Raw genomic sequence first — 236,805 nt, 5'->3', positions numbered from 1 at the left:
ATACTACTGGGGGGCCTGCTAATGGGGGGCATACTACTGGGTGGCATGCTAATGGGGGGCATACTACTGGGGGGCATACTACTGGGGGCACTGTATAGGGGACCCTACTACTAAGGGGACTGCATAGGGGGCACCACTGCTGGGGGCATTGTGTAAGGGACACCGCTACTGAGGGCATTGTGTAAAAGGGGCACTACTGTGGGCATTGTGTAAAAGGGGCACTACTGTGTGTCGTAACATAAATAAGAGACACTACTTTATGGTGTAATGTGAATCAGGCCCTATGTGCGGTGTAATGTGAATAAGATTGTGCACTGTGACTCTTTGGGCCGTAGCCCACTATGTAAACAAGTACTGTGACTCTGCTGGCCGTACCCACTGGGTGGGTGCACTACTTTTCATTTCTGCCACTGCTGTGTGGCAATGTGTCATAGATGTGCTTTATACTGTGGTGTCTGTGTCATTGTGCCGCTGCTTTGTCGCTTAGTAACCAGTCAGCTCACTGCAACCTTTGGCCAATGTTGAAAACAATATTATAAGCTGTGATATGGTCTAAATTGACTGGAAATTAATGTTATTGAGGTTAATAATACTCTAGGAAGAAAAAAAAGACCAATTTATGTGATTTTAGCTTTTTTTGTCAATTTTTGTAAAAAAAATCCAAATCCAAATCCAAAGCCAGTCACCGCAGTTTGGCAAATCCAAATCCAAAGCCGGACGACGAATTAGAACCAAATCCAAAATCAAATCCGGCAAAAATGGTCCGGCGCACATCCCTAATCTAAATACATCCAGCTAAAAATGCAGCTATTATGGGACTGTCCCGCCATCCTAATAGTGAATACTTTAGTCCCAGCTGCTGGGTGCTATGCCATGCTCCTGTGAGTGGGTTCCTCTCACGTGCTGGACCCACCCACAAATTGGTGCAGCCATACCCAACATGCTGTGGTCCCACAGGATGTTGCTGTACCCAGGCCCATAATATCATTTGGCAGCCCTGGAGGTGACAGGCAGAACCAGGAGGGAATGGGGCAGAGTGGTGGGGTAGCAAGGCCATGGAGGGAGGGAGGTGGTTGAGAGTGGATGAACAGGAAAGGTGGGGGAAAGAAGCAGAGGGTTAGAAGGGAGACTGATAAGGGAAAAAAGGGTAAACAGCAAGTGGATGAGTCAAGAGTGGGAGGTTAGGGATGCATATAGTAGAGGATTATGTGAACACTGAGTAAGGGGGGTGGTTGAAGTAAAGGGGCCTATCCATTACCCAACTTTGTGTACAGTCCCATTGTTCACAAAGTTGGGTAATGGATAGCCAGTAAGGACCAGCGATGCGCGTGCATTTCCTTGCCGACCCCGACTGTCTACTGAACATGCCCATCAACCTGGCGATGCTCATCATTTTCGGCATGTTCAGAGATAGGAGTTCGGGCTCCTTACTGAATGACGTTCAGTGAACGCCGTTCAGTGCGGGCACCGCACCTCGGTGACCTGAAGGTCTGAACTCTAGACGTTCAAACTTTTAGGTCGCTTAATGGATAGGCACCTTAAGGGTGTTCATGCTGTGGACAAGGTAATAAGCAAGATGAAAACTGGACTGGAAGCAGTATGATTTAGAGACAGTGTGGATAAAAGTTGTTAAATGATCAAAACAAGTAAAAGAATAGTGTTGCTAATGTATGAGAACAGCTCCAACGGTGAGATATAAAGAGAAGCATGTGAGTAGGGGGTGCAGGAATTAGTTATCAAAATAAAGATTGATTAAAGTGGATAGATGCGATGCAATGGAAAACTGCGATACAAAAAGGATTTTCAGTAGTATGAAGGCAAAAATTACAATTTACAGAGCCGATCCAGTCAGAAGTGTTATGAGCAACAAGATCATCAACAAGAGCAGCATGCAGATAAGGAAGTACTTGTTATGTCCAAGCAGTGAGTGCAGTAAGGAGTTTCCTGCATATGCATACAGCAGCAGCTGTACATAAGTATGTCGCTTGATGTCCTTCAGATATATCTAAAGATATATTGGCTCATCGTTCTGTTTGTATGGCTGACCCACCGACTCACGATAGGTCGGCCGTCTAGTCTGTCAGGTAGGTGGGCTGGGTTATGTAAATTTATGCTCTCAAGGGATCAGCGACCAGACGGCATAAGCGTGGGACCGGGTGAGAGCCGCGTGTCCTGATCTTAATGTGGGACTGGTGATGAGAGTCGTGTCACCACGTGGGAGCAGCGTCCTTCTATCGGGAGCTGTCGTCAGTGTGAGACATGTATGCAGACCGTACAAGGAGCTGTGACTGTTCTCTGTAAGCAGATGGACAGAGCAGAAGTGGGCACACTGTAGAACTAATGGTCCCAGCATGCCCAGCAGGGAGCAGAGGGCCACAGTCACTTACAGACGCATGGAGGATGTTTTTGGAGGTAGTGGTTTGATGATGGTTGTGTTACAGTATATATGCAGGAGCTGGTGCTGATGGGTACCACAGATGAAGGACACGCAGTACAGATGCATGGGGAATACTGGCACCAGGCTAGGGATGGCCATCTGTGTGTTTACCATCGATGGTTACCATCAACGGCAATATAGAAAGTGGCCATCAATGGTTTCCAACTATGCAATGGATGACCATCAATGGTTTCACCAACCGATGGTCATCCCTGTTCTTTGACTGACTGGCCCGTGGTCCATACAGATCCTGGGGATTGGGCTTTGCAGTTGTTGGGGATGGAGCTATGCTCCGTGTCCCAACAGTTTGTAAAAAAAAAAAAAAAAAACATTTGGTTATGCTGTGCCATCGAAGGAGGGAAACCATCTGGTTCTCCCCCATCGATAGTAAAAGCATTCAACATCGCCCTTAAACCATTGATGATTACTAATCATCGATGGATGATGGCCATCCCTACACCAGGCTCTGCATAGACCTGTGTTATGGGAAAGCCAGCAGCAGGGTGAGAGAATAGGCCAGCCCATAAAGCCTGCCCATTGTGTAAATTGCATGAACATTGGACACATTTCATAATGACGATCAGAGTGTATGTACAGAGGAAAGATTTGTGTGTACAGAGGAAAGATTAATTGGCCAATGTCTCTCACAACAGAAATGTCTTTAGATAACAGATGATGGGTGTTCAGTTTTCATGAAAAATCAGTCGATCTGCAGATATATCTTTCAGGTGTGTACCCAGTATTAGCGTAGCAGCTGTAACTGTCAGTGGTGATACATAATCCTGTAATAAGAGAACAGCATAAACTGGTCTCAGCCAGTTCACATTAATTCTGGGTAGACTGCAGGGTGGCCACCTAGGAGAAACATATTAATATAGGATTATAAATTACCTGCTTTATTTAATCTATATCAAGTAATAGAAACAAACTCCATACGCTGGCATAAAGAAGCTCACTATATTTGTCGTTTACCCGCAGACACTGTGGGCCTGAATCAGACCCGGTCGCAAGCGCTGAGCGCTCGCAACCGGGTCGATGGTGGCCCACAGCGCATGCGCACGACGGAGCCGGCTCCGTCGTGCACATGCGCGAGACCCGGATAGCGACGGGCAATCCGTCGCTCTGGGTCTCGCACCAAAGGGGGCGAGCTGTCGATGTTGAGTGTCAGCTTGCCCCGCTTGGTGGGCGGGCCAGGGGGGGTGGCTGCCCAAACTGAGGGAACGCTTGCTGTTTGGGGGCAGCCCCACTTACATCACGAGTGATGTCAGTGGAGAGCTTCCGGCTCTGTTAGAGCCGAAAGCTCTCTGGGGCTTGCGATGAACGAGACCCTACCACAAGGGTCTCATCGCAAGCCTGATGGTCGCGATGGTCTTGACCATCGCGGCCATCATCATGGCTGCTCGCTATAGCTGTGGGTGGTCACCCACATCTATGCGAGCGGCCAGGAGGTCGCTCCTAAAAAAAACAGCGCCCACCCTGATTCAGAGCGAGCGCTCGCTTTTTGCGAGCGCCTCTGGATCAGGCCCTGTGTGCAAAGATGTTTGCCGCCCTCACATTTAATAACATTTACTTATATAACGCTAGAATGTTCTGTTGTGTTTTAGGAATCAGTATGTAATGCTGTTGGATGTGTTCCCGGCGGACGTAATACCGACGCCAGAAGCCTGAACAGTGTTGATCCGGACTGGGGCTGGTAGGTACCCTAACCCTCTCCTCTCCCCCCACTAACCCTAACCCCCCTTCCCGCACCCTAAACCTAACCCTCCCGGGGGGGTTGCCTAACCTTAACCTCCCCCCCCAGTGGCGCCTAACCCTAACCCACCCTTCCCCTAGCCTAACCCTTCCCGGGGGGGTCCCTATCCCTAAGTCCCTCCAGGGGTGTCTAATACTATTCCCCCCCCCCCCCCGCGGCTAACAGTTCCCACTTACATTCACTCGGGATGCAGGGTGTCGGGATTTCGGCATCTGGCTAAAGATTGGGATGTAGACACCTATCTTTAGTACCAGGTCGGACTTCCAGCGTCGGGATTCTGATGGCCAGCAATCCGGGTGGTTGTAAGTTAACTGCATCCCGTGTTTTACAGTAGGCACATTACACACATACCTATTCAGATGGCATGTGTGTGGTGATGGCTCCACAGACTTTGAGAATGACACAAACTGAGAGGATGGGAACTCAGCAGAGTCTCATCTAAACACCTTACTGTATGACAGAAGAGAGCCGAGCAATGCCGATTTTAGTGAAGCAAGTCGATGAAAAATCAGACGTTCGAGTGCTTTCTTGGCTTACGCTGCCTAAACCATTAAAGATATATTACAACGATGGACTTTATTTTATACCATGTAGAGATTGATACGTATTATCTGGTATCTCCATAACAATTGATGTAAGCCCTGTGATTACTGATACAATATTTCAGTTTTCACTTTTTTTACCGTTCCTATTTCTTTTATGTTCATAAACCGATTCTTTAATTTCCAATGTGTCCAATTCCCGGTACGAGTCTGCTTTCACGTGACAATAAATACAGCACAGGAACAGACATTTAACGTGGCCGGAGTTGACCTAAGTGGAGACTGTTTTTCTCATGGGCAACTTTATGTGGCCCTTTTGCGTATCACGTCATAACTAAATCTTTTCATCTTGACGTCAGGAGGAAAAACGAGCAATGTCATCTACAAGGAAATCTTATAAGACCTCAGTTAAAAAAGACTATAGCCGTAAATTCAAAATTGCTCCCGTGCGAAGCCATGGTGGGTCACTAGTTTGTTTTATAAAATTGTTTCAGCTGTGCCCTCTTCCAGTTAGCATGTAAGCTCTTATAGTAGCAGGATAACATGTCTATACATGTATGTTGTCTACCTGGTATGTTTTATGTATGTACTGTTTTCCCTTTCTATCAGTGGCTGCAGAGCAATTTACAGACCTACAACAACAACAACAATAATAATAATAATAATAATAATAATAATAATAATAATAATCTGCTCATAACAACTTCTCTATATGGAACTTTTCTCGTTGTTTATGGAATTTATCCTAGCCAGGCCCACCAAGAGCCGAGGCGGGCCGGTGTAACAGTGGGTGTGGCCTAATCGCGGGAGGCGTGACCACGCCCCCTTCCCGAAAAAAAAAGCTTTGCAGTGCCGCGAAGCGCTGGAGAGGTGGGGCGCTCTGAGCCCCTCAGCCCTGCTCAAAGACAGGGGGGCGCGATCAGTGTGATCTCTCCCCCCCACAGGCATAGGAGACTGCTGTGTGCTGGGCTGCTGTGAGGGAGGAGGGGGAGGCGCTGGACCCGGGCCCCCGCCAGGCCCCTCAGGAAGCCCGGGCCCGGATAATCTGTACCCGCTCCCTCCCCCCTTTCTCGGCGCCCCTCATCCTAGCTATTTATCTCTGCCACTCCAATGACCAGTTTAGATGATCCAGAAGCAGAGATTTCTCTACAATATCTCTCATATAAAACAGTTTTAGGAGGAAGTACTTGCCTCATTACAATATTGGTCCTCCAAACATGACTACTTTGTGAATAAGCATTACCTCAGAACTTCTAGATTTACTGTAGGAAATAGAGTCTGGTTATTAAACAGCAATATCAAGCTATGCCTCCTTCTAACTAAATTAAGACCTAACTATATACAAAAAAATAGCAATCCACTGTTTTCAGCTACCATCATTACTCAGGACTCCTAGGGCCCTATTTATTAATGAGCCATAACGACTTTCGCACTCTGAGCTCGATTCAGACCTGCTCGATAGATGTGTTCACACGGAGCCAAAGTATGCAAATTCCGCGATCGCACGGCAAGACATTAGCACGCCTACTATGTCTTAGCGTGCGATCGCGGGGTGTATTTAGATGCCCACCAGCCTGTCATAAGACGCCCACTGTCCCACGTCATCTCCAGGAAGTGTATCGGTAACATTGAGTACCATCGGAAGCGAACGCAGCACTTGTGGTCGACCATACCCTACCACAAGCACTGAGAGTTGTTTTACACATGGTTGTGTAAAACAACCATGTGACTTGTGCTATGACGCTGCGTCTTAATTATGCACGCCTATGAAACAACGTTAAGACGCTCAGACATGCCTGCATTCATACCACCACACCTCCATTTTCAACGACCATCCCCTGTCACCTCCCATAAACGGCTTGTACTGTCACTCATTCTAGCGAGCTGGCTATGCGCAGCAAGCAAACGCTTCCCGATCGCATGGACTAGTTTGCGCATGCGCACATTGCGAAACATCGGCAGCTACGTGCGAACGCAGCCTAGCGAGCGGGTCTGAAATCGGAGTCCATCAGAGGGGGATAACATTAGATTTATATAATAGAGCGTCTCATTATGAACAACTAAATAGGAGACACCAATACATTATAACTTTGGGCCTGATTCAGACCCACTCGCGAGCGGCTGTCCGCTCGCAAGTGGGTCGATGTTCTGGACTGAGCATGCGCACGACAGAGGGAGCTCCGTCGTGCGCATGCGCCAGACGCGACGAGCGAAGGAAAGTCCTTCGCTCGTTGTGTCTGATCAAAGGGGGCGTGCTGTCGATGTTGATTGACAGCACGCCCCCTTTGGTAGGCGTGCCGGGGGCGTGCCTCCCTGACGGGGGCGTTCCCACGGGAACGCCTCCCGTCAGAAGCCGGCCCACTGACATCACTAGTGATGTCAGTGGGAGTGATTTTGGCTCTGATAGAGCCAAAATCACTCCGGAGCTTGCGGTTGAAAACCTCAACCGCAGGCTCCGGCTCGCAGTTTCGATGGTCGCGATGGTCAAGACCATCGCAGACATCAAACTGCACGCTCGTATAGCCTGTGGGTGGTGACCCACAGCTATACGAGTGTCCAGGAGGACGCTCCATTTTCATGGAGGCCGGCCCTCATTCAGAGCGTGCGCTCTGCTCAGAGCGTACGGCTCTGAATGAGGGCCTTTGTCTTCTAAAGTTATATTTCCCTATTTATTTTCAAAGGAAATGTAACATTATAGGCAAATTTTATTGAAGATTAGGGGCTGTGACGTTTCAGACATTTTCAAGCAATTTGAGAAATAAATGGTTTTTGGATTAATGTATTTTATGGAAATGACATATTAGAACGCACAGTTTTATACCAAATATTTGTCACTTATCTTAAAATGTTGACACCAAAAAAAGACAAATCACAGATGCACAACTCCAAACTACTAATTATATATATATAAATACATTTTGCAATAACATTTTTGCAATAAATAGAGGTTTTTAGCATAATCATGGTCAAATGTTACCTGGTCCCAGATAAAGGCAGCTGTAACATACATCTGGTTGCAACTTTGTCTTTGAATTGATAAGGAGGGAGAAACTACCAGTGTGAAAACCAAGGGATCAAATAAATACACTTATCTATCTGTGACATTCACACGTGATATGATGTTTTCTCTTACTCTTTACCAAGTGTCAAAACTTTGTGAGGAACATCCAAACATGCATTAGAGTCCAGACAGCTCAAATGTCCAGAGAGAACTCAGGCAGACATTGCATGTTGTTGGCTTGTACTAGATTTTACTTTGTAATCAGGGGCATAGATACTGGCGCAAATACCGCGCTGCCCTAGTAGAACATGGTTTTCTGTGGAATGGTGAAATAGATTGGTTTGCTGTGATTTGGCTCATCTCGACCAGCAACATTTCCATTTGGAATATTGGGATGAATAGATCACTCCCTTAATTTCCAACTACTCACTGGTTGGACAAACCCATGTCTGTATGGATGATGTCACACTCCCTGCACGTTTGTCCACAGGTATGAATTGAATTTCAGAGAGTTTAGGGTTAGACACTAGAGGGAGGGTTAGGGTTAGGCTGCGGGAGAGGAGGGTTAGGCTGTGGGGGGAGGGTTAGGTTTATGCTACGGAAGGGAAGGGGTAGGGTTAGGGTAAGGGCTACTTATCATATTCTGTCGGCATCCTGTCCGCCGGGATCCAATACCCAACCCAAAAAGACCAAATGCTTGTGAATCTGAATGCACGAAAGGAAAATCTGGTCATCCATCCCTAAAAGCAAATGACCTGTGAGTCACCTGGGCACTTGTCATATGGAGCCAAATGTAATAGCCCACGATTTATGGGATTGCGAGATAGTGACTAGGTTTAAAGCAGCAATTAGTTTAAGGGCACAACCAGGTTGGTTTTACCATTAAGCAAATTGCCGCTTTAAATCTAGTGACTATTTTGCCAGAAATGTGTGCGGCTCCAGCAAATCGGAGATGGGGAAACATGGATGCAAGGCAGGTGGAAGTGGTAGATTATGTATTTAATGAAACCAAACTCATTTCTGGAAGAACTGAGAAGCATTATAAATAGTCTGCATGCAGTAGTGAACCAGAGAGCAGTAATTCTTGGTGACAGCTGTATTTTCAAATCCGGAGTAATCCTGGCTTGTTGTGTTTTAATTGATTGTGCAATTATACTTTAAGTAGTAACATAATATTTTGTGAGTCTTTTTGTTCATAAAAAAAATAAATAAATTGTAAAATAAGTTAGGGAAAAATCGGCATACGTTTGCTTATCCAAAAATAACATATAATCCTTCTCAACAGGCTGTAAGGTGAACTAATTCTGTACAGCTTACCTGTGTAACCCCTTCCATTCCAGATTCTTTCGGATAAATGTAATAAGTCAGCAGTGTATAGAGCAATCCATGTGTAAAATTATATTGTTCTTTTTTTCATTGTTGAATAGTGTTGAAATGCTTTAAGGTGCTAAACATAGGCTTTGCAAACATACCAATTGCTAAAATACTATACATTTATTCAGGGCCGGCACCAGGTCTACTAGCACCCTGTGCGAGAATTCAACTACAACCTAACACCCCCCCCCCCCCCCACACACACACACACGGGCCTGATTTTCAGAGCCGGACGCTCTGAATCAGGGCGTGTTTTTTTTTTTTTTTCTGGTGCGGCCTCCGGGCTGCTCACATAGCTGTGGGTGACCCTCAGCTATTGCGAGCGGCCAGGTGATGGTCACGATGGTCTCGACCACCGGGGCTTGCGACGAGACCCTTGATGTAGAATCTCGTTCCCGCAATCCCCAATGAGCTTCTGGCTCTTAACTGACTCGTGATGTCAGTGGGGCCGCCCCCAAACGTCAGGTGTTCCGTCGGGAACGCTTCCGTTTGGCCAGCCATCCCCCCTGCCCGCCTCCAAAAGGGTGCGAGCTGTCAATCAAAATAGACGCCATCCCCTTTTGGTGCAAGACCCGGAGCGACGGAGCATGCGTAGTGGCCAAACATCGACCCGCTTGCGAGTGGGTCTGAATCAGGCCCACAGTTACAAAGACACCCATTACTCCCCACAGAAAAAAAAAAACACTGGTCCACCATATAGTAATACGCCTAGCTGTGCAATACAGTAACACCCCACCCCAACCCCACACTTTGGCAACACAACCACCTCCAGACACTCACTGCACACCACCGCTTCTAACACCGCACTACAGCAACACCACCACTCCTAACACCGCACTACAGCAACACCACCACTTCTAACACCGCACTACAGCAACACCACCACTTCTAACACCGCACTACAGCAACACCACCACTCCTAACACCGCACTACAGCAACACCACCACTCCTAACACCGCACTACAGCAACACCACCACTCCTAACACCACACTACAGCAACACCACCACTCCTAACACCACACTACAGCAACACCACCACTCCTAACACTGCACTACAGCAACACCACCACTCCTAACACCACACTACAGCAACACCACCACTCCTAACACCGCACTACAGCAACACCACCACTCCTAACTCTGCACTACAGCAACACCACCACTCCTAACACCGCACTACAGCAACACCACCACTCCTAACACCGCACTACAGCAACACCACCACTCCTAACACCGCACTACAGCAACACCACCACTCCTAACACTGCACTACAGCAACACCACCACTCCTAACACCGCACTACAGCAACACCACCACTCCTAACACCGCACTACAGCAACACCATCACTCCTAACACCGCACTACAGCAACACCACCACTCCTAACACCGCACTACAGCAACACCACCACTTCTAACACCGCACTACAGCAACACCACCACTCCTAACACCCCACTACAGCAACACCACCACTCCTAACACCGCACTACAGCAACACCACCACTTATAACATTGCACTACAGCAACACCACCACACCTAACACCGCACTACAGCAACACCACCACTCCTAACACCGCACTACAGCAACACCACCACTCCTAACACCACACTACAGCAACACCACCACTCCTAACACAGTACTACAGCAACACCACCACTCCTAACACTGCACTACAGCAACACCACCGCTCCTAACACCACACTACAGCAACACCACCACTCCTAACACCACACTACAGCAACACCACCACTTCTAACATTGCACTACAGCAACACCACCACTTCTAACACCGCACTACAGCAACACCACCACTCCTAACACCACACTACAGCAACACCACCACTCCTAACACCGCACTACAGCAACACCACCACTCCTAACACTGCACTACAGCAACACCACCGCTCCTAACACCACACTACAGCAACACCACCACTCCTAACACCACACTACAGCAACACCACCACTTATAACATTGCACTACAGCAACACCACCACTTCTAACACCGCACTACAGCAACACCACCACTTATAACATTGCACTACAGCAACACCACCACTTCTAACACCGCACTACAGCAACACCACCACTCCTAACACCGCACTACAGCAACACCACCACTTCTAGCACAGTACTATAGCAACACCACCACTTCTAACACAGTACTACAGCAACACCACCACTCCTAACACCGCACTACAGCAACACCACCACTCCTAACACCGCACTACAGCAACACCACCACTCCTAACACTGCACTACAGCAACACCACCGCTCCTAAAACCGCACTACAGCAACACCACCGCTCCTAACACCGCACTACAGCAACACCACCGCTTCTAACACCGCACTACAGCAACACCACCACTCCTAACACCGCACTACAGCAACACCACCACTCCTAACACCGCACTACAGCAACACCACCGCTCCTAACACCGCACTACAGCAACACCACCGCTTCTAACACCGCACTACAGCAACACCACCACTCCTAACACCACACTACAGCAACACCACCACTCCTAACACTGCACTACAGCAACACCACCACTCCTAACACCGCACTACAGCAACACCACCACTCCTAACACTGCACTACAGCAACACCACCACTCCTAACACCACACTACAGCAACACCACCACTCCTAACACCGCACTACAGCAACACCACCACTCCTAACTCTGCACTACAGCAACACCACCACTCCTAACACCGCACTACAGCAACACCACCACTCCTAACACCGCACTACAGCAACACCACCACTCCTAACACCGCACTACAGCAACACCACCACTCCTAACACTGCACTACAGCAACACCACCACTCCTAACACCGCACTACAGCAACACCACCACTCCTAACACCGCACTACAGCAACACCATCACTCCTAACACCGCACTACAGCAACACCACCACTCCTAACACCGCACTACAGCAACACCACCACTTCTAACACCGCACTACAGCAACACCACCACTCCTAACACCCCACTACAGCAACACCACCACTCCTAACACCGCACTACAGCAACACCACCACTTATAACATTGCACTACAGCAACACCACCACACCTAACACCGCACTACAGCAACACCACCACTCCTAACACCGCACTACAGCAACACCACCACTCCTAACACCACACTACAGCAACACCACCACTCCTAACACAGTACTACAGCAACACCACCACTCCTAACACTGCACTACAGCAACACCACCGCTCCTAACACCACACTACAGCAACACCACCACTCCTAACACCACACTACAGCAACACCACCACTTCTAACATTGCACTACAGCAACACCACCACTTCTAACACCGCACTACAGCAACACCACCACTCCTAACACCACACTACAGCAACACCACCACTCCTAACACCGCACTACAGCAACACCACCACTCCTAACACTGCACTACAGCAACACCACCGCTCCTAACACCACACTACAGCAACACCACCACTCCTAACACCACACTACAGCAACACCACCACTTATAACATTGCACTACAGCAACACCACCACTTCTAACACCGCACTACAGCAACACCACCACTTATAACATTGCACTACAGCAACACCACCACTTCTAACACCGCACTACAGCAACACCACCACTCCTAACACCGCACTACAGCAACACCACCACTTCTAGCACAGTACTATAGCAACACCACCACTTCTAACACAGTACTACAGCAACACCACCACTCCTAACACCGCACTACAGCAACACCACCACTCCTAACACCGCACTACAGCAACACCACCACTCCTAACACTGCACTACAGCAACACCACCGCTCCTAAAACCGCACTACAGCAACACCACCGCTCCTAACACCGCACTACAGCAACACCACCGCTTCTAACACCGCACTACAGCAACACCACCACTCCTAACACCGCACTACAGCAACACCACCACTCCTAACACCGCACTACAGCAACACCACCACTGACACCAATCAGAATCTAGGCACCAGCAACCTCACCGCCGGCATCCTGATAGTAAGCAGTGGGGTTAGCTGGAGGGTTAGGGTTATGCACTAGGGTGAGGGTTAGGGATAGGCACTAGTGGCGGTGGGTTAGGTTTATGCTGCGGGGGGGGGGGGTTGGGGTTATGCTGCGGGGGGAGGGTTAGGTTTTGGCTGCTGGCAGAGAGGGTTAGGTTTATGGGTAGGGTTAGGATACTTACCGACTTGTGTTGGTATCCTAATCCTGTTGGGATGCCGGCGTCAGGATTCTGATGCCGGGATCCCGAGTGCCGGCATCCCGTGCCCAATCCAACAGCAGAGTAGACTGTCACTATAATGCACAAGTGGATTGTGCTGGGAGCAGTAGTCCTCCAGACAATAGTTAAACCAGGGTACAATGTGCTAGGCCAAGATGTATGTGGTGTTAAGCATGTAATGAATTTGTTGGTACTGGTAGCGTTTTTGAGCGCACTCATTCCAACACGTGTATTTATGAGAAATGGGCACATTTTGTCAAATAATAATAGGTCTTCATGCCCACATCTTTTGTACATATGTAAAGAACCTTTAATCTTCCATAAGGTGCAGGAGAAAAAGGTTCCTTGTACACATAACCAGGGTTGGCGCAGGGCCTTGGGGGCGGCACTGTGATCACGCATGCAGACAGAAAGCCATCGCAGAGTGAGTGATGGGACGTCAGTGTTTGGGAGTGGTGACGGGGGAGTGGTTGCAGAAATGCAGGTGTGGCTGCTGTTTGAACACCGTTTCCTCGGTGTACAAAAATCAGCCACTGCGACGACATACGCAGCTTGAGTACTCACTGCGTGTGACGAGAGTTGCAATTTCTGAGTCAGGTCAGACCTGCTGTAATTCTGCGAAACCAGCCGATGTTGCTCAATGTTATTGATGTATACACAGGACTTTCGAGGTCTTACGGATGTGAGAAAGCAGTAGTAGGCGTCTCTATGCTGGCTGGTTGCAAATTTTAGCATATTTACGCAGCAGAACTGCGTGCGTAATCGCAGCTGCAATCGCAATAGCGATCCATAATGAATCAGGCCCTAAATTACTTTTTTTTTAAATTTAACATCTGAGATTACTATGGGGCCGATTGAGACCCGGACGCTAAGCCGCGGAAGCAAGCTATGGGCGATTGTCGCCCGTTTGCGCATACATATGGATTGCAGTGCCCGTGCGCGAACCAGTCATTGCGATCGGGAATCGTGCGCTCTTAACACAAAGACTGAGCGCTACTTTGAGTGATAGATAGTGCCGTTTCTGGGTGGTAACAGGGGAAGGTGCTTGTGAACGGGGAGTGGTGGTGCGAACGCAGGTGTGTCTGGGCATCAAAACAGAGTTTTATGGGTGTGCATAATTAGCCTGGAGGCGTCATTGTACACGTCACCTGGTTGGATTTCAGCCTGCAGTGATAACAGTGCTTACGGCGGGGTACCTCAAGCGCTGCATCCAGCTCCGATGGCTCTCGATGGTTCCGATTAATCATACATTTCCTGGAGATTACGTGTGTTAAGAAAGAAAAGTGGGCGTCTTTATAGCGGCGTGCGTTCACTATTCCGTCGCTCTCTAAGACATAGAGGGAGTCCTTACACCAGACAGTGCGATCTTGGAATTTGCATACCCGGCCCCTTTTGGCAGCGAGAAAGCGCAGCTTAGCGTCTGGGTCTGAATCGACCCCTATGTCTTCAAGGGGGTGGCAGGAGTCAGTCAGGCAGAGGTATTCAAGGGCCTGAGTGCGACTACGCAGGACCCATTCTGCACACTCGCAGAATGGGTCTTGTGCATGCGCAGTTTCCCGATAATGTGTTTTTAGAGTTTGATGATGTTATATTTATGTTTTATATATTTTTTTTTTTTTTAATTGTAAACGTTTTATATTTATAAATAAAAAAGTGTTGTTTTCAATTTTTCACTCACCTTTAAATATTGATCTTTAAGCATGTCCCAGGTATGATGATAGTGCCAAACTTGAGGTCTAACAGGGACCTTCCAGTATCCAGGAAGGGTAGCCAACAGGCATAGTTCTACAGGTATGACTCTCCTCAAATAGGTGTCTTCCTTCTCTATATAGGGAGTGACTTACAGCTGCTCCTGAGAGGTGGGCTCATCCATTTGCAAATAATACTTGTAGTCCAGTTGTTCCCAAACTGTGCGCTGTGGCACCCTGGGATGCCTTGAAGTTGGGACACTTGTAAAGGTGCCTCAGTTTGGTGGTCCAGCACTAAATCAAAATATTTATGGTCAATGTAATGTAAATATGTGGACAAACAGAAGCACAAACATGTCACCACCACATAACTGACCCTAAAGCTGGCCACACACTAGACCAACTTTCATCCAACCATCTAACTTTCATCCAACCATCATTGGTTGGAATGAAAATCTGGTAAGGAATGAAAGAAAATGACAATCAGCAATTTGCTCCCAAACGCCGGAAAATTGACAAAAACTGTTGTATGAACAAGGGCCCTCATTCAGAGCTGTACGCTCTGTGCAGAGCGCACACTCTGAATGAGGGCTGTCCTCCATAACTATGGAGCGTCCCCCTGGACGCTCGTATAGCTGTGGGTCACCACCCACAGCCTATACGAGCATGCAGTTTGATGGCCGCGATGGTCGTGACCATCGCGACCATCGAAACTGCGAGCCGGAGCCTGCGGTTGAGGTTTTCAACCGCAAGGCCCGGAGTGATTTTGGCTCTATCAGAGCCAAAATCACTCCCACTGACATCACTAGTGATGTCAGTGGGCCGGCTTCTGACGGGAGGCGTTCCCTTGGGAACGCCCCGTCAGGGAGGCACGCCCCCGGCACGCCCACCAAAGGGGGCGTGCTGTCAATCAACATCGACAGCTCGCCCCCTTTGATCAGACACAACGAGCGAACGACTTTCCTTCGCTCGTCGCGTCTGGCGCATGCGCACGACGGAGCTCCCTCCGTCGTGCGCATGCTCAGTGCAGACCATCGACCCGCTTGCAAGCGGACAGCCGCTTGCGAGTGGGTCTGAATCAGGGCCAAATTGTTTAGATCAAACATTTAACAAACTTGTCTGAATGACCATTTTCATCTGTTTTCTAGCATTTAGGAGCAAATTGCTGATCATCATTTACTCCCATACCTTACCAGAATTTCATTCCAACCAATCAACAAGTTGGATGGTTGGATGCAAGTTGGTCTAGTGTGTGGCCAGCTTTAGGATGACAGGTAGCACAATTTACTTCACTTTACTACATTTTTTCTGAATTTCTCAATAACAAACTGTTGGCTTAGGGGTGCCGTGAAAATAATGCTGATACTGTAGGTTGCCGTGATACAAAAAAGTTTGGGAACCACTGCTGTAGTCATCAGAAGTATATTTTCTCTTATCAGGTGTGTTTGGGATCATTATTTTCTCCTCAGTAGCCAGCTCCTATTGATAAGGGCCCTTCTCTCCCACCTCTTCTGAGCCCGCAGAAAGTCCACTTTATCGACGACATAGGCCGCAACAGCTTGTTCATGATCCATTCTCGCAGGTATAATTACCAGGGTAGGAAGAAGCATCAATAGTAGAGTGCAGCAGCTGAGTATATAACTAGCACAATAACAATATCGTAATGGCAAATATTGTACTTCCTCTTCCTGTATTGTCCGTTCGTCCAGCCCATTATTACAAATAATTATTAGCATTTTCCAGCCTGAAAGCACAATCTTCTGACAGACTACGGGGAGACACTATATTGGCAAGACAACTTGGAATCGAGAGGATCTCCTACAAGTAAACGATTATTAGGTAGCAGAGCCGTAATTAGACTTTTTGGTGCCCTGTGCCAGAGAGCATTGGCGCCCCCCCCATTTTTTAAATAGGGACATAAGTTAAGTGCACCTGAAAAAGGGCCGCGGCCACTTGGGGAAGGGCCAGGGAAGAGATAGGGGAGGCCAGGAGATGCTGGGAATAAAAGAAGAGGAAGCTACAAGTGAGAATGATAATAATAAACAGGAAAATTGACAGGTCCAAACAGCGCCCCCTGCCCTGCGGTGCCCTGTGCCATGGCACAGGTCACACTACCCTAGTTACGGCCCTGTTAGGTAGTGTGTTTATCGTTTTGGTGTATATCGTTTTGGAACAGTCTGAATCGATCTAGTCATTGGGTAAAAACTTCTAGTGTGTACCCATCATAAGATTGCTAAAGATTTATGAATCTGATATCTGAACTTGTCACTGTATTAAATATACTTGCTGGAAATGGCCAAGGTTACAATGAACACAATCTGAGAAAGAAGTTCATTTTTAAATTACAGAGCAGAAGGCAAAAGTTGTTCAAATGCAGCTCCCTGGCCAAACTCCGTCACCATACGATACACCAAGCATCGAGTTGCAGTTTCTCCAATGTGGTTTATTTTTGGCACAACATTCTTGTACATTTAGACCTAAGCTCTTACCAGTCAACAGCCCATCCCCCTTCTGAAACTAATTGTCAATAAAATGGGTGTTATTCCTGGTATATTTAGTGGGGTGAATAAAAACAACTTGTACAGTTGGCACCAGACATAGGAGGTTTCTGTATTTGGTTTAGCAAAGCTGCATTTCATGCATTATTTCCCCATGTTAATCTGCTTCCATGTCCTGCAATGCGATCTATTTATCTGTAGCAAATGATTTGTTCACTCTATGGGCCTGATTCAGAGCCGCACGTAAGCGGCCGCTCATTCGTAGTCAGTCGATGTTGTCCAACCACGCATGTGTTGGTGTAACAGTGCGCATGTGCGTACGTTTGATTGCGGTCACTTTTCAGTCAATCGTAGACACAGCAAACAGGAAGTGACATGTCAAATGTGATTGACAGAATTGTCCGTTTTGGGGCGGTGACGGGGATGGAGATGGAAAAACCCAGGCGTGTCGAGGCGTTTTTTGGGCGTACATAAATTATCTTATGCGAGCGCCAAATGTGAACGGAACAAGTGATACGTCACTGTCTCATCCAATTTCCATTAAGACTACTCGCTCAGCTTGTGGTCTGGTATAGTCTACCACAATGACGATGGTCTCTTCGTGCTTCCCTGGGCTCATCCATGGTGTAGCGATTTATCAATTGAGGCCACAAAAACAATAATCTTTTAATTGCAAAACTGCTTGAAAGGTGTTTAGCAAATAGACCTTTTTTAGTAGCTAAAAACCGAACGCAGGTGAACTACTCAGCTGCTAATTTCTGGGTCATACAATCAATTAGCTAACAAATATTTTTTATTTTGGGGCTTATAAAATATTTGTAAGTGTTTCTTTTTTAGGGAAACAATATTATACGCATGTTTTTTTTTTTTCTTAATTTTTAGGGGGACAAGAAACCAGTCGTCCTTTTGTTTTTTGCTAAGTGTTAAGTAAAACTCATAAATTGTTTTTAACCCTCGTTTTGTTTAAAAAAATTAAATGTTGCTATTTCTGTTGTATTGTTTCTAAGTTTGTTTGAGGGATTACCTTTTATCCCATTTTTTAATTAATCAACAATAGAATTTTGCAGATTTTTAACATAATTTTATTAAATGATTGTGTCCATTTTTTCTTTCTTTCCAGAAACATATTTTTTATAAGGTAAAATATGTTAAAAATGATTTGGGCCACACACACACACACACACACAAAATAAGTGGCATTTGAACTTAAAAAAAAAAAAAATCACAAGAAAGGAGAGGGAGGTTGTTGTCATGAAGGAATATGGGGCAAACACAGAGATGGATTGTGGGGTAATTAGCCAGTGCTGTCATCGCCTTTTAGGCCGTTTGGCCGGGGGTTGGAGGGAGCCAGAACGGGCCCGAGAGCTCCTTCGGCTGGCCTGGCCAGAGGCAGATGTTGTGGCCTCTGGACTAGGCATAGGGCTAGGCACATTTGGAGGGATGGCCGTTGTTGTGCCAGAGGTGGAGGGTCCTGATGTTCCGGCAGGAAGGGAGGCTGGCTCCAACATGTGCTGGCGAACGAGCTGCTCCAGGGCATTTGAAATTCTCACGTTTGCCCCAGTATTTTCCGCCAGGGCATTTGCAATTCTCACGTTGGCCACAGTATTTTCCTCCAGGGTGTCCGCCACCCGTAGCAGATTGGCGTCCATCCTCAGCAGAATCTCGGTGTGCTGATCCATTTTAACATTGAGATCAGTGAGGAGAGCCACTGCCTGCGAGGGGGAATGCCCTGGACTGTCTGCCACAGGGTCCCCAGTCGGATCTACTGCTTCCTCCCCTGCATAGCCAGAAGAAATTCTGCGGCCAAAGCTCACCTCTGGAGCAGACTCATCCGCCTGTGTCTCTGTGAGAAAAGAGTAAAATTAAAATCGAGATATTTTACAAAACACATTTCTGAGTTGTTAACATTACAACATTTACCTGGGGCAACATGAGGAGCCGCAAAGTCTGGCATGTCGGTATCCATGTTCGACACGCCAAACACCTCCTCATCCTGCACACACCCCTGGGCCAGCTCCTCCAAATCCGTGAGCTCAAGTGACACAGGGGTGGGACCCCCACCTGTTCCCCCTGCATGCCTAGCCTTATTAGCCAGTTTTTGTTTAAGCCGATATTTGAAGTCGCTCCATCGAGTGGTTAAAAAGTTTGCATTATTACTGCAGTATTTGGACCTGTAAACACTTTTTTAGTCAAATGTAGTTTTTACGTACCGGCTTTTGACCTCCCGGGTTGAACGTTCAAACTCACCCACCCCATTGACAGCACTGGCTATGTCGTCCCACAGTTTCCATCTCTGGGTTGCACCCATATTCCTTGGTGCCTGTGCCAGGTTGTTGTTGCACATTTGCACCAAAACCTCCATCTCCTTCCTTGTGAATTGTGGCTGCCTTTTTTTTTGGCCCTAGTTTGCCTACTAGGCCCAGCAGCCTCTTCCATGGCATCCTCCACACCTTTTTCTTAAATGGTTTTAAAATTTTTAAAGTTAAATGTTTCAAGATGTAATGTTAAACATAAGCATTTTCACATAATTAAAAAAATACTTACATGGCGCCTCTTGGCTAGTACTTTGCTGCTCTGTACTCATTGTCTTTTCTCAATGTAGCAGACCGATTTTGGCCTTCTGTGACGTTTTTATACATGCATCAGCATTATTCGGCCGCATCATTCCTTGTGTGCTCCTATTGTCTGTCCTTAATTTGAGCGGGAAAATAAAGACTATTTATGGCTTGGTGTGACTCCATTCGAGGTGGCATTTTTGGATTTTTGGAGGTTTTTCGGTGTAGTGGTTTGTTCTTTGTTTGTTGGTTCGTGAAGGAGTAGTTGGTATTTTTTTGAAGGAGCGTTTTTTTATTACTTTCTTGGTTTACGTTAGCATTTTTGCGTTTCATTTTGCTATTTTTATTTATATTTTTGAGTAAGTATTTCAATAATTCCCATAAATATTTATTATTAAATTGTTTTCAATTTTTTTTATTTTTTTTAACAGTTATTTTGGCTGTGACCAAGTGACCTTTTCTAACTTTGGGATATCTGTCTGTTTTTGGTAAGTGTTTTTGGTTTTATTAATTCAAAAATTAGATGTGTTGGTCTTAGCATATGTTTCGCTAAGTAATGTGTGCTTCTTCTGTGTAAAATCATGTCTTAACTCTAAATGTAGCGTACTATTTTGCGAACTAATGTGTGCTTCTTCTGTGTAAAATCATGTCTTAACTCTAAATGTAGCGTACTATTTTGCGAACTAATGTGTGCTCCCGTCTCTAAATTTTTGACAACTATATTTGGCTTAATTCCTAGTTTTTTAAATTAATCATAAAAATATTTTCTACTTTTGAAATGTAGGTGGTTTTTCACATGACACGACCCAGGCCTGTAAGAATCTTTGGTTTTCTTTGAAAAGATAAGTATATTTTTCTTAACACATTTGTCTAAAACAATAACTACCTGGCTTAACATTTCAGGTTGATGTTGGTCGTATTATATTGGCCATGGTTCCAGAACCCGACCAACCTCAACTTCGTCCCAGGCGTAGGCCTCGTAGGCATGCAAGGCCCCAGATATATAGAACACATGTCACCCTTTTTGGAATGCCAGATGATGAGGTGTTAAGGCGCTACCGTCTTCCACCACAAATCATCATAGACACTCTCTCATTAATAGAGAGTGATCTTGAATGGCAAATTGACAGTCCTACAGCAATACCACCACTTACGCAATTAATGTCGGTGTTACATTTTTGTGCCTCAGGATCCTTTCAAACCACCGTGGGAATAGTGGCAGGAATCTCCCAATCCTCCTTTTCAAGGATCCTGAGGGCAGTGATGGATGCACTTTTTAAACACCTCCATCATTTTATTAAAATGCCATTGGATATGGGTTCCCTTAATGTGGTGAAGGCTAATTTTCTAACAAATTGCTGGCTTCCCACACATCATAGGGGTTGTGGATGGCACTCACATACCACTTCAGCCTCCAGCAAGTCTGGAGGCATTATTTAGGAACCGCAAGCACTTTCATTCGATGAATGTAATGGTGGTATGTGATGCCTCCCTCCAGATCCTGTCCCTGAATGCCAAATTCCCAGGCAGTGCACATGATTCCTTCGTCATCTGGCAATCAGGGATTTGGCACAAATTACACAACCTACAAGCTGGTGATGCGTGGCTTCTGGGTAAGTTGACACCTTCTGTTGAAACCAATGCAAAGCTTGGTACACAATGGTCCTGATGTTGTGTTTTATATTTTCACAGGAGACAGTGGTTACCCTTGCACGCCCTGGCTGCTCACTCCTTATTTGTTTCCACACCAGGGCCACAAAGTCAGTATAATTCCGCACTTACAGCCACCAGGCAGGTGGTGGAGTGCTGTATCGGCCTTTTAAAAGGCCGATTCAGATGCCTCCACCGCTCTGGTGGCGACCTCATGTATTTGCCGGCTATGGTTTCCAAAATTGTGGTCCTGTGTGGGATATTTCACAACATCGCCATAAGGAGTGGTGTCCCAATGCAGCCAGAGGATGCCTTGCCTGAGGACGGCCCCCCCGAGGTTGGTCGGAGGTCAGTATGTGGGGGGCCATACGCGATGAAGTTGTTGCAAGATTTTTTAGGTAATTATTTCCACAAATTCATTTAATTGACACAATGTAGACATGTCATATTTTAATGTACACTTTTAACTTTTTTTTTTTTGTTGTTTTTTGTTTTATTCCCTAAAATGACCATAAAAATCCATGCATACTACCTGATTAACACAAATGACTTTATGTGGACACATTGGATATAACTTCGGGAACAATAATTTCTTCTCCTCATTTGTGGATTCATGTTGGCATGCTACTTCTTCAAACAGTTCCTGATTTGTTTTTTTGGGGGGGGATTTTGGTGTTGTTTGGACTTTTGTGTGTGTTTTCAATGTGTGAATTTATTGTGTCAATTCACTTGGTGTTTATTATTTGTGTGCATTAAATTAATTTTTTACGTTAACCAACCATTTCCTTCGTAAATTACAACCAAGTGTAACCTGTTCAAAAAAATGCAAACATGCTGATTGCCTAATACTGTAATTTCTTAATTTGTAAACTTTTGTACCCTGCTTTGTTGCTAAAAACAAACACCAAAGGTATTATGGTGAATCAGTATGTTTTCAAATCTAGGCCTAAGCAGGTAGCTTTAATTTTCACATTACCCCCCCAAAAAATTAATCAATTTTTGAGGTTAATTCTACAAACCTATTGGTATTGTTATATGTTTAATGTGCAAGCTTACATACTTACCTGAGCTTTCTACAAACAAATTTACATTACTTAAAAACTCAGGGACAAATAGTAGACTTATGTAAGGTTCAACAATCTAAGATTTACAGACAAGGAATGAGACTTAAATAATTCAAAATAAACTTTATTTTTGGAATAATTATTTTTGTGCAAGTAAAAAACTTAGTGGCGCAGGATCGCCGAAAGGTGGTCCAATGCCACCAGCATGGCAATGACATGTCCCCGGAGATCCAGCAATCCGCCAGCAATTGCCTCGTTACGCCTCTGGTCCTCTATAGGTTAAAAAAATGTGCGGATTACTAAAATGACACCTTCATTTAGATTTTAAAAACCAACAAAAAATTCAGACTATACAAAAAAAAACATCAGTTACCAAAACATGTCCAAAACAAAAGGAATGCAAAACAAAAAGATTTAAAACAAATAAGGGCCCAAAATGAAGAAATAAAAACAAAAAAAAAAAGATTTAAAACTAAGCAAAACTACGACATTTGTTGGTACCGTAAACAAGAAAGACACAAGTGTGAGTGTTTGGACATGTGTCATATGTGTAAGGGGAAAACATCCTTGACATTGTTTCCCAAAGATATATATAAAAAACATTTGAACTACTTTACTATTTTGAACTGCACTGGGAAAAGGACAACATCCACCAAAATAATTTTTTTTATAAAAAAACCATAGTTTAAAATGTAAACATACCGGGCACACTGCTGACTGGGCCTGGAGCCCTGAATTCCTCCTCATCCGAGGTGGGCCAGTGGCTCATGGAAGGAGGAGGGGTAATGTGGGATGAGGTGGAGGGAGAGGAAAAGAGAGGGGGGGTTTGAGGGGAGGGGGAAGTTGGAGGGATGGTAATGTGAGGAGAGGGAGGGGACTGACGGTCGGCAAGGTCTGGGGTGGAGGGGGAATTTGGGAAAGAGTGGGCAGAGGATGTTTGGGTGGGAGTGGAGGATAGGGGACGAGCCACACGTCGGCGACATCTGAGTCTCCGCTCTGCCCCTAAATGATGGTGAAAAACATTTTAAATTACAAATTTCCTTTTTTTTTTTTAGCCCAAAAAAAACTACAGGGCTATACTGTAAACATGCACACGCAGGTATGTCCAAAATAAACAAACAGGGCTATACTGTAAACATGCTCACGCAGGTATGTCCAAAATAAACAAACAGAGCTATACTGTAAACATGCACACGCAGGTATGTCCAAAATAAACAAACAGGGCTATACTGTAAACATGCACACGCAGGTATGTCCAAAATAAACAAACAGGGCTATACTGTAAACATGCACACACAGGTATGTCCAAAATAAACAAACAGGGCTATACTGTAAACATGCACACGCAGGTATGTCCAAAATAAACAAACAGGGCTATACTGTAAACATGCACACGCAGGTATGTCCAAAATAAACCAACAGGGATATACTGTAAACATGCACACGCAGGTATGCGAAAAAAAACCCAAAACAAAACAAAAGAAACTGAAAAACATACACAGAAAGACTTACTTTGGGCAATCCGGAGACGCAAAAGGGCCAGCAGGCGTGGTGATCTGCGCCGCAGATCCGACCACCTGCGTTCCAACTGGCCTATATTTCGGCGATAGCCGAGGGAACGCAGGCAACGGCGCACCTCCGCGTAGGCCCTCCGCTTGCGGAGGTTGGTGATGGGGGGCGGATGGTCCGTTATTCGCTGGTCCATCGCCTCAGTGAGGACCAGTAGCTCACGCTTACAAAAAGCGGTGGCTCTCATGATGGCAATGATTTTTTTTACACAAAACAGTTTTAATAAAGGTCCTAGAAAACATTTGATTGGCTAATGTACTTTGTAAATTAACAGGAACAATTCTATTGGTTATTGTATGAGTCATGTGACCTACACCCTCACAAATATAATGTGAGTTATGATAGGCTTGATGCAGTGACATGCGTAAGCTAATTTAAATATAAAAATTAAAGTAGTAAAATCTGCCTATAAAAAAAAACGCAAATCAATAGTAGCATTCAAAAAAACTTTTAGTTTAGAAAAACCATCCCCTTGGTCAAACCATACGTATTCTGCGGAAATAATGACACACACTAACAAGAATAAAGTTTACTGACATTGAAAAAAAAACCAGGATTGCAAACATGTGAAGAACAATTAAGGTAATTAATATAGGAATTAATATAGTGATTGCCAGTAATCGATTCAAGTCTGTTTGCAGAATGAAATAGCAGGCAATCGAAAACTGACAGGGCCACTTCCGGAATTGACTTGTGCGAGCGGTCCATGCAACCAAAGAGGAGACGGACGGTCGCTATTTTGAACGTTCGCTAGCTAGAGGAGGGGTTGGGAGAATATGGGGCGGAAGGTTAGCTACGAGCGAACATGCAAGAGAGCGCTTGAATTTTAATTTTTCCGCTCGTACGGCGGACGAGCGAACGGCCACTTGCGTCCGGCTCTGAATCAGGCCCTGTTTCTAACTTTCTCTTTATCTGTCTCAAGTGCCATTTGCTCCCTCCTATCCAGGATCGCCAAGAGCCGCAGCGGGCCCGGGTAATAGGGGGCGTGACCTAATTGCGGGAGGCGTGGCCACGCCCCATTCTTGAAAAAAAACTTTGCAGCGCCGCGCGCTGGGGAGGGGGGTGCCCTGAGCCCCCTCAGCCCTGCTCAAAGCCAGGGGGCACGATCAGTGTGATAGCTCCCCCCCCAGGCACAGGAGACTGCTGTGTGCTGGGCTGCTATGAGGGAGGGGGGGGTGGCGCCGGACTCGGGCCCCCGCCGGGCCCCTCAGGAAGCCCGGGCCATCTGTACCAGCTCCCCCCCCCTCTCGGCACCCCTGCTCCTATCTTACACTAATCCTCGTCACACACAGATCTCATTTTTGAATAACAAACAAAATGTTTGTGGGGTCTCCTTGTCAGAGAAGGAGTGGGTCACGCTGCAGTGCAAAGATAATGGCAGACTTGCCTTCTCTCCTGGGACTGCCGGGAGCCTCCCGAAAATCGGGTGCCGCTTCCGGCACCCTGCAAGAGTTAGCAAGAGTCCCCTGGAATGGGCGCCGCCCTCCCGTGCCCACACGTGAAAGTGGGCGGATTGAGGGGCGATGACGCGGTTCGTGCTGAATCGCGTCATCGTAGCCCTGCCCCCTGCTTTACAATGGCGGTAATATCGGCTTTATAAAGCTGGGGCGGGGCAGCGATGACGCAATCACGCTGGCACGCCCCCGCTCCACCCACTTAAGCCGCTCCCACCCTCCCTGCTGCACCAACATGGCAGGCCCCTCCCAGAGGAATCTGCCAGAATGTCGGTAAGTATGGATAATGATCTGTAAATGAGAATTTTTATGAGACTTTTAAATAATTTTTTGGACGTAATACAGTACAATCCAGATACATTTTAGAGACTGGACCCAGATCCTATCTCAGACAGTTGGATGCAGGATGCAGCCTACTGAGTTCCTTGCTGCAGGCAGGGGTGCTGAGAGGGGGGGAGCAGGTACTATTTACCCGGGCTATAGGTTCTGCAGCCCAAACCCCCTGTCCCTGGCTGCCGCCGCCGGTCATTTACTTCGGGCAGGGAGAGAGAGGATTGACTGATGCTGTAGCAGTCTCTTTCCCCAGCCCAACACACACGCTGCTGTCACGCTATGTGCTGGGCTATAGATAGAGGCTGCAGAAGCAGTCAGTCCTCTCTCTCCTTGCGGTAGCGCTTTCACGCCCAACCCTTGTACAACAGCGCCCCTGTGTGGTGTACTTTCCCACTTCACGGCGGCGAATATGTAATTTTTTTTTTTTTAAATGTTTGCAAATAAAATGTTTTAAAGATTTTGAAATACAAATATATAGACAGAATAGCATGTCATAATATCCAATACCCATAACAGTATACAAAACAAAGTGGCCAATATATTACAATTTATAAGCTGTCTGGACTAAAAAATTCTAAAAACAAGTAGTATGGCCTTGTATAAACCATAACATGACAAAATGCTAAATTAAATTAATCATCTAACATAACAAATACAAAGTAATGGAATAGAAAGAAAGAGAAAGAACAGGTAAGAAAGAAAAGGAGAGAGAGACAGGGGGAGGAAGGGGAGAGAGTATCCACCGGGAACCTAAAGCGGCATACACACGTAAAGATTTTCTGTCCAACCATCAGTTACTCCCATATGTTACCAGATTTTCATTCTAACCAATCAACTAGTTGGATGGTTGGACAGAAAATCTTTAGATGTGTACCCAGCAGAAGAGGATCTTGGTAAAACCATGCTGCACTGCAGGTGGGGCAGCTTTAATATGTGCAGAGAGATTTAGATTTGGGAGGGGTGTGTAAACTGCAGTATAAAAATAAAGCTGTCCAGCATTTGTGGGTTACATTCAAAAGCAGCCAATATTTACCCTGCATGCAAAAATCTATATATATATATTTGCACCCCTTGCATTGCAAAATGGTTAGTCCAGGTACACAGTTATACCCCTTTTCCACCAAAATTCCGGGTCTGACCCGGAATTTAGCCGGCGCCGACTCGGGATATTCTCGAGTTGGCGCAGCTCACACCGGAGTCGGGTCTGCATAGACCCAGCTTTCCTGGCGTGAAAGTGGACGCTTGGAGATGACGTAATCTCCAAGCGCCACTGAAGCCGGACCAGTCGTCCAGCTAGCAGCGCATTCCAGGTCATCGTGACCCGGAGTGCGCTGTTCTCACAGCAGGGTTTCACGGGCTACGCCCGTGTTAAACCCTGCTAGTTACCTGGGTTGGATTGCCGGGTCAATCGACCCGGCGATCCAACCCTCTCCCCTTTTACAACAGGGAGCTGCCCGGGTTAACTCTGCAATAACCCGGGTCTTACTCTATTTCTAAATCTGAATCAGGCCCCCCTATTACATATACCCCATTTTCTGGAATTATATTGCCTGTAAGGAAAAATCCAGGCTGTACATATAATTTAGTTGTGTTGGACATTTAAAACACATTTAGAGTTCACAATTTATCATTAGTAATTGCATTTTCATTAAAACAAATGTATCTACTGAACAAAGAAAAAAATATTTTTAAAAACTCACATTAAGGGCGGTATTCAATTAGTTTCGCACACACGATAAAGATTTGCATGCCGGACTTTTCGCCTATATCGCGTATTTTAGCCGTGGAAACTTATCGTGCACGTAACAGCTATTCGCTCAATTCAATTCCAAAAGACGTGAAAACGGCGACACGCGATGTCAGAACAGGCGGAAAGTGGTGTCAGAATCAGGGAAATCAGCCTGAACACCCCAAAAAGATGCAGTAACATTGGGGATCAATGTAGTAGTGCCCAATTAGCCCTAATTAAACTGTTTGGGGTACTTAAGTTGGTACAATTGCCTCTAATTAGCGTCTTTGCACAAGTGATAAAGAATGGCATAAGCAGTATTTTTTGTAGGAAATAAGTAGTCCTGGCAAATTTGGGGTACCTGAAAATGGGTGCAAGCATCTTTGAATTTTTCTAAAGTTAAGTATTAGTAAAAGTGAAATTCCGCCCTCATACAAGCACCTACAATCCCCAAAACACTTGGCCCCTTCTTAGAGCACCCCCAGAACCTTATTTTGCTCGTTTGTGAATTTGTCCCCCCACTTTGTGCTTTTTCTCCCCCAAATTCAATGTACTTTTTTGGGGTGTTCTTTGCTTTTTTTCCTGGAATTTTTTGACGCATTTGTCCTTTGGGGGTCTGCTCCAAGGGTTCTGAGTGGTTTCCCCACCTTTGCACCCCCAAATAAAAATGTTGCATTTCTTTTCTCCTGCTACTCAGAGTTAAATCTTTTTTGACTATTACATTGCATTGACTTTCCGCGTACGCGAAAAGCGGATGGAATTGAATACGGAGATAAGTTTCCGACAGGCGAAAAGTCGCAATCGGCGATACTTTTTCGCGGGTTTCAGCTTTTCGCTTCTAATTTAATACGGCCCTATGATATAGATGATGATGTTCCCTTGTTTTCATTTTGTTTGTGAGAGAAGGAGTATTTGCAGAGCCTGTCTCAAGGGGTGCTGAGAGGGTACTCTTTACCCAGGCCTGGTGGAGTGGCCGGGTCCTGCAGCTTCTTTCCCCAGTCCAGCAATTGCACTTGCCACCCCTCCACCACCACCAGATCTGCCCTATGCAGCGAGCGCTTCACAGCCGCGCACATAGTATATTTTAGATATTTTCCCCCGAGTTGGCCACGGCCCCTTCCCAGTACAGGGCACGGCGAAGCTGTCGGCAGTTCTGCCTGTCTCTGGCTGCTGGGAGTCATGAAAGTCGTGACTGGCAGCTCAGCAGCGGCTGTAGACAGTGTCACAGTCTCTGGGTCTGAAATGGAACCAACAATGACTCAAGCAGTGGCAGAACTTGTGAGTGGTGTGCCCAGGCGCACAAATATGCTTTGGGCCCCAAGTTTATAATATGCCACATGGTAGTGGGTGACAGGAGGAGGCATGGGTAACGGAGAGGTAAAGGATGACAGGCAGAGGTAATGGGTGACAGAGAAGAGGAGGGTGACAGGGGGAGGCATGGGTGACAGGGAGATTTAGAGGGTGACGGAGATGCAGTGGGTGACAGGGACAGGTAAAGGGTGACAGGGAGAGGCACTAGGTGACAGGGAGAGGGTGACAGGGAGAGGTAGTTGGTGATAGGGAGAGGTAGTTGGTGACAGGAAGAGGTAGAGGGTGACAGGGAGAGGCTGTAGGTTACAGGGAGAGGTCGTTGGTGACAGGGAGAGGTAGTTGGTGACAGGAAGAGGTAGGGGGTGACAGGGAGAGGCTGTAGGTTACAGGGAGAGGTAGTTGGTGACAGGGAGAGGTAGGGGGTGACAGGGAGAGGCTGTAGGTTACAGGGAGAGGTAGGGGGTGACAGGGAGAGGCAGTAGGTTACAGGGAGAGGTATCGGGTGACAGGGAGAGGTAGTGGGTGACAGGGAGAGGAAGTGGATAACAGGGAGAGGTAGAAGGTAACAGGGAAAGTTAGAGGATGATAGGGAGAAGCAGTAGATGGCAGGGAGAGGCAGTGGTTGAATGTGAGAGGCAGAGAGTAATGGAAATGCAGTGCGTGACAGGGAGAGGCAGTAAGGGACAGGGCGAGGCAAAAGATGACAAGGCGAGGTAGTGGGTGACAGGGAGAGGAAGTGGATTACGGAGAGTTAGAGGGTGACAGGGCAAGGTAGCGGGTGATAGGGAAATCTAGTGAGTGACAGGCAAAGGTAATGGGTGGCAGGGAGAGGGAGTGGGTGACAGGAAGAGACAGAGGGTAACAGGGGAAGGCAGTAAGTGACAGGAAGAGGTAAAGGGTGACAAAGAAAGGTAGAGGGGGACAGAGAGAGGTAGAGGAGGACAGCTTGAGGCAGTGAGTGACAGGGAGAGGCAGAGAGTGACAGGAAGAGGTAGAGGGTGACAGGAAGAGGTAGAGGAGGACAGGGAGAAGTAGAGGGTGACAGGGGTACAAGCACACAGACCTGCACACAGTCCTGCACTGTGCAGAGATCAGGAAGGATGTACCATTGTGGGGGTGGGAACTCAGTGGCCTTTGCTCTGACTGTGAGAGGGGGCATCACCCCCTGTGCTTTCCACAGTTCAGCACTTGGTCAGGCAGGCAGTGAGCTGCCTCTAATTCACAGACAGCTGAGAATCAGAAATAATTGACTGCTGTCTATGAATTAGCGGCAGTACATGGCAGTAATCAGATGGTAGACTACTGCTCACACACTAGGTCAGCCCTGCCTACCTAAGCTAAAGGGAAGGTCCCTCAGGTAATGGGGCCCATCCTGTCATACAACATTGCTCAAAATAGGTGGGCAATGGGCATGGGGAAAACCCATTGTTGGTCTGGATAGCAATGGGACCCTAAACTCCAGGGGCAGTGCACCCTGCTGCACCACCGGTAGTTCCAACTCAAGGAGTTAATGTAAAATGTAATGTATCAAGAGCAAAAAGAAACAATCCGTATCTACTATAAAATAAATGTAATTTTTTTATATATTTGTTATAATCTAGCTATCTGTAACATAAAACAGCAATTTAAAATATATTAACTTAATAGCATGCAATATTCAAATAACAACTTAGTGTAAACTTGTATATAAAACAATTTTGCTTGGTAGGAATTTAGATGTCTTAAAATCTCTCCTTTATAAAGTGTCCAGAAAGGAGGTGGTCAGCAGGTCATAGGGGTTAACTTCTTATTCATCCAAGTGCTTGAAAATATAAACCACAGCACTTTTTTTTTTTTTTGAACAAATCCTTTAATTCTGTAAGAGAATGTTCCAAATCCAGAGCCTGTAGAAGCATTGGACCTCATTTAGAGGCGGTCGGAGGATGCAAGCGGTCGCTCAGAAACTGGGCGGCCACTTGCATCCTGACCGCCCGCCTCTGTTGCGGTCGTTAGGCTGTGTGTTTACACCCACAGCTCTAACGACCGCTCGGGTGATGGTCGCGATGGTCAGAGACCATCGTGGCTTACGACGAGACCCTAGGGTAGGGTCTCACTTGTCGTAAGCCCCGGAGAGCTTCTGGCTCTGTCAGAGCTGGAAGCTCTCCACTGACATCACTAGTGATGTCAGTGGGGCCTCCCCCAAACGGTAGGCGTTCCCATGGGAACGCCTCCGTTTGGGCTGCCACCCCCCCGGCCCGCCTTCCAAACGGGGTGAGCTGTCAATCAACATCGACAGCTCGCCCCCTTTGGAAAGAGACCCGCGCTGTCGGTCGTAGCGGGTCTCACGCATGCGCTCGAGGGAGCCGGCTCCCTCGTGCGCATGCGCACTGGCCAAACATCGAGGCGGCCGTGCAGTCGTAGACCGTACGGCCGCCTCTGAATAAGGTCCATAGTGTGTGCAAAGTGTTCTGCAAGACGGCTCTTTTGTGTCCTTTTATGTATAGTCAGTGAGCCTTTGCCTGTGTTTAATAGTGTCACCGGCTGCTTAGTTTGGAGGCAGCTGTTTTAATGTTATATGTGCTTGTAGTAAGTGGCTAAGCCGCAACTCCTCCTGTAATTCAGTCTGGTTATGGCTATTTACCGACCTACCTTTGGAGTCTTCTACAGAGAGGCAGCTGTAAGCTGGCTGTGCTGGGTCCTCTACTTTATACCAGCCACCCTCCCAACAAAACTAGGACATTTGGACTTCCCGACCACACAGTTGTCAGGATGCCAGCACAGATGCCCCAAAACCGGTAACATCCCAGGAAAACCGTGACGTATAGCATCCCTAACATATGCAAGGGAAACAAAGCCAAGGGGGAACAAGAATGGAATTAATTACCTCATTTTTAAATTTAGCATGATTATGACTTATATTATGTTTACAATACTGCATGGCGAGTACAGCCTGTTAGTTCAGAGTAACTCAGACTTCAATAAGTCACAAGGTGGAGATGAATGTGGACTACGGAGGTGGTTAGAGGCAGTCTGGCGCTAATAAAGGGTTAAACCCTCCAAATAACAAGATGTGGAGGTGCCAGTACGTGACGCATGTGCAGTATGGGAAGAATTATATTCCAAGAATTGTGCGACTCAGAATCGAGCCTAATATTTAATCGATAGCCTATTCCATACGTTCAGATATACCCTACCCAGTGGTGTCACAAGTGGGGTGCGGTCCGCACCCGAGTGTCACCCGCCGAGGGGTGCAGACACCCCCTCACTGAGAGGAGCCGGGTGCTGCACTGTTGCATTAAGTGAAGCACTCGGCTCCTGTCACTGATGAAGCCGGCCCGGCACTCCACACATGGGCCTCCTGCACCTCCCCTACCCCCCCCCCCAAGAAATAGACACGGGGGTTCGAGCCGCGTGACCACACCCCTTTCCCACATGGCCATGCCCCCTTTTCGGTGGTTGACACCACAGAGAAGGACACCACTGTCACTACCAGTTATAAACTTTAGAATATCTCCATTTATCTTGGTGTTATTGAAATTTATGCAGTTTAATGTCTCAAAGTAATCTAAAACAAAAGCATAATGAGTATGATAAAAAATAAATCATAGAATTTTAACAAAATGTTATCTATTGTTTTGACTTATCGAAGAACGCCGAACACACTTGTGGCGTTCTTTCTACAATGGAAGTCAAATTTTCTATAAGAAAGTCTTCCCAACACTGTTGCAGACATTCCCACAAATGTGTTGCACTAGTACACTATTTAGAAGAAAGTGATTGGACACTGACAGCAAATAGATCAACAAGATTTGATTGACGTCAGTACTTTGTAGGTCCACCACGTGCAGTGATTACTGCAGACACCCTTCTTGACAAACTGTCGACAAGTTCCTGGACACAGCAGGTGGTATGTTTTGCCATTTTGCCTTAAATACAGTGACTAACTGTGACACCGAAGGTTGAGTTGGCCTAGAACACACGCGTCGCTCCAATTTGCCCCAGAGGTTCTCAATGGGGCTAAGATCTGGACTCTGAACTGACCTGCCCATCCGGATTACCGAATTTCTGTATACAAGTCCAGCGTCGCCCTGGAAACAAGACAGGTGGCATTGTCATCCTGATAAAAACATTTATTGTTTCTGTAGAATTGCAAGTGCATGGGCCTCCTTACACAGTGTTCTTGTTCAAACCGCCACATTAGTGGCCATTTGAATCTTATCTACAATGGTATGCATTTCACTTGTGTGGGGGTGTCCATTCACTTTTGACTACATAGTTTAGTTTGCTTTGCTTTCACCCTTCTGCCCAGTTCATCCCAAACCAGTTCAATGGGGTGTAAGTCTGGAGACTGTGCTGGACCATTCCATGTTATGAAGCCTACCATCTTGTTCTTTTCCTCTGTGGTACCCTGGAGGTATGTTTTGCGTAATTATCTTGCTGCAGGATGAACCCTTGACCAACTAGGCATAAATCAGAGGGCTGAAATATGCTGTGGTAGCCCTTTTGGTTCAGGGTGCCAGTCACCAACACGGGATGCAGCAAAAGAACCCAAGACCAACACATTTCCTCTCTCTCCATGATTGATAGTTGGTGCCATGGGTTTATTTACTAATCGACGGTTTGTAAAAGCTGCCACTTCCCTGTATGTTTAAGCTTGAAATTTAAAAGAGCAATGCTTTAAATAACAGCACACTGAGGAATATTCCTTTCACTTGCTCGATGATGTACAAAAGCACTGCGTGAGGAACCAAAGATTTCAATTTGATTCATCGGTCCATAAGACCTTCATCCAGTCTTCAGTAGTCCACTGGCGGTGCCTCATGGCCCAGGCAAGCCTCGTCTTCATTGTTGCAGAACAGTTGTAAGTTCATATCCCATTATTTGTTCCCTGAAAAAGGCATTTACATTATGTTTCAGTTTTCCGTAACCTAAACTTTTTTTTTAACCTCTAGCAGTTTATCGCTTTCCTTTCCATGCAATTTCAGGTTATTCACTGGGCTTGAATTGCTTAAATTTCACTACAAACTGGGTGTTCTACAACTTTAAATGGTAGTGTAGGTGCGTCTTACAGATGTTGTTAATTGTTATACATCTGCATTGTGTTCATGGAACTACATGTGGATATTCACTTGTATGTCAAGTTGTATGGATCTATGCGACTGTACCTGTCCTATCCATAGCCTATTCATCATTATCAGCGCGCACTTGCAGCATCCATGTATACATTTGTACCTCCCCTTGTCACACATTATGCCCCCACAAGCCATGCTTTGTCAAGCATTATGCCTCTCAATCCTCCCCAGCCAGGAGTGAATTAGCAATTTAATAATTTAACTGATTAATTTCTTTTTCAAATCATCATCAGAAATTGTCTTTTTTAATCATTTAATTAAGTCAACATCATCTATTTTAAAACTTATTTGACTATTTAGGGTAAAAAAAATACACCTAAGGGGTGTCTAGTACCACCCTGGAGACATGTCTAGCAGACTAATATTCGGGCTGCACCCACTCTATGGAATGCCTTACCATGCACAATATGACTTACCTCTAGTCTTCAATCCTTCAAGCCCCTGAAAACTCACCTCTTCAGACAAGCTTATCAGATTCCAGAACCGACCACATAACCTTCATAGCTTCCATGTCTTATTACATCCCCTCTCACAGTCCACACATAACCTTGTCTTTCTTTCACATACTCCTGACATTTGGCCAACATTCCTGTGTGACTGGATCATGCAGCCCACCAAGAAACTCTGCATTCTGGCTGGACCAAATTGCAATATATAGCACCTATCCTTGTGTATCAATGCCTGTTTCCCTATAGATTGTAAGCTTGCAAGGAGGGCCCCCTTACCTCTATGTCTGTCTGTTATTACCGTTTTGTTCTATAAATGTTTACAATTGTAAAGCGCAACGGAATATGCTGTGCTATATAAAGAACTGTTAATAAAATATGAGATATGGTAAGAACTTACCCTTGTTATCTCTATTTCTACGAAGTCCATAGGGTTCCACAGGATACCTTGGGGTATAGGTGTGACGTCAGTCGCAGGGCACCAAAGAGTTAAGCTTTCAGCCTCCCAGGATGCACTAGGTCCCCCTCCTATACCCCGCCCCCAGGCCAAGGCACCTCAGTTAGTTACCAAGCCATAGGCCGGAGGAGGAGAAGGAAGAGAGAGAACAAAGATCTGGACACATACAAGAATCACATTCTCACCAGAGGGAGACGGAAAACCGGTGACCAGAGCAAAGCCCATCTGCAGCACAGGTGCGACAGGGCGGGAGTCCTGTGGAACCCTATGGACTTCGTAGAAATAGAGATAACAAGGGTAAGTTCTTACCATATCTCATATTTTCTACTTCAGGGTCCATAGGGTATCCACAGGATACCTTGGGGATGTCCCAAAGCAGTATCCTTTAAGGGTGGGGACGCTCCTGTGCAGAAAGGAGAATCCGCCGCCCGAAGGAAGCATCCTGAGAGGCGAAGGTGTCAAACCTGTAATACCTCACGAAGGTATGGACAGAAGACCACGTAGCAGCCTTGCAGATCTGAACTGCCGAGGCACCACGTCAAGCTGCCCACGAAGGACCCACAGACCTAGTGGAATGAGCCTTCAGAGAAGGAGGGACCGGTAGGCCCTCATGAAGATAAGCTTCAGAAATAGCCATACGGATCCAGGCTGCCAAAGTTTGCTTTGAAGCAGGCCAACCCTTTTTACAGAAGCCATAGAGGACAACAAAGCGTCCGACTTCCTAAACAAAGAAGTGCGGTCCACATAAGTCCTTAAGGCCCGCACAACATCCAAAGAGGCCTCACCCACGGAAAGACCCGGTGAGTTAAAGGCCGGTACAACTATTTCCTCGTTAACCTGAAACTGGGAAACAACTTTGGGGAGAAACTCGGGCCGAGTGCGGAGCACTGCCCTGTTCCCATGAAAAAAAAACCAAGAAAGGGGGTCTACAAGAAAGAGCCCCTAACTCAGAAACACGTCTGGCTGAAGCAACGGCCAGAAGGAAAACAGTCTTAGCTGTTAGCCATTTAATATCCACTGAGCCCAGTGGTTCAAACGGCGGTCCTTGGAGAGTCCTCAGGACCACAGCCAAATCCCAAGGCGCCACAGGTGGAACAAAGGGCGGCTGAATACGGAGAACACCTTGCATAAAGGTGCGCACATCCGGGATTGTAGCAATCCTACGGTGAAACCAGACAGATAGGGCCGAAACCTGTACCTTCAAAGAAGCAAGGCGAAGCCCATGATCTAGTCCCGCTTGCAGGAAGGCGAGAATCCGAGACAGACGAAACTCCCGCGGTGCATAACCTCTCGGTCGACACCACTGGAAGAACGTATGCCACACGCGATGGTATATCCTCGCGGAAGACGGTTTCCGAGCTCGTAACATGGTACACACCACAGAGCTGGCAAACCCCCAGGACCTCAGCATGGCCGTCTCAACAGCCACGCCGCCAAAGACAGCCGAGTCAGGTCCGGGTGAAGACAAGGACCCTGAGACAGAAGGTCCGGTCGTAGCGGCAACCGCAGAGGACTGTCCACGGACAGACCCTGAAGGTCTGAGAACCAGTGCCGTCTGGGCCACGCGGGAGCTATCAACAGGAGCGTCCCTCCTTCCTGTTTGAATTTCCGGATTACCCGTGGAAGAAGGGAGACCGGAGGGAACAGGTATGCGAACCTGAACGTCCACCGGACGGACAGAGCATCCACCAGAGACGCCCCTTCGTCTCTTGTGCGAGACCCGTACACCGGCAACTTGTTGTTGTGCCGGGACGCCATGAGGTCGATTTCTGGAAGACCCCACCTGTCCACCAGTAGTTGAAAAACGTCCGGGTGCAGGGACCATTCCCCTGGATGAACGTCCTGGCGACTTAGAAAGTCCGCCTCCCAATTTAGCACTCCCGGGATGAAGACCGCTGATATGGCCGGAAGATTGCGCTCCGCCCAAACCAGGATCCGAGAGACCTCTACGAGAGCCGCCCGACTGCGAGTTCCTCCTTGCCTGTTTATGTAGGCCACGGTGGTAGCATTGTCCGACTGGACCTGCACCGGGTGACCCTGGAGAAACCGCTGTGCCTGCAGGAGAGCATTGAAGACCGCACGGAGTTCCAAGATATTTATTGGAAGCTCCGCTTCTGTCGGTGTCCACCTGCCCTGGAACAAGTGTGGACCCGAAACTGCTCCCCAGCCCCGAAGACTGGCGTCCGTTGTCAACAGGACCCAATTTGGAACCCAGAACGGACGTCCCTTGTTGAGGTGGGTCATCTTTAACCACCACGCAAGGGACAGGCGAACCTCCGGGGTGAGCACAATCGTCTGGAACTTCAGAGACTGAGGCAGCCCGTTCCACTTGGACAGGATCAGGTGCTGCAGAGGTCTAGAGTGAAACTGGGCGTATTCCACCATGTCGAACACCGACACCATGGAGCCCAGTAACCTCATCGCCGAGTGTAAGGACACCCGGCGGCTGTGCAGACAACTGCGCACCCTTGACTGTAAAGCAGAGATCTTGTCCTCCGTCACGAAGATCCTTTGCTGTCCCGAGTCCAATAAGGCTCCAAGATGCAGAATCCTCCGAGACGGGATTAGAGTGGACTTCTGCCAGTTAATTAGCCAGCCGTGCCGTTGCAGCAGTGCAATGGTCAGGTCCAAGTGGTGTAACAGGAGCTCTGGAGATCCTGCCACCAATAACAGGTCGTCCAAGTACGGCAACATGCGGACTCCTTGCAGCCGCAGAGAAGCCGCCATGACCGCCATAGCGTCCTGTATGTCCAATGACACCATGTAGTCCCCAGGTTCCAGCGCCAGAATGATGGACCGTAGGGTCTCCATCCGAAACTTCGGGACCCGCAAAGACTTGTTGAGTGCTTTGAGGTTGAGAATCGGACGATATGACCCATTGGGTTTCTGTACCAAAAATAGATTTGAATAGAAACCCTGGCCCCTCTGGGAGAATGGAACAGGCACTATAACTCCAGCCTGGAGCATAGTGTGCAATACCTTCCGCAGCTCCGTAGCCTTGTTTCGGTCTGATGGTAGACCCGTGGTGAAGAATCGAGCCGGGGGTCTGTGCCGGAAGGAGAGGGCGTACCCGTGAGAGACCACCTCCAGAACCCAAGTGTCTGTCGTAGTGAACGACCAACACCGGGAGAACTGCAGCAGGCGGCCTCCCACCCTGGGATCCCCCAAGGGGAGACCCGGACCGTCAGGCCGCAGGCTTGTCATCTGGCTTGGGGGCCGGACGTCTGGTACTCCATGCCTGTTTCCGGGGCTTGCCCGATTTCTTAGGGCCAGCCTGTCGAGGAAACGACTGTGGTTTGGGCCTGCCCTGGGCCCTAGATGACCGAAAGGACGATGGTCCAGAACCAGAAGGAGCAGCGGCCGACGGGAGACAAGCAGATTTGGCTGCCGCCAGCGTGGCCACAATCTTATCCAGATCCGGACCGAAGAGAACTTCTCCGGTAAACGGCAACGCTTCCAGACCTTTCTTGGATCTGCGTCCGCCTTCCAGGATCGCAGCCACAAGGTGCGACGAGCAGCTACCGCTGCTGAAGAAATTCTAGACACCAGAGTACTAATGTCTAGAGCCGCCTCGTTGATGTAGGTGGCCGAATCACGGAGATTGCCAATCAACTCCGCTTGTTCGGCCGGACAGTCGGATTCAAAAGAAGCCTCTAATGAATCCGCCCAGCGCTCCATCGCTCTGGCAACCCAGCAAATGGCCATAGCCGGCCGTGCTGCCCCCCCTGCAAGGGAATAAGCGGACTTCAGGCAGATTTCTACCTTGCGGTCCGTAGCATCCTTAAGGGAGGACATGGATGGCATCGGCAATGTGGCACTACGGACAAGACGGGTCACGTGAGAATCCACCTGTGGAGGGGATTCACACTTAGCAAAATAATTATCCGCGAACGGATAAGACACCGCCAGGCGTCTCTGCGGCTGGTATCTTTTGCCAGGTTGTTTCCACGCCTCCTCTAAATGGTCCACCAACTGACCCGAAAGAGGAAAGACTGTGGCATCGCCCTTCACATCTTTGAAAAAGGCATACTTAGATTTAGCCGCTGGGGGAACTTCGTCCTCAATCACCAAGGCTGTGCGGACCGCCCGAATAAGTCCAGGAATATATACTTTGGACTTAGCATCAGCGTCCTTAGTATGGAAAGGTTCCTGATCGTAAGGATCCAGAATCTCCCCATCATCAGACGTCCCTTCGTCATCCTCATAAGGAGCGGACAGAGACGCCACCGGCCTTTTATGAGGCCGCATCACAGACTCCCCTTGCAATACATCCGACAAGTGCTGTAAAGAACTCGTCAGGGAGTTAACCCACGCTGGCTCCTGAGAACCCGGGAGCGGGGAAATAGGGAGACTGTGGGGTACCACCAATTGTCGTGGGAACCCCTGCATGGGTGACGACACCACAGACTGCTGGGACAAACCCATCGGAGTAAACGCGGGCTGCGGAGCTAACTGGCCCACTAAAGCTGTTAACGCCTGAGCGAAACAAGCCCAGGGCGGCTCCTGTACCGGTGCTGTAACCGTAATAGGCCGCGCCATGGACAACACTGCCGGCAAAGGCCCTCCGCGCTACCCTCCCCCTCCGCTAACGGTACTTTGCACGTGGTACACTGTAGCCGGAGGGGAAAATCACTTTCAGACATGATGGCACCACGTATGTGACCTCTCTCACCAATTAAGTATTAAATAGGCGAGAGACCACCCTGCAGCACCGCACCGCAAGGGCTTTAGCAGAAAGAACAGGGACAGTAATAAAGCTGACAGTTTAGTGAAGATAGTTACAGGCAGCGCTAGCACAGTCACATACAATGCAGAGAAATAACAATTCCTGCACTAACAGCGCTGATCACTCAACTACACAGACACAGGGCCTGGTAGGACACAGCGCTGCATACACAGACCTGAGCCACAGCGGAGGAGAGGTATGCGGGGGGACCCAGACCACGATGCTTCCTTCCAGACTTCCAGCAGCGTTCACCATGCGTTGCAGAGAAGATGGCCGCCGAGGAGCAGAGAGAAGCTGGCCTGGGGGAGGAGCGCTGACACAGGACCAGTCAGCACAGTGCAGAGAGGGCTGTGTGCAGCGGGGGAGGCGCCGGCTGTGAGACAGGGAAGGCGCGCTCCCCTGGCATGCATTTAACCCCTGGGACGCCGCAGCGCTACCGCTCTGCTGCGGTCCGCTGTCCCAGGGGGTAGTGGAAGCGCAGGTTGGTCGCCTGGCTCCACGCTGCAGCCAGTCCCCAGGGAGCCCCCTGCCTGGGGACTTAGGACCATGTGATCAGCGGGGACCCACCGCGGGACCCCGCTGCTTACCTCTGTCCCCCTTGAATCCGGCCATGGTCCGGAGCATCTGGGGTCACCGCTAGCTGTGACCCCAGACGCCCACCAGCATCCCCGGATCAGTACCGGCGTTCTGGTACCGGCGGGGTGTAGGGAAGACAGCATGGACGTCAGGACTGACTGTCCATGCTGTTCATCCAGATGTGCAGCCACAGCTGCATGAAGAAAAAGCTTCAGGGGCTCTTCTAGCCCCCACTCCAACAGGTGCACCCGACTCCGGCCGGGCACCAAACTAAACTGAGGTGCCTTGGCCTGGGGGCGGGGTATAGGAGGGGGACCTAGTGCATCCTGGGAGGCTGAAAGCTTAACTCTTTGGTGCCCTGCGACTGACGTCACACCTATACCCCAAGGTATCCTGTGGATACCCTATGGACCCTGAAGTAGAAATAAATAATTTAGCATTATTCAACCATGTGACAAGAGCCCTCCAGTGGCATTACCCCCCACGTACAGCTACATAACTGTCTGTGGGTATTGCAGGAGGAAATCCGTTTTGCACATGCGCATAATGAAATTCCTCTTATAATGCAGGGAGTTGGAGCTGGAGGGTGCAGTCACATGGGATACGACCGAATAAGCCCATCTGACTGCAGTGACCATGCCTGTAATGCAGTAAAAGTGTCACAGAACGATATTGTGGAAATGGTCTCATTTTGCAGGTGAGATCAAATTCTTCAAAGTGCCAGGAGGTGGAATGTAATCGCATACATTCACATTCAGAAAATAGGATCAACCAATAACAGTTCCATTTATTACATAGGCCTTTACCTCAAACCAATATCAACATTAAATCAATAGCATTCACATTTTTTTTATATTTTTTTATCTATTCTGCAGCGAAACAAACAATAAATCAAGCAAAGCGTGACACAATAATTACAATGATAATAAAGAGTAATATCACATAATCTCGATAACTCAAAGAAAACATATACTATTGCCATGTTAGATGAAGAGAATGTTCACATTTATTAAATAGGCCTCCATCTCTCCAACCAGACTGTCACGGTTCTGTTATTCTGTAGGACCGGCTCAGGACCCATAGGTATGACGGATGTGCATAGGAAACGATGCGGCTCAATAAATACCCTGGCTCATAGGAAATAGCTGGCAGGCTCGGATCGGTTCAGATTTTCCCAGCCAAGTTCTGATTTTTCCAGCCAAATTTTGGGTCTCTGAAAAATGCAAAACATCATCTTTCATTGACAAACATCATCTTTCATGGAATAGTGACATTGTAGAAACCACAGACTAGTGATATGCATGGATACTGAACTGGAGTGAACAGACCATGGGCCTCATTCAGACCCGCTCGCAAGCGGGTCGACGTTGAGGCCCTGCGCACGCATAGTGGCCGCACTGTGCGTGCACAAGCCCCGGAGCGAGAGAGAAATTGTCTTGCTCCGGGGCTCACTACAAAAGGGGCGGCTGTCGATGGTGATCGACAGCTTGCACCGTTTTGTAGGTGGGGTGGTGGGGTTCCTTGGCCAAACTGAGGCGTTCCCAAAGGAACGCCTGCCGCTTGGGGGCAGCCCCACTGACATCACTCGGGAAGCTTGTAGCCCCTTAAAAGCCAAAGATAACTCCCACGGTGCTACCAGTGGAACAAAAGGAGGCTGAACTCGCAGAACTCCTTGGAATAAAATTCTAACATCTGGTAATGAGGCAATCTTCCTCTGGAACCAGAGTGACAGTGCAGAAACCTGCACTCTCAAAGTGGCCAGGTTGAGACCATTGTCTGACCCCTCCTGAAGAAAAGCCTGGAAATCCTGAACACCTTAGGATCACACATCCTATGGGAACACCACTGACCAAAAGAATACCAAACTCTGCAATAGATGTCCTAAGCATCGTTTGAATTGAAAAACTTTTTGCTCTTAGGATAGAAGATTCAAGAGCCACACTATGAAAGCCAGACGATTCTGCCATAGAGGAAGAGGATACGGACGGTCTACGGACAGATTCTGTAGGTGAACCAATGACATCTGGGCCTAGCTGGGGCCACCAGTATTACTGTTCCACCTTCCTGCTTGAATTTCCTGAGAATTCTTGGAAGGATAGAAATCGGAGGAAAGAGATATGCCAGCTTGAAGTCCCATTTTACTGCCAGTGCGTCCACGAAGGCTGCTGATGGGTCTCTGGACCTGGATCCGTACCTGGGGACCTTGTGGTTGTGACGTGATGCCATAAGAGCTATCTCTGGTAGACCCCATTTGTTTACCAGGAGCTAAAACACTCCTGGATGTAGAGACCACTCCCTGATGATTGAGATAGGCCACTGTAGTTGCATTGTCGGACTGAATATGGACCGGCCTGCCCTGGAGCAGGTCCTGTGCCATGATAAGTGTCTTGTACACTGCTCGCAGTTCCAGAATGTTTATTGACAGATGACTTTCCTGATTTGTCAATTTTCCCTGAAAGGTGTGATGACCTGTCACTGCCCCCCATCCACGAAGACTGGCATCTGTTGTGAGAAGCACCCAATCTGGAATCCAGAATGGGCGCCCTTTGTTCAGATGATCCTCTCAGCCACCACAGGAGAGAGTGACAAAAATCTGGCGTGAGAATGATCCTCAGAGACCATACCCCACCATGTCGAAGGTGGATACCATTGATCCCAGGACCTGCATTTCTAAAAGAATGGATACCCTTTGCTTGCGTATTCGTAATGATAGCGCCAGAATCTTATCCTTTGGCAGAAACACCGTATGTGCCCGAGAATCTAGCAATGTTCCCAGATGTACCATCAGCTGTGTTGGAGAAAGTGACGGTTTCTTCCAATTGATTATCCAGCCGTGCTTTCGTAAGTAGGCTATGGTCAGTGGAAGATGGCTTTGTAAAACAACCGGAGTCTGTGCCAATATCAGAAGGTCGTTCAGATATGGCAGTATTCTCACTCCCTAACACCTGAGATAGGCTGTATTTTCGTAAATACCCGGGAAGCCGTAGATAGGCCAAAGGGTAGAGCCTGAAATTAGTAATGCTGCTAAAGGACAGCAAACCATAAAAATTGTTGGTATAATAAGATCATGCAGATATGTATCCTGAATGTCCAGGGAAACAATGTAATCCCCCGGCTCTATTGCCAAAATAATTGACCGGAGAGTTTCCATCTGAAACTTGGGTACATGGATAAACTCGAGGGTTTTTAGATTTAGTATAGGGCAACAAACCCCATTCGGTTTCTGAACCAGAAATAGATTGGAATAATAACCCCGTCCCTGTTGCGACACAGGAACCGGGATTATTACCCTCGCCTGTAGCAGGGAGTGAATGGCTTCCTGAAAGGCCAAGGCCTTGACCGCATCTGATGGAGCATCTGTGCAAAAGAACTTGGACCCAGGCATCTGTTGTTTGATGCCAATAATCCGCAAACTGAAGATGTCGGCCTCCCAACCTGGGATCCCCCAGGAGGAGGCCCGCCCCATCAGACGAAGGTTTGTCATCCAGTTTAGAAGCTGGACGTCTCTTGGCGAGCCAGACCTGTTTGTCCACAAATAACAGGTATGATAACTAATGTGCGCACGGTGCTCAACTTATAAAATAATACTTCCCCAACACGTAGATGCGTAGATCCTGTGGATAGTCGTCAAATCTCAATAGATGGTATTTTCGTAAATATAGAAAGATAGAAATAACCAAATATAGTGTAATAAAGTCTGATAACAAATTTATTCAAAACTCCTAATGAAAATAAAATCCAAAGAATAATAAAAAGATGAAAATTAGTGTATCCACCAGGACACACCTATACATCTGATTCAATTACTAATAACACAATTGCAGAGCATATAAAATCAGCTGGTATGTGCAAATATCCTCTATTGAGTTAAGCAGAGAATTACCAGAAGTCCCTTAAATAAGGGCCCGTAGATTTTAAAGGTGGCAGGCTTCCGGATAACCTCTCACCCCGGTCCTTATCAGGGTGTCTCCTTTGGGTAATTCTCCCTTGTCAGATGATCCTGTCAGCCTTTTACCAACGTGTTTCAGGAGCTTTACTCCCTTCCTCAAGACTGTGTGACTAGGATCACCACAGTTCATGTTATATAGTGTTTGGTCTAACTACTTCCGGGTCAAGAGGTCACTTGCTTCATTGGATCATTAACCATATTCTATTTCTCCCAATTCTATCCCTACCAATAATGACACATATAACCTCCCTCTATTACACACTGTTATAATGAAACTTATATATATATATAAACTTATGCAAACACTGCCCTGAGGGAGTTACGGCATGATAAACACTGCCCTGAGGGAGTTAGGGCATGATAAAGGAGAGTGGGAAGATGGCAAGGCTGTATATTTGTCACCACATTGAACAACACATGATGGAATTGGGTGTACCTGAAATGGGAACAGATCGCGGAACCGGAAGTTGACGGATGACGCACTTCCGTTTTTTTCGCACATGAACACATGGAAGATTTTAATGTTTTATTTAAGTTTCATCATAACAGTGTGTAATAGAGGGAGGTTATATGTGTCATTATTGGTAGAGATGGAATTGGGAGAAATAGAATATGGTTAATGATCCAATGAAGCAAGTGACCTCTTGACCCGGAAGTAGTTAGACCAAACACTATAAGATGAACTCTGGTGATCCTAGTCACACAGCCTTGAGGAAGGGAGTAAAGCTCCTGAAACGCATTGGGAAAAGGCTGACAAGATCATCTGACAAGGGAAAATTACCCAAAGGAGACCCCCTGATAAGGACCGGGATGAGAGGTTATCCGGAAGCCTGTCACCTTTAAAATCTACGGGCCCTTATTTAAGGGACTTCTGGTAATTCTCTGCTTTACTCAATAGAGGATATTTGCACATACCAGCTGATTTTATATGCTCTGCAATTGTGTTATTAGTAATTGCATCAGATGTATAGGTGTGTCCTGGTGGATACACTAATTTTCATCTGTTTATTGTTCTTTGGATTTTATTTTCATTAGGAGTTATGAATAAATTTGTTATCAGACTTTATTTGGTTATTTCTATCTTTCTATATTTACGAAAATACCATCCATTGAGATTTGACGACTATCCACAAGATCTACGCATCTATGTGTTGGGGAAGTATTATTTTATAAGTTGAGCACCGTGCGCACATTAGTTGTCATACCTGTTATTTGTATATATATTACAGTATCCAAGGGTGGTACTGCTTTGATAACCTATCTGCAGCAACAGGGTGCTAGGCGCCAGTTATCACTACTCAACATTTATACTATATCAGACCTGTTTGTCGCCTTGTGAAAACTAGTCGACCTAGAGGAAGAATGTTCCTTGCTCGTCCGAGGACGGAAGGACCGAAAAGAAACCTGCTTAGACTTTATAGTCACCGTAGAAGGCAGACTTGCTGATTTTGAAGCCGCCAGAGAAGCTATAATTTTATCCAACTCTGCTCTAAAAAGTACCTTTCCTTAGAAAGTTAAGACTTCTAGCGCCCTCTTTGATCCTGTATCAGCTTTCCAGGATTCTAACAAAAGTGCCCTGTGTGCCACTATTGAAGCTGCTGATGCTTTAGACTCCAAAATTCCAGCATCTACCGCAGCTCCTCCCAGATAGGAAGCCGCTTCCCATATGTGGGAGATATACATCCTCTGTTCTCTGGTAGCATCTGGAAGAGTCTTCCAAAGACCCCATCCAGTCTTCAACGGCTTTGACTACCCAGGCTCCAGCCATAGCTGGACGAGTAACAGCTCCAGATGATGAAAATATTGCCTTAAGAAATGCTTCAAATCTCTTATCTGTGGAATCCTTCAGAGATGATGCTGACGGAATAGGCAAAGTAGCATTTCTGATTAAATGTGTTACATGAGCATCCACAGTAGGAGATACCTCCCGTTTAGTACATACAGAAGCTGGGAAAGGGAACAATGTTATTCTTTTATTCACATAAAATTGTTTATCCGGGTTACCCCATGCCTCATCCATAAGCTCAGTGAGCTGTTCAGATACAGGAAACTCCATATTGGCCACCTTCCGGTGGTGATTAAACATTGGAGCTTTCTTACTATGAGCTGGTTCATCTTCCTGAGTATCTAGGATTGATTTAACTGCCCTCGCCAAAGAAGGAACATCCACTGTGGACGGATGGTCCACCTCCCCCGAGCTAGAACCTGGAGAAGAACCCTGCACATCATCTGATTCCTCTGAATCCCTATATTGAGCAGACTGATAACTTGCGCTTAGGCACCTTAGTAACTACCAGTCTGCTTTCAACATTAGATGGTGCCATACTATGACTAGAATGGCCATAAATATCTTTCCAGGATGAATCCGTAGGAGTTGCAAATATAGCGCCTCCTATGGAGGCATTGTGGGAGCAGCCATACGATCCACAAATTGAGTCATTATCTGGGACAAAGAGGATACCCAAGATGGCTCTTGTCCAGAGACAGGTAAACTGGACTGGCGAGGTGGCTCTTTATAACAGACAACACAAAAACCATCCTTTATGTTTGAAAGGACACATAAACCATACATGATTTACACGAAACCAGCACATGGGGCTCCACACCTCCTGTTTCCCTTTGTCTTTAGACATCTTCATAAAGGTAATAAATGCAATGCTATGTGACAGCCTTCACAAAATATCAAATGAATGCGAACTACTCAAAGAAAAAACCTCCACCCCAAATGACGGAGATAAAAAAAATAGAGTTATAATTGACAGACAGAAATAAGAGTGTCAATAGAAGCTAGCAAACAGTCACAATGCATATGATGGACTCAATCAACTACACAAACACCAGGAATGGTAGGATTAGAGCCCTGTATACCTTAAACGCAGGAGAGGTATTCCCAGAGACAGACCCAAACCCTCCTGAGACCAACAGCTACAGCAGCGCACTTGTGCGTCTCATATACACGTGGAGGGTAGGCGAAGCAACTCAGACACGCAAAACTCTTCGTAGGGACTGCGTCTGGGTCAGAGGAGCTGCCGGGGGGAGCACCTACCTCCCCATAGCTGCGTTAACTAGCCGGGTACACCTGCCTTGTGGCAGCAGAAGCATCTGCTGCCGATCCCCGGCATCAGACGATAAGGCCCCGGTGGTGTAGTGATGACGCGGACAATCCCAGGCCCTGACTGCAGCAGCCTTCTGGTGCGTCTCTGACACCAGAAGCAAGGATTGCCACGCACACCTCCCCTGTAAGCGAGGAACCGCCTTCCCTGACATCTCCGTGCGTCCGGTTGTAGTACAGGTCGCAGTATTGCTGCTAGCAAGCTCGCCACGATCCGCCGAAATCACCAGCCCAGTGACTGGTGTTGCGGCCCGGCGGAGGTAGATGGAGTCGCAATATATGCATCTTAATTCAGACGCTTAGTACTGCCAACCCAAAACATGAAAAACATAAAAGCTTAGGACTGCCTGAGCAGTCCCGTTACAAAAGGTGCGTCTTGATCCTGCTACAACAAACGAACAACTGAAGGCCTATGGCTAGGGGTGGGGTATATATGGAGGAGGACCCAAGGCATCCTGGAAGCTGAAGCTTTAACTGTTTGGAGCCTGGATCTCTCCAACCATAATACCCAATGGACCCTGAAGAAGATATAGGACTGGTAACCATTTCTGAAAATGGTGAGTTTGAAGGGCACAATTTATTCTGTGGAAACAGGATGGTCAAAATTGGTTAGAATTCCAGCAGAAGTATTGGCAGCCAAAGGGGCATATCCAATTGAGTGCAGGATTTTGCCAGCATAAATTTTTGTGGACCTCGCCACCAATTCTGGATTACCACAGGTATGCGTGGTATCCAATTTAAAAAATTGTTTGTGAGGGGAAAAAAAAATGCAGCGCAGAACACCTGCCACTTATTGATGTGTTCCGGATGGTCCTGGGTATGTCACCCTCCCTGTCAACTCCCCTCTGGCCGGGCAAGTTGCAGGGGAGGATAATTAAGCTCATTCCAATTGCTTAATTAGTCTTGCGGGGGAAGATCAGTGCTGACAATTTTTCCTTAATATATGGAATTTAGGAAAACGTTTTTTACCTGCTCCTGCCCTGGAGGTGCTCAAAAAAGAAAAAAAAAGTGCAAGATTTTTGTTAAACTTGCACTTGGATATGCCCCAAAGTGAGAGGTAATGAGAGGGGAAGTGAAACAATTGGCAGAGCAAAGAGGGCAGGATGGAATGTGGCCAGAAATTATGCTGCAGATGTAGGGAGGAGTGACAAAAGGTTTGATTGAGATTTTGAACTGAATTCTGTAGGGCAGGGGTGGAGGACATTTTTTCTGATGAGGGCCATTTGGATATAGATAACATCATTCACGGGCCTGGTGCAGGCCACATCCCATCCACATGACATCACGCAGGGGCAGGGCCTCAATCACCAGCGATTACAGCAATGCCCGGAGCATCCCAAGGATGCTTCGGGGAGCTGTAAGGGCAGCTATGTGATCGTCTGAACTGACCTAAGGATGCTCCAGGCGGCACTGCTGCATAGATTCTGGATGCAGGATGCCATTCTAAGGCTCCCTGCTAGCCAGTCGAGGCTAGTAGAAAGAAAAAAAAGCTCCTAGAGCCAGACCAAATGATTTTGCGAACCTTATACAGCCCACGGGCCACACGTTCCCCACCCCTGCTCAAGGGCAACAGTGTTAAAATGGATTAAAGTGGAGAGGCGCAGAAGTTGCAAAAAAACCAACCCAGACAAGAAAAGTAGATGAGTCTTCTCTGCATCCAGAATGTGATCGTAGAATTTACAAGATTGGAAGAGGGTCTGGATGTGGGGAGTCAAAGATGACACCAGAAAGGTGGAACAGATGTTAAGGTAATGGATGAGCTGTGAAGGGAAGCAATAACTACATGCACATTAGCCCCTAAGTGACAATATCAACAACATGGCTTCAGCTCTTCAAGTTCAGAAACAAGTGTGCAAATTGCTACATCAAAGGGTCAAGGATTGCCCTACGGATCTTTAATCATGACTTTTTTTTTTCTCTTACAAAGATAAAATTGTGGGACAAGTTAGATTACTGAAACTCTTGATAAAGGGTTCATCAAACCCTATAGATTACATTATTCTTCTTTTGTTCCAAAGGCAGTGTGGAATTCTAAACTGTTACATTTTCATTAATCATACAGACATTAACTTGTGCTATGGGAGATTTTGTAAGGCATTATGGCACTTGATATAGAGAACTCTTAGCTAAGAAAATATTTTAGCAACAGCAGCAGCTATTGGTAGTGGCTAAAGTTCCGATTACACCTTACACCAGTCATAAAAATTTGGCAAGGACAATCTAAAGACATTGGTGCAAATTTTAGGTGCTTTGGATAGTATGCCCATGGTACACAAGGCAAGTTTTAAACAAATGGAGCCAGAGACAAAGACATTCATTTGCCAAGTGCACCAATGTTGATGTACAGAAGACAATATTTGCAATTCACCACCCAAAAATTTTTTACACTACCAGGCATTGTTGACCCAGTCATATTTCACGATTCAACTGAACCAAGGTTTCAGGCAGTCCTATGCATCAGTCACCATTTTCTGCAATTCAGATTAAAAACAGCGATTAATCTAAAAGCCATCCTGCTGTAACGGTTAATGTGCATGAGTGTGGCCAGCAAATTCCCAAGGTTTTTCCATTGACACTGACGGCATCGTACAGATCCATGCTTGTGGGGAAACAGTGTAATTGCCGACTAATGGGGGCTGAGATACGGATGCTTACTGCACTGTACAGCACCAACCAAAAACCATTTAAGTATATACAAATTTTTTCCCCACAGGTCTACTTTATCCAGAGAAGTTTTTTTAATTTGACACGAGGTGCCCGATTCAGAGAAACATGCAATGCAGATGTTCACATTTTTACGGGACATGTGTTAAGAGTACACCACACAAAGGCGATGCTGCCATCGCAACCATCAAATGTTGCAGAAAAAGTGATGGTCATTCGTGGGAGACTGCCAGAAATTCATGCAATTATGATCTATTCAGTGGGTGTGTTAACACAAGTAGCTGCATTCACAAATTCAGTCATAGGAGATCATAGAGAAACTGCACCTGTTATAGGGCTGTGTGCGACAGATTGTGGCATATTAGGACACATCAACTGGCATTACATGCCCGGACCTGAAATTGAGTATTTCTGTCCTTGCACATTCGGCCACACGAATGTACACAAAGGAAGGAGTTTGCCGCGGCATTTTCCTAAACTAGCGGAAAGGCAACAGCCAATATATGCAGCGGTATGCGACTCAGAATCAAGCCAAAGGGCTATCAGCGAGGTACAATAGAAGACCGTAGCTAACCAGCAACCCAAGTGTTGTGGGCCCCATACATCTGCGACACTGCCGCTGTCCAGCAACCCGGCATTGCAGAAAACCAACATGTTGGATTTTACCGTTTGCGATCCAAAACTGATCACAATCATCAAATCGGGGACATTTAACATGTCAAATTTCAACAATCCGGCACTGGATCGCTGAACATCGATGGTGGGCGATGGGAAATTTCCAATCGCATCCCTACAGCACGACGATCCGTCGCAGATGAATGGGCACCTTTAGAAAGATCTAGTGATCACCTCATGACAAAGATTCTGCCTTCTACACAAGTGTCTCAAACTCTGTCCTCATTGAGTCCTAACAGTGCATGATTTTCAGATCCAACTGGAGCACAGGATGTGTTAAATAGATCTACATGTGGTTCTAATTATTCCGGGTTCTTCAAAAATACACTGTTAATGTTCCATAAGGACAGAGTTTAATTCATTATTTAAAAAAGCATGGAGATAAAGTCGAGCTATAAAGCACTAACCAATCGGCTTCTAACTCCTTTCACAGGCTGTATGTGAATGCTTTAATACCCCCCTTTAGAAACCCTGTTCTACACCTAAACAATTACTTTTCAGCAGGATGAAAAATGTTCAAAGCATTATTTTCAAAGTATGATGGGGCAATTTCAGCCCTCCAGAGCTAGGCAACTGTTACCAATGTACACCACAAAACAGCACTGTTCAAACCTCCAGCTGTACTGTTCAAGCAGCATATGGTTAAGTTGCTACTACTGTATTTTAGTACCGAGTGAAGAGAAAATGTTGACCATTCATGACTAGATAGCACAGTAATGGTGGGTACACACTACAGATCTATCTGCAGATCAAGTGATCTGCAGATGGTCGTTCATACACACTTAACGACCTTCATCTGTTTCTGGCTGCGGGTCCCGTCAGCTGTGTTGGGGGGTATCTCACACAACAGCTGCCGCTGAGTACAGGCGGCCTGCAGACTGCTCATACACACTTGCTGATTGCAGACGTATCTGTCAGACATCTGTCCAAAGGCTGTACTGCACAGCCAATGCGATATGCCGGTGAACGACGTTCTCAGACATATCACTGGCACACACTGGCCGACGGTCAGCAGATATATTGGGCGACCAATTTATCGCCCAATATATCTGTCAGTCTACCCAGCTTGAGTTTCAGAACCAGATTGTAAACTGCTGCCAATTGCACTAGTTCTAAACCCTTATGTGCACTTTAGCAGGCATTTGGCTTTAAACTCCAGGAATACAACACTGATGTAAACAGGTCCTAGTTATGAACATTACATATCCTTATGAACATCTCATTTAGGACCCTTACTTGTTGAAAACTTTATTCCACACTTCACCATTCACTCTGAACAGTGGAAGCACAATTTTCAATTTATTCAAGAGTCTAATGGTGCAAATGTTCTACTGGCAGAAAGCATTTATAAAAGCAGGCCAGACCACAGCAGCACATACAGCTGTAATGTTTAAAGCTATGGTTCTCATACCATTACAGATCAGCATTATAAAATGATCTTTGGGAACCACTGCCCTAACCTAACCCCCAAGTCCCCCCTGGATGCCCTAAACTTAACACTCCCACCCCGCTGCTAAGAGGACGGGAGCCCCGGACATACCTTGTTCGGGCAAGAGTCGTCCTGGATTCAGGCGCTGAGATTAGAGTCGGCATCTCAAGATACCGACGCCCATCATGAACCCCTAGCCAACATTCTGCAGTTGGGATTGTGACCGGTGGCGGCAACAACTACATACCCCTGCAATGGTGTCAGAAGTGCATGTGACTTGTCTAACCCCCCCCCTCATACAAATCACTAACTGCCATCTTTGTATTCATTTTGTGGTCAATCTAGCTCAGGTTCCCAAGCAGGTAATATTTTGAAGATTTAGGTCTGCAAACAGATGGGATAAAAACTGACCCAGCCAAATAGGTCTTCGCCATTGCAGGATTAAAGAAATCCACAAAACATGGCTTGTTGGCAGTACTTGAAAACTGAGTTGAGAACCACTGGTTTAGATTATGAAATTCCTATTTTTGTTAGTAGTCAGATCTACAGCTACAGTAATGACCATGGGGCAAGCTAAACAACCAAGTTACATTGAGACAGTACTGAATAGCACAAGAGTTGAATAGCAGAGGCCAATCAGTTACAGCTGTCTAAAAGGCAAAAATCCTGATCAGGTCTTCTGTAGGACAAACTGTTCTCTCCTGCTCTATTGACACCAAGTATACCTGGATAGGTCATGAATTTAAAAATATCAAACATGCACACAGTATGCAATAGAAAAATAAAGTCAGAAAATGCAATGCATGTTTGACACCAGAGACCCCGATTGCTATGTCCTTAGTGGACATCAGCCATGCAAAATTACCTAGAGACGGCTAAAGGCAAAACATAAAGATAACCTAAAGAGAACCAAGTCATGTGTTCCCTTTTAAACATTCAGGATAATATAGCTGTGATGTATGAAGCATGACATGGGCTGCATTATAGTCATTGAAACAGATGCAAAAATTATGCTTGAGAAATCATAACTCACAATTCAACAGTGTTACTTTTTTTGAACCAGGTTTTATTGGTTTTGGTGATAAGTACACAGACACTATGAACAATCTGTACATTTTTTTTCCTTAAACTCTAGTAGATTGGAAATCTAGGAATAAAAACATGTCAAATTATAGTTAGAATCCAAAAACCCTAGCGGCTTTTTCAACTTGAAGTTCAAAGACAAGTTGTTTTGTAAAAAATAAGAGCACCCCTCGTACCAGTATCTTCAACGTATTAGCTTAACCCATTCTCTGCAAAAAAGGGAAATGTGGGATAAAATACAACGAAAAAAGATAATGCAGCCGCCCTGGGGAGTGAAGTGGTTGACAACTTAACTGCTTTTTTTCTTCTTTTTAAACTTCCCAGTACTTCACATCACACACACTACACACTCGAAAGGTTTTAAAAAGATTCACAGCACTTTTACATAGTTACTGAAAATAAAATACCACTACCCAAAAAATAGGAAAAAAAAAAAATTTATGGTAACACATAAGTACACAATTTTTTTTTAGAGGGAAATCCAACACCAAGGGATTTTTATTCGGTTGTAAAAATTGTACGCAAGACAATATGGGTACAGATAACAGTTAAAATGTCAAGATAAAAAAAACCTTGAAATCTATTTGAACCAGTTTAAATAACAGGCTTTGTTATCCCTGTGTCATGCCAGGGAGTCTGCAGGGAACTGCATTGGGCACAGGTGATAAGAGGGAGGGGAGAAAAAAATATATATGCAAAAACCTTTAAGTATGCGCACCTATAACGGTCTTGTCACAATACCTATGGGATTTCATTCTTGTGCATCCCCTCCCAACAGCAAATAATTCCATGGCATTATTCGCAAACAATTGACAATTCTAAAATGGGCTTAACAAACCATCATCCAAACATGTAAAAGTTAAAAAAACAACAACAACCTCAAAACAGAGACGTGGTGGGATTCCCTCCTATTTTAAAAATGTGTTTTCTAGAATTAAACTACTAAAAAACTTGCATTTACAAAATAGTTGATAAAAATATTCCTCTGAATTGTACAAGGGAGGTACAGGAACCACTGATAAAAGACTTGGAACAAGATGTAGGTTATTCAGATTTAGATTCCTTGTCTCCTCCATCAGATGCTGGGGCCTAGGGGAAAAATAAATAAATAAAATACAAGTTTTAGTTACAAAAAGCCATTCAATGCATAAAAAGGTTGATTCAATTAAGACCCTTACATTACTACTGGACTTGTACATTTTTGTTGCAGGGCTACATGCAAAAGCCCACAAGTCCAGGAATAGTTATGGAGCCATTAAAAGCATTTTGCATGTTACAACAACTCACCCCCCCCTTGTGTCTAATTGAACTGACCCCAAAGATTTACCCAGAACTTGCTTTCAAAATTGTTGTGCACAGCAATACAAACAAGTCTGATATATAACCAATGCTGTACAATAAGCAGGTTCCCTGTAACCATAGTGTATTCATCATTATAAAAAATGTGGCCGAGATGGCTTGATAAAAAACCATGTGCTAATGTAGGGACAATTGAAGCCATGTTAGCCACCTAGTTATGCAAAAACATTCACTAAGGTACACTGAACAAGCGACACATTCAAGTCACTGATTTGAGAAGTTAAATAAAAATGAAGATAACCTGTAATATATCTGCATCATATACACACAGCACTAAATTAGAAGCAATGTACAGTGCTGACAGATCCCGTACATATGGAATGCTACAATCATGCATTTCTTTTATAACATGCATAATACAGAATGACTGCCCAAACACCCCAACATTGCTTCTAAATGAATTTACCCTGTAATGTGCCTTCAAACAAGCAAGAACACTTTGCAGGCTGCAGCCATTCATACTTTACAAGGGCCAAAATTATCTCATGGCATATAACAGATTAGTAGTTAAACAGGTAGGTTACCAGATAATCCTTAAATAATGGACATGTGAATTCCAAAAATTGTGTCTGACACTGCATATCACAAGGTTTTAATGACATAAGCTGTGCAATTCATAAGTGACACTTTAAAGGATGATCTAGTGACCCTAACCAGGACTTTAGATTGTTTAGCTGCTTTACACGGCTAAATTATGTGCAAAAATTAATGGACACCCATTAACTATTGCCACTCAAAATTAATCCCCCCACACCAAGTATCTAAATTAATAAGAAAACATGTCTATGTTGAGACAAAGAATGTACGTGTCCAAGTCAATGACAGGCATCTGTATGTAAGGAATACATGTATTGGCCACCATGACCAACTTTCCAAATCAAAAGGATAGTTAATGGTGTCAAGAACATTCTAGTTACTTTAAGTCACCCCTGGTTAAAATGTATACATAAGACATGTTATATGTACAATACTGTTATTGGCAAAATTCTTTACTGACCTCGTCACTTTTTGTCTCTCCATTTTCAGATGGCAGATCGTCCTTAGTCTCTTCTTTATTAGCTTCTTCGGTCTGCTTGCCTTTAGCACCCTTCTTTCCCTTTGCTGGAACTTTCTTCTCCTCAGACTTTTCCTAGATGAAAAACAAACATCTCACCATCTTGTTTACCCCTAGCTACTTTGAATAAATCCCATCAAGACTCCCAAGTATTTTGAAGGCCATAAAGCACTACGTGCCTGCAAGCAACCACACAATTACATCTACCCCTCACATTATAGAGCTAAAAAGGAGTCAAATTGAGGTTACACAAGTGTGGTCACAATTGTCTGCACAAGTGTTACTTATGACAATGTGACCAAAAATCCTAACTAATGCACTCTCTTCATTCTGCTAGTTTAGGAAACTAATCCAGGAGGCATACCTGGCTTACAGTACTTTACTGCACTTCCATATCAACACTTCATCTATGATACCATAAAACCACACTTCCCTTATATCAGACTCACCTTTGCTGCAGCCTTTTCCTTTTTAGGCTTTGATTCAGTTTTTGGTGGGGCTGGTTTCTGTGGAGGGGAGAGGGTAAATCCATCAGGTCACCAAAGATATTTTAGGTTCCAGCAAACAAGTCCCACTATTGGGTGTGTGAAAATGAATCTAATACACATTTCTAAACTATCAAAAAGAGAAAGCTTTAGGCCAGGTACAGATATATTAGGGGAGATTTATGAAGCCCAGAAGCGGTATTGTGTGCCGATACCGCGTCTCCCCCGATGTATAATCGGGGGACTGGGTGGTAAATGCCAGGGGCGTTATGCGCCCCAGTCATTGGCGCTGCCATCTACAAGATAGCAGCACCAATAGCCTGGGCCAGGTATCAACGGTCAGATCTCCTGACAGTTTGCCTGGCGCAGCCCTATACCCACAGCAGGGACAGCGCAGTCCCTGCTGCTGGCTCCAGACTGCACGCGGGGATCTCGCAATACTTGCGAGTTCCCGTGCTTGCTTAGTGGAGCCGGCCGGGAAAAACAGTGCATCAGCATTAGGCTGATGCGCTGTGGTCTCTAGTGGGTAGCGCCGGAGGAGGGAGTTAACGCTCCCCCTCTCCGGCCGATTATGTTCATACATCTCATCAGTAGTGCTTCACCTCGGTAAAGATGCGAAGCAGGACGCGTTATAACAGCTGCTATATTACATCTACCCTATTGTTCCCATGTGGATTGGAACAACATTGTCTAATGTGAGTACACAATCACATTTACATAGCGTTCCCGCTAGGCTGTTTTAGCAGGGCGCAGTGCTCAGCCCTCCTTCTGGAGGGCAAAAAGCACCATGCCCTCAATGCCTGCAGGTGCAGTCTTCACCCGCAGGTCACAGTGTCCCGCGGGTGGGGAAACGTGCAGTGACCCGCGGTCACTGACGGAGAATAGACGCCAGGCGCTTGCGCCCGGCATCTACTTTCCATGTCGGCAGCGCTTGGGGGCTGTCCGTAAGTGCTGGGCACGCCCCCAAGAGTGATGAAAAGGGGATGCATCTTATAGACACCCCCTTTTTGGGTGCACGCATGGAAGTGCCCTCTCCAGCTCCGGTGCCCCGTCTGCCATCAAAGCTAGAGTGAACACTAGGTACATAGTCAGCGACGTTGTCCCATCAGCTGCTCTGCATGTCAGATGGAACGATTTTGGCAACGACAACATGCAAGTGGAGAACGGAAGACTACTGTGTCAAACTACACCAGATTGTGCAATGTGTACGGCCGATTGCTATATCGTAACATCGGGCCAGCTGGGATACTGTTTGTTCTGATGTGTACCCAGCCTTACAGTAGGTTAGGCTAAGAAGTTACTTCTAGATACATAGAAAACTAGTTTAACAATACTTACAGCTGACAACCGCGCCGACCTCCTCTTGGGCTATATTAATTAACAAAAAAAACAAAACAAGAATTAGTTAAACAAAAATAAACTTGCAAATTAAGAAAAAAAATATATTTTTTTTAAAAAAATATATACAAGTTTTAAGAAATAATTCCCTTACCTCATCCTTGGCATCTCCAGCATCAGCTGCATTGACCTGAAAAAAGAGGCAACAAAAAAAATTAAAAAATTTAAAGTTGAATTTAAACAGAAAAAAAAAAAAAAAAAAGAAAGACTAAAATACATATCAATTGCAATACCAGCAGCATTATTTGTTTGACTTAACCTTGGGGAGGGGGGAAATATAAAAAAAAAAAAAATCATTCCACTTCACTGCAACAAGTTTACAGTCCTCCAGCCTCTCTGCCCCGCAGAGGGCGCTAGTCCGACAACAGACCGGCTGAGAGTCACCAAGAAAGCCATAGCAAGAGAGTAGATGGGAGGGGGCGTGTGCGCGCTGAGACTAGTGTCAGCTACCTTATAAACAAACAAGTGCTGAGGCAAATGGCGCTGTCCGCCCCTCCCCCCGCCTATGGATCATGCCCCTATCTATGGAGCCGCCAGCAGGGTCACCACCACATAGGAGGGGAAAACTCGCTGAGCCATGACGTCACCAACTCCGGCGTCCACGCCGCTCTCTCATTGGCTGAGCGCGGCCGGAACGTTCTAGAACGCCGCCAGGACCTCCCCGCTGCTAATATAACCAGTGCGCGCAGGAGAGCGCCGAGGAGAACCCGCCACCGAGGGCTGCAGAAAGGGGGAGAGGAGGAGGAGGCGGGGGGACGGCGCTGATCCCAGCCCGCGCCATTGCTGCCCTCTCTACTCCCCCCGCCCCCCCTCTTCAGCGCTTCACAGAGAAAAGCTTCACAGAGAAAACCCCCCCACTCCCCGGTGCCCGCTCTCCCGCCGCCACCACGCGCTGCAACTTACCGACCGCGCGAAGAGGGAACGAAACCGCAAAAAAGAAAAAAAAAAAAAATGTTACAAAAAAAAAAAAAAAAACCGTTATATTAAAAACGATAGCGACTGGCAGGGAGCGGGCAGCGGAGCGTAACACCCCGGCATTACACCGTGCGCACATATCCTGAGGTAAAGTCAGTCCCAAAAGCGCGGGATAATCCGCCAAAGACTGCCCGCAGCGCAGTGAGGTCGGAGCACGGCGACTGATTGGCACAGAGTGAGAAGAGAAGCCGGGGACAGCCGCCGCTCCAGTCCCCTCTCCGCCGCCGCGTCCTTGAGCATCCTCCAGCAGCGCATATGCCCCCGGCAGCGGCGTCTTACCTTTCTCTTAGGCATGGCGGCGACCGTCTGCTGCTGCTGACTAAAACAAAGCTCCTGCTGGCGGGGATAGGGGGGTGACAGACAGAGGGCACCCGCTGCACCGATTTACGCCTGGCTGCTGTTGGTAATGGGGATTGGGAGAGCAGACAGATCCCTTCCCTCCTCCTGCTGCTGCTGCAGATGATGGAGTTCTCCCTCCCTCTCACAAAGAGACTATCTCGCTCCTCAGCGCTCGCCGGCGGTTAATATGCCAGCCAGAGAACTAGTTCTAACCGGATCATCAGATCCCTCCGCCTCTTATCTATTCACCGCTCCAACCTGCTGGGGGCTGGGAGGCGGGGTCGGCGGCCCGGCCCCGCCCCCTCGCCCCCGCCATTGGCTCAGCGCGCCTAAAGAGCGCCTTTCAAACCATAACACGGGCACCTGTCTGGGTAGGTTAGCCTGTCAGTCATTCCGCACCCCCTCCCTGCCCCCCCCTGACTCCGGGGGGGAGGGGGGTGTATAGTAAATCGGCTTTAGGTTTTTTTTTTTTCCCTCCATTGGGAAGGTTTTTTTTTTTTTTTTTTTTTACACGTTTGTTTGAATCACTGGTGGTAAATAGAGCGCCGCTCGCTGATTGGCTGTGCGGCGCCATTCTGGATGTAACGTCACGATTCCACAGCGTTCCAAACATATGCCCCAGGCCCCCAGCGTTCTAACTGCTTCTTCCCCAACGTTCTATAGAGGGGGGTGGGGCGCTGCCGCCGTTGACTGTTTTGTGCTGCTGTGTGATACAATGATCACCGGTGTAATAAAGGAGTGTGCTGCGTTCAGTGTGTGTGTCACGGGCACCGGGAACCAGCCCCTCCCGGCCGGCCGGGCAGCAGCCTCGGAGGCCCCGAGGGGTGGGGTTTGCTGATTGCTATTGTGTTGTGTGTGCTGCTGCTGCTGCTGGGTGATCGGAAGCTGCTGCTGGGAACATGGCGGAGGGCTGTGCCTGGCTGCTAGTGCTGAGCACTGTCTTTCTATGCAATCTCTTTAAAATCCAGCTCCCTTCCTTATCCTCAATAGTAAGTAAGCCGCAAACAGGGAGCTAATGCTATTACCGTGTCGGCCATCTGCCCAGTGGTGGTGGCTCAGTAAAACGGCTTGCCATTTACAAAAGATCGGGAGTGACTGAGGCGTGTAAAGGCGGGTGTTAAGATTTACACCACGGAGCAGCCCCCTTGTCCAGGCTGAGAAGACTGCTTACAAGCACGCCCTTCCATTATACCCCCTGCAAGTGCATCCTGATACACTGGCTGCCATGTTCCATGCTGTGTTCCCTATTCACCTTATTTAACCTCGTTGATGTATTGAAAATAAATTCTCTCTGATCCGGTTAGACCCCAGCACACTGCATGTGAGCATAAGCCAGTTATACAGGGATGCCCATCATTCTGCAGGGGGTCAGCTACTGTGCACTCAGCAGCATCTCCCTGCTACACACAAGCATGGAGGAGGGTGCTCTTCTTGCCTCCCCCCAGTGTGCAGAAGACAGCAATGCCACCATTGTGCCAGCCACATCAACCTTTACCCACTACTAAGTAGTATACACGGGAAATAGTTTCTCTGCAAATCATGTGAGGGCAATGTGTGCGTTGTGCACCTTCAAGCAGTAAGAACAACTTTAGGGGTTGTATAATCTATAATAGCATACAGGCAGATAGTACTATTTACCCTTAAATTTCCATACAGCCATGCACTAATAGACGTACTGAAGAGCAGTTTGTTTTGCTTTTATAAAAAATTCTGAGAGCATTTTTTCGTTTGTTGTATAAACATGTTTAGGTATCCCGGTTACTGCAGAAGGATGTAGAGCAGGAGCAGCAGATGAGAGCTGATATCCAAATTATGAGGCAAGAACTCACAAATATCAGTATGATGGATGAATTTGCAAGATATGCCAGATTGGAGCGTAAAATCAACAAGATGACTGACAAACTTAAAACCCATGGTAAACATTTTTTTTTCTTATTTAATGATATTATTATTATTATCCTTTATATGGCGCCACAAGGGATCCGCAGCACCTTACAAAGTACATAAACAAGTGAGCACACAAGAAAAACAGTTATTAACAGTACAAACAACCCAGGACAAATACCCTATTTATACATTGCTGCATACCATTTAAATAAGCAGCATGGCGTCAGCAACCAAGGGTTAGGTGCTGTTGTAAATTAAAGTAGGAGTAGAGGGAGAAGCACATGAGGGAAGAGAGCCCTGCTCGTGAGAGCTTACATTCTAAAGGGGAGGGGGCAGACCAACAGGGGTGACACAGATGGGCTGGATTGTGAGGAAGGAACATGGAGTAGTGGGTTAGGATGAGAGCTGGAAAGCTTTGAGGAAGAAAGGGGTTATGAGAGCCCATTTCAAGGTTAGGAGCCAAGAAGCAAAGTTAACATGGAATTTTGAGTTAAGGCCAGGGGGACGAGGAAAGGCAGCTACTCGAGGAAGTTGGAAAAGGCCACTGATATGAGCATTGAATGCAAATAATGAAATGGATAGTTTAGAAGGTAAGAGTTGGTGGGAGTGACCAGATGATAGAAGTACACCAACACCAACACTGTGGCAACCTCCAGGCCAGGGAGTGTGAAAGAATGCGATGCTCCCAAAGGAGATGGCTGCAGGAGAAGTGGTGTCAGATGGGTAAGTCCAGGATTTGGTGATGGCTAGGAGATTGAAGGAGTTAAGTATATATATATATATATATATATATATATTCATTCTTTGGAATCTCATGATATCAGATGATGTTTCTATCATGGTAGGCATTTACTCCCATGTCCAAACTTCCTGTCAGAGAGGCCACTTCATTAGCCTATTAGTGCCTAAAAGGAGATAGTTACACAATATCAGTATTTTAGCTCCTCTTAAATATGAAAAATGTTACATATATTTATTATATCCCAAAATGTATTTCATATTAATATAACTTGTATTTTAGGTGTATTGGCCCTCTGGAATGAACTCTTAACATATTCTGAAAGTTCTGTGAATGTGGCAATATATTCAATATTTTTATTATTGCATTTAAGTAGCATTTATTCTGACAGGAGGCTTCCCGACAGCCGGCATTACATACCGTTCCCCTTTTAACCACTTAACTGGCTAATATTTTTTCAAAAATATGTCCCCAAAATGGACAATTTTATTATTAGATTATATAAATATAGACTAAGTCCAATTCAGTATAATATTATGAATAATTTTGCAGATTTGTTAATAAAATTATACTGAATATGGGTTAAATAGCTATTATTAACATAATTTGATAATTTGAAAAAAAAAAATCAACGATTTTAGGGGACGTTTTTTGGGGAAAATAGTGTTATACCGTTTTATAAAAAACTGTTATAGTGATCTATAGATACAGATATATTCACCAAAATCTATATATTTTTTTAAACTATAAAATTTGTTCCACTTTCTGAAGAACTTTACAGTCCTGCAAAAAGAGCTATTTATTAAAAATTACCTGTTAAAAAAAATACAACCGTTCATGGGTCCCAGCATAATTAGTGTATAACAATCATTAGAAGTAAAATTGCAAGAAACACAGGTTACCCACTCCCCTTCACTTTCGGTTTGAATAGTGTCCTAAGAGCCTTATTCAGCGTGCACTGCTGAACGCAGATTCCCGATGATCAGGAATCTTCGCAGGCGCCTGACCCGTTCGGCGATCTCGTACGCAGACTGACATTGATTGACTGTCTGCTGCCGTTTGTGGGCAGGGAGGGGGCGACAATGGCCTCCGTTTCCCGAAATGGAGGCGTATCGCCACCGTTGTGGGGGAGGGAAGTGAACAGGATCTCCTTAGGCTGACAGAGATTTCCTGGCCTCTTTCTCTTATCTACGGAGTCCGGCTTTTCCAGCAGGATATCCGATGCTGCGTTGGACAACGCAGCTCGGATCAGTAATGCAGCAGGAGGCGTGATGCTTCCTGTGCATTTCCATATCTGCAAGGATCTCAATTGCAAAGCTGTCTGCGGGTAGGTTAGCAATTGCGATCCTTGCTGAAACAGGCCCTAAGTCCATAAAATATAGGGATATTAACAATAATGATGGTAATCCTCCTAAAAGAAACTTTTCAAATTCTCAGCACAATGAAATGATCAAAAGTTGTAGAAATAAGCTGCACTTATGTCATTTATAGGACCAGGATAGTTCATAATTAATGTCAGCAATGTCTACAATAACATGCAGTAGGGTATTACCCGTTTTTAAAGAAATGCGTAGGAAGCCTACTTGATTACTACCAACTAATTACGGAATCAGTATGAATAGCCCTCTGGCCGGCGGTTCCAATCCCGACGCCTGCAGACCGACAGCAGTGAAAATCCCGACAGGGGATCCAGGTAAGTATAACTAAAAATCCCCCAAACTCTAATCCTCCTTAGGGGTACCTAACCTCCCCCCATAGTGCCTACCCCCCCCTAAGTGCCTAAACCTAACCCCCCATCCCCGCAGCCTAAACCTAAGTCTCCCGGGGGGTACCTAACCCTAACCTCCCCCCGGGGGTGACTAACCTCCCCTAGCCTAACCCTCCCGGGGGGTGCCTAGCCCTAAGTCCCCCCGGAAGCCCCTAACCTAACGCTCCCCCCCCCAACGTGGCTGTCCTCGCCCGCCGCCCGACTTACCTTCGTTTGGTATGCCGGGCGTCAGGCTCCTGGCGTAGGTATAATGACAGGCATCGGGATTTCTACGCCTGTCATTAGTACGCTGCCGTGATTTGACAGTTGGGAAGCCGGCGGTCGGCATTTCGACCGTCGGCTTCCTGACTGCATCCCATTAATTATGCTGGGACCCTTGCTGTAGTTTTTAATAATTAATTTTTTAAGAATATGTACTTGGAGTCAATATTGGTAACATTTTATGAGTCTGATAGATTGGTGTAGCGCAGTTCATTTTCGGTGTTCTTTTAGTTTAATTTTATGGAACTGCAGAATTTTATTCTGAGCAGCTGCTTAACCAGTCTAATAGAGCACTCCTACCATTTTATTTAGTGGTGGTCAGCGCCAACTGGTTTTACTTGTGTTTTCTGCAAGAAGAGCAGCTAGCAGAAGGGGCGACCCATGATTGTTGGCTGGGATGGGGAACAGGGCTGCTGCAGTGCAGTCAGCATCTCAGGTTGGTGGATGATCCTAGACGATCGCCCATCGCAACCACCAAGCAGCCGCGGGTGGGCGATCCATTTAAGATCGCCCCCTTTTGAAGCCGGGCCAGCAAGAGAGGACTGTGGAGAGGCTGCTGAGGGGCCAGTCAGGAGGGTTGTGCCCAACAGCTGCTGGAAGATTAACATCCAGCAGCTGCTGGCAGGCTCCTTTGACATGGTCACATCAGATGTGACCATGTCAGGTAATGATGCAACTACTCCTGGGCAAGTGGGTAAAATACCTTTGTGTACAAAATATTAGACCAATTATTTTGCACACGCTCTTGCTAAAAGGTTATTTTGTAAGATGTGCCTCTCAGTCACGTGAATTTTATATGTTAGATAGATAGGGGGCAGTTCAATTCAACACAATGGCTGCAATGTGCCATTTGGGAACAGCACATCGCAACCAGCAACATCAATAGTTTTGCATCACACCCTATATAGGTGTCAAGGAAACTAGTAGTGTTCCAGGTAACATACATGGGGATATGTCTGCAGCCGAACATTGTGGTGATATTCGGTGGCACATCTTTCTGCACTGAATTGGCCCAATAGCAATTGCAAGGTTAATCTTCAATGGGTTAATTGCACTATGTGCTTGTTGGAATATCATGGAGCAATCAATACTACAGAGCCTTATTAAGGTACATTAAATGTTTCCCATGCACTGTAATCAGAGGAAAACTTCAACGTAACTGGTAAAGTTCCAGCAATAAAAAAGGTATAAGCAATGTAATAAGTATAAGCAGCAATGTAATAAGTATAAGCACAGAAACAGAGCACTCTTTCTGGGGAGGTAGTCAAGAAGCTAACGGTTGAAATGCCGACCGCCTGCTTCCCGACTGTGCAATCCCGGCAGAGGACTAATGATAGACGTCACAATCCCGACACCTATCATTATCCACCCTCCGAAATCCTGACGCCCGGCATACCGAACGAAGGTAAGCCAGGCGTCGCAAACGGACAGCCGTGGGGGGGAGGGTCAGGCTAGGGGAAGGGAGGGTTAGGCACCCCCGGGGGGAGGTTAGGATTAGGCACCCCTAAAGGAGGGTTAGGGGGGGAGAGGGGATGGTTAGATAGCTTACTTACCTCCGTCGGGATCTGTGCTCTTTCGGCATACTGGTGTCGATATTTGAACCGCCGGGCTCACGTCTGGCGGTCAAACATACCACACCCCTCTTTCTGGCTGCGTAACATCTCGAGGGACTCTCCAACCTGTTGTTTATGGTATCTGTGCCATAAAAACCTATAATCCAAGGGACTTTAACACAATGTTAAATAATGCATATTATAGATGTTTCATATACGACTTCAATATTATTAAGATTAATAATATTTAGCTGTTTTCCTTTAGATTAGTTTTCATTTTAGGATTTTTTTTTATTTAGGATGCTGATCAGTTAAGAGGGTACATTTTAATTTGAATATATTTAAAACATTTTTTAGAGGTGTTGCTTTAGCTGATGTATACAGTTATTGTAATATATTAATATAATCAATGTTACATAAAGTATACTGTAATATAATGCCCCCAATTCATAGCATGCTACACAATCTTGCCCACAATTCATAGTATGCCACACAGTAGTGCCCATAATTCAGTTTGCCAGACAGTAATGCCCACAATTCATATTATGCCACACAGTAGTGCACACAATTCATCATTTGCCATATAAAATGGTTTCAGATATCATTTCTGGGAAGCTGCCTTCTGAAGAAAGAAATAATAATATTTTGTATTTGTATACCGCTTTTCTCCAATAGGACACGAGGTGCTAAACAGATAGTATGATCATAATATAGAGGTTTATATTTAAAAAAAATACAGAAACCATGAGCATAATATAGTGGTTTAGATTTGCATGAAATACAGAAACCATGAACATAATACAGAGGTGAGGCAGCCATTTTGGGTCATCAGTTGCAAGGATTATTCATCCTACCCACGAAGGATCCAGGTAAGGCAGACATTTTAGGTGCATTATATAGTATTACACAGGGCAGAATAGGCAATGCTTGCAATTGATGACACATAATGAGGCAGATAAAAATACTGAGTGAGATCCTTGCAAAATCATCAGATCCATGCATTGTTCATTCTTCACAATAGAGTACCAGGCGAGGCAACCATGTTGGGCGTACTGCATTGTTTACAAAATGTGATAAAGCAATACATATAATAAGACATACAAGAATAAGATGAACAGGGAGTAACAAGATACTCACTGCATAATTAGTTTTATTGGTTGTTCATCCTACCCTTAAAAGTACCAGACGAGGCAGCCATCTAGGGTGGGATCGGTATGAAATACCGCCGGACCTATGTCGGCACCAGTGAAGATCCCGACAGCTGTAAAGGTAAGTACTAACTAACTTAACCCCCTCACCCTAACCCTCCTTTAGGGGTGCCTAACCTCCCTCCATAGTGCCTAACCCCCCTCTAAGTGCCTAAACCTAACCCCTCCCCTTCCCCGCAGCCTAAACCTAAGTCTCCCAGGGGGGTGCCTAACCCTAGCCCCCCCTTCCCCTAGCCAAACCCTCCCGGGGGGGTGCCTAACCCATAGTCCCCACCGGGAGCCCCTAACCTAACCCTCCCCCGTGGCTGTCCGCCCCCGGCTTACCTTAGATTGGTATGCCGTGCATCGGGCTCCCGGCGTAGGTAAAATGACAGGCGTCGGGATTTGGACTCCTGTCATTAGACCCCTGCCGGGATTAGACAGCCGGGAAGCCGGCGATCGGCATTTCGACCATTGGCTTCCTGACTGCATCCCTTTAGGGTGCACTACATAAGTTACAGTGGGCAGGAAGAGAAATTCATAGAAGTGTACACACAGAGAAAAAAATAAATAAACAGGTTGAAGTGGTCGGAGATACTGGGTATGTGGGATTGGGAAGAAGGGGGATGGGAAGGATTTATAATTGAAGTGTTTATCATGTTGGGCACATTATAAAAAAATGCTTAGACTGTCACAAGAAAATTATGCTAGGTAATGTGTCAGCACTGAATACTAAGATATATGACATCTAATAAAGATGAGGGAAAATGCATGTTCTATGTTACTGTACGTTATAAAGCATATCATGGCATGGCTCTGTTTGTGTTGTTTGCCACAACTTCCTATGTTCTGCAATACTATACACACAAGCAAGTTTTGAGAGTCTCATGGGGTGATTCAATTGCTTTGCTGGCGGCTATTTTTTTTTTTTAAAGCGCCCGACGGAGCAATTCAGTTGTTGCTCCGTCTGAGCGCGATAGCCGCCGGCGCCAACATTTCTGCTCGCACTCTTAGGAGGTTGCTTGCAGAAATGTTTGAGAAACCCGTGGTTAAGGTGCGCTAACCGCCCTAGCCAGAACTTTAGATGGCTTTAGCCGTTATACATGACTAAAGTTGGTTTAATAGGGCGTGAAGAGGGCGATAATTAATGAGCGCCCAGAGCAATTGAATCACAAAATTGGGCGCTCATTAATTATCGCCACCCACGCAACATTTGAATCGCCCCCTCTGGGTGGCTCACCCCTCCTTCGCAGAAGCATACCCCATGTGTGGACTAATTAGGTTTATAGTTGGCAGGATGAGCAATTCATAGAAATATAACATGCAGCGCACTAAAAGTAAATGAAATATTCCACAATTTTACCTTTTTTTCTATATGCAGCACTCTGGTAAACTTTCTTTTAGAACAAAAATAAATCTCTCCCTTTCTACAACTACCAGTAATGTGGGTGGTTGTGAACAGATGAAACTGTTGCATCATGAATTGATTAATACGGAGATAACTTTTATTTTCAGTGTAGTTCGCCTCCAAAGTAAACTAGACCCTGCCTTAGCCTGTCCATCTTGGTGCAGCGCAACTGTGTTTAATCCGCAAGTAGGCGTAAGCAGCTTTAATGTGTCCAGTTTGGCAGCTTTATTTTACGGCCCTATGCACTTCCATGTAGTAGAGTAACCCAATTTCAGTGACCTAACTTAAATTTGACTCCTGAGAGAACATAAGAAAGAAAGAGCGGCCGTGGAGCACTGCTATGGGACAGAAAATGACTTTCCAGCACTAGCACATTACGCTAGGTAATCAGGAGGCACTGCAGCTGAATTTAGGGAGCAGGGATGGAAACAACTTTTCTGCACAAAACATTGTGCCCAGTTCTGCCTTAGCAATTATTTTAAAATATTGTGAATGGCACACACATTGTCAATGACTTATTTATACTAAAAGGAAAAAAATGAAAAAAATAAATAACTGTCAAGTTGTAGTTAATAATGTTTCTACTTCACGGTCCATAGGGGGTCCACAGGGTTGACCTTGGGGTATAGGTTGGGAACCAAATCCGGGCACCACGCAGTTAAAGCTTTTAGCTCCTAGGATGCACTGGGTCCACTCTCACTATAACCCCACCCCCAAGCCAGAGGCACCTCAGTTTAAGTTGGTGCCCAGCCGGAGTCGGGTCACCGTTAGTGCAGGGGGAGCTGATTAGCAGCCCCTAAGCTTATTTTATTTTTTTATTACAAAGTTTTTTCCAATGGACTTTGGACTCTTCAGAGTGGCAGCGTCGGACAGTCCATAGGACGTCTAAACTGCCGCTCCGTCACCCCGCTGGCGCTGAGACGCCAGTACAGATCTGGGGATCTCAGCGGGACCCCAGAGCCTGTACTAGCCGTACTCTGTGGGCTCCCAGGACTGCTTCCGGATCCACGGGGAGCAGGTAAGGTCGCGGATCACCCCTTGCGGTGATCCGCGCATTTCAAATGCAGTCCTATGCCTCCGGTCTCAGGGGACAGACCAGAGGCGCCGGCAGTGGCGGCGGGCCCCCCATATCCCGTGTGTCCACTAGACCACCAGGGACTTAACGATCGGCGCAGGGAGCCGGCGTCCCGGGGGTTAATAGCCGGCCAGGGGAGCAAGCCTTCCCTGTTACAGCGGCTCCTCCCCTCAGCTCAGCGCGCCTTTCATATTATAGTCTGGCGTCACTGAGCTGCTTCCTCCGCGGGCCACGCTTCTTCTGGGGTCTCCAGCGGCCATTTCTCTGTGGTGCAGCAGAAATCTCCGGAGATGGCAGTTGGTCCAGTCCCCCTGCGTACCTCACCATCAGGTCAGTGTACACAGCGCTGTAGCCTTCCCAGACACTGAATCTGGGTAAGTTGAATGCAGTGACATTGTGCAGTATATTATGTAACATGTTATGTATATATGTATATATCTGCATTGTATGCGACTTATGCTAGTGCTGACTGTCTGTACTTTATTCTCTCACCTGTCAGTATATATTTATCCCTTTTCTTTATCTGCCCTAATACAGCTGTACTTAGGGTGGTTCTGAGGCCTCACATTTATTTAGGGGTGAGCTGATTCGGTTCTACTCTGTTCCGTTCGTATTTAAAAACCGAATCTTATTGGGTATCAGCTGTCACGAGTTTTGGATAGCCAATAAGATTCGGTTTTTAAAACCGAACGGAACCGAGTAGAACCGAATCCGCTCACCCCTAATTTATATACTTGTTAATATTTGTGAGGTTTGTCACATACTGTTGCGTGCTGAACGTTGCCATATTTTAGATGGAACTGTGTGTTGCATATGCTGAAAATGGGTCCCTGCAACTAATTTTTGGCATCAGTCAGGATCAGTATTGCGCTGCTTGATATTTCCGCCAAGAGGGTTGGTCAGATATGTCTGACCAGGAGATAGAGCGTTATACTGCACCCATTTTTACTATCCTGCAAGTCATGTGCTGCAGGTGTTAGTGCGGAGGATTTGACTCATAAAGGGTTCTGTATGTGGCGTCATCTGGTGCCGTCCCCTTTCACGACCCCCTTGGGCGGTTTGTTTTCTCGGGATCCTCTCAATTGCGGATCGCCGGGTGGGCCCCATTGTTGTACCTCACTTGGGGTTACTTCACCATACTGCCCTTTTCATCTCAGGGTATCTCGCAGTTTCTTGCACTCTTCCCCTGTGACACAGACTACCGCTCCCTGCAGGGGTTTTTCGCAGTATATGAATTCCCCCTGGTGCCACAATAGTCTGTCATTCCCCTTGCAGGGATTACCACAACAGCCACCCTGGGTGGATCTCGTTTTCTACGAAACGCAAATTGGCGTGGTTGACGCCCTGTGGTTACTTCCCGGTTGGCTCTGCCGTGAACTGGATACTGTTTTGGGCTCTTTCCCTCTTACACGGGGGGAAGCCTATTTCAGGTATTATCATCCCTGCTTTAGGGCTGGTAGCAGGTCCATTCTGGTTAGAGTGAATGTTGACCTGCACCTGTATCATACACCCTCAGTCTTACATGCCTTCGGGTTCCCTGTTGCTGACTAGCGGGTAGATCGCATGGCGGGACTCTGGCTGTTGCCAGATACGCGGTATTACAACGGCGTTTGGCCTCCTGTCCCAAATTCCCTGAGGGTCATCACGAGCCCCTCCTGGGGTGGATGGGCGTGTTACTCGTCTGATTACAGACGTTACTACGCCTCCCATTCCTGCGTGGTCGGATTCTTCCGATCCGTAGGTGGTAACTCTGCCTGAAATCAGTATACTCGTTTTCAGGGGTTGTTACCCATCCTACCATGGCTATAGCATGGTTGGTTAATACTATTGCATACTGGGCTGATGCATTTGTAACGTTTTTCCCCTCCAAAACGTCTGGGGTTCAAATGTATCCTCCGTAATACCCTATGGCTGCGCTCTGGGAATGCAGAGGTGCAGATACCATCTATAGGGTAGATCTTGTTTGGTCCTGACCTTGACAAGATTGTAGTAACATTAGCAGTATTACTAACGACAAGTTTACCGCCTTCAGCTATGCCCACTACAAGGCCTCAGACCAAGTCTGTTAAGTCTTTTTGTCCTCTGGGTCAGCCTAGAGGTCTGTTTCTTTGTAGACTGTCGGCCTCGACAAGGGCCGACATATCCAGTACCAAGCAGGCCTGGACTGCCAGCCAATCCTTCTGAACCTACGGATATATCTTCAGCCTGACGGGACAGGCCTACAACTGGGAGATACTGATTTTCTCAGTTCGCCCGGTACTAGTGTCAAGTTGCCGCGGCTACGTGGGTAGGAGGGTACGCCCTCTCTTTGCTCAGGCGGCCTCTTTACATGTGATGGTACGCGGGCCCTTATTCAGACCCTAACAGGGCCTTACAAATCCAGAAAGCTATACAGTTGTTGCGGTAAGCGGAGCTAATTAGGCCATCCCCACTATCTCAGCGAGGGACTGGTGGTTCTGCTTTCTTTCTGGTGCGGTGGCTGAATGGTCCTCTTTGGCCTATTCTCTGTCTCAATTCACTGAACCAGTTCCTAAAGCTACCTGGGCTCAGGAGGAAATCCCTATGCTCCATCATACGATGTTTGGAACCTGGGGACTTTATGGTATCACTGGATATACAGGTCGCGTGCCTACGGGTACTTACAGAGACCTTTCATCAGCATGGGCTGAGGTTTGCTGTATCCCAGCAACACTTACAATATTTCGGGCTCTGCCTGTTGGGACTGTCCTCAGCCTCACAGGGGTTTACCAGGGTTTTGGATTTTCTGACAGTTCTCCTGTTCAGTATATCCCAATGCTCCTGTACCTGGACGGCCTCCTGCTCTTAGTGGGATCACCGGGGTACTTTACAGCCAGGTCAGGATGACCGTGGCTTCTTCAGGGTGCAGACATTTAATCAACGGGGAAAAAGTCCTCCCTGCGTTCCTCTCTGGGTATTCTTCATCTAGGAGCCCTGCTGGATTCTCAGAATCTGAGAATTCTTCTGGCGTAAGACGGAATCTCCACTCTTCCATTAGGAGTACGTGGTTGTCTACGCAGTCGACATATGTCTTTACACTCTGGGATGCATGGTCAAATATTCAGTGTCTGCCTTTGGAAGGGTGGAATGGGCTCAGTTCCATTCCAGGCCTTTCCATAATTGGCTCATCTCCAGATGGAACGAGTTTTTTCTGTCGGATCACTGTTCAAACGATGATGCTCTCTCCGGAGGCAAGTCGGTCCCTGTTCGGGTGGCTATGGCCATCTCGTCCAGGGTATTCTTTGCTATGGACAGTGTCTGGTTCGCATCCATTTCAGTGCAGTTGGACGTCTGTCGATTCCACCCTGTCAATTAACTTACTCTGGCATAACTCTTGTTTCCCGGTGAACCTGAAAAGGTTCAGTCCGACAGGGTCAGGACAGTGGCTTCCTTTTTAGCAACACTGTTCGTTGGGTGGCAATGACAGGTATGTCACACATTCGGACATAGTCCGAGGGTCTCCTCCCGACCATCTCGGCAGCGTTCATTTCAGGAGCTCTCCATTGGGAAGCGGGAGTCCTCAGCCGTTACGACGTGCATCCCGGGGACTAGTCTCTTCCCCAAGAGAGGTTTCATCTCCTGGTGAGCAGGGGGGACCCCCTGAGGTGACCCTCATGGCCTTCTGACTTTATCACACTATGGTGTTACAGTCCAGCTCTGGGGATTCTGAAGCAACCTTCAGTGACTCTTTGTCGGTGAAGTGGTCCTTCCACTTTGTGTACCTGTGTTCTCCGGTCTCCCTTCTTCCTCAAGGTCTTTTGGAAGTGTTTCAATCGAGACGGCGATGCTTTCCTGCTGGTGGCTCCTGATTGCCCCAGATGCTCCATCGATACTCCATTCCTGATGCTTAACTGCCCGGATCTGTTGTCTCAGGGTCCTTGGTTTTGCCTTGGACCTGGGTCGTTTGTCTTTGACTGCGTCCCTACAGTGGTCTTATGGCTTCCCTGGCTTTGTCATCGTTGGAATGATTAGAGCACATAGATCAGCTTTTGCTGGGACCTACCACAAACTGTGGCAGCCATAATTCTTATGGTATTGTACCTGTCGATACGATCCTCCGGTGTCCAGGATTTCCGGATTTTCTGGCATTCCTTCCGGCTGGCTTGGGTTTCACCCTCGGCCTGGCCTTCCTAACAGTGCGGATCTCTACACTGTCAGTATGGTTAAGATATGGAATTGCTCCACTCTGGTATCCAGTTCATCCTTTGGAGTGTTTTCTGGATTATGCCTCCATTTGTCCTCCCTAGGGACTCCTTGGGAGTTAGTAGTGGTTCTTCGTTCCCTTCGGGGACAGTCAATGGAACCGCTGGTTGTGATAGCCATTACATGGTCTATTGCTTAGGCTCTCTCTTTCTCTCAGGGTGTTTATATCAACCAGGAGAGTGTCTGAATTGGGAGCGTTCTCATGTGGCTCCCTCTTCTGGAGGGCATCATGTCAGGGTGTGAGTTGCTCTCGCCCTGTGTTTCTTCTTAGTGGTTTTTAGTTTCCATATTATTCTGGAACTTATGGTACGGCCATTCAATCCCCAGTCCTCTCAGCTGGTGTGGCCTCATTGACTGTGGTCCGGCCTCTTTGGATTTATGTGATCCGTTCAAGTTCCTTACGGAAATCGGACTCCTTATTGGTGGTCTGAGATTTCTGGTTTTCACAGGAAAGGATGGCTGGACTATAACCAAATGTTGGCTGGATGGCCTCGTATGTCTTCCTCAGGGGCCTACCCATGGGTAGGCCTTTCTGTTGTTGATGCTTGTTTTTTCTCGGGCCATGTAACCCTCGTGGGCGGCTCGCTGTGGCGCCTCGGCTGTTTTGCCTTACTAGGTGGCCACTTGCTCTTCTGTCCACACCTTTTTAAGGTTCTAGGCATTGGTTTCCTTTGGCTCTCAGGATGCTTCCTTTTTGGCGACGGATTCTCCTCCTCAGCACTGGAGCGTCCCCACCATTGGTTGAACTGCTTTGGGACATCCCCAAGGTCAACCCTGTGGACCCCCTATGGACCCTGAAGTAGAAAACAAGAGATATGGTAAGAACTTACATTTGTTATCTCTGTGTCTGCGAAGTCCACAGGGCGCCCGCCCTGACGCACCTGGCTTCATATGGGCTGTGTGGCTGGTCACCGGTTTTCCGTCTCCCATTTCTGTGAGTATGGTTATTGAGTGCTCCAGTTTTCTCTCTCTTTTTCTCTCCTCCTCCAGCCTTTGGCTACTAACAAACTGAGGTGCCTCTGGCTTGGGGGTGGGGTTATAGGGAGAGTGGACCCAGTGCATCCTGGGAGCTAAAAGCTTTTAACTGCGTGGTGCCCAGATTTGGTTCCCAACCTATACCCCAAGGTCAACCCTGTGGACCCTATGGACTTCGTAGAAACAGAGATAACAAAGGTAAGTTCTTACCATAAATCTTGTTTTATGATAAATGGCCGGAGTTGGTTTATAAATGTTTGAGTTACATGTTTGTGCTTTCGGTGGGAAGGGGGTGTGCCCATGTGGATGCCTACTTTTAAAAGGGGGCCCTGGAGTATATCCTACTTTTAAAAGGGGGCCAGTATATCCGTGACGTCAACACAGCTGGAGTTTCCAGGCCGTGATCCCCTACTTAACTAACATCCGCCCCTTGGCGATCCTGCAGTTCAAAATACATTGCTGATAAAAGTAGCCCATGGAGTCAATGTAACAGACTGGCTATTGTAAGTCAACTAGCCGCTGAGCACATCGGAGCTCACAACTTATTGTATCATTTTACAGATAGGGGCAAGTTTTCACTCCTGTAAGTGAAAAACAAGAGTGTGCAAGTAGCCAAGAAAAAAGTCTTTAGCTATGGGATCTGTTAATCAGCTTACATGGGAGTTGGTAAAAATGTGCAAACATGGGTGATTCAGAGGTGTACGCAGTTGCCGTAGCGGCTGCCAGTATCGCCAGAGCCGCTACTGCGTCTTTATGTTAATACCGCCGATACGCCCCGTCTGTTATCCACCCCCCTGTTCACCACCTAGAAACGCCCAACAATATTGCATGGATTTCGTTCTTTGTCCCCCGGCGGTAACCATCAGGACGTATTCGCAGTGCGTCTCAGATGCATGAGCAGAAGCGCCCAATGCTTTTCTTGTATCCACCTCAGAATCGCCCCCCATGATGATGGGGTACTTAGTAGTCATTTAAAGACATGAGAGGAGGCGCAAATGGAAACTGTCTGAGAAACCCTGATTAATAACAATAAAAATCACACCGCATGGTTACTGTAAACTAATCACATTCGCTGCTTTAGGGAGCAACATTAACATTTAGATGAAGCATTGTGTGTGCTGTGAAATATTTACATCTTATTAAAGTTTGTGTAAAGTGTCCATTGAAAAGATGTATAAAATAAAGGCTATTGGTACAAGTGCTGCATGTGCTTTGTTAAGCTAAATAATTACATGTAGGACTACACCCCACAACCACACTAAGAATACTCATCAGTTTCTATTGTCACTGACACATGGGCTGGTTTTTTTTTGTATATATAGTAAAACCCTCATAGAATAAGCCACCTAGAAAAGTTGTTCCTCTTGTTTCTGGATTGGGCCACATGTAACAGAAGGTGTAGGATGTTATTGGCATCCTACACATCGCATGGTAAACAGAACAGTAAAAAGATAAATACAAATCGGATTTCATCAGCATTCCCCCCCTACAATGGGTGTTTCATCTGCAAATCAGTTTTGTTTACCACTTTTTTTCATTTTTTATTCATTTTTTCATTATAAAACACCCCAATCTACTCATTTACAGTTAAGTAGAAATTGGAAATTGCTATATTTTTTTTTTTATCCATGTCAATTCTACTATATTTTAAATTTCAGGCCATTTTCGATATTGCTTCTTATTTTACGGTCCAAAATGGAGAAATGCACATCCACCTGTATTCTACTGCTTCTGTCATGTATGGGGATAATAATGTGTGCGCATTACCTGCTGGTTGGACACGGATACCATGGGGTACAGCTTCCAGGTGCAACCATCCCATAGCCGAGTCCCTCAATGTATTTGTCTTTCTAAAGCTCCACTTCATTATTTTTCATGTACAACTTGGACAATTGGTAACAGCCCAACATGTACAAAAATTGTCTCCATATACACTTGCTGGCTATCATTTTTCATTCATTAATAAAAGTTGTAAATTTCACTCTATGACACTTTATAATTGCCTCCTATACTCATGGCCTGGAACGGCAGCCTAGAAAGCCACCACCTGGAACGCCTTTTGGACGCTCCAGACGCTTCGCTTCCACTTAGCCTTGGCGGCAACCTAAGGACGCTTTGGGAGCTCAGCTTCTTCACCTGGTGCCAGTGGCCCTGCCCCCTCATGATGTCAAATGTCTGGGGCTGACACAGGGCGTGACATCGACTGCCTACGGTTCTGGTTGCTATTCCTTGTTCCATTAGACCCCACAGTCTACAGTAAATTCCCAACCATCTACACACAGTTGTCAGTTAACCAACCAGTATGTTGTTGAACTTTGTGTTAGGAAACTGAAGCCTACACAAACACTAAAGCTGGCCACACATAGCGATTTTTCAACCAATTTGGCTGATTTCGACGAATCATGACAACGAATCGTGAAAAATATGGACAAATGTGAGTATCCACTCTTGACCATGATGCCGATGCGCGTCCCCGCTCGTCGTATCTCGCATCTTCAGATCTGCCGTGCTGGAGGGCAGTTTTGCCAATCTGGGACATGATGGATGCCGATCGTAGGTACTTTTTTAGTCACGATTAATCTTACAGTTAATCTAACATCGTGGAATTTGACAGACAGGAGCCGCACACGCCCATCCGCCATCTTGTGCAGCATCGTGATTGCAAGAAGAAGGAAACACGATCAGGAGCCTGCACAACAAGTCTGGATTTCAGCACTTTTGGTGAGTATTGGTACTGTATTAAATGCAACCCCACTGCCCACCAATGTGTGCCACCCACCTATAAATGCATAACCCAGCCACCACCCGCCAGAATAAGGCGGGCGGGCGTTGGCTGGGTCATGCATCAACCTCCCACCGCCCACCAATGTGTGCCACCCACGTACCCACCAATGTGTGCCACCCACCTAGCCAATCACTGGCCACCAACAACCTAAAAAATACCTTCAAAATCAGCAAACACTCAAACTTTAAAAAAATACCAAAAACATATGTAGTTCAACAACAAAAAATAAAACATTACAACAATATCAATACATATATTAAATTTGTTTTTGTTCTTGTCATACATTTGTTTATGATGGTTGAATATACCACTATAAACAAATGTATATCAACAACATAAACAAATACATTGCACCAAATAAATAAAAAACATATTACAATACTTTTAAAAACATAATACATTCCTGTAAAAAAACATTAAAATACAAAAAAAAACAGAAAAAAAACATTACAATACTTTTAAAAACACATTACGTTCCTGTAAAAAAAACAAAACATTAAAATACAAAAAAACCCATTAAAAAACAAAAAATAAGAGATTGCAATACTTTAAAAAAAACAACGTTCCTGTAAAAAAAAACAACATAAAAAATACAAATAAAAACAATTAAAACCAGGAAAAAATATATTTTTTAAAAATATAGTAAACTATAGAAATAAACATTAAAAATGTACAAAACAATTTACAATTGTAGCTTAATAAAATGTCCTTTTTTTCCCTTCCTAACAATGTCTATGGATAGCTAACGCGAGTTTGTGGCTGGGTTCCTGGAGATACTACAGTCAAAGGAGTGTCTATGGCGGATATCCTGTAGACAGTACCACAACAAATCGCAGAAATTGGCAGCTTTGGGGGTATTGTTGGACTACATCCAAAAGTTCATTGCTGATGCTAACCTAAAAACAGTCAGACACAAAATCCAGAATCTGCGTACCGTCTACATAAAAGAAAAGAAAAAAGTGGACGATTCAAAAAGATCTGGAGCAGGCACTGACGACTTGTACCAGCCAACACGCTGGTACTATCACCTGATCAGCTTCATTAGTGAACAGGAGCCACAACGCCAGTCAGTTGTCCTGATGGCCGAGCGAGAGGGAGAAGAGGAGGCGGCAGAAGTGAGTGGACCGTCTGAGGAAGTTTTGGTAAGTAGAGACACAGTTCATAAACCAAAACCTTTTATTGTTTTTGTAGCTCAATCCCAATTGTCCAGTATAGTCATTTATCTCACAGACAGTCCTCATGCCATGGCACCGCACCTGGTCCATTGAAATAGGCCATATACTCATCCCTCACTTCTTTGGCACGTGCTGTCGATGTTGTAGAAATTGGTGGTGCAGACAAAGATGTAAACTGGGCAATGTCCTCCGGAGGTCCTACATCTTCTGGTCTAGCTGTGACTGGTCCTCGCTGTGTAGTTTTCCTTTGCAGAAAGTTATGCAGCACACCATCACGACCCAGTCTATCTTCTCCACGCGTAGGTTTATGGTGGTGTGGAAAATGCGGAACCGGTTGCTGATTATTCCAAACACATTTTCCAAAATGCGCTGTGCCCGTGATAGACGATAATTGTAGATCCTCTTCTCTCTGGTGAGGCCCCTCTGTGCAAATGGCTTCATGACATGTTCATGTAATGCAAAAGCCTCGTCTGTGACGAAAACGTAATTTAGGCCGTGCTTTATCTCGTCAAGTGACGGCAAGTTGAGGGCTTTGTTGGTGAGTCTCTGGTAGAAAGCCGTCTGTTTGAAGGATCCACCATCTGAAGCACGGCCATTCTTGCCGACACCCACAAACAAAAATTCGTAGTTGGCATTCACCACTGCCATGAGAACAAGGCTGAAGAAGCCTTTATAGTAGGGATGTGCAGGCTCGGATAGGTTCGAGTTTGCACGCTGAGTTCGGATTTTTCCCTCAAAAAAAACGGAACGCCTCTTTCTGAGTTCCGTTTTTTTGGAGGGAAAAATCCGAACTCAGCGTGCAAACTCGAACCTATCCGAGCCTGTACATCCCTACTTTATAGTTGTAGTAATATGATCTGGTGTTGGCAGGTGGGTTGATGCGGATGTGTTTTCCATCGATGGCTCCTCCGCAGTTAGGGAAATTCCAACGTTGTTCAAACTCTTCAGCGATGCTCTTCCACTCCTCCACAGTATTAGGAAACTGGTAAAATAGTAAAAAATGGGTTAAAACATGACTATAATATTGTTTTTCTTTTTTTTTTCCTATATAGACTCCCACCCAAGAGCCTGATATGTCCTCCACGCCAGACCAAAGTTTGCTTGGGGACAGCGAAGGGGATAATTTGACCCCAGTGGCCACACCCATTCTACCAGGACCATCATCTTCATCGGTACCACCCCAAAAAAAAATGAAAGCAGCAGCATACAGAACAGGAGGACTTGTTTCTCCAAAAAGCTGAAAGCATCCTTCAGAAAGCCCCTGATGATATTGACGATTTTACTACACATATTAATAGTCAAATTCGAGAAATGGATGAGGTAACTAGTAAAAATTTCCACAGGCTCACCTATGATCTTTTAAGTAGGACACTCAACAGAAATTTGCACAACTCCTCTTATATTGCTGACCCACTGCTTTATTCGCCTGCCCCAAATACCTATGTCAGGCCCCCCCAGCCTGGTTGGAGATTACTCCCCCACTCAGCACCCCAAGCACAAGCCATACCATTTATAATGTTCTTCTGGAGTCAGAGGAAGATTTGCCACGTTACTCTTAATTTTTAGTTTTTTTTCTTCTTCTTGCCTGTACTATCAGCAAATTTCATCACTCCCAATAGCTGCTGGCTGTATGCTATACGGTAGTGATGACGCTAATTGGACAAGGTCACTACACACATGGCGCAAGTACAGATTGCTGGAAGCCGGGGCCACAATCTGTACTTGTGCCATGTGTGTATTGGCCTGTTCAATCTGGTGTCTGACCCACCGTACAACATACAGATGGCTACCTATTGGGATCGATTAAAATTTGGTGATAACGTTGTTTTGTACAATTTATATACATGTTGATTTTCTATATAAAAAATAACTAAAAATTATGTTATTGCCTACAGTTCAGTGCACAGTCTGGTTTATGCAGCCTAATTGGCTGTCTTATAAGTTGCCACACATATGTTAATGACTGCTATGCAGCACAGTCTTGTTAATGCTGGCTTATTGGCTGTCACAGTTATGATAAAGAGTTGAATTTAATAAAAAACTCCAAAAAAACAAAACAAAAAAACTTTGACAAAAAACAAATGTGTAGTGTGTTTTTTTTTTTTTCCTTACCTTGCAATACTGGTACTGCAGCAATTTAATGATAGCCTTGCTGGTCTCCGGAATGATGACACCCAATGACTGAGGTGAGATGAGTGTCCCAAACTTCAGGTCTTCAAGTGACCTTCCTGTAGCCAGGTACCTCAGGGTAGCCACCAGCCTCTCTTCAGCAAGGATTGCCCTCCGCCCACCTTGTTTCTTGCCTCCGGATGTGGGGGGTCACCAGAGGCAGCAACTCCTGGAAAGTGGCGTCATCCATGCGCAGGTAGTTGCGGTAGTCCTCCGGGTTGTTATCCTTGATCTCCATCAGCAGGGACATGTGAGAGCAAGCATCCCTTTGCTGCAGCCAGTCCTTGGTCCAGCATGTTCTTCTCCTCCTTCGCAGGGCCCTCTCATGGATCACCTTGACCCCAGCTTGGGCGACCAACACTCTATACCGATAGGGATCCATCAGCAAAGAATTCAGGTACAGGATAGAATGCAGGTAGCACACACTTGCATGTAGAAGACACTTTGTAAAAGGCAAGCCAAATACAAAGAGCACAGTAGCAATGTACAGGGTTCAGCAGGAATACACCTAGCCTCACTAGTAGCAGAGCAGAATGTGCACAGGTTTAAATTGGCTCCTGCTTTTTATACCCCCTATCCAGCCCCTCCCATTGTTATGATTATTTAAATTTCCCACCAATCGTGAAGAGGCTCTTGTTTTTGTTTTTTTAAATTCACGATGTATCATGCACGATCTCACGCTGCGTACGATCAGTTACATCATGAGATTGTGTGTCAAATTGGCAGTTTTTTTGACCAAATCGTGACCACGACTGCCGGGGAGAGTTCAGGAGAAATCGTACACATCATGTGATCGTGAGCACATCGCTATGTCTGTGGCCAGCTTAAGAGAACATGAAAACTGTACCAATGGGTGAGATATAGTGATCAGTATGGCTGTATTATTAATGTAAGGAACAAAATATAAAGTGTAAAGGAGAGGGGTTTTGGGAAATAACTTGTAATGCTTAGTAGTTAGTAGTAGCTAACTACTGATAACTATCTAGAATAACATTATTAAAATTTACACTATCTGTGTCAGTACCGGAGCATCTGGAAGAAACCCATTCAAATATGGAGACCCCAACACAGTGAGGCAGCAATGCTTAACCACCTAAACTCAGTAATTCCCGTAAAGCCCATAGAACAACGAGGTTACGTCTGATGGCTACCCCTTACAGGATTTACTCATTTTAAGAGGTGTAACATTTACTGTTCATTACCCTCTGGTGCTGTGCTGGTATTGGGCATGGACTATGGTGGTGATTGTACCTTAAAGTCACCTGAAGTGCGCTGCCAGTGTCAGCAATCTACATGCCACATTGTGTTAAGTCTTTTCTGATACATAATCACTGTATGGCTTTGAAATCTAGGCAAGGTCTTGACAAATATAGGTCACCACGGCGACTAAGATTTTAGACCTGGCAACTGCATTTTAAGGACTGCTGAGCCTAGAGCTGATCTGCAGCTCCTAAATAGACAATGGGGTTTATTATTAGTAATTCTCTTTTCACGTTTGCTGGTCAGCATGTGGACGCAGGAGGGGTGTCACAGCACAAACTTGCAAACCACTTCAAAGTGACTAGCATTGGAGCTGGCGCTGCTGCATTATCTGGATTCAGGGTTGCTTTCTGCAGACGGTCTCTAGCTGGAGAGCTTTGTCTCCTAGTGCTGTGTACAATGGGCCTGATTCAGAGCCGGACGCTCTTTGAGAGTGCTCGCTCTGATTCAGGGCGTCCTTTTTTATTTTTAAAGACAGCCTCCTGGCCGCTCGCATAGCTGTGGGTGACCACCCACAGCTTATGCGAGCGGCCAGGTGATGGTCGCGATATTCAAGACCATCGCGACCATCAGGCTTGCGACGATACCCTTGTGGTAGGGTCTCGTGTCTGCAAGCCCCAGTGGACTTCCTGCTCTAATAGAGACAACAAACGGCAGGCGTTCATTCGGGAACGCCTCTGTTTGTGTAGCCAGCCCGCCTACAAAACGGGGCGAGCTGTCGATCAACGTCAACGGCCGCCCCTTTTGTGGTGAGTCCCGGAGCGAGAGAATTTCTCGCTCCTGGGCTCGCATACGCCGGAGCCGGCTCCAGCGTGCGCATGCACAGTGGGGACAGCGCTCGCAAGTGGGTCTGAATCAGGCCCTGTGACCACAGAGTTACGAGTATCAGCTCTCATTGAAGCTATTTTTGGTTGCTTGGATCCCCCGTCCATCAGATTGTATGGCGCTCAGGGGTTTATCATTCCTGGTTGGCTGTGTGGGGCAGTGCTCTCGAGCAGAGGTACTGGTTGTGTCTGAGGCCAAGTTCCTTGCTAAAGATATGCATGTCAAGAGATGTGTTGTGGGGACTGATGTTCATGTGTGTGGATCTGATGGGATAAAGGCCCTCATTCAGAGCCGTACGCTCTGAGCAGAGCGCACGCTCTGAATGAGGGCCGTCCTCCATAATTATGGAGCGTCCTCCTGGACCACCCACAGCCTATACGTGCGTGCAGGTTGATGGCCGCGATGGTCTTGACCATCGCGACCATCGCCACTGCGAGCCGTGATGTCAGTGGGCCGGCTTCTGACGGTAGGCGTTCACTTGGGAACGCCCCCGTCAGGGAGGCACGCCCACCAAAGGGGGCGTGCTGTCAATCAACATCGACAGCACGCCCCCTTTGATCAGACACAACGAGCGAAGGAAAGTCCTTCGCTCGTCGCGTCTGGCACATGCGCACGACGGAGCTCCCGCTGTCGTGCGCATGCTCAGTGCACACCATCGACCCACTTGCGAGCGGACAGCCGCTTGCGAGTGGGTCTGAATCAGGCCCAAAATCTTTCCTATAGAGATGTTCTGTGCAAATGCTGCTTTTTTAGAGCCAATTTAGAAGAGAGAAAAATATATATTTTTTCATTATTATTTGGAGACACACACACACACTATACCCTTAAAGACCAAACGTGTTTAGGTTGGCATGTGGTTGGTTGGGGATGATGATCTGGCTCTTAAGGCGCGTATCCCCTTGCCAACAATGAAGGACTGAACGATTACAATATCGTTATTGTTCAGTCGTTCATTATACTGTGAAGTGCCCACACTGAACGATATGTCGTTCCGTGCAGGCACACTCCCTCATTCCCGAACATACTCAACCTGACAATATCGTCAGGTTGACCATCATGATCGGGCGATGAGCGGTGCCGACAAAGGCCAGCGGGAGCGTGCATCGCTGGTTGTTGCCGACATACACTGCACGATCACTGAACGATGACGATGTAATCGTTCGATCGTCCATTTATATCGGCAAGTGGATACGCGCCTTTAAACTTATAAGCTGACTCCTAGATTTTACAAAAATTTGTTGAGCCCTGATTTAGACAACAGCTGACTAATGTATTTGTTTGTACACTACCACACTGGCTAAAGACTAACAAGGTTTCCTCATCTCTTATTGTCTTCTCATGAAGACAGGGCGCTCAGACGCTCTGCAACGTCAATACTATATTAAACTAATTAAATGTAATAGACCCGGAGGGCCGCCTCTTCCCCCGCTATTTGGAAGAAAGCACAGCCTCTGTATTCTAACTATGAGGAAGGCGCCAGGACATAACAGAAGTTTAAAGCCTGGTACACACTACACGATTTCTTGGATGAAATGCCTGATTCCGACGGATCGGAACAAAATATCGTCCAAATCGTGTAGTGTGTACTCACTATGTCAGCTGTTGCACACTCCCGTGGGGTCAGTCGCATCGTCAGGTCGTCCCTACATGCAGCTCAACCTGACGATGCGACTGACGACCTTTTGCAGCGGGATGCGACATATCAGGCGGTCGGACACCGGATTTTCCAGTGTGTTCCTGCCGCCTGATATGTCGGGCTGTCAAGGGGGGGTTGGCAGTTGCATTGCAGGGTACACATATCATATAGTGTGTACCCAGCTGAAGTCTTCACTGCATTTGTGTGTGTATAACTATAATTCGTAGTAATAACTGTTAGTATTTTTTTTAATGACCTGAGCTATTTTGACATTCAAGGTCAAGCAAGGCAGATTAAATTGTAAACTCTTTTCAGTAGGTTTTACCATAATCTAAATGTTAAAATGATGTAATTATACTTCCATTTGTACTATTTGCATATAGCACTGTGGAACATGTTAGCTGTTTATAATACCATATATATACACCATGAATTACATTTTTAGTATACCATAGGGAATTTTAGATTGTGATGGGTGAGTTTCTTTTAGGCTTGATAGAGATTTCATTTTTTTTTTTATATATATAATGGAATAAATAACTTTGTGTTTACATAGATAATTGTGCTCCTCAGAGAAATGCCTGCTTAATCATGACTGCATTCTTGGCTCTGGCTTTAAATGTATTATTATTATTTTTATATGCTAAATTAATTTATGAAATTTTGTCAATTTGTATAGGTGAGAAACAGTATGGAGGGTGATGTTGGTGTGCATTGTATTATTATATTTCTCTATGTACCGGTGGCATAACCGTTTTGTTACCATGCATTGCAGTGGGACACAGGATACTAATACAGAGTGATGGGGCATATAAATGTGGTATATTGTGATGTGCCACAAGAGAGTGGTATATTATGGGCCACAGGAGGTTGGTACAGTGCGATGGAGCACAGGAGGCTGGTACAGTGCGATGGATCCCAGGAGGCTGGTACAGTGGGATCTGGCACAATAGGGTGGTACATAGTTATGGGCCACAGGAGGCTGGTACAGTGCGATGGAGCACAGGAGGCTGGTACAGTGCGATGGAGCACAGGAGGCTGGTACAGTGCGATGGAGCACAGGAGGCTGGTACAATGCGATGGAGCACAGGAAGCTGGTACAGTGTGATGGAGCACAGGAGGCTGGTACAGTGCGATGGAGCACAGGAGGCTGGTACAATGCGATGGAGCACAGGAGGCTGGTACAGTGGGATGGGGCACAATAGGGCGGTATATTTTTATGGGCCACAGGAGGCTGGTACAGTGCGATGGAGCACAGGAGGCTGGTACAGTGCGATGGAGCACAGGAGGCTGGTACAGTGCGATGGAGCACAGGAGGCTGGTACAGTGCGATGGAGCACAGGAGGCTGGTACAGTGCGGTGGAGCACAGGAGGCTGGTACAGTGCGGTGGAGCACAGGAGGCTGGTACAGTGCGGTGGAGCACAGGAGACTGGTACAGTGGGATGGAGCACAGGAGGCTGGTACAGTGAGATGGAGCACAGGAAGCTAGTACAGTGGGATGGGGCACAATAGGGTGGTATATTGTTATGGAGTGCAGGAAACTGGTACAGTGTGAAGCGGCATTGTTACTGCAAAACAGGCTGCTGAAAATTGTGAATAAAATACGTCCAACAATTGTCAGCAAGTGCCCCATTAATACCGGGTCTTATTCAGCATAGCACAATCATCAGTTTTCTTTTTGTTGCATTTGTAAGTTACCTTGTAAAAACATCATGCTGTGGTTCCTGTACTATTTCCCACTAAACCTTTGGCCCTTTGACATCGAATTTCATAGGGCAGAGGAAATTACCCTTTGCTGCTGATGAATACATTTACCCTAGTGTGTGTATGTCCATGTGATAAGGAGTATAGGTAGTAATTTCCACTGGTGCAGGGACTGATGTAAATGACTGAAATATTCTCTGTAAAGTGCTGCATTATCTGAGTGAGCTACAGTATATAAATAAAGCTGGGCACACACCTGTACAATCGTTGTCCCGTCCTTTTATGTGTACGCACCTTCCATCATGTTTTAAGAGAAGAAAACAGGTCGCATCGAAAAATCGTGTTTTATGTGCAGTTTAATTTTCACCAGATATGATGGTATAATATCAGACATATGCTTGTGTGGTGGCATGTGTTAATTTATTTTCATGTAGTATGTTAAATAGGTAAACAATATTTAGAGTATGATATCAGCTCCTATGCTCTTCAAATGTTTCCAATGGAAGAAATTGGTAAAACAGAACTGAAACAGGATGGGTTGAAGTCAACTGTTTTTGGACGCCCATAGGAAATGAGTGCCCAACAGGCGATAATCAATTACTTTGCCGATAAGCATTACCCATTAATTTTTGCAAATGTCGAGCCCAAATGTACCGGGATTAGTTGCGTGCAAACTACAGGGAGCAATGAGTTTGACTGCCCAAATGCCCTACATTCAACAGATTTCCGCTCGCCACCTCGGCAGGGTACAAGCAGAAATAATGTGCGTGCAATCGCGCCCAGCAGCATAAACTGAATAGCTCCCATCGCTTTAGATGGGAGCTTCGGGCGCGAGTAAACAACTAGCTATAAGTAGCAGATAAGTCAGCGTTTATTTTGGTATTTTTGAAATACGCAATGTAATTTCTTACAGGCATTGCCTATTCCGCCCACTGCAACCTATGTAGTGCGCCCAAGATGGCTGCCTCGACAGGGTAGGATTAATAATGCTTGGAACCCATGACCCAAAATGGCTGCCTCACCTCTGTCTTATGTACTTGGTGTCTGTAAAGCTCCTTGAGTCTTGGAGGAAAGCATAGTATAAATAAAATAATTTTAATTATTCTAGAGGGTGCTTTCTTTTAGGTATATAGATTGTCATGTTGTTACCAGATACGTTACAGGAAAAGGGGAGGCAATAAACGACTTTTCTCGTTATGTTTGTGCTATGATTAAAATTCAGATTTATTATAAAGCAACTATAAAATGGAATTAATTTTGTTACGATTGCGTTCACATTTTCATTATATTATGCCTTTGAAACGGAGAAAGAGTATATAATGTGGACAAATGGTCACTATTTGCCATCTGATTACTCTGTTTTTCTTGTCACCTCCCAAACCCCCCCCCTTCCCCAAGTGCAATAATTAAGGCCAAGTCCTCTGGCTTGCTCCCAGCTATTTAGAAACAAAAGAGTTGCAGGCACTACTGTATTAGCACAATAATTGAGTGGAGGTTCAGCTAAATTCTGAACAAATGTTGCTGTGATTGCTTTTGGCACCAGGTATTCCTTTGAAAGTAAACATTTATTTATTTAGTCTAGCACCCAAAGTGTATGGGAAAAGTCACGCCATGATTCTTATTATGGCCAGTCTCTGAAATCTTTTGCAAGCTGGCCAAAGTAAAATAAATACGGACATTATACTAAAATACTTATTTTTTAGATTGATACATTTTTTGTAGAGCTCTGTCTGCTTACTAGATATAGATACATGACTCTAAAGGGGCCTATCCATTTAACGACATGAAAGTCTGAACGTCCAGCGTTCAGACTTTCATGTTGCTGAGGTGCGGGTACCGCACTGAAAGACGTTCACTGATCGTCTTCAGTGCAGGAGCCCAACCAACCTCCCTATCTGTTAACATGCCGAACCTGACGACCGTACCACCCCTTAAAGGTGCCTATCCACTAGACGATTAAAATGAGCGATAGAACGATATCATTCGTTCAATAATCGTTTGAAAATTTGATCTTTTAGACATCTATCATCGTGCAAACATGCTGGTCAACCTGACGATATCGTTAGGTTCAGCATGTTTGCAGATGATTGGTTGTGCCTGCACTGAACGACATATCGTTCAGTATGGGCACCTAGCAGTGTAGTGAACGATATCTTTTCACTGTCGGGTAGTGGATACCCGCCTTAAGGGGGGAATTCAGTTGTTTTTGGGCGCCCGTTAGAGCTATTCAATTGTTTCTGTCAACAGACGCGTATGCATGATTTCTGCTGGCAGCCTCCTGATGTGGCGCGCAGAAATGGGCAAAAAGTCCCTGTTTTGGGCGCCCAAACTGCTGTTGGGTGTGCTAAGCAGAGCTTTAGACTGGTTTGGCCACCGTTCATGTATAAACCCAGTCTACTTGTGCGTGAAAAACTTATGTAATTGAATATCGCCCAGTCAAATTAGATGGACGATCGGGCACGCAAGAACATTTCAATCCCTCCTAATTGTTGTAATGGTATTTCCAGCTAACAATGATGCCTTGCATGTACAGATGAGCTAAGTTTTCAGAACTGTCCACAAATTGGGGCGCAGAAATCGCATCTGCAATCGGTTTGGACCACAGGCATGGCCTTTTATTACAGGACCAAAGGCAGTGCCCTTTATTACATCAGTGTCATATATATTCAGATATTTTCTATATATTCTAAAGACACAACGTGGCGCATGCATTACATCTTATATATATATATAATTTGCTTACTCCCTTTGTACGGAACGCTGTTTGAATTTGAATATCTCAAAGACTAATTAAGATATTAATGTGATTTTTCTGCGACAGATTTCAATCAGCAATAAATTACAGAATTTGGAATAAAACTAAAATTTTATGAAAAAAAATAACTTTGACAAAAACCACAATAAATGCTGTGTTATAGCTAACCTTAAAATATCAAGAAAACTACCAGAACACAGAGATCCGGGGAAAGCGGGATACTTTCTCCAACACGTCGATTCCAGGCTCGCAACTCCCAGCCAATCAGCACCGGGTTGCACCTCGAAAGCAAAGTTTCTTTTCTCTGCTTTCCACAAGAGCTGCTGACGGCCGCTGATTGGTGGGAGGCTGGGAGACGGTGAGGTGGAGTAACTGCATTATAATTTGCATCTATTGGGGCTCAGCTTGCAATACGGTCCATTTTGCTTCAGAGTCCATGGACAAATATATAATTGCTCTTACAAATTGGCGAAATGTTACAATAAAAAAATCCCCAAAAACTATAAAAGGTCATGGCTTAGCCGTTTTTTTTCACACACATCTTTTATTACTCAATTCCGTCATATTAACCAATATCTAGCAAAGCATTGTCCGTACATATGTTCTGGGTTCAAATTGACGAAATGTTCGCCACGGGCATACTAGTAGAATAATAATACACCCTGTTACATCTTTGTATATAAAAATAATCATAAAAATTATTTTCGGTAAGTAGTTGTTCTAAAAAGATAGTTATGTTAAAGGTAGTAAATGAACGATTAACATTGTAAATGCTGCTTGGTGACCTTGGGTATTTTTGCATCTGTGTACCCCTTTTTATGTGATGAGCTTGGATTTGTAAGGCTACTGCATCTGATTGGGGGAACTGAGCGGATCAGGGGGGGTTTTCTTGAATGTGTGTGGGCGCCTAGTGGTTCACCCACATGCAAAGATTAGACTTAGTTTTCCAGCCTAAGATTAGTATAAGGTGTTCCCTGCTTTGAGAGTGGCCATACAGGACTTTCCGCCCTGCTACAGTACTCGCATTTTACAGGATTGGTTTTTGCTGGCTGTGGATGTTTTCTATGAATGTACTGGACGCACAATAGGTGTCATTCATGGAAAGACAAAATATCTGCACTTTTGAAAATTATATTAAAATGTAATAATATAATGCCAGCATACTCCGTTAGGCTTCACAATGGGTAAACACAGTAATAAAACAAGACTGAGTGATAACAGACAAGACAGCGAGGTAAGAGGGCCCTGCTCGCAAGCGTACACTCTATAGGGAAACAGGCATTTGATACAAGTGAATTGCTACCAAAAATGGGTCAAGAGTTGAACTGTACTATCTAATTCTTGGGTGGAAACTGGGTATGACCTTAGAAGGGAAGGGGACAGGAGAGTGCCATTTAAGCCAGAAGACTGTCCAGCCCTGCATACATGTATACAATTACAATTCATGGGAGCCCAACTAGACCATTTGGCTACTGGTTAAATTAATCCCGGGTTGTGTGTCCTTGTTATAGGGAATTTACATTGTACGCTCCACTTAGGGGCCTGAATATATTTATCTGCATATCTAAACATTAAAGGTGAGAACTGTGTAGCGTCATCTTGCTGCATCTCCTGAAGAGCGGAAGTAATGAGTCGTACTGTAAAATGACCAATGGTGTTTAATTATTTTATCAAAACTTAAACTTGACATGGTAGATTTCTCTCATTAGTTTGTTCTTTTACGGGCTGAAATGACTCCTGCATGTTTTATATTGTGTGGTATAACCTCTGTCTTTACTCTGCTCTGTTTAAGCCACTGAAAAAGTTCTCTAGTACTGTGTTTTTGAATGATAAAGAGATATTTGTATTGCAGAGTGTCTGTGTAGCTAGAATCTGAATGCTCTGTAAATAGTACTGTTTCGCCGAAATCTACATGTAAACAAGGGTCCTGCCCAGTAGTGTACAGTAACAGCAGGAATGGTCATGTCATCGATCCTAAGCACGCCCCAGGCCATTTCTCATTGAACATGAAAGAAGAGAGAATAATGTTAAAGTTAAGAGGCCTATCCATTAGCAGATAAATTGAACGATAGAACGATATATCGTGCAATCGTTCAATTTATCTGCTATGGATAGGCCCTGAACGATGACAGATGCGCACTCCCGCGGCCGATAAATTGAATCTTTCATCTCTCAAACATGTGGGTCAATTATCGCATATTGCTACCAGATGTTAGAAATATCTGGCAGTTTATATGCGGTAAACGATGAACGACGAAAGATATTAGCAGCAGCTACAGAGTGATGCAGAGGAAAAAAATCCACTCCCTGAATGATGTCATGCCATATCGCTCGTCGTTTGCCAAAATCTGTCATGTACATGACAGATATCGTTCAGCACAGCCACCGGAATTTTCAAGGGATATCTTTTGTCTTTCATCGCTCAGAAATACATCTGCTAATGGATAGGCCCCTTTAGTCCATGTTTTTGTTTTAAAGATATTTACTGTAGTGACCATGTGTGAATGCACTTGGGTAAATGAACTAATGAATTTTTAAGTAAGTTCAAAACTCAGAGCCTTATTCAGAGATGTACGCAATCCTGATGGTTCACATACATCTCCGATCGTGCGAGATCTGCGCACGTGCAGTTTTCATTCTGCTAAATCGCTCGCAGTGCCCCGGCTGTTTGGGTGCATCCATTTTACACTAGACACCTCCTGCGACATTAGCATATTACTGCATAGCCGCTGTGCAACAGCGTCCGTCTGTGAATGAGGTCCGCAGGGTATATTTCATCCACTGAATGGAAGAGGGGATATTTATAGAGGTCGATGCAGAAAATAAAATTACTCCCTCTCCGATATCACCAAGATTTTTTTGGAGGAAAGAGGGGTCTATTTACTAAGCCTTGGATGGTGATAAAGTGAACAGAGATAACGTACCAACCAACCAGCTCCTAACTGTCATTTTTCAAACACAGCCTGTGACTTGGCAGTTAGGAGCTGATTTGCTGGTACTTTATCTCCGTTCACTTTATCTCCTGCCAAGGCTTAGTAAATAGCCCCCAGAATTTTCTTTTTGCAACTTAGAGTATGTATGGTTGTTTTTTTTACTAAGTCTTATAACATAAAATAAATTTTCCTACAAGGAGCAGTGCTGGACTGTAGCATGCCCAAAACACTACAACGCAGTGGTGTCCAAAATGTTCTCCACTAGCCTGGCGAGTATTTTGGTGTAATGAGGCCGATCTGTGGGGATGTCAGGAGAATAACATTAGCAAATAGCAGCGAATCTACAGAATTCTGCAGCGTCGCTAAGGATGCTGGCAGACTTGCACACTTCTCCTACCTTAGGAGGGTGCTAGCAGAAATGCTAGTGCTAACCCACCCGAATGGAGCAACTTTTGAATTGCTCTGTTGGGTGCCCAGTAGTTAAAGCCGCCGATGCAAAGTTGTATTTCCCCCCAATTGTGATATTATAATATGTGTACTGGCTCTTTGCATTTGTTTATTCAGGGCCTGATTCAGACCCGCTCGCAAACGGGTCGATGGTGGCCCAGTGCGCACGCGCGAGCCCCGGAGCGAGCGCAAAAAGCACTCATCCGTGGCTCACTACAAAAGGGCCGTTTGTCGATGTTGATCGACAGCTCGCCCCATTTTGTAGGCGTGGCGGGGGGTGGCTTCGCAAACGGAGGCGTTCCCATGCGAATGCCTGCCGTTTATGGGCGGCCCCACTGACATCACCAGTGATGTCAGTGGGAGAGCTTCCGGCTCTATTAGAACCAGAAGCTCTCTGGGGCTTGCGGCCACGAGACGCTACCACAAGGGTCTCGTCGCAAACCCCATCATCTTGGCCGCTCGCAATAGCTGTGTGTGGTTACCCACACCTATGCGAGCGGCCAGGAGGCCGCTCCAAAAAAAACAAAAAACGCCCTGATTCAGAGCTAGCACTCTTTCAGAGCGTCCGTCTCTGAATCAGGCCCTCAGTTTGTAGTAATTTGCAATACTATTCAGGAAAGGAACCTTTGTGGTGCATCCCTGAAGTTATCGCAGACTGCAACAGTCTGTAATTAGTCTGTGCAGAAAGTTTAGTCTTCAGGTAGGTTGGTTGTATGTTCTAATGAGAACTACAGTATCCACAAAAAAAAGTTACCTTACTAATTTATCAGGAATGGGGCCCCCCACAGACCAGGTACATTTTATTTTATGTGACCAAGGTTGAGCCTTGGTGTCAAGTTGCTGATTGAACAATGTGGGCCATGCTCTGGAATTAATAATGTTTTAACCTAAACATTATACCTGCCAACTGTGTCCAGCTAGATCCATTTTCACGCACAGGTTGCATGCCCCTCACAATATGATTTGTTTGTGTGATCAATGTGCCCTTATTGTCTTCCACATGGCACATGTAAGTTACCGTTTGTGATGCACTAAAAGCACTTGTTGATTTTTCCCTCTTTGTAATGTTCACCACAGTTAGTGATCATTCTAGCACCCTGCACCGGTCACAACCCGTGCAGTTCCTCTTTCCTGTCTGAGGTTTTGCTCTCTACTCTGGTGCATCTATCACACTCTGGTCTGTTTCTCTGCAGTTTGTTGCATCAGCTGAGTGTACTACCGTGTTTCCCCGATCATAAGACCTACCCCGAAAAAAATAAAATAAGACAGTGTCTTATTATCGGCGAAAAAACACGGTAGAAGCACCAAAGCAGAGAGCGACACCCCAGGCAGGAAAGAGGAACTGCACGGGTTGTGACAGGTGCAGGGTGCTAGAATGAACACTACACTGTATTGTAGTCTAGTCCTCAATTTTTCAGAACAGATAGAGCTAACAGGTTAAATTCTAGGAGACAGGAGACATCCTGGTATACTATTGATGGAATGGTGGAAGTGACTGTGACATTTCATTGGATGGCTGTATCTCTTGGCCAATCACTTGATGCATTTATTACACTTTATCCAGCCATAGGAGATTTTAATTATGTAGCCGTTTCCAGCGCTTTGGAACCTGTTTTGTTTCCCGACTCCAGCTGCTGCTATTAGGAAATATTGCTACAATAGAGGGACAGTTCTTATAGAACCATGAAAACTAAGATAAAAATCTGCTTAGAGCGATTTACAACAATATGTAGACATGGGGAAGGAGCTTTTTCCTATGCAGAGCAGAATTGTTTTTAGTAATCCCATTGAAGAACACTGCTGTCATCCATATATTTACACTTGTGGACTATTGTACACCAATAAAGGGGTCCCTCTCTCCAGGGCACCCCAGGGTGATAGCCCGGGGCTATCCCCAGCACCCCTGGGCGGTGGATGCTGGGTTGATTGTGTTGTGTGGTGCATATGAAAATATAAATATTATCTTTTGCAGTAGTACTACAGGTCCCAGCAGCATCCCCGCATACTGGCACTTGGAGAACCACAAGAACCAGCAGGCGGGGCATTAAGGGCTTGCTGGTACCTATAGTACCCATGCAAAAGAAATATTGAAGGAAAAAAAAAAGACAATTTTTTTTAAAGTATTTTATTTTGCTGCACCTTCACCTGGGGGGCGGCAGCCTTTAAGCTCTTTTACATGGCTGCCGCTTCCCCCAGGACTTCTACGGCGTCTTCACCTGGAGGGCGGTGGCCTTTAAGCTCTTTTGCATGTCCGCCGTCCATCCAGGGCTTCCGCGGCGTCTTCTTGCTTCAGCTGGTCTTCTCTCCAGCTCCCCGGCCGATGGACTGAGTGGACGGCACCTCTCGCTGGCTGTATATATAAGCAAGCCGAGGGGGCGGGACGATGACGTTGCGAGCCGCAAATGGTTTGCGGCGGCCATATTTGAATTTCAAAAATGAACTGAAACCCCAAAAACACGTACCCTGGAACAATAGCTACCTAATGAAACAAACCCCAAGTCTAAATTCGCCCCCTACCCTGAGTTATTCCTTCCCAAAAAACCCCCATAGAGAACAGCAGAAAAGTGGTCCTAATTGAGAATGTCAGAAAAAAGTGACAGTTGGAGCTTTAGATTACTCCCAAATCCTCATTTTGTATGTTTATGCCCTGAAATTTGGCACGCAGCACCAAGCGACAGTTCTACCAGTGCCAAATTTCAGGTCTCTAGATTCTTTAAAAGAGTATATAGCAATCACTGAAGGATGCAGGCATGCCTCATTAACGACAATACAGCATCTTTATAAGGGGAAGAGAGTCCTGCATGTATTGTGCTTCAGGGTGTTCGAAGGAGCTGACATCACCCAGAGGGAAAGTATCAGTGATTTTGCAGCTGAAAGTCTCTTGTGCATGTGTTAAATTAATAATTTCTAATGTTTTATTGGTTTGCACTTTTCTGTTTTCTGTCAACAGTGAAAACCAGGACAGGTCAGCTAGCAAAAATCAAGTGGGTTGTCAGCATTGTATTTTACGTGTTACAGGTATGTAAATGACAATTCTTACTGTTTCTCTGAAAACTGATTTACACCTCATAGAGCCTCCTGCTTTACCCTTTTCTTTTGGAAATGTCCTCTGTAGGCCTCACAGCTTTCTCTATATTAAGGGAGAACCTCCACCCACGTTACCCTTAGCCTGAGAATGCGCCTTGTGTGGGTTGCAGATAGATGGGGTCGTTCCTCACTACCGTCACCTAAACACCCCATATTGTGACGTATACAAGGAGCTGGGGTCAGGAGGATTCTAGAGCAACAACCCCAATACGCAAACTGTAGTTTAACGAGCTTCCATAGACGTTGCCTCCAGGAGTGGCTCGCACTCAGTGAGTGGAGTACTCCTTTTATCCCTGCCTCCTTGTTATCAGAAGTATTTAAGTTACAAGTTTGGTCATGGGGAGAGGGAGGGGTGGATCATTCAGTCTGTGATTTCACCCAAAAAAACATGTTGTGGATTTAATGCACACCTTAGAGCAACACTTATAATTGGGTCTGAACCAGATGGGTGGAGGATGTTGGCAAGTCTATGCATGCACAAAGAGCAACGAGAGGCAGCCCACAATCAAACTGCATTACAAAAAATTGTATTGGGGAAAAAAAAAAAAAGCTAAATCTACGTTATAGCAGAGAGGAAATGGTGGCAGGCGTTTCTTCAGTGCATTCCCATCCACCCAATGTGATTCTCTACTGCCTTCTGTGTCTTTATTTGTATGCATACACTTCAGGCCGGGAACAGAAGCAAAGTCAGGTATAATATTCAGCAGAATAATTCACAGACATTGGTAGATCTAGAGATGAAATAGTGACATCACTTTCTTTGCATTAAATATGTGTACATACCTCTGTGCGCTGTATTCCAATGGTTACCATACTCTGGGGTCTCTATTGTTGTCAGTCTTTCCTTTACTATGTCACATATAAATAACTTGATTGTATTCCTTTATGATTTATGCATTATCACTTTGAAGTGTAGAACATTTTAAACAATTGCTGCTGTTACAGAAATAAATACTTTACATAGTGGATTTATAAATTGTACATTGGCAGCATACTACATGTATCATGATTAAATTAGAATCACCTGCAGTGGCCCAAATTGAGGCCCAATGACCCAAGTTCAAGTTCAGAGCATGGGCCCCCTTTTCCTCTCCCCAACACTGTTCAGTTATACACCCCTACCTGTGTCCTCAGCGGTAGTATACATCATTGTTTTTTTTTTTTTTCAAATATTATTTACTTTATTCTGTATGTTATACTTTTTTTTTTAATAACAGCTAGAAGGGATACAGAATAAATGGAAGTTGGGTAAGGGATGATGGGACAACTTAAACATATAATATTAAAGAAAGCATCAACAGCTAGGGAAACCATGTCACAAAGTGTTCTCAATGTATTGCATAAAAAAAACATTATGCCATGTGGAACCCAGCTCATATTCTCTAATCTATGACCTACTAACTTCACCCATGTCCCCAGCTCTTATTACCCCCCCCCCCCCTTCAGTGCATCCTCAACACTGCAGGCATTCAAATGGTGTGGGGGAACTTGCCTAAAATCCCCCCACCCCCCCACACACCCCTTATGGTTGCTGCTACTCTGAGCTACAGCAGGAGGGGCCAGGGATGAAGATGTCGTCATGCTGGGGACACAAGCTCAACCTTAATTCCCTTCCAGGCAAAACACAGTAGACATTTTAAAAGACTGGAGCATTAAAATTGCTCTATCTTCTCCATCCGGGCACCCACAGACTCAAGAGTACCTTGTTTAAAGAGTTATGTGATCCATGAGAATATATCCCCTGGTGACCATAACCAGAGAACACAATTGCACTGAAGAAATCATTACCAAGTCCAGGGATGGAAGATTTTTCCTACATCTAGGCTACGTTAAACCCTGGAGCACCCTCATTTGGAAGACAATACTCGCCTCATGGAAATGATGCGGCCCCTTATTGGTAATTGTCTTGTGATCACCAGACAATTTCAAGATACTTGTAGAACCGGTGTATGGGGGGGGGAGGGGGGGCACTGTCCATGTATGATCTACCCCATCCCTATCAATATAGGGGAGTTTCTTAATTCAAAGAATGTCCCCTCTTTGTAGTTGTCTGGAGATCACCAGATAATTACACCCTATAGTACAGAAACAGATAGGAAGTCCAGAGATGGAGGGGTTTATTTCCCAGGTCTCCCCCATACAGGCATCAATAAATACAGAGAGGTGCCCTCCTTCGATGCGATAGGTTGTCTATTTTTCAAAATGGTTTTCTTAGGCATTTTATTCTTACACATTTTAAACAGAATGCATTTTCATTTTCTACTGCAGATAATATTAGAAAAACCTTTCTTGCAATTTCAATAAAAACAAAACAAAAAGCATTGTGTCTTTACTATGCAGGATAATAAATATTTTTTGGAAATTCAAAGTCTTCTGAAAAACTGAGATGTGGGTGGGTACTGCACAAATAATTACTGATATTGATGTTGGAATGTGACCAGCCCACAGAGTGGCAACATAGGCTCAGTAGTAAAGGAGTTAAAATATGTTTACGTTTGTATTTTAAGATAGCAATAAGGATTGATACCTATAAGATTTCCCAGCCTCCCCTTTCTGTGTGGCACCGGGGAAGACCTGTGCGATGACTTAAGTGTTAATAAACTTTACAATAAAACACACAGTAGGAAGTATTAAGCTGGTAAGCCACGTATCCTCTTGCAGATATAAATGAGTGATTGAACGATTACGACGTCGTAATCGTTCAATCACTCAGAAATCGGGCAGTTTAGTGTCTGAAACGACCAGGGATGCGCGCTCCCGCTGGTCGTTTCCGACATCAACCATCGCCTGAACATGCCGGTCAATCTGCCGATAAGGACAGATTGGCCATGTCCAGGGATGAGGGAGGGTTCCTGCACTGAATTAAATATCGTTCAGTGTAGGCACTTCAGGGGATGAGGAAAGACTGTACGATTACGATGTTGTAATCGTACTGTCGTTCCACTATCTGCAAGTGGATACGCGGCTTTAAGGTTTTACAGCAACAACATATGTGTTATGTTGAATTGAGCAGTTTGTAACACTATCTCCATGGAGGTGATAGAACCCTTGAACTAAAGCAATTCACACCATCAATTTGTTGAACTAAACTGCAGTGTAGAGATCTCAGTTCATCTAAAGTGGGAGATTCTGCTTCACTTATATTCCAGGTATAGAAGAAATATAGCTCGTACATTTAATGTGGGATGTACAGTATCTCAGGTCCAGCTGATCTATAAACTTGTAACATCCAGAACCTCAGTGCTCTTGGCAGGGTACCCCTTTTATTTATGTGCTATTAATTTACAGATTACATTCCTTGCCTCTCAGGGGTGTACACTTTGTGGACAGATATATATTGATGTTTTGCATAAACAAAAGAACTGACCACAGAAATTGATTTTTTTTTTTTTTTCCCACCAAAATTTGAATGTCAGCACCAAGCTGTATCTGTAATAACAAGATTGTACAAGCTTCTCCTTACCTGCAGCACTAAGCATTGGCTGTCTCTACTGGCAGCACTAAGTATTGACTATCTATACATGCAGCACTAAGCATTGACTATCTCTAAATTTTATTATTATTATTATTATTATTCTCCTCACATCATGACCAAATTTAGGGGGAGATGTATGAAACCTTGGAGAGAGATGAAAGTATTAACCAACTAGCTTCTGTAATTTTTCAAACACAGCCTGTAACATGACACTTAGTAGCTGATTGGTTGGCACTTTATCACTCTCCAAGGTTTGATACATCTCTCCCCCACTGCTTCCTCCCGTGATATCAACATATTCATCTGCTGCAGTATTCCCTTTATATTTCTGGCTGCAGCTTATTTCGGTATGCAATCGGGAAGCCGGCGGACATAAGCCCGACAGCCGGCTTCCCGACTGCTTTATCCCGGCGAGGGTTAAATGACAGGCGTCTAATTCTAGACACCTGTCATTTTACCGACGCCGGGAGACCGGCGCCCGGCATCCCAATCAAAGTGATGCCGGAGGGGAGGGTTAGGTTTAGGGCTCCTGGGGGGGGATTTAGGATTAGGCGCCCCCCCGGGAGGTTAGGGTTAGGCTAGGGGGAGGGAGGGTTAGGGTTAGGCACCCCCGGGGGGGGACTTGGGGTTAGGCGGCGGGGAAGGGGGGGGTTAGGTTTAGGCACTTAGAGGGGGGATTAGGGTTAGGCATTGGGTTAGGGTTAGGCACCCCTAAGGAGGGTTAGGGTTAGGGGGTTAGGTTAGTTGATACTTACCTGGGGACGGTCGGGATTTTCAGCCATGTCGGCCTGCCGCTGTCGGGATTTGAAAGTCCGGCGGTAATTCGTATGTATTCCGCTTATTTCTCCTCAATTCAAAACTAAGAATGTCCTGGATGAGCTGGAGTCTACGATTGAATGTAATAAAGTGACCAAACCTTAGTCAAATGCACCTTAAAAATAAAAAAGCATTGATGAAAACATCAAGATTTGGCCAGTGACTGGGAAAATCAGACAAAGAAGAAAGTCAAGTCAAAGTTTAGTCCAGCAGCAAGCCTGGGTGTGGTGATGGGCTTTTGTTTTACTTTTATTGAGAATTTAGGAACATTACTTGAGGAAAACTGATCCTATTTTGTTTTGGACAAGTTACATTTTAGGAAGCAAAATGGCAGACGAGCTTTAATTATTATAATAATCATTATTTTCTTCAGGGTCCATAGGGATCCACAGGGATACCATGGAAATAATGTGGTTGGAGAGATCCAGGCACCAAACAGTTAAAGTTTTCAGCTCCTCCATATATACCCCACCCCTAGCCACAGGCCTTTAGTTGTTTGTTTGGTGCGGCAGGATTAAGACGCACCTTTGTAACGGGACTGCTCAGGCAGTCCTAAGCTCTTATTTTATGTTTTATTTTATGTTTTTGGGTCGGCAGTACTAAGGGTCTGAATTAAGGTGCATATATACTGCGACTCCATCTACCTCCGCCGGGCCACAACACCAGTAACAGGGCTGGTGATTCCGGCAGGTCTTGGCTGAGTGTGCTAGCAGCGATGCTGGGACCCGGACTGCAACCGAACACACTTAGAGATGTCAGGTAAGGCGATCGCATGCGGCAGTCCTAGCTTCCGGCACTGGAGCCGCTATAGTCAGGACCCGGGAGCATCTGCGTCTTCACTAGACTGCCGGGGCCTTATCATCTGGCACCGGGGATCGGCAGCAGATGCATCTGTTGCTATGAGGCCAGCGTACCCGGCAGGTTGGTGCAGCTTAGGGGAGGTAGGTGCTCCCCCGGCAGCTCCTCCTCCGAATCAGATGCAGGACCATCAAAGGTTTTTCGTGCGTCTGGGTTGCTCCGCCTACCCTCCATGTGTATATGAGACGCTCACAGTCCACTAAAGGTGCGCTGCTGTAGCTGTTGGTCTCAGGAGGGTTTGGGACAGTCTCCCTGTATACCTCTCCGTTGGTTAAGGTATATAGTGCTCTATATCCTACCATTCCTGGTGTGTGTGAAGTTGATTCAGAGTCTATTGTAATTTTATTACATATGCATTGTATGTGACTGTTTGCTAGCTGCTGCATTGAAACTGTCTTTTATTTCTGTCTGTCAATTATAGCTATCACTGTTTTTCTCTCCACCCGTGTGGTGGAGGTTTTCTTTGGGTACTTTACGATCACGAAATATTTGTGAAGGCTGTTGCATAACATTGGATTTATTGTCTTTATTTTGAACATGTCAAAAGATAAAGGTAAACAGGAGCGGGAGGCCCATGTGTTGGTTTCATGTAAATCCTGTATATACCAAAAAATAAATAAGGCAGCGCTGGCAAACAGTAAAATATATGTATTTCCTTAAATCCTGTTTGTCCCCTCAGGACGTAAAGGATGGTTTATGTGTTGTCTGTTTTAAAGAGCCACCTCACCAGTAAAGTTTACCTGTCCCTGGACAAGAGCCATCTTGGGTATCCTCTTTGTCCCAGGTAATGAAGCAGTTTGTGGATCGTATGGCTGCTCCCACAATGCCTCCTTGGATAGGGTGTCCACAGTAGGCCATGTTTGCACATTCTATGCATCCTTCCTGGAAGGATGCTTATGGCCATTCTAGTCAGAGTATGGCACCATCTAATGTTGAAAGCAGACCGGTAGTTACTAAGGTGCCTAAGCGCAAGTTATCCTTTTATCAGTCTGCTCAACATATGATTCAGACACATCATCAGAGAAATCAGGTGATGTGCAGGGTTCCTCTCCTGGGTCTAGCTCGGGAGAGAAGGACCATCCTCCACAGTGGATGTTCCTTCTTTGGTGAGGGCAGTAAAATTAACCATAGATATTCAGGATGATGAACCAGTTCATAGTAAGAAGGCTCCAGTGGTTAAACACAACCGGAAGGTGCCCAAAGCAGAGTTTCCTATATCTGAACAGCTCACTGAGCTTATGGAAGAGGCATGGGGTAACCGGGACAAACGGTTTTATCCAAATAAAAGAATAACAGTGTTGTATCCTTTCCCAGCTTCTGTATGTACTAAGTGGGAGGTAACCCCTACGGTGGATGCTCATGTAATGCATTTAATCAGAAATGCTACATTGCCTATTCCGTCAGCATCTTCTCTGAAGGATTCCACAGATAGAAAAATTGAAGCATTTCTTAAGGCAATATTTTCATCATCTGGAGCTGTTACTCGTTCAGATATGGCTGGAGCCTGGGTAGCCAAAGCTGTTGAAGAATGGATGGGGGCATTGGAAGAATCTCTACCAGATGCTACCAGAGAACAGATGATGTATATCTCCCATATACGGGAAGCGGCTTCCAATCTGGGATGAGCTGCAGTAGATGCTGGCATTTTAGCTTCTAAAGGCTTCAGCAGCTTCAATAATGGCACACAGGGCCTTTTGGTTAAGATCCTGGAAAGCTGATACAGGTTCAAAGAAAGCTTTGGAAGTCTTACCTTTCTATGGAAAGGTCTTTTTGGAGCAGAGTTAGATAAAATAATAGCTACTCTGGCGGCTTCAACTCAGTAGGTCTGCCATCTACAGCTACAATAAAGTCTAGGCAGGTTACTTTTCGGTCCTTTTGTCCTCCGGGACGAGCAAGGGAACAGTCTTCCTCTAAGCCAGGGGTCAGGGAATTTTTTTACCTTTTACCCCAAAATTATATTTAGATACGCCGACGTTATCCCCTTGATTTGAAAGGAAGGAAATCATATAGAAGTGTCCCCCTAAAATGCCCCTGTAGTAGTGCCCCCATAGTTATGCCCCTGTAGTAGTGCCCCCATATAATGTCCTTGTAGTAGTGCCCCCATGTAGTGCCCCCATATAGTGCCCCTGTAGTAGTGCCCCCCCATATAATGCCCCTGTAGTAGTGCCCCCATATAATGCCCCTGTAATGCCGCTTGTACAAAAAAAACCACCTTAATCCCCGCTCCTGCATCCGTCGCCGTCCTGTCCGCCCGGCTGCTCGGAACTATGGGAGAGACGTCATCTATGTGGAGCGTACAAACGCTGTTAGAAAATCAGATGCTCTTTTTGTATTATATGGTTTTCACAAACGAGGATGGCCTGCTAACAAGCAGACTCTGTCGAGATGGCTACACATGACTATCTCTCAGGTGTACACACGGGCTGATCTCCCTGTCCCAGGCACGGTGACAGCACATTATTCTCGGTCTATAGGGCCATGGTGGGCATTTAGTCGTGGTGCCTCTGCTGAACAGTTGTGTAAGGCAGCCACATGGTCCTCTGTCCACGCTTTTTTTTTATTCTATGCCTTTGATAAGTTTGCCTCTCAGGATGCTTCTTTTGGGCGACAAGTTCTCCTTTCTGCCCAGGAGCCTCCCCCACCCTAGGGGTACTGCTTTAGGACATCCCCATGGTATCCCTGTGGATCCCTATGGACCCTGAAGAAGAAAATTAGACTTATGGTAGACTTAACTTGATAACTCCTTTTCTTCTGACACACCTGGCTGCATGAATAATTTTTTATTTCGGTCACAGATTCCCTCATCTTGTATAAGAGTGTTTTTGGTGTATGATTGCTCTTCTCTTTCCATCGCCTGCCTTGAGGCTTGTTAACAATACTGAATGCCTGTGGCTAGGGGTGGGGTATATATGGAGAAGGACCCGAGGCATCCTGGGAGATGAAAGCTGTTTGGTGCCTAGATCTCTCCAACCACATTATCCCCATGGTATCCCTGTGCACCCTATCGACCTTGAAGAAAAGGAGTTATCAAGGTAAGTCTACCATAACTCTAATTATTTATAAGATTCCACAAAATTCTGCAGCGGTGTAGAGTGGCATGCTAAGGCATAGTACAAAGCTCTAGAAGACAAACAGGCAAAATATTAAACTAGCAAAGGCAAAAGTACAGGACATTCAAGAAGCAGAAATGCAGGGTAATGGGAATATAATATAACTATGTACACATAGGCGTGCACAGACGGCGGCTTCGACACTTCCCCCTCCGCTGGGTCATGGACAACCTCGACCACACCTTCCAACGGAACATTGACTACTCACCTGGACGGCCAGGTAAGTCCAGGTAAGAAGTGTATGTCCCAGAGGGAGGGGGATGGTGTAGACCATGACCTGGCCAAGGGCTAAGTGCCGAAGCATCACCCGATGTGCCGGCACCTGTGCACGCCTATGTAAAGTATGTACATAATACGTAATAGGTATGGTGTAAAACAAGCAAGTGTACAGAAAATTCAAGAGGCATAATACAAGGAAATATGGATGGACAGTCTGGGAGGAGAATAGAAAACTTGATAAAAGAGTAGGCCCAGCTCCTGACACCTTATAATCTAATGAGGACAGGAGAGGCTGGCGGGCTTCACTGAGTGAGTGGGTGGAGGCAAGCTAGGCCAGTAAGAGTGATTTATGTGGTAGACTGGTAGAATTTGATGAATATGAGTGTTTTTACTGGCGGAGTCTGATAGGGTATGAATGTGTATTCCTAATGTGGGACGTGTCACAGGAAAAGATTTGAAGGTGGGAGTGGAATATGGTTATCAGTGTGGAATTATGGCACAGTCACTGGCAGAAGCTAGAGGGTGGGCGGGAGTGTGGCCTGAGATGAAGCAGCAGCAGTTTCAATTGGATTCTGTAGGGAACAGAGGGGCTTTGTAGAGAGTAGCAGAGATGTGGAAGAAAAATAAGTCTTGCCATGGCATGAATGGATGAGAGGGATGCCAGATAGAAGGAGGCTGCAGTAATTGAGGTGGGAGACGATTAGCGAGTGGATGAGAGCATTGGTAGCATGAAGGTGGAAGAGACATGCTTGCTAGATGATGTGGGGATTACTCATCAAAGAGAGATCTAGGATGACACTCAGGCAGCGTTCATGAGAAATAGAGCAAAGTTTAGTTTTGTCCATGACTGGAGGGGCGAGGTGGTAGTGCATTTTATAGGAGGATGGAAGATGATGAGCTCAATTTTAGACATGTTGAGTGTTTAATATTTAGACGTAGCAATTAGACAGTGGGTGCATCAAGATGGTGTCAAGGGGAGAGTTCAATGGAGGAGAAGGTGGTTCTGGAAACCAAAGGAGCTACTTAGTTCACCATTAGAGGCGGTGTGTAGCGAAAAGAGCATAGGACCTAGGACAAAGCCTTGGGGGTTACAGAGGAGCTGGAGTTAGAAACACTATAGAGGTAGGAAGCAAACCAAGAATTAACAGTGAGACAAAGACCAATGGGGAGAAGGGTTTGCAGAAGTTGAGTGTGGTCAACTGTGCTGAAGGCAGCTGAGAAGTCCAGAAGGCTGAGCACGGAGAAGTTGCCCATACAGGGGCTGTATGGGCAACTTGCAGACTAATGCAGAAGTTTGTATGTCTGCATGCGGAAACCTGTGCAGCCCCTTGATTTTATACAAACCGCCACAACCGTCATCATGTGCACCAGCCCCATGCTAGGTGCAAGATATCCATTAGAAACAGGCTTCCCTTCCCCGTTCACACGAATCGCAAGGATCTTTAGATACATGCCGACGGCACTATCATGACACCCCGCAAGTCGGGGCGGTTTTGTGTGCTCACATTGTCCCCGCCCAGTTACCATTCTGAAATGTCATATTTCACAGAATCACAGATCTGGCCAAGTTTCTTCCAACTCAGAATAGGATGGAGATAAGTAGAAAAGCATACAGCATCTTCGTATGCGCTGTATCTGGCAGTATACGGCCCGTGAACAGAGATCGAGCCCGCTCAAACTCAGATCCATCATTGGCAGCCTGGAGTGAATGTTGAGTGAAGGGTGCACAAATCTGATTAGGATATTGACAAGGAAGGAGTGAGAGAAGAGAAAATTTATGAGGCAGTTATGAATAACGAATGTCTCTGAATCTGGCCCAAGATACGCAAGTCGTTTGGTGGTGTATGGAGCAGAGAAATCGGGCGATTGTTGGAGAGAGAGAGAGTCAGGACCAAGGACAGGTTTCTTAGGCTAGGTGAGAAGAGAGCAGGTTTAAAGTACAAGTGGAAGTTACCATTGGAGAGAAGGGTTAATGTTCTGGGCTAGGTTCATGCAAGCGTACCCAGGGAAGGGGAGAGAATTTGGATTAAGTAGAGGGATTCAGAGGGGCAAATCGTTTGATAGATTGTGGTGAAGTGGGTGGAAACTGTGGTTATTGTAAGGCAGAGGTTGTGAGCATGGGAGGGAACTGAACATAGCAAAGTGATGGCGTTTGTTTGACTTGATGAAATAATATATTTAAAGTAATTTGCTTAGAGAGAGAGGGCACAGCTATAAAATGAAAGAATATATTTAAAGTGAAGGAATTCAGTCTTAGAATGAGTTTCCCTCTAGCAAACCTCAGGTGTGCGTCATTCTTTTGTACATTAGATTGTTTGGTGAGCTAGGGCATAGAGCGCGGCTCTCTGAGTGGTGTTAAGTGCAGTCATGTATGAGGCCAAGGTGCTTAGAAAATGGAGGCAGATTTAAAGGCCTCACCCTCACTTACATGCAATCCTGGTAACCTTACCCACATCCATCCACTTCGCTCTCTCTTCCACGTCTGAGCTCTCTGGAATTCTAGATGTGGTCTGCAACAAATTGGCCTTTATGCATGATCTCATAGGGACTGATCCAGAGTTACATGCACATCTTCTGTATTGCGTGCATGGAAATAAATGGGGATCTTTGCTCACATGCAGAGTTAAACATATTCATGCGCAGCACCACACTTATCCATATACTTGTTGTAGTAGCTGCCATGACTGTCCATCGCCTATACTTGGTGCAAGAGATCTGTCAGAAATCAGGTGGAACTCTGTACATAGCTCGCATTCTACCTAACACGCCCTGAAATCCCCATCTCACTTTACCTCCCTGCCATATCTAATCCCTGGCACAACTGCCCCCGTAGCTCTCTCCTACAGAGTCTGTGTTTCTCCTACAGTCCACCTTCATGGTACCAGTCATCTACCCCCCGCTGTCTCCTAAGTGCTTGATAAGTTTTCTGCCTGCACTATCCTATCCTTGTCCCCTCCTCATCTCTCTTACTTTTCCCTTTTGGCCTTTTCCTGTGGTCTTCTCTTCCACCCACTTTCGCTGTCACTGCCTTTATCTCACCTTCGCACTCCTCTGATCTATTCCTGATATTTCCAACTCTCCTTCCCCGCTCTCTCGGACCTACACGGCTCCTCTCCTTAACCCAAACTCTCACAGGGTCAGATTGAAAGGATTTGGGAAGAAAGGGCAGGTGGAGCTAGAGTGTGGGGATAAGGCAGGTCCCTGTTTTGGAAGAGATGTCTTTTGTAATCCAGGATGAGTAGAAGTGTGAGGGCGGTGTCATAGATAGCAGGGAGGTGGAATATATTGTAAGAAATGGGGTTCCAGTGCGAAGGGAGGGAAAAAGTAAGTTGAGAAGGTTGAAGGTTGGTGAGGTGGGAGTGGATCAGGAGATGAGAAAGCAAGTTTGTTGTTGAGGAAGAAGGGAGGGAGCAAATGTCAGGAGCTACAGAGAGGGGCACTAGATATAAAGGTAGCGTCGGCCCCATGGCACCTGTATATCTCATGTTTGGTGCCTGAAACAGTACCTTGCAGCCTAGAAAACCACTGAGTGTTGGACTATAACTAGTCCCAGATGCAAGCTGCCACAGAGTCATCCGTAGGGTCCTTAGGACACTCGGCTACTCACCAGTCACGACATCTCACTGGTCCATCAGCCTTGCCCCTCTTTGTGACATCATGCTAAGGCCCGTTCTGTGCATATGCAGTCAGTATACCAACAAAACCAGCGCTGGCTGAGCCTGAAGCCTCGTTGATAGAAGCAGCAGGCTGCTATAGAGGCACTGTTAGCAAGGGGGAAGAGATGATGGCATAAGAAAAGCAAAAGTACATTATGGAGTTCTATAGAGAATATAAGACTTGGTGAATTATATAACAATAATCTTTTTTCCTGACTGGCATAAAGAATAATCATGACTTGTAGTGTTAAAATTTTTGTTTTCAAAACACGATATAGATAAGAAAAATAAAAATAGCATTTTGCCTGGAAGAATAAAACTGCCCTATAATAAGTGCTTTTTATATGAAAAATATATGACACAGCAGATGAAATAAAGACAGCTATCTCATCCAAGCTCAGATGGGGGAGCTGGTCATCAGCTCTTCTCTGTTTTGTTTACCGGATCTGTTTTTGCAGTCATTTCTCTACTGAAGCTGCAGAGTTGAATCAGATTGTAGTTGATGTAACTTATCACAAATATTGTTTACTATTTATCATATCCCATTCATTGTCCTAGAAGTCACACTTGATATTCATATCCACAACTTAACGCAGTGCTGAAGCCTACTCAGCATATTTTCCTGGCTCCACTGTGACAGCTGTTGCTATGCAGGGTACTGGGCTCTTCCACCCCTGTGGTGCATGATTTCCCGTTACTATACTATGCTGAGTGAAGGCGCAACACGAAGGTTTCACAAGCCGCCGGCGATGGCTGTCACGGTGGAGCCAGATAGCTGTGCCATGACAGCTCTGCACTGGATGTGGCATGCTTCAAGACAACAGTAAGGAATTCTAAATGCATTCTGTATTTGTGGGGGGATCTATGGGATGAAATTACAGTACGTAAGCATTCCGTTTAACAGTACCTGAATCAATGTTAGATAATGTTTTCTCACCTCTTCTATCCTGTTTTCATTCCTGTTGTCTCATATCTGTGTATATGTTAATATCATGTAATTGTTGTGACACAATGTATGTATTATGGACCTGATTCAGGGCCGCTCGCTCGCATCTAGCGTATGCAAATTTTTCAAAGTGACGACATGGGAAGCGATCGCTCGCCAAGGCATAAGCACACCCACTTTGGCTGTGTGAGCGATCGCTCTGTGTATGCAGACACCCATAAGCGTATGTTGAGACGCCCACTAGCGCACGTCATCTTCAGTATTAAAACATTGGTACATCGAGCACCATCGGTAGCGAACGCAGCGCTTGTGGATGCCTTACCCTGCCACAAGCACTGCGAGGACTTCAGTATGAAAAACAGGCATGTGACTTTTACTATGGCACTGCCTGTTAATTATGCACGCCTTAAAAACGGCATTGAAACACCCAGGCACGCCTGCATTCGCACCTTCACACCCCGTTATTAGTGTCCTGCCCCTGTTACCACCCACAAACGGCCTCTCCTGTCACTCATTTCACTGGGCTGTCTTTGCTGGGCGAAGGAGCGGGATGCGATCGCTCAGAGTAGTTTGCGCACGCGCAGAACAAAGCGCGCGCATGCAAACCATCGGGCCGCTTGTGAGCGTACAGCGCTAGCGAGCGGGTCTGAATGAGGTCCCATGTGCACTGCACAGGGGAACATATTGGCGTTTTACAACTAAATTATAATAATGGAACTGTGAATTGACTCTTAGCTTCAGGACTGTACAATAGATATGGAAGTTATGCTCAGCCTTGACAAATTCCAGGAACAACATGGCAGCATCCCACATTAGGTTATATGGCCGTGTGCAGACAGTAGCTATGCCCATGTATACAGGTGACTATAAAGTGTTGGAAGGAGCGCGCTCCCCTGGTAATGACGCATTCTGCTGAGCATATGTGCGTTACTGTGAATACGCAAATGCAGTGCATAAAGTAGGTGTGTCTTTGTGTGCATTACGCATCCTCGTAGAGCAAGAGGTGAGGATTTGATGTTGGGAAATTGCTTTGTATCTGATGCTTATGGAAGTTATTGGGGTTGATTAATACTCACCCTTGTAGTAACAGCTTAGTTTTAGCTCGGTGTCACTAGATCCTCTCGTTACTCCTGGCAGTTGTTGTTTTACTAGAATCTATTATGTGGAAGAAAGTGGGTGTCTCACTTTTCTTTTAGTGCTGCCCCTAGCTCGGTGTATGCCCTGGGAAACATAGTTTAGTCTAAGCCAAGGAGCTTATACTTTATACAGTATTTAATGTTATGATATATGCCATTTATGTGAGGGATATTTCTTACATTGCGAAATTCAACATTAGAAATGCTTTTCTCTGCCATATGGAACTGTTTAGAGCAAAAGGCGTTACATCAAAAATTTAGACTACCAAGGCCTGAATGGCACCAGCTCTGAGCATCAAAACGTTCGAGTGCAGAACGGAAATTGTGGTGTGGACTTCTAGAAAGCAGGAAGGCCCCCAGAAAATACTCTGTGCATCCTTATCTTGTTCTACAAACTAAAATCCAAATTTTACTCTGCTCCTCATACCTAGGCACATACAAAATGGTGCACCTCCACAAGTGCTGCCATTTTGTTAATATTTACTTCTGAATCCCATGCATATGTGAACAAATCGAGGCTCACTATATCAAATTCAGTTTTTTGGACATGATTTTGAAAGTCATACACCTGTCTATATAAGGTCCCACACTTAACAGTGCATGTCAGAGCACAAACCAAGCATGAAGTCCAAGGAATTGTCTGTAGACTTCCGAGACAGAGTTTTCTTGAGGCACAAATCTGGGGAAGGGTACAGAAAAATCTGCTGCTTTGAAGGTCCCAAATAAGCACAATGGCCTCCATCATCTGTAAATGGAAGAAGTTCGGAACCACCAGGACTCTTCCTATAGTTGGCCAGCCGTCTAAACTGAGCGATCGTGGGAGAAGGGCCCTAGTCAGGGAGGTGACCAAGAACTAGGGATGTGCAGGCTCGGATTAGCTCGGTTTTTCCCGGAATTTTCAGATTTATCCCGCCAAAAATCGGGTCTCAGAAAGAGGCAAAATGTCATCTTTCATGGACAAACATCATCATTCCTGGGCAAAAGTCCATGAAAGATGATGTTTGTCCTTGAAAAAAGGACGTTTTGCCTCTTTCTGAGACACGATTTTTGGCGGGAAAAATCTGAACTTGGCGGGAAAAACCGAACTAATTCGAGCCTGCACATCCCTACCAAGAACCCGATGGTCACTGTGTCAGAGCAACAGCATTCCTCTGTGGAGAGAGGAGAACCTTCCAGAAGGACAACCATCTCTGCAGCAATCCATCAATGAGGCCTGTATGGTAGAGTGGCCAGACAGAAGCCACTCCTTAGTAAAAAGCACATGGCAGCCTGCCTGGAGTTTGCCAAAATGCACCTGAAGGACTCTCAGACCATGAGAAACAAAATTCTCTGGTCTGATGAGACAAAGATTGAACTATTTGGCGTGAATGCCAGGCGTTCTGTTTGGAGGAAACCAGGCACCGCTCATCGCCAGGCCAATACCATCCCTACAGTGAAGCATGGTGGTTGTTTGATGTTTTTCAGCGGCAGGAACTGGGAGACTAGTCGGATAGAGTGAAAGATGAATGCAGAGACATCCTGGATGAAAACCTGCTCCATTGCGCTCTTGACCTCAGCCTGGGGCGACGGTTCATCTTTCAGCAGGACAACAGCCCTAAGCACACAGCCAAGATTTCAAAGGAGTGGCTTCAGGACAACTCTGTGTATGTCCTTGAGTGGCCCAGCCAGAGCCCAGACTTGAATCCGATTGAACATCTTTGGAGAGATCTGAAAATGGCTGTTAACTGACGCTTCCCATCCAACTTGATGGAGCTTGAGAGGTGCTGCAAAGAGGAATGGGCGAAACTGCCCAAAGATAGGTGTGCCAAGCTTGTGGCATCATATTCAAAAAGACTTGAGGCTGTAATTGCTGCCAAAGGTACATCAACAAAGTATTGAGCAAAGGCTGTGAATACTTATATACATGTGATTTCTTAGTTGTTTTTTTTTAAATAAATTTGTAAAAATGTAAAAAAACTTTTTATACATTGTCATTATGGGGTATTGTGTGTAGAATTATGAGGACAAAAATTAATTTATAAAATTTTGGAATAAAGCTGTAACATCAAAATGTGGAAAAAGTGAAGCGCTGTGAATACTTTCCGGATACACTATATATTAAAAAATTGTCATATACAACAACAATAATTGTTAGATTCAATAATAAATAAAATCTTTAAGAATCCAATATACAAGTGATACCTCACAATAATTAATAAATTAATTTGTTAATTAAAAGAGTTTTTTCAGTCTTACAATTAATCACTTTCTGACAATTTCACTATACACACATGATGGTTGTTAATTCCTTATCTCAACTTCTTAATCATGTATTCATTGGTAGGCCCATATTCAATTAGTTTCGCACCTGCGATACTTTTTCGCCTGCCGGACTTTTCGCCTACATCGCGTTTTTTAGCTGCGGAAACTTATCACGCGCGTACCCGCGTTTCGCCCTATTCAATTCCAAAAGACGCGAAAACGGAGATACGCAATATCAGAACAGGCGAAAAGTGGTGTCATAATCTGGGAAATGAGCCTGAACCCATCAAAAAGATGCGGAAACTTTGGGGATCAATGTAGTAGTGCCCGATTAGCCCTAATGAAACAATTTGGGGTACTTAAATTCGCACAATTGCCACTATTTAGCGTTTTTGCACAAGTGGTGAAGAATGGCATAAAGCAGTATTTTTAGGAGAAAATAAGTATTCCTGCCAAATTTGAGGTACTTGAAAATGAGTGCTAGCATATTTAAAAGTTGCTAAAGTGAAGTTATAAGAAACGTAAAGGACGCACCTTCAGCAAACACCTGCAATGTAAAAAACACCTCACCCATACTTGCAGACCCCCCAAAAGTCTATTTCGCTACTTTTTAGGTTTGTATCCCCACTTTGCACTTTTTCGCCATCTTTTTCGAAGTGCACTTTTGGGGTGTTTCTCACTTTTTTTTTTTTTTTTTCTATGCAGTTATCCTTTGGGGGGGTCGTCCCAAGGGTGCTGAGTGGTTTCCCCACCTTTGCACCCCTAAATAGCGATTTTGCACTTCTTTTCTCCACCTATTCATAGGCAAATCTTTTTCGCCTATCACATTGCATTGTGTTTTTGTGTACACGAAAAGTGGATGGAATTGAATACGGAGATAAGTTTCCACCTGGCGAAAAGTCGCAATCAGCGTTTGTTTAAACGTTTGATCTTGAACGCATGCTGTAAAATTCAGTAATAAGAGCTTATTTAAGTCCCCCAAAAAGGGGTTTAATCCTTTATATAAAGTCACTTATAGATTTGAATTGATTAATAGGATTCTTTTCACAACTTGTTAAATATTGTGAAGCTTTGTAAAACTTCAATTAGTTTCTCATATAAAGCTGTCTCTGACAGGCTTCTCATAATGGCTGAACATAGACATAGACCAGGTCCCCAGTAAACAGAGTTGGTAGTTTATATCACCTGCTGCCAGTGTTTCTCAATCATGCAGCCAGGTTTAAAAAGATTTTCAGAAAAGTGAATACTTCTCAACTGGGTCCGTTCTGTGATCAGCCCAAGTATCCAGCCTTCTCAGAATAATAAGGGTAATGTATAACTCGTTTCTCCGCCGGCAAAAACAGTCAGCGGATTCCTGTTTTTGCAGGCGGAGAAACGCGCAATGAATACATTATTAAGAAGTTGTGAAAAGGAATTAACAACCAACATGTGTGCATAGTGAAATTGTCAGAAAGTGATTAATTGTAAGAAAGAAAAATGTTTTGATTAACAAATGTATGATCAATTATTGTGAGGTATTACTTGTATATTGGATTCTTGAAGATTTTATTTAGAATTGAATCTAACAATTATTGTTGTTGTATATGACAATTTTTTAATATATGTATATTTTTTATGGAATTGCTATTTTCAATAAATTTAATTTTTCAATTTCAGCTAACTGAACAGCACTTTCTGTCTATGGAAGTTTTTTCATAAATATAATTCTTATTAAACCAAAGGGAGCAATACCCTTTAGAAAGCTGCAATTCGGTTAGTGATTTATTGTCACCAGTTAGACCAGCGCCCAGAGATTTACTTGTGTTCTTGTAGATATTTTACATGACTGTATTATCTTCCATGGGGCAGCCTGCATACACCTCAGAAAAGTAATTGCAAACAAAGTATACTTTGTTGGTATCTGAAAAATGTGCACTTCATTTGAGCTTTGAGAGCCATTCCAGAGGTCTTTTCTCAGCACTCAAGGGACCAACAACAACACTCTTTATCGAGGGAATCGGCTAATCCCGGCATGTTATAGGGTGTACAAAGCTTCCCTTTCCTTGCTTTAACTATGTAATAATTACCCGTTGTGCTCATGTTGTCCAGCCCCTGTGCTTCCTTTGTGCTATGCATTGTTTATAACAGAAAAGCTGCAGGTATTGCTATAGTTTCCTCTTCTTTACATAATTACTCAATGGAAGTGAATCTTGCCACTCTCCCAGAAGGGGAGGATTACTCACTTTCCATATATTTCCAGGCATTCAGGAGGTTTAATTTCTTTTTCTGAATTTTGATAGACTGCTCCTGGCGTTGAGGCCCCAGCATTATGATTATGTCCACCACTATTTCTATCCCAGATAGCAACATTAAAGAATGTCATTAAGAACCAAATGAAGGGATTGTTTTTTCATCACATCGGGGTTTGTATTACACACCACACTTGAATCAAGAAGGACTTGCTAAATAGACTAGCTTTATAATATAAATGTTATTATTAACAATGTGGCAACATATTAAACGGCTCTGTACATTGAGGAGATCATGATACAAATCCATTATATCGAGTGACATGAAATAGAGGAAAGTACTGGCAGGAGCTTTGTCAGCCACCAACTGGCGATTGGCGTTTCTATGCAGCTACCTTTGGTGGGGTACATTGGTATGATGAGAGAGAGTACAACGGGGAGGCATGAAAGATGAACCGGTCATTGTAGAAGGTTAAGACTGTTGTCAACCCTGACAGTCTTCCAGCATTTATTTTAACTGATCTTTCTTCCCCTTCTGGTTCTGGAGAAGTTTTGTGTTTGCTGCATGGACAATGTAGTGATTATCTGCCAGCTCAAAGTAGCTTTGTGCCTGGCATGTTTCTTTAGCAATGTTGCTCTCTGCTGGACACAGAGCCAGCGCACTTGTTTCCCACCAAAACACAAAGGTGGTGGTACTTTTGTAGTTCTTCTAGGGCGGTGGAGTTGCCTTGAGAACCCAAAATAGGCTCTAACCACAAAGTACCGGCCCTGTGTCATGAAGACCAATAGAGCGAAGGGTGTGCATGAAAAGGTGATCATCGGTGGTGAAAGCAGTAGACATATCCTGAAGGACAAGTATGGGAAAAGTTACTCTTAAGGTGCGTACACACGGGACGATTTTTTGAACGATTTGTCGTTAACGGCAAATCGTTCAAAAAATCGTTCAGTATTTGCCCCAAAGCGATGAACGAAAACTACAAATGCACGCTCCCGTTTGCCGTTTGTAGCTTTCGTTCATCGAAAACTACTGATATTGTCAGGTTGGACATGTTCGGGGATGAGGAAGGGAGCCCGGCACTGAACGAAATCGTTCTTGATTTTGTTCAGTGTGTGTGCTCAGTGTCGTTAACAACACTGAGCACAACCCTGCCGGGGACACATGGGACGATGTTCGTTCAGGGCGCACATCGTCCCGTGTGTACGCACCTTTAGAATTTGTTGTAAGTAGTGGTTGAGTAGGAAGGAAGCGAGATAATTAGTGGTATACAATTTTTACAAAGATTTGAGATATACTTTAGGAGTAGAATACGCCAATAGTTGAGAGAGATTCTTGATAAAGTTTAAGGTGGAAAGTGAGCCCAGGTAGTGGAGTATAGGCGAAGGTGGGTAGCAAAGTAATAGGCATTGAGAAAGAAAGTACTATAGCAGGTTGGGAGATAAATGTGTTAAAGGTGGCAAAGAGGCATCGGGAGTTAGTTCTTACCGTAGGTAAGTGAGGTAAGTTTGCTTGTCAAGGGATAAGCTAGAAGTGTAAAATGACATGTGAATTTATAGTGAAGAAAGTCTCTGTTGTGCGAATTCCTCTTTTTGAAGGTAGCAGGTTTACTTTGTGTGCTATGGTAGCGGGTTGGATTGCAAGATATAGGATGTGGTAGTTGGAGCTGAAGTGAGTTTGCTGTTGAGCTACAGCCAGAGCAGGGCAGGACAGGGTAGATACAGGAGGGAGCAGTAGTTTTAGTGGGGATGAGAAGTGAATGAGGTAGAGAGCATTTAGAGGTTTTACTGTGTGCATATGGATATGGGTGCAGGGGAGGCGCAAGATGTAAGGGTAACCTGACAGAAAGTAGGTTGTGTTTGGGAAGAAGGAGACATGAAGCATTCAGAAGATGAGTCAGAAGTTGAAGTCATGGCAATGTCCATCACAGTGGGTTGAAGATAAAGTCCACTGGGAGAGACAAAAGAAAAATGTATGTGAACAAGTTTTATAGCAACAGGGAGAGTGTGAGGGGGTGTCAATGAGAATATTGAAATCACCTAGTATGAGAGTAGGAAGGCCAAATTATAGAACATATGTAGGCAAGACAGAAAAACTGCCAGTGTATTGGGAGAAAGCAAATGGAATAAATTACATCAAAACCAGGGTGCAGTGAGCTGACTGTGGTTTTCTAAGGAGAAAAGGGAGTATGATGGTGACTCCGCCATTTTGTCAGGTCTGGGAGCATTGTTGAGGGAGAGTCCTCTTTAGAAAAGAGCTGGTAGTGGCATAATATCGGGTTGCGTATGAAATCCCAGCAGTTGAGATGTCTACTGTAAAAATGCCGACAGCAGCATCCCAATGCTCGGAATCCTGACGGGTCAGGTAAGTATACTAACCCTTCTCCCCCCCTAACCCTCCTTTCTTGCACCCTGACCCTCCCCGTTAGTGCCTAAACCTAACCGCCCCCCAGTGGTGCCTAACCCTACCCCCCCCAGTGGTGCATAACCCTAACACCCCCCCAAAACCTAATCCTAACCCTGCTGTGGTGCCTAAACCTAGCACTCCCCCTCCAAGGCTAACAGCTAAGATGCCCCGGTGTACCTTCGATCGGGATGGCGGCTGTCGAGATTCTGGCGTCGGGATTTAGATAGGCGTCGGGATTTCGACTCCTATCTTTAGTCCCAGGTCGGGCTTCTGATCCCGTCCGCCGGCATACTCACTGCATCCCCATAATATCAGGTTAATTATGGATGAATGTGACACTGTTTCAAACAGATTTAAAAAACTGGGATGGGAGGTTAGTGGACAGGTGTAGAGAAGGCTAGGAGATTGGCTGTATGAAGTAGATGGGGAGTTTTGTGAGGGAAAGGGGAGCATGAGCAGACGACAGCAGCCATGCGAAGGAGCATGGTGAGAAAGAGGGCACATGAGGATGATATCTGGGTGTGTAGGTCTGTGAATGAGGTGTGTACAAGGAGCTGAACAATTCATGAGAGAAGACGAGCAAGGAGCTGGGAAGCAATAAGAGAATCCGTAGTTGCATGGTGGAGGGATGTGGATTAATGTGGATCAGTTGGTGTAAGTTTTTAGAGATAGGGTAGATACAATTGATTCAAGAAGTAGAGTGCAGTGGGGGAAGCAGAGGCTCCTTTGCTGCTTCCCAGCTGGGATAATGGCATACGCAGCATCTGCCCTTGGATACGTGGACACGGACCATTGGGTCAATCAGTTTTCTTTTTTTAATGAAATATTTTTTTAGAATGCACATCTGTAATACAGTAACAGGACAAAACTTATCTAACCTGGGCAATCACAAGTGGTGTGGTCACCTGAAAACAGATTACAATACAAAGAATTTGTAACTTCATGAAAAAATGTGAATAGGGATTGACGTGTGGAATTATCGTAGCAGCGGAAAATTATAAGACATATTACCAGATTACGAGAGAGAATATTAGGGGAGGTATAGGTAAGGTAACACTGACCACACCACAGCAAATCAAGCCCAGCATTGCGGGCCAGGTATTTCTGGGCACCTGGCAACATGCAGTGTATTACCTGAAGGCATCAGTGTGCAATATCTCTGAGGTATACCAACAGGTAAGCTTAAAACATTTCCCTAGAGCCGATTTAACTTGTGGAGATAGAGAAGCCACATGAGGAAGAATTATTTGGCACTGCCACCTTTATTAATAGTAGCCACCTTCCAGTCTATGGTAAACAAAAAGGACAACTGCCCATGTGGAGAACGGATCCTGCACAGACGCAGACTCCTCAACATCAGAGATGTATGTTAATCATCAGATTATCATACGTCTCTGAATCATGCTCTAAGGTTTAGCCCCTTGAGTGGTTCCTATTTATATGAGTGTTGAGTTTGTTGACAGTGAGAAAAGGCATCGGCTGATGATACAACACCTGGAAAATTTGGACAAAATCAGGACCGAATTACTGGTGGTAAAATATTCTAAGGAGATGCGACCAGGAGACAAATCAGTTTAACAGCAGTAGCAACAGGAATCACAGTTGAACTTAGTGGCTTCAGCAGCTGAGCAAAGATGAAAACAGGGTTCAGAAGCAATGTTTTCACTTTGCACGTTTTCTTGAGCCCCACAAAAGTAGGAGTGTCCCTGTTTTCTAGTGACAATTCCAAGAACCGTGTATAAGTGCATAAGCTGACAAGGACATGCATTTGTGCAACTAAAGTGTAGTTTTTTGTTTTTTTCAACCTACCTTTTAGAAGGAAAAGTTGAAACATTGTATTTTTGTCTAATTGCTGGTCTTATAAGAGCTTGGTGACTCAAATACTAAACTACACCATATCTACAGCTGGCTTCAGCATTTCTTCCAATTTTCTTTAAAGAAGTAATATATTTATCCAGGAAGATTTGCTGTTGTATCATGTTATATTAAATATATTTAGATACACAGTGTGCTGCAAATTTGTGAATGAGCTTTTGTCACAATACACATACTGTATGTTGTCGATGTTCTCCAGCAGTTTTGTATTTTCGGAAATGTTGCATAGCGTAAACTACTGGATGATGACGGCAGGTAAAAGCTCTGCAGAGCTCTCCAGTTGCCCTGGCTCAGTTACAGTGCAGTCAGATGCGGCGTGAAGCAGGGCATCTGCTCACAGCCGGAAGATATTGGTTTGCGCAATGCCTGAGGATGAGATGCATAATAAAAGAGGCTTACACTCTTCTGTATACTTCAGCTAATTAATGATATTTTCCTACGGAGCTCTGCACAGAAGCACACAGCAGCAAAATGTTTCCAGGAAGTCTGTCTTCTGTATTCAGCATCTGACTCTCACAGGATTGTACCGTTCAAGTCTCTTTCCTCTTTAAATAAAAAAAAAAAAAAAAAAAAGCAAATGTATGAAAAAATGGAGTTCAGAATGCACTTGAATATCAAATTTGTATATGCACTAGAAGTGTTGTTTTACACTTTTTTTTCCCTTTGGTCACCTATGCTTCAGGTACTTACTTGCTATGTAAGTATTTCCTGCAATGTATACATTTTAAAAAGGTATGCGTGATGGGATTCAATCGGGAAACCGGCTGACGTAAGCCTGACAGCCGGCTTCCCGATTGCTTCATCCCGGCGAGGGTTAAATGACAGGCGTCTATAACTAGACGCCTGTCATTTTTCCGACGCCGGGGGGCAGGCGCCCGGCATCCCGATCAAAGGGATGCCGGGCGCCGCTAGCGGACAGCCCAGGGGGGGGGGAGGGTTAGGTTTAGGGCACCCGGGGGGGACTTAAAGGTTAGGCACCCCCCCCCCCCCCGGAGTATTAGGGTTAGGCTAGGGGAAGGGGGGGTTAGGGTTAGACACTTAGAGGGGGGATTAGGGTTAGGGGGGTTAAGTTAGTTTGTACTTACCTAGGACGATCGGGATTTCCAGCGCTGTTGGGCTGCCGCTGCCGGGATCTCTGCATCTGTCGGCTGCCGCTGCCGGGATTCGAACTGCCGGCCATGCGTCAGCCGGTATTTCATACCGAATGCATTTGTGATAGGGTTGAATGGTTGATAGTTCATTAGGAATGGTCTGATTTCTTGCTTGACAAATCCAAACGCTGTCTTCTTATATCGGCCCATGATTATTATGTTCAAGCTGACAGAGCTGGTAGATTAATGGCTTATATGGCCAAGGCTGATGTTGCCCCTACCACTGAGCACAGAATGCTGAATCCGGCATGGACTGTTCATTCTCATATCCCGTCCATTGCAGCAGTGTTTCATGACCACTTTTTAGATCTGTATAATTCTAGAATGCACTACTCTGTATCAGAACTAGCCTCTTATCTCGACCAAATTGTGCTTTTTACTCTGATTAATTCCAGTTGATCATACCTAGACTCCCCTCCTGAGGAAGTTGAGGATGCTTAGAAAGCTGGGTACACACTGATAGATAAATTCAGTGGAATGGCCGATATATCTGTAGTACATCGGCAGGTATGTACACCTGATATGTCTGTGAACGACGTCGTTAACTGACATATCGGATCGGCTCTGCAGCATAGCAGATGGCCAATATATCTGAAAGATATATCGGTCAGCTACTGGTGTGTACAGGCGACCCGCTGATCGCTCGTACACATGCTGCAGGGACCTGCCATTGAGTGACAGCTCAACTGGGTGGGCATATTTAAATGCACCCCCAGTTGTGACGTCAAACCCAGCACATCGGGCAGACAATTGGTAAGTGTGTATGCGCTTACCAATCGACACAATGGGTCGGCTTAAGACTTTCCCTATTTGTAAGGCATCCGGGGTTGATGGGCTCCCAATAAAATTGTGTACACCCATTTTGGTTTCTTGTTCCCAAATTGTTAGAAATTTGGGAACTAGCTTCTGGAAGCTAGTTCTCTCCCCTCCTCCGTGGCAGATGCTTTAACAGTAGAAATCTCTAAGCATGGTAAGGGTCAGGCCGACCTGGACTCTTACCAGCCCTATTTCATTACTTTCAACTGATATCAACATCATAGCAAAAATTCTAGTTATCTGGACCAATAAAGTGATTCTTGAAATTATTCAACCTGGCTTGATAGCAGGGCAATTGACCACTGTTAACCTCCAGCATCTCAATACCTGTTGGCAGATTGCTGGTGAGGTATTGGAAGATGCCTTGGATGTGTCCTTTGATGCAGCCAAGGCATTTGATTCTGTTTAATGGGCATTTTTTATTGGAGGTGCAATTTAAATTCGTGGTGGGTCTTGGGTTTCTGGCTCGGGTCCAGCTCTTTTATTCTTGTCCTGCTGCCGGGGCCTCTGTGAATTGTTTTGTTACAGGTTCCTTTACAATTGGTAGTGGCACCAGACAGGGCTGCCCGTTCCCCTTGTTTTGTTATTTGCCATTGCCATAGAGCCAGTGGCTTGTGTAATCAGAGATTCCCCTGCCATCTTTGGACTATTGGTCATGGGTCATGAGGGGTGAATATCTTTATATGAAAATGACATGTTGTTTTTGTCTTGTATGAGTCCCTGACTGCTCTGTTGGCAATGGCAATTCGCCTTTTTTTCCGGTATTAGGATTAAATGAGACAAATCTGTAGTTTCCCCTACTTCCTATTACTTCCCTCTACGTTGGTTTATGTAGTTTAAGTACTTGAGTATTTAGAGTACTCCTTCTCCAAATTAATATGTGAATCTGCAACCCCAGATTTAGTATTTGAAGGTTAAGTCTCATGTCTGGCAGCAGCTTCCCCTCTCGGTCATAGGCCAAGTGAACTTGGTGAAAATGGTTATTGGTGTATTTTCCTCAATCCCTCTTTTCTACTATTATCCGTTATGTGACTTACTTTGTTTGGGTACATAAGTGGGCTTCTGTTGGTTCTATAACAATGTACCGGGCTAAGGGGAAGGGTGCTTAGGGGGATGGTTAGGCACGGGGGGGGGGGGGGTGTAAGAGTTAGAACTAGAAGGGGAAGGTTAGGTTTAGGCACTAGGGGAAAGGTTAGGTTTAGGGTGTGGGAGGGGAGGTTTAGGATACTTACTGACAGGTGTCGTATCCTAACCCTGTCGGGATTCTAACGGCCGGGATCCTGAGCGCCAGCATCCCGTACCCAATCCGTTTGGCTCTGCCAAACATGAGACTATTAATTCGCTGTGCAGCTTGTTCACCTCCGTGACTGGGTTACTGCTCCAGAACAGTGGGAAGCACAGTAGGCTTTGTTAAAGAGAGTGTATTAAGGATTTACCCCCTAATGCTGGCCATACACCTGCACAACCTGCATTTACACACGACTCACCATCCGACTCCCCGGAGCTCCCTGGCAGTCCCGGCAGCATGTTTGTTGTTTTTCTTAGCACAGGATCTGGGATCTGTCGTATGATCGATCCTGTGCTTCACGCGCTCATTGGGATACAGTCATTGAAATGGCTTGAATTGCCGCAGGATGGATCGCATGAACAAAATAAACGGCACGATCTGCACACGATACGATGGACAAGATGTCCTGCACATCTGATCATAAGATCCGATTATAGGAGCTGCGGGAGCGCGCATCGGATCGTATCTTACTAAAAAAATACACGATTTTCAAAAGATCCATCTTATGAATCATCGAAAATCGGGCAATCATAAGATACCTTTATCTAACCCTTGTCTATATATTTTTTTTGGACTGGGCCTGGCTGGCTCCCTACATTAATCCCTGCAGCTTTACGTCAACAATCTATTTGTATTAGCTAGGGTTTGTATAGCAGGGACCTGGATGGCTCCGGATGTCAAACATTCTCCTTTTGGCTGGGTTTGGTTAATGCTACCATCTCTCTTTAGAAATGTATGTACCTCAAAAGGCAATGCCCCCTCAAATTTGATAGGCTGTCCATTATGTTTACTTAGTGGTCATGCGCTAGTATGCTCATATTGATTGTTCCCCTTACTTCGTTATCCTTCTTTGTGTTTTATGTTTGTTCTTATGAAACTGTTACTAACTGACTTGGTTTTTTTTTAACTTTTTATATGTTTTCTATTATAAATCTTTTCAGTTAAAGTATGTACGAGCTGAGCGAGTGTCAGTTGTTGTTGGGAGGTGGTAAGATTGCAAGTACGTCACTGTGTTGATCAATGACCAAGGGACCTATTTATCAAATTATTTTTATCCCTAAAACCTCTAGCCTATCCAGAAGCTAGCATCTCCATTATAACTTTGCAGCCAAAGCATTTTTTTCATGTGATAAGAGATATTTCTGATAGTTTACAATAGATTATTTATGATAGTTAATAAATATAAGTCATGTAGACTACAACCAAATTCTGACTCCAAGGGTTCCTAAGCAAGGTACAGGTTTGGGCAACCATCCCTAGTCCATCAGTGCCAAAATACCTCTCCATGGCACTTACCTAGCACCTATTTACTTATGTAGTGCCACCATATTATGCAGTACTGTACAGAGAATATTTATCATTCACATCAGTCCCTACCCCATGGACGCTTATAGTCCCAATACACTATCCTATAGAAACACACAGACTAGGATCAATTTCCGTCAGCAGTCAAATAAACTATCAGTATGTTGAGGTTGTGGGTTCGATTCTCACTACGGCCCTAGCTGTGTGGAGTTTGTATATTCTCCCTGTGCGTGCGTGGGTTTCCTCCAGGTACTCCGGTTTCCTCCCACACTCCAAAAATATACTGGTAGGTTATTTGGCTCCCAACAAAAAAAATAATCCTAGTGTGTATGTGGTGGGGAATATAGAGTGTAAGTTCCACTGGGGCAGGGACTGATGTGAAAGGCCAGATATTCTATGCAAAGCGCTGCAGAATATGTGTGCGCTATTTAAATAACTGGTAATAAATAATAAATAAAATGTTGTTACACTGTGGGGGAAAACTGCATGCCCCAACAATATTTATCCATTTCCCTCTTTGCATCCACTTTATGATACATAATAATAATTTTATTTATATAGCACTTTTCTCCAATAGAACATGAGGCACTTAACAGATCGTATGAAAATAATACAAAGGTTTAGATATTTCAAAAATACAGAAATCACGAACATACTGTAATACAGAGATTTAGATTTGCATGAAATACAGAAACCATGAAATAACACAGAGGTGTGGCAGCCATATTGGGTCATCAGTTACAAGGATTATTCATCCTACCCACAAAGGTTACAAGTGAGGCAGCAATTTTAAGCGCACACAATAGGATTACACAGGGCAGAATAGGTAATGCCTGGAATTGATGACACATATTTGGGGAGATAAAAAATACTGGGCAAAATCATCAGGATGGAACCATGCATTGTTCATTCTACACAATAGAGTACCAGGTGAAACAGCCATATTAGGCGCATTGGTTACAATGGGCTCTATTTACTACAATCCGCATATTGAATGCGGATTGTAGTGTGATATTACCGAGTGAATTCGCATTGCGAATTCAGGTAATATCACAGGGATTTACTATAAATCCCTTGCAGGGACAGAGCTTGCGATAAAGCTCTGTCCCTGCGGATCCCATCCGCACTCTAGTCGCGGTATTTTCGGAAAAAATACCGCGACTAAGAGCCCGCGCATGCGCCGACCGACCACCGCTACTACCCCCCCACCGACGCTAAGCCCCGACCCCGCCGCTAAGCCCCGCCCCCGCGATCGCGGACCCCCGCGACCCCCCTCCCCCCCCCCGCGACCCCCCCTCCCTTCATTACACTTACCTGCATCCTCCTGGCCTCCGGTGGTCTTCTCCGGGCTTCCCGATCAGGTGATCTCCCATACTGCACTGGGGCCCGATCACCTGATGACCGGGCCCCAGTGCACTGTGGGAGACCAGCTGACCGGAGAGGAGCCATCACCGGAGGCCCGATCACCGGTCCCTGGAGTCAGGTAAGTGAAAAAAAAAATGTTTTCTTTTTTTTACAGCAATCAGCTTGCGGTCTACTTAGACCACATAGCTGATTACTGGTACTGGCTCCCGCCTCTGCTCTCCCCGTTAGAGCAGAGTGGGAGCCCGGTAACCGGGGGAGACCCTGGATAACGCCACCTCCAGGTGGCGTTATTATCACAGGGCTTCCCCCGGTATTTTTTTACAATTTATTTTTAGTAACTTGCACACAGATCACATTTCCCATTACAATTATGGGAAATGCGATCTGCTTTACTAAAATAAGTGATACTAGGGGTTGGAGTAGAATTTTACTAATCCTACTCCAATTGCCCTGTAATAACTACAGGTGAAACTAAAATAATGTGAAAAGGGTGTGAAAACACCCTTTTTCACTTTATTTTAGTAAAAATAATGTTAATAAATAGAGCCCAATGTGTGATATATAGTACTGTGCAAAAGTTTTAGGCAAGTGTGGAAAAAATGCTGCAAAGTAAGAATGCTTTAAAAAATAGAAGTGTTAATAGTTTATTTTTATCATTTAATAAAATTCAAAGTGAATGAATGAACATAAGAAAAAATCTAAATCAAATCAATATTTGGTTTGACCACCCTTTGCCTTCAAAGCAGTATCAATTCTTCTAGCTACACTTGCACACAGTTTTTGAAGGAACTCGGCAGGGAGGTTGTTCCAAACATCTTGGAGAACTAAACACATATCCTCTGTGGATGTAGGCTTGCTCTAATTCTTTGGTCTCTTCATGTAATCCCAGACAGACTCGATGATGTTGAGATCAGGGCTCTAGGGGGGCCATATCATTACTTCCAGGACTCCTTGTTCTTCTTTACGCTGAAGATAGTTCTTAATGACATTGGCTGTATGTTTAGGGTCGTTTTCCTGCTGCAGATTAAATTTGGAGCCAATCAGACACCTCCCTGATGGTATTGCATGATAGATAAGTAGCTGCCTGTATTTCACAGCATTGAGGACGCCATTAATCCTAATATTAATGAGTGTCTGGAGGCAGCAGTGAAGCATGGTGGAGGTACCTTCCAAGTTTGGGGCTGCATTTCAGCAAATGGAGTTGAGGATTTGGTCAGGATTAATGGTGTCCTCAATGCTGAGAAACACCGGCATGTACTTATCCATCATGCAATACCATCAGGGAGGCATCTGCTTGGCTCCAAATGTATTCTGCAGCAGGACAACGACCTCAAACATACAGCCAATGTCATTAATAACTATCTTCAGCGTAGAGAAGAACAGGGAGTCCTGGAAGTGATGATATGGCCCCAACAGAGCCCTGATCTCAACATCATCGAGTCTGTCTGAGATTACATGAAGAGGCAGAAGGGTTTGAGCAAGCCTACATCCACAGAAGATCTGTGCTTAGTTCTCCAAGATGTTTGGACAAACCTCCCTGCCGAGTTCTTTCAATAACCGCACAAGTGTACCTAGAAGAATTGATGCTGTTTTGAAGGAAAAGGTGGTCACACCAAATTTTGATTTTATTTAGATATCTCTTCTGTTCATTCACTTAGAATTTTGTTAATTGATAAAAATATAAACTATTAACACTAATATTTTTAAAAACATTCTTACTTTGCAGCATTTTTCCACACCTGCCTAAAACTTTAGTACAGTACTGTACATACTAGTAATGTTGGACCCGTCTTACCATAGGACCAAGTCCGTCCCTGGCCCCATCAGCTGTACTTACCCTCTGGCTGGTTTTCCTCTCGGTTGTCATATTTCCATACCTAGCATTGGTAGCCAGTGCCACACTGTCCAGCGCCCCGGCTCCCACTGTGCATGAAAGAGACATGATAGCCACCCTTGATTATTACATAGGTAGATCTGTAGATTGCTAGCTCTGAGCATGATTCTGTCCCCCTAATAGGCCTCATTCAAACTGCAGGCACCTTATTAGAACAGAATAATTTCCCTGCTGTCCCACCCAATCCCACTCCGTCAGACATCATATTCCTAAAGAGGACTCCCTTCTCTCCCCCAACATGCTTTAGTAACTGTGGAACTACAGGCCCCAGCTTGTAGTTCCACACTTTTGGGGCTGGACATATTCCTACCTCAACATACCTCCCAACCTACTCGATTTCATCTTAACAGTCCCTCTTTTATGGCACTGTCCCACCCGAAGGCCGCAGTGTTCCGGGAACGAGGTTGTGGGAGAGCACTCAGTCACCACTGTAACTGGTGAATACTGAATAGACACCGTGCAGGGGGCAAGGCAAGCCTGGGGCAACACAGCTGCTTGGAGAATGATAGGCACGTCCCAGATTGAAGGAAAAAGGGGCGTGTCATGGGGACACGCCCCCTTTGCTGGGTCACAATATTCATGTACCAAATGTTGGGAGGTATGCATCAATAGCATTGGTTTTGTTTTGTAAGGAGAGATAAGCAAACCAATCTACCCAAAATGGGCAAAAACTTTTTTTTTTTTTTTAATTAAAATTGCAAGAAAGTAAACTAAAAGCAAATGTGGATATTGTTTTTTTTTTTTTTCAAAAATGCTTTGTAGTGCTTTGCTTCAGCATAAATTCAACTTTGCAAAACAGCACAGAGCTGGATTCTATGCATAGATTCTCATAATAAAATCTGCACTTGAAAATTATAATGCATTTTTTTTTATGAATGAAACGTACAAACATGTTGAAATAATTTGATAGCTCAACGAAACATAGTATGTTGGACAAACTACTGCATCAGAGGAGAAGACCATGGGGTAGATTTACTAAAGCTTCTAAAAGTGAAGTGGTGGCATTTCCCATAACTGCCAATCAGATTGTAGCTATCATTTGTCTACTGCATTCTAGAAAGTGATAGGCATAAGCTGATTGGTTGCTATGGACACCACCTCCAGTTGTCTGTTTAGAAACTTACCTTCTACCCCCTGTTGTTTATTGATGCCAGAATGGGAGATATCCGGGCATTAGAACCCACACGTCTTTGGATTTCCTAACGCTTTCTGTAGTTAGGTGTGTTATTGTCTGGTGAATACTACATTGTTTTAAAGAAGGACTTTGTGGAAGTCTTGCATCCTGAAGAGCTGTCTGATTCATAACAGGGGATTGCAAAATACTATATTAATGTCCATATTAAAAAAAAAATGCTTCTAATTTTGTTATACAGATGGTATATTATACCAACCAAGCTTCACAACAGAGACATTGGGGCCAATCCAATTAGGTGCGAGTTGCGATTATCACTTTGAATTCGCGTAGCAAATTCATTAATTAGCAACTCGCACTGAATCAGTCAGACTGAGGGCCTGATTCAGACCCACTCGATATTTGCAGGCCCGCCAAGAGCCGTGGCGGGCCCCGGTAATAGGGGGCGTGACCTAATCGCTGGAGGCGTGGCCACGCCCCCTTGCTGAGAAAAAAAAATGTTTTGAATTGGCGCTGTGCGCTGGAGAGAGGGGGCGCTCTGAGCCCCCTCAGCCCGGCGCAAAGCCAGGGGGGGCGCGATCAGTGTGATCGCTCCCCCCCACAGGCATAGGAGACTGCTGCGGCTGCTGCTCAGCAGCCACGAGCAGTCTCCAACTGCAGCTCAGCACACTCTGTGTGCTGGGCTGCTGTGAAGGGGAGGGAGTGGCGGCGGACCCGGGCCCCCACCGGGCCCCTCAGGAAGCCCGGGCCCGGGTAATCTGTACCCGCTCCCCCCCCCTCTCGGCGCCCCTGGATATTTGGCCACTGCGCACGCAGGAGCCTGCTCCGACGTGCGCATCCATGAGACCCGGCTAGCGACGGGTGCTCCGTCGCTACGGGTCTCGCACAAAAGCGATTTTGATCGACAGCTTGCCCCGTTTTGGAGGCGGGCAGGGGGGGTGGATGGCCAAACGGAGGCGTCCCCACTTTGGTCAGTGGGTGAGCTTCCATCTCTAATAGAGCCGAAAGCTCACTGGGGCTTGCGGGAACGAGACCCTACCACAAGGGTCTCGTCGCAAGCCCCGATGGTCGAGACCATCGCGACCATCACCTGGCCGCACCCACAGCTAAGCAAGCGGCCAGGAGGCCGCACAAAAAAAAAAAAAATGCCCTGATTCAGAGCGAGCGCTCTTTCAGAGCGTCCGGCTCTGAATCAGGCCCTGAATTTGCAACTTTCCACTCGCACCTCCCTGAGGGTGAGAGATGGAAAGGAAAATCTTTATTTTAAGGTTAAAATGTCGGCACCCTGTGCTGAACCCCTTGCACACCCACTTTAATGACTAGTTAGGCATTTGGAAGTTTTAAATTAGCTTAATTATTTCAAAAATGACATGTCATTTTTGGGGGTAAAAAAAAAATGTCCTCAAATTACCCCAATATCAACTTTTTTGTTAGTTTAGGCACCCCAAGGTTAATTGCAATAATTTTTTAGTTGAAAGATAATTTTTTTTTACATTTTTCCATGTGCCCTCAAAGTACCCCAAAATCACTTTTTTTTCCAACTTTTTGCATTTATTCGTTTAATTTGTTTGAGATTAAATGAAAAGAGTTTGTTTTTTATAATTTTCTTGCATTTTTAAAAAAAAGCACAAAACAGCCATATGACACCATTTCAAAACCTACAGTAACTTCCTAATGGCCCCAAACAGCCGTATATATAGTCCTGCTAACGGAATTATCAATTTTGGGGGGGTCCAGGATGGTCTCCCCACATCTTCATGCTTTTATCGCAAATCTCATTTGGCAGTCAATTCGCACCCCTCCGCTGCGAGTAGTGCGAATAGGCATTTTTTTTTTTTTTTTTTTTTAATTGAGTAAATTTTTTATTTTAGTTTTAAAACATACCATACAAGCATAAATTACATACATATGAATATGTACATAACATGCATACCTATCAAATAACATCAGTAGTAACAGGCATATACAAATAGTTAGATTAGATATCTCATCCCACTGACTTGAGTGATTAAAAAAAAAGAACAGAGTATAGATATGCATATAAACAGAAATAATTTTCTTAAACATACACACTAACTAATAACAGTTTACAACTGTGATGTACTTAGCACACTTAAAAAAACAGTGTTAATGTTGTTGTTATTGATACTGAGATTGCCGCATAATAGAAAACTTCCCAATAGAACATTAGAGCCAATTATGAGTCACTGGGTGTCTCATAGAAACTAGATTGAAGCCATCTATTCCATATCTTCTCAAACTTAGACTCAGACTTTCGTGAGATATAAATATATTTCTCATGCATCACCGTAGAATTAACAAGTGATTTCCATGTCGCATATTCAGGTCCCGTAGAAGCCAACCATGATCTAGCTATGACAACTTTTGCCAATGTACACAGATTAATAACGTATTGGGTAGTATGTTTATCCAAAATATCACAAGGTATTATTCCTAGAATACATGCACTAGGTGTTAGTATAGAGATAGGGACACCAGTAGTGGCCATAGTTTGTAGAATTCTGTTCCAGAATGTACTTATGACGGAGCACTCCCAAATCAAATGCCAGAAAGTACCACTGAGTATAGCACACTTAGGACAGATATCGTTTATCCTTCCAGCAAACTTCATAAGCCTAACGGGTGTGAGATAAGTCCTATGAAGAATGAATAGCTGTATCTGTTGAAATCTAATTGATGCAGTAGAGCATCTCTGAGACCCCATGGCAAGGCTCCAGGACTCATCACTCATAGGACCCACATCAGAAATCCAACGTTCCCGAAGACCAGGAAGGTCCGAACAATGATGAGCGGACATAAGATAAGAGTATATACTAGATATAATTTTACGGGACCCCGTTGACAGCAATAACTTTTTAATAGGAGAGTCTAATATATTTGGCGAAAAGTCCGAGAATTGGGCAGATATCGGTAAAAATAGGAGCTAGGTAAACAAAATTCATCCCTTAACTGAGTAAAGGATTTTAGAATACCATTATCATACAATTGTCCCAAAGAGAACAACCCTTTAGAACCCCATACTCTATCTGTTTGTAAATAAAACAACTCATCTAATGTTTTGGAGTTCCACAGTGAAGTGTCTGGGTCTACACCTTCATACTTGACCATTTTTGAAATTAGCCTCCAGATGTAAATAGCTTGATAAAACACAGGAGGATCATTTTTAGAGTATCCCTCTGCAAGTAAGGCCTGTAAAGGGGAGTGTCCCGGCGAAGCCTGGGAGACCATTACAGATATCAAGTCACCCACCGGGCCACCCTGCAACCATATTCTCAAATGCGCCAATTGAGACGCAAGATAATATAATCTAAAATGAGGGACAGCGAGTCCACCCAAATTCCGGGGTCTAGTTAGAGTATTCAATTGAATCCTGGGACGCTTATTCATCCAGACCAGAGAGGAGATCAAACTGTTTAGTTTCCTAAATATGGATAGTGGTATATAAATAGGAGATTGTTGGAATACATATAGGAATTTAGGCTGCACGATCATTTTTACCAGATTAATTCTACCAGTCAGTGTCAAAGGAAGTTTAACCCAGGTGCGAGATTTCATTCGGAGATATTCCAATAATGGTTGGATATTCAGAGAGATATAATCCTGCAGAGAATTAGTAACCCAAATTCCCAAATATTTAAAGCGGTCTACCCACTTATGGGGAAGAGGTATACTGGGAGATGCGGGAGGGGACCCCCTAAGTGGAAGTATGTGGGATTTCCCCCAATTAATCTTTAGTCCAGAGTATATACCGAAGGCTGTAATAACCTGGAGCACCGCCGGCATGGAGAGAGCATAGTCAGCCAAAAACAATAAAAGGTCATCTGCGTATAAGGCCACAGTGTCATTTCCATTATCTACCCGAAGACCCACTATATCAGGATGGGATTGCAGTACACATGCCAGCGGTTCCATTGCCAAAGCAAATAGGGCTGGAGACAAGGGGCAACCCTGTCTCGTTCCCCTAGATAAATGGAAGGAGGGTGAAACATAACCATTTATTGAGATCCGTGCACTAGGGACCATATATAGCAACTGGACCCATTTAATGAAGCGTGGACCTATCCCGAATGCTCGCATAACTTCCCATAAGAACTGCCATTCTATGGAATCTAAGGCTTTAGCCGCATCTAATGACACTACAACTGAAGATGATTCATCACCATGGGAGATCTGTAGATGTGTAAATAACCTCCTCAGATTCTCAGAAGTTGTTTTCCCGGGCATAAATCCTGTCTGGTCTGGAGGAACTATAGTAGCAATAACTCTATTAAGTCGCATAGACAGGAGTTTGGCTAGAATTTTAGCGTCAGTGGATATCAGGGATATCGGTCTATATGACTCTGGAAATAGGGGATCTTTTCCAGGCTTCGGAAGTACCACTATCACCTCCTCAGACATGGAGGCAGGGAAGATCCCCTCCTCAAACAAAGCATTAAATATGTCCAATAATATGGGAGCAAAAAATAACACATGTTTTCTATAAACTTCAAGGGGAATACCATCAATTCCGGGAGCTTTGCCACTCGGAAATGATTTAATAGCTGTGTTAATCTCTTCAATAGTGATAGGGGCCTCCAATATGGCGCTGGCCTCAGTAGTAAGGATAGGAAGCTTGGCATTATTTACATAATTCCGCAGTTCTGCCTGGCTACATTTTAAATCAGATGAGTAAACATTCTTAAAAAATTTCAGGAACACATCCGCTATTTCAGGGGTTGTATCAACTACCAAGCCATCAGCTGATCTCAACTTAGCAATAGTGTTACTAGGTCTGTCTGAGTTAACCAAGTACGCTAGATAGCTTCCTGACCTGTCACTTTGAAAATATCTGGAATGTGAAGTAAATAATAATCGACGGCTAGTTCGGTCCTGTAAATGAGTAGTCCATTCTTTTTGAGCGTGTAACCATGATACCCTGGAGGATTCTAGCTTATCCACCAGATATGACAACTCTAAAGCTCGACATCTGGCTTCCAATTCAAGTTCCCTTTTCCTATAGAATAGTTTCAGCTCTGCCACCCTCTTTATCAGTGATCCTCGCATAAAGGCCTTGAATGCATTCCATATCATCAATAGGAGCAGAACCCATGTTATTAGCAAAGTAGCCCTGCCATGCCGCCTCCAGTTCCGACCCCGCCCCCATTTGCAATAACCAGGAGGGATGTAGCTTCCAAAAATGCTGACCCTTATCTATTTTAATATCTAACTGCAAGAATAGCGGGGAATGGTCAGATATGCCCCTAGCCTTGTACTCTATACCAGAGATGCAGGGCAATAGGTTTCTGGAGACCAGGGCCAAGTCTATTCTGGAAAAAGAATGATGGGAATGGAAAAAACAAGAATATTGGTGTGTATTTGGATGTTTTTCCCGCCAGGGGTCAATCCAGCCAATATCCGTCACAAAATTCGCCAGCCCTCTTCCTGATGGGACGTGACAGGCAGAGGATTCACGCCACCTATCCATAGCAGGATTTAGTACATTGTTGAAGTCCCCAAGACATATAATTGGGGTATCAGGAGAGGAAGCTACAAATTCAGCTGCACGCTTCAAAACCTCATACGAGAAGGGTGGAGGAATATATACTGCTAAAATAAATATATTAAATGAATAAATGCTGCAATCTAAGAAAACATATTGCCATCCAGGGTCAATTTTAACGATATTGCAGACAAATGGGACTGTTTTACTTATAAGAACAGACACTCCCCTAGAAGAGGAGGTAAATGGGGAATGAAACGCCCAACCCACCCACGGTCTCTTAAGTGATAAAAGTTTCCCACCCACCAGGTGCGTTTCTGTAAGACATGTAATCTCTGATCCATAGTGTCGCAGCTGTCTAAGTACTAAGGAACGTGTTATCCTATCATTAATGCCCCTCACATTCCAAGTCAATATTTTAGTCATATATAGGGAAGTAAAAAGAGTTTCAGGATATCCCCCAGCAATTTACTAGAAACATTATGCAGACTGACAGAACGGATATGTATAGTCAATACGGCAATACAGTACATCACTTTACCAAACATAAAAATAATATCAAATAAAAATAAAAAAAGAGGAAATAAATCTCTCTCAGATCCCCCCCACCCTGTACACCAACCCAACCAAGGCATACTTGGATCCCTAAACATTAAACTCTGCCTCCCTACAAACTAATAGTAACACAACCCACCCACCCACACAATTACTCTGATAGCCAAAAAACAAGCTGAGAGTATTAGGAGCAATTAATTCTAATGACCACCAAAGAACATGATGGGCTCCCCAGTATAGAAATAATATTGAAGCAACAGTACCATATTCACTTATACTTATATGAACTGACATATTGTAGAGTGATTTTATAGCAAAAGTATTATATAGTGAATACTATCCTCCGTAAACTATTATTTATATCCAGTACCTACTTAGTGTATATATTGCAATCGATGAAGTAACATATTATATCTAAGAACATCGATTCCAACAGCAATATAGAAATATATTCACAAAATTATATAATATTGATAATCACTCTGGTTCCAATTGCCGAAGACCAGGTGATCTACGATCCATCCAAGCCGCCGCCTCTTTTGGGGAAGCAAAGAACTTGGTCTCCCCGTCTGCCACCACCCGTAGCTTAGAGGGGAAAAGCATTGCATATGATAGATTAAGGTCACGGAGGCGACGTTTAATAGGGAGAAATCTTGCTCTGTCCTTTTGTACTTCCACCGCAAAGTCTGGAAAAATAGAAGTTTTAACTCCATTTCGTTCCAATGGACCTTTAATACGTGCTAACTTGAGAATAGTGTCTCGATCTTGGTAATGTAGGAGTCTAGCAATAAATGTGCCTGGAGGAGCACCGGGAGGCAAAGGTCTAGGAGGGACACGGTGTGCCGCTCCACTGCAAATTTGGCTGGAAAAGAATCTCTGCCATAGAAATCGATGAGCCACTTTTCAAGGAAAGCTTCAGGGGCGGAACCCTCCTCTTTCTCAGGAAGCCCCACAATTCTCACATTATTACGACGGAGTCTGCCGTCGATATCAGATATTTTGTTCTGCAGAGTAGTCATTTGCGTAGTTAGAGAAGCAACTTGTGATTGTAATGGGGTGTGCGAATCTTCTAGATTAGAAATACGGGTTTCTGCCTCTCCGACCCGTTTTATCCGGGTAGCTGTGTGCAGGATAGATATACAGGATATAGCACTGGGGAGCCTACAGGACCAGCTGCCTACACCAGATCCGCCGTGGCCACGCCCCACGAATAGGCATTTTTAATTGGATTGGAGAATTCTCGGGAGCGCGCTTCACGGCGAAGTGTGCGAGTTTAAAGAAACTAATTCGCTACTTGCAATTCGCACCTAATTGGATCGAGCCCATTGTGTCCCAACTCCAAAGTTTCCCAAGCCTCTAATTTAACTCCAAAATGTAGCCTACGCCTTCCACAAATCCCAGACTTTCCCAAACATTTCCATGAATTGTTCATCCTACTGGTAAACATACAAAATAACAGTTTTCTGGGACCTCCAAACCTCTTTGCTCCATCCAGACTTGCCAAAATGCTGTTCAGCCCTTCTCTCAGTTTCCAACCCATATGGGCTTTCTCCTCCATCCTCTTCCTCCTTGACCCCTCTGAAAACCTCTCTCCCCTTGTTCCCTCTCCTTTCCCCTTTTTTTTCTTTAATAAAAGTCAGTATTTTAGGCCTATGCCCCTAGTAGCATTCCCTGGTTGTCACTCTCCGACTATTAAAACCACTTTCTTAAAGCTTCGGGGCCTGTCCAGGATAGCGCTGTGGTCGGTCTGTGTAGCTCCTGCCCCGTCCGCTCAGTGTCCTGTTACTGAGCATGGAGATGACTCTCTGCAGCTTCTTGCTCACAGCGTGTCTTCCCAGCATGATGGCATACAGGCTGCACACCAGAGTTCCCTCCTAAACAACAGTATGGGCACAGCCATGTTGGACTCTGTCACCTGACGCTCTTCCTCCACTCAGAGCGCTGCTCCCAGACCAGCTGATCGCAGCATCTAATCCCTGGGGATCCTCCCCTACAAATTCCATTTCCAGACTGGCCTATGTTGCCAGTACAACATCAATTCTTGCTGAAGTTACAGCTCAGTGCTGAGCTCCAAGATACTCTGTATCTGAACGGTCCCAGGGCCTGATTCAGTACGGATAGCGGCTGCTATTACGCACGCAGTCTCACTGCGATGATGTGCCAATCCATTGAGATCACTATGCCATTGCAGCACTACATAAGCGTGCTTATCTTGCCTTACACACATCCGTAATACTTTGCAAAACTGCACAGTGGCCGGGGCTGCATGCGCAGAATGCAACAATCGGCCAATTGCGCCCGTAATCACAGTTGCAATCCTTGCTGAATCAAGCCCTCAGTTCGTTATATCCAGCTCCTACTGTATATCTGGTAAACAAGTCTCTTATACCATCTTGCACATCAGTCTGGTTTTTACCACTGAGACTTGTTGTTATAGCCACCCTTAGTTCCACCCAGTACCTCCAACCATCGGTCTCATCCGATGCTTCCAACATTGGACTCACATTAATTAAGTTCCTCAATTCATCAACATATTTCCCAATCGATCAAGTTCATCGATTCATCAACATTTGTCCCAACCAATCAAGTTCATCAATATTTAAACATCGGATTCAAATCCATTAAGTTCTTCAAATCATCAACATCGGTCTCAAACCAATCCAGCTCTCAATTCAGCATCATTGGTCCCAATCCAATTCTGCTCGTTCATTCAGTATTATCATCTCCAGTTCTCATTCCAACCTGCTGTATAATAAAGACATTATATTCTTGTTCTCGCCTTTCGGGCCCATCATCCTCTGCAGCTCCTCTACTTCCTCACAGCAATACATGAGGAAGTCCTGGCTCAAGCCACCCAGGTTTATTCACACCTCCCAAGTCTCCTCTTCAGCCTCCCACACCTGTTCCAGCCCAAACCAACCCTCAGGCGTGACACTGGTGCCCTTATTGCTTTTGTGTTTACATTTTTTAACAAATGTTTTGTTACCTGTAATTGTGCTATTTACATAGATCTGTTTCAACTCTTTGCTTCAAAACTAAAAAATTACATGTATATTTCTTCTCTGGTGTCTTATGACTATGGTATCGGCAGCCCATTCCTGGAGGTCCCTACTGCAAGCTAAACTGAATTTAAATTTGTGAGAAGCAGTCCAACATTCTATAGGCTATATGAGGGTGTTCTAAAGATGCATTACCCATCGGGTCGAAGTACCTTAATACATATGAGAAATGCATTTTTGAACTTGGTAACCCATAAAAAAATTACAGAGGTGAGGCAGCCATTTTGGGCGCTCTACTTAGGTTACAATGGGTGGAATAGCCAGTGACTGAGAGATGGCACGTAGCGGGGGAGCTACAGAATACTAAAGCAAGATACATGATCATTAGAGAATCATCATATCCATGAATTGTTCATCCTACCCATGAGTGTACCAGACAAGGCAGCCATCATTGGTGTGCCACAATGTTTGAGATAGGCAATACAGGGAAATAAGGCATACAATAGAAAGCGACTAACAGGATACCCACTACGGGATGTAGTCAGGAAGCCGGCGGTCGAAATGCCGACTGCCGACTTCCCGACACTGAAAGCCCGGCATGGGACTAAAGATAGGCGTCTAAATACCGACGCCTATCATTAGCCCCACGCCGAAACAACGACGCCCGGCATACCAAACGTAGGTAAGCCGGGCATTGGGATCTCTTAGCCGTGGGAAGGGGGGGAGGGTTAGGGTTAGGCACACCCCGGGAGGATTTGGTTTAGGGTGCGGGGAGGGGTGTTTAGGTTTAGGCACCCCTGGGGGGAGGTTAGGGATAGGCACCACTAAGGGAGGGTTAAGGATTGCCTACTTACCTCCCCTGTCGGGATCTTCATCTGCCGGCCTTCCATCCGGCCGTATTACATACCCAACCCAATTAGTTCCACATGTTGCCCAGCCTGCCCTTGAAAGTACCAGGTGGGGGCAGTCATCTTGGGTGCACTACATATCTTACAGTGGGTAGGATGAGCAATTTGTAGTTTCAAATACAGTGGGTAATCAAATTAGAGAACAGGGAAGCACCCAAAAGTGGACAGGGGAAGGATGGTAGAAAAGGGGGAAGGGACCATAATGGTGTTTTATGGATGGATATGGAAAGCGGTCAACTCATTGCAGGTAGAAGTACATGGTAACAACAGACTATCAAAAGTTGACCTACTGCAATCAGATTGCAATCTTTGTAGTAATAATAACACACTATGTTATGCATGATAAGTATAATTAGCCGGAGAAGTTGCCGGAGGGTGGAGTAGTAGCATGCATGGGGTGCAGGGCCTGAGAAATTTTTTAATTTCAGGCCAAAGTGAAGTCCAAATCCAGTTTATTATTATTATTTATATGGCGCCACAAGTGTTCCGTAGCGCCTTAGAAAGTACATAAACAAATAGGTTGACCAGTGACTTACAGTACAGTACAATACAATACAGGACATGGATAATATACATTGCTACATTCGCGACCATAACACCCAGATAAGCAACATAGCAAAGCAACCAAGTGTTAGGTGCCCTAGTGGGGAGTAAGAAGTAGATGAAAGTAGACAACGGAGAAGCACAAGAGGGTAGAGGGCCCTGCTCGTAAGAGCTTACATTCTAAAGGGGAGGGGCAGACAAACAGGTGTGACACAGATGGGGTAGGTAGGGAGGAAGGAGTATGTAGCAGCAAGTTAAGATGAGAGCTGGAAGGCTTTGATGAAGTAGTGGGTCTTGAGAGCCCATTTGAAGGATTGTGGAGAGTCTGATGGGAAGAGGGAGAGAGTTCTAAAGGTGTGGAGCAGTGCGGGCAAAATCTTGGAGGCGGGAGTGGGAGGAAGTAATCAATTGGCATGAGAGGCGGCGTGCATTAGTTGAACAAAGAGGGCCGACAGGAGAGTGAAGGGAGATGAGGTCCGAGATGTAAATGGGAGAGGAATGGGTGAGGGCTTTGTAAGTAGGTGTGAGAACCTTAAATTGGGTTCTGAAAGGGAAGGGGAGCCAGTGGAGAGCTTGTAGGAGAGGGGAGACAGATGCAGAGCATTTTGAGCTGAGCAGTAGCATTGAGGACAGACTGGTGAGGGGAGAGAAGGGAGTTGGGGAGGCCAGATAGAAGGAGGTTACAGTTTAAACTCCAGTTACAATTCCTCATGCTTTCAGATGACCTGCTTAAGATGCAGTCAAGCCTGTGTGCATGCCTTTATTATTCTTCTTACTTGTTTCTCTAGGTATATTATATAGCATTACTGAGTTTCATTGTCATGAATACTGCAACCACCTGTTTTTCTCCATTTATTTATCTTGTCCATTAACTTTCCTGTTTTTGTCTTGTCTGGTTTCCCCATTTTTTGACCCTATGGTTTGTAAAATGAATTTCCTACACTTGATTAACAGGGCAGCAACAATTCAACATAGTCTAGGAATTTAGGCTGTCACTGAAATATTCATGTCCGATTACATCACAAAGTAAACATAGAAAGCTTAAAGCAAGCCGAAATGTCAGTGTATTCCACTCCTTTCCCCCTCTCACAGGGCACTCACACTTTTATATGCTCATCACAACAGAAGTTTGGTATTGTTTTCCCTCCAATACTTTTTGTTGCCACAGAAACAGTGACTATTAAAAACCCGAAGTGTTTGTGTTAGCCGACAACTACATTATTACTGTAACCTGCATAATGACATAACTATCTGGGTTTTATTTACCATGTGAAGTAATGACCTGGGACATGACGTCATAGTGAATTGTAAAAGTAAGTCAATAAGCAACTTTACACTTCACCTTACCCCACTGAAGTGTAACGTGGCGGAGGGAGGAATGGACATGTGGATCAAAGTAAAGCTGCACTTCTATGGGTCCAGACACCCTTTCAGGCGCCACCTTAACATAGAGCTCCTAACGAATTGATAGTGAAGCTTTCATTTTCTGTTGCTGTGATATTTACGTAACATTTTCATCTGGTCATTATTTCAGCCAAAGCCAATCTCTCATGGGAGACTCTACTCCGAGCATCTTTTTCGCCTGAAAATTAGTACAGTCTCGTTTGCTAAGTCTACAATGCATCCCCCACTAGGCATGTATACAGTCCTGCTTAGGTACAAACTACAGATGAGCAGGTCCGGTTCTCAGAAAACCAGACTCGCTCGAACTTCGCGATCCGGGCCGGGATCCATGTCCGGCTCGAGTTTTCCCGTCTGACTCTGATCCCAAAACGAGGCAAAACCTCGTCCTACCGCTGTCGGATTCTCGTGGCTTTTGGAATCTATAAAGGTCCTCGGTCATTGGCGCCATTTCACTCTGGCTGTGGAGAGTGTAGTGAACGGACGTCCATGGGTGCTGTGTCTGTCTAGGGGGTGCTGTGTCCTGCCAAGGGTGCTCTGTTGTCCATCCAGGGGCTACTGTGTCTGTCCAGGGGTGCTCTGTTGTCCATCCAGAGGCTATTGTGTCTGTCTAGGGGCTGCTGTGTCTTTCAGGGGTGCTCTGTCCGTCCATAAAGGGGCTGGTGTGTTGGTCTAGGGGTGCTCTGTCCGTCCAAGGGTGCCTAGTGTAAAAAAAAAAAAATCTATATATAATATAATTAAAAAAAATATATATCTTTTTTTGTCCTGTACCCTAGTGTATTATGGCCCTCATTCAGAGCCGTACGCTCTGAGCAGAGCGCACGCTCTGAATGAGGGCCGGGCTCCATCTTCATGGAGCGTCCTCCTGGACGCTCGTATAGCTGTGGGTCACCACCCACAGGCTATACGAGCGTGCTTTGTGATGGCCGCGATGGTCGAGACCATCGCGACCATCGAAATTGCGAGCCGGAGCCTGCGGTTGAGGTTTTCAACCGCAAGCTCCGGAGTGATTTTGGCTCTATCAGAGCCAAAATCACTCCCACTGACATCACTAGTGATGTCAGTGGGCCGGCTTTTGACGGGAGGCGTTCCCGTGGGAACGCCCCGTCAGGGAGGCACGCCCCCGGCACGCCCACCAAAGGGGGCGTGCTGTCAATCAACATTGACAGCACGCCCCCTTTGATCGGACACAACGAGCGAAGGACTTTCCTTCGCTCGTCGCGTCTGGCGCATGCGCACGACGGAGCTCCCTCCGTCGTGCGCATGCTCAGTCCATAACATCGACCCACTTGCGAGCGGACAGCCGCTCGCGAGTGGGTCTGAATCAGGCCCTATATTATTATATTTTTTTTACTGTGACGCCGGTCAGACCGCAGTGTAATATTCATACAAGTATTGTGAGTGATACTGTAAGTGGAAACGCAGTGTACTATTCATACACGTATTGTGACACTGTAAGTGGTAGCGCAGTGTAATATTCAACACGTATTGTGACACTAAGTGGTAGCGCAGTATAATCATACACGTATTGTAACACTAATTGGAAATGCAGTGTAATATTCATACATGTATTGTGACACTTTAAGTGATAGCGCAGTGTAACATTCATACTCGTATTGTGACACTGTGTGGAAATGTAGTGTAATATACATATAAAAGAAATATTGTGACACTGTAAGTGGACCTGCAGTGTATTATTCATAAAAAATATTGTGACACTGTAAGTGGAAACACAGTGTACTATTCATACACGTATTGTGACAATGTAAGTGGTAGCACAGTGTAATATTCACACACGTATTGTGCACTGTATGTGGTAGCGCAGTGTAATATTCATAAAAAATATTGTGATGCTGTAGGTCATTGATACCGCAGTGTAATATTTAAAATTGGTACAAACTGACGTGTGTGCTGTACCCCACTTCGTTCATGTTTGTTGATATGGAGAATGTTTCGTTGAAAGGAGAGCAGGAACCACATACTAGTGCTTGAGCTGCTGCCAGTGCCACCAGTCAACAATACTAGTCCGTCAACGTCATCTACTAAAGCCGATGCCCAAGGTCAAAGTTAGCTGCAGAAAGACATACAATTGGCAATATGCCTTTCATCACACGAAGTGGCAAGGAATGCTAAGACCTTGGCCTTTATTTATGACTGGTGGTTCTGCCTCTTAGATGATGTAAGCACAACTGAACATGCTGACATAGAAATCGAGGATGCTTCTGTGGCAGTGCGCCAGGACGAGGAGGATATTTGTGTAGCTGACGCTAATAAGGATGATGATGATGTTGATGAGGATGCTGTTTGTGTAAATCAGACACCAGTGGAAGAAACAGTTGTTGCCCAAGATGAGGAAAATCACATTGTCATGCCTGGGCTTAAGACAAAAAAAATCAACTTCTTATGTGTGGAATTATTTCTACCCAAATTCTGACAACAATTGTCAAGCCATCTGTACCCTTTGTATAGCCAGAGTAAGTAGAGGTAGGGAACACAACCATCTAGAAACCTCCTCCCTGTTCCATCATCTGCAGCAGCGCATCTATCAAAAAAGGTTTTTGCAAAATTCACAAACTTTGACTAAAAAAGTAACAACAAGCAGTCCAGCGTCCGCTAGCTCCCTTCTCTCTGCTAGATCAAAGCACCTGCCATCTTCAACGCCCTCATCAACAATATCCTCAATCATGAAGCTATTGGTTTGTTTGGGCCGCCACAAAAGAAGCTACCAATAGGCAGCTGACATTGCTGGCAATGATCTATACGTGCACAAACTGGCTTTACAGAGGCAAGATGTTGTCGCCATCATCATCTGATTCCTCACCCTCATCAGTGTGTACATCATCTTCACACAATATTAATTTGTCCCCGCTGGAATCCACCATTACAGGTGCCTTTGTAATTTTTGGACATAATTGGCAGTAAAGGTCTTCCTCGTAGAATTTGTAGTTAATTTTGATGGACATCATCTTTCTACTTCAAGGTCCATAGGGTATCCACAGGATACCTTGGGGTATAGGCGATGGCGGCAGACATCGGGCACCTCAGAGTTAACGTTTTCAGCCTCCCAGGATGCACTGGGGTTCCTCTCCTATACCCCGCCCCCAAGCCAAGACAAATCAGTTTCGTAGGTGCCTGGCTCGGAGTTGGTTCACCATATTCAGAGGGGGGCTGTTACAGCCCCTGAAGTTTATTTTCAAGCAGCTTTGCTGCACAAGATGAGCTGTACAGCATAGACAGCCAGTTCAAACGTCTATGCTGTCACTCCTTCACCCTGCCGAACCAGAACGCCGGTACAGATCCGGGGATGCTGGTGGGTGTCTGGGGTCGCAGCTAGCAGTGATCCCGAAATATCCCTGACTGTGACCGGATTCAAGGGGGTCAGGTAAGCGACGGGGACCCGTGGAGGGTACCCGCCGATTCATTTGGTCCTCAGGCAGGGGGCTCCCTGGGGACAGGCTGCGCGTGGAGCCAGGTACTGATCCTGCGCTTTCCACTAGACCACCAGGGACAGCGGGCTGCAGCAGTGTGGATATGCTCCAGCATCCCAGGGGTTAAGAGCATGCCAGGGGAGTGCGCCTTCTCTGTCTCACAGCCGGCGCCTCCCCCGCTGCACAGTGCCTTTCAATAGCGGTCTGGTGAGCTGTGTCAGCGCTCCTCCCCCTGGACCGCTTCCTCTCAGCTCCTCGGCGGCCATTTTCTAGGAAGTGTGCAAACGCTGTTGGAGTTTGATACAGGTGGGCTTGTTTTGCTAAGGCACTTACAACCCTTGTGGGCCAGTTGGCGACGCCCCCTGCTTTGCCCCAGATAGGGTTATCGCAGCAGACGGTAGTCTCATCACCCACGCAGGGGTTTCCCAGGCAGTTGATGATACCTCAGGGTCTCCCAGTTTCGCCCCCCCGGGTCTCGCAGGAGCCTGTGTGGGCAAATTCATTGTCCACTACGGTACACCACCTGACGGACATGTTACAGGGGGAGTCACCATTGCAGCCTTCTAAGCGGCCTTTATTGTCTCAGAAGGCTCAGTATGATGATGATGACGGTGAAATTATTGACTTTTCAGACCAAGAGCCCCTTCGCGCAAAGGAGGCGGAGTCTAAATCTAAAGTCTATATACCTGGCCTTATACGGGCAGTCCGTGCAGCCTTGGTGATTGAGGATGAGTAGCCCCCTGTGGCCAAATCTAAATACGCCTTCTTTAAGGACGTTAAGGGAGAGGCCACTGTATTTCCTCTCTCTGGTCAGTTAATGGATCATTTAGAGGAGGGGTGGAAAAATCCGGGTAAGCGGTTCCAGCCTCAAAAACGCTTGGCCTTTGCAATACCCTTTTGCGGATAATTATTTTTCAAAATGAGAAACACCTCCACAGGTGGATTCTCATGTGATACGCCTAGTGAGGAGTGCTACATTGCCCATGCTCTCCATGTCCTCCTTAAAGGATGTTACAGATCGCAAGGTGGAGATATGCCTAAAATTAATTTATTCCCTTGCTGGAGGGGCTTCCAGACAGGCTATCGCCGTGTCCTGGGTAGCCAGAGCCATGGAGCGGTGGGCGGATACTTTGGAGGCGTCTCTGGACACTGACTCTTCCCCTGAACAGGTGGAGTTAGTGGGCAATCTCAGAGACTCAGCCACGTACATCAATGAGGCAGCCTTAGATATAGGTCTCCTCACGTCAAGAATCTTGCCAGCAGTAGCGCCTCGCCGCGCCCTGTGGTTGCGAACTTGGAAAGCGGACACAGATTCCAAGAAGGGATTGGAATGCTTGCCCTTTAATGGACAGGTCCTGTTTGGTCCTGACCTGGATAAAATGGTGGCCACACTGGCAGCAGCTAAATCTGCGTGTTTGCCATCGGCTACAGTCCCATCAGGGTCTGGTACTTCGGCCTTATAGGGCCCAGGGTAAGTCCAAGATCCAGTCCTTTCCCAGACAGTCGGGTAACAGGAAATCTGCCAAGCCAAAGAAGCAGGCTTGGAGTACAAGACGTCCTTCTCCCAAGTCGGACGATAAGCCTTCAGCCTGATGGGATAAGCCTTCACTTGGGGGACCCGAGAGTGGGAGGCCGCCTGCTTCAGTTCTCCCAGTGCTGGTACCTGACTACCAAGGACACTTGGGTACAAGAGGTGGTCTCTCAGGAGTATGCCCTCTCCTTCCGGCGAAGGCCTCTAAGCCGGTTTTTCACCACAGGACTTCCGTGAGATCAGGACAAGGCCCGGGAGTTCCAAAAGGTGTTGCTCTCTATGCTCTAGGCTGGAGTTATAGTGCCTGTTCCATTATCCCAGAGAGGCACGGGTTTCTATTCCAATCTCTTTCTGGTGCAGAAACCCAATAGGTCTTACCGAACCATCCTCAACCTCAAGAGGATGGAGGATGGAGACCCTGCGTTCCATTATTCTGGCAATAGAGCCTGGGGATTTCATGGTGTCGTTGGACATTCAGGACGCCTACCTGCATGTCCCTATTATCTTGGCACACCAGCAATTCCTCAGGTTTGCAGTGCTCGACCAACATTTCCAGTTCCAGGCACTGCACTTTGGTCTGGCCACAGCGCCTCGAGTCTTTATCAAAGTTATGGCGGTCATAGCAGCCCACCTGCGGATGCAGGGGGTCCGCTTGTTGCCTTATCTGGACGACCTTCTGTTGTTAGCAGGGTCTCCAGAGATTCTCCAGCGCCATCTGCAACTGACAATATCTGTGTTGCAGAATCACTGCTGGTTGATAAACTGGAAGAAATCCACCCTGGTTCCCTCGCAGAGAATGCTCCATCTCAGGGCCCTGTTGGACTCTCAACAACAGAGGATCTTTGTGACGGAGGAAAAGATCTCTGCATTACAGGCAAAGGTATGCAGTTGCCTTCAGAGTCGCCGAGTGTCTGTTCACTCGGCGATGAGATTACTGGGCTCCATGGTGTCAATGTTCGACATGGTGGAATATGCCTAGTTTCACTCCAGACCTCTGCAGAAATTGATCCTCTCCAGATGGAATGGGTTGCCCCATCGGATAAAGACACATCCCATGGTGCTTTCTCCGGAGGTACGTCTGTCTCTGGCTTGGTGGCTGCAGACAACTCACCTGAACAAGGGACGCCCTTTTTGGGTGGCAAACTGGGTCCTTCTGACAACGGACGCCAGTCTCCGCAGCTGGGGAGCAGTGACGGGTCCACGCTTGTTCCAGAACTTTCTTCTCTCTTTCTTCTCCTCCGGCCTATGGCTTGTTACGTAACTGATTTGCTTTGGCTCGGGGGCGGGGAGAGGGACTCCAGTGTATCCTGGGAGGCTGAAAACTTTAACTCTGAGGTGCCCGATGTCTGCCGCCATCGCCTATATACCCCAAGGTATCCTGCGGAACCCTATGGACTTCGTAGAATAGAGATAACAAGGGTAAGTTCTTACCATATCTCATATTTTTCCACATTTTGAGAAAGTCGATCGCTGACAAGGTTCCCGGCTGTGCTGAAACCACTGGAGGGTGGACATCTCCAAATTGCTTTTTTTTCCTGCCAGTAGTCAAACAGACTGTCTGACATGCCTATTTGGATGCTATCATTAAAATTTTTTAAATAGTCCGCAACCATTCTTTGAATGGTGACCGTATCATATGGAGTCACGGTAGAGGTCTCATTAATTGTTGGCAATTCTTTTAGACCCGATTAGATGTCAAAACTTGCTTATGTTGACTCATCTGCATCACCAATGCTTTGGGAAAGTTTAGTTATTTCTAGGCAGATGCACTTGCTGGAAAAACTGAAGGAGAAGCCATCGCTGCATCACGTGCCACTTGAGCTGACAATTTGCTTACCAACAGCTCTTTGCATCTCTTCAGATCTGTGTCCGTTGGAAAGAAAGACACAATGTATGACTTAAACCTATGATCCAGCACGGTCGCCAAAATGTATTAACCCGATTGTAAGATCCTGACAATCCTTGGATCCTGGCGAAGCGTTTAAAGGACTTGATCTACAAGTCTGACATATTTAGCAGAATTGTTTAGTTTCAGCTCCTCCTTCAGTTTCTCAAGCTACAAGCTACTTTTCCAACAGTCTAATTAGGGGAATTACCTGACTCAAGCTGGCAGTGTCTGAACTCACTTCACAGGTGACTACTTCGAAGGGTTTCAGCACTTTGCTCAACACGGAAAGTATTTGAGTAAGGTACATTCTTCCTCCTCTTCCTATGTCATAGTTTGCTGTGTAGGATGGCTGTGTTGGATGGCTTTTTGTTGTTCCTCCATCCACTGAAGCATATAAAGGGTGGAGTTCCACCTTGTAACTACCTTTTGCTTTAGTTAGTGGCAGGGCAAATTCAACATTTCTTGCAGATGCTGAATGGCGAAAATGTCCAGAAATTTTTCGGGCCACAGAGAGCATCTCCTGTATGGCCCTGTCATTTAAAAAAAAAATTGCACCACCAAGTTGATAGCGTGAGCAAAACATGGGGCATGTTGGTATTCACCCAGCTGTAATGCTCTCACAATATTGGTGTCATTGTCAGAACTCACAAATCCTAAGGAGAGTCCAAGCGGGGTAAGCCATTTTGCAATGACTTCCCTGGATTTTTCTAAAAGGTCAGCGGTATGCCTCTTAGTGAAACCGGTGATACAAAGAGTAGCCTGCCTATGAATGAGCTGCTATTTCTTAGGCACTGCTGCTGCTGTTGTTGCTGTTGGTGGCGCTGAAGGCAATACACTCACCCAGTGGGCTGTTACAGTCATGTAATTTGCGTTTGCTTTGTTCTGCTTGTCCACATATCTTTGGTTAAGTTGGCAATGGCATTTTTCGAGGACACTAAGTACGTTTTTTTAACGTCCCTGTGCATGTCGGGAATTGCTTTTCTAGTGAAGTGGAATCTAGATGGGATTTGGTAGCAGGGACACAGGACCTCAATGAACTGTCTAAAACCCACTGCATTATTGACAGATGTTGGACTCACATCTAATACCAGCATAGATGTTATGGCATCAGTGATCCGCTGTGCAACTGGGTGATTACTGTCATACTTGCTCCCCCTTGCAAAGGATTGTTTAGCAGTCAATTGTTTTTTAAAACAGCAGCAGCAGGCATAGCGCTCATGGATTCTTTTGGGGCAAGGACTGATGTGAATGATTTAAATATTTTTTGTAAATGCCTCCCCTCCTCCCTCATAAATTTTGTTTCGGAATGAAACAATTAAATTAAATTTACCACTAATCAAACCTTCCTTTCGATGCCTTCAACTACATACATACGCCAACTCCCTCAGGCCTCTTGAATAATAAAAACATTTGTTTCCTGATGTGCCATGTTGGAAGTTGAACTGCCACAGCTGCTGCAATCTTTGACATGCGGTTGCTGAATCCTGAAAATGTCCAGAAATGTTTATGGCCACAGTCAGCATCTCCTGCATGCCCCTTTAATTTTAAAAAATATTCTGAATCACCAAGTTGATTTTGTGGGCAAAACATGGGACATCTTGTTCACCCAGGCTCTCCCCTCCTCCCTCATAAATTTGATTTGGAATCAAAAAATTAAATTAAATTAACTATGAATCAACCTTTTCTTTCCCTGCCTTGAACTACATACATACTCCATCTCTCTTAGGCCTCTTGAGTAATGAAAACATGTTTCCTTATGTGCCATGTTGGAGGTTGAACTGCCACGTGTTTGTGCCGCCAACTGCTGCCGATTAGCTTAGTCAGCCAGCTAGCTTGGTGCAACTTTTGGCCGTAAAATGGATGAAAACAATATTGTGAGCTATGAGGTGCTCAAAATTTACTGGAAACGAGCTGAAATTAGTGTTGTTGAGGTTAATACTGTAGGAACAAAAAAAGGCCAAATTATGTGATTTTAGCAGTTTTTATAAATTTTTGAAAGAAAATACAGAGCCAAAACCAAAACACGCAAGGGCGGTTTTGGCAAATCCAGATCCAAAACACGTAGGAGATACAGATCCAAAACCAAAGCACGGAGGTCAGTGCACATCCCTAGTGTATTGTTCCCATCTCCACTCTGACACTCGCTCCTCTTGTCTCAACTCTGCTATTTTCTTGCCAAATTGTAAGCTCTCTGATGAGCAGGGCCCTTGGAATCGGTATGATTTACCGCCGGTTGGAATCCCGACAGCGGCTGCCCAACATGGGTGAAAATCCCGATCGTCCCTAAGGTAAGTATTCACTAACCTAATTCCCTTCCCTAACCCTCCCCGCAGTGCCTATCCTTAATCCCCCTCTAAGTGCCTAAACCTAACCCCCCCTCCCCCGCCGCCTAAACCTAAGTCCCCTGGGGGGGTGCCTAACCCTTAGTCCCCCTCGAGGGTGCCTAACCATAACCCTCCCTCCCCCTAGCCTAACCCTAACCTCCCAGGGGGTGCCTACCCCAAGTCCCCCCCGGGAGCCCTAAACCCCCCCCCCCGCGGCTATCCGCGCTCAGTGCCGACATCACTTTGATCGGGATGTCGGGCGCCGGACTACCGGCGTCGGTAAAATGACAGGTGTCTAGATTTAGACGCCTGTCATTTAACCCTCGCCGGGATAAAGCATTCGGGAAGCCGGCTGTTGGGATTAGGTCCGGCTTCCCGACTGCATACTGGGCCCTTCCTATCCTTTGATTTCACAGCTGAATTTATTTTGTCTACCTTGTATATATGTATGTCCTGTTTTCCTCACTGTCCAGTGCTGCAGTGTGCTGTCACCTTTCACTTCTTTGACAAGCCATTGGTGGAATGAGACGCACAGTTTTGCTTTTATTAACTGACTTTCAGAGGAAACATTGCACAAAACATAGTTTGTCAGTAACGCTCATTGTTTACACTTTGATCCATGTGACATTTATATATTATAAACAGTCATACTTTTTCTCCTTTGGGACTTACATAATAGTAAGGTAAATATTGTCCCATTGTCTTGTTTACTCTCTTGTTGGCTGCATTAGTTGCAGTGGGCTGTAGTGTTTTAAATCTGAGCACATTGCAGGGTATGCAGTCATATTGTCCACATTCACAATGTCGACATTGTAATGTTGAATGGTTCGGAATGTCGACATGTTCATAGTGTAGACATGTTAAAAAAAAAAAAAAAACATTATGCAGCTCTACATTGTGAACATATCAGCCTTAGGCTGCGGTTAGGGCTAGATAGTAATGGTGACATTTCACCATCCACATGCATAATGTTGACATGTTGAATATGTCAACATTATATTAGTGTAGTAATTGAGACTACAACGTTCAAAACCATTTCAGAATTCTTGTGTCAGAATTCTGAATGTCAAACTCGTATACCAAACTCAAGTGTACTACACTGTTGAACATTTGTCTGTATGTTAGCGTAAATTCAGGACTGAAGCCTGATTCGGATTTGTACTCAAACCCAATGGTTTACGTACAAATCCAATGCTTGGGGATTTGCGCAGAACAATGTTCCATAAAATAGTACTTAGCAAAAAAATCTATATATTTCACTGTCTTAGAATCTGTGGCTGTCTTATGTTTGATAAAGTCGTCCTCATAAATGAAGTTCATATGGATTACTCAGTACTGGATCCCACAAAGTCACACTGCACCAGTTTTTGGATTTTGTGAGTCAGTTCCACTCCAACTCCCCCTTCCGATTTTAAGGCACCGCATGAAGGTGAAAATAAACCAACTTATGTATGAGATATAGGACCTCATTCAGAGTCGCTCGGACGGGAAAAGGGGCCGGATATGCAAATGATCCCCTCGCAAGTTGCGTCCCTAAGTTCGGATCGGTAGCTGGCCGACCAAGGGGAGGAAGCGGCCGGAAGACAAAAAGATACGCCCCCTTCTCGTATGCATTACGCGTCATCTCCGGGCATATAAGGATTAATCGAGACCATCGGGAACCATCGGAACTGGTCGTTGAGCTTAAGGTTGACCATACCCTCTCTTAAGCTCTACGATCATGTCAGTGTAAAAACCTCCCATGTCACATGTGCCATGACGCTACTTTGTTAATTATGCACTCCCATAAACCATATGCACTCCCATAAAACGCTGTTCGCATAATTAGGCACGCCTGCGTTCGGATCTCCACTCCCCCGTTTTCAAGCACCTTCCCGTTACCACCCACAAACGCCTCAATCTGTCACTCAAACTACCGACCTGGCTGTGTTCAAGGAGAGAGAAATTTCTGATCATAGCGGCTAGTTTGCGCACGCGCATTGCCAACTTTACGCATGCGCAGTATAGCGAACATTGGTGGCGTACGACCATGCGGTCGCTTCGACCGATTCTGAATGAGGTCCATAGACCTTTGTCCCTGGACTCTATGGCAGTGTCAGACCACATTTGGTATCTGAACACCTGGGAGAAGTACCTGATCTACATGTCTGGGTAAATGTTGACAAAGGAAAATTTTAATTTTTGCCTATGTTAGGGAAGTAAAAATATATTTATTCCAATGCTTTACCATAAGGAAGCTCTGTCAGTCATGAAATAGGGTACAGTATATTTTTCAACATTCTGTTCACCATGTCGACATGATTAGAATATTGACAAAACAGCCCTGGTGGTCTAGCAGTGACTTACCTGGTTCGGCGAGCCCAGCGGCTCCTGCTGTGTCTTCCGGGTCCAGCGGTGAGGTCTAGGGAGGCCAATCCTGCCTCATTTTTTCCATTCCCGGGATTGAAAAATTCTCAATCCCGGGATTGAGTTGAGATGAGTCGAGTTGACCAGACAGCCCAGCAGCACCACAGTAAGAAAAAAAAACATTCATGGACTCTCCAGTCCACTCTCCAGTGTCCACTCCACTCCAGAAGGCAGCACTAGTCCCTCAGCACAGCGTACACTGACTTAGCGCTACCCGGTTAAATCGAATCATCATACAGCTGCTGCACAGTTAAGCTCCGCAATTCAATACCGCAATTCCCAGGATTGGAAGCTCCAATCCCTGGATTCAAAGCCTCAAATTTTTGGCCTCAAATCTCGGGATCCCGTGATTGGTCTCCCTAGTGCGGTCAGGATGAATTCCGGCGGATCCTGTGTCGCATTCAGTAAATATGACTAAACTTAATCCCCCTAGTGCCCAACCCTAACCACCCATCTTGCAGCCTAACCCTCCACCTAGTGCCTAACCCTTCCCTTAGTACTTAATCCTAATCCTCCCCTCTCATAGACTAACCCTAGGACTCCTCTTAGTGCCTAACCCTCCCCTCCCGAAGCCTAAGCCTCCACTTAGTGCTTAACACTAACCCTCCCATAGCCTAAGCCTAGCCCTCCCCCTAGTGATTTACCATCCAATCCCATAGCCTAACCCTCCCCTTATTGCTTAATCCTCCCCTCCCATAGACTAGCCCTCCCCCTAGTCCCAATGCCATCCATTCCCTTAGCCTAATCCTCTCCTTAGTGCCTAATCCTCCCCTAAGTGTCTAACCCACCCCTCCCATAGCCTAACCCTCCACTCCCATAGCCTAACCCTACGCTTAGTGCCTATCCCTAACCCACCCTTCCCATAGCTTAATCCTAGAACTGCCTCTAGTGCCTAGCCCTCCCCTCCCATAGACTAACACTCCTCCTGTAATCTAACCCTAGCCCTCTCCTGGTGTCTGACCCCCCACTTCTATAGCCTAACCCTCCCTCTAGTTCCTAACTCTAACCCTTCTCTCCTGTAGCCTAACCCTAGCCCTCTCTCTAGTGCCTAATCTTAACCCCCCCTTAGCTTAACCCTAGAACTCTCCCTAGTGCCTAACCCTCCCTCTAGTGTCTAACCCTCCCCTCCTGTAGCCTATCGCTAGCCCTCCCCCTAGTGCCTAACCATCCCCCTAGTGCTTAACCCTCCCCCTAGTGCCTAACTGTAACCCACCCTTCCTGTAGCCTAACCCTAGAACTCTCCCTAGTGACTAACCTTCCCTCTGGTGCCTAACCCTAATCCTCCCCACCTCTGTTGTGTAACCCTATCCCTCCTAGTGTCTAACCCTCCACTCCTGACTCTCCCTCTAGTGCCTAACTGTAACCCTCCTCTCCCAAACCCTAACCCTTCCCTCCCATAGCCTAACCCTTGAACTCCCCTACTGCCTAACCCTCCCTCTAGTGTCTAATTTCAACCCTCCCCTCCTGTAGCCTAGCCCTCCCCCTAGTGCCTAACCCTCCCTCTACTGTCTAACCCTAGTGCCTAACACTAAAGGTGCATACACACACACAACATTTTTTTGAACGATTATAGTTCAATCGTTGAAAAAATCGTTCACTTTCTGAGTGATGAACGATTATCGTTCATGCGCGTTCACGTTTGTAGTTCAGTCAGACTGGCCAACTCAACGATTTTCATTAAGTTAATATGCAAAAATTGTTTGTAGTTCAAAAAATTCGTTCATTATACTTTAAAAAATCTGACAGATGATCTGACAGATAACCGTCAGAAAATCATTGGTAACAAAATCCTTGTGTGTGTATGCAGCTTAACCCTCTGCTGTGGATCCATGCATAATATTTCACATGCCAACATTCTGCAGATGTCGTGCTGTTAAATGACGAAAACAGTGTCGACATCATAATGCTCAAAATTATGAATGTCGACATCATGACTACATCCCCGAATTAAACAAAGCAAAATTCCCCTTTATAACGTTATACCTGGACACATTATTGAGCAATGGCCTGGTCACTCAGACCATCCGCTCAGGGCGGAGTTACAGATACATCTCCACTCTTAAGTATGCATTGTGTAAATCTGTTTTGTATGTGTATTTATATTTGCTTCAACCATGGAACTGTCAGCTCACATTAGTGGAAACAATGCTACAATTCCACCTGTGAATTTTAAAGTATCCTAAATCTTACCTAATACTAAATATAAATAGACAGACAATATAAAATGTATACATAAAGAGTAAAACAAAATCTAAATATAATCCCTTCAATGTGTAAAACAGTTTTTTGCTGCTGTTTGTTTTTTACTATTAATTTATTCTTACCAATACACAGTTCTTGTAAATTATTTATCTGAATGCTTAAAAGCTCGTGCACAAGGTAAAACAGGCCACTCATAGCAGGAATACAGGGTTGGGAATAAGCCGGGTAGTCTAGAGCCTGTGTGCCGTCATGTGGAACTTACTGATGTGTAAATGATGTAACACACTAGATTGCACTGTATTTCTACTTGTCGCTGATTTTGTCAATGTTAAGGTCCTTACACCAGATGAATCTCTATGTGCCTAGATGTACTGTATAGTGATTTCCAAAATTATCTGCCTGGCTCTTAAATTGTCATATAATTCATTTTTGTTAATAGGGATATGGCAGTCATAACTGGTGTGTGTGTGTTTTTATATGTATTTTTACATATATAGTGTGTGTGCATGTGTATGTATATACATACATAGAGTGGGCACAGAGGTCTTGGAGTGCGGACATTATTGTAGAAAATATACCTGGTGGTTAGGACTAATGTGTGCATTTACACCCGTGTGTGTATATATATTTGGAGTGTAAGCAATATGTGCATGTGTCTACATGAAATACACTCTGGCTTGCTTCAGTGGCAAGGTTGTGATTAGAAGCAGCCTCGGTCTCCAGCGCTCAGTGCTGTACAATCAGTCCAGCTAACATGGAGCCTTACCACACCCTGTGTACACTTCAGGAGAATGGGTATAGTGGATTCCCCTCCTCTACACACAGCTCATGCCCAAGCAGCTGCCCCTCCCTAATGTTAAAGAATTCAAGCATAAAAGGCATTGGGACAGTTGAAATTTTTGCCCTTGGCAAGATCTGACTTACAAAACAGCATTTCGGATTATATATTTTTTTTCTCTTATCTCTCATGTTATTGGTGGCTGATGAACATCACATGCTGAGACTTCACGTCCTTACATTCCAGGGTGAAACCTCACACACCTGCTTTTTAAAATGTTAAATGCTCTTTTGCATTTCATTCTTTCGGGAGAAAGGAAATGGCGCTCACAGTGATTTCATTAAAAAGGCTGGATGTACAATTCCACCTGCTGCCCCATCAAGTTATATTCATCCCGCAGTGATTCCATGCAGAGAAATTCCCCTGTCGCCATACAAAGGGTGAAACACAAACAGCCACAGGCTCTACGTGATCAGGTCCATCCTGAAAGGTCTAGCCCTGTACTGCAACATGTATGAACGCAGAAGAATATCAGCCTTTCACACATTCCAAATTAATTATATCTTCATATGTGCACGCTAATGTGTTTTGTTGTGTTTTTTTTTTTTTTAAAAATCAAACTATTACAGTTCACACCCCTTACGATGCAATTCAGCACTTGTAGTAGTTTGAGGTTTACTGGGAAAAAATTTGATTACAATTTTATTATTTTGTATATGCAGCTATAAAAGGAAGATTATTTTAATGAATAATAATAATTATAATAATAAAAAAAAAATACATATATGACAATATAATATCAAGGTGATTATAATATTTATAAACGGTCAGGGCTCGGGGGGAAAAACCCGTGAAAGCTAATGCTAAATTTCAGGGAATTTTCAAGGAAATTCCACGTGGTTTTTTTTTTTTGCCTTGTGCTTTTACCAGTGCATGTATGCATGTTGTGGTGCGCCCGTGCTTACGTTCTGGTCTGCATTTGCATAGGCGCGCGCTTTATTGAGCTTTCCCTTAGAACGCCCCTTCACACACCCGTTCCTCCTCTCCGGTCACAGGTGTAGGTGCAAATCAAAATGTGTTCAGCTCATATGTGCTCATACTTGATCTCTCAGCATGCGCAGTGTGAATTTACGCTAGACATACTACGCAAATGGACGTAGGTTCAACTCTACATCAACTCTCTGATAACATTGTAGAGTAGTAGCGTACAGTGGTGCGAGCAGCACTTTTCATGTATTTATTCAATGTGAAAAAGGCATAGATGAGAATGAGCCCTAAATGCTAATTCCACCCAGAAGTGAAAATTCATTGTGAAATCTTGTTTCCGGCGTTTGTACGCTGTGGTGGGTCTTCCGACGTGTTGTGCGCTGCTCAGTAGGCTCTTGCTGGCAGCTCACTGGGTTCAGCTTGTTGTGTGCATGAAAGCAGAGCAGGTCAGCAGGAGCCGGGAGACTGTAGCAGATGTCGTGGGATTCTCCCCACTCTCGCTGAGCCTGATTCCTGCCATCAGGAGCAAGGTCAGCAGCATCTGGGCGCAGGCAAAACGTCTGGAGACCTGCTGGATTGTCATGAGGACAGAATTCTTCCTTTTGGGTCAATGCATCCTCCAGTCTGTGTCTTAAGATCAGTATAAAATTGATATTAAAGACATCAAGTTATGATTTGTATTATCTTTTAATTCCGGGGCACCACAAGATGTTACTATACAGTAACACAATGCACTTAAATACATAGGATGACACTATAAACATAATTATGTAGCCCAAAGGCAGAGTGAAGGGGTAGTAGAGGGTGGGGTAGAGCAAAACACTGTGAGCTGTACAAGCAACCAATGATGGGTCGTGCAGGGGGAGTAGGAAGCAAAACAGAAGTCAATGAACCGCTACACGAGTGGGCGGATACACAGGATCAGAGTCCCGGTGTGGCTAAGGTAGGGGAAAAGAGGCGCTATGGTGGCAGGAATAGCGCTAGGAGGAAAGGACAAGGAAAGAGGGCCTTTAGTCTAAGGGGTAGATTTGCGAAGAATGTTTTGCACCTAATATTAGTGGCGCTTTAAATTTTATAGTCAAACCTACTGAGAAGGAAGCTGCTACTCCGTAAGGTTATATTTTCAACAATTACTATCCAATGATTTATTAATTTATGTGTGAAAGATAGATTGTGATCGGTCAGGCATGTCACAGTTTATAGCACAGTAATACAGAATGATCACATAACCCCTTTATAATGCACACTTTCACCACCTGAGAGGTGAAAGGTGGAGAGGCTGCGTGCATTATAAGGGGACAGCAGCTACACCTACAGGACCAATACAGCCAAACTCTTCTTCACCTGCATCTGGACATTTATGGTCACTACAGTGGACACTTGTTAAAGAGTTACATACGAACTGTAAAGAACACCCAGGCTGCAGATTCCCTACCGTTGATATTATATAAGGGCTAAACACAAGCTGTAAATACACAGCATACAGATTCCCTACAAGGGGTATTATGTAAGGGCTAAACACAAGCTGTAAATACACCGCATACAGATTCCCTACAAGTGGTATTATGTAAGGGCTACACACGAACTGTAAATACACAGCATACAGATTCCCTACAAGTGGTATTATGTAAGGGCTACACACGAACTGTAAATACACAGCATACAGATTCCCTACTAGTGATATTATGTAAGGGCTACACACGAACTGTAAATACACAGCATACAGATTCCCTACAAGGGGTATTATGTAAGGGCTACACACAAACTGTAAATACACAGCGTACAGATTCCCTACCATTGAAATTATGTAAGGGCTACACATGAACTGTAAATACACAGCGTACAGATTCCCTACAAATGGTATTATGTAAGGGCTACACATGAACTGTAAATACACAGCGTACAGATTCCCTACAGTTGATATTATGTAAGGGCTACACACGAACTGTAAATACACAGCATACAGATTCCCTACTAGTGGTATTATGTAAGGGCTACACACAAACTGTAAATACACAGTCTACAGAATCCCTACCAGGGGTATTATGTAAGAGCTACACATGAACTGTAAATACACAGTCTACAGAATCCCTACCAGGGGTATTATGTAAGGGCTACACATGAACTATAAAGAACACCCAGGGCTAAATGTAATAGCTTGCGGTCTTCAGCCCTTGTGGGGATTTATGAGAGTCTCCCTGTATTTTTAAAGTGGCAATCATTTTAAGGGCTAAACTACCTTGGTTTAGCCTTTAAAACGGAGACACATAAACATATTGCGGACAGTGTTTGATACAAATCCTCTAGCATTCTAACAAACCGTACTCTTGTTTTTTTTTTACCAGGCTGCTTTGATGATCTCCCTTATATGGAAATATTACTCTGAGCCAGTAACCGTGCTGCCTAGTAAATGGTTTGCACCATTGGAACGTCTGGTAGCTTTCCCCACCGGGATTGCAGGTAACAATAGCACCAGTTTTAGCTGTTTGTACACAATGATTCTAGAATTCGGTAACTGAAGTGGTGAGACCACAATGCAGCTATGTAATGTACATAGATTGGGGGGTGGTCCTCTTTAGAACACCTATGAAGTGTCCCATAGGGAACAGTATTTTCACAATGATTAATAATTTCATTTAGGGCAGTGATACTTGGTCCTGGTGGGTGATCCCTGTTTTTGGCATGTATGTACATTAGAACATAGGTCCTCATTCAGAACCGGTCGCAAGCGATGAGCGCTCGCAACCGTGCCGATGTTTAGGCCCTGTGCACGCGCCGCGGCCTCACTGCGCGTGCGCAAGCCCCGGAGCGAGAGAGAAACTGTCTCGCTCCGGAGCTCACTACAAAAGGGTCGGCCCGTTTTGTGGGCGGGGGGGGGGGTGGTTTCATAAACTGAGGCGTTCCTTAAGGAACGCCTGCAGTTTTGTGGGCGGCCGCACTGACATCAGCAGTGATGTTAGTGGGGAGCTTCCTGCTCGATCAGAGCAGGAAGCTCCCTGGGGCTTGCGGCTGCCGAAACCCAACCTTAGGGTCTCGTCGCAAGCCGCGATGGTCTTGACCATCGCGACCATCAACCTGGTCGGTCGCTAAAGCTGTGGGTCGCCACAGCTTAGCTAGCGACCAGGAGGCCGCACTTAAAAATAGAAGCGGCCGGCCTCATTCAGAACGAGCGCTCGCTTCTTGTGAGCGCCTATGAATGAGGGCCATAGTTTCTAACCCAAATGAGAGTAAATCTATTTGAAAAGCTGTTTACTTTTAGGGTACAAACCACAACAGCTCACATAGACGTGACAATTGCAGGATAAATGTTATATTTAACCTCTTTGGATACATGTTCCAACCCTGCAGATTATGTGGTCCTATCATTCTCCATGTTTCTGGTGGAAGGGGATGCCAGAAACCCAAATGTACTTTCTTATTTCCTTACTTACCAGGTGCCAGTAACCATCTTCTTACACCAAGTCACTACTCGTTAATCATTTTCCAACTGTTGCATATACAGTGCCTTGCAAAAGTATTCACCCCCCTAGGCTTTTTACCTTTTTTGTTACATTACAACCTGTAATTATTATTTTTTTTATCTGAATTTTATGTGATGGATCTGCACAAAATAGTCTAATTTGGTGAAGTGAAATGAGAAAAATATATATAAAAAATAATCTTTATAAATAAAATTCTGAAAATTGGCATGAGCATATGTAATCACCCCCTTTGCTTTGAAGCCCCCTCAAAAGTTCTGGTGCAACCAATTACCTTCAGAAGTCACATAATTAGTGAAATGAAGTCCACCTGGGTGAAATCTAAGTGTCACATGATCTGTTAGTATAAACACACCTTTCCTGAAAGGCCCCGGAGGCTGCAACACCACTAAGCAAGAGGCATCACACCATGAAGACCAAGGAGCTCTCCAAACAAGTCAGGGACAAAGTTGTTGAGAAGTACAATTCTGGGGTGGTTTATAAAAAAAAATCCAAATATTTGATGATCCCCCGTAGCACCATCAAATCCATCATCATCAAATGGAAAGAACATGGTACCACAACAAACCTGCCAAGAGAGGGCCGCCCACCAAAACTCACAGACCGGGCAAGGAGGGCATTAATCAGAGAGGCAGCACAGAGACCAAAGGTAACCCCGAAGGAGCTGCAGAGTTCCACAGCAGAGACTGGTGTATCTGTGCATGTGACCACAATAAGCCGTACACTCCATAGAGCTGGGCTTTATGGAAGAGTGGCCAGAGAAAAGCCATTACTTAATGATAAAAGTAAGAAGACACATTTTGAGTTTTCCAAAAGGCATGTGGGCGGCTCCCCAAATGTATGGTGGAAGGTGCTTGGTCAGATGAGACTAAAATTTAACTTTTCGGCCACCACGGAAAGTGCTATGTCTGGCGCAAACCCAACACATTCCATCACCACAAGAACACCATCCCCACAGTGAAACATGGTGGTGGAAGCATCATGCTGTGGGGATGTTTTTCAGCAGCAGGGACTGGGAAACTGATTTGAGTCGAGGGAAAGATGGATGGTGCTAAATACAGGGATATTCTTGAGCAAAACCTGTTTCAGTCTGCCTGTGATTTGAGACTGGGACGGAGGTTCACCTTCCAGCAGGACAATGGCCCGAAGCATACTGCTAAAGCAACACTCGAGTGGTTTAAGGGGAAGCATTTAGATGTGTTGGAATGGCCTAGTCAAATCCCAGATCTCAATCCAATTGAGAATCTGTGGTCAGACTTGAAGATTGCTGTTCACAAGCGGAAACCATCCAACATGAAGGAGCTGGAGCAGTTTTGCCTTGAGGAATGGGCAAGATGTGGCAAGCTCATAGAGACTTATCCAAAGCGACTTGCAGCTGTAATTGCCGCAAAAGGTGGCTCGACAAAGTACTGACTTTAGGGGGGTTAATAGTTTTGCACGCTGAAGTTTTCTGTTATGTTGTTCTAAATGTTGTTTGATTCACAATATAAAAAAAAAACACAACTTCACAGTTGTAGGCATGTCCTGTCAATGAAATGATGCACACCTTCACACAATCCATTTTAATTCCAGGTTGTGAGGCAACAAAACATGAAAAATGCAAAGAGGGGTGTGAATCTTTTGCAAGGCACTGTAAATGTATTTGAATAAGGAAATTCTATAATAAACCGATAACGTTTATTCTATGTGTCGGCTTATACAAAACATAATAAAAAACAGGCCGGTCCTGGTTAAACTCCACCCCGCTGTCCCCCTCACCAGTCAGGCCAGTTTCTCCATTATGTCTGCTCAAGTTTCACTCTGTGCCATATACCAAGGGCCTTCTTTAGAGTTAGGTGTAAAGATGTTCCCTTTCAGTGGGGTTGGGTATGGCATCCCGGCGCTCAGGATCTTGACGGTCAGAATCCCGACGCCGACATCCCGACAGGGTTAGGATCCCCGTCGGTAGGTAACCTAACCCGACCCCTAACCCTCCCTACCTGCACTCCAAACCTAACCTTCCCCGTAGTGCCTAACCCTAACCCACCACCTAACTCCACTAATTGCCATCGGGATGCTGGTGCCAAGATTCTGACTGGTGTCCCGCACCAGCATTCTGAGTGCCGGCATCCCGCACGCCGGGATTTAAATCCCCTTTCAGTGAACCCAACAATCATTTTTTTATCTCAGTATTTTAAGTGTTGACGTTTCTTAAGCTACATATAACCTAAAATAGAGTGCAGAATTGCTTTCACATCCAAAATGCACAAGTCATCGTCAGCAGGTAACCTCTCACCAGACTTATGGGCATGCAAGAGATCCGCTTCTTACAAATCTAAGGTCATGGGCACTTGCCAGTAAACACTACCGATCCGTTTCTCCAGAGTCGGGACCACAAGTTGAAAACACAGTTGTAACGCACTTATATACAACAGAAAATGAAGGCCTCATGCGTATTACACAATGATGTAAACAGCGTGTTTATTTTTAGGTACAGATGTGTCCTTATACATCTAGCCTCTTTGCGCGCTAAACAGCCTTCTAGTCACGCCATGCCATAGGGTTACAGCCGCTGACACTGTAATGTAGCGTTTCGCATGCAGATACACCCGCAGTTGCACACAGAACATAGGCATGCTGCATATCATTTTAATCAGCAGAAGCTGCTTGTGCTAAATATTCTCATCACTGTACGAATAAGACGCATTAGAAGGTAAAAAGTTGCACGGAAAAAAACGCTTGGCGCTACCGAGTCACGTGGAGCTCCCGCGTTATGTGTAGCGCACGGAGGATAGATGTATGTTGACACATCTGTATGCTGACATAAAGGGACTGATGAAATAATGTGTCATCGCCTTTTATTATAATGATGTTTTTGTATGGCATAGTATAAATGTTTTCTCATTCATAAAACCAACACTGAGACGTTGTGCTTAGAGGCCTATTAAACCCGATGGTGGTTTGTGGCTCCAATTAAAGTACAGTCCAGTCCACCACAGACGAGTCAGCCAGCCTCTAGGCTCTTTCTTCAGCAACTGCAGAATTTTCAGTTCCACCTCAGTAGTTTATTTGTGGAAGACATTTCACACCCTGCTGCTGCTTGCAATGGAGGCAAGCATTGTTTGGGCTGGATCATTATTATGTTTTGAATTTATAAAGAAACTAGTGACCTGATTAAGGAATTCCCATATTCCTCAGTGATGTCACTAGCTCCGAGCGAATGATTGATGTTTGTGAATATTGGTTCTGCCCACAGAATGGCTGCAATGCGGTTTGACAACACCTTTAAGAATTTTTTATTAAACTTCTGACTCTGACTTTTTGCTATATGGATAATTTATATCTCATCTCTTTGGTCGCACGTCGCATCGTCAGATCTGCCATGCAGTAGGGCAGATCTGACAATCTAGGAGGCGATGCACTGTGAAAGTCTGGATGCAGGAGAGATCGTATGAAGATTGGACACCAAATTGTGTGGAGATCGTGTGCAGAGCTGTCGGGGAGAGTTTCAAGGGAAATCGTACACAAATCGTACACATCAGCTGATCGTGTGCAGATCGCTGTGTGTGTGGCCAGCTTTAGACACATTTATGGCAAAAAAGAAGCAAACAAGACTCCCGGTGCTAGCAGAGTCTCTCGGGACCTGGCGGCTCACTCACACCAGGCAAATCGCGCTGCATGGCGTATTATGGTTAGATGTATGAGGACACATCTGTAAATTCTGTGGGCAAAACCGCTGACAATTGGTGGCTTTGAAAGACCGCCATTTAGGAAATTTACCCCAGGACTTACATTTAAACTAGAGGTAACAACTGCATAGAAGATCATCCCTGAGGTTACACCTGGTTGATGTCAGTTTGCAGCCGCTCTCGCAATAGCAGTTTGCGGTAATATGCAAATGCTAAGCTTAGTGTTCCTTTTGTGCTGTAGGGCGCGATGAATTGTATGAGCTGTGAGACGCCCAATTTCAGGCATACTTGGTCTGTGCGTTTGCGCTGAGGATTGTAAACACACCAACGAATCAACATCGGTCGCACCATGGATATTTGCTGTAGCCTAGGGCCTACTCTCCTCTCATCCAACTATGCATGGCCTATGAAGCATTGGATCTGCAATTGGGAACGCAGCAACGTTCCCAGACACGCCTGTGACACAGGGGTGTATCTAGGGATCCAAGCGCCCCTGGCAATGTAATGGGCTGACGCCCCCCTACCCCCCCTATGCAGTGCCCCCAGTTGTAATCCCCCAGTAATCCCCCCCTATGCTGCATTGCCCCCAGTAGTAGTCCTCCTATACAGTGGCCCCAGTAGTAGTCCCCCCAATGCTGCATTGGCCCCAGTAGTAGTCCCCCCAAATGCTGCATTGCCCCCAATAGTAGTCCCCCCTATACAGTGCCCTCAGTAGTAGTCCCCCCCCATTACAGTGCCACAGTAGTAGTCCCCCCTATGCTGCATTGACCCCAGTAGTTGTCCCCACTATACAGTGCCCCCAGTAGTGGCCACCCCCCCTAAATTTCCCCCAGTAGTGGCCACCCCTGTACAGTGCCCCCAGCCATGGGCACCCCTCCTAAATTGCCCCCAGTAGGGACCACCCCTGTACAGTGCCCCCAGTCGCGGACACCCCCCCCTAATTTGCCCCCAGTAGGGACCACCCCTGTACAGTGCCCCCAGTCGCGGGCACCCACTATTTCATTGCACACCCCCCCCCTGCAGTGCCAGGCTTACACACGCACAGAAAAAAAATAAAGCTTACCTGATCCTCGCTCCTAACGCGATCGCCGCTGTCCGCTCTGAGTCCTGGCCGCTCTTCTCCTGCATGGGAGAGACGTCATGACGTCCCTCCCATCACATGCTGCTGGGGGAGCCGGCACACACTCATTAGTGAGCTCCAGCTGGCTCCCTCCTCGGAGGGAGTCTGTCTGACTCTCATTAGCTGGCTGCTATTACAAACACACAGCTGCCGCTGGCGGCTGTCTGTTTGTAAACTGTGTAAGGCAGACTGCTCTCACTGCGGTCTGCCCTACACTTGTGGGGCCGGTGGACTTGTCCACCCCTTGGCTGCTGGTGGCACTGCCGGACGGCGCCATCCTGGCCAATGGGTAGATACTCCCCTGCTGTGACACTTCCATAACTTGCCCATGAAACGGCCCCTTTATGCAATCACTTTAGGTCACCTCCCAGTCTCCACCTTGAAATTGCCCAGGGATTGCAAACCCCCTCTCAAGTGTTAGCAGTTCCACGAGCTATTAGTGGCCTGCTGATGGGCACAAAAATAGTGTGCATTGTATTTAATGGAACATTTTAGTTACAAAGGATTAAGGTAATGCGCATACATGGAAAAAGTATACACATAGGGCTGAATATAGATTTTGTTGCATCTTGAACTTGCAGCTCCTAATGGCCATAGAGGTGGAACAGGAGATGGTAGGGCTGGACGGGGTAGGCCGAGTAAGGGCATGTTAACATAATTGCAACTGAAGTAGACCTGGACATACAGTCAGGTGCATAAATATTGGGACATTGACAGAATTTTCATATTTTGGCCTCTATTCACCACCACAATGGCTTTGAAATGAAACAAACAAGATGTGCTTTAACTGCAGACTTTCAGATTTAATTTAAGGGTAATTACATACAAATCAGGTGAACGGTGTAGGAATTACAACGGTTTCTATATGTGCCTCCCACATTTTAAAGGGCCAAAAGTAATGGGACTATCAACTCAAAAGCTATTTCATGGACAGGTGTGGGCTATTCCCTCGTTATTTCATTATCAATTAAGCAGGTAAAAGGTCTGGAGTTGATTCTAGGTGTGACATTTGCATTTGGAATAGTTGCTGTCGACTCAATATGAGATCCAAAGAGCTGTCACTATCAGTGAAGCAAGCCATCATTAGGCTGAAAAATCAAAACAAACCCATCAGAGAGATAGCAAAAACATTAGGTGTGGCCAAATCAACTGTTTGGAACATTCTTAAAAAAGAAAGAATGCACCGGAGAGCTCAGCAACACCAAAAGACCCTGAAGACCACGGAAAACAACTGTGGTGGATGACAGAAGAATTATTTCCCTGGTGAAGAAAAACCCCTTCACAACAGTTGGCCAAATCAAGAACACTCTCCAGGAGGTAGGTGTATATGTGTCAAAGTCAACAATCAAGAGAAGACTTCACAAGAGTGAATATAGAGGGTTCACCACAAGATGTAAACCATTGGTGAGCCACAAAGACCAGATTAGAGTTTGCCAAACAACATCTAAAAAAGCCATTACAGTTCTGGAACAACATCCTATGGACAGATGAGCCAAAGATCAACTTGTACCAGAGTGATGGGAAGAGAAGAGTATGGAGAAGGAAAGGAACTGCTCATGATCCAAAACATACCACCTCATCAGTGAAGCATGGTGGTGGTAGTGTCATGGCGTGGGCATGTATGGCTGCCAATGAAACTGGTTCCCTTGTATTTATTGATGATGTGACTGCTGACAAAAGCAGCAGAATGAATTCTGAAGTGCTTCGGGCAATATTATATGTTCATATTCAGTGAAATGCTTAAGAACTCATTGGACGGCACTTCACAGTGCAGATGGACAATGACCCGAAGCATACTACAAAAGCAACCAAAGTGTTTTTTAAGGTTAAAAAGTGGAATGTTATGCAATGGCCAAGTCAATCCCCTGACCTGAATCAGATTGAGCATGCATTTCACTTGATGAAGACAAAACTGAAGGGATAATGCCCCAAGAACAAGCAGGAACTGAAGACATTTGCAGTAGAGGCCTGGCAGAGCATGGGATGAAACCCAGCGTCTGGTGATGTCTATGCGTTCCAGACATCAGGCTGTAATTGCCTGCAAAGGATTTGCAACAAAGTATTAAAAAGTGAAAGTTAGATTTAGGATTGTTTAGTTTGTCCCATTACTTTTGACCCCTTAAAAAACGGTGTAATTCTTACACTGTTCACCTGATTTGGATGTAATTACCCTCAAATTAAATCTGAAACTCTGCAGTTAAAGCACATCTTGTCTGTTTCATTTCAAAGCCATTGTGGTGGTGAATAGAGGCCAAAATATGAAAATTCTGTCAATGTCCCAATATTTATGCACCTGACCGTATATGCATATACACCTGTCAGGAGGCGTTTCCCTTTGTAGGTGCTGGTGGACTGGTGCAACGAGACACGATAATGATAACCACAAATCGCAGGTGATTATCTGATTGCAACGATCCCTCCCGCTGAAAGTACTTAATTCATTAGTGTGGATTATAGTGTGGACAGCAATGTCCCTGGCTGCAGTGGCTGCTTGTGAGATCTTGCGTAGGCCTACTGAAGTCAACTGGGCTGATGCACTGTGGCTCTGGCAGGGATCGCCGGAAGGGGGGGGGGGTTTCCACTCCCCCACTCCGGCAAACAGGATGTTCATACAGCTCGTCTGAACTGCTTCGCCTCTGGAAAGAGGCAAAGCAGGGTGAGCTATAGCGGCATCACCCGTGCCGCTATAATACATAACCCCCCCCATATGTTTTTTGTTTGGTTATTTCATAAAAATGAGATGTTGTAAACTGTGACTTAAGTGGAGCACCCATCATGCAGTGTATGAATTCTAATGTGAGATTTCAGAATGCTTCCATAGCCTTACTATGGCATAAACATTCTCACTTGTGTTTCTTTATTGAGCTTGTACAAAATATGAAAAAGGGGGGTCTGGGCTGCACATCCTAATTTAAACCTAATAAGAGGTGCTACCATGCTGAGACCTGTAGTTTTAATGCAGAAAAAAAGGGGGGGTGGATGCAGATGCACACTCTAAGCAGTAAGAATACTAAATATCAAAATATATATATAAACTATCAATTAGCATGGTTTAGGGACCCACCTGATGAGGTCACCGTGACGTGGTAGGTAGGCATACATGTACTAAGTAAGAACCTCAATAGAAAACCATGTTAATTGATAGTTTTTTTCTGCACTTGTACAAGTAATAATTTATTATGATGCCAAATTAAGCAGCATTCCCATAAAAAAGTAGGTATTTTTTGTTAAAGTCACCACTCTCACTGGCCATCAGAATAATCTCAGTAATTGCCATTTTCCTTGGTTTGGTTCCTCAGGTTGCTATTAATAATGTACAGGTTGAGTCTCCCATATCCAAAATGCTCGGGACCAGGGGTATTTTGGATAACGGAATATTCCGTATTTTGGAATAAATGCCTAACCATAATGAGATATCTTGGGAAAAGGACCCAAATATACACACAGAATGCATTTATGTGTTATATATACCTTATACACACAGCCTCCAGGTCATTTTATACAAAATATTCAATAATTTTGTGGCTTAAACAAAGTTTGTGTACAGAAATGAAATTCATTTATGTTTCATATACACCTTATACACAAAGCCTGAAGGTAATTTTATACAATATTTTTTATAATTTGTGCCTTAGACAAAGTTTGTGTACATTGAGCCATCAAAAATCAAAGGTTTCATTATCTCAGTCATGCCAAAAAAATTCCTTATTTCGGAATATTCCGTATTTTGTAATATTTGGATATGGGAGACTCAACCTGTATAAACCTGTGCAACCACCAGGGCCAGACTAACAAAGGGGTGGATAGGTCTACAGCTCCAGGCCTCAACATAAAAATAAGCTGTACAGCTGGCCACACGGTCGGCCATAAATCATTAGTGTTAAAATTGAATATCTATTTTTAGCACAAAATTAGGCAATTGTTTTACATATTTATGGAGACATTGAGGCTGATAGTGTAGGGGATGCACATGGCTCTGGCCACACCTACACTGGTGCTGGTTACAGCTTCTCTGCTCGCACTAGGCCCTTGATCATTTTCAGACCCTGGCCCATATACACGTCAATCCGGCCGAGGTAAACACAGTCACATGGCATATGGTGTAGCGAGCAGAGATGCTGTGAAATGCTCCCCTGAGCTCTATATGCACTGTAAAAACCTCCTGTACCCCCCTCTCTTGCCTTCACATGACATAAGAGTCTGTGTATGTGACTAGCAGCCATAATTGATACTTCAGATAGAGTACGAAAATTAGGTAATGATTTCTAGGTGGATAGGTAAGATAAAGCATGCATGTTCAAAAAGGTATTTAACTGATATCAAAGAGAACAGTCTTCTATGTTAGAGTGCCGCTTCATAATAATCATATATTATTATGTTGAAATATCCTGCATACTGATTATTCACTAACTGTGCTTATCTTTGTTTCAGGTGATGTAGGAATTACCTGTTGGCTTGTGGTTTGCAACAAAGTTGTAGCCGTTCTGTTGTACCCTATAAGCTGAGAACAAAGTACAGACAAGACCGTGTTCCTACAAGCTGCAGCCTGTATTAATTTATGTGCGTAACATATTGTTTACATGCCCTCCGAAAGCCTAGGATATATTTATTCATTTCTGTTAACAATATGATGTGTTATATTATATATCTATATGTGTGTTTACTTTAAATCATGTCATAGCATCTAATCAAGTAATTATATATTTTATTTTTAGCTTGAAATAGTTTCTATTTACATGTGAATAAAGCAGTGCATGGCGATTCCAACCTACTCTAGTGATGCATTATTGCTGACTTTCCTGACGCTACAGCACTAGCTATGTCTTGTTCACAATCACAAGTCACCATAATGTCGACATGTACAATATGCCGACAGGCAACATGTCCTCATGTTCAGAATGTCAATTTGCAAAATGTCAACATGTTCGAAATGTCTACTGCTACATAACCTAGACAACCAATTTTATGCCTAACCATAAAATTTCTATCACCCTCATTACATTATAATGCTGATTGCCGACATTGTGATTATAGACAAAATGACTTCAGCCCATTGGATAAAACATTTATCCTAGCATTACAGGCCTATTTAGATATTCATATTTATATAAAGAAATGAAAAACCCAAACTTATACTTGTCATACAGCAGCCATCGAGAATAGAGAGGGTCTCTATACAAACTTATACTTGTCATACAGCAGCCATCGAGAATAGAGAGGGTCTCTATACAAACTTATACTTGTCATACAGCAGCCATCGAGAATAGAGAGGGTCTCTATACAAACTTATACTTGTCATACAGCAGCCATCGATGAATAGAGAGGGTCTGTATACAAACTTATACTTGTCATACAGCAGCCATCGAGAATAGAGAGGGTCTCTATACAAACTTATACTTGCCATACAGCAGCCATCGAGAATAGAGAGGGTCTCTATACAAACTTATACTTGTCATACAGCAGCCATCGAGAATAGAGAGGGTCTCTATACAAACTTATACTTGTCATACAGCAGCCATCGAGAATAGAGAGGGTCTCTATACAAACTTATACTTGCCATACAGCAGCCATCGAGAATAGAGAGGGTCTCTATACAAACTTATACTTGTCATACAGCAGCCATCGAGAACAGAGAGGGTCTCTATACAAACTTATACTTGCCATACAGCAGCCATCGAGAACAGAGAGGGTCTCTATACAGACTTATACTTGTCATACAGCAGCCATCGAGAACAGAGAGGGTCTCTATACAAACTTATACTTGTCATACAGCAGCCATCGAGAATAGAGAGGGTCTCTATACAAGCTTATACTTGCCATACAGCAGCCATCGAGAACAGAGAGGGTCTCTTTACAAACTTATACTTGTCATACAGAAGCCATCGATGAATAGAGAGGGTCTCTATACAAACTTATACTTGCCATACAGCAGCCATCGATGAATAGAGAGGGTCTCTATACAAACTTATACTTGTCATACAGCAGCCATCGAGAACAGAGAGGGTCTCTATACAAACTTATACTTGTCATACAGCAGCCATCGAGAATAGAGAGGGTCTCTATACAAACTTATACTTGTCATACAGCAGCCATCGAGAATAGAGAGGGTCTCTATACAAACTTATACTTGTCATACAGCAGCCATCGAGAACAGAGAGGGTCTCTATACAAACTTATACTTGCCATACAGCAGCCATCGAGAATAGAGAGGGTCTCTATACAAACTTATACTTGCCATACAGCAGCCATCGAGAACAGAGAGGGTCTCTATACAGACTTATACTTGTCATACAGCAGCCATCGAGAATAGAGAGGGTCTCTTTACAAACTTATACTTGTCATACAGAAGCCATCGATGAATAGAGAGGGTCTCTATACAAACTTATACTTGCCATACAGCAGCCATCGATGAATAGAGAGGGTCTCTATACAAACTTATACTTGTCATACAGCAGCCATCGAGAACAGAGAGGGTCTCTATACAAACTTATACTTGTCATACAGCAGCCATCGAGAATAGAGAGGGTCTCTATACAAACTTATACTTGCCATACAGCAGCCATCGAGAATAGAGAGGGTCTCTATACAAACTTATACTTGTCATACAGCAGCCATCGAGAATAGAGAGGGTCTCTATACAAACTTATACTTGTCATACAGCAGCCATCGAGAACAGAGAGGGTCTCTATACAAACTTATACTTGTCATACAGCAGCCATCGAGAATAGAGAGGGTCTCTATACAAACTTATACTTGTCATACAGCAGCCATCGAGAATAGAGAGGGTCTCTATACAAACTTATACTTGTCATACAGCAGCCATCGAGAACAGAGAGGGTCTCTATACAAACTTATACTTGTCATACAGCAGCCATCGAGAATAGAGGGTCTCTATACAAACTTATACTTGTCATACAGCAGCCATCGAGAATAGAGGGTCTCTATACAAACTTATACTTGTCATACAGCAGCCATCGAGAACAGAGAGGGTCTCTATACAAACTTATACTTGTCATACAGCAGCCATCGAGAACAGAGAGGTTCTCTATACAAACTTATACTTGTCATACAGCAGCCATCGATGAATAGAGAGGGTCTCTATACAAACTTATACTTGCCATACAGCAGCCATCGAGAATAGAGAGGGTCTCTATACAAACTTATACTTGCCATACAGCAGCCATCGAGAATAGAGAGGGTCTCTATACAAACTTATACTTGCCATACAGCAGCCATCGAGAATAGAGAGGGTCTCTATACAAACTTATATTTGTCATACAGCAGCCATCGATGAATAGAGAGGTTCTCTATACAAACTTATACTTGTCATACAGCAGCCTTCGATGAATAGAGAGGTTCTCTATACAAACTTATACTTGTCATACAGCAGCCATCGATGAATAGAGAGGGTCTCTATACAAACTTATACTTGTCATACAGCAGCCATCGATGAATAGAGAGGGTCTCTATACAAACTTATACTTGTCATACAGCAGCCATCGAGAATAGAGGGTCTCTATACAAACTTATACTTGTCATACAGCAGCCATCGAGAATAGAGAGGGTCTCTATACAAACTTATACTTGTCATACAGCAGCCATCGAGAATAGAGAGGGTCTCTATACAAACTTATACTTGTCATACAGCAGCCATCGATGAATAGAGAGGGTCTCTATACAAACTTATACTTGTCATACAGCAGCCATCGAGAATAGAGAGGGTCTCTATACAAACTTATACTTGCCATACAGCAGCCATCGAGAATAGAGAGGGTCTCTATACAAACTTATACTTGTCATACAGCAGCCATCGAGAACAGAGAGGGTCTCTATACAGACTTATACTTGTCATACAGAAGCCATCGAGAATAGAGAGGGTCTCTATACAAACTTATACTTGTCATACAGCAGCCATCGAGAACAGAGAGGGTCTCTATACAAACTTATACTTGCCATACAGCAGCCATCGAGAATAGAGAGGGTCTCTATACAAACTTATACTTGTCATACAGCAGCCATCGAGAATAGAGAGGGTCTCTATACAAACTTATACTTGTCATACAGCAGCCATCGAGAATAGAGAGGGTCTCTATACAAACTTATACTTGTCATACAGCAGCCATCGAGAACAGAGAGGGTCTCTATACAAACTTATACTTGTCATACAGCAGCCATCGAGAACAGAGAGGGTCTCTATACAAACTTATACTTGTCATACAGCAGCCATCGAGAACAGAGAGGTTCTCTATACAAACTTATACTTGTCATACAGCAGCCATCGATGAATAGAGAGGGTCTCTATACAAACTTATACTTGTCATACAGCAGCCATCGAGAATAGAGAGGGTCTCTATACAAACTTATACTTGTCATACAGCAGCCATCGAGAATAGAGAGGGTCTCTATACAAACTTATACTTGTCATACAGCAGCCATCGAGAACAGAGAGGGTCTCTATACAAACTTATACTTGCCATACAGCAGCCATCGAGAACAGAGTGGGTCTCTTTACAAACTTATACTTGTCATACAGCAGCCATCGAGAATAGAGAGGGTCTCTATACAAACTTATATTTGTCATACAGCAGCCATCGATGAATAGAGAGGTTCTCTATACAAACTTATACTTGTCATACAGCAGCCATCGATGAATAGAGAGGTTCTCTATACAAACTTATACTTGTCATACAGCAGCCATCGATGAATAGAGAGGGTCTCTATACAAACTTATACTTGCCATACAGCAGCCATCGATGAATAGAGAGGGTCTCTATACAAACTTATACTTGCCATACAGCAGCCATCGAGAATAGAGGGTCTCTATACAAACTTATACTTGCCATACAGCAGCCATCGAGAATAGAGGGTCTCTATACAAACTTATACTTGTCATACAGCAGCCATCGAGAACAGAGAGGGTCTCTATACAAACTTATACTTGTCATACAGCAGCCATCGAGAACAGAGAAGGTCTCTATACAAACTTATACTTGTCATACAGCAGCCATCGAGAATAGAGGGTCTCTATACAAACTTATACTTGTCATACAGCAGCCATCGAGAACAGAGAGGGTCTCTATACAAACTTATACTTGCCATACAGCAGCCATTGAGAACAGAGAGGTTCTCTATACAAACTTATACTTGCCATACAGCAGCCATCGAAAATAGAGAGGGTCTCTATACAAACTTATACTTGCCATACAGCAGCCATCGAGAATAGAGAGGGTCTCTATACAAACTTATACTTGCCATACAGCAGCCATCGAGAATAGAGAGGGTCTCTATACAAACTTATACTTGCCATACAGCAGCCATCGAGAACAGAGAGGGTCTCTATACAGACTTATACTTGTCATACAGCAGCCATCGAGAATAGAGAGGGTCTCTTTACAAACTTATACTTGTCATACAGAAGCCATCGATGAATAGAGAGGGTCTCTATACAAACTTATACTTGTCATACAGCAGCCATCGATGAATAGAGAGGGTCTCTATACAAACTTATACTTGTCATACAGCAGCCATCGAGAATAGAGAGGGTCTCTATACAAACTTATACTTGCCATACAGCAGCCATCGAGAATAGAGAGGGTCTCTATACAAACTTATACTTGCCATACAGCAGCCATCGAGAATAGAGAGGGTCTCTATACAAACTTATACTTGCCATACAGCAGCCATCGAGAATAGAGAGGGTCTCTATACAAACTTATACTTGCCATACAGCAGCCATCGAGAATAGAGAGGGTCTCTATACAAACTTATACTTGTCATATAGCAGCCATCGAGAATAGACAGGGTCTCTATACAAACTTATACTTGTCATACAGCAGCCATCGAGAATAGAGAGGGTCTCTATACAAACTTATACTTGTCATACAGCAGCCATCGATGAATAGAGAGGTTCTCTATACAAACTTATACTTGTCATACAGCAGCCTTCGATGAATAGAGAGGTTCTCTATACAAACTTATACTTGTCATACAGCAGCCATCGATGAATAGAGAGGGTCTCTATACAAACTTATACTTGCCATACAGCAGCCATCGATGAATAGAGAGGGTCTCTATACAAACTTATACTTGCCATACAGCAGCCATCGATGAATAGAGAGGGTCTCTATACAAACTTATACTTGCCATACAGCAGCCATCGAGAATAGAGAGGGTCTCTATACAAACTTATACTTGCCATACAGCAGCCATCGATGAATAGAGAGGGTCTCTATACAAACTTATACTTGTCATACAGCAGCCATCGAGAATAGAGAGGGTCTCTATACAAACTTATACTTGTCATACAGCAGCCATCGAGAATAGAGAGGGTCTCTATACAAACTTATACTTGTCATACAGCAGCCATCGAGAATAGAGAGGGTCTCTATACAAACTTATACTTGTCATATAGCAGCCATCGAGAATAGAGAGGGTCTCTATACAAACTTATACTTGTCATACAGCAGCCATCGAGAACAGAGAGGGTCTCTATACAAACTTATACTTGCCATACAGCAGCCATCGAGAATAGAGAGGGTCTCTATACAAACTTATACTTGTCATACAGCAGCCATCGAGAATAGAGAGGGTCTCTATACAAACTTATACTTGTCATACAGCAGCCATCGAGAACAGAGAGGGTCTCTATACAAACTTATACTTGTCATACAGCAGCCATCGAGAACAGAGAGGGTCTCTATACAAACTTATACTTGTCATACAGCAGCCATCGAGAACAGAGAGGGTCTCTATACAAACTTATACTTGTCATACAGCAGCCATCGATGAATAGAGAGGGTCTCTATACAAACTTATACTTGTCATACAGCAGCCATCGAGAATAGAGAGGGTCTCTATACAAACTTATACTTGTCATACAGCAGCCATCGAGAATAGAGAGGGTCTCTATACAAACTTATACTTGTCATACAGCAGCCATCGAGAACAGAGAGGGTCTCTATACAAACTTATACTTGTCATACAGCAGCCATCGAGAACAGAGAGGGTCTCTATACAAACTTATACTTGCCATACAGCAGCCATCGAGAACAGAGTGGGTCTCTATACAAACTTATACTTGTCATACAGCAGCCATCGAGAATAGAGAGGTTCTCTATACAAACTTATATTTGTCATACAGCAGCCATCGATGAATAGAGAGGTTCTCTATACAAACTTATACTTGTCATACAGCAGCCATCGATGAATAGAGAGGTTCTCTATACAAACTTATACTTGTCATACAGCAGCCATCGATGAATAGAGAGGGTCTCTATACAAACTTATACTTGCCATACAGCAGCCATCGAGAATAGAGGGTCTCTATACAAACTTATACTTGCCATACAGCAGCCATCGAGAATAGAGGGTCTCTATACAAACTTATACTTGTCATACAGCAGCCATCGAGAACAGAGAGGGTCTCTGTACAAACTTATACTTGTCATACAGCAGCCATCGAGAACAGAGAGGGTCTCTGTACAAACTTATACTTGTCATACAGCAGCCATCGAGAATAGAGGGTCTCTATACAAACTTATACTTGTCATACAGCAGCCATCGAGAATAGAGGGTCTCTATACAAACTTATACTTGTCATACAGCAGCCATCGAGAACAGAGAGGTTCTCTATACAAACTTATACTTGCCATACAGCAGCCATCGAGAACAGAGAGGTTCTCTATACAAACTTATACTTGCCATACAGCAGCCATCGAAAATAGAGAGGGTCTCTATACAAACTTATACTTGCCATACAGCAGCCATCGAGAATAGAGAGGGTCTCTATACAAACTTATACTTGCCATACAGCAGCCATCGAGAATAGAGAGGGTCTCTATACAAACTTATACTTGTCATACAGCAGCCATCGAGAATAGAGAGGGTCTCTTTACAAACTTATACTTGTCATACAGAAGCCATCGATGAATAGAGAGGGTCTCTTTACAAACTTATACTTGTCATACAGCAGCCATCGATGAATAGAGAGGGTCTCTATACAAACTTATACTTGTCATACAGCAGCCATCGATGAATAGAGAGGGTCTCTATACAAACTTATACTTGCCATACAGCAGCCATCGAGAATAGAGAGGGTCTCTATACAAACTTATACTTGCCATACAGCAGCCATCGAGAATAGAGAGGGTCTCTATACAAACTTATACTTGCCATACAGCAGCCATCGAGAATAGAGAGGGTCTCTATACAAACTTATACTTGCCATACAGCAGCCATCGAGAATAGAGAGGGTCTCTATACAAACTTATACTTGCCATACAGCAGCCATCGAGAATAGAGAGGGTCTCTATACAAACTTATACTTGTCATATAGCAGCCATCGAGAATAGACAGGGTCTCTATACAAACTTATACTTGTCATATAGCAGCCATCGAGAATAGACAGGGTCTCTATACAAACTTATACTTGCCATACAGCAGCCATCGATGAATAGAGAGGGTCTCTATACAAACTTATACTTGTCATACAGAAGCCATCGAGAATAGAGAGGGTCTCTATACAAACTTATACTTGTCATACAGCAGCCATCGAGAATAGAGAGGGTCTCTTTACAAACTTATACTTGTCATACAGCAGCCATCGAGAATAGAGAGGGTCTCTTTACAAACTTATACTTGTCATACAGAAGCCATCGAGAATAGAGAGGGTCTCTATACAAACTTATACTTGTCATATAGCAGCCATCGAGAATAGAGAGGGTCTCTATACAAACTTATACTTGTCATACAGCAGCCATCGAGAACAGAGAGGGTCTCTATACAAACTTATACTTGTCATACAGCAGCCATCGAGAATAGAGAGGGTCTCTATACAAACTTATACTTGCCATACAGCAGCCATCGAGAATAGAGGGTCTCTATACAAACTTATACTTGTCATACAGCAGCCATCGAGAACAGAGAGGGTCTCTAGACAAACTTATACTTGTCATACAGCAGCCATCGAGAACAGAGAGGGTCTCTATACAAACTTATACTTGTCATACAGCAGCCATCGAGAATAGAGGGTCTCTATACAAACTTATACTTGTCATACAGCAGCCATCGAGAATAGAGGGTCTCTATACAAACTTATACTTGTCATACAGCAGCCATCGAGAACAGAGAGGGTCTCTATACAAACTTATACTTGTCATACAGCAGCCATCGAGAACAGAGAGGTTCTCTATACAAACTTATACTTGCCATACAGCAGCCATCGAGAATAGAGAGGGTCTCTATACAAACTTATACTTGTCATACAGCAGCCATCGAGAATAGAGAGGGTCTCTATACAAACTTATACTTGTCATACAGCAGCCATCGAGAATAGAGAGGGTCTCTATACAAACTTATACTTGTCATACAGCAGCCATCGAGAACAGAGAGGGTCTCTATACAAACTTATACTTGTCATACAGCAGCCATCGAGAACAGAGAGGGTCTCTATACAAACTTATACTTGTCATACAGCAGCCATCGAGAACAGAGAGGTTCTCTATACAAACTTATACTTGTCATACAGCAGCCATCGATGAATAGAGAGGGTCTCTATACAAACTTATACTTGTCATACAGCAGCCATCGAGAATAGAGAGGGTCTCTATACAAACTTATACTTGTCATACAGCAGCCATCGAGAATAGAGAGGGTCTCTATACAAACTTATACTTGCCATACAGCAGCCATCGAGAACAGAGAGGGTCTCTATACAAACTTATACTTGCCATACAGCAGCCATCGAGAACAGAGTGGGTCTCTTTACAAACTTATACTTGTCATACAGCAGCCATCGAGAATAGAGAGGGTCTCTATACAAACTTATATTTGTCATACAGCAGCCATCGATGAATAGAGAGGTTCTCTATACAAACTTATACTTGTCATACAGCAGCCATCGATGAATAGAGAGGTTCTCTATACAAACTTATACTTGTCATACAGCAGCCATCGATGAATAGAGAGGGTCTCTATACAAACTTATACTTGCCATACAGCAGCCATCGATGAATAGAGAGGGTCTCTATACAAACTTATACTTGCCATACAGCAGCCATCGAGAATAGAGGGTCTCTATACAAACTTATACTTGCCATACAGCAGCCATCGAGAATAGAGGGTCTCTATACAAACTTATACTTGTCATACAGCAGCCATCGAGAACAGAGAGGGTCTCTATACAAACTTATACTTGTCATACAGCAGCCATCGAGAACAGAGAGGGTCTCTATACAAACTTATACTTGTCATACAGCAGCCATCGAGAATAGAGGGTCTCTATACAAACTTATACTTGTCATACAGCAGCCATCGAGAACAGAGAGGGTCTCTATACAAACTTATACTTGCCATACAGCAGCCATTGAGAACAGAGAGGTTCTCTATACAAACTTATACTTGCCATACAGCAGCCATCGAAAATAGAGAGGGTCTCTATACAAACTTATACTTGCCATACAGCAGCCATCGAGAATAGAGAGGGTCTCTATACAAACTTATACTTGCCATACAGCAGCCATCGAGAATAGAGAGGGTCTCTATACAAACTTATACTTGCCATACAGCAGCCATCGAGAACAGAGAGGGTCTCTTTACAAACTTATACTTGTCATACAGAAGCCATCGATGAATAGAGAGGGTCTCTTTACAAACTTATACTTGTCATACAGAAGCCATCGATGAATAGAGAGGGTCTCTATACAAACTTATACTTGTCATACAGCAGCCATCGATGAATAGAGAGGGTCTCTATACAAACTTATACTTGTCATACAGCAGCCATCGAGAATAGAGAGGGTCTCTATACAAACTTATACTTGCCATACAGCAGCCATCGAGAATAGAGAGGGTCTCTATACAAACTTATACTTGCCATACAGCAGCCATCGAGAATAGAGAGGGTCTCTATACAAACTTATACTTGCCATACAGCAGCCATCGAGAATAGAGAGGGTCTCTATACAAACTTATACTTGCCATACAGCAGCCATCGAGAATAGAGAGGGTCTCTATACAAACTTATACTTGTCATATAGCAGCCATCGAGAATAGACAGGGTCTCTATACAAACTTATACTTGTCATACAGCAGCCATCGAGAATAGAGAGGGTCTCTATACAAACTTATACTTGTCATACAGCAGCCATCGAGAATAGAGAGGGTCTCTATACAAACTTATACTTGTCATACAGCAGCCATCGAGAATAGAGAGGGTCTCTATACAAACTTATACTTGTCATACAGCAGCCATCGAGAACAGAGAGGGTCTCTATACAAACTTATACTTGTCATACAGCAGCCATCGAGAACAGAGAGGGTCTCTATACAAACTTATACTTGTCATACAGCAGCCATCGAGAATAGAGAGGGTCTCTATACAAACTTATACTTGTCATATAGCAGCCATCGAGAATAGAGAGGGTCTCTATACAAACTTATACTTGCCATACAGCAGCCATCGATGAATAGAGAGGGTCTCTATACAAACTTATACTTGTCATACAGCAGCCATCGATGAATAGAGAGGTTCTCTATACAAACTTATACTTGTCATACAGCAGCCTTCGATGAATAGAGAGGTTCTCTATACAAACTTATACTTGTCATACAGCAGCCATCGATGAATAGAGAGGGTCTCTATACAAACTTATACTTGCCATACAGCAGCCATCGATGAATAGAGAGGGTCTCTATACAAACTTATACTTGCCATACAGCAGCCATCGATGAATAGAGAGGGTCTCTATACAAACTTATACTTGCCATGCAGCAGCCATCGATGAATAGAGAGGGTCTCTATACAAACTTATACTTGCCATACAGCAGCCATCGAGAATAGAGAGGGTCTCTATACAAACTTATACTTGCCATACAGCAGCCATCGATGAATAGAGAGGGTCTCTATACAAACTTATACTTGTCATACAGCAGCCATCGAGAATAGAGAGGGTCTCTATACAAACTTATACTTGTCATACAGCAGCCATCGAGAATAGAGAGGGTCTCTATACAAACTTGTACTTGTCATACAGCAGCCATCGAGAATAGAGAGGGTCTCTATACAAACTTATACTTGTCATATAGCAGCCATCGAGAACAGAGAGGGTCTCTATACAAACTTATACTTGTCATACAGCAGCCATCGAGAACAGAGAGGGTCTCTATACAAACTTATACTTGCCATACAGCAGCCATCGAGAATAGAGAGGGTCTCTATACAAACTTATACTTGTCATACAGCAGCCATCGAGAATAGAGAGGGTCTCTATACAAACTTATACTTGTCATACAGCAGCCATCGAGAACAGAGAGGGTCTCTATACAAACTTATACTTGTCATACAGCAGCCATCGAGAACAGAGAGGGTCTCTATACAAACTTATACTTGTCATACAGCAGCCATCGAGAACAGAGAGGGTCTCTATACAAACTTATACTTGTCATACAGCAGCCATCGATGAATAGAGAGGGTCTCTATACAAACTTATACTTGTCATACAGCAGCCATCGAGAATAGAGAGGGTCTCTATACAAACTTATACTTGTCATACAGCAGCCATCGAGAATAGAGAGGGTCTCTATACAAACTTATACTTGTCATACAGCAGCCATCGAGAACAGAGAGGGTCTCTATACAAACTTATACTTGTCATACAGCAGCCATCGAGAACAGAGAGGGTCTCTATACAAACTTATACTTGCCATACAGCAGCCATCGAGAACAGAGTGGGTCTCTATACAAACTTATACTTGTCATACAGCAGCCATCGAGAATAGAGAGGTTCTCTATACAAACTTATATTTGTCATACAGCAGCCATCGATGAATAGAGAGGTTCTCTATACAAACTTATACTTGTCATACAGCAGCCATCGATGAATAGAGAGGTTCTCTATACAAACTTATACTTGTCATACAGCAGCCATCGATGAATAGAGAGGGTCTCTATACAAACTTATACTTGCCATACAGCAGCCATCGAGAATAGAGGGTCTCTATACAAACTTATACTTGCCATACAGCAGCCATCGAGAATAGAGGGTCTCTATACAAACTTATACTTGTCATACAGCAGCCATCGAGAACAGAGAGGGTCTCTGTACAAACTTATACTTGTCATACAGCAGCCATCGAGAACAGAGAGGGTCTCTATACAAACTTATACTTGTCATACAGCAGCCATCGAGAATAGAGGGTCTCTATACAAACTTATACTTGTCATACAGCAGCCATCGAGAATAGAGGGTCTCTATACAAACTTATACTTGTCATACAGCAGCCATCGAGAACAGAGAGGTTCTCTATACAAACTTATACTTGCCATACAGCAGCCATCGAGAACAGAGAGGTTCTCTATACAAACTTATACTTGCCATACAGCAGCCATCGAAAATAGAGAGGGTCTCTATACAAACTTATACTTGCCATACAGCAGCCATCGAGAATAGAGAGGGTCTCTATACAAACTTATACTTGCCATACAGCAGCCATCGAGAATAGAGAGGGTCTCTATACAAACTTATACTTGTCATACAGCAGCCATCGAGAATAGAGAGGGTCTCTTTACAAACTTATACTTGTCATACAGAAGCCATCGATGAATAGAGAGGGTCTCTTTACAAACTTATACTTGTCATACAGCAGCCATCGATGAATAGAGAGGGTCTCTATACAAACTTATACTTGTCATACAGCAGCCATCGATGAATAGAGAGGGTCTCTATACAAACTTATACTTGCCATACAGCAGCCATCGAGAATAGAGAGGGTCTCTATACAAACTTATACTTGCCATACAGCAGCCATCGAGAATAGAGAGGGTCTCTATACAAACTTATACTTGCCATACAGCAGCCATCGAGAATAGAGAGGGTCTCTATACAAACTTATACTTGCCATACAGCAGCCATCGAGAATAGAGAGGGTCTCTATACAAACTTATACTTGCCATACAGCAGCCATCGAGAATAGAGAGGGTCTCTATACAAACTTATACTTGCCATACAGCAGCCATCGAGAATAGAGAGGGTCTCTATACAAACTTATACTTGTCATATAGCAGCCATCGAGAATAGACAGGGTCTCTATACAAACTTATACTTGTCATACAGCAGCCATCGAGAATAGACAGGGTCTCTATACAAACTTATACTTGCCATACAGCAGCCATCGATGAATAGAGAGGGTCTCTATACAAACTTATACTTGTCATACAGAAGCCATCGAGAATAGAGAGGGTCTCTATACAAACTTATACTTGTCATACAGCAGCCATCGAGAATAGAGAGGGTCTCTTTACAAACTTATACTTGTCATACAGCAGCCATCGAGAATAGAGAGGGTCTCTTTACAAACTTATACTTGTCATACAGCAGCCATCGAGAACAGAGAGGGTCTCTATACAAACTTATACTTGTCATACAGCAGCCATCGAGAATAGAGGGTCTCTATACAAACTTATACTTGTCATACAGCAGCCATCGAGAACAGAGAGGGTCTCTATACAAACTTATACTTGTCATACAGCAGCCATCGAGAACAGAGAGGTTCTCTATACAAACTTATACTTGCCATACAGCAGCCATCGAGAACAGAGAGGTTCTCTATACAAACTTATACTTGCCATACAGCAGCCATCGAAAATAGAGAGGTTCTCTATACAAACTTATACTTGCCATACAGCAGCCATCGAAAATAGAGAGGGTCTCTATACAAACTTATACTTGCCATACAGCAGCCATCGAGAATAGAGAGGGTCTCTATACAAACTTATACTTGCCATACAGCAGCCATCAAGAATAGAGAGGGTCTCTATACAAACTTATACTTGCCATACAGCAGCCATCGAGAACAGAGAGGGTCTCTATACAGACTTATACTTGTCATACAGCAGCCATCGAGAATAGAGAGGGTCTCTTTACAAACTTATACTTGTCATACAGAAGCCATCGATGAATAGAGAGGGTCTCTATACAAACTTATACTTGTCATACAGCAGCCATCGATGAATAGAGAGGGTCTCTATACAAACTTATACTTGTCATACAGCAGCCATCGAGAATAGAGAGGGTCTCTATACAAACTTATACTTGCCATACAGCAGCCATCGAGAATAGAGAGGGTCTCTATACAAACTTATACTTGCCATACAGCAGCCATCGAGAATAGAGAGGGTCTCTATACAAACTTATACTTGCCATACAGCAGCCATCGAGAATAGAGAGGGTCTCTATACAAACTTATACTTGCCATACAGCAGCCATCGAGAATAGAGAGGGTCTCTATACAAACTTATACTTGTCATATAGCAGCCATCGAGAATAGACAGGGTCTCTATACAAACTTATACTTGTCATACAGCAGCCATCGAGAATAGAGAGGGTCTCTATACAAACTTATACTTGTCATACAGCAGCCATCGAGAATAGAGAGGGTCTCTATACAAACTTATACTTGTCATACAGAAGCCATCGAGAATAGAGAGGGTCTCTATACAAACTTATACTTGTCATACAGCAGCCATCGAGAACAGAGAGGGTCTCTATACAAACTTATACTTGTCATACAGCAGCCATCGAGAACAGAGAGGGTCTCTATACAAACTTATAGTTGTCATACAGCAGCCATCGAGAATAGAGAGGGTCTCTATACAAACTTATACTTGTCATATAGCAGCCATCGAGAATAGAGAGGGTCTCTATACAAACTTATACTTGCCATAGAGCAGCCATCGATGAATAGAGAGGGTCTCTATACAAACTTATACTTGTCATACAGCAGCCTTCGATGAATAGAGAGGTTCTCTATACAAACTTATACTTGTCATACAGCAGCCATCGATGAATAGAGAGGGTCTCTATACAAACTTATACTTGCCATACAGCAGCCATCGATGAATAGAGAGGGTCTCTATACAAACTTATACTTGCCATACAGCAGCCATCGATGAATAGAGAGGGTCTCTATACAAACTTATACTTGCCATACAGCAGCCATCGATGAATAGAGAGGGTCTCTATACAAACTTATACTTGTCATACAGCAGCCATCGAGAATAGAGAGGGTCTCTATACAAACTTATACTTGTCATACAGCAGCCATCGAGAACAGAGAGGGTCTCTATACAAACTTATACTTGTCATACAGCAGCCATCGAGAATAGAGGGTCTCTATACAAACTTATACTTGTCATACAGCAGCCATCGAGAATAGAGGGTCTCTATACAAACTTATACTTGTCATACAGCAGCCATCGAGAACAGAGAGGGTCTCTATACAAACTTATACTTGTCATACAGCAGCCATCGAGAACAGAGAGGTTCTCTATACAAACTTATACTTGTCATACAGCAGCCATCGAGAACAGAGAGGTTCTCTATACAAACTTATACTTGTCATACAGCAGCCATCGATGAATAGAGAGGGTCTCTATACAAACTTATACTTGCCATACAGCAGCCATCGAGAATAGAGAGGGTCTCTATACAAACTTATACTTGTCATACAGCAGCCATCGAGAATAGAGAGGGTCTCTATACAAACTTATACTTGCCATACAGCAGCCTTCGATGAATAGAGAGGTTCTCTATACAAACTTATACTTGTCATACAGCAGCCATCGATGAATAGAGAGGGTCTCTATACAAACTTATACTTGCCATACAGCAGCCATCGATGAATAGAGAGGGTCTCTATACAAACTTATACTTGCCATACAGCAGCCATCGAGAATAGAGAGGGTCTCTATACAAACTTATACTTGTCATACAGCAGCCATCGAGAATAGAGAGGGTCTCTATACAAACTTATACTTGTCATACAGCAGCCATCGAGAACAGAGAGGGTCTCTATACAAACTTATACTTGTCATACAGCAGCCATCGAGAACAGAGAGGTTCTCTATACAAACTTATACTTGTCATACAGCAGCCATCGATGAATAGAGAGGGTCTCTATACAAACTTATACTTGTCATACAGCAGCCATCGAGAATAGAGAGGGTCTCTATACAAACTTATACTTGTCATACAGCAGCCATCGAGAATAGAGAGGGTCTCTATACAAACTTATACTTGTCATACAGCAGCCATCGAGAATAGAGGGTCTCTATACAAACTTATACTTGTCATACAGCAGCCATCGAGAATAGAGAGGGTCTCTATACAAACTTATACTTGTCATACAGCAGCCATCGAGAATAGAGAGGGTCTCTATACAAACTTATACTTGCCATACAGCAGCCATCGAGAATAGAGAGGGTCTCTATACAAACTTATACTTGTCATACAGCAGCCATCGAGAACAGAGAGGGTCTCTATACAAACTTATACTTGCCATACCGCAGCCATCGATGAATAGAGAGGGTCTCTATACAAACTTATACTTGCCATACAGCAGCCATCGAGAATAGAGAGGGTCTCTATACAAACTTATACTTGTCATACAGCAGCCATCGAGAATAGAGAGGGTCTCTATACAAACTTATACTTGTCATACAGCAGCCATCGAGAATAGAGAGGGTCTCTATACAAACTTATACTTGTCATACAGCAGCCATCGAGAATAGAGAGGGTCTCTATACAAACTTATACTTGTCATACAGCAGCCATCGAGAATAGAGAGGGTCTCTATACAGACTTATACTTGTCATACAGCAGCCATCGAGAATAGAGAGGGTCTCTATACAGACTTATACTTGTCATACAGCAGCCATCGAGAATAGAGGGTCTCTATACAAACTTATACTTGTCATACAGCAGCCATCGAGAATAGAGAGGGTCTCTATACAAACTTATACTTGTCATACAGCAGCCATCGAGAACAGAGAGGGTCTCTATACAAACTTATACTTGTCATACAGCAGCCATCGAGAACAGAGAGGGTCTCTATACAAACTTATACTTGTCATACAGCAGCCATCGAGAATAGAGAGGGTCTCTATACAAACTTATACTTGTCATACAGCAGCCATCGAGAATAGAGAGGGTCTCTATACAAACTTATACTTGTCATACAGCAGCCATCGAGAACAGAGAGGGTCTCTATACAAACTTATACTTGTCATACAGCAGCCATCGAGAACAGAGAGGGTCTCTATACAAACTTATACTTGCCATACAGCAGCCATCGAGAACAGAGAGGGTCTCTATACAAACTTATATTTGTCATACAGCAGCCATCGAGAATAGAGAGTGTCTCTATACAAACTTATAGTTGTCAGACAGCAGCCATCGAGAGTAGAGAGGGTCTCTATACAAACTTATACTTGTCATACAGCAGCCATCGAGAGTAGAGAGGGTCTCTATACAAACTTATACTTGTCATACAGCAGCCATCGAGAATAGAGAGGGTCTCTATACAAACTTATACTTGTCATACAGCAGCCATCGAGAATAGAGAGGGTCTCTATACAAACTTATACTTGCCATACAGCAGCCATCGAGAACAGAGAGGGTCTCTCTATAAACTTATACTTGCCATACAGCAGCCATCGAGAATAGAGAGGGTCTCTATACAAACTTATACTTGTCATACAGCAGCCATCGAGAACAGAGAGGGTCTCTATACAAACTTATACTTGTCATACAGCAGCCATCGAGAATAGAGAGGGTCTCTATACAAACTTATACTTGTCATACAGCAGCCATCGAGAATAGAGAGGGTCTCTATACAAACTTATACTTGTCATACAGCAGCCATCGAGAACAGAGAGGGTCTCTATACAAACTTATACTTGTCATACAGCAGCCATCGAGAATAGAGAGGGTCTCTATACAAACTTATACTTGTCATACAGCAGCCATCGAGAATAGAGAGGGTCTCTATACAAACTTATACTTGCCATACAGCAGCCATCGAGAACAGAGAGGGTCTCTATACAAACTTATACTTGTCATACAGCAGCCATCGATGAATAGAGAGGGTCTCTATACAAACTTATACTTGTCATACAGCAGCCATCGAGAATAGAGAGGGTCTCTATACAAACTTATACTTGCCATACAGCAGCCATCGAGAATAGAGAGGGTCTCTATACAAACTTATACTTGTCATACAGCAGCCATCGAGAATAGAGAGGGTCTCTATACAAACTTATACTTGCCATACAGCAGCCATCGAGAACAGAGAGGGTCTCTATACAAACTTATACTTGTCATACAGCAGCCATCGATGAATAGAGAGGGTCTCTATATAAACTTATACTTGTCATACAGCAGCCATCGAGAACAGAGAGGGTCTCTATACAAACTTATACTTGTCATACAGCAGCCATCGAGAATAGAGAGGGTCTCTATACAAACTTATACTTGTCATACAGCAGCCATCGATGAATAGAGAGGGTCTCTATACAAACTTATACTTGTCATACAGCAGCCATCGAGAACAGAGAGGGTCTCTATACAAACTTATACTTGTCATACAGCAGCCATCGAGAACAGAGAGGGTCTCTATACAAACTTATACTTGCCATACCGCAGCCATCGATGAATAGAGAGGGTCTCTATACAAACTTATACTTGCCATACAGCAGCCATCGAGAATAGAGAGGGTCTCTATACAAACTTATACTTGTCATACAGCAGCCATCGAGAATAGAGAGGGTCTCTATACAAACTTATACTTGTCATACAGCAGCCATCGAGAATAGAGAGGGTCTCTATACAAACTTATACTTGTCATACTGCAGCCATCGAGAATAGAGAGGGTCTCTATACAAACTTATACTTGTCATACAGCAGCCATCGAGAATAGAGAGGGTCTCTATACAAACTTATACTTGTCATACAGCAGCCATCGAGAATAGAGAGGGTCTCTATACAGACTTATACTTGTCATACAGCAGCCATCGAGAATAGAGAGGGTCTCTATACAAACTTATACTTGTCATACAGCAGCCATCGAGAACAGAGAGGGTCTCTATACAAACTTATACTTGCCATACAGCAGCCATCGAGAACAGAGAGGGTCTCTATACAAACTTATACTTGTCATACAGCAGCCATCGAGAATAGAGAGGGTCTCTATACAAACTTATAGTTGTCAGACAGCAGCCATCGAGAGTAGAGAGGGTCTCTATACAAACTTATACTTGTCATACAGCAGCCATCGAGAGTAGAGAGGGTCTCTATACAAACTTATACTTGTCATACAGCAGCCATCGAGAATAGAGAGGGTCTCTATACAAACTTATACTTGTCATACAGCAGCCATCGAGAATAGAGAGGGTCTCTATACAAACTTATACTTGCCATACAGCAGCCATCGAGAACAGAGAGGGTCTCTCTATAAACTTATACTTGCCATACAGCAGCCATCGAGAATAGAGAGGGTCTCTCTACAAACTTATACTTGTCATACAGCAGCCATCGAGAATAGAGAGGGTCTCTATACAAACTTATACTTGTCATACAGCAGCCATCGAGAACAGAGAGGGTCTCTATACAAACTTATACTTGTCATACAGCAGCCATCGAGAATAGAGAGGGTCTCTATACAAACTTATACTTGTCATACAGCAGCCATCGAGAATAGAGAGGGTCTCTATACAAACTTATACTTGCCATACAGCAGCCATCGAGAACAGAGAGGGTCTCTATACAAACTTATACTTGTCATACAGCAGCCATCGATGAATAGAGAGGGTCTCTATACAAACTTATACTTGTCATACAGCAGCCATCGAGAATAGAGAGGGTCTCTATACAAACTTATACTTGCCATACAGCAGCCATCGAGAATAGAGAGGGTCTCTATACAAACTTATACTTGTCAGACAGCAGCCATCGAGAACAGAGAGGGTCTCTATACAAACTTATACTTGTCATACAGCAGCCATCGAGAATAGAGAGGGTCTCTATACAAACTTATACTTGTCATACAGCAGCCATCGAGAATAGAGAGGGTCTCTATACAAACTTATACTTGTCATACAGCAGCCATCGAGAATAGAGAGGGTCTCTATACAAACTTATACTTGCCATACAGCAGCCATCGAGAATAGAGAGGGTCTCTATACAAACTTATACTTGTCATACAGCAGCCATCGAGAATAGAGAGGGTCTCTATACAAACTTATACTTGTCATACAGCAGCCATCGAGAACAGAGAGGGTCTCTATACAAACGTATACTTGTCATACAGCAGCCATCGAGAATAGAGAGGGTCTCTATACAAACTTATACTTGCCATACAGCAGCCATCGAGAACAGAGAGGGTCTCTATACAAACTTATACTTGTCATACAGCAGCCATCGATGAATAGAGAGGGTCTCTATACAAACTTATACTTGTCATACAGCAGCCATCGAGAATAGAGAGGGTCTCTATACAAACTTATACTTGTCATACAGCAGCCATCGAGAATAGAGAGGGTCTCTATACAAACTTATACTTGTCATACAGCAGCCATCGAGAATAGAGAGGGTCTCTATACAAACTTATACTTGTCATATAGCAGCCATCGAGAATAGAGAGGGTCTCTATACAAACTTATACTTGCCATACAGCAGCCATCGAGAATAGAGAGGGTCTCTATACAAACTTATACTTGTCATACAGCAGCCATCGAGAATAGAGAGGGTCTCTATACAAACTTATACTTGTCAGACAGCAGCCATCGAGAATAGAGAGGGTCTCTATACAAACTTATACTTGCCATACAGCAGCCATCGAGAATAGAGAGGGTCTCTATACAAACTTATACTTGTCATACAGCAGCCATCGAGAACAGAGAGGGTCTCTATACAAACTTATACTTGCCATACCGCAGCCATCGATGAATAGAGAGGGTCTCTATACAAACTTATACTTGCCATACAGCAGCCATCGAGAATAGAGAGGGTCTCTATACAAACTTATACTTGTCATACAGCAGCCATCGAGAATAGAGAGGGTCTCTATACAAACTTATACTTGTCATACAGCAGCCATCGAGAATAGAGAGGGTCTCTATACAAACTTATACTTGTCATACAGCAGCCATCGAGAATAGAGAGGGTCTCTATACAAACTTATACTTGTCATACAGCAGCCATCGAGAATAGAGAGGGTCTCTATACAGACTTATACTTGTCATACAGCAGCCATCGAGAATAGAGAGGGTCTCTATACAGACTTATACTTGTCATACAGCAGCCATCGAGAATAGAGGGTCTCTATACAAACTTATACTTGTCATACAGCAGCCATCGAGAATAGAGAGGGTCTCTATACAAACTTATACTTGTCATACAGCAGCCATCGAGAACAGAGAGGGTCTCTATACAAACTTATACTTGTCATACAGCAGCCATCGAGAACAGAGAGGGTCTCTATACAAACTTATACTTGTCATACAGCAGCCATCGAGAATAGAGAGGGTCTCTATACAAACTTATACTTGTCATACAGCAGCCATCGAGAATAGAGAGGGTCTCTATACAAACTTATACTTGTCATACAGCAGCCATCGAGAACAGAGAGGGTCTCTATACAAACTTATACTTGTCATACAGCAGCCATCGAGAACAGAGAGGGTCTCTATACAAACTTATACTTGTCATACAGCAGCCATCGAGAACAGAGAGGGTCTCTATACAAACTTATACTTGCCATACAGCAGCCATCGAGAACAGAGAGGGTCTCTATACAAACTTATACTTGTCATACAGCAGCCATCGAGAATAGAGAGTGTCTCTATACAAACTTATAGTTGTCAGACAGCAGCCATCGAGAGTAGAGAGGGTCTCTATACAAACTTATACTTGTCATACAGCAGCCATCGAGAGTAGAGAGGGTCTCTATACAAACTTATACTTGTCATACAGCAGCCATCGAGAATAGAGAGGGTCTCTATACAAACTTATACTTGTCATACAGCAGCCATCGAGAATAGAGAGGGTCTCTATACAAACTTATACTTGCCATACAGCAGCCATCGAGAACAGAGAGGGTCTCTCTATAAACTTATACTTGCCATACAGCAGCCATCGAGAATAGAGAGGGTCTCTATACAAACTTATACTTGTCATACAGCAGCCATCGAGAATAGAGAGGGTCTCTATACAAACTTATACTTGTCATACAGCAGCCATCGAGAACAGAGAGGGTCTCTATACAAACTTATACTTGTCATACAGCAGCCATCGAGAATAGAGAGGGTCTCTATACAAACTTATACTTGTCATACAGCAGCCATCGAGAATAGAGAGGGTCTCTATACAAACTTATACTTGCCATACAGCAGCCATCGAGAACAGAGAGGGTCTCTATACAAACTTATACTTGTCATACAGCAGCCATCGATGAATAGAGAGGGTCTCTATACAAACTTATACTTGTCATACAGCAGCCATCGAGAATAGAGAGGGTCTCTATACAAACTTATACTTGCCATACAGCAGCCATCGAGAATAGAGAGGGTCTCTATACAAACTTATACTTGTCATACAGCAGCCATCGAGAATAGAGAGGGTCTCTATACAAACTTATACTTGCCATACAGCAGCCATCGAGAACAGAGAGGGTCTCTATACAAACTTATACTTGTCATACAGCAGCCATCGATGAATAGAGAGGGTCTCTATATAAACTTATACTTGTCATACAGCAGCCATCGAGAACAGAGAGGGTCTCTATACAAACTTATACTTGTCATACAGCAGCCATCGAGAATAGAGAGGGTCTCTATACAAACTTATACTTGTCATACAGCAGCCATCGATGAATAGAGAGGGTCTCTATACAAACTTATACTTGTCATACAGCAGCCATCGAGAACAGAGAGGGTCTCTATACAAACTTATACTTGTCATACAGCAGCCATCGAGAACAGAGAGGGTCTCTATACAAACTTATACTTGCCATACCGCAGCCATCGATGAATAGAGAGGGTCTCTATACAAACTTATACTTGCCATACAGCAGCCATCGAGAATAGAGAGGGTCTCTATACAAACTTATACTTGTCATACAGCAGCCATCGAGAATAGAGAGGGTCTCTATACAAACTTATACTTGTCATACAGCAGCCATCGAGAATAGAGAGGGTCTCTATACAAACTTATACTTGTCATACTGCAGCCATCGAGAATAGAGAGGGTCTCTATACAAACTTATACTTGTCATACAGCAGCCATCGAGAATAGAGAGGGTCTCTATACAAACTTATACTTGTCATACAGCAGCCATCGAGAATAGAGAGGGTCTCTATACAGACTTATACTTGTCATACAGCAGCCATCGAGAATAGAGAGGGTCTCTATACAAACTTATACTTGTCATACAGCAGCCATCGAGAATAGAGAGGGTCTCTATACAAACTTATACTTGTCATACAGCAGCCATCGAGAACAGAGAGGGTCTCTATACAAACTTATACTTGTCATACAGCAGCCATCGAGAACAGAGAGGGTCTCTATACAAACTTATACTTGTCATACAGCTGCCATCGAGAATAGAGAGGGTCTCTATACAAACTTATACTTGTCATACAGCAGCCATCGAGAATAGAGAGGGTCTCTATACAAACTTATACTTGTCATACAGCAGCCATCGAGAACAGAGAGGGTCTCTATACAAACTTATACTTGTCATACAGCAGCCATCGAGAACAGAGAGGGTCTCTATACAAACTTATACTTGCCATACAGCAGCCATCGAGAACAGAGAGGGTCTCTATACAAACTTATACTTGTCATACAGCAGCCATCGAGAATAGAGAGTGTCTCTATACAAACTTATAGTTGTCAGACAGCAGCCATCGAGAGTAGAGAGGGTCTCTATACAAACTTATACTTGTCATACAGCAGCCATCGAGAGTAGAGAGGGTCTCTATACAAACTTATACTTGTCATACAGCAGCCATCGAGAATAGAGAGGGTCTCTATACAAACTTATACTTGTCATACAGCAGCCATCGAGAATAGAGAGGGTCTCTATACAAACTTATACTTGCCATACAGCAGCCATCGAGAACAGAGAGGGTCTCTCTATAAACTTATACTTGCCATACAGCAGCCATCGAGAATAGAGAGGGTCTCTCTACAAACTTATACTTGTCATACAGCAGCCATCGAGAATAGAGAGGGTCTCTATACAAACTTATACTTGTCATACAGCAGCCATCGAGAACAGAGAGGGTCTCTATACAAACTTATACTTGTCATACAGCAGCCATCGAGAATAGAGAGGGTCTCTATACAAACTTATACTTGTCATACAGCAGCCATCGAGAATAGAGAGGGTCTCTATACAAACTTATACTTGCCATACAGCAGCCATCGAGAACAGAGAGGGTCTCTATACAAACTTATACTTGTCATACAGCAGCCATCGATGAATAGAGAGGGTCTCTATACAAACTTATACTTGTCATACAGCAGCCATCGAGAATAGAGAGGGTCTCTATACAAACTTATACTTGCCATACAGCAGCCATCGAGAATAGAGAGGGTCTCTATACAAACTTATACTTGTCATACAGCAGCCATCGAGAATAGAGAGGGTCTCTATACAAACTTATACTTGTCAGACAGCAGCCATCGAGAACAGAGAGGGTCTCTATACAAACTTATACTTGTCATACAGCAGCCATCGAGAATAGAGAGGGTCTCTATACAAACTTATACTTGTCATACAGCAGCCATCGATGAATAGAGAGGGTCTCTATACAAACTTATACTTGTCATACAGCAGCCATCGAGAATAGAGAGGGTCTCTATACAAACTTATACTTGCCATACAGCAGCCATCGAGAATAGAGAGGGTCTCTATACAAACTTATACTTGTCATACAGCAGCCATCGAGAATAGAGAGGGTCTCTATACAAACTTATACTTGTCATACAGCAGCCATCGAGAACAGAGAGGGTCTCTATACAAACGTATACTTGTCATACAGCAGCCATCGAGAATAGAGAGGGTCTCTATACAAACTTATACTTGCCATACAGCAGCCATCGAGAACAGAGAGGGTCTCTATACAAACTTATACTTGTCATACAGCAGCCATCGATGAATAGAGAGGGTCTCTATACAAACTTATACTTGTCATACAGCAGCCATCGAGAATAGAGAGGGTCTCTATACAAACTTATACTTGTCATACAGCAGCCATCGAGAATAGAGAGGGTCTCTATACAAACTTATACTTGTCATACAGCAGCCATCGAGAATAGAGAGGGTCTCTATACAAACTTATACTTGTCATATAGCAGCCATCGAGAATAGAGAGGGTCTCTATACAAACTTATACTTGCCATACAGCAGCCATCGAGAATAGAGAGGGTCTCTATACAAACTTATACTTGTCATACAGCAGCCATCGAGAATAGAGAGGGTCTCTATACAAACTTATACTTGTCAGACAGCAGCCATCGAGAATAGAGAGGGTCTCTATACAAACTTATACTTGTCATACAGCAGCCATCGAGAATAGAGAGGGTCTCTATACAAACTTATACTTGTCATACAGCAGCCATCGATGAATAGAGAGGGTCTCTATACAAACTTATACTTGTCATACAGCAGCCATCGAGAACAGAGAGGGTCTCTATACAAACTTATACTTGCCATACAGCAGCCATCCAGAATAGAGAGGGTCTCTATACAAACTTATACTTGTCATACAGCAGCCATCGAGAATAGAGAGGGTCTCTATACAAACTTATACTTGTCATACAGCAGCCATCGAGAACAGAGAGGGTCTCTATACAAACTTCTACTTGTCATACAGCAGCCATCGAGAATAGAGAGGGTCTCTATACAAACTTCTACTTGTCATACAGCAGCCATCGATGAATAGAGAGGGTCTCTATACAAACTTATACTTGTCATATAGCAGCCATCGAGAACAGAGAGGGTCTCTATACAAACTTATACTTGTCATACAGAAGCCATCGAGAATAGAGAGGGTCTCTTTACAAACTTATACTTGTAATACAGGAGCCATCGAGAATAGAGAGGGTCTCTATACAAACTTATACTTGTCATACAGCAGCCATCGAGAATAGAGAGGGTCTCTATACAAACTTATACTTGTCATACAGCAGCCATCGAGAACAGAGAGGGTCTCTATACAAACTTATACTTGTCATACAGCAGCCATCGAGAACAGAGAGGGTCTCTATACAAACTTATACTTGCCATACAGCAGCCATCGAGAATAGAGAGGGTCTCTATACAAACTTATACTTGTCATACAGCAGCCATCGAGAATAGAGAGGGTCTCTATACAAACTTATAGTTGTCAGACAGCAGCCATCGAGAATAGAGAGGGTCTCTATACAAACTTATACTTGTCATACAGCAGCCATCGAGAATAGAGAGGGTCTCTATACAAACTTATACTTGTCATACAGCAGCCATCGAGAATAGAGAGGGTCTCTATACAAACTTATACTTGTCATACAGCAGCCATCGAGAATAGAGAGGGTCTCTATACAAACTTATACTTGCCATACAGCAGCCATCGAGAACAGAGAGGGTCTCTATACAAACTTATACTTGTCATACAGCAGCCATCGATGAATAGAGAGGGTCTCTATATAAACTTATACTTGTCATACAGCAGCCATCGAGAACAGAGAGGGTCTCTATACAAACTTATACTTGTCATACAGCAGCCATCGAGAATAGAGAGGGTCTCTATACAAACTTATACTTGTCATACAGCAGCCATCGATGAATAGAGAGGGTCTCTATACAAACTTATACTTGTCATACAGCAGCCATCGAGAACAGAGAGGGTCTCTATACAAACTTATACTTGTCATACAGCAGCCATCGAGAACAGAGAGGGTCTCTATACAAACTTATACTTGTCATACAGCAGCCATCGAGAACAGAGAGGGTCTCTATACAAACTTATACTTGTCATACAGCAGCCATCGATGAATAGTGAGGGTCTCTATACAAACTTATACTTGTCATACAGCAGCCATCGAGAATAGAGAGGGTCTCTATACAAACTTATACTTGTCATACAGCAGCCATCGAGAATAGAGAGGGTCTCTATACAAACTTATACTTGCCATACAGCAGCCATCGATGAATAGTGAGGGTCTCTATACAAACTTATACTTGTCATACAGCAGCCATCGAGAACAGAGAGGGTCTCTATACAAACTTATACTTGTCATACAGCAGCCATCGATGAATAGAGAGGGTCTCTATACAAACTTATACTTGTCATACAGCAGCCTTCGATGAATAGAGAGGTTCTCTATACAAACTTATACTTGTTATACAGCAGCCATCGATGAATAGAGAGGGTCTCTATACAAACTTATACTTGCCATACAGCAGCCATCGAGAATAGAGAGGGTCTCTATACAAACTTATACTTGTCATACAGCAGCCATCGAGAATAGAGAGGGTCTCTATACAAACTTATACTTGTCATACAGCAGCCATCGAGAATAGAGAGGGTCTCTATACAAACTTATACTTGTCATTAGGGGTGTGCACCGGCCACTTTTCGTGTTTTGTGTTTTGGTTTTGGATCTGGATCTTTCTTCGTGTTTTGGATCTGGATTGGTTTTGCCAAAACCACCCTTCCGTGTTTTGGGTTCTGGGTTCTGGGTTTTGTGTTTTGGATCTGTATTTTTTTTTAAAAAAGCATAAAAACAGCTAAAATCACAGAATTTGTAGGTTTTTCTGCTCCTATGCTATTATTAACCTCAATAACCTTAATTTCCACTCATTTCCAGTCTATTCTGAACACCTCACACCTCACAATAGTGTTTTTATGTCCAAAACGTTGCAACGAGGTAGCTGGATGACTATGCTAAGCGACACGAGTGGGCGGCACAAACACGTGACCCATCTAGGCGTGAAACTGCAGTGGCAGACAGGATGGCAGTTTGAAAAACTAGGCCCCAAACTGTACATAATGCAAAGAAAAAAAAGAGGTGCAAGATGGAATTGTCCTTGGGCCCTCCCACCCACCCTTATGTTGTATAAACAGGACATGCACACTTTAACAAACCAATCATTTCAGCGCCAGGGTCTGCCACACAACTGTGGCTGAAATGATTGGTTCGTTTGGGCCCCCACAAAACAAGCTGGCAATTAATGTGTCCCTGCACAAACTGGCTCTATGGAGGCAAGATGTCATCCTCATCCTCCTCATCCACCGATTCCTCACCCTCTTCAGTGTGTACATCCTCATCCTCACAAAGTATTAACTCGTCCCCACTTGAATCCACCACCACAGGTCCCTCTGTACCTTCTGGAGGCTGGTCTCCCTGGAAGAGCTGATAATTAATTTTGATGAACATCATCTTCTCCACATTCTGTGGAAGCAACCTCCTACGCCTTTCGCTGACAAGGTTCCCGGCTGCACTAAACACTCTTTCGGAGTACACACTGGAGGGGGGGCAACTCAGGTAAAATAGAGCCAGTTTGTACAGGGGCCTCCAAATTGCCTCTTTTTCCTGCCAGTACAGGTATGGACTGTCTGCCATGCCTACTTGGATGCTGTCACCGATGTAATCCTCCACCAGTCTGTCAATGGTGACAGTATCATATGCAGTGACAGTAGACATGTCAGAAATTGTTGCCAGGTCCTTCAGTCCGGACCAGATGTCCAAACTTGGTCCTGCCTGCCCTGCATCACCGCCAGCGGGTTGCTTAGGATACCTAAGTTTTTTCCTGGCAGCCCCAGTTGCAGGAGAAAATGAAGAAGGAGCCGTTGACGTGTCACGTTCCGCTTCAGCTGACAGTGTGTTCACCAGCAGGTCTTTGCACCTCTGCAGGCTTGTGTCGGCCGGAAAGAGAGACACCACATAGGCTTTAAACCTAGGATCGAGCACGGTGGCCAAAACGTAGTGGTCTGATTTCAACAGATTGACCACCCTGGAATCCTGGCAAAGCGAATGAAGGGCTTCATCCACAAGTCCCACATGCCGAGCGGAATCGCTCCGTCTTAGCTCCTCCTTCACTTTCTCCAGCTGCTTCTGCAAAAGCCTGATGAGGGGAATGACCTGACTCAAGCTGGCAGTGTCTGAACTGACTTCACGTGTGGCAAGTTCGAAGGGCTGGAGAACCTTGCACAACACGGAAATCATTCTCCACTGCGCTTGAGTCAGGTGCATACCCCCTCCTTTGCCTATGTCATAGGTGGATGTATAGGCTTGTATGGCCTTTTGCTGCTCCTCCATCCTCTGAAGCATATAGAGGGTTGAGTTCCACCGCGTCACAACCTCTTGCTTCAGGTGATAACGGGGCAGGTTCAAGAGTGTTTGCTGGCGCTCCAGTCTTCGGCACGCAGTCGCTGAATGGCGAAAGGGGCCAGAAATTTTTCGGGCCACCCAAAGCGTCTCCTGCACGCCCCTGTCGCTTTTCAGAAAATTCTGCACCACCAAGTTTATTGTGTGAGCAAAACATGGGACGTGCTGGAATTTGCCCAGATGTAATGCCCGCACAATATTGGTGGCGTTGTCAGATATCACAAATCCCCAGGAGAGTCTAAGTGGGGTAAGCCACTGGGCGATGATTTCCCTCAGTTTCTCTAAGAGGTTGTCGGCGGTGTGCCTCTTACTGAAACCGGTGATACACAGCGTAGCCTGCCTTGTAACGAGCTGGCATTTCTGAGATACTGCTACTGGTGACGCTGCTGCTGTTGCTGCGTAAGGTGATACATCTACCCAGTGGGCTGTCACAGTCATATAGTCCTTAGTCTGCCCTGTTCCACTTGTCCACATGTCCGTGGTTAAGTGGACATTGTGTACAACGGCATTTTTCAGGACACTGAGGACACTTTTTCTGACGTTTCTGTACAGTCTCGGTATCGCCTGCCTAGTGAAGTGGAATCTAGACGGGATTTGGAACCGGGGACACACTACCTCCATCAATTGTCTAAATCCCACTGCACTAATGGCGGATACCGGACGCACGTCTAACACCAACATAGCAGTCAAGGCCTCAGTTATACGTTTTGCTTCAGGGTGACTGCTGTCGTACTTCATCCTCCTCGCTAAGGACTGTTGGAGGGTCAATTGTTTAGTAAAAGTAGTGGTGTTCCTACTTCCTCTCTGGGATGATGAACGACTCCCAGCAGCAGCAACAGCAGCAGCGGCAGCAGTAGGCGTAGCAATGCAGGATCCTCCAGAGGAATCCCGGATAGGAGAGTCAGTCATGCCAGTGACATGGCCTGCAGGACTACTTCCGATCCTGACTAAGGAGGAAATTGACGAGGAGGGAGTTGACAGTGTGGTTTGCAGGCGCTTGGATACAACAGGACAACGGGATTTAGGTGTCCCTGGACTGCTTACGGTCTTAGCCAAAGTTTCTGAACTTGACAGTAACTTTTTATGAACGCGCTGCAGGTGCCGTATAAGGGAGGATGTTCCTAGGTGGTTGACGTCCCTACCCCTACTTATTTCACCTTTACATATGGTACATATGGCAAGACAGTTGTTGTCCGGATTTGGATAGAAATATTGCCAGACCAAAGAGGTGGAATGTTTGGTCTTCTGCCCAGGTATGACCGTGATGGGCTTTTTCATCCCACGGACAACAACTGTCTCCCCCGGAGCCTGATTTAAACAAACCACATCACCATCAGAATCCTCCTCGCCAACTTCCTCCTCAGCGCCAGCTACACCAGTATCCTCATCCTGTTGTACTTCAACAGTGACATCTTCAATTTGCATATCAGCAAGTGGACTGTGGGTGCTCCTTTCAGCACTTGCAGGGGGCGTGCAAATGGTGGAAAGAGCCACCTCTTCCCGTCCAGTGCTGGGAAGGTCAGGCATCGCAACCACCACCACACTTGGACTCTCCTTGGGGATTTGTGATATCTTCTTAGAAAGCACAGTTCTTCGCTGTGCTTTTGCCAGCTTAACTCTTTTGATTTTTTTAGTGGGAGGAGGGCTTCCATCGTCATGTGAAGCTGAACCACTAGTCATGAACATACTAGGGATCGACCTTAGCCGTTCCTTGCCACTCCGTGTCGTAAATGGCATATTGGCAAGTTTACGTTTCTCTTCAGCTGATTTAAATGTCTTTTTCAAGGTCATTTTCCTGAACTTTGCCATTTGGGATTGTATGTGCCCTCTACTATGACATTGGGCATCGGCCTTGGCAGACGACGTTGATGGCATGTTATCGTCTATGTCATGACTAGTGGCAGCAGCTTCAGCACTAGGAGGAAGTGGTTCTTGATCTTTCTCTATTTTATTTTTATCGGAGAAAGTTTGGTCCTCCATTTATGTTATATCGATTTGATATATACGTGCGGCTAAACACAGAAAATAATTTTTTTTTTGGTTTGGACTGGAGTGTACTTTGTGGGTTACAGCACCCTTTAACGGTCAAGCCAGCCGGCCCTTTACTTATGACACAGGCGCACGCTTGGCACTACTTTGTTGATGCACGTGCGGCTACTGCGCACACAATTCACAAACACAGAAAATAATTTTTTTTTTGTTTGGACTGGAGTGTACTTTCGGGGGTTACAGCACCCTTTAACGGTCAAGCCAGCCAGCCCTTTACTTATGACACAGGCGCACGCTTGGCACTACTTTGTTGATGCACGTGCGGCTACTGCGCACACAATTCACAAACACAGAAAATAATTTTTTTTTTGGTTTGGACTGGAGTGTACTTTCGGGGGTTACAGCACCCTTAACGGTCAAGCCAGCCGGCCCTTTACTTATGACACAGGTGCACGCTTGGCACTACTTTGTTGATGCACGTGCGGCTACTGCGCACACAATTCACAAACACAGAAAATAATTTTTTTTTTGTTTGGACTGGAGTGTACTTTCGGGGGTTACAGCACCCTTTAACGGTCAAGCCAGCCGGCCCTTTACTTATGACACAGGCGCACGCTTGGCACTACTTTGTTGATGCACGTGCGGCTACTGCGCACACAATTCACAAACACAGAAAATAATTTTTTTTTTGGTTTGGACTGGAGTGTACTTTCGGGGGTTACAGCACCCTTTAACGGTCAAGCCAGCCGGCCCTTTACTTATGACACAGGCGCATGCTTGGCACTACTTTGTTGATGCACGTGCGGCTACTGCGCACACAATTCACAAACACAGAAAATAATTTTTTTTTTGGTTTGGACTGGAGTGTACTTTCGGGGGTTACAGCACCCTTAACGGTCAAGCCAGCCGGCCCTTTACTTATGACAAAGGTGCACGCTTGGCACTACTTTGTTGATGCACGTGCGGCTACTGCGCACACAATTCACAAACACAGAAAATAATTTTTTTTTGGTTTGGACTGGAGTGTACTTTCGGGGGTTACAGCACCCTTTAACGGTCAAGCCAGCCGGCCCTTTACTTATGACACAGGCGCACGCTTGGCACTACTTTGTTGATGCACGTGCGGCTACTGCGCACACAATTCACAAACACAGAAAATAATTATTTTTTTGGTTTGGACTGGAGTGTACTTTGGGGGTTACAGCACCCTTTAACGGTCAAGCCAGCCGGCCCTTTACTTATGACACAGGCGCACGCTTGGCACTACTTTGTTGATGCACGTGCGGCTACTGCGCACACAATTCACAAACACAGAAAATAATTTTTTTTTTGGTTTGGACTGGAGTGTACTTTCGGGGGTTACAGCACCCTTAACGGTCAAGCCAGCCGGCCCTTTACTTATGACACAGGCGCACGCTTGGCACTACTTTGTTGATGCACGTGCGGCTACTGCGCACACAATTCACAAACACAGAAAATAATTTTTTTTTTGGTTTGGACTGGAGTGTACTTTCGGGGGTTACAGCACCCTTAACGGTCAAGCCAGCCGGCCCTTTACTTATGACACAGGCGCACGCTTGGCACTACTTTGTTGATGCACGTGCGGCTACTGCGCACACAATTCACAAACACAGAAAATAATTTTTTTTTGGTTTGGACTGGAGTGTACTTTCGGGGGTTACAGCACCCTTTAACGGTCAAGCCAGCCGGCCCTTTACTTATGACACAGGCGCACGCTTGGCACTACTTTGTTGATGCACGTGCGGCTACTGCGCACACAATTCACAAACACAGAAAATATATTATTTTTTTAGCACTTGGGGGGAGCACCCCTGATGGACAGAGCACCCCCTGGACAACACTACAGCACTCCTTTAGGACTGGGACACTGCACAGGACTTTGGAGTGGACACAGCCCCTATGGAGAACTGACTGCACAACACAGTCCAGCCAGCCCCTATGGACTTTGAAGTAGTGGACACAGCCCCTATTAACAACAGCAGCACAGCACAACACAGCCAGCCCCTATGGACTTTGAAGTAGTGGACAACAGCAGCACTACACTACACTACACTACACTACACAGCCCTAACTCCCACCCTCCCTCTTCACTGTCCACAGCCGAGTGAGAAAATGGCGCCGACGCGGGTACCTTATATAGGATCCAAAACCCGCGAGACTCGGAAGGCGGGATGATGACGTTTTGCCTCGATTTCACATCCGAGTCAGGCGGGAAAAGTCGAGCCTGACTCGGATCGGACTCGGATCGGGGGGGCTCGGGGGGGTTCGGATTTCAGAAATCCGAACCCGCTCACCCCTACTTGTCATACAGCAGCCATCGAGAATAGAGAGGGTCTCTATACAAACTTATACTTGTCATACAGCAGCCATCGAGAATAGAGAGGGTCTCGTTACAAACTTATACTTGTAATACAGAAGCCATCGATGAATAGAGAGGGTCTCTATACAAACTTATACTTGCCATACAGCAGCCATCGATGAATAGAGAGGGTCTCTATACAAACTTATACTTGTCAGACAGCAGCCATCGAGAACAGAGAGGGTCTCTATACAAACTTATACTTGTCATACAGCAGCCATCGAGAATAGAGAGGGTTTCTATACAAACTTATACTTTTCATACAGCAGCCATCGAGAACAGAGAGGGTCTCTATACAAACTTATACTTGTCATATAGCAGCCATCGAGAATAGAGAGGGTCTCTATACAAACTTATACTTGCCATACAGCAGCCATCGAGAATAGAGAGGGTCTCTATACAAAATTATACTTGTCATACAGCAGCCATCGATGAATAGAGAGGGTCTCTATACAAACTTATACTTGTCATATAGCAGCCATCGAGAATAGAGAGGGTCTCTATACAAACTTATACTTGTCATATAGCAGCCATCGAGAATAGAGAGGGTCTCTATACAAACTTATACTTGCCATACAGCAGCCATCGAGAATAGAGAGGGTCTCTATACAAACTTATACTTGTCATACAGCAGCCATCGAGAATAGAGAGGGTCTCTATACAAACTTATACTTGTCAGACAGCAGCCATCGAGAATAGAGAGGGTCTCTATATAAACTTACACTTGTCATACAGCAGCCATCGAGAATAGAGAGGGTCTCTATACAAACTTATACTTGTCATACAGCAGCCATCGATGAATAGAGAGGGTCTCTATACAAACTTATACTTGCCATACAGCAGCCATCGAGAATAGAGAGGGTCTCCATACAAACTTATACTTGCCATACAGCAGCCATCGAGAATAGAGAGGGTCTCTATACAAACTTATACTTGCCATACAGCAGCCATCGAGAACAGAGAGGGTCTCTATACAAACTTATACTTGTCATACAGCAGCCATCGAGAACAGAGAGGGTCTCTATACAAACTTCTACTTGTCATACAGCAGCCATCGAGAACAGAGAGGGTCTCAATACAAACTTCTACTTGTCATACAGCAGCCATCGAGAATAGAGAGGGTCTCTATACAAACTTATACTTGTCATACAGCAGCCATCGAGAACAGAGAGGGTCTCTATACAAACTTCTACTTGTCATACAGCAGCCATCGAGAATAGAGAGGGTCTCTATACAAACTTATACTTGCCATACAGCAGCCATCGAGAACAGAGAGGGTCTCTATACAAACTTATACTTGTTATACAGCAGCCATCGAGAATAGAGAGGGTCTCTATACAAACTTATACTTGTCATACAGCAGCCATCGAGAATAGAGAGGGTCTCTATACAAACTTATACTTGTCATACAGCAGCCATCGATGAATAGAGAGGGTCTCTATACAAACTTATACTTGTCATACAGCAGCCATCGAGAATAGAGAGGGTCTCTATACAAACTTATACTTGTCATACAGCAGCCATCGAGAATAGAGAGGGTCTCTATACAAACTTTTACTTGTCATACAGCAGCCATCGAGAATTGAGAGGGTCTCTATACAAACTTATACTTGTCATACAGCAGCCATCGAGAACAGAGAGGGTCTCTATACAAACTTATACTTGTCATACAGCAGCCATCGAGAACAGAGAGGGTCTCTATACAAACTTATACTTGTAATACAGCAGCCATCGAGAATAGAGAGGGTCTCTATACAAACTTATACTTGTCATACAGCAGCCATCGAGAATAGAGAGGGTCTCTATACAAACTTATACTTGTCATACAGCAGCCATCGAGAACAGAGAGGGTCTCTATACAAACTTATACTTGTCATACAGCAGCCATCGAGAACAGAGAGGGTCTCTATACAAACTTATACTTGCCATACAGCAGCCATCGAGAATAGAGAGGGTCTCTATACAAACTTATACTTGTCATACAGCAGCCATTAAGAATAGAGAGGGTCTCTATACAAACTTATAGTTGTCAGACAGCAGCCATCGAGAATAGAGAGGGTCTCTATACAAACTTATACTTGTCATACAGCAGCCATCGAGAATAGAGAGGGTCTCTATACAAACTTATACTTGTCATACAGCAGCCATCGAGAATAGAGAGGGTCTCTATACAAACTTATACTTGTCATACAGCAGCCATCGAGAATAGAGAGGGTCTCTATACAAACTTATACTTGCCATACAGCAGCCATCGAGAACAGAGAGGGTCTCTCTATAAACTTATACTTGCCATACAGCAGCCATCGAGAATAGAGAGGGTCTCTATACAAACTTATACTTGTCATACAGCAGCCATCGAGAATAGAGAGGGTCTCTATACAAACTTATACTTGTCATACAGCAGCCATCGAGAATAGAGAGGGTCTCTATACAAACTTATACTTGTCATACAGCAGCCATCGAGAATAGAGAGGGTCTCTATACAAACTTATACTTGCCATACAGCAGCCATCGAGAATAGAGAGGGTCTCTATACAAACTTATACTTGTCATACAGCAGCCATCGATGAATAGAGAGGGTCTCTATACAAACTTATACTTGTCATATAGCAGCCATCGAGAATAGAGAGGGTCTCTATACAAACTTATACTTGTCATATAGCAGCCATCGAGAATAGAGAGGGTCTCTATACAAACTTATACTTGTCATACAGCAGCCATCGAGAATAGAGAGGGTCTCTATACAAACTTATACTTGCCATACAGCAGCCATCGAGAATAGAGAGGGTCTCTATACAAACTTATACTTGTCATACAGCAGCCATTGAGAATAGAGAGGGTCTCTATACAAACTTATACTTGTCAGACAGCAGCCATCGAGAATAGAGAGGGTCTCTATACAAACTTATACTTGTCATACAGCAGCCATCGAGAATAGAGAGGGTCTCTATACAAACTTATACTTGTCATACAGCAGCCATCGATGAATAGAGAGGGTCTCTATACAAACTTATACTTGTCATACAGCAGCCATCGAGAACAGAGAGGGTCTCTATACAAACTTATACTTGCCATACAGCAGCCATCGAGAATAGAGAGGGTCTCTATACAAACTTATACTTGCCATACAGCAGCCATCGAGAATAGAGAGGGTCTCTATACAAACGTATACTTGTCATACAGCAGCCATCGAGAATAGAGAGGGTTTCTATACAAACTTATACTTTTCATACAGCAGCCATCGAGAACAGAGAGGGTCTCTATACAAACTTATACTTGTCATATAGCAGCCATCGAGAATAGAGAGGGTCTCTATACAAACTTATACTTGCCATACAGCAGCCATCGAGAATAGAGAGGGTCTCTATACAAAATTATACTTGTCATACAGCAGCCATCGATGAATAGAGAGGGTCTCTATACAAACTTATACTTGTCATATAGCAGCCATCGAGAATAGAGAGGGTCTCTATACAAACTTATACTTGTCATATAGCAGCCATCGAGAATAGAGAGGGTCTCTATACAAACTTATACTTGCCATACAGCAGCCATCGAGAATAGAGAGGGTCTCTATACAAACTTATACTTGTCATACAGCAGCCATCGAGAATAGAGAGGGTCTCTATACAAACTTATACTTGTCAGACAGCAGCCATCGAGAATAGAGAGGGTCTCTATATAAACTTACACTTGTCATACAGCAGCCATCGAGAATAGAGAGGGTCTCTATACAAACTTATACTTGTCATACAGCAGCCATCGATGAATAGAGAGGGTCTCTATACAAACTTATACTTGCCATACAGCAGCCATCGAGAATAGAGAGGGTCTCCATACAAACTTATACTTGCCATACAGCAGCCATCGAGAATAGAGAGGGTCTCTATACAAACTTATACTTGTCATACAGCAGCCATCGAGAACAGAGAGGGTCTCTATACAAACTTCTACTTGTCATACAGTAGCCATCGAGAACAGAGAGGGTCTCTATACAAACTTATACTTGTTATACAGCAGCCATCGAGAATAGAGAGGGTCTCTATACAAACTTATAATTGTCATACAGCAGCCATCGAGAATAGAGACTGTCTCTATACAAAGTTATACTTGTCATACAGCAGCCATCGAGAATAGAGAGGGTCTCTATACAAAGTTATACTTGTCATACAGCAGCCATCGATGAATAGAGAGGGTCTCTATACAAACTTATACTTGCCATACAGCAGCCATCGAGAATAGAGAGGGTCTCTATACAAACTTATACTTGTCATACAGCAGCCATCGAGAACAGAGAGGGTCTCTATACAAACTTATACTTGCCATACAGCAGCCATCGATGAATAGAGAGGGTCTCTATACAAACTTATACTTGCCATACAGCAGCCATCGAGAATAGAGAGGGTCTCTATACAAACTTATAATTGTCATACAGCAGCCATCGAGAATAGAGAGGGTCTCTATACAAAGTTATACTTGTCATACAGCAGCCATCGAGAATAGAGAGGGTCTCTATACAAACTTATACTTGTCATACAGCAGCCATCGAGAATAGAGAGGGTCTCTATACAAACTTATACTTGCCATACAGCAGCCATCGAGAATAGAGAGGGTCTCTATACAAACTTATACTTGTCATACAGCAGCCATCGAGAATAGAGAGGGTCTCTATACAAACTTATACTTGTCATACAGCAGCCATCGAGAACAGAGAGGGTCTCTCTATAAACTTATACTTGCCATACAGCAGCCATCGAGAATAGAGAGGGTCTCTATACAAACTTATACTTGCCATACAGCAGCCATCGAGAACAGAGAGGGTCTCTCTATAAACTTATACTTGCCATACAGCAGCCATCGAGAATAGAGAGGGTCTCTATACAAACTTATACTTGCCATACAGCAGCCATCGAGAATAGAGAGGGTCTCTATACAAACTTATACTTGTCATACAGCAGCCATCGAGAACAGAGAGGGTCTCTATACAAACTTATACTTGTCATACAGCAGCCATCGAGAATAGAGAGGGTCTCTATACAAACTTATACTTGTCATACAGCAGCCATCGAGAACAGAGAGGGTCTCTATACAAACTTATACTTGTCATATAGCAGCCATCGAGAATAGAGAGGGTCTCTATACAAACTTATACTTGCCATACAGCAGCCATCGAGAATAGAGAGGGTCTCTATACAAACTTATACTTGTCATACAGCAGCCATCGATGAATAGAGAGGGTCTCTATACAAACTTATACTTGTCATATAGCAGCCATCGAGAATAGAGAGGGTCTCTATACAAACTTATACTTGTCATATAGCAGCCATCGAGAATAGAGAGGGTCTCTATACAAACTTATACTTGTCATACAGCAGCCATCGAGAATAGAGAGGGTCTCTATACAAACTTATACTTGCCATACAGCAGCCATCGAGAATTGAGAGGGTCTCTATACAAACTTATACTTGTCATACAGCAGCCATCGAGAACAGAGAGGGTCTCTATACAAACTTATACTTGTCATACAGCAGCCATCGAGAACAGAGAGGGTCTCTATACAAACTTATACTTGTCATACAGCAGCCATCGATGAATAGAGAGGGTCTCTATACAAACGTATACTTGTCATACAGCAGCCATCGAGAATAGAGAGGGTTTCTATACAAACTTATACTTTTCATACAGCAGCCATCGAGAACAGAGAGGGTCTCTATACAAACTTATACTTGTCATATAGCAGCCATCGAGAATAGAGAGGGTCTCTATACAAACTTATACTTGTCATATAGCAGCCATCGAGAATAGAGAGGGTCTCTATACAAACTTATACTTGCCATACAGCAGCCATCGAGAATAGAGAGGGTCTCTATACAAAATTATACTTGTCATACAGCAGCCATCGAGAATAGAGAGGGTCTCTATACAAAATTATACTTGTCATACAGCAGCCATCGATGAATAGAGAGGGTCTCTATACAAACTTATACTTGTCATATAGCAGCCATCGAGAATAGAGAGGGTCTCTATACAAACTTATACTTGTCATACAGCAGCCATCGAGAATAGAGAGGGTCTCTATACAAACTTTTACTTGTCATACAGCAGCCATCGAGAATTGAGAGGGTCTCTATACAAACTTATACTTGTCATACAGCAGCCATCGAGAATAGAGAGGGTCTCTATACAAACTTTTACTTGTCATACAGCAGCCATCGAGAATTGAGAGGGTCTCTATACAAACTTATACTTGTCATACAGCAGCCATCGAGAACAGAGAGGGTCTCTATACAAACTTATACTTGTCATACAGCAGCCATCGAGAATAGAGAGGGTCTCTATACAAACTTATACTTGTCATACAGCAGCCATCGAGAACAGAGAGGGTCTCTATACAAACTTATACTTGTCATACAGCAGCCATCGAGAACAGAGAGGGTCTCTATACAAACTTATACTTGCCATACAGCAGCCATCGAGAACAGAGAGGGTCTCTATACAAACTTATACTTGTCATACAGCAGCCATCGAGAACAGAGAGGGTCTCTATACAAACTTATACTTGCCATACAGCAGCCATCGAGAACAGAGAGGGTCTCTATACAAACTTATACTTGTCATACAGCAGCCATCGAGAATAGAGAGGGTCTCTATACAAACTTATAGTTGTCAGACAGCAGCCATCGAGAATAGAGAGGGTCTCTATACAAACTTATACTTGTCATACAGCAGCCATCGAGAATAGAGAGGGTCTCTATACAAACTTATACTTGTCATACAGCAGCCATCGAGAATAGAGAGGGTCTCTATACAAACTTATACTTGTCATACAGCAGCCATCGAGAATAGAGAGGGTCTCTATACAAACTTATACTTGCCATACAGCAGCCATCGAGAACAGAGAGGGTCTCTCTATAAACTTATACTTGCCATACAGCAGCCATCGAGAATAGAGAGGGTCTCTCTATAAACTTATACTTGCCATACAGCAGCCATCGAGAATAGAGAGGGTCTCTATACAAACTTATACTTGTCATACAGCAGCCATCGAGAATAGAGAGGGTCTCTATACAAACTTATACTTGTCATACAGCAGCCATCGAGAATAGAGAGGGTCTCTATACAAACTTATACTTGTCATATAGCAGCCATCGAGAATAGAGAGGGTCTCTATACAAACTTATACTTGCCATACAGCAGCCATCGAGAATAGAGAGGGTCTCTATACAAACTTATACTTGTCATACAGCAGCCATCGATGAATAGAGAGGGTCTCTATACAAACTTATACTTGTCATATAGCAGCCATCGAGAATAGAGAGGGTCTCTATACAAACTTATACTTGTCATATAGCAGCCATCGAGAATAGAGAGGGTCTCTATACAAACTTATACTTGTCATACAGCAGCCATCGAGAATAGAGAGGGTCTCTATACAAACTTATACTTGCCATACAGCAGCCATCGAGAATAGAGAGGGTCTCTATACAAACTTATACTTGTCAGACAGCAGCCATCGAGAATAGAGAGGGTCTCTATACAAACTTATACTTGTCAGACAGCAGCCATCGAGAATAGAGAGGGTCTCTATACAAACTTATACTTGTCAGACAGCAGCCATCGAGAATAGAGAGGGTCTCTATACAAACTTATACTTGTCATACAGCAGCCATCGATGAATAGAGAGGGTCTCTATACAAACTTATACTTGTCATACAGCAGCCATCGAGAACAGAGAGGGTCTCTATACAAACTTATACTTGCCATACAGCAGCCATCGAGAATAGAGAGGGTCTCTATACAAACTTATACTTGCCATACAGCAGCCATCGATGAATAGAGAGGGTCTCTATACAAACTTATACTTGTCATACAGCAGCCATCGAGAACAGAGAGGGTCTCTATACAAACTTCTACTTGTCATACAGCAGCCATCGAGAATAGAGAGGGTCTCTATACAAACTTATACTTGTCATACAGCAGCCATCGAGAATAGAGAGGGTCTCTATACAAACTTATACTTGTCATACAGCAGCCATCGAGAATAGAGAGGGTCTCTATACAAACTTATACTTGTCATACAGCAGCCATCGAGAACAGAGAGGGTCTCTATACAAACTTATACTTGTCATATAGCAGCCATCGAGAACAGAGAGGGTCTCTATACAAACTTATACTTGTCATATAGCAGCCATCGAGAACAGAGAGGGTCTCTATACAAACTTATACTTGTCATACAGCAGCCATCGAGAATAGAGAGGGTCTCTATACAAACTTATACTTGTCATACAGCAGCCATCGAGAACAGAGAGGGTCTCTATACAAACTTCTACTTGTCATACAGTAGCCATCGAGAACAGAGAGGGTCTCTATACAAACTTATACTTGTTATACAGCAGCCATCGAGAATAGAGAGGGTCTCTATACAAACTTATAATTGTCATACAGCAGCCATCGAGAATAGAGACTGTCTCTATACAAAGTTATACTTGTCATACAGCAGCCATCGAGAATAGAGAGGGTCTCTATACAAAGTTATACTTGTCATACAGCAGCCATCGATGAATAGAGAGGGTCTCTATACAAACTTATACTTGCCATACAGCAGCCATCGAGAATAGAGAGGGTCTCTATACAAACTTATACTTGTCATACAGCAGCCATCGAGAACAGAGAGGGTCTCTATACAAACTTATACTTGCCATACAGCAGCCATCGATGAATAGAGAGGGTCTCTATACAAACTTATACTTGCCATACAGCAGCCATCGAGAATAGAGAGGGTCTCTATACAAACTTATAATTGTCATACAGCAGCCATCGAGAATAGAGAGGGTCTCTATACAAAGTTATACTTGTCATACAGCAGCCATCGAGAATAGAGAGGGTCTCTATACAAACTTATACTTGTCATACAGCAGCCATCGAGAATAGAGAGGGTCTCTATACAAACTTATACTTGCCATACAGCAGCCATCGAGAATAGAGAGGGTCTCTATACAAACTTATACTTGTCATACAGCAGCCATCGAGAATAGAGAGGGTCTCTATACAAACTTATACTTGTCATACAGCAGCCATCGAGAACAGAGAGGGTCTCTCTATAAACTTATACTTGCCATACAGCAGCCATCGAGAATAGAGAGGGTCTCTATACAAACTTATACTTGCCATACAGCAGCCATCGAGAACAGAGAGGGTCTCTCTATAAACTTATACTTGCCATACAGCAGCCATCGAGAATAGAGAGGGTCTCTATACAAACTTATACTTGCCATACAGCAGCCATCGAGAATAGAGAGGGTCTCTATACAAACTTATACTTGTCATACAGCAGCCATCGAGAACAGAGAGGGTCTCTATACAAACTTATACTTGTCATACAGCAGCCATCGAGAATAGAGAGGGTCTCTATACAAACTTATACTTGTCATACAGCAGCCATCGAGAACAGAGAGGGTCTCTATACAAACTTATACTTGTCATATAGCAGCCATCGAGAATAGAGAGGGTCTCTATACAAACTTATACTTGCCATACAGCAGCCATCGAGAATAGAGAGGGTCTCTATACAAACTTATACTTGTCATACAGCAGCCATCGATGAATAGAGAGGGTCTCTATACAAACTTATACTTGTCATATAGCAGCCATCGAGAATAGAGAGGGTCTCTATACAAACTTATACTTGTCATATAGCAGCCATCGAGAATAGAGAGGGTCTCTATACAAACTTATACTTGTCATACAGCAGCCATCGAGAATAGAGAGGGTCTCTATACAAACTTATACTTGCCATACAGCAGCCATCGAGAATTGAGAGGGTCTCTATACAAACTTATACTTGTCATACAGCAGCCATCGAGAACAGAGAGGGTCTCTATACAAACTTATACTTGTCATACAGCAGCCATCGAGAACAGAGAGGGTCTCTATACAAACTTATACTTGTCATACAGCAGCCATCGATGAATAGAGAGGGTCTCTATACAAACGTATACTTGTCATACAGCAGCCATCGAGAATAGAGAGGGTTTCTATACAAACTTATACTTTTCATACAGCAGCCATCGAGAACAGAGAGGGTCTCTATACAAACTTATACTTGTCATATAGCAGCCATCGAGAATAGAGAGGGTCTCTATACAAACTTATACTTGTCATATAGCAGCCATCGAGAATAGAGAGGGTCTCTATACAAACTTATACTTGCCATACAGCAGCCATCGAGAATAGAGAGGGTCTCTATACAAAATTATACTTGTCATACAGCAGCCATCGATGAATAGAGAGGGTCTCTATACAAACTTATACTTGTCATATAGCAGCCATCGAGAATAGAGAGGGTCTCTATACAAACTTATACTTGTCATATAGCAGCCATCGAGAATAGAGAGGGTCTCTATACAAACTTATACTTGTCATATAGCAGCCATCGAGAATAGAGAGGGTCTCTATACAAACTTATACTTGCCATACAGCAGCCATCGAGAATAGAGAGGGTCTCTATACAAACTTATACTTGTCAGACAGCAGCCATCGAGAATAGAGAGGGTCTCTATATAAACTTATACTTGTCAGACAGCAGTCATCGAGAATAGAGAGGGTCTCTATATAAACTTACACTTGTCATACAGCAGCCATCGAGAATAGAGAGGGTCTCTATACAAACTTATACTTGTCATACAGCAGCCATCGATGAATAGAGAGGGTCTCTATACAAACTTATACTTGCCATACAGCAGCCATCGAGAATAGAGAGGGTCTCCATACAAACTTATACTTGCCATACAGCAGCCATCGAGAATAGAGAGGGTCTCTATACAAACTTATACTTGCCATACAGCAGCCATCGAGAATAGAGAGGGTCTCTATACAAACTTATACTTGTCATACAGCAGCCATCGAGAACAGAGAGGGTCTCTATACAAACTTCTACTTGTCATACAGCAGCCATCGAGAACAGAGAGGGTCTCAATACAAACTTCTACTTGTCATACAGCAGCCATCGAGAATAGAGAGGGTCTCTATACAAACTTATACTTGTCATACAGCAGCCATCGAGAACAGAGAGGGTCTCTATACAAACTTCTACTTGTCATACAGCAGCCATCGAGAATAGAGAGGGTCTCTATACAAACTTATACTTGCCATACAGCAGCCATCGAGAACAGAGAGGGTCTCTATACAAACTTATACTTGTTATACAGCAGCCATCGAGAATAGAGAGGGTCTCTATACAAACTTATACTTGTCATACAGCAGCCATCGAGAATAGAGAGGGTCTCTATACAAACTTATACTTGTCATACAGCAGCCATCGATGAATAGAGAGGGTCTCTATACAAACTTATACTTGTCATACAGCAGCCATCGAGAATAGAGAGGGTCTCTATACAAACTTATACTTGTCATACAGCAGCCATCGAGAATAGAGAGGGTCTCTATACAAACTTTTACTTGTCATACAGCAGCCATCGAGAATTGAGAGGGTCTCTATACAAACTTATACTTGTCATACAGCAGCCATCGAGAACAGAGAGGGTCTCTATACAAACTTATACTTGTCATACAGCAGCCATCGAGAACAGAGAGGGTCTCTATACAAACTTATACTTGTAATACAGCAGCCATCGAGAATAGAGAGGGTCTCTATACAAACTTATACTTGTCATACAGCAGCCATCGAGAATAGAGAGGGTCTCTATACAAACTTATACTTGTCATACAGCAGCCATCGAGAATAGAGAGGGTCTCTATACAAACTTATACTTGTCATACAGCAGCCATCGAGAACAGAGAGGGTCTCTATACAAACTTATACTTGTCATACAGCAGCCATCGAGAACAGAGAGGGTCTCTATACAAACTTATACTTGCCATACAGCAGCCATCGAGAATAGAGAGGGTCTCTATACAAACTTATACTTGTCATACAGCAGCCATCGAGAATAGAGAGGGTCTCTATACAAACTTATAGTTGTCAGACAGCAGCCATCGAGAATAGAGAGGGTCTCTATAGAAACTTATACTTGTCATACAGCAGCCATCGAGAATAGAGAGGGTCTCTATACAAACTTATACTTGTCATACAGCAGCCATCGAGAATAGAGAGGGTCTCTATACAAACTTATACTTGTCATACAGCAGCCATCGAGAATAGAGAGGGTCTCTATACAAACTTATACTTGCCATACAGCAGCCATCGAGAACAGAGAGGGTCTCTCTATAAACTTATACTTGCCATACAGCAGCCATCGAGAATAGAGAGGGTCTCTATACAAACTTATACTTGTCATACAGCAGCCATCGAGAATAGAGAGGGTCTCTATACAAACTTATACTTGTCATACAGCAGCCATCGAGAATAGAGAGGGTCTCTATACAAACTTATACTTGTCATACAGCAGCCATCGAGAACAGAGAGGGTCTCTATACAAACTTATACTTGTCATATAGCAGCCATCGAGAATAGAGAGGGTCTCTATACAAACTTATACTTGCCATACAGCAGCCATCGAGAATAGAGAGGGTCTCTATACAAACTTATACTTGTCATACAGCAGCCATCGATGAATAGAGAGGGTCTCTATACAAACTTATACTTGTCATATAGCAGCCATCGAGAATAGAGAGGGTCTCTATACAAACTTATACTTGTCATATAGCAGCCATCGAGAATAGAGAGGGTCTCTATACAAACTTATACTTGTCATACAGCAGCCATCGAGAATAGAGAGGGTCTCTATACAAACTTATACTTGCCATACAGCAGCCATCGAGAATAGAGAGGGTCTCTATACAAACTTATACTTGTCAGACAGCAGCCATCGAGAATAGAGAGGGTCTCTATACAAACTTATACTTGTCAGACAGCAGCCATCGAGAATAGAGAGGGTCTCTATACAAACTTATACTTGTCATACAGCAGCCATCGAGAATAGAGAGGGTCTCTATACAAACTTATACTTGTCATACAGCAGCCATCGATGAATAGAGAGGGTCTCTATACAAACTTATACTTGTCATACAGCAGCCATCGAGAACAGAGAGGGTCTCTATACAAACTTATACTTGCCATACAGCAGCCATCGAGAATAGAGAGGGTCTCTATACAAACTTATACTTGCCATACAGCAGCCATCGATGAATAGAGAGGGTCTCTATACAAACTTATACTTGTCATACAGCAGCCATCGAGAACAGAGAGGGTCTCTATACAAACTTCTACTTGTCATACAGCAGCCATCGAGAATAGAGAGGGTCTCTATACAAACTTATACTTGTCATACAGCAGCCATCGAGAATAGAGAGGGTCTCTATACAAACTTATACTTGTCATACAGCAGCCATCGAGAATAGAGAGGGTCTCTATACAAACTTATACTTGTCATACAGCAGCCATCGAGAACAGAGAGGGTCTCTATACAAACTTATACTTGTCATATAGCAGCCATCGAGAACAGAGAGGGTCTCTATACAAACTTATACTTGTCATATAGCAGCCATCGAGAACAGAGAGGGTCTCTATACAAACTTATACTTGTCATACAGCAGCCATCGAGAATAGAGAGGGTCTCTATACAAACTTATACTTGTCATACAGCAGCCATCGAGAACAGAGAGGGTCTCTATACAAACTTCTACTTGTCATACAGTAGCCATCGAGAACAGAGAGGGTCTCTATACAAACTTATACTTGTTATACAGCAGCCATCGAGAATAGAGAGGGTCTCTATACAAACTTATAATTGTCATACAGCAGCCATCGAGAATAGAGAGGGTCTCTATACAAAGTTATACTTGTCATACAGCAGCCATCGAGAATAGAGAGGGTCTCTATACAAAGTTATACTTGTCATACAGCAGCCATCGATGAATAGAGAGGGTCTCTATACAAACTTATACTTGCCATACAGCAGCCATCGAGAATAGAGAGGGTCTCTATACAAACTTATACTTGTCATACAGCAGCCATCGAGAACAGAGAGGGTCTCTATACAAACTTATACTTGCCATACAGCAGCCATCGATGAATAGAGAGGGTCTCTATACAAACTTATACTTGCCATACAGCAGCCATCGAGAATAGAGAGGGTCTCTATACAAACTTATAATTGTCATACAGAAGCCATCGAGAATAGAGAGGGTCTCTATACAAAGTTATACTTGTCATACAGCAGCCATCGAGAATAGAGAGGGTCTCTATACAAACTTATACTTGTCATACAGCAGCCATCGAGAATAGAGAGGGTCTCTATACAAACTTATACTTGCCATACAGCAGCCATCGAGAATAGAGAGGGTCTCTATACAAACTTATACTTGTCATACAGCAGCCATCGAGAATAGAGAGGGTCTCTATACAAACTTATACTTGTCATACAGCAGCCATCGAGAACAGAGAGGGTCTCTCTATAAACTTATACTTGCCATACAGCAGCCATCGAGAATAGAGAGGGTCTCTATACAAACTTATACTTGCCATACAGCAGCCATCGAGAACAGAGAGGGTCTCTCTATAAACTTATACTTGCCATACAGCAGCCATCGAGAATAGAGAGGGTCTCTATACAAACTTATACTTGCCATACAGCAGCCATCGAGAATAGAGAGGGTCTCTATACAAACTTATACTTGTCATACAGCAGCCATCGAGAACAGAGAGGGTCTCTATACAAACTTATACTTGTCATACAGCAGCCATCGAGAATAGAGAGGGTCTCTATACAAACTTATACTTGTCATACAGCAGCCATCGAGAACAGAGAGGGTCTCTATACAAACTTATACTTGTCATATAGCAGCCATCGAGAATAGAGAGGGTCTCTATACAAACTTATACTTGCCATACAGCAGCCATCGAGAATAGAGAGGGTCTCTATACAAACTTATACTTGTCATACAGCAGCCATCGATGAATAGAGAGGGTCTCTATACAAACTTATACTTGTCATATAGCAGCCATCGAGAATAGAGAGGGTCTCTATACAAACTTATACTTGTCATATAGCAGCCATCGAGAATAGAGAGGGTCTCTATACAAACTTATACTTGTCATACAGCAGCCATCGAGAATAGAGAGGGTCTCTATACAAACTTATACTTGCCATACAGCAGCCATCGAGAATTGAGAGGGTCTCTATACAAACTTATACTTGTCATACAGCAGCCATCGAGAACAGAGAGGGTCTCTATACAAACTTATACTTGTCATACAGCAGCCATCGAGAACAGAGAGGGTCTCTATACAAACTTATACTTGTCATACAGCAGCCATCGATGAATAGAGAGGGTCTCTATACAAACTTATACTTGTCATACAGCAGCCATCGAGAACAGAGAGGGTCTCTATACAAACTTATACTTGTCATACAGCAGCCATCGAGAATAGAGAGGGTCTCTATACAAACTTATACTTGTCATACAGCAGCCATCGATGAATAGAGAGGGTCTCTATACAAACTTATACTTGTCATACAGCAGCCATCGAGAACAGAGAGGGTCTCTATACAAACTTATACTTGTCATACAGCAGCCATCGAGAACAGAGAGGGTCTCTATACAAACTTATACTTGCCATACAGCAGCCATCGATGAATAGTGAGGGTCTCTATACAAACTTATACTTGTCATACAGCAGCCATCGAGAACAGAGAGGGTCTCTATACAAACTTATACTTGTCATACAGCAGCCATCGAGAATAGAGAGGGTCTCTATACAAACTTATACTTGTCATACAGCAGCCATCGAGAATAGAGAGGGTCTCTATACAAACTTATACTTGTCATACAGCAGCCATCGATGAATAGAGAGGGTCTCTATACAAACTTATACTTGTCATACAGCAGCCATCGATGAATAGAGAGGGTCTCTATACAAACTTATACTTGTCATACAGCAGCCATCGATGAATAGAGAGGGTCTCTATACAAACTTATACTTGCCATACAGCAGCCATCGAGAATAGAGAGGGTCTCTATACAAGCTTATACTTGTCATACAGCAGCCATCGAGAATAGAGAGGGTCTCTATACAAACTTATACTTGTCATACAGCAGCCATCGAGAATAGAGAGGGTCTCTATACAAACTTATTCTTGCCATACAGCAGCCATCGAGAATAGAGAGGGTCTCTATACAAACTTATACTTGTCATACAGCAGCCATCGAGAACAGAGAGGGTCTCTATACAAACTTATACTTGCCATACAGCAGCCATCGATGAATAGAGAGGGTCTCTATACAAACTTATACTTGCCATACAGCAGCCATCGAGAATAGAGAGGGTCTCTATACAAACTTATACTTGTCATACAGCAGCCATCGAGAATAGAGAGGGTCTCTATACAAACTTATACTTGTCATACAGCAGCCATCGAGAATAGAGAGGGTCTCTATACAAACTTATACTTGTCATACAGCAGCCATCGAGAATAGAGAGGGTCTCTATACAAACTTATACTTGTCATACAGCAGCCATCGAGAATAGAGAGGGTCTCTATACAAACTTATACTTTTCATACAGCAGCCATCGAGAACAGAGAGGGTCTCTATACAAACTTATACTTGTCATACAGCAGCCATCGAGAACAGAGAGGGTCTCTATACAAACTTATACTTGTCATACAGCAGCCATCGAGAATAGAGAGGGTCTCTATACAAACTTATACTTGCCATACAGCAGCCATCGATGAATAGTGAGGGTCTCTATACAAACTTATACTTGTCATACAGCAGCCATCGAGAACAGAGAGGGTCTCTATACAAACTTATACTTGTCATACAGCAGCCATCGAGAACAGAGAGGGTCTCTATACAAACTTATACTTGTCATACAGCAGCCATCGAGAATAGAGAGGGTCTCTATACAAACTTATACTTGTCATACAGCAGCCATCGAGAACAGAGAGGGTCTCTATACAAACTTATACTTGTCATACAGCAGCCATCGAGAATAGAGAGGGTCTCTATACAGACTTATACTTGTCATACAGAAGCCATCGAGAATAGAGAGGGTCTCTATACAAACTTATAGTTGTCAGACAGCAGCCATCGAGAATAGAGAGGGTCTCTATACAAACTTATACTTGTCATACAGCAGCCATCGAGAATAGAGAGGGTCTCTATACAAACTTATACTTGTCATACAGCAGCCATCGAGAATAGAGAGGGTCTCTATACAAACTTATACTTGTCATACAGCAGCCATCGAGAACAGAGAGGGTCTCTATACAAACTTATACTTGTCATACAGCAGCCATCGAGAACAGAGAGGGTCTCTATACAAACTTATACTTGTCATACAGCAGCCATCGAGAACAGAGAGGGTCTCTATACAAACTTATACTTGTCATACAGCAGCCATCGAGAATAGAGAGGGTCTCTATACAAACTTATAAACCTTCTATCGGATGAGGTGTTGTCATGTGTGCAAACCACTTATCATACTAACATAAAATAAAGACACTGAGACGTGGATTTGGCAGATAACTTGATGGCGATTTATTGGAGAAATTAATATTATTTATTAATTCTTAAATTAATTAAGGATGTATGGTGGCAAAGAAAGGACGGCCAGAAATCAGCCAGATCTGCTATGCCCACACACAAACAACAAAAGACATAGCAGGCGTAGATCGCCCAGAGTGCATACACATAACCATGTAAACCATGTCAAACACAAAAGGTAACGCTCACCCTCTAACTTGACTACCCACCCGTTTAGGTGATGATACTGCCCCCCGTTAGGTTGGTACAGCCAACTACCAGTCAACGAAGGGAACGCCCTTAACTTATAATTGCACCTGGACTGGTGAACTGCCGTTCTTTCCCGCCACTACATAATTAACTACAACAACCTGCCAATAATTGCAAAGGGAAGGGAGGGTGGGCAATCTGGAACCAAGAGGCTTTGGCCCTCACTTCTAGCCCCTTATATAATGTCTCTATTGAAAACCCGCCCCTGCTAACGATAGGCTAACTCTAAACAGTAATTTGCATACATGCCGGCCCCCATCCTAGAGGTTTAACACACCTCTTTTCTTATGCAATCTTTCGGTTTCACTAAACCTTCTATCGGATGAGGTGTTGTCATGTGTGCAAACCACTTATCATACTAACATAAAATAAAGACACTGAGACGTGGATTTGGCAGATAACTTGATGGCGATTTATTGGAGAAATTAATATTATTTATTAATTCTTAAATTAATTAAGGATGTATGGTGGCAAAGAAAGGACGGCCAGAAATCAGCCAGATCTGCTATGCCCACACACAAACAACAAAAGACATAGCAGGCGTAGATCGCCCAGAGTGCATACACATAACCATGTAAACCATGTCAAACACAAAAGGTAACGCTCACCCTCTAACTTGACTACCCACCCGTTTAGGTGATGATACTGCCCCCCGTTAGGTTGGTACAGCCAACTACCAGTCAACGAAGGGAACGCCCTTAACTCATAATTGCACCTGGACTGGTGAACTGCCGTTCTTTCCCGCCACAGCAAGGTTCAGCTTATAGAACCGCCGCACCGCCACCATACCAAGTACTACCCCAATAACGCCAACTCCTCAAAAAGATCCCCAATAAACAATGACACACCCTCCTCTGTTAAATGAACTCCATCAGGTCTATACATATAACTAAATCGAAATTGAATGTTATTATGGTAAATGAAACGGCCATAATTGGCCATCACAAATTTGGCAACTGCGAAATTAAGTTTCTTCCTAGCTTCGTCATTAGCAGGAAAACTCCTAACCCCACGCCAGACCTGTCGAGGTACAATGCAAGACCAAATTAATTTACACAAGGGCCAGGCCGATAGCACCCTCGCCAAATCGTTGACAATATCAACTCGTAATTCTACAGTGGACCTCTGCCCTAAGTCGTTGCCTCCTAAATAAGCCACCAAAATACGTGGCCTACCAAAAAGCCTTGCATACTCTAACAGTTTAGGACAAAAGGAATGCCATCTCATACCTCTGGAACCTATCCAACGGACCCTAGCTGAATATTCAAAAATTGGAGCTTGATCTGAACTCAAACCTAGCAGCCCAGAAAATATATGAGTGGCCTATAACCCAAATGTCCTGCGTGTCAAAGAGCAATCGTAAAGGTGGAGGAAAGCAGTAAATAAAAAATTAGTAATTGTCATAAAACAATAAAATTTTATGGTGTATTAGTGGGATCTGATAGAACATAAGTGAGTATCTGCCAAAAAGAAAAATTTTCTATTGGTCGCCGACTTTACTATTTGAAGTGGCTGAGACAAACAGAAGACACAAAGGGGAAGAATGGGTGGGGGGGAATTGGGAAAAAACAGGTGAACTCGGCAAGAGGTAAAATAAAAACCTGCTGAGGGATGGACTATGGCCTAATTAAATGATTGAGAATAGCCGAATTGAATCCGTCAGTTCAGGTAAAAATTGTAAAATCCCTCAAGACTCCCATTGCCAGCAATGGCGAGTAGCTAATCCCGAGTAGGACGGACAGGGGTAACAGACAAGACAGGACAGTACATGAGACAAGACAAAAACCAGGCAAGCATAAAATATAAACGTAACCGGAACAGACTGTGAAATGACTTTAAACAAAGGGCCTTCCTGCCTAGGTCGAATGTAACCTTTATAACTATCCGATTTCCAATGTCCTAGGGCCTTAATTTCTGATGCCGAGAAACCCGCAGCTGCCGCCGAAGTTGCGGCTCCGATCAGAAACGAGTGTGTACCAAAATCTTGAGGCGGGAGGCCTAAAACTGATACACACCTCTTCAAAAACCAACCAAACTGGTATTTGGTAAGCGGAGTCCTGTCCATATGCCTGAGTCATGAACCAGGAACATCCGGCCGCAATAACTCATACCGCATAGCTAGTGCCACGGGGCAGATCTGTTCATCCCTAGATGGACCCAACGAGATCCACCTACCCCTACCAGTCTGGTCGGTCTTCGACTGCCGAATCCTACAGAGAACAGACCTCTCACTGACCAGGATATCCGAGAGGAGCATGGCGGCATCAACCCATTTGGATGATGCCACCAGCTCCGATACCCTCAAGGTGCCGTGAAAAGCCTCCGAAAACACCACTTGAATCAGGACCGCCTCATACGCAGTAAGAGCCACTCCGAGAACCGCCCCTAATACTGCCGGAAGCAGATGAGCGTCCACAGGTCTCCTACGGTCAGCTACTGGCCGGGAGACCCGTGCCCAACCCTTTAAAGCCTTCACTATCAGAAAACTTTTAGTAAAGTCAGGTTGGCCCTTCAATTTACAATAAAATGCAATGCCCCCCAAAGAGCGCGCAACAGAAGCCCTGGATCTGCCAGCCAAACGGAGACTCCAAATAAAAGAAAGCATCGAACGATGCTGACTCTTACCTGCCTGTTTGCTGCTACGGGAATAATCTTCCCATTCATTCCATGCCTGCCGATATGCTCGCAACGTGGAGGGGGCTAAAGACTGTTCTGCTTAGCCCTCCATGCCGGCTCGATCACCTGCCAAACATAAGAGGGGCAAAGCACAACGTCAGCACCAGGGCCACAGATCGGGACCTAGCCCACTGGAAACGTGATAACGCATCGTCTATCTCATTCTCCACCCCAGGAACGTGTCTTGCCTTAAACATGATGTTACAGCGCAAACATGTGAGCACAGCTGCGCTAGCAAGCGCAAAACCAGCAGGGAAGCCGCATGTTGCTGATTGTATCGCATGGACCATGCCCAGGTTGTCACACCTGATAATGATGCTGCGATTGCGTAACCATTCCCCCCAGGTTTCCAAGGAAACCATTATGGGAAAGAGTTTGAGAAGGAGTAAGTCCTTAGTCAAACCCTTTCCCACCCATTCTTCCAGCCAACGGCCAACGCACCAGGAGCCATCAAGGTAACATCCGAACCCTGTGGTGCCTGCTGCGTCGGTGAACAGCTGCAGCTGCAAATTGTCAGCGGCTGGAGACATCCACAACCGAACGCCATTAAAATCCCGAAGAAACGAGACCCAGACAGAGAGGTCCTGCTTAATCTCTGAGGATAAACGTAGCAAATGTCTCGGTTAGTGACACCAGCCGTGGCCCTTTCCAATTTACGTGAAAAAGCTCTGCCCATTGGAATTACTTTACAGGCCCAGGAGGGATTGCGCCTGCCGCAGGGTAATTCTACTGGAAGCCGTGCATTCCGCTATGGCATTACTTGACAGGCTTATCGAGAGGAATGCGACAAGAACCCACCGAGGTACAGATCTCGATACCCAGGAATGACAAGGGCCCTCCGTTTTGTCCACAGCAACTCCAAATGAAAAAACCGCGCTCGTAAAGAAAACAAAAGATAACTGCATCTGCCTGAACCGGAAGGGCCGACACACAGAAAGTCATCGAGATAGTGGGCTATTCCATGACTACCGCAAAAATTAAATAAATAAATTCCGCGCACCAGTGTAGGAAGGTGCTAAAATGCTCGAAAAACGCACAGGACACAGAACACCCCATAGGCAAGCATTCGTCTATGCAATATCCGCTGTCCAAGCTAAAAACCCATAAACTGGAATGACTCTGGGTGCAAAGGAAGTAGACGAAAAGCTGACTCAACATCTATCTTAGCCATCAGTGCGCCCGGACCATAACACCTAATGACGTCCAAAGCATCGTCAAAAGACTGGTACACCACCGAGGAAACCTCAACTGGTATGGCATAATTTACTGACGAGCCTGGCGGATAAGACAGATGTTGCATGAGCCCTTATTTTCCTGGAATTTTCTTGGGAACCACTCCCACCGGGGAATTCACAAGATCCCTAATGGGGGTTCTGCAAAAGGCCCAGCAATGCGCCTGCGCTAACCTCGCCAGCCACTTTTTCCCTAAGAATGTGAGGCAATTCAAAGGCAGACTTCAAATTTCTAGGCGAATATGTGTCGACATCCCTGCAAATAGGTAAACGAAAACCAAAACTGAAGCCTTTTAACGAAAATTCTGCGTCCTGCAGAACCGGGTACCAACTCAACCATTTTGCTATCGCTGTGACACGGACAGGGGATGGAACTTTACTTAGCACTTGTGCCTTTTGCTGGCTGTGCAGGCTGCTGCTGGGCACCCCCCTTGAAACACTTGGCAACTGGGTGATTGCCACCACATCGCAAGCAGAGGTGACGAAAACGACATTTTAATGTGGAATTATTAAAGGCGAAGCATTTTCCCCAGACGCCTGCTGTTAGCCCTGACGAACTGAACTAGCTGCTTTGCACGCGTTGTACCCCTCATAGGCAGGACGCGAAGGCTGCGTGACCTCCAGCAATGTATATTTGTCGAAGTAGGAGCATAGCTGAGAATGGAGCTTCCCGGTGATAGCTGCTTGGGGCAGTGATTGCAATAATAAGCTGTGCACCCTGTAGAAATTCACTGTAGCACATGTATTCTGTCTATTTTGTAAGTTAAATGCTCAGAATACAGTATATAATACAATCTCCTCTATTGGCTGATAATAATGATTCAAAGGAGATAAAAGCTAGATCTTAGGTGCTATAGATAAATAAAGCAGTGTCAAAGCCATTACCCCTTACTGTCATATAACGCATCACTAAAGCATTCTATTCCCCCAATGATACCTCAATGCCCAGCATAATACTGACACTGTTTGCTGCAACTGTTTTCTACCATTAAGAGGGCATAATCAGCACTTAGACCATCTATAAAATACATCATACGAATGTACTGAATGATATAATTCTGGCATATACAGGACCAGCAAACACAGTAAGTAATTATATGTAGAAGTAGAGCCATCCTGTCTGAGCTGAATCTTTTTATTTCATGTGCCGGCTCCTTTACAGATCATATGAGCAAGTTGGGGAATCTGGGAGAGGGCAGAAAAAGAAACCGTGCACTGTCCTGGACACAGATGCACAGATTGGTTCCCCTATGTACTGGATGGTGTATTATCCAGTATTAATAATTGAACCAATAGGTGATCCATATCAGTGCACCCCGTACAGTGCATGTTTTCCAGATCTAGTTGGTGCACAACAATATTCATTACTGGCTTTTTAACTTTTTCTACTGGCTGACACATTTAAAAGATCAACAGGGACTGTAGTGCTAGTAATTTCATTTGTGACACTGAGGGGATCCTAAAAAACATGCAACTTTAGTATTATATGCTATTTCTATTGTAGTCATCATGGTGTGGGCTGAGGGGGGGTTCAGGCAAGGCACTCATAAACCCCTCCTGCATTTGCCTATGGTGCTGGCCATTGCAGCCACAAAGATAATATTGACCAGGGGCATTAAGGACTAAAGGGAAGCACCCCTCCCCCACACTGGCACACCTTCCACAAAGCTGCTGCAGCCTGAGGGGGGATAGAACTATCAATAGGGGAACCACACCTGCAGCTCCTAATAACATGGGGACACTGTGGAGCCAGGGACCAGGGTCTGGGGAGGCTCATTACTAGGCAGGACATAGCTACACCCACCCCCAGCAGAACAAGAAATCAGAAAAGACAGTGATTGAGGACAGAAAGGAAAAGTAAAAGCAATGATATGAAGTAAATGAAAAGAGACTAAATACAATAAGGAAAAGGAGGAGAGAAGAAGAGAAGAAGGAGAAGCACTAAGAGAGTTTTATTAAGGAAAATGACAACTGACAAAATGCACTTCCCTGTCCTGGAGCAATCTGGAACCAAGAGGCTTTGGCCCTCACTTCTAGCCCCTTATATAATGTCTCTATTGAAAACCCGCCCCTGCTAACGATAGGCTAACTCTAAACAGTAATTTGCATACATGCCGTCCCCCATCCTAGAGGTTTAACACACCTCTTTTCTTATGCAATCTTTCGGTTTCACTACTTGTAATACAGCAGCCATCGAGAATAGAGAGGGTCTCTATACAAACTTATACTTGTCATACAGCAGCCATCGAGAATAGAGAGGGTCTCTATACAAACTTATACTTGTCATACAGCAGCCATCGAGAATAGAGAGGGTCTCTATACAAACTTAAACTTGTCATACAGCAGCCATCGAGAATAGAGAGGGTCTCTATACAAACTTATACTTGTCATACAGCAGCCATCGAGAACAGAGAGGGTCTCTATACAAACTAATACTTGTCATACAGCAGCCATCGAGAATAGAGAGGGTCTCTATACAAACTTATACTTGTCATACAGCAGCCATAGAGAATAGAGAGGGTCTCTATACAAACTTATACTTGTCATACAGCAGCCATCGAGAACAGAGAGGGTCTCTATACAAACTTATACTTGTCATACAGCAGCCATCGAGAATAGAGAGGGTCTCTATACAAACTTATACTTGTCATACAGCAGCCATCGAGAATAGAGAGGGTCTCTATACAAACTTATACTTGTCATACAGCAGCCATCGAGAACAGAGAGGGTCTCTATACAAACTTATACTTGTCATACAGCAGCCATCGAGAATAGAGAGGGTCTCTATACAAACTTATACTTGTCATATAGCAGCCATCGAGAATAGAGAGGGTCTCTATACAAACTTATACTTGTCATACAGCAGCCATCGAGAACAGAGAGGGTCTCTATACAAACTTATACTTGTCATACAGCAGCCATCGAGAATAGAGAGGGTCTCTATACAAACTTATACTTGTCATACAGCAGCCATCGAGAATAGAGAGGGTCTCTATACAAACTTATACTTGTCATACAGCAGCCATCGAGAACAGAGAGGGTCTCTATACAAACTTATACTTGTCATACAGCAGCCTTCGAGAATAGAGAGGGTCTCTATACAAACTTATACTTGTCATACAGCAGCCATCGAGAATAGAGAGGGTCTCTATACAAACTTATACTTGTCATACAGCAGCCATCGAGAACAGAGAGGGTCTCTATACAAACTTATACTTGTCATACAGCAGCCATCGAGAATAGAGAGGGTCTCTATACAAACTTATACTTGTCATACAGCAGCCATCGAGAATAGAGGGTCTCTATACAAACTTATACTTGTCATACAGCAGCCTTCGAGAATAGAGAGGGTCTCTATACAAACTTATACTTGTCATATAGCAGCCATCGAGAATAGAGAGGGTCTCTATACAAACTTATACTTGTCATACAGCAGCCATCGAGAACAGAGAGGGTCTCTATACAAACTTATACTTGCCATACAGCAGCCATCGAGAATAGAGAGGGTCTCTATACAAACTTATACTTGTCATACAGCAGCCATCGAGAATAGAGAGGGTCTCTATACAAACTTATACTTGTCATACAGCAGCCATCGAGAACAGAGAGGGTCTCTATACAAACTTATACTTGTCATATAGCAGCCATCGAGAATAGAGAGGGTCTCTATACAAACTTATACTTGTCATACAGCAGCCATCGAGAACAGAGAGGGTCTCTATACAAACTTATACTTGTCATACAGCAGCCATCGAGAATAGAGAGGGTCTCTATACAAACTTATACTTGTCATACAGCAGCCATCGAGAACAGAGAGGGTCTCTATACAAACTTATACTTGTCATACAGCAGCCATCGAGAACAGAGAGGGTCTCTATACAAACTTATACTTGTCATACAGCAGCCATCGATGAATAGAGAGGGTCTCTATACAAACTTATACTTGTCATACAGCAGCCTTCGAGAATAGAGAGGGTCTCTATACAAACTTATACTTGTCATACAGCAGCCATCGAGAATAGAGAGGGTCTCTATACAAACTTATACTTGTCATACAGCAGCCATCGAGAACAGAGAGGGTCTCTATACAAACTTATACTTGTCATATAGCAGCCATCGAGAATAGAGAGGGTCTCTATACAAACTTATACTTGTCATACAGCAGCCATCGAGAATAGAGAGGGTCTCTATACAAACTTATACTTGCCATACAGCAGCCATCGAGAATAGAGAGGGTCTCTATACAAACTTATACTTGTCATACAGCAGCCATCGAGAATAGAGAGGGTCTCTATACAAACTTATACTTGTCAAATAGCAGCCATCGAGAATAGAGAGGGTCTCTATACAAACTTATACTTGTCATACAGCAGCCATCGAGAATAGAGAGGGTCTCTATACAAACTTATACTTGCCATACAGCAGCCATCGAGAATAGAGAGGGTCTCTATACAAACTTATACTTGTCATACAGCAGCCATCGAGAATAGAGAGGGTCTCTATACAAACTTATACTTGTCATACAGCAGCCATCGAGAATAGAGAGGGTCTCTATACAAACTTATACTTGTCATACAGCAGCCATCGAGAATAGAGAGGGTCTCTATACAAACTTATACTTGTCATACAGCAGCCATCGAGAATAGAGAGGGTCTCTATACAAACTTATACTTGTCATACAGCAGCCATCGAGAACAGAGAGGGTCTCTATACAAACTTATACTTGTCATACAGCAGCCATCGAGAACAGAGAGGGTCTCTATACAAACTTATACTTGTCATACAGCAGCCATCGAGAACAGAGAGGGTCTCTATACAAACTTATACTTGTCATACAGCAGCCATCGATGAATAGAGAGGGTCTCTATACAAACTTATACTTGTCATACAGCAGCCATCGAGAATAGAGAGGGTCTCTATACAAACTTATACTTGTCATACAGCAGCCATCGAGAATAGAGAGGGTCTCTATACAAACTTATACTTGTCATACAGCAGCCATCGAGAATAGAGAGGGTCTCTATACAAACTTATACTTGTCATACAGCAGCCATCGAGAATAGAGAGGGTCTCTATACAAACTTATACTTGTCATACAGAAGCCATCGAGAATAGAGAGGGTCTCTATACAAACTTATACTTGTCATACAGCAGCCATCGAGAATAGAGAGGGTCTCTATACAAACTTATACTTGTCATACAGCAGCCATCAAGAATAGAGAGGGTCTCTATACAAACTTATACTTGTCATACAGCAGCCATCGAGAACAGAGAGGGTCTCTATACAAACTTATACTTGTCATACAGCAGCCATCGAGAATAGAGAGGGTCTCTATACAAACTTATACTTGCCATACAGCAGCCATCGAGAATAGAGAGGGTCTCTATACAAACTTATACTTGTCATACAGCAGCCATCGAGAATAGAGAGGGTCTCTATACAAACTTACACTTGTCATACAGCAGCCATCGAGAACAGAGAGGGTCTCTATACAAACTTATACTTGTCATACAGCAGCCATCGAGAATAGAGAGGGTCTCTATACAAACTTATACTTGTCATACAGCAGCCATCGAGAATAGAGAGGGTCTCTATACAAACTTATACTTGTCATACAGCAGCCATCGAGAATAGAGAGGGTCTCTATACAAACTTATACTTGTCATACAGCAGCCATCGAGAATAGAGAGGGTCTCTATACAAACTTATACTTGCCATACAGCAGCCATCGAGAATAGAGAGGGTCTCTATACAAACTTATACTTGCCATACAGCAGCCATCGAGAATAGAGAGGGTCTCTATACAAACTTATACTTGTCATACAGCAGCCATCGAGAACAGAGAGGGTCTCTATACAAACTTATACTTGTCATACAGCAGCCATCGAGAACAGAGAGGGTCTCTATACAAACTTATACTTGTCATACAGCAGCCATCGAGAACAGAGAGGGTCTCTATACAAACTTATACTTGTCATACAGCAGCCATCGAGAACAGAGAGGGTCTCTATACAAACTTATACTTGTCATACAGCAGCCATCGAGAATAGAGAGGGTCTCTATACAAACTTATACTTGTCATACAGCAGCCATCGAGAACAGAGAGGGTCTCTATACAAACTTATACTTGTCATACAGCAGCCTTCGAGAATAGAGAGGGTCTCTATACAAACTTATACTTGTCATACAGCAGCCATCGAGAATAGAGAGGGTCTCTATACAAACTTATACTTGTCATACAGCAGCCATCGAGAACAGAGAGGGTCTCTATACAAACTTATACTTGTCATACAGCAGCCATCGAGAATAGAGAGGGTCTCTATACAAACTTATACTTGTCATACAGCAGCCATCGAGAATAGAGGGTCTCTATACAAACTTATACTTGTCATACAGCAGCCTTCGAGAATAGAGAGGGTCTCTATACAAACTTATACTTGTCATATAGCAGCCATCGAGAATAGAGAGGGTCTCTATACAAACTTATACTTGTCATACAGCAGCCATCGAGAACAGAGAGGGTCTCTATACAAACTTATACTTGCCATACAGCAGCCATCGAGAATAGAGAGGGTCTCTATACAAACTTATACTTGTCATACAGCAGCCATCGAGAATAGAGAGGGTCTCTATACAAACTTATACTTGTCATACAGCAGCCATCGAGAACAGAGAGGGTCTCTATACAAACTTATACTTGTCATATAGCAGCCATCGAGAATAGAGAGGGTCTCTATACAAACTTATACTTGTCATACAGCAGCCATCGAGAACAGAGAGGGTCTCTATACAAACTTATACTTGTCATACAGCAGCCATCGAGAATAGAGAGGGTCTCTATACAAACTTATACTTGTCATACAGCAGCCATCGAGAACAGAGAGGGTCTCTATACAAACTTATACTTGTCATACAGCAGCCATCGAGAACAGAGAGGGTCTCTATACAAACTTATACTTGTCATACAGCAGCCATCGATGAATAGAGAGGGTCTCTATACAAACTTATACTTGTCATACAGCAGCCTTCGAGAATAGAGAGGGTCTCTATACAAACTTATACTTGTCATACAGCAGCCATCGAGAATAGAGAGGGTCTCTATACAAACTTATACTTGTCATACAGCAGCCATCGAGAACAGAGAGGGTCTCTATACAAACTTATACTTGTCATATAGCAGCCATCGAGAATAGAGAGGGTCTCTATACAAACTTATACTTGTCATACAGCAGCCATCGAGAATAGAGAGGGTCTCTATACAAACTTATACTTGCCATACAGCAGCCATCGAGAATAGAGAGGGTCTCTATACAAACTTATACTTGTCATACAGCAGCCATCGAGAATAGAGAGGGTCTCTATACAAACTTATACTTGTCAAATAGCAGCCATCGAGAATAGAGAGGGTCTCTATACAAACTTATACTTGTCATACAGCAGCCATCGAGAATAGAGAGGGTCTCTATACAAACTTATACTTGCCATACAGCAGCCATCGAGAATAGAGAGGGTCTCTATACAAACTTATACTTGTCATACAGCAGCCATCGAGAATAGAGAGGGTCTCTATACAAACTTATACTTGTCATACAGCAGCCATCGAGAATAGAGAGGGTCTCTATACAAACTTATACTTGTCATACAGCAGCCATCGAGAATAGAGAGGGTCTCTATACAAACTTATACTTGTCATACAGCAGCCATCGAGAACAGAGAGGGTCTCTATACAAACTTATACTTGTCATACAGCAGCCATCGAGAACAGAGAGGGTCTCTATACAAACTTATACTTGTCATACAGCAGCCATCGAGAATAGAGAGGGTCTCTATACAAACTTATACTTGTAATACAGCAGCCATCGATGAATAGAGAGGGTCTCTATACAAACTTATACTTGTCATACAGCAGCCATCGAGAATAGAGAGGGTCTCTATACAAACTTATACTTGTCATACAGCAGCCATCGAGAATAGAGAGGGTCTCTATACAAACTTATACTTGTCATACAGCAGCCATCGAGAATAGAGAGGGTCTCTATACAAACTTATACTTGTCATACAGCAGCCATCGAGAATAGAGAGGGTCTCTATACAAACTTATACTTGTCATACAGAAGCCATCGAGAATAGAGAGGGTCTCTATACAAACTTATACTTGTCATACAGCAGCCATCGAGAATAGAGAGGGTCTCTATACAAACTTATACTTGTCATACAGCAGCCATCGAGAATAGAGAGGGTCTCTATACAAACTTATACTTGTCATACAGCAGCCATCGAGAACAGAGAGGGTCTCTATACAAACTTATACTTGTCATACAGCAGCCATCGAGAATAGAGAGGGTCTCTATACAAACTTATACTTGCCATACAGCAGCCATCGAGAATAGAGAGGGTCTCTATACAAACTTATACTTGTCATACAGCAGCCATCGAGAATAGAGAGGGTCTCTATACAAACTTAAACTTGTCATACAGCAGCCATCGAGAACAGAGAGGGTCTCTATACAAACTTATACTTGTCATACAGCAGCCATCGAGAATAGAGAGGGTCTCTATACAAACTTATACTTGTCATACAGCAGCCATCGAGAATAGAGAGGGTCTCTATACAAACTTATACTTGTCATACAGCAGCCATCGAGAATAGAGAGGGTCTCTATACAAACTTATACTTGTCATACAGCAGCCATCGAGAATAGAGAGGGTCTCTATACAAACTTATACTTGCCATACAGCAGCCATCGAGAATAGAGAGGGTCTCTATACAAACTTATACTTGTCATACAGCAGCCATCGAGAACAGAGAGGGTCTCTATACAAACTTATACTTGTCATACAGCAGCCATCGAGAACAGAGAGGGTCTCTATACAAACTTATACTTGTCATACAGCAGCCATCGAGAACAGAGAGGGTCTCTATACAAACTTATACTTGTCATACAGCAGCCATCGAGAACAGAGAGGGTCTCTATACAAACTTATACTTGTCATACAGCAGCCATCGAGAATAGAGAGGGTCTCTATACAAACTTATACTTGTCATACAGCAGCCATCGAGAACAGAGAGGGTCTCTATACAAACTTATACTTGTCATACAGCAGCCATCGAGAATAGAGAGGGTCTCTATACAAACTTATACTTGTCATACAGCAGGCATCGAGAATAGAGAGGGTCTCTATACAAACTTATACTTGTCATACAGCAGCCATCGAGAACAGAGAGGGTCTCTATACAAACTTATACTTGTCATACAGCAGCCATCGAGAATAGAGAGGGTCTCTATACAAACTTATACTTGTCATACAGCAGCCATCGAGAATAGAGAGGGTCTCTATACAAACTTATACTTGTCATACAGCAGCCATCGAGAATAGAGAGGGTCTCTATACAAACTTATACTTGTCATACAGCAGCCATCGAGAATAGAGAGGGTCTCTATACAAACTTATACTTGTCATATAGCAGCCATCGAGAATAGAGAGGGTCTCTATACAAACTTATACTTGTCATACAGCAGCCATCGAGAATAGAGAGGGTCTCTATACAAACTTATACTTGTCATACAGCAGCCATCGAGAATAGAGAGGGTCTCTATACAAACTTATACTTGTCATACAGCAGCCATCGAGAATAGAGAGGGTCTCTATACAAACTTATACTTGCCATACAGCAGCCATCGAGAATAGAGAGGGTCTCTATACAAACTTATACTTGTCATACAGCAGCCATCGAGAATAGAGAGGGTCTCTATACAAACCTATACTTGTCATACAGCAGCCATCGAGAACAGAGAGGGTCTCTATACAAACCTATACTTGTCATACAGCAGCCATCGAGAACAGAGAGGGTCTCTATACAAACTTATACTTGTCATACAGCAGCCATCGAGAATTGAGAGGGTCTCTATACAAACTTATACATGTAATACAGAAGCCATCGAGAATAGAGAGGGTCTCTATACAAACTTATACTTGTCATATAGCAGCCATCGAGAATAGAGAGGGTCTCTATACAAACTTATACTTGTCATACAGCAGCCATCGAGAACAGAGAGGGTCTCTATACAAACTTATACTTGTCATACAGCAGCCATCGAGAATAGAGAGGGTCTCTATACAAACTTATACTTGTCATACAGCAGCCATCGAGAATAGAGAGGGTCTCTATACAAACTTATACTTGTCATACAGCAGCCATCGATGAATAGAGAGGGTCTCTATACAAACTTATACTTGTCATATAGCAGCCATCGAGAATAGAGAGGGTCTCTATACAAACTTATACTTGTCATACAGCAGCCATCGAGAACAGAGAGGGTCTCTATACAAACTTATACTTGTCATACAGCAGCCATCGAGAATAGAGAGGGTCTCTATACAAACTTATACTTGCCATACAGCAGCCATCGAGAATAGAGAGGGTCTCTATACAAACTTATACTTGTCAAACAGCAGCCATCGAGAATAGAGAGGGTCTCTATACAAACTTATACTTGTCATACAGCAGCCATCGATGAATAGAGAGGGTCTCTATAGTCTATACAAACTTATACTTGTCATACAGCAGCCATCGAGAATAGAGAGGGTCTCTATACAAACCTATACTTGTCATACAGCAGCCATCGAGAATAGAGAGGGTCTCTATACAAACCTATACTTGTCATACAGCAGCCATCGAGAATAGAGAGGGTCTCTATACAAACTTATACTTGTCATACAGCAGCCATCGAGAATAGAGAGGGTCTCTATACAAACTTATACATGTAATACAGAAGCCATCGAGAATAGAGAGGGTCTCTATACAAACTTATACTTGTCATATAGCAGCCATCGAGAATAGAGAGGGTCTCTATACAAACTTATACTTGTCATACAGCAGCCATCGAGAATAGAGAGGGTCTCTATACAAACTTATACTTGTCATACAGCAGCCATCGAGAACAGAGAGGGTCTCTATACAAACTTATACTTGTCATACAGCAGCCATCGAGAATAGAGAGGGTCTCTATACAAACTTATAGTTGTCATACAGCAGCCATCGAGAACAGAGAGGGTCTCTATACAAACTTATACTTGCCATACAGCAGCCATCGAGAATAGAGAGGGTCTCTATACAAACTTATACTTGTCATACAGCAGCCATCGAGAATAGAGAGGGTCTCTATACAAACTTATACTTGCCATACAGCAGCCATCGAGAATAGAGAGGGTCTCTATACAAACTTATACTTGTCATACAGCAGCCATCGAGAATAGAGAGGGTCTCTATACAAACTTATACTTGTCATACAGCAGCCATCGAGAATAGAGAGGGTCTCTATACAAACTTATACTTGTCATACAGCAGCCATCGAGAACAGAGAGGGTCTCTATACAAACTTATACTTGTCATACAGCTGCCATCGAGAATAGAGAGGGTCTCTATACAAACTTATACTTGCCATACAGCAGCCATCGAGAATAGAGAGGGTCTCTATACAAACTTATACTTGTCATACATCAGCCATCGAGAATAGAGAGGTTCTCTATACAAACTTATACTTGTCATACAGCAGCCATGGAGAATAGAGAGGGTGTCTATACAAACTTATACTTCCCATACAGCAGCCATCGAGAATAGAGAGGGTCTCTATACAAACTTATACTTGTCATACATCAGCCATCGAGAATAGAGAGGTTCTCTATACAAACTTATACTTGTCATACAGCAGCCATGGAGAATAGAGAGGGTCTCTATACAAACTTATACTTCCCATACAGCAGCCATCGAGAATAGAGAGGGTCTCTATACAAACTTATACTTGTCATACATCAGCCATCGAGAATAGAGAGGTTCTCTATACAAACTTATACTTGTCATACAGCAGCCATGGAGAATAGAGAGGGTCTCTATACAAACTTATACTTACCATACAGCAGCCATCGAGAACAGAGAGGGTCTCTATACAAACTTATACTTGTCATACATCAGCCATCGAGAATAGAGAGGTTCTCTATACAAACTTATACTTGTCATACAGCAGCCATGGAGAACAGAGAGGGTCTCTATACAAACTTATACTTGTCATACAGCAGCCATCGAGAATAGAGAGGGTCTCTATACAAACTTATACTTGTCATACAGCAGCCATCGAGAATAGAGAGGGTCTCTATACAAACTTATACTTGTCATACAGCAGCCATCGAGAATAGAGAGGGTCTCTATACAAACTTATACTTGTCATATAGCAGCCATCGAGAATAGAGAGGGTCTCTATACAAACTTATACTTGTCATACAGCAGCCATCGAGAATAGAGAGGGTCTCTATACAAACTTATACTTGTCATACAGCAGCCATCGAGAATAGAGAGGGTCTCTATACAAACTTATACTTGTCATACAGCAGCCATCGAGAATAGAGAGGGTCTCTATACAAACTTATACTTGCCATACAGCAGCCATCGAGAATAGAGAGGGTCTCTATACAAACTTATACTTGTCATACAGCAGCCATCGAGAATAGAGAGGGTCTCTATACAAACCTATACTTGTCATACAGCAGCCATCGAGAACAGAGAGGGTCTCTATACAAACTTATACTTGTCATACAGCAGCCATCGAGAATTGAGAGGGTCTCTATACAAACTTATACATGTAATACAGAAGCCATCGAGAATAGAGAGGGTCTCTATACAAACTTATACTTGTCATATAGCAGCCATCGAGAATAGAGAGGGTCTCTATACAAACTTATACTTGTCATACAGCAGCCATCGAGAACAGAGAGGGTCTCTATACAAACTTATACTTGTCATACAGCAGCCATCGAGAATAGAGAGGGTCTCTATACAAACTTATACTTGTCATACAGCAGCCATCGAGAATAGAGAGGGTCTCTATACAAACTTATACTTGTCATACAGCAGCCATCGATGAATAGAGAGGGTCTCTATACAAACTTATACTTGTCATATAGCAGCCATCGAGAATAGAGAGGGTCTCTATACAAACTTATACTTGTCATACAGCAGCCATCGAGAACAGAGAGGGTCTCTATACAAACTTATACTTGTCATACAGCAGCCATCGAGAATAGAGAGGGTCTCTATACAAACTTATACTTGCCATACAGCAGCCATCGAGAATAGAGAGGGTCTCTATACAAACTTATACTTGTCAAACAGCAGCCATCGAGAATAGAGAGGGTCTCTATACAAACTTATACTTGTCATACAGCAGCCATCGATGAATAGAGAGGGTCTCTATAGTCTATACAAACTTATACTTGTCATACAGCAGCCATCGAGAATAGAGAGGGTCTCTATACAAACCTATACTTGTCATACAGCAGCCATCGAGAATAGAGAGGGTCTCTATACAAACCTATACTTGTCATACAGCAGCCATCGAGAATAGAGAGGGTCTCTATACAAACTTATACTTGTCATACAGCAGCCATCGAGAATAGAGAGGGTCTCTATACAAACTTATACATGTAATACAGAAGCCATCGAGAATAGAGAGGGTCTCTATACAAACTTATACTTGTCATATAGCAGCCATCGAGAATAGAGAGGGTCTCTATACAAACTTATACTTGTCATACAGCAGCCATCGAGAATAGAGAGGGTCTCTATACAAACTTATACTTGTCATACAGCAGCCATCGAGAACAGAGAGGGTCTCTATACAAACTTATACTTGTCATACAGCAGCCATCGAGAATAGAGAGGGTCTCTATACAAACTTATAGTTGTCATACAGCAGCCATCGAGAACAGAGAGGGTCTCTATACAAACTTATACTTGCCATACAGCAGCCATCGAGAATAGAGAGGGTCTCTATACAAACTTATACTTGTCATACAGCAGCCATCGAGAATAGAGAGGGTCTCTATACAAACTTATACTTGCCATACAGCAGCCATCGAGAATAGAGAGGGTCTCTATACAAACTTATACTTGTCATACAGCAGCCATCGAGAATAGAGAGGGTCTCTATACAAACTTATACTTGTCATACAGCAGCCATCGAGAATAGA

General features: G+C 44.4%; 2 protein-coding genes across 2 annotated transcripts; one reads left to right on the top strand and one right to left on the bottom strand.

Annotated features, from left to right (window-relative positions):
• Positions 1 to 54,397: 54,397 nt before the first annotated feature.
• HMGN1 (high mobility group nucleosome binding domain 1) lies at positions 54,398 to 59,275 on the bottom strand. Its single transcript, XM_088443139.1, has 6 exons — positions 58,998 to 59,275; positions 57,838 to 57,873; positions 57,684 to 57,713; positions 56,310 to 56,366; positions 55,804 to 55,935; positions 54,398 to 54,536 (listed from the first exon to the last, which is right to left on the bottom strand). The coding sequence occupies exons 1-6, from the start codon at positions 59,010 to 59,012 to the stop codon at positions 54,492 to 54,494; spliced, it is 315 nt and encodes a 104-aa protein (XP_088299265.1). The 5' UTR covers positions 59,013 to 59,275; the 3' UTR covers positions 54,398 to 54,491.
• A 355-nt stretch (positions 59,276 to 59,630) lies between these two features.
• Positions 59,631 to 167,299, top strand: GET1 (guided entry of tail-anchored proteins factor 1). Its single transcript, XM_088443137.1, has 5 exons — positions 59,631 to 60,046; positions 60,807 to 60,972; positions 94,772 to 94,839; positions 156,616 to 156,730; positions 166,969 to 167,299. The coding sequence occupies exons 1-5, from the start codon at positions 59,957 to 59,959 to the stop codon at positions 167,040 to 167,042; spliced, it is 513 nt and encodes a 170-aa protein (XP_088299263.1). The 5' UTR covers positions 59,631 to 59,956; the 3' UTR covers positions 167,043 to 167,299.
• The last annotated feature ends 69,506 nt before the right edge of the window (positions 167,300 to 236,805 follow it).

This window comes from Taudactylus pleione, unplaced genomic scaffold (assembly GCF_031769625.1).
Source record: "Taudactylus pleione unplaced genomic scaffold, aTauple2 ptg000327l, whole genome shotgun sequence".
Lineage (NCBI taxonomy): Eukaryota > Metazoa > Chordata > Amphibia > Anura > Myobatrachidae > Taudactylus > Taudactylus pleione.
This window is presented reverse-complemented; position numbering and strand designations above follow the sequence as displayed.

Excerpts from the sequence above, each read along its gene's own strand:
- HMGN1 (XM_088443139.1), bottom strand. Across the intron at positions 57,714-57,837 it reads CTGGAGATGCCAAGGATGAG|CCCAAGAGGAGGTCGGCGCG; the intron begins GTAAGGGAATTA and ends TAATTAATATAG. Across the intron at positions 55,936-56,309 it reads AGGAAAAGGCTGCAGCAAAG|GAAAAGTCTGAGGAGAAGAA; the intron begins GTGAGTCTGATA and ends TTTTTCATCTAG.
- GET1 (XM_088443137.1), top strand. The coding sequence starts at position 59,957 with ATGGCGGAGGGCTGTGCCTGGCTGCTAGTGCTGAGCACTGTCTTTCTA. Across the intron at positions 60,047-60,806 it reads TCCCTTCCTTATCCTCAATA|GTATCCCGGTTACTGCAGAA; the intron begins GTAAGTAAGCCG and ends AAACATGTTTAG. Across the intron at positions 94,840-156,615 it reads TTGTATTTTACGTGTTACAG|GCTGCTTTGATGATCTCCCT; the intron begins GTATGTAAATGA and ends TTTTTTTACCAG.